This window comes from Saccopteryx leptura, chromosome 6 (genome assembly GCF_036850995.1).
Source record: "Saccopteryx leptura isolate mSacLep1 chromosome 6, mSacLep1_pri_phased_curated, whole genome shotgun sequence".
In the NCBI taxonomy this organism is placed as follows: Eukaryota; Metazoa; Chordata; class Mammalia; order Chiroptera; family Emballonuridae; genus Saccopteryx; species Saccopteryx leptura.
Window position 1 is genome coordinate 32,012,892 of NC_089508.1, and position 288,358 is coordinate 32,301,249.

Consider the following 288,358-nt stretch of genomic DNA (forward strand, 5'->3'; position numbering starts at 1 on the left):
TTAATTAAGATAGAGAGGAAGGAAGAGAGAGAGAAAGAGAGGATAAGGGAGAGAGACAAAAGCATCAACTCATTGCTCTTATTAGTTATTCCATTTAGTTGTGCACTTACTGGCTGCTTATCATATGTGCCCTGCCTGGGGATCAAATGCACAACCCTGGTGGCCAGGACGACGCTCTATCCACTGAGTCCCCTGGCCAGGGCCTAGTGTCTATTCTTTTTTGTTTTTTGTGTTTTTTTTTCCGAAGTTAGAAGTGGGGAGGCACTCAGACAGACTCCCACATGCTCCCGACCGGGTCCACCCGGCATGCCCACCAGGGGGCGATGCTCTGCCCATCTAGGGTGTTGCTCTGATGTAGCCAGAGCCATTCTAGTGCCTGATATGGAGGCCATGGAGCCGTCCTCAGTGCCCGGGCCAACTTTGCTCCAGTGGAGCCTTGGCCGCAGGAGGGGAAGAGAGAGAGGAGAAGGAGAGGGGGAAGGGTGGAGAAGCAGATGGGCGCTTCTCCTGTATGCGCTGACTGGGAATCGAACCCGGGACTTCCACACCCCAAGCCGACGCTCTATTGCTGAACCAACCGGCCAGGGCCCTGGTGTCTATTCTTGATGGCAATACCCATTGCCTTTGAAACCCTGGACCAGCTCAGAAGCCTCTTATCCTGTCTGCAGCTGCAACGGGGGCCTGGAAGATGGGTGAGGGCTTGGACCTCCATGTCTGCTTTAAGCAGGAAAAGAGGCAGGAATGGTGAACATATGTTACTATGCAACAGGCAGTGTGCCAATACACGATCTCAGACTACTCCTTGCGACCCTGTGAGGAAGGTGTGACCATCTCCAATTCACAGATGAAGAGACTGAGGTCAGGTAGCCACCAAGTGGCGCATGTGGTACCCACTGCCAGGTGACCGCACTCAATGCACCAGTGTATCCAAGGGAAAGTTATTTGTAAGTTAAGTTTACATAAACTATGATAGATTGAGGAGAAGACCTGGCTCTTTGAAAGGAACTCAAAGAGTCTTATTATTAGTCATCATTGTATTTGTCTGATAATGAGCTTTTCACATCAGTCTCTGCCACTGGAATGCCAGCTCCAACAGGGCGGGGGGGGGGGGGTGTCCTGATATGTTCATCACTGTCTCCCCTGTGCTTAGAACGGTGCTTGGCATATAGTGGCACATAGTACATGCTCATTAAGTATTTGTTGATGGGAGGGAAGGAAGGAGGGGAAGAGGGAGACAGGTAAGGAAAGGGGTAGGGTACTTTGTGAAACATGACTTCTCTCTTAAGTCAAGCACGTGAGAGTCAGGTGCAAGAAAAGAGCCCAGAGAAAAGGAGGGCTGCATCTAAGATCAGTGTGGGCTTGTGCAGTGAGTGACCCAGGTCCCCTCACAGTGCTTCCCCAGAAGCAGCTGGCTCCCTCCCCCAACCACGGGCCAGGGGCCAAACTCTGCTGCCCAGGATGAGAGGGTGAGAAAGTCCTCTGTAGTCCCATCAGCAATCAGAGAAGGAATGGCCCTGATTTGGTGGGTAACTGCAGTTACTACGAATGTTATTACTGATCATGAAATAACCCAGCTGTTGCATTTGGGAATAGTAGGATTGCAGAGTCTGAGGGCTAATTAGAAATGTGTCAAATGCTTTTTCCTTAACAGCAAGGAATTCCTACAAAGGAAAATGCATAAATAAAGCCAGCTGGTCAGCAGAACTGGTCCCGGAGGCCAAGTACTATCCAAGTCCTTCCTGACCTCCCCATCTCCACCCGCGTTGTCTTGGTCCCTTCCCATGCTCCACAGCCTCTGCAGGGTTGAGTGGCAGAGGTCCTCGGAGCAGAACATATGACCCAAAGTACTAAGCCAGTGCCTGTCGCATGCCTGAACTCCCTTGAATGGGAGTTCCTCTGAGCAGGGCCCGGCAGCCTTTTGTGTATCACCAGTTCCTAGCACAGTATTAGGCATCACAGCAGCACTCACTAAATACTTGTGCAGAGCAAATGAATTAATAAATTATCTAAGGAAACAGGCTGCTGCTTCTCCCCATCTTGTCCCATGAAAATGCCACATAGCCCACTCAGATCCTAAGGACAATGGCTATTTGCTCATAGGGGTGGTATTTTCAAGTCTCTTTCTTTCCTTTCCTTCTTGAATGCCTACCATGCCAGGCATTTCTAGGTTCCAGGGATATAAAAATGAACAAAAGCTGGTCCCAGCTTCTGAGGATCCCAGTAACTGATAATGGGGAAATACACATAAATGATCAGGATCATTTATATAAGGGTTCCAGAGAAGCCCAAAACGAGCTTTTTTTTTTTTTTATTTCTGAAGCTGGAAACGGGGAGAGACAGTCAGACAGACTCCCGCATGCGCCCGACCGGGATCCACCCGGCACGCCCACCAGGGGCGACACTCTGCCCACCAGAGGGCGATGCTCTGCCCCTCTGGGGCGTCGCTCTGCCGCGACCAGAGCCACTCCAGCGCCTGGGGCAGAGGCCAAGGAGCCATCCCCAGCGCCCGGGCCATCTTTGCTCCAATGGAGCTTTGGCTGTGGGAAGGGAAGAGAGAGACAGAGAGGAAGGAGGGTGTGGGGGTGGAGAAGCAAATGGGCGCTTCTCCTATGTGCCCTGGCCGGGAATCGAACCCGGGTTCCCCGCACACCAGGCCGACGCTCTACCGCTGAGCCAACTGGCCAGGGCCCAAAAGGAGCTTCTTCACAAGGAAAAAGTCATCTGAGAGCTGAGTCTGAAAGGGTAAACAGGTGGGCGAGACGTGGAAGGGAATTCTGGGAAGAGGAAGAGGCACACAGAGGCACTAAAGTGTGGAAGAGTATGGGAGCTCAGGAACAGAGTGTTTGGTGGGTGTGGCGTCGGGGGTGGCTGTGGTGATGAGGTTAGAGGCAGGTGTGGACCAGTTATCAATGCCTTCCATGCCTTTGTTAAGAAGTTTGGATTTATTTTGGTAAGCCATGGAGAATCATCCAACAAGATTTTGAAATAAGGAGTGATGTAATCAGTCATAAATTTCAGCGAGGAGGCTAAAGACTGGTGGCAGGGGATCACGATGGTTTTGCAATAGTCCAAACAAGCGATTCTGTGAGCCTAGACTAGTGCAGGAACACTGGCGCAGAAGAGACAGAAGGTGGACTCAGAGGACTTGGTGATCAGTGGGAGGGGGAGTGAGAAAAAGAATTTGAGAATAACACGTACACTTTCTGTGTAGGAGACAAGCGCTTCGGTGTAGGGTAACCGTTAACTGAAACGGGGAGTACAGGACGAGGTGCAGGTTTGGGAGGCATGTTCTGAACTGGAGTTCTCGGTGCTCCGCTCAGAAAGGCAGCTGGAGATCCAGGTCTGCTGTTCAGGAAGGGAAGTGGAAGAGACCAATCAGGTAGAGATAACAGAACCAGAACAAAACTGGGCAAAGTCGGTGCTGGTGACCGCCGAGGTACCCAGCAGCTAGGCCGTGTATCCGAGATTAGGACTTCTGGATCTCTCCTGTGAAGATGAAGAGGCAGAGGGCTATTTTTTTTTCTTTCTGCCATCAGATGCCCTGATTCAAGGTCCTGAACCCAGGCTCTTAAGAATACTCATTTCTTTATCAAGGACCTTATCATCTGGTACATATTAGGATGGACCTCACACCAGGGCTGGAACAAAATTAGGCTCAAAAATAGGTCAGAGGTCCTGGCTGGTTGGTTCAGCGGTAGAGCGTCGGCCCGGCATGTGGAAGTCCTGGGTTTGATTCCCGGTCAGGGCACACAGGAGAAGCGCCCATCTGCTTCTCCACCCCTCTCCTTTCTCTCTATTTCTCTCTCCCCCTCCCACAGCCAGGGCTCCACTGGAGCAAAGTTGACCCAGGCGCTGAGGATGGCTCCATGGCCTCTGCCTCAGGCGCTAGAATGGCTCTGGTCACAACAGAGCAATGCCTCAGATGGGCAGAGCATCGCCCCCTGGTAGGCATGCCAGGTAGATTCAGGTTGGGCGCATGTAGAAGTCTACCTCCCCGCTTCTCTCTTCAGAAAAATACAAATAATAATAATAATAAAATTGAGTAGAAAAGAAAAATAAATAGGTCACACAATAAGACCAGAGAGAATTTGAATTGGAAAGACCTATGGTCCTGGTCCTGCATTTCCTTCAGTCTAACAGTGCCTATAATTTGATACTTCTAGTTTTCTTGAGAAACTGGGAGCAAAAATTAAGAGAATGTTCCCAGGGTTGGTATATATTTTGAAGCTCTCAGCAAAGCTGAAAATATCCATCGATGTATTTTGAAGTGTAATCTCAACTCCCTTACCAGCCAAAATAATTGAACAGGAAGAAAAAGCTGTTAATGCAGGAGGCGTGTAACATCAGAGCCACATGGCCTGGAAATTTACCATTGCAAAGCAATTGAGGGTTTTTATAGCCAGTGTTTACAGTCATACGTGTCCCCTCTCACTGAGCCACCTCTGAAGCCATTAAAAGGCCCATCAATCTGGCTTGGCTACTGGAACTGTTCACAGTGTCTGGAGCTGATGTCAAAGCAGAGAGAATTTTTTTACAAACCATCCTGCCGTTTTGTCAGCATATGAACCTCAGGGTGTTCACTCCCGGTAGGTGGCACAAACTGGGGACTGTCAGTGCTCGCGGAGCCAGTGATGGCAGAGCTCCGTAGAGCTGTGGCCAAGCCCGTCCCTCTCTCCCTCGACATCCTGGCCCTGCGTCCATGCCGGAAGGCTGTCCTCTTACTCTGGTCTATGTTGTCATTTCTCCCTCCAGCCCAACAAAAAAACGCCTGCCTCTGCCTCTCGTCCTGGACAGTAGGTCTGAAGGGTGCAAGTTCTTCAGCAGCGGGGTGGAGGCGTGCTGCCTCTAGTACACTTGACTCTCTTCTGTCAATTCCTGTGTGCTATTTTCCATTTGGAATTTGACTTCAGGTTTCTCCTGGAATTACTGATTCCCCCCCCCCCCCTATATTTTGTGTCCAATGATAAAAATTTCTAAGTCCATTCCAATCATTTGTCTTCCCTTCCATTTCGGAATCACCTATTTCTATAAAGGCCAGTACCTAACGACAGAGTACTGAGTGTGTTCTTGGGCAAGTGAAATGCCCAGCAGGTGGGAAACCTGGGTAGGAGCCCCAGGTGTGCCATCAGGCAGCACGGTGGCCCTGGAACGTCACCAGGACCTCTGTCTTATGTTTAAAATGAAATCTTCAGTACAAAAGGACTTGGAAAGTCCTTTCTAGTGCTAGCATTTTAGGATTTTATTTACTTATTTTACTATTTTATTTTATTTTATTTTTCATTTTTCTGAAGCTGGAAACGGGGAGAGACAGTCAGACAGACTCCCGCATGCGCCCGACCGGGATCCACCTGGCACGCCCACCATGGAGCGACGCTCTGCCCACCAGGGGGCGATGCTCTGCCCATCCTGGGCGTCGCCATGTTGCGACCAGAGCCACTCTAGCGCCTGAGGCAGAGGCCACAGAGCCATCCCCAGCGCCTGGGCCATCTTTGCTCCAATGGAGCCTCGGCTGCGGGAGGGGAAGAGAGAGACAGAGAGGAAAGCGCAGCGGAGGGGTGGAGAAGCAAATGGACGCTTCTCCTGTGTGCCCTGGCCGGGAATCGAACCCGGGTCCTCCGCACGCTAGGCCGACGCTCTACCGCTGAGCCAACCGGCCAGGGCTATTTTACTATTTTAAACCATCCCTGCCCCAGCAAGAATTATTGGCAATAAACTGAGATACACTTTTCTTTATTATCATTTGGTCCCCCTCCACATATTACATACATACATATACATCCAAAAAATTTAAAATATTCCACTGGGTCAATCTGAAAACTTCTGGATTACAGCATACCTAAAAAGGAGAAATGAGAACAATGTACAAGAAATTGGCATGTCCAGGGAGGGGATTTGAGAACAGGAGTGGGAAACTTTTCATTGTATATATTGTATCTTTGGAAATTTTTGCCACATGCATTTATTACATCTTCCATTAACTTTATATTTAAAGCAAGAGAAGAGTTTTCTCTTTTTCTTTCTTCTACCACAGGCCTTTGTGCAGCTCAGTTCCCGGGTAGAGGAGCCACAATGGGGCTGGCATCGCCCGCTGGAAGCCACCCCTCTGCCCAGGCCTGGCCTAAGCCCACCTCCAGCAGGGCTGGCCAGCAGCTGGAAGCCGCCCCTCTGCCCAGGCCTGGCCTAAGCCCACCTCCAGCAGGGCTGGCCAGCAGCTGGAAGCCGCCCCTCTGCCCAGGCCTGGCCTAAGCCCACCTCCAGCAGGGCTGGCCAGCAGCTGGAAGCCACCCCCTGCCCAGGCCTGGTCTAAGCCCACCTCCAGCAGGGCTGGCATCGCCCGCTGGAAGCCACCCCTCTGCCCAGGCCTTGCCGAAGCCCACCTCCAGCAGGCTGGCATCGCAGCTGGAAGCCACCCCTCTGCCCAGGCCTGGTCTAAGCCTACCTCCAGCAGGGCTGGCATCGCCCGCTGGAAGCCACCCCTCTGCCCAGGCCTTGTCTAAGCCCACCTCCAGCAGGGCTGGCATCGCCCGCTGGAAGCCACCCCTCTGCCCAGGCCTGGTCTAAGCTCACCTCCAGCAGGGCTGGCATCGCAGCTGGAAGCCACCCCTCTGCCCAGGCCTTGCCGAAGCCCACCTCCAGCAGGGCTGGCATCGCAGCTGGAAGCCACCCTCTGCCCAGGCCTGGCCTAAGCCCACCTCCAGCAGGCTGGCCAGCAGTCCTGCCCCCTGGCTGCCCGTGTGCAGGACGGGCTCTGCGGGTGCACACTGTGGTAGGCTGCCCTTGCCGCTGACACTCCGGCTGGGCTATCAAGCTGGTACAGGGGACTCCATTCATGACGCTCCGGTAAGGAGCTGTCTCTCCTGGCTCCGGCAGCCAGATGGGCAAAGGGGCCTAAGAGTTCAGCAAAGGGAGAAGTGCAGCCAGCCCTAAATTCTCCAGATCTTGCCTTTCCCTTTCAAAGACAGACTGACGTTTGTTTTGTTTTCTGTTAATATAACATGAGGACAGAAACACAAAAGAAAAATGAACAAAAGGTCCAAAGATGAGTGGGGAGAAAGGACCTTGAAGGCTCCTTTTCCTCGTGGCCCCTCTTCCCAGCAGAGATGCCGCAGAGCCAGCGGCCCCACTCCCCATACCTGCCCCAGGGCCAGCTCCCTGGCAGCTGTCCCTCAGGGCATCCAGCTGCCACCTGGCCTTCCTCTCTGTCTCCTTTTCCAGTGAGCACCCTGGATGGGTGCGGGCCCATCTCATCTGAATCCCTCCATCCCCACCCTCCCTGACTTCTCTGGTTCCGCCTCCGCCTCGCCCAGGTGGCTTACCTGGGCACTGCCGCTCTGCCCAAACCGCCATCCTGAAGGGCTGCTTCCCCGGCAGGAGCTGCCACCTGCCCCACCACAGGGGTAGGTCGAGGTAGATTCCTCCACCCTCCACTTGCATTCCTGGCACCCAACCTCTTTCCAGGTGGGGGCGGCTTGTCCCCCCACAGGCCATGGGAAGGTGGGGGCAAGAGGACAAGTGACATGTCATGACAGAGTCAGACGAGCAGCAGCGGACAGAGATGTGCACATGGTAGAGTGGACACAGACAGACTCCGAGAGATGTAAAAACACAGCACGCGAGGAAAGACAGCTGCAGGGAAGGATGCTGGGAAAGATAAAGCAGAGTGAAAACCAATAAAAGAGTAGTAAGTTCTAGGTCAGAAAGGCCCGAGGAGAAACATCCAGAGACCGGGGAGCGGACAGCTAATGTCAGGGCTAATGTCGGGGGAGATGGGTCACAGAGAGGAGCAGGGGGCGGGTGGTCAGTACTCGAGGGGCTGGAAGCCAGAGGAGTGGCGCCCAGAAATCTCGGGAAGGGTCACTCACTTCCCAAGCTGTTGGCTTACCGGCTGCAGCAAGCAGAACCTATTTAAAACATACCAGGCATTTTGCCTTGTTCTGTTTCCCTGCCCAGAAAGGGCCGAAGCCAAACACTTAGGGAACCATTCCAGCGTTAGGACCCTGCACAGACCACAGCTGAGACCATGAAAACCCCTGCCCCATCTGAGAATGATGTGCCTCTCCACCGGCACAGAAGCTGCCAGGCCACTGGACTCACAGCAGCTTGATCACGTCCGAAGGTTGCTTGTGTCATCTACTACTACTGGGGAAGACTCAAGGAGTTCCTTCATGCTGTCTTCCAGCTTCTCAGGAAGCAGATGCTGCTCAAATGTGACATCTGCTCCACAGAGATGCTGAAAAGGAGTCCTTGGCCAGTGGGAATATTCTTAATGACCACTGGAGAGGCCGTGGGTTATTTGAGTGCAGTAAAACAAAGACGAGCATGAGATGACGTCAAGGATAAAATGGCCCTAGGGAAACCATATGGGACTTTCCCTGGAGCATGTAGCTTTGGGAAGGTCTAATTGGGAGAAGCCCTGAGGGCCCCATCCGCCTGCCCCACAGGAGTACAAAACAAGGGTGGGGGCTAGAAGTGGCTAAGGAAAGCCATCCGTGCAAGCTTTGTTCTTCTCTCTGAGAAGGCGGGAATGAGAGGTTCTTCCTTCCCTATCTGGTGAGCCTGTGAGATGTGTAATATACTGCTCTGCATAAGATTTATGAGTGATTTATTGGTTTATGATCAAATCAAATTTTGCCTGCCAGAGAAGTTGGCTTTTCAAAATAAATTTGAGGTTAATCTTATGTGGGTTTTTTTGTTGGTTTTTTAAAAAAAGATTTTATTTATTGATTTTACAGAGAGAGGAGAGGGGAGGCAGCGAGGAGTATTGACTTATAGTTGCATCACTTTAGTTGTTCATTGCTTGCTTGTTGTATGTACCTTGACCAAGCAATCCCAGGGTTTTGAACTGGCGACCTCAGCATTCCAGGTTGACATTCTACACACTCTATCTACTGCGCCACCACAGGCCAAGCTAGTTAATCTTACGTTTAAAGAAAAAGATGGTTTGTGGAGTTGAGTAATCATCCAGGTTCATGTCGTAACTTTGGGATTCTGAAGGTCTGATTTGGGTCGATGTAGGGGTGAAGGTGGGACTGTTTATAGATCCACCTATAGTTCGCTTTTAGGTTGCAATCAAGCATTACTTTAAAATGAACAAAAAATTTAACAGGTAATTGTATGCAGGAGTTCACTGCTAAAGAAACAGAAATTTTTAAAAACCTATTATTGTGGAAATTTTCAATATTTTAAAAAGTAGCAAACCTAATATTGAAAAACCCAGCTTTAATAATTATCAACTTGTGGCCAATTCTGTAACAAACATGGACTTTTAAAAAATATTTATTTCTAAAATTGAATATATTGGGGTGCAGGTTCAGGTATGCAACTCAATAAGGTATCATCCATACACTGCATCGTGTCCCCACCATCCCAATCAGCCTCTTTCCTCCCCATTTCCCTTTCTTTTCCCGCTTCCCCCTTCCTCCCACCCCTTTCCCTCTGACTACCACCACACTATTGTCTGTGTCTTGTATGTGTTTGATATATATGTGTTTATTCTGCTTAGTCCCTTCACCTTCTATCACCCAATCCCCCAACTTCCCTCTCCTCTGACAGCTGTCAGTCTGTTCCATGCATCCATGCCCTGTCTCTGGAGAAACGTGGACTTTGAACCAGATGATAGAGAGAATCAATTTTTTAGTACAGGACAAATAGGATGTCCTACTGAGGCTGCAGGGCCGAAGTTTCTGCATAAATGCCCTAGACTAGAGCCTAGAGTACGAAGAGAAGGACATGTTCTGGGTTAACAACCAAAGAAGAAATTTGGGGCTTAATAAACAAAGCAAACCATATTCCTCTCACCCCCCCTCCACTGAAGGCGATACATGCACAAGTAATAGTAACAGTGGTTACCTCCAAGGAGGGAAGGACTAGCAAGGAGATTCCTTTTCCATGCTACATGTTTGTAAAAGTTTTGTACTAGATGGAAACAGTACCTATTTTTAAAGTAACTTGTTAAAAACAAACATCACGAAGCTGTGCAGTAACCAAGTCTACTAGGGATGACTAAGGGCCAACTGCCTGGACTCAGACCACCACCACATCTTCATCCCATTTCGACCGGCATTGCTGTTTTACAGTAATTTACTCAGCTAGATGAGTGTACAACCTTCCAATTCCACGCTGCATCACCAGGAGAGAGATTTCAAACAAAACAAAACAAACAAAACCAGCCCTTAATGGTTACAGGGGTGCATCCATTTGTCAAAATTTCACCAAGTTGTACTCTTAGGATTTGTACACTTTACCATATGTTCATTTTACTGCAAATAAATAAAGTTTTATTAACAACAACAACAACAACAACAAAAATCTCAGCCCTGAGTACAAATAAGCCAAAGATTCTGGGGGCCTATTAGATTGGTGGTTTATAGAAAGCTGTTGCTTTGAGAAAACAACATGATGCAAACTTTTTGCAAAAAACCTTGCTCTTTGGAAACCACCACTCACTATAGCATGTGCTTTTGGTTAAGCATTCCACGGCTGAAACGCAACTCTGCTCAAATGCCGAGAGGATGAGGCAAAGTCTTGGCCAAGGTCAGGCTCTGCTGATGGTTTGAGAGGGGATGGCAGCCAACTGCTCTGCACTTGTATAACATTTAAAAAAGAAAAACTAACCCCGAGTCATCTTCTGTTCCTTTTCTGAGCCAACTTTAGTCCTGCTCATTGTATCCAAGAACTCGGAGGAAGCCATATGTGCTGCTATAGCTCAGGCCTACCAATCCCCCGGGGCCAAACATACATACATCTCTTGATTAAAAAGAAACTAAGTTAGCTGACTGGGGATCCAGTTGGCCTTATGGGATATAATGAAAGATGTCAGAATTTTAGATAAAGTTAGGATCCATTTAGGACAGGGCGGAGAAATATACTTTAGCTTCACTTTTGACTAGCTGGTCACTTTTTTTTGGAACAACAACCAATTTGGTGGAAAATGGGGGCTCATGTCGAAATGTAGGCAATTATTGTAACAAGAGCTTCAAGTTCAGCTTATCTGGTACAAATCTATGCTACACAAAGAAAAGTCAATACACCATGCCCTCTGGGACTGAAAATAAGCATAAGGATGGACTGGAAAATATATTTCCTGCCAGGTTATAGGGAATGGATACATAGAGAAATGTCTTTCAGCAGCTTGTAAAATACGGACTTTACATTTTGCATATGTCTGTCTAGCCCGGCAAAGGTAAGCAGGATTAAGTCCAAGCCAAGTCAAGATTATACAAAATGCAGGCCCCAGAGACTTCCCAGTCTGCCTGGGAGTTCAGCAGGTCTTAGGATTCATAGATGGATAACAATGTGTTAATAGTGTGGGCCCCTCAAATTTTCTTAGGCAGTCATGACAACATAAAAAAGAGAATATTTTTAACTTATTGGTTTAATGTTTTCCTTTTAAAGTACCCAGTTCTATTCCATTCTCTCTAATAGTACAGCCTTAATTTCCCCTAGCCTTCAAATGGAAGCGGCCACTCTGTTTTCTCAATATCCTCCCATCTACAATACTTGGCAAACTTGCCTCATTTCCATTCTATGCTTATCACTTATTAAACCTTACAGCACTAGCAATGTGGCTGCAGATAAAGATTTGTCTTCTTTCTCTATTGTTAAATAGCAAGCTGAGTAGAAATGTGAGTTCCCCAGGCCACACACACACAGGGCACAGCAGTGGTGAGAAGAGTATTTTGACCGCAGTGGAGCACCAGATGGAAGCAGCAGGCCTCTCCCTCATCAGTGAGGCCAGGAGGACATGGTGTGGCATCCTGCTTCCCCCGGTCCCCTCCTTTCCACGCACAGTCTCCAATCCTAGGGCCCGGGGTGGATGAGTGTGCAGTGAGGCAAAAGGCACTCCGCACTCAAAGGAAAGTGCCACAAAAAGAAGTGTACTGGCCGAATAGCTCAGTTGGTTAGAGCATCATCCTGATACACCAAGGCTGCGGGTTTGATCCCCGGTCAGAGCACATACAATAATCAATCAATGAATGCATATATTAGTGGAACAACAAATTGATGTTTTTTTCTCTCTCTCTCCATCTCTTTCTCTAAAATCAACATATTCCAACTCCTAATTTTTTTGGTCAATAAAGGAAGCCAGAAAAGTTAAGTGATTGGTTCGAAGATACACAGCAGATGGCCAGAACCAGAACCCAGATCACCAACTCACAACAGAACTGAGGACAGTAAAAAACAAAATATAAAGTTCATGGACTACATCCCTATCACCCCCACCAAATAAATGTACCTCTTTTAAAACAACCCACGGCTCAATCTCTCATTTCTTTTTAGCATCGTTAGCTTACTAAGCTCAAATTTCTGATTCATCCAGGACTTAATAGGGACTCTGGTGGCCTCCGTAGTCAGAATCCTAACTGCCCAGCACGTTGCAGCCTGCGAGGGAAGATCTTCAAGAAGCAGAAGTGGAATATAAGTAGAATATTCTGGACCACACATCATGCTTATAAGGCCGACTCTAAACTCAGTGGCTTTTGAAGTTTATGCTCTCAGAAAGACAACAGGCTACCCATTCAGTAAAGAGAAAAATTTAGCAATTAAAAATAAATAAGGAAGCCAGAAGGAGGGAAATACTCTGAGTTCAGTCTGAAGGGTATGACATTAGCTACCTCCATTCAGTTCGGGCAAAGAATGACTTTTTAAGGCAGTGTACATCACATTAAAAGAGGGACAAGCCCAGATGCATGAACTAGGTCCTTTAACATTCCCTATTCCTGTGCAAACGAAGTCAGCTCTTGATTGTACCCCAATGATATGCATTTGGACCCGCCACCCACAGTATCTAGGTACCTCCAACCAGAGTTGTCCAAACACGGAGCAGATTAGAAAGAGGCAATGGTCTAATATACTTCCCACCTTCCCAAATAAGATGCTGGCATTTAAGTAAGGGCCTTGGTACCTCAAGCAATGGGGGTGACTAATGCAGCTCCTAGTAGGTTGGAGGGACAGGTACTTTTGAACAAGTGGGCACTGGCATGTCAGCCGTGCCCCATCACCTGATGTAAAACTGCTCCAGGCCTGAGGAAGGGTAGAAGGTATTAGATTCCAGCATGAGGAGGCAACTTGATTAATACCTGAAGTTACAGCTGACTTCTAAAATAAAAATATTTAGGGAATTATGTGTTATTTTTGCATTATTCAGATCAAGAGTTAATCAAAACAAGAACCATTCTTAAACACTCTTTTAGCTTATCTCATCCAAGAAAAGCTGATTCTGTTTTCCTGAGGGATTAGGTACTCTAAAAGTCACCATCTACACAACAGAAAAGACAAAAGATCAGAACGAGGAATCCTTTAAAAATATATAATAATTAGTAAACAAGCAAACTGAGAAACTATCTTCTTTAAAAATAAAAACTGAGGCCCTGGCCGGCTGGTTGGGTGGACAGGGTGTTGGCCCAGCATGCAGATGTCCTAGATTCGATCCCTGGTCAGTGCATACATAAGAAACGACCATCTGCTTCTCTTTCCCTCCCTCTCCCCCTTCTCTCCCTCTCCCCCTCTCGCAGCAGTGGCTTGGATGGTCCGAGTGTCAGCCTCTGGTGCTGGGGACAGCTCGGCTGATTCAAGCATCGGCCCCAGACCGGCGTTGCTGGGTGGATTCCAGTCGGAGTGCATGTGGGAATCTGTCTCATTATCTCTCCTCCTTTCACTTAAAAAAATAAAATTTAATTTAATTTAATTTTTAAAAAGTGATACTTCTGATGAGGATGAGATATCACGAAGAAAAAGAAGGAGAAAGGACAAATCAATGAATAAAAACTCAGAGACGCAAGGTAAACTAAGAATTTAAATTATAGTCAAATGTTAGGGCTCCAAACTAACAAGCAGAATAGGAAGCTGAACAGAAGTTCTTTCTGCCTGCTGGGTTTCTAAGAGTCTAAAATGAGGGATTAAAATGGATTTATTTCAACAGAACACCTTTTGTCACCTGATCTCTACCATGACATGGATAAGAATAAATAACTTATGCCTGTACTCTTAGGAGGCAACAAATCCTTGAATATTGTGTCTTGTCTAGCAATCACTTATTGCTTGTCTAGCAGGAAAAAAATCTGTCTATAACTTTTATTTTAAAATAAAAATTTATTTTTACATTTTTCTTTTAAAATAAGCAGTTTTCCCCCAAAACACTGATTACAAAGAGAAAACGAGGTGACAAAGGGTGAGACAGAGAAGGGAAAAAGGGAAGCAGGAAAAGACCCTGAGCCTACAAACATGACAATTCAGAGGCCTTGCTATGACCCGGTCCTCTCCCCGCCAGCCTCTGGAAGCTCAGCAGGTGCACGGGGACTGTCCCGAGAACTGTGCCCTTGTTATGCCCTCCTGGCAGTGACAACAGCTTGTACGCACACCAGCCATGTGAGTCCCCTCCTCACAATCCAATTTCTAAGGTTCTATTCTAATAAAATTATTAAAAATGAGAGTCAAAGATTTATACACAAGCAAGTTCACCAAAGCGTCATCAATATTAATTAACAAAGAATCTGAAGCAACCAAACATTTCAATTGTGGGAATGGATAAGGTAGAATCACTAGAAATCTACTTTCAAATATTTAAAGACACAGGAAATTAATTACTTGTGATACCATGCTAAGTGAGGAGGGAAAATAGAATACCAGGCTGTATATATATGATATCTATATGACTCCCAACTTTGTTTAAATATATGTATTACATGCATTTTTAAATTCTGAAAGGAAATTCATAAACATACCAGCAAACATTAGCTCTGTTCAGGATGGAGGAAGGATGGATGAATTTTATTCTTTTTTAAAGATTCATCTATAATAAGCACATATTACTTTTGTATCAGGAAAAAAACATAAATATTTACTTTACTGTATGTCTGCTCTAAAATATCTCATTTAAAATAGAAATTGTCAGTCTAGAAAAGGCTGCTAAAGTCCAGGCTGATTCAGAGACAAAAAGATCCGAATCTTCACAATAACTCTTCTGAAAAGAATTAGCAACCGCGTGGGCCGCAGTCTAACTTCCACTTCAACCCTGTCTGCTGGCTCTGCTACTGGGCTTTGCAGGAAGCTCCATTGGAGTACCCATTTCTCCTCCTCACAACAACCACTGCACCTCAAATGTCCTTGTATGTGTCTTACCTCTTAGCAGCATGAGGACTACAGGGAAAGAGAATGAAAGAGACACACTCCCTGTTTCAGAGGAAGAAGTTTTTCTTTGAAAACTATCAAAATGGACCTAAACAAGCTATACAAAATTTGAAACATAAGTCGTGAGCTGTGTTCAGGAACCATGTCATGTATAAAAGCTTCTTCTTCTCAAGAATAAATATACGTAAAACAAAATCTGTGAGTGCCACCTTGTGGCAAGTCTGACTACTACAGGACCATTTAGCCATCTCCATGGTTCACCCCTGGACTCATGCAGTATGGCCATGGGAGATACAGGCCCCATAATAACCTACTGCATTGAACACACGATCCCGACAGTGCCTGGTATTATTCATCTTCAAGGATTTCTAGTTTAGATCCAAGAAATGCCTTTTTGAGGACAAATGGAAATAAAGGTGCAGAAGAACAAAATGTGGGATGTGCATGCGCCTTGCAGGCTGCTGCCGCGGGCCGATGCGCCCTGCATGTGTGTACCCATCTGTGCACACATACCATGGTATTGCCCTTGGCAGAAACCTGTAGGGTAACTATCTCCTCCCCCAGAAATATTTGCTGATTTTATAAAGTGGTGAAGAAAAAAGTTTTACAGTTACAGGCAGTGAGTTTTGTGCTTAGAAGTTTTATTTACCAGTATTAGAGTAACCATCACCAACTTGGCAGGCACAGTTCCAAAACAGAGCTCTTGTTGGCTTCTGGCCATAAAATTATTTTTCAAGCTTATTACGATCTTATAAAGTTAGAAAGTTTTCCTAATACTTTAGAAAAAATACTAATCACTAGTTAAGTTGATTTCATGATTAAAATGGTGACCTCACATTTAGAAAGATAAAAACACTGTTTTAAACATCAAAATATTAGTTAATCTCAGTGTTCTAGGCATGGGAGGGGATGGAGCAATCCTTACATTGCAACCTGACCAAGTGACTCCGGGAGAGAATTAGTGCTCAGAAGAGGTCAGGATTGCAAAGCTGATGGGACACAGAACACTGAAGGGAGCTGATACTGCTTCTGAGGAAAGACATCTTCCGCTCAGAAAGGGTGTTCTCTAAAAGCCTTGCAGTTCCGGGCAGCAGGATTGCAACAAGCAGACAATGAACAGCATGAAAGGAAGAGCTAAGCAAGTTATCCAAGTTCCCTGGGGAGCTGGAGCTTCAACTGCTCTCTGCCCCACCCGGGTTGAAGGCCTATCTCCAGAAAAGAATTCTCTCCAGGGTAGGGTGTAAGCTCAGGGCAGGAAGTTGCAGCTTTGGTCCTGGACGTGTCAAGGGGAGCATTCTCAAGTGTGTGACAAACGAAAGTGATTCCGATGGGATGGCTCCCAAACAGGTGTGTTATGGGAGAGTGCTTAGCCAAAGAATTTATTATTATGAGGTTGAAGTGGGAAAATGAATCTGAACCTGTGCTCATTTCTCCAACCCCCGGAAGAACATTTTCTCCCCTCCTAACCTGACGGGGTTGAAATACCTGACAGCCCATTTGAGATAAATCAACATACTAAACAGGGAAGAAATGTATTAAAAACCTGAGAGTCCTGACAAGTCACTTCAGGGAGAATCCTTCATTTGCCATCTGCACAGGGAAAGCAGAAGAGAAAGAGTAAAATAAATTCAAGGCTTTCTCTGTCCACAAAAATAAAATAAAAGGGAGAAAAAAAGAATATTCACTCTGCCAAACTAAAATTCAAAACCATAAGCTCCCCTTAAAATATTAGCCATGCTCTACCGGCAGCATCCTGGGGTCAGTAGGAGTTAGTATTCCGAGTTGTGTCACCAGGCTTTGACAATTAACAACATATTAAAAGTGGTTAGAAGTGACTTTTCAGCCTTGGCTCCAGCTTCCCAGCTGCCCTAACCTGGGGGGAGAGCAGCTATCACGACAGCTTGATGGGAAGGTTGTCCCCGTACTTCCGGAGCAGCTTCTGATGGTTGTGGTCCACTGACCACTGCTGGGGCAGGTGCTGGGGCTGCATGGAGTCCAGGAAGTGCTGGCGCCAGCGGCGCTCCAGCTGCATGAGGGAGCGCAGCCCGCCCTGGCTGTGGCACTGCACCACCTTCAGCCCGTGAGGAATGTAGTTTTCATTGAAAATCCTGCCGAGACACAAAGTGCAAGGGGTCTGAGGGAAATCGGCACAAGGGAGCGCTCCAAATGCTGTAGGTCACAAGGGCTTAGGGAGATTGCTAGACTTCTAACAGGTTGGCTATGTGAATGTTTGGTTTTCAAACATCCTTTTTCCCATATGTGACTTTTTTAAAATAGTTTGGGCATGTTGCACATAATCCAACAGGAAGCACTTGGGGATTCTGAGTGATACTTGGGAAAGAACTCTGCACGATGCTCAGCCCTCTTTAGGGAGGCCCTACCGACTGGCTGAAGATGGCTGAAGAGCGCTCCCATCCTGTGTTTACTCCCGGGCGCTCAGTTAACAGCTCACGCTTCTTTTATGTTCCTCATCCTGAACCATACCCCGTATTTATGAGGCTGTGAAATCAGGCCATGTGTTCCAGTTTTTCATAACAGTGTAATAATACCTGAATGTATAATGCTAGTACCTTCCTTCTCATAAAAAGAATGCCAAACCACATCCATGAGAAGCGCTTCAGTCACAATGAAATGCTACCATGGTTGCTTGTCATGCAGCTGGTGCTGTTTAATAGGAAAATTAATCCCTGCCTCCTTCCCAACCAAACCGAGGGGCCTTAAAAACCGCTCTGAAACCAGGCGAACAGCGCTTTTGCCTCCTCTGAACAGAGACGACCTTTCTCAAGGGCTCCCTGCCCCGCAGACTGAGCTCCTCTCCCTGCATCCCTGCATCCACAGCCCATGGCTACCCTTCCTCCCAGGATTCCCCCAGTCTCTGTGTCAGTGCCCTCTGGGTATTTCCAGACATTTTACTATTTAGCTCCGAGCACCCTACTAACTTGTCTATATTTCTCCAAACAGCTGTTCTTTGTCCTAGACATCCAAGTCCAGCACCCTTCTATCCAAGTCAGCAACATAAATTTATTAGAAAGGTCTGTGGCCGAAAGGGAAAGTTTGGCTATTTAGAAAATACATTTGGAAATTACTTAAAGAAGCCAGTGCCATTCATTTTTTTTCCTGCATTTTTCTGAAGTTAGAATACGGGGAGGCTCTCAGACTCCTGCATGTGCCCGACCAAGATCCACCCTGCATGCCCACCAGGGGGCAATGGTCTACCCATCTTGGGCGTTGCTTCATTGCAACTGGAGCCATTCTAGTGCCTTAAGTGGAGGCCAAGGAGCCATCCTCAGTGCCCAGGCCAACTTTGCTCCAATGGAGCCTTGGCTGCGGAAGGGGAAGAGAGAGATAGAGAGGAAGAAGAGGGGGCAGGGTGGAGAAGCAGATGGGAGCTTCTCTTGTGTGCCCTGGCCAGGAATCAAACCTGGAACTTGCACATGCCAGGCCAACACTCTATAGCTGAGCCAACCGGCCAGGGCTAGTGTCATTAATTTCTAATATGACCATGGCAAGTTACTTAACTTTAACCTCAGGGTAACTTGGAAAACAACATTTCTATAACCTCAATAAGGATCAAATTCAATAATACATTTTTTTGCCCTGGCCAGGTGGCTCAATAGATAAAGTGTCAAACTAGGACTCCAGAGGTCATGGGTTTAACCCTTGATCAGGGCACATACAAGAAGCAATCAATGAGTGCACAACTAAATGGAACAACTAAGTGAAACAAGTCGACGTTTCTTTCTCTTTCCCTTTCCCTCTATCTCTCTCTCTCTCAAATCAATGGAAGAATTAAAATAAAAAATTTTTGAACTCTCAAAGATTTTTTAAAATGTAAGATATGGCCCTGGCCAGTGGCTCAGTGGACAGAGCATTGGCCCAGTGTATGGCTGTCCCAGGTTCAATTCCCGGTCAGGATACACAAGAGAAGTGACCATCAGCTTCTCCCCACCCCCCTGCCCCTCCCTCTTTCCCTCATGCAGCCAGTGACTCAGTTGGTTCAAGTGTTGGTTGGCCCAGGCACTGAGGATAGCTCAGTTGGAACACATCAGCTGCAGGCACTAAAAATAGCTTGGTATTCAAGCATCTGCTCCAGATGGGGTTGCCAGGTGGATCTTGATCAGGGCGCATGTGGGAGTCTGCCTTACTACTCCCCTCCTTTCACCTATAAATAAATAAATAAATGAGTAAGTAAAATGTAAGCTATAAATGTTCTCTGTTACCAGTAAGAAACCTAAACCCTAACTCACAGGATTTGTTAGAAGAAATAATCAAGGCAAGTTATATAAAATTAGCTTGGTTAAATAGATTAGTATATCTATAAATATTTGTTCAATGAATATTTGCTGCTATCATGTAGGTATTTTGGTTTTTTGATAACAAAAATACTATAGGCAACTAGCATCCCTATCAGGGTTTGTGAACTAATCAGTTCAATTATTTCAACCCCTAGGACTACTGAGAAGAGTGACAGTTGGGAAGCAAAACCAGAGCATGGCCCCGAGTTCTGAGCTATGGCCCCATTCATTTCTCAGGACCACAAATTTCTCCTGTAGGAACGCTGAGTTCAGTCACATGACTTCCACTGTGTATCATGGAGAAGGAGGTCTGAGAAAGCAAAGAAGGAAGGAAAAAGGAGAAAAGTAATTTAAAGAGTACAGGCAATTCTGGACAACAACATTCCATGTGGTGGGCCAGTACCCACAGTGCAGGTGAGATAGGAAACATGGATCCACTGGTGACAATTCCCACAGACCTGGGTAAGGTGAGACAGAAAACCACAGACTATATTTCATGGGGAACTTCAGCAATTTGAGGGTAGTTTCTATTATTTTCATTTTATGTGCTGGCTTGAGGATTTACTTCTGCATTAAATATATAAAGCACAACTCCACTGCATTAGAACTCTCCTGCTAATCCTGAAAATGGACGTACCCTTAAAAGGTCAAGGATAGAAGGAAGGTCTCCTATAGAAAGGAAGTACTCAAATACTGTTCTCTCCCACCCCATGGCACTTTAAGCCATTAGATACTTCCTGGAATAATCATGAGGTTATGGACTGCACCTAAATGACTAATGTCTCCTCCCTGGCAAGTGTTCCCACCGCAGTCAGGGTTAATGTCATTGGATTATTCCTCAATCCCGTCTGACCAGAACTGTCAAACGTACCTGGTCTCCAGGCTGGCAGCCTCCTGAAGCATCTCATCTGTGACCGTGTCTGTGTTATAAAACTCCCTGAGAGCTTGCAGCAGCTCCTCCTTCCGACAGGCAGGCAGGCTCTCGGCGTTGAGCAGAGCCCGGGCACCGGAACGCATCTGCCGGCGCTCTGGATCCTCCAGCAGCCGCAAGCCCTCCTCGGAGCCAATGGGGGCCTGGAACTCCTTGGCCAGCTGCTGCTTCAAATGGTTGTCATAGTAGTTGGAGATGGCATGGCAGGAGGTGCAAAGCAGCAGCACGTCGTGGGAGTTATGATCCTTCATCTCAATGGGGAAGTGCTTCCGGTACTCGTGTGGAACCACGTTCTTCCTGAGCAAGCCCACCCAGAGGCAGCGCTCGTTAGCATGTGGCACAAAACATACGGATTCTGATCTGGGCCTAAACGTGACTGCAAAGCCTTGGGCACCACAACCCACAGAGACGACACAGAAACAATGACCTGTTCCACTCTCAGCCCCCTGCCCACCGGTGCCTCACGCTCCTCTTCCTGAAGTGGGAACAGACTACCTGTTATCAGGCTTCCGTGGAGGGCCAGGGGTAGCAAAAGGCTAATAACAACCTTTGAGAAGGCTGTGCTCCCAGAAGGAAAAGTATCAAAGAAATGGAAAGAAATTCTAATGGTCTTTAAGATCTGGAAAATAACTCTCAAAGCATGTAGCAGGTAACCTCTACTCCTGAAATTCTGGAAGCCTTGTGACCTGAAAAAGCCAATTTCCATCACTTGAAGAATCCCTTACTCTAAGATTACTTCCCTGGTTTATCAAAGTCCATCACTATTTTCTAAGGAGAACTAAGCTCTAAGAAAAACTCTTGGCAGCAACAACGACTTGTCCCACTTAGCAAGGGGAGAAAGGAAGGTGAATTTCTCCATAAAAGCCAAGGAGCAAGAGTCTGGGCGCCCGGGCTCAGCAGGCAGCCTCCCCTTCGTTGTGTGGGGACCCTGACACAGAAGACTCTTCCCAGGCCCTGGCCGGTTGGCTCAGTGGTAGAGCGTCGGCCTAGCGTGCGGAGGACCCAGGTTCGATTCCCGGCCAGGGCACACAGGAGAAGCGCCCATTTGCTTCTCCACCCCTCTGCCACGCCTTCCTCTCTGTCTCTCTCTTCCCCTCCCGCAGCCAAGGCTCCATTGGAGCAAAGATGGCCCGGGCGCTGGGGATGGCTCTGTGGCCTCTGCCTCAGGCGCTAGAGTGGCTCTGGTCGCAACATGACGATGCCCAGGATGGGCAGAGCATCGCCCCCTGGTGGGCAGAGCGTCGCCCCATGGTGGGCGTGCCGGGTGGATCCCGGTCGGGCGCATGCCGGGAGTCTGTCTGACTGTCTCTCCCTGTTTCCAGCTTCAGAAAAATGCAAAAAAAAAAAAAAAAAAGAAGACTCTTCCCAGCTACTCCAGAGTGTGCCTTCAGGTCATCTGGATACTTCCTGAAGGGCACCAAAGACCGGAAAGCTCAGAGCCCCTCAAGGGAGGATTATAATGACACAGAGAAAAAGGCAGCTGGTGAAGGAAATGGTTTCCATTCCTTTGTGAGCAAAAAGGAACCACTCTCTTTATGGCAAACTGTTCCTGAGAAGAGTACTACCTTCCAGAAACTAAGAACTGGGTTCAGGAGGAGCAGGGGCCACCAAAGCAAGGCCAGGCCACGTGGCAAAACTCTCAGGGGAACTGGGATGTGCCCCAGGGACAAGTCTCTCAGCCAGAGTAGGAGGCTCCAGCAAGGCCCCTGCAGGCTCTGCATGTGGCTACAAGGCGATTTCTATCGAGGCAGACAATCAGGGCAGGTCACCCCACACTCACCGAATGTAGGAGTCTTTCTTGCCACACACTACACATAGGTTCTCTTTAACCATCAAGTAGTAGTCTCCTGGGGACTCAGGTCTTCCTGCAGGTTCAAACTGTAGCTTGACCACAAAAGGCTCTTCGCTCACCAACTCTTAGAGAAAAAAACCTCTAGTTAGTGTCTGATTGCCCATTTCTCCCCCAGAGAAGAAAACAACCTTAATTATCCTCAGCTGTGTCCTCAAAGACATCACTATTTCTGGGTTTTGAATATCCCTGTCCCATGTGTCTTAAGATCACTCTGCCTTCTTCTATCCATCCCTCTCCCTTACCCCACTCCCCACTCCTGCCAGTGCCCATGTGAACCTAATTTATAAATAAAACAAGACAGCTGAATGGCAGACCTCCAATGCCCTTGTCCAGGTACCACTGAGCTTTCCTTCTATCGCAAGTGCAGAGGGGCTGTCCGTCAGGCGCGTGGAGAAAGCAGTTATCGTAGAGCGGTGACTTTCTGCAGGGAAGGGGAAGAAAAAGCTGAAAACTGAAAGCTAACTACTGGTCAAGGCATCAGTCATGTTTCCATGTGCTCTTCTCAGTGACCCAAGCTATTCTCAACATGAGGGATAAACATTACATTTATGGGGGGAAAAAACGAAGCAGGAGAAAAACCACGTTAATTCCTTCATCCGCATTGAACTAGGAAACAGAAATAAAAATGAATAATTTGGCCCTGGCCGGTTGGCTCAGCAGTAGAGCGTCGGCCTGGCGTGCGGGGGACCCGGGTTCGATTCCCGGCCAGGGCACATAGGAGAAGCGCCCATTTGCTTCTCCACCCCCTCCCCCTCCTTCCTCTCTGTCTCTCTCTTCTCCTCTCGCAGCCAAGGCTCCATTGGAGCAAAGATGGCCCGGGCGCTGGGGATGGCTCCTTGGCCTCTGCCCCAGGCGCTAGAGTGGCTCTGGTTGCGGCAGAGCGACGCCCCGGAGGGGCAGAGCATCGCCCCCTGGTGGGCAGAGCTTCGCCCCTGGTGGGCGTGCCGGGTGGATCCCGGTCGGGCGCAAAAAAAAATGAATAATTTATACGACTAGTTTTCACATGTACAGATTCTGACTTAGCCAGTGAGTTCTGTTGTGAAAACGAAGAGGAACAGAGCGCCAAGAAAACTGCCCTGCGAAGTAATCACTGAATTAAACAAAGCAGATTAAAATGAAAGAACCTCAAGCTAACGTAATGAGGGCCACGTGGGCTTATTTCTGGCCCAAACACAATACTTCAATTTCATCATCTAATTCCTAAAGGCACTTTGCTACAGGGACCAAATTTCCACCCCAAAGAACTTATTAGTCATCGTTGTGCAACAGAGGCCTAACTTGTCCAGGAACATTCTCTTTGGCTAGGGAGTAACAGTGGCTTAGAGCTGGATACCAGTCTCAATAGTCCAACACCCAGTGAACAAGAAATCAGATGAGGCACTTCTCCTGAACAGTAGGAGGCCCGCCATGTTATTCATCTCACAGCTCTTCGGAAGCAAGCAGGAATAATCATTATACCCTCATTTTATTTTTCTTTACAGAGACAGAGAGAGAGAGTCAGAGAGAGGGATAGACAGGGACAGACAGACAGGAATGGAGAGATGAGAAGCATCAATCATTAGTTTTTCGTTGCACGTTGCAACACCTTAGTTGTTCACCGATTGCTTTCTCATATGTGTCTTGACTGCAGGCCTTCAGCAGACCGATTAACCCCTTGCTTGAGCCAGCGACCTTGGGTCCAAGCTGGTGAGCTTTTTGCTCAAACCAGATGAGCCTGCGCTCAAGCTGGCGACCTCAGGGTCTCGAACCTGGGTCTTCCGCATTGCTTTCTCATATGTGCCTTGACCGTGGGGCTACAACAGACTGAGTAACCCCTTGCTGGAGCCAGCGACCTTGGGTTCAAGCTGGTGAGCTTTTTGCTCAAACCAGATGAGCCTGCGCTCAAGCTGGCGACCTCGGGGTCTCGAACCTGGGTCTTCCGCATCCCAGTCCGACGCTCTATCCACTGCGCCACCACCTGGTCAGGCTATACCCTAATTTATAAGTGGAGAAAGCACAGGTCTAAGGTCAAATCAGGGTCAGTGACAAGGCTAGGTTAAGCTGTCCTCATTTCTACTCCAATGGCCCAACAATAAAGAAGAGAAAGGGAAAAGGGGGGAAATATGCAAATAAAAAGATAGATCCAAATGTCCTTGAAGGAAAGGAAGAACAGTATTAACCCCTGGAAAGCCGCTGCTTCCTTACACCATAAGCCTTCTCCCCTGAGGGGAGACGCCACAGGTGCCTTTTGCTGGAGGCTGGGCCTCTGACTCTTTACTAACCAATGAACAAGTCAGTTACCTGGCAGAGTAGCCCAGCCCCAGGGGCTTTCTTTTCTGTTTCCTGGGGTCTCTCCCTTGGTGGTTGCCAGGCACCAGGACATCCACCTCAGATTTCTTATGTCTTTGCTTCTGCTGAGATTCTGTCGCTTCCCCGTTAGCCTCTTCTACCACTCGGCTAATTCCTTTGCTTCTGAACGGGATGTCTACCACATCCTGGCACTTCTCCAAGACTTTTCTCCAGCCAGTGAGGTCATCATTTTCTTCTGAAGTTGAACTCCTAGAGAAAGGGTATCCAAGAAGATGGAGGAAGAGAGCCACTGAGATCTGGGCATCCCTCGCCGCATAAATTACCTGGAGAGAAAAGTCAGAGATCAGTGGAATCTGGAAGGCACACCAGAGAGCAACTTCAAAGTCATCACAAAGATTTCAGTGACTTTTAGGTCTAATTCAGGATGTATAATAACCTAGGCACAATGTACTTCTTAAAAACTTTTTATTAGGAAAAATTTTACACTATACAAAAGTAAATCAAATAGTGTAATGAATCCTCATGTTGCATGTGTTTTAGCTAAAATAGTTAAAATAATAACTTACTTTAAACACTTGAAAATCCTACTCTATATATCAGTGAAGTTTCTATCTGCTGCCAAACCTACTGGATGGATTTTTTCAAGTCTGAGGCAGGGTAGTTACTATAGGTCTGACAACTAGTACATGAACTTCCTTTTAGGGATGGTCAGCATCTAGAACAGCAGAGACCTGTGTGACTAGGAAGTTCACTGCTGGCCCTGGCCAGTTAGCTCAGTGGTAGAGTATTAGCCTAGCATGTAGATGTTCCAGGTTTGATCCCCAGTTAGGGCACACAGGAGAAGTGCCCATCTGATTCTCCACCCTCACCCTCTCACTTCTTTCTCTCTGTCTCTCTCTCTTCCTCTCTCTTCCCCTCCTGCAGCCATAGCTCGACTGGAATGAGTTGGTCCTGGGCACTGAGGATGGCTCCATGGTCTTTCACCTCAGGCACTAAGAAAAGCTCAGTTGCTAAGCAACGGAGCAACACCCAAGCTGGGCAGAGCATTGCCACCTAGTGGGCTTGCCAGGTGGATCCTGGTTGGGGTGCATGAGGGAGTCTGTCTCTGCCTCCTCTCCTCTCACTGAATTAAAAAAAAAAGTTCATTGCCACACCTATTAATAAGATGTTGAAAGCAAGAAAAACAAAAGGTTTCAAACACAGGCCTGAAATCAAAAGTCACAACACCTATTTCTGGAATTTATTTATTTAATCGTTTCAAGCAACTGGACACAAGCAAGTTGGTCATAAATAAAAGTAGTTAAAACTATAAATTAATAGCTTTTCTCAACAAAGGCCATAAAGACTTTAAGATGTCTTAAATTACGTTAATAACTAGATCTGGTAAACAGTGTAATTACTAAGGATTTTTTAATAATGCTTTTAGAATAAAACAAGTTTGGATAAAATCTTCCACTTAGACCCAACAATCTACTTATTTATCAGCTAGTTGTCTCCCATAGGAAAAGAGTGCACTTGAATGTGATAAGTTCAGAGTGCTAAAACAACTTCTTTTCAATGATAGAAAACCCAAGGTGGTTGAGATGAAGGGTGCCAGAGCAACTGGATATCCACATGCAAAAGAATGAAGTTGGACCCCTACCTCACATTACACACAAAAATCAACTCAAAATGGATCATAAACCTAAGTGTAAGAGCTAAAACATAGGACTCTTAGAAGAAAACACAGTAAATGTTCATGATCTTGAGTTAGGCCAGGGGTCGGGAACCTATGGCTCGTGAGTGAGCCAGATATGGCTCTTTTGATGGCTGCATCTGGCTCACAGACAAATCTTTAATAAAAATAATACTGTTAAAAATATAAAACATTCTCATGTATAAAACATTCTCATGTATTACAATCCATTCATTTCCTACCACTCATGTTCATAATTGCGGTTGGCTGGAGCCAATCACAGCTGTCCTCTGGGACAACACCAAATTTTTATTGGATAATGCATAACGTACACAGGTCGTGTATGGCTCTCACGGAATTACATTTTAAGATATGTGGTATTCATGGCTCTCTCAGCCAAAAAGGTTCCCCGACCCCTGAGTTAGGCAATGATTTCTTAGACATGACATCAAAAGCATGAATGATTTGAAAACAGATAACTGGACGTCATCAAAATTAAAAATTTTTGCGTTTCAAACAACCCCACCAAATCTAGGTGTTGCGGGGGATAGGAATTGACTGCTAATGGGTGTGGTGTTCCTTTTTTGGGGTGATGAAAAATGTTCTAAAATTAGATAGTGACGATGGTTGTATAACTTTGTAAATATACTAAAATCCATTGACTTGTACACTTTAAATGGGTGAATTTTATTGTATGTGAATTTTATTTTAGTAAATCTATTCAGAGGAAGGAAGTAAAAAAGGAACGAATGAACAAACAAAAGCACAAAGAAGCAACCTACACAGCGTCACAGCAAATCAGAAGTGGCTAAAGAAAACAAGGGAACATAACCTGATTCCCAGAACTCTCTCACAGGATATTAACCTCAAGACACTAGCTATTGCTAACTCTCTCCATTAACAACGTTCTGGAAGGATGAACAAGTAGTAACTTATTCAGCAACCAAGGGAAGGCTGAAACCTAGGTCTTTAAGGGGTAGTAAGCCAAAAGTTAAAAATCAAATTAATTTGAGCCACAAAGAATGGCAAAGCATAAGGATTAGGGGGCAGCAGCTATCTAGAAAGCAAAGATACAAGTAGGGGTGAGAACAGGAGGAGAAAGTGAATATCTCCATAAAGTACACTTAACCCCCAGACCTCTCTACACCACAGCGCCAGACAATTGCTCCTTCTCTAACCCAGAAGATTAAAAGTTTGTAGAATCGTAACTAAAATGGAGTCACTTATGTCAGGAACAAAATGGAGCTGGCCAAATCAGGCACATTAAGGAAAACAAAACTTCACCTAACATAAATTGCAGAGATTTGTAGCTCTCCTCAGAAATCAGCAGAGGACACCAGTCCAAACACCAAGTCTGTTCACACTGTCTTTAGAGTTCCTTGTTCCTGTCTTAGCTACCCTGATCCAAATAAGGAAGAAGACCACTAAGCAACCAATCAGCTGAAAAAGCCAAATAACTTTTGCATTTACCCTACAAAAACTCTTTAGTCTGTGAGCAGCTCAGAACTCATTGTTTCCATAGCCTTGAATTTTCTAGCTTGCAGGTTGAAACCCTTATAATCAACTCATCTTCTTTGTTTTATTCAAGGTGCCAGATTTGGTTTTTGACAAGTTTAAGTCACATAATGGCTAAATCATAGAGGATCTGGACCTAATAATACCAGGCATAGTGTAGGCTGGTGGCTGTGTCACCTGGAAAAGAGGAGATCATGGGAAAGTCAACATACTGAATGGTGAAACTAACACCTTTCCCCCACTCAGCTACTAGAATATAGGCTTGTGGCGCTTATACTGGTTGGGCAGAAGACTAAAAGATTCATCTCTGGAGGAACGGAATAGCCTGAGAGAACAGACTACAGTTACTGACATTTTTTATCTATAGCAGTGGTCCCCAACTCCCGGGCTGTACTGGTCCACAGAGAAAGAATAACTTACATTATTTCCGTTTTATTTATATTTAAGTCTGAACGATGTTTTATTTATTATTTTATTTTATTTTATTTTTTGTATTTTTCCGAAGCTGGAAACGGGGAGAGACAGTCAGACAGACTCCTGCATGCGCCCGACTGGGATCCACCCGGCACACCCACCAGGAGGCGATGCTCTGCCCCTCCGGGGCATCGCTCTGCCGCGACCAGAGCCACTCTAGCGCCTGGGGCAGAGGCCAAGGAGCCATCCCCAGCGCCCGGGCCATCTTTGCTCCAATGGAGCCTGGCTGCGGGAGGGGAAGAGAGAGACAGAGAGGAAGGAGAGGAGGAGGGGTGGAGAAGCAGATGGGCGCTTCTCCTGTGTGCCCTGGCCGGGAATCGAACCCGGGACCCCTTGCACGCCAGGCCAACACTCTACCACTGAGCCAACCGGCCAGGGCCCGATGTTTTATTTTTTTAAAATGACCAGATTCCCTCTGTTACATCCGTCTAAGACTCACTCTTGACGCTTGTCTCGGTCACGTGATACATTTATCTGTCCCACCCTAAAAGCCGGTCTGTGAAAATATTTTCTGACATTAAACCGGTCCGTGGCCCAAAAACGGTTGGGGACCACTGATCTATAGTTACTGATAATAAAACCGACTAGTCCAAAAGCCCTGGCCATATGTGCTGTGCTCTCAATCCATTTTCTTTTAAAGGTTTCACTTACTGATTTTACAGAAAGGCAGGGGGATGAGAAGTATTAACTCATAGTTTCTTCACTTTAGTTGTTCATTTAGTTGATTGCTTGTCGTATATGCCTTTATTAGGCAAGCCTAGGGTTTTGAACCAGTGACCTCCATGTTCCAGTCAACACTCTATCCACTATGCCACCACAGGCCAGGCTCTCAATCCATTCTTTTAAATGTCAAATTTAAATATTACTTTCTGTATTTTCTAAAATTTCATCAGGCATTATTATAAACCAGTTATCTTGGGTATCATCTATTTTAAGGCATTTCTGCCCAATACTTATACCGTATTAGAGGATTAGCATTTTAAAAACAATTACACTTCACAAGCAACGACTCTTCCATTCTTCGACCACTCTGATGAGAAGTACCTGGTCCTCTGTAAGATCCTCAGCATCCCAGTTGCTGCAGCGAAGTACAACGGACTTGTCAAGGGGAAAGTTCAAAACAGTCTCAGCGAGTGATTTCAGGCTAAGCCCATTACAGAGCAAATTGTTTCTACAAAAAATAAATAAAAACACGTATCAAAAATGGGCAAAGGACAAGAATAGGCAAATAGAAAAAAACATATACATAAGTGGCCAATAAAAAGATGACAGATATTCAATCTCACTAGACATCAAATAAGATAAAATTAAAACTATATACAATTTTTTAATCTATTAGATGGCAAAAGTTTATTTAAAATAACGATATCTAGTATTGGTGGAACATAAAGAGTCAGACAGTCTAACCTAAAATTTGTAAACTTTACCTTTTTACAACTTTATGAAAATCAGTTTAACAATAAATAGCAATAAAAATGTTGAATATGAGCCTGACCAGTGATAGTACAGTGGATAGAAGGTCAACCTGGGATGGTGAGGACTCAGATTTGAAACCCTGAGGTCCCAGCTTGAGTGTGGGCTCATCAGGCTTGAGCACGGGGTTGCTGGCTTGAGTATGGGATTATTGGAATGATCCCATGGTTGCTGGCTTGAGCCCAAAGGTCACTGGCTTGAAGCCCAAGGTCTCTGGCTTGAGCCCAAGGTTGCTGGCTTGAGAAAGGGCTCACTGGCTTAACTGCCCCCCCCCAAGTCCAGGCATGTATGAAAAAGCAATCAATGAACAACTAAAGTGCTGCAACTATAAGTTGATGCTTCTCATCTCTCTCCCTTCCTGTCTCTCTCTCTAAAAAGAAAAAAAAAATATCTTGAACATAAAATTCTGATTTTTTTCCCCCCAGAGACAGAGAGTCAGAGAGAGGGACAGACAGGAACAAAGAGAGATGAGAAGCATTAATCATCAGTTTTTCGTTGTGACACCTTAGTTGTTCATTGATTGCTTTCTCACATGTGCCTTGACCGTGGGGCTACAGCAGACCGAGTGACCCCTTGCTCGAGCCAGCAACCTTGGGTCCAAGCTGGTGAGCTTTTGCTCAAACCAGATAAGGCTAGTGACCCTAGTGACCTCGGGGTCTCAAACCTGGGTCCTCTGCATCCCAGTCTGACGCTCCATCCACTGCGCCACCGCCTGGTCAGGCTGAACATGAAAATTCTGATTCAACAATTCCACTTCCAGAAACTCAGTGTAAGGACAAATGTACATAGAGTAGTCTTCATTACAGCACTATTTATAGTAGCAAAGAATGAGGAACAACCTAAACATCCATCAATAGAAAACTGGTTAAATATCCATGCAACTAAATTACACACAGCTATTAAAAACAAGGATGTGGACCTTTATTGATGTGAAGAGATGTCCATAATATATTAATTAACCCTTTCAGTAGTACAGATGTTCATATACGTCCTCGTGCCTCCTGACCATCCAGGTATAAGATAACAAATATTTTTATTTATAAATGTATAAGGCAACATTAAAAAAAGGCAAATGTATGTTCTTCTTGTTTCTATAAATTGGTTATCAAACAAACATGATTTTAAGTTAATAAAACTGTAACTGGAACTAATTTCATTTTTTGAAAAAACTCACTCCCAGGGGTCAGCAAGCATTAAAAAAACTCACTATTCAAAGGTTTAAATAAAAAGAGACTATAAAGAAAACATATGTTATAGCCCTTTTATGTTGATATATAGATGCTACATAATAAAAGTATGTATGTCACTCTAGGTATGTGATCAGAGAGGAAAAACAAAGGATAACTAGAAAGAAATTAATTCATCAAATGCTAGTGATATTATCTTTGGTTGTGGAATTTGGGATGATTATATATCCTCTTTATATTTTTTTAATTTGTGTTGGCTACTACTTGTAGGTTTCTTTTCAAAATTGAAAAAATGATGGCTCTGGCTGGTTGGCTTAGCGGTGGAACGTTGGCCCGGCATGTGGAAGTCCCGGGTTCGATTCCCAGCCAGGGCACTGCTTCTCCACCCCTCCCCCTCTCCTTCCTCTCTCTCTCTCTTCCCCTCCTGCAGCCAAGGCTCCTTTGGAGCAAAGTTGGCCCAGGCGCTGAGGACGGCTCCATAGCCTTTACCTCAGGCGCTAGAATGGCTCTGGCCGCAACGAAGCAACACCCCAGATGGGCAGAGCATCACCCCCTGGTGGGCATGCCGGGTGGATCCCGGTCAGGCGCATGCAGGAGTCTGTCTGACTGTCTCCCCGCCTCTAACTTCGAATGAATACAAAAAAAAAAAAAAAAAAAAGAAAAAAGATAAGGCTATTTTCACTAAGGTGGTGAAGATATAATAAAACTAAGTAATCTTTCTGCTCTTTCAACACCTTCTGATTAAAATAGCTGTGGGGTAGTCAAAAGAATTAATTTGTCCAAGGATTGGAAATTCCAAACAAGAGGTATGTCTACATAAGTGGAGCTGGATTTCTGGTTACCAAGTGTGACACTGGGAGTTTTAGAGCAGAAAGCGTGGAGGTTCACAGCAGTGTTATAACATGCAGGATTCCCTCAGGTACCACCGGAAATGAAGTGTAATGATGCAGAAAAGGAAGTCTTTCCTTGCAAAAACAAGCAATAAATTGAGGGATTTCATCACCCCCAAAAGAATTACTGACTAAAAAATAAAAAAATGTCCAGATACATTTAGGTAAAATACATAAGGTCTTGCTTCCATTAATGGAATTTAAGGATTTGGGGGAGACATAAAACTTTCTTTTATCAGAAATTATTGGCCCTGGCCAGTTGGCTCAGTGGTAGAGCATCAGCCCAACACGTGGATGTCCCGAGTTCAATTCCTGGTTAGGGCACATAGGAAAGGCAACCATCTGCTTTTCCACCCCTCCCCCTCTCCCTTTCTCTCGCTTTCTCTCTCTCTTTCCCTCCCACAGCCATGGCTCCATTGGTTCAAGCAATGGTAGGATTCAGGTACTAAGGATAGCTCCATGGCTTCCACCTCAGGCACTAAAAGTAGCTCAGTTGAGAGCATGGCCCCACATGGGCAGAGCATGGACCCCAGACAGGGGGTGCTGGGTGGATCCTGGTTGGGGCACATGTGGGAGTCTATCTCCCCTCCTCTCACTTGGAAAAAGACAAAAAAGAATATATAAAGAATATGAAAAAAAAAAGACAACATTACATATATAGAGAGAGTGTTCCTCCCTAAAGTCAACTGAAATTAACAATACTTATGGCGAACATCAGGAGCAACCTGTAATTAACAGTGCTAAGTGTAATTCTAGCACTACTGTAGAATGTCAAATTTCTTATACTACAGTGTCAAAAAATTTATTTTTTACTGAGTGCTCAATAATACAATAATTTGACAATTTTAATAAACTTAAAATAGAAAGATCTGATAAATGCATCATTTTTATTTCTAGAAAAGTTCATGGTAATATTCAGCTTTGGCCAAATTATTATTCTGACACTTGACCATTCTGCATTTAGCCAAACAAAATTCAGAGAACCACTAATTTCTATATATTTATAGACATGACTCTAATACATATAAAGATATCTGGGAAAACAAACTAATCAAATGATTATATGGAAACTGGTGGTGATGGTGATGGTAACAGTTAAAAGTTACACTGCATTCTCTATATTTTAAATCCTATTTCTAAGTTCTTTACATCGTTTAACTAATTTAATCCTCATATCAGTCTCTGAGGTGGGAACACTGTTATCTCTACTTCATGTATGAGGGAACAGAGGAATAGTGAGGTTCAGTCAGTTGCCAGAGGCCACACAGCTGGTGAGTGGCAGTGCTGGGACTCCTACCCCACACTCTCCTCCCAAGTCAACTCTATCTCACAACAGAGCAACAGTGGGCACCTCCAGGGAGGCAGTGCCCAAGGCAGGAGGGCCCGATGAATGGCAGCTTCTGCTCTTATACTCCAAATACTTTTAGAGTTCAAAATTTCTTTGTGTGTGTGTGTGTGTGTGAGAGAGAGAGAGAGAGAGACAGAGAGACAGAGACAGAGAGAGACAGAGAGAGAGGGACAGACAGGCAGGAAGAGAGATGAGAACCATCAATTTTTTGTTGCGGCTCCTTAGTTGTTCATTGATTGCTTTCTCATATGTGCCTTGACCATGAGGCTACAGCAGAGCAAGTGACCCCTTGCTCAAGCCAGTGACCTTGGGTTCAAGCTGGTGAGCCTTGCTCAAGCTGGCGACCTTGGGGTTTCGAACCTGGGTTCTCTGTGTCCCAGTCTGATGCTTTATCCACTGTGCCACTGCTGAGTCAGGCCAAAATTTCTTACAGTAAATATTTTAATGAACTATTTGAAAAAAAATTGATACTCATTTATAAGAGTTTTATTTACATAAATCAAACTACAAAGCTAAATTTAGTATAAATTTCATTTCATACTAAAAAATTATAACCAGCATAGATTTTAATCAGGCCTTCTCTTAGTTTATCAACTCCTTCAAACTTTAAAAAAATTATTTTTGTATTTTTCTGAAGTGAGAAGCAGGGAAGCAGAGAGACAGACTCCCCCATGTGCCCGACCAGGATCCACCTGGCATGCCTACTAGGGGCGATGCTCTGCCCATCTGGGCCGTTCCTCTGTTGCAACCGGAGCCATTCTAGCGCCTGAGGCAGAGGTCATAGAGCCATCCTCAGTGCCCAGACTTTGCTCTGATGGAGCCCTGGCTTCGGGAGGGGAAGAGAAAGACAGAGAGAAAGGAGAGGGGGAGGGGTGGAGAAGCAGATGAGCGCTTCTCCTGTGTGCCCTGGCTGGGAATTGAACCTGTGACATCAACACGCCAGGCTGACGCTCTACCACTGAGCCAACCGGCCAGGGCCTTCTCCAAACTTTTAATGCCAGTGTCATCTGAGGCAGGAAAAAAGGCTGTTTCAGTCCACATTATTAAAATGACTTGTATATATACATGAAAAGGTAACTGCAACTCCTTTAAAAAATTTAGAATAGGTCCAGGCTAGATAGCTTGGTTGGTTGGAGCATCATCCCAAAATGCAAAGGTTACTGGTTCAATCCCCAGTCAGGGCACATTCAGGAAGAGTTCTATGTTCCTATCTCTCTCTCTCTCTCTCTGTCTCCCTTTCTCTCTCACTAAAATGAAAAAAAAAATTTAGAATACAATTCTAAGGGAAAAGGAAATCTCCCTTCGCCCAGTAAAAGATTAGAGCTACCAATTTTGGCCTAAAGCAGAATTTCCAAACTCAAATGCTTCAGGTTACGTGGGGAGTCCCGGTTACAATGGGGTGGTGGGGGACTCAGGCAAACTGAATAGAGTATGCTCATCAAAAGAGAGCAGGACGGCCTGACCTGTGGTGGTGCAGTGGGATAAAGCGTCGACCTGGAACACTGAGGTCGCCGGTTCGAAACCCTGGGCTTGCCTGGTCAAGGCACATACGGGAGTTGATGCTTCCCGCTCCTCCCCCTTCTCTCTCTCTCTCTCTACCCCCCTCTCTAAAAATCGATAAATAAAATATTAAAAAAAAAAGAGCAGGACTACCCAGCTGATTGTTGCCACCCAGAACTACTGACTTAGTTTGGTCAAATCATCTAATTTTTTGAGAAGCCAGAAATACAGATTTTTTTTTACATCAAATCTTCTGCATTAAAACTAAAATTTCCTAAAGATACCATAGGTGAAAAGCAAAAACAAAAGTACTCTGTGGTCCTCATTTAGCCAGTGGGGCCATTGGTCTACAACCTGTGGCTTATAGAGACACCCTATTAATGTTTTATTTAAAAAGACCAATTCTAGGTTACTCCCATCCAAGTACTAACCAGGCCCAACTCTACTTAGCTTCTGAGATCAGATGAGATCCGGGTGTGTTCAGTGTGGTATGGCCATAGACCAATTCTAGGTTACTAAAAGTGTTCTCAGAAGCTAAAATATTTCCTCACAAATTCAATATGCATATCAGAAGCTTGCAAAGAATTGTAGATGCTTCATTATTGATTCTCATTAATCTACAAATCTTTCTTAAATATTTGCCCCAATGCTACAGGAACTCCACGAGCATTCATACAAACCATACCTCTCCCGCATGGCTAGGTATCGAAGATCCAGGCACCCCTTAACGATGAGGCCATAATCCTGCAGAAGCTTGCTGGCATCTTCTGAGCATCCTACTCCAACTTTTAAAATAGTGCCATCTGCCAAAATGTTCAATAATGTTTTTGGTAATGTTTTTCCTCCACAGATCAGCTTTGGCAAGCGAATCAAGACACAGAAGCCACTTGGGGAGGCCATCTGAAGGAGTGACAGAGGACTGGCTTTGCCTTCGAAGTTCACCTGTGACAGAGTAAAAAACAGGGCCACAGTTCACACTCTAGCACAGTACCAGTACGATGTGAAACCATGGCACAAAAAGTCTAAGAGGTACATCCCTAACTTCCCAAAGAGAGCAGCTGACAAGATTTTGGTTCAAGTCTAAGAATCAGCCTATGCTAATAAGTGCAATGGACTTTGTGAAGCAGCACTTTAAACAAAGGTTACTGAAGGCCCAAACTCCAGAGCCTGAAACATGAGCAGTCCATAAATAGTGACCAGATGACGCAGAGGAGCACTGGGACGCATGCTGGCAGTCACGTGAGACACACTGGGTTTAAAGGTAATGGGGAAATAAAAGGCGAAGAAGAAGAATACCAGACGAGAAACATATTCTTTAAATTTTTTTTATTTATTGAGAGAGAGGAAGAGAGAGGGAGCGGGGGGGGGGGATCTATTTGTTGTTCTACATTATCTGTGCGTTCCTTGGTTGATTTTTGTTTGAGCCCTGACCAAAGATTGAACCTGCAACCTTGGCGTATTGAGATGATGCTCCAACCAACTGAGATACCCAGACAGGGCCTTTAAAAAAATAAATAAGTAAATAAAGCACTGCATATTTATTGCAAAAAAACATACAATTATACAAAAAACATACATTCGATCCAGAAATAACCAGTTAACATTCTGTTATTTTTTTCTTCCAGATTCTTTTTTTTTGCATCTAAAAATGCTTGTATTTTTTTTTTAAAGATTTTATTTATTGATTTTTATAGAGAGGGGAGAGAGAGAGAGAGAAAGTGGGAAGGAACAGGAAGCATCAACTCATAGTTGCTTTTCTTATGTGCCCTGACCAGGCAAGCCCAGGACCTCAAACCAGTGACCTCAGCATCACAGGTTGATGTCCTATTCCTTGTGCCAACACAGGCAAAGCAAAAATACTTGTATTTTTAACATATTTGTGATTATATGCTATGTATTATTTTTTCATGTTTATTTTATTGATTTTAGAGAGAGGAAGGAAGAGAGTGAAAGAGACAGAAACACTCACTCCTGTAAGTTCCCAGACCGGGGATCAAACCAGCAACCTCTGCGCTTTGGGACGATGCGCTAACCAACCATGCTATCCAGCCAGGGCTGTATTACTTTAACTTGTATACTTTATTGTCCTCATTATGTGTTTATATATGTGATATATCAAAGTAATATAATTTGTATGTAATTTATAAATCATAAATAATATAATGAACACCTGTGAAATTAACCTTTATGCAGGATCTTAAAAGCCCAGAGCTGAAAATTTTCTAGAAAAGCCAGTGATTGTTTAAATGACCACATGATGGCAGCAGAGAGTAAAGAATGATTTGGAACCATGTTCAGGACCAGAACTGGTTAACTAATAAGCATCCCTAGTCTGTGCCATTTATATATCAGTTAAATTTAGACCATGGCTTTGAGACAAGAATGAGCTTGTCCTGTTCAAGCAACAGAATGAAGACCCGATGAGGCTGGAAAGTAATGAAAAGACTGGAATAGACTAGAAGGAGAAAAATTCAGATGTTGAGAGAGGCCAGAGATTATAAGTCTTTAAAAACATGTATGTAGGCCCTGGCTGGTTGGCTCAGCGGTAGAGCGTTGGCCTGGCGTGTGGGGGACCCGGGTTCGATTCCCGGCCAGGGCACATAGGAGAAGCGCCCATTTGCTTCTCCACCCCCCCCCCTCCTTCCTCTCTGTCTCTCTCTTCCCCTCCCGCAGCCAAGGCTCCATTGGAGCAAAGATGGCCCGGGCACTGGGGATGGCTCCTTGGCCTCTGCCCCAGGTGCTAGAATGGCTCTGGTCGCGGCACAGCGACGCCCCGGAGGGGCAGAGCATCGCCCCTGGTGGGCAGAGCGTCGCCCCTGGTGGGCGTGCCGGGTGGATCCCGGTCGGGCGCATGCGGGAGTCTGTCTGACTGTCTCTCCCCGTTTCCAGCTTCAGAAAAATACAAAAACAACAACAACAACAAAAAAAAAAACATGTATGTAAGACATCTTGGTTTTATTTGAAACCATGGAAGGGTTTTAAGCAGAGGACTGACACAATCCAACTTGCATTTTTAAAAGATCACTTTGGTTACTAAATGGAGAAGGGACTTGTAGGAACACAAGAGTCCAAGCAGGGAGACCAGTCAGGAGGCTACTGCAAAGACCCAGATGAGATACTTGATTGAGGATTGGACTAGAGAGGAAGTAGAGGTGATACGGAGCAGATGGATGTGAAATCTATTTTAAAGATAGCACTAGTAATACTTCCTAAATGGGAAAGAAGCATTAACAGTAAGGAAAGGAAATCCACTTGACCTGTGGTGGCGCAGTGGATAAAGTGTTGACCTGGAATGCTGAGTTTGCCGGTTCAAAACCCCAGGCTTGCCTGGTCAAGGCACATACAGGAAGGAACTACTATGAGTTGTAGTAGTTCTCCCTCCTCTTTCTCTCTCTCTCCTTCCTCTCTCTCTCAAAATTAACGAATAAAATTTTAAAAGAAAGAAAGAAAGGAAGTGGACCTCGGGCAAGCCTGAAGTCTGGGCATGCAGAAGGATGTTCTTGGGAAAATGACCTTCACTTCATTCAATATTTATTGCACCAATTATTTGTACCTGTTAAGCAAGAATTCTATTGCCAGAAACTCCAGAAAAAAAAGAGGCATAAATCAAAGACCAGAAACATATTTAATATCTCCATCCCCACATCTCTAGGAGACAGGCAAAATAATAGCTTCTAAAACACGGCAGAATCCTCATTTTGTACAGGTGAAATGTCACCTGGTACATTATCATGAGTAACTCAGGGGGATCTGGAAACCCATACCTCTACCTAGCTGCATGCTGTGTTATTTTCTGATTTCTATAGCAACTTCTTTGAATTTCCATCTATTTTGCCATTAAATAAAATAAACATAACATAACATACTATAACTGCCTATTTGTATCTTCTTCTTTTTTTTCTTTTTTTAGAGAGGCAGGGAGAGAGACAGAGGGACCTCGAGTTGTTCCTGCATGTGCCCTGACCAGGGAATCGAACAGCAACCTCTGCGCTTCCAGATGACACTCCAACCGGCCGAGCCATGCAGCCAGGGCTTAATTTTCTTAGTTATTGATTTTTAGAGAGACAGAGAAAGGAAGGAAGAGAGAGGGAGGGGAAAGGGAAGCACTCATTCGTTGTTCCACTCAGTCACGCAATCACCGGTTGCTTCCCATGTGTACCCTGACCGAGGACTGAACCCACAACCATGTCGCTTCGGGATGACACCCTTAACCGACTGAGCTAAGTGGCCAGGGCCTTGACTTTTAATCATATCACTTCTGCTGGACAACCCTTAGGGGAAAGATGTATCTCTAATTTTAATTTTTTTTAAACTTTATTTATTGATTGTAAAGAGAGAAAGAAAAGGGAAGAAAGAGAGAGAGAGAAAAATCAATTTGTTGTTCCACTTATTTATGCTTTCACTGGTTGATTCTTGTAAGTACCCTGACCAGGGATCAAACCTACAACCTTGGCATATTAAGATGATGCTCTAACCCAGTGGTTCCCAAGCCCAGGGCTGCGGACCGGTACTGGTCCGTGGGCCATTTGGTACCGGTCTGCAGAGAAAGAATAAATAACTTACGTTATTTCCATTTTATTTATATTTAAGTCTGAACGATGTTTTATTTTTTAAAAATGACCAGATTCCCTCTGTTACATCTGTCTAAGACTCACTCTTAATGCTTGTCTCGTAAGTTCGACAATTTTATTTAAAAATACTACAGTTTTTATGCCGGTCACATAATTTTATTTTGTGCATTTATCCATCCCACCCTAAAGGCCGGTCCGTGAAAATATTTTCTGACATTAAACTGGTCTGTGGCCCAAAAAAGGTTGGGGACCACTGCTCTAACCAACTGAGCTACCCAGCCAAGGTCCCTGATTTTAATCTTTTTTTTTTTTTTAGACTCAGAGAGAGGGATAGATAGGGACAGACAGGAATGGAGAGAGATGAGAAGCATCAATCATCAGTTTTTCTTTGCGACACCTTAGTTGTTCATTGATTGCTTTCTCATATGTGCCTTGACAGCAAGCCTTCAGCAGACTAAGTAACCACTTGCTCAAGCCAGCAATCTTAGGTCCAAGCTGGTGAGCTTTTTGCTCAAGCCAGATGAGCCCGCGCTCAAGTTGGCGACCTCGGGGTCTTGAACTTGGGTCCTCAGCACCCCAGTCCAATACTCTATCCACTGCACCACCACCTGGTCAGGCCCTGATTTTAATCTTAAAGGTGGAGAAGACTAGGAATAATATAGGTTTGGGTAGAAAAATAAAGAATTCTATTAGGAACATGTTAAGTTTGAGAGGACTGACATTCAAGGGGAGATGTTAAATAGACAGGTAAATATTAAAGGCTAGAGTTCTACTTTTCAAAACCATCAGCCTATCAATTTTATTTAAAACTATAAAATTAGCCTAACAAGTAACAGCACAGTAGAAAAAGCACTGACCCAGAATACTGGGGTCGTTGGCTCTGAGAGCAGGCTAGTCAGTGTGGGGTCACTGGTTTGAGCAGAGGAATCATCCATATGATCCCAAAGCTCACCAGCTTGAGCTCAAAGTTCGCCAGCATGAAAAGCCCAAGGTCACTGGCTTGAACAAGGGGAGACTGGCTCAGCCCTGGTCAAGACACATACAAGACGCAATCAATGCACAACTAAAGTGAAAGCAACTAACTATGAGTCAATGATTCTCACTCTCTCTCCTCCTTCCTTTCTCACTCTAAAAAAAACCCAACAAAACTGCCTGACCAGGCGGTGGCGCAGTGGATGGAGTGTCAGACTGGGATACAGAGGACCCAGGTTCCAGACACCGAGGTCGCCAGCTTGAGTGCAGGCTCATCTGGTTTGAGCAAAAGCCCACCAGCTTGAACCCAAGGTCGCTGGCTCCAGCAAGGGGTTAGTTACTCGGTCTGCTGAAGGCCCGCGGTCAAGGCACATATGAGAAAGCAATCAATGAACAACTAAGGTGTTGCAACGCACAATGAAAAACTAATGATTGATGCTTCTCATCTCTCTCCGTTCCTGTCTGTTTGTCCCTGTCTATCCCTCTCTCTGACTCACTGTCTCTGTAAAAAAGAAATTAATTTAAAAAAAACTATAAAAGTAGATGAGATCACAAAAATTTAAAATAGACCTACCAGACAACCCAGAAACTCCATTTCTAGGTATTTATCCTAAGAAAACAAAAACACTGATTAGAAAAGATATATGCATCACTATGTTCACTGCAGCATTATTTACAATACAGATAGATATGAAAAGCTAGTTGTCCATTGATAGATGAATGTTGAAAAATGTGATGTATGTGTGAAACACACACACATTATATACACAATGAAATGTACTCAACAATAAAAAATAATGAAATCTTGACAGTTTTGACAACATGGATGGACCTACAGCAGTGGTCCCCAACCTTTTTTGGGCCACGGACCAGTTTAATGTCAGAAAATATTTTCACAGACCGGCCTTTAGGGTGGGACAGATAAATGTATCACGTGACCGAGACAAGTATCAAGAGTGAGTCTTAGACGGATGTAACAGAGGGAATCTGGTCATTTTTAAAAAATAAAACATCGTTCAGACTTAAATATAAATAAAACGAAAATAATATAAGTTATTTATTCTTTCTCTGCGGACTAGTACCAAATGGCCCATGGACCGGTACTGGTCCGCGGCCCAGGCATTGGGGACCACTGACCTAGAGGGTATTGTGCTGAGTGAAATGAAGTCACAGAAAGACAAATGCTATATGATTTCCCTTCATGAGGAACTTAAAGAAAAAGTAACAAAACAAAAACAGACTCACACAGATACAGTGAACAAACTGATGGTTGCCAGAGGCAGGAGGGGAAAAAGTGAATGGGAATAAGAGCGACAAAATTCCAGTTATAAAATAAATAAGCCATAGAGATGCAGTATACAGTACAGGGAATGTAATCAATATCATAATAACTTTGCATGGTGACACTGCATATATTTACATATAAATATTGGAACACTATCCTGTAAGCCTGAAATTTAATATATATATATAATATTGTATGCCGACTATGCTTTTTAAAAAAATGCTATTTATTTATTTATTTTTTTACAGAGACAGTGAGTCAGAGAGGGGGATAGACAGGGACAGACAGACAGGAACGGAGAGAGATAAGAAGCATCAATCGTTTTTTGTTGCGCGTTGCAACACCTTAGTTGTTCATTGATTGCTTTCTCATATGTGCCTTGACCGCGGGCCTTCAGCAGACCGAGTAACCCCTTGCTGGAGCCAGCGACCTTGGGTTCAAGCTGGTGAGCTTTTGCTCAAACCAGATGAGCCCACGCTCAAGCTGGCAACCTTGGGGTCTCGAACCTGGGTCCTCTGCATCCCAGTCTGACGCTCTATCCACTGCGCCACTGCCTGGTCAGGCGCCGACTATGCTTTAACTAAAAAATTAATAATTGGTCTTCTAAAAAAATAATTAGATAAGATCACTTATAAAAAGAAAAATAATGTAGATTAGAAGACATAAATTGGTGGTGCATGGACCCATCTGCTGACACATAGACATGTTTAATTTTATTTTTGTCCCCACATATTTAAACACGTGCTAGAATTTAAAAAATTATAGAGTTCACATTTTAAGAAATCTATATTCCATGTTTCTCTCTAAAAAACTGAACAATCCAGCAACACTTGGCTTGAAATGTACAGCAGCTTCACCATGTCTTCTCAACACTGAAGCCAGCTGTCATTTTCCAGTTATCATTGTATCTGTATACTACTATTTTTCTAATACAAAGAAGTATTTCTCAGGATGACGTCTCTTTCAAAACAAGAAAAATAAATAAATAGACCATAGAAGCCTTGTGTTTAAAGAAAAAAGGGAGGAAGCACATTTCTTTGAAATGTAAGAATATTCCTATGCATTCAAAATACAATCACTCTAGGCCCTGGCCAGTTGGCTCAGTGGTAGAGCGTCGGCCTGGCATGCAGGAGTCCTGGGTTCGATTCCCGGCCAGGGCACACAGGAGAAGCGCCTATCTGCTTCTCCATCCTTTCCCTCTCCTTCCTCTCTGTCTCTCTCTTCCCCTCCCGCAGCCAGGGCTCCATTGGAGCAGAGATGGCCCGGGCTCTGAGGATGGCTCTGTGGCCTCTGCCTCAGGTGCTAGAATGGCTCTGATTGCAGCAGAGCAATGCCCCAGATGGGCAGAGCATCGCCCCCTGGTGGGCATGCTGGGTGGATCCCGGTCGGGCGCATGCAGGAGTCTGTCTGACTGCCTCCCTGTTTCCAACTTCGGAAAAATACAAAAAAAAAAACAAAAACCCAAAAAACAAAAAAACAAAAACAAAATACAATCACTCTACATCTTCATATGCACGTCCTGCTTGTAAGCATCCCTGGGGTGGAGAGACGAGAGACTAAGTCTAAGCCATGTCAATATATAGATGTCAGTTAGATTGGGGATCAGAAAAGGAAAAAGAGGAAAGAACAGAACAGTAGGAAAGAGTAAAGTATAAAGGCATGAAAGCTAAGAAAGAATGTCTTCTGTAGGAATTGTGCAGAAGTTTGTTTTTTGGGGTGTTTTTTTTTTTTGTATTTTTCTGAAGTGAGAAGCAGGGGGAGGGGGGAGGCAGAGAGACAGACTCACACGCACCCAACCAGGATCCACCCAGCATGCCCACCAGGGGGCGATGCTTGGCCCCTCTGGGGCGTTGTTCCACTGCAATCTGAGCCATTCTAGTGCCTGAGGCAGAGGTCACAGAGCCATCCCCAGCGCCCAGGCCAACCCTGCTCCAATGGAGCCCTGGCTGCAGGAGGGGAAGAGAGAGACAAAGAGAAAGGAAAGGGGGAAGGGTGAATCAGATGGGCTCCTCTCCTGTGTGCCCTGGCCGGGAATCAAACCTGGGACCTCCATACGCTGGGCCGACGCTCTACTGCTGAGCCAACTGGCCAGGGCGCATTTTGAGACCTAGAATAATATAAGTCCAAATAAGTGTCCACTGGACTAGAAAATAAAGCCACCAACTTCAAAGTTTCAATGGAGTAGTACAGTAGGATGTCATTAAAGAGGCTGAAGAATAAATAGGGAACAGTAAATTATGCCCAAGAAACTAGAAGAAATAATAGCGAAAGAGCAGAAGTCAATGAAATAGAACACACAATAAAGATGACCAACAGACTGACTAGGCAGTGGCGCAGTGGATAGAGCACTGGACTGAGACGCAGAGGATCCAGGTTTGAAACCCCAAGGTCACAGCTTAAGCGCGAGCTCATCTGGTTTGAGCAAGCTCACCAGCTTGAGCCCAAGGTCTCTGGCTTGAGCAAGGGGTCACTCACTCTGCTGTAGTCCCCCAGTCAAGGCACATATGAGAAAGCAGTCAATGAACAACTAAGGAGCCGCAACGAAAAATTGATGCTTTTCATCTCTCTCCCTTGCTGTCTGTCCCTCTCTCTGACTCTCTCTGTCTCTGTCATAAAATAAATAAATAAATAAAATTAAAATAAAGAAAAGAAATGAAATGTATAAGGACTGGGAAGAAATAAAATGTTCATTTCACAGATGACATAATAGTGTATACAGAAACCCAAAAGAAGTGAGTTTAGTAAGTTTCCTCAATTTTAAGAGAAATATATAAAAATCAATTGCATTTCTATATACCAGAAAGAAACACAAACATTTTAAAGTTTTAATTTATAATAGAATTAAAAACTTGGCTCAGTCCTCGAGGCGCTGGTGCTCTGTGGTGTTGGAATCTTGTTACCTGTCAGCCTGTGTGCACATGCGCTGACGGGGCCTCACATGACTACAGCCAACAAACAACCCAGATCTCTGGGCCCTGCGCCGCCCAGCCTGGGCAGGGTTCCTCCCAGCAGAGCAATCTTCCCTGTGGACAATAGTTATGGAGGCTACAGCCAGTCAGGAGACACTTCAGGCTATGGCCAGAGCACCTAGGGTTCTAATGGACAGAGCCAGAACACAAGCTATGGCACTTAGGCAGCTCTCCAGGGATATGGTAGCTCAACTGGTGGCTATGGTGGTAGCCAGAGTCTCAGTTGTCTTATAGCCAGTGGCCAGCTCTTAGCAGCACCTTGGGAAGTTACAGTAGCAGTACTCAGAGCTGCTACAGTACTCAAAGCAACAATGGGCAGCCACAAGGTAGGGGCTGGGGTTGGCAGTCTGGATATGGTGGACAACAGCCTAGCTGTGGACAGCAGCAAAGTTCCTATAATCCACCTGGCTGGTAGTAGATACATCGACCTAGGACACTGAGGTCCCAGGTTCAAAACCCCGAGGTCACTGGCTTGAGTACAGGGTTTCTGGCTTGAGCGCAGGGTTACTGGCTTGAGCGTGGGATCACCAACAGGATCATATGGTTGCTGGCTTGAGCCCAAGGTCGCTGGCTTGAAGCCCAAGGTCACTGGCTTGCGCTCAAGGTTGCTGGCTTGAGCAAGGGGTCACTGGCTTGGCTGGAGCCCCACGGTCAAGGCACATATGAGAAAGCAATCAATGAACAAGTAAGGTGCCGCAACTATGAGTTGATGCTTCTCATTTCTTTCCCTTCCTGTTAGTCTCTCTCTTCCCTTGGGAAAAAAAAAGTTCCTATAATCCCCCTTAGGACTGTGGATAGCAGAGGCAGTACAGCAGTGGCAGTGGAGTGGCAGAGGTAACTCCGGCCAAGGCCGGTCTTCTATGAGTAGGGTGCAGTTATGGCAATCAGGACGAGAGCAGTGGCGGTGACGGTGGCTACAGGGGAGTGCAGCAGGACCGTGGGGGACAAGGCTGGGCTGGTGGTGATGGCTACAATCCCAGCAGTGGTAGCTATGAACCCAGAGGTTGTGGAGGTGGCTGTGAAGGCAGAGGTGGCATGGGTAAAAGTGACCATGGTGGCTTCAATAAATTTGGTAACCGCCGGGACCAAGGATCACATCATGACTCTAAATAGAATAATTCAGGCAACAACACCATCTTTGTGCAAAGCCTGGGCAAGAATGTTACAATTCAGTCTGTGGAAGATTGCTTCAAGCAGATTGGTATTAAGACAAATAGAAAACAGGACAGCCCATGATTAATCTGTACATAGACAGGAAAGCGGGCAAGCTGAAGGGAGAGGCAACTGTACTATTTGATGACCCACTTTCTGATAAAGCAGCTAGTGACTGGTTTAATGGTAAAAGAATTCTCTGGAAATCCTATCAGGGTCTCATGTGCTACCTTTTTTTTTTTTTTTTACAGAGACAGAGAGAGAGTCAGAGAGAAGGATAGATAGGGACAGACAGACAGAAACGGAGAGTTGAGAAGCATCAATCATTAGTTTTTCGTTGCGCATTGCGACACCTTAGTTGTTCATTGATTGCTTTCTCATATGTGCCTTGACCGTGGGCCTTCAGCAGACCGAGTAACCCCTTGCTTGAGCCAGCGACCTTGGGTCCAAGTTGGTGAGCTTTTGCTCAAACCAGATGAGCCCGCGCTCAAACTGGCGACCTTGGGGTCTCGAACCTGGGTCCTTGGCATCCCAGTCCGACGCTCTATCCACTGTGCATCCGCCTGGTCAGGCTCTCATGCGCTACTTGGTGGTGGCAGTGGTTGTGGAGGCCAAGGGCGAGGAGGACCCATGTGCTGTGGAGGCTATGGAGGTGTTGGTCATGGTCGGCGAGGATTCCCTAGTGGATGTGGTGGTGGTGGAGGGCAGCAGCGAGCTGGGGACTGGAAGTGCCCTCGTCCTACCTGTGAGAACACAAACTTCTCTTGGAGGAATGAATACAACCAGTGTAAGTCCCCTAAACCAGATGGCCCAGGAGTGGGACCAGGAGGCTCTCATATGGTGGTAGCTATGGAGATGATCATAATGGTGGCAGGGAGGCTAGGATAGGGGTGACTATTGAGGCCCTGGTGGGGCCATGGGCATTTCGAGGGAGAGGGACTGTTGGGGACAGAGGTGACTGGCCCTGGTAAGATGGACTCCATAGGGGTGACCACAGACAGGAGCACAGGGAAGCACCATATTGGTCTGCCTCCTGGGGCCTGGAACAGCTTTTCTTCTACCCAGTGTGACTGTCATTATGCTGGAACCTTTCAACTCCTGATCCCCCATGGGTATTTTGTGTTGGGCTATGTAATTGTAACCATACCTCTAGTTCCCATTTAAAACCATCATTTTAGTTAAAAAATAAAAATAAATAAAAAATCAGAGAAACTATAAATATATTATTAAGATAAATTAAAGATCTAAATATTCTTAGATTAGAAAACTCAGTATTATAAAGAAGTCAATTCTCCACAACCTTTTACTGATCCAATGCAACCTTAATCAGATATCAAGATTTCTTTTGTGCCTGACCAGGTGGTGGTGCAGTGGATAGAGCATCGGACTGGGATGCATAGGACCGAGGTTTGAATCCCTGAAGATCGTCAGCCTGAGCACAGGCTCATCCAGCGTGAGCAGAGGTTCATCAGCTTGAGTGTGGGGTCACTGGCTTGAGCACAGGATCATAGACATGACCACGTGGTCACTGGCTTGAGTCCAAGATTGCTGGCTTAAGCAAGGGGTCATTTGCCCTGCTGGAGCTCCCCCGGCCAGGGCACATATGAGAAAGCAATCAATGATCAACTAAGGTGTCATAACAAAGAATTGATGCTTCTCATCTCTCTCCCTTCTAGACTATCTGTCCCTCTCTCTGTTCCTGTCTCTCTTGCTAAAAAAATTTCTTTTGTGAAGAACCTGAAAAGCTGATTCTAAAACGTATAAGGAAATGCAAAAAGGCCAAGAATATCTAAGACATTCTGGAAAAAGAACACAATAGCAAGTCTTCCTGTTCCAGATATCAAGAGTCATAATAAAGCAACAGTAACCAAGACAGTTTATAATCATTGGTTTAAGAATAGAAAAATAGATCACTACAGAGTCCAGAAACAGATATGCTCACATATGGACACTTGTTTTGTGATAAAGTGCATTGCAGAGCAGTGAGAAAGGTTTATCTTTTCAATTCATGGTGCTAGGACAATTGGATATCCATATGGGGTTAAAAATGAAACTTGGCCCTGGCTGGATAGCTCAGTTGATTAGAGCATCATCTCGAAGCACAGAGGTTGCTGGTTCAATCCTTGATCAGGGCACATACAGGAACAGATTGATGTTCCATCTGACTGTGTCTCTCTCTCCCTTCTTCTCTTGCTGAAATCAATAAAAATGAAACTTGACCCTATCTCACATCATATACACACACAAAAAAATCAATTCTAGGACGGTAAATCTAAATGTGCAAGGTTAAAATCACAAAACTTCAAGAAAATAATATAGGAGAATATCTTCATGACTAGGGGTACAGTAAGACTTGTTAAACTGCCCTATATAGATCTTCTGATCATTAAAAGACAACTTTAAAAGAATGTAAGGGCTATATGGGGATAAATGGTGATGGACACAGACTTGATTTGGGGCGATGCACACACAGTACAGTGTACAGATGACATGTTGTAGAACTGTGCACCTAAAACTTGTATAAATTTGTTAAGCAGTGTCACCCCAAGAAATTCAATAAAAAGGAAAATAAAATTTTAAAAAGAATGTAAAGACAATTCCCAGAATAGGTGAAAACCTATACATAATACATTTAACTTACAGAGTTCATATCCAGAACATATAAAGAATTCCTATAAATCAGTAAGAAAAAGACAACTCAACAGAAAAAGAGGCGAGACTTACAGATACTTCATAAAAAATATTTAAATGAAAATAAAATATAAAAAGATGCTCAATCTCATTAATAAATAAGGATATGCAAATTAAAACCACAATAAAATATTGCTACACATCCATCATAATGACTGAAATTTAAAAATCTGACAGTACCAAATATTTATGAGGATGTAAGACAAAGCAATTTTTTTAGTGAGAGAGTGAGAGAGGGGGCCAGAGATAGAGTCAAACAGGAACAGAGAGACAGGAAGGGAGAGAGATGAAAAGTATCAACTCATATGCAGCACCTTAGTTATTCATTGATTGCCTTCTCATACATGCCTTGACCAGGCGGGCTCCTGCTGACCCAGTGACCCCTTGCTCAACACAGCAACCTTAGGCTCAAGCCAGTGACCTTAGGTTTCAAACCAGCAATCTTTGGGCTTAAGCCAGTGACCATAGGGTCATGTCTATGATCCCATGCTCAAACTGGCAACCCACACTCATGCCGGTGAGCCCACACTCAAGCTGAATAAGCCCTCACTCAAGCTGGATGAGCCCTTGCTCAAGCCAATAACCTTGAAGTTTTAAGCCTGGGTCCTCACCACCCCAGGCCAACGCCACCACTGTGCCACCTCCTGGCCAGGCAACAAAGCAATTTTTTTTTTGAGAGAGAGAGAGAAGAAAAGGAGTAAAGGACGGGGAGAGAGCTAGAGAGAGAGAGAAAAGCATCAATTCACCGTTGTACTTAGTCGTGTACCCATTGATTCCTTCTCATACGTGCCCTGATCAGGCCTCGAACTGGCATCCTCAGGGTGGAGTCATTGCCCTTGGGATCGAGCCGGCAACTCAAGGATCCAGATGGCAACTTTAGCACTTCAGAATAATGCTCTATCCACTATGCCAGCAGCGCTGGGCCAAAGCAATTTTCACATAGTCTGGGGGGAGGTTAAATAGTAGAACCACTTCCAAAAACAGTAGAAAACAAGCTGCACAGCCTGACCACTCTCTGGAGGTGGAGAGGGCAGTGCCCTGGCCTGTCTGAGTTTGGGGCTGCAGCAGGAGCAACACAGGCCAGAGCCTACTGAGTTCTCTGGGGAGAGAAAGTGGGCCACTCCTCAAGAGAGGAAAGCTTTCTGTCTGGCGCCCAGCTCTGTGGCTCCCCATCCCAAGGCAGGGCCTCTATGCCCTGCTTTACTGTATCTCCTTCCCTCTCCTTAACCCTTATCACTGAGCTTCCATGACATCCTCAGGGTCCTCCCTCTCCTCCTTACTTTTTTTTTCTTTTTTCTTCTTTTTCCAAGTGAGAGGAGGGGAGATAGAGAGACAAATTCCCGCATGTGACCTAACCAGGATCCACCTGGCAATACCCGTCTGGGGGCCAATGCTTGAGTACCAAGCTATTTTTAGAACCTGAGGCTAACATACTTGGACCAGCTGAGCTATCCTTAGCAGCCAGGGCCACACTTGAACCAAAAGAGCCACTAGCTGTGGGAGGGGAAGAGGGAGAGCAGGGGGAGAGGAAGAGGGAGAGAAGCAAATGGTTGCTTCTCCTGTGGGCCCTGACAGGGAATCAAACCTGGGACATCCATATGCTAGGCCGACACTCTAACCAGTGAGACACCAGCCAGGGACCTAACGGGAATATTAAAATACATAGTGAAAGACAAATAAAGTGGATTTTGAATTATTTGCCTATTTAACTTTTCCATACATCTGCTGCAGTAATTAAACCCTGTTATTATTAAGTCAATAGCTGTTACTAACTATTCACTTCAGAATACCTTGCTGTTCTATAATTATACTTCATTGGTTAAAATAACTAAGGTATTTGCCAAATGTAAATTTCTCAAATCTACTAAAGCTGTTTACTAATGTTTTCTTCTATTGGTGGTAGTGAAAATATTTCCAAAATTGATACAGAAATATTTACATATTTACATAGAAATATGTAAATATTTCTATAAGAATATAATTTCTTTCTCTTTTTTTTCAACAGAGACAGAAGAGGGACAGACAGACAGGAAGGGAAAGAGATGAGAAGCGTCAATTCTTTATTGCGGCACCTTAGTTGTTTCATTGATTGCTTTCTCATATTACCTTGACCAGAGGGCTACAGCAGAGTGGGTGACCCTTGCTCAAGCCACAGACCTTGGGCTCAAGCCAGTGACCTTGGGCTTCAAGCCAGCGATCTTTGGGCTCAAGCCAGCGATCATGGAGTCATGTCTATGATCCCACGCTCAAGCCAGTGACCCCGTGCTCAAGCCAGATGAGCCTGCACTCAAGCTGGCGACCTTGGGATTTCGAACCTGGGTCCTCTGCATCCCCATCTGATGCTCTATCCACTGTGCCACTGCCTGGTCGGGCAGAATATAATTTCTTATATAGAATAAAGTAAAAGTACCCAATTCTTTCTTGATAGCCCCAGGTTATAGGTATAAACAACTACTAATATTGCTGTTACAGAAATACACGCAGAAGCTCACATGTAAGGCCTGTGTGACCACTAAGTTTTTCCTGCACTGTCAGGTGTTCTCTTCTTGGTCATCATTACATCGGCATCTAGGAGTCACTCCTACCAATTTTTTTTTTAATTTTTATTTATTTATTTTTTACAGAGACAGAGAGTGAGTCAGAGAGAGGGATAGACAGGGACAGACAGATAGGAATGGAGAGAGATGAGAAGCATCAATCATTAGTTTTTCATTGCGCGTTGCAACACCGTAGTTGTTCATTGATTGCTTTCTCATATGTGCCTTGACCACGGGCCTTCAGTAGACTTGAGTAACCCCTTGCTGGAGCCAGCGACCTTGAGTCCAAGCTGGTGGGCTTTTCCTCAAACCAGATGAGCCCGCGCTCAAGCTGGCGACCTCGGGGTCTCGAACCCGGGTCCTCTGCATCCCAGTCCGACGCTGTATCCACTGCGCCACCGCCTGGTCAGGCCCTACCAATTTTTTTTAAAAGACTTTATTCATTTGAGAAAGAGAGAGCAAGAGAGAGAGAGAGAGAAGGGGAAAGAGAAGGAAGCATCAACTCCTATATGTGTCTTGACCAGGCAAGTGCCAGGTTTCAAACTGGCGACCTCAGAGTTCTAGGTCGATGCTTTATCCACTGCGCCACCACAGGTCAGGTCCATTCCTACCAACTTTGATAAGATTTTGTGGCAGTTATTCTGCTTAGGGCCTCTTTTGATTACATCTCCTGGTTCTTGGCTGTGTTCCAAATATCCAGAAGACAAATATCAGAGATTCTTAGCAAGGTATTACACTGAATCAATGAGATAACTCTGAGTTATTTGTATTTCTGTAATATCTTCTGTTTCAAGGAGATTAAAGTTCACTATTTGAATCAGAATGACAGAAGAGTAGGTGTGCCATATTACCATCGTTACAACTATGCAACGGCTCCCCAAAGTTAAGAGCCATTAGAGAAATTAGGCAGATGGTGAAGAAAGCCCTGGGCTCAGCCCTGGCTGGCTAGCTCGGTTGGTTAGACATCATCCTGATAAGCGAAGGTTGCTGGGCTTGATCCTCAGTCTGGACACATACAGAAACAGATTGATGTTTCTGTCTCTCTCTTCCTCACTCTCTAAAATCAATTTAAAAAAAAAATTTTTTTTTTAACTAGAAAGCCCTGGGCTCAAATGCTAGTTACCAACTTTGTGGCCTTGGGCAAGTAACTAACCCTTTCTTTATGCCTCCACTTCCTATCTGTAAAGGTGAGGATAATAACAGTACCTCCCTACATAGGATTATTAGAAGAATCTAAATTAAATCAGAGGATCAAACAAAACAGCATAGTACTTGGCTTAGAGTAAACTATATTTCAAGTTTTAACTATTATCTTTTAAAATCCTGACTTGTATAATAATTCTCATTTTAATAGACTTCCTTAATGAACTTCTCCATGGCATCCTTATGAAAATATTATTAAAATATTAATAGTGGCCCTGGCCGGTTGGCTCAGCGGTAGAGCGTCAGCCTGGCGTGCAGGGGACCCGGGTTCGATTCCCGGCCAGGGCACATAGGAGAAGTGCCCATTTGCTTCTCCACCCCCACCCCCTCCTTCCTCTCTGTCTCTCTCTTCCCCTCCCGCAGCCAAGGCTCCATTGGAGCAAGGATGGCCCGGGCGCTGGGGATGGCTCCTTGGCCTCTGCCCCAGGCGCTAGAGTGGCTCTGGTCGCGGCAGAGTGACGCCCCGGAGGGTCAGAGCATCGCCCCTTGGTGAGCAGAGCGTCGCCCCTGGTGGGCATGCCGGGTGGATCCCGGTCGGATGCATGCGTGAGTCTGTCTGACTGTCTCTCCCCGTTTCCAGCTTCAGAAAAATACAAAAAAAAAAAAAAAAGCCAAAAAAAAAAATATTAATAGTGGCCCTGGCCGGTTGGCTCAGTGGTAGAGCGTCGGCCTGGCGTGCAGGAGTCCCGGGTTCAATTCCCGGCCAGGGCACACAGGAGAAGTGCCCATCTGTTTCTCCATCCCTCCCCCTCTCCTTCCTCTCTGTCTCTCTCTTCCCCTCCCACAGCCAAGGCTCCATTGGAGCAAAGTTGGCCCAGGCGCTGAGGATGGCTCTATGGCCTCTGCCTCAGGCGCTAGAATGGCTCTGGTTGCAACAGAGCGACTCCCCAGATGGGCAGAGCACCACCGCCCCCCCCCCATGGGCAGAGCATCACCCCCTGGTGGGCATGTCGGGCGCATGCGGGAATCTGTCTGCCTCCCCGTTTCCAACTTCAGAAAAATACAAAAAAAAAAAATTAAATAAAAAATAATAGTAGCTAGCTTTTAATAGTCACTTATTATATGTTAAAATGGTGCTAAAGCCTTTTTTTCCCCATGCTTTTCAGCAACTGTTTACTTAATACATTCTGCTCCTGGGAGATGCTACCACACAGCCCCATAAGGCAAATCAACTCTTGCAAAAGCCACCACGGCAGCTCCAAAGCCTAGCTGTTGCCTGCTGACTTTTGAAATCTGTGCATCCAATTCTAGGGAACACTACAGGCGAGTAAAATTCCAGTCACAGGACTGAGGAAGAGATGTTTCTAGGAACATCTGGTATGAAAGAGGAAGGAGATGTGGGGCCAAGGGAATAAGTCCATTCATTCATTCCACTGAGTCTGATGCAGGCTTCTTTTCCTCCACCAAGGAAAAAGTTTCCCAACTTTTCCAAGCACAATCCTTGATGAGTTAATCACGGAAGCCCTCTGTATGGTGGTGACACAAAAATAAAGGTCACAGAGTAAGAAAGAAGTGAAGAGAAAAGAACATGTTAGTGAGAGGAAAGAGTAAGTTCAAAGGCTGTGATGTGGAAGAAGACCCAGTGTGGCTGGAAAACAGGAGAGAAGGAGAGAAGGGAGGGAGAGCTAGGCCACCAACGCCTTCAGAGAGGCAACCCGGATCCTTAGAAAAGCCTGGGCAGTGACGGCATTGCATCCCTATCACAGTCAAGTGCACTGGGGCTCAAACTTACTTCAGTAGCATGTCCAAGTTCACAGAATGATAACTGGTGACAACGGAACTCATACGCATCTGCCTGACTCCAGAACCTGTGACTATGAGCCCTCCCCTATCCTGAGAAGCAGCTTCTCCTGCCAAAATCTACTTATCAGCGAGTTGAGAACAAGCTAATTCTTCTTTAATCTCATCTTTTACCTAACTATTCAAGGTCCCAAGATGGAAAAGCAAACTATTTGTTTTATTTTTATTTTTTAACTTACCCACTCACAGTCGATTCCAAGTACTGGAAAACTTGCTAATTCACTCCTAAGCAAGGGTTCAATTTGATCCCACTCTGCCACCTGAGACACAGTCACCACCTTTGCTTCAAGAATCCTCTCCTCCCATGAGGCTCTGGGGGCACTGGAGTGCAGCTGGTCCTCTTGTGGAGGGGGCAGCTCTCTCCCGCCCTGGGCTTGCTGTTGCTGCTGGACCCCACGGCTCCTACTCCTCCGGCGCCGGATGCCTTTCCAGAGGACAAACCCCCCCACTGCCACACCCAGAAGTGTGGTCACTGTCCAAGCCACCAAGTGTTTAGACATCTTCAACTTTGCTGTTGTTTAGGAAAGCATGTCACTCTTCCCACAATCTGCAAAACAAATGGTAACAATATATTTACACACAGAATTAAAACCTATATGGAAACAAGTTTCCCCTAAAACATGTTCCATTTATAATCCCCTGCCTACAAACTAAAAAACTGCCACAAATTTCCACATGGAACAGTGATATTTTAATTTTTTAGGTGTATACATTCTCTACTCCACCTCTAACTCCATTCCCACCCAAGAAAACCTTCCTGCCCTCTACCGGCTGCCCAGGGCTCTCTTAATCATACACATCATAGCAACTAAAACAGAATAAGCTAGACTCTCGTTTCTACTTACTGATATGTTAGCGAATAACTTTTTGTTGATGGATCTCTTCAAGGTGTTTGTACTTTAAACCTACAATCTCTAACAACAAGTGAACAGAAATTCGTGCTTTTCAATAAAAATCTAATCATCAGCAAGTTGGTGGGTTATATTTCACTTCCGTGGAAGGTGTGAGCAATGGGGAACAAAGCAAACGTGGATCTTCCTGCTTCAGAAATCTCAGTTGTTTTCCATAGAAACAGACTCAGCTGCCTGACCAGGCAGTGGTGCAGTGGACTGAGCGTCAGACTGGGATGCAGAGGACCTAGGTTTGAAACCCTGAGGTCGCCAGTTTGAGAGCGGGCTCATCCAGCTTGAGCGCGGGGTTGCTGGCTCAAGTATGGAATCATAGACATGACCCCATGATCGCTGCCTTGAGCCCAAAGGTCGCTGGCTTGAAGCCCAAGGTCACTGGCTTGAGCCCAAGGTTGCTGGCTTGAGCAAGGGGTCGTTTGCTCTGCTGTAGCCTCCCAGTCAAGGCACATATGAGAAAGCAATCACTGAAGAACTAAGGAGCCGCAACAAAGAATTGATGCTTCTCATCTCTCTTCATTTCTGTCTGTCTGTCCCTATCTGTCCCTCTCTGTCTCTCTCTCTCTCTCTCACACACACACACACACACAGAAACAGACTCAGCTATTGAGGTAAGCTAGGGTGGTGTACAAAGGGAAGAGGGGACTCCAAAAGGAAAAGGATGGAACCTTCAGAGAGACCCAGGATGCTCAGGAGGAGGTTGTAAACTGAAATGTCCACAGGGTCGAGACAGGATAATGTACACAAGTAAAGCCAGCCAAGCAAAAGAAAACTGACAGACACCCATTAAATGTGGTCACGTGCTGCATCTCGACATTTTGGTCAGTGATGAACCACATGTACAATGGCAGTCCCATAAGATATTTAAAAATTCCTATTGCCTAGTGACATTGTAGCCATCATAATGTCATAGCACAACATATTACAGTACTCACGTGTTTGTGGTAACACTGGCGTAAACACATCTTCTGCTGCTGGTCACAGAAAAGTACAGCACATACAATTATGTACAGTACATAATACTTGATGTAACAAACAACTACGCCACTGGTTTATGTATTTAGTATACTATACTTTCTATTATTATTTTATACTGTGTTCTATTTATTTAAAAAAGTTTGCTATAAAACAGTATGCCATGTTGTGCCAGCAGTAGCCTCATACATCGTGAGTTTATTATATCTCTTGATTACCATCACTTTGTCTTATGCTTGATTTAATCTCGTGTTGTTTGGTACAGTAACAGGCTGCAGAGGTTTGTAATCTAGGAGTAATAGGCTTTGCCATATACCAGTGGTCCCCTACCTTTTTTGGGCCATGGACCGGTTTAATGTCAGAAAATATTTTCACGGACCGGCCTTTAGGGTGGGATGGATAAATGCACAAAATAAAATTATGTGACCGGCGTAAAAACTCGTATTTTTAAATATAATTGTCGAACTTACGAGACAAGCCTCAAGAGTGAGTCTTAGATGAATGTAACAGAGGGAATCTGGTCATTTTTTAAAAATAAAACATCGTTCAGACTTAAATATAAATAAAATGGAAATAATGTAAGTTATTTATTCTTTCTCTGTGGATCGGAACCAAATGGCCCACGGACCGGTACCGGTCCGCGGCCCAGAACAATCCACATTTGCTTTGTTCCCCATTGCTCACACCTTCCACAGAAGTGAAAAATAACCCACCAACTTGCTGATGATTAGATTTTTATTGAAAAGCAGAAATTTCTGTTCACTTGTTAGAGATTGTAGGTTTAAAGTACAAACACCTTGAAGAGATCCATCAACAAAAAGTTATTCGCTAACATATCAGTAAGTAGAAGCGAGAGTCTAGCTTATTCTGTTTTAGTTGCTATGATGTGTATGATTAAGAAAGCCCTGGGCAGCTGGTAGAGGGCAGGAGGGTTTTCTTGGGTGGGAATGGAATTAGAGGGGTTGGGGACCACTGCCATATACCATTTAGGTTGTGTAAGTGCACTATGATGCTGACACACGATGAAATCATGTAACACACATTTCTCAGAACATATCTCCATTAAGTGGTACATAACTGTATGTAGGAATAGTGGTTACCTAAGGGTAGTAGGATTAGAAACAATTATTACAAGTAATAATTATGAATAATATTTTAATTCTATGCAAGTTTTATATATTCATAATTAGAAAAATACAAGTGTTTAAAATTGGTACTTTATTAGAGATAGGCAAAATATCCCACTTAACATTTAAGAAATATGATTATGATCCTGAAATAAATCATATTCAATGAATTAAATAAATATGTTAAAGTGTTCAGAGAGCCATATAAAGTACAGGATAACAATATGGGCCTTAGAGTTACACCCTGGGTTCAAATCCAGCCTCTGCTACTTGCTAGCTATATAAACTTAGGCAATTCACTGAACTTCTCTAAGCCTGAGTCCTCATTGGTAAAATGGGAAAGATAGTTCCTGCCAGGTACAATTATTGTGAAGCTTGAGTAAGATGGTCAATATACTTCACTCAACATATTGGCTAACACATTCGTGTTCAGTAAATGTTAGTTATTACTACTACTGGGGTTCTATAAGTCACAGACCTTCTATTAGAGGAAAACAAAGAATCACAGTGTCAAAATTTAGGAGCCAAATTAAGCTCTTACACAATTCAAGAATCCTTTCCACAGTAATCCTGACAGATCTCTATCTGGTCTCTGACCTGATCTCTACCTGAATTCTAGGAAGAGAGTTCATTACCTTAAGAGGCGTTTTTGTTGAAAAATCCTTATAGTCGGTAAAAGTTTGCTACATAGAAATTGCTCTCTTTGATGCTCAGTCTGACCTCTGAAATGGCAAAAGTGTTTATTCCCTCCTGAAAGCTTGTGAAATATGTGAAGATAGCTCTTACGACTCCCCTTATACATTCTACTTAACCAAACCAGTCTTCCTATGACTGAGTTTATAGAAGGCCACTCACCACTGTGGCCACATCCTTCTGAAGAGCCCCATGTTTGTCAAGGTATCGTTAAAAATGTGACACCAGGTCTGGATTAGATATTTGAGACGTGATCTGATTGGTGTGGGCTATATTGATACTATTATCTATTTTACCTATACTTTATTAATGCTGTATGAAATATGCTTTTGAGTCGTGGAATCATACTAATGGGCCATATAAAGCTGTGGTAAATTAAAATTCACTGACACCAAATTGAGTTCCCCATTTTATATATTTGTAGTTTATATTTTGCATTTAAATCTAAACCTTTACAAACTTTCTTCTAAGTTTCACCTTGTTTTTCAACCAAATGTTTCATTCTTTGAGACAAGATTTGCATCTTTTTTTTTTTTTTTGACAGAGACAGAGAGAGAATCAGAGAGAGGGACAGACAGGAAGGGAGAGAGGTGAGAAGCATCAATTCTTCATTGTGGAATCTTAGTTGTTCATTGATTGTTTTCTCATATATGCCTTGACCAGGGGGCTACAGCAGAGCGAGTGACCCCCTTGCTCAAGCCAGCAACCTTGGGCTCAAGCCAGCAACCTTGGGCTCAAGCCAGCAATGTTGGGCTTCCAGCCAGCGACCTTTGGGCTCAAGCCAGTGACCTCAGGGTTTCAAACCTGGGTCCTCTGCATCCCAGTCCAACGCTCTATCCACTGCGTCATTGCCTGGTCAGGCACAAACTTGCATCTTGATTTGTGTCTTCCTTCTCAATTTAAACATGACTTTGTATAGGAAAGTAAATTTTTGTTTTCAAAGAAAATATTTTCTAATGTGTTTTAATTCATTTTAAAATTTATTTCTGCATTTCATACTATCACCACATCTAATACTATTAAAATGAGGTTAAGTTAAATTAGAAAAAGATGACCCTGGCCGGTTGGTTCAGTGGTAGAGTGTCAGTCTGCCATGTGGATGTCCTGAGTTTGATTCCTGGTCAGGGCACACAGGAGAAGCAACCATCTGCTTCTCCACCCCTCCCCTTCTCCTTCTCCTTCTCTCTCTCTATTCCCCTTCGGCAGCCATGGCTCCATTGGTTCGAACAAGTAGGCCTCAGGCGCTAGAGATGGCTCCCTGGCCTCCATCTCAAGTGCTGAAAATAGCTCAGTTGTGAGGATGGCCCAGATGGGCAAAGCATGAACCCCAGACAGGGGCTGCCGGGTGGATTCCAGTTGGGGCACATGTGGGAGTCTGTTTCTCTATCTCTCCTCCTCTCACTTGGAAAAGAAGAAAAAAAATTAGAGGCCCTAGCTGTTTGGCTCAGTGGTAGAGTGTCGGCCTGGCGTGTGGATGTCTCAGGTTCAATTCCCAGTCGGGGCACACAGGAGAAGCACCCATCTGCTTCTCCACCCCTTCCCCTCTCACTTCTCTCTCTCTCTTTTCCCCTCCCGCAGCCATGGCTTGATTGGAACAAGCTGGCCCTGGCGCTAAGGATGGCTCCACGGCCTCCACCTTAGGCACTAGGTAGAGCTCGGTTGCTGAGCAACAGAGCAATGCCCCAGATGGGCAGAGCATCATCCCCTAACGCAGGGGTCCCCAAACTACGGCCCGCGGGCCGCATGCGGCCCCCTGAGGCCATTTATCCGGCCCCCACCGCACTTCCGGAAGGGGCACCTCTTTCATTGGTGGTCAGTGAGAGGTGCATAGTTCCCATTGAAATACTGGTCAGTTTGTTGATTTAAATTTACTTGTTCTTTATTTTAAATATTGTATTTGTTCCCATTTTGTTTTTTTACTTTAAAATAAAATATGTGCAGTGTGCATCGGGATTTGTTCATAGTTTTTTTATAGTCCGGCCCTCCAGTGGTCTGAGGGACAGTGAACTGGCCCCCTGTATAAAAAGTTTGGGGACCCCTGCCCTAACGGGCTTACTGAGTGGCTCCTGGTCGGGGCACATGTGGGACTCTGTCTCTCTGCCTCCCCTCCTATCACTAAATTTAAAAAAAATTAGGAAAACATTAAGAAACAAATTATTGATTTGCTTTCATTGAGAAGGGCTCCTTTAGCTATGGAGTACCCAGGCACACAGTCAGGTTCCTGACTTATTCTTTACCATGTGTGGCCCGTGGAAAAAGCCTCACAGAAAAATTGCATATGAGGAAATTCTTGGCAACATTCAAAAAATTTATTAATTCATTTTTATATGGAGAGGTTTTGTGTAGGTTTTCTCCAGCCAAAGGGCTCATTCAGCAAACATGGAAGTAGCACTCAATAAACCAGACCTTACACTAAAAAGAGTTAAAAGGCACAATTTGCTTTCAAAAATTCAGAAAAGAAGAAATACATGTAATGAACAAGTTACAATACAGTGAGATAACATCAACAACAGAAGCAAACACACAAGTACAGGGAGGGAAAAGAGGAAAGAGTGAGGTTATTACTTAGAAAAATGCTGCTGAGAGGAACACCTGAGTATTGAAAGGTGAGCAAAAGGTCTCCAGGTACACAAGGCAGCTAGGAGCGGGGCCCCTCAGGCAGAGAGCAGTATGTGCAAGGGTACAAAAGGCATGAGCATCGTGGTACGGGTGGGAAAGTCCAAGCAGATTTAACATGTACTGGGAGTGTAAAATAGCAAATTTTGAAGACCTACTAAGAAAAGAAGTAAAAATATCTTAATAATTTCTATATTGATTTTTTACACTTGATCTTAGCCAAGAAGCAATCATACTGATTTTTTAAGGTGACTTTTTTTTTTTTTTGGTGAGAAGAGGGGAGATAGTGAGGCAGACTCCCGCATGCACCCCAGGATCCACCTGGCAAGCCCTGTCTGGGGCCGGTGCTCCAGTACCAAGCTATTTTTATGCCTGTGGCTGACATGCTTAGACCAACCAAGCTATCCTCAGTACTCAGAGAAGAGGAAGGGAACGGGATAGGGCTGGGGAGAGAAGCAGATGGTTGCTTCTCCTGTGTGCCCTGACCAGGAATCGAACCCAGGACGTCCATATGCCTGGCCAACACTCTTTCCACTGAGCCACTGGCCAGGGCTTAAAGTGACCATATTCTAGTAAAAGATATGTAACACAAAATTTACCATTTTAAGTATTTTTAAGTGTACAATTCAGTCACATTAACTACATTCACAATGTTGTGCAGGCATTACCACTACTATGCATTTCCAGAACTTCCTTGTCCTAAACAGAAACTCTGTACACATTAAACAACCTCCCACTCCCGTAACCCCTGTTGTACTTTCTATCTTTATGAATTCCATATTGACTTTTTATATCTATGCTGATCTTGGATATAAGGGTTAAATAAAACATTTTATTAAAGTTCACCTTGTTTCTTTTTGTATTTTTAATGTAACTACTAGAAAACTTTATTTATGGGGTTCATATTATATTTCTACTGGACAGTGCTAGGCTAAAGCATAATGTGCAAGTAAGGAAACAGAGATGGTGCTGGAAAGAGAAGATACAAGTCAAGTCATGAGGGGCTTATATTACCCCCTAAGACAAAACTTTATAGGCAACAGAGCCAATAACAGACTAATAAGATGTGACAGGATCAGACTCATAAAGATATTTTTTAAAGGGATTTATTTTATTTTATATTTTTATATTTTTATTTATTCACTTTTAGAGAGAAAAGGGAGAGAGAGAGAGAGAGAGAGAGAGAGAGAGAGAGAGAGGAAAGAGATAGAGAGAACAGGGGGAGGGGCAGGAAGCATCAACTCCCATATGTGCCTTGACCAGGCAAGCCCAGGGTTTCGAACCGGCGATCTCAGCTTCCCAGGTCGATGTTTAATCCACTGCGCCACCACAGGTCAGGCCAGACTCATATTTTAAAGAGCACGATATGGCAGTGTGCGTGCCAGACTGGAGGGCAAGGCTAGAAACAGAGGCACCCATTAGAGGACTCACAACAGCAGAGCCAAGATGGAAGAATATCCAAATCCAGGCAAAAGAAGACAAAATGAGTAAGAACCATGTTTCTTAACAGAATGGCTATTCACTCTTTTAAAACTGCACAAAACAACAATGACATATACACAAACCAGGTATAAACTGGACAAGAAATGTGCAAAATCAATATGAAGAAAAATAGAAAACTTTACTGAAGATACAGCAAAAGACTGAAGAAACAGACATATTATAACAACCTCACTTATAGAGCACAGATCATGTGCCAGCACTCTACATGTTATTGATATATACACTCACGTGTACATTACTTATTTAATCCTTTCAACAACGCTTTGCAAAAGGTACTATAATTACCCTAGTTTTAAAAGAGATTTTACAAAATACTAAAAATAATGTACAAACTTAATTTTTAAAAAAATTTTTATTTTATTGATTTTTAGAGAGAAGCAGGGAAGAGAGTGAGAGACAGGAACACTGATCTGTTCTCGTATGTGCCCTGACTGGGGATCCAACCAGCAACCTCTGCACTTATGGATGAAGCCCTAACCAACCAAGTATGTATCCAGCCAGGGTGAGACCAATGGCTTTTGGTTATCTTTGGAAGTGACTCAGATCTTGGGACACAGTAAAATTTGCAGCCTTTCTTGGGCCCACAATTATTTAATACCACAAGAAATATTTACTGTTTTTCCCAGCTGAAACCTAACAAGATATTTAAAAGGATTTAATAAGGTTTTTAATCAGAAATTTGGCCGGCCTGACCTGTGGTGGCACAATGGATAGAGCGTCAATTTGGAACTCTGAGGTCACTAGTTCAAAACCCCAGGCTTAAGGCTCCATTGGAGCTAAGATGGCACGGGCGCTGGGGATGGCTCCTTGGCCTCTGCCCCAGGCGCTAGAGTGGCTCTGGTCGAGGCAGAGCAACGCCCTGGAGGGGCAGAGCATCGCCCCCTGGTGGGCAGAGCTTCGCCCCTGGTGGGCGTGCCAGGTGGATCCCGGTCGGGCGCATGCGGGAGTCTGTCTGACTGTCTCTCCCCGTTTCCAGCTTCAGAAAAATACAAAAAAACAAAAACAAAAAACCGGGCTTGCCGGGTCATGGCACATACGAGAAGCAACTACTATATGAGTTGATGCTTCCCATGTCTCTTCCCTTCCTTCCTCTCTCTCTCTCTCTCTCTCTCTCTCTCCTTTCTCTAAAATTCATAAATAAATCTTTAAAAAAAAGAAAAATATGGCTAAATTGGAAGCTAATGTCAGAGCTTAATAAGAAATGTACTCAGATGAAAAAAATATATTCTAACAGGTAGATGGATTTGTCAGTTGTTTGTCTAAATGGTGGCAACTCAATTCTTGAGGTATTACAAATAGCTGTCCTTGTTTTCCAAATGAAATCTTTATAGGACCAGAGCTGTGACTCCAGAGACAATTCAAAGCACACCAGTTCATTTTATGGCCCCACACCTCCCCTATTCATCTCTAATGTCTTATAAATATTGGCTTTATGAAACCAAAGTCCTTCTAGGAGGAGCTTTCTTTCCCTTTACTTTTGAGATATAAACATATTACTTCTTTACCAAAAGGCTAATCTTTGCCTTTAGTAAGCCCTCTCCCTGTTTCTGTGGATCTGGGTTAACACACCTTTGAAACGCCCCCTTTTAGACTCTTCCTTTTAGACTTGACCATCCTCTCAAATCCCTCCTTCTAAAGCTTGCAAGAGGTAATCCGACCCCTGCCTTGCTTTCTCCCACTGTAAGGGAACTTACTTCAGAGTTGCAACATGGATCCAGCAGCAAAGGCGTCTGGGGAAAGCTGCACTCTCTGTGTTCTGTGACCTCACACTGGGCTGATTGGCTCAGACAGCCGGAATGCTGCTGCCCAAAGAAAAACATCATGTCCCAGGAGAGAGGTTAATGAATGTATAGGGAGTAATAACTGCCTACTGTTATCTTTTAACTTAGAAATGCATTGTTCTTTCTGGTGGTCTCTGTGACTAATGACCACATGATTTTGCTATTAACCCCCTATAAAAAGGGACCCTATTCTGGGGAGGGTGTGGATTTTGCCTGACTACCACCATGGAGCAGCTGTTTTGCCCATGTATGTAAGTTTCTCCTATTAAAGCTCTTATGAATTTAGATAAGGCTATGTATGTGTCAGTTCTTCAGAATCCATCCTGAATTTAGATTTTTGGCTTTCCCCAACACCCACATTCATACAATCATCCTTCTCTCCTTAATCTCAAATGCACAAAAGAAACTGCAAAACTGTTATATTCCAAAGCATTTGAGATCTTGCTCCCTGGCATATGTCATAATTTTTTTCCCCCATCAATTCTGGCTCATATAAACTCTTCTAAAAATTGTCTCAAAAAGAAAGAAAATTGGGCCATGGAACAGAAGAGAATCCAGAAACATACTTTATGTGTACATGATAAATCTGGCATTTGAGATTAATGGGTTAAGAATAGACTGAATATTTAGTGACATTGCTCAGAAAAATAAAAGTATGTACACACCATACATAATGAGAGAGAGAGAGAGAGAGAGAGAGAGAGAGAGAGAGAGAGAGAGAGAGAAATTGAAGAAAAACTCAAACATAAGAACTTACAGTAAGAAATAAAGGAGAAACCCCTGCTCCGTCCAGGGTAAAGCAGGGTTTTTTAACCTTAACACTATTGACATTTTAGGGCAGATAAGTGTTTTGTTGTGGAGGGCTTTCCTGTCCATTGTAGGATGTTTACCAGCATCCCTGGCTTCTACCCAATGGATGCCAGCACCAACATCCCAAAGGAAAACCAAAAAAATGTCTTCTGACATTGCCAAATGGCCCCTAGAAAGCAAAATAGCTCTCATTTGAGGACCATTTGGGTAGGGAATGATAGCCAGAAAGTACAAAATACATACATAGAAGATTGATATAATTAAACATAAAATGTAAAACTTTGGTTCAACAAAGATGGCTAAAGACAAGCAACAATTTTATTTGATTTATTTATTTATTTTGTGGCAGAGACAGAGAGAGTCAGACAGGAAGGGAGAGAGAGGAGAAACATCAATTCTTCCTTGTGGCTCCTTAGTTAAGTTCATTGATTGATTTCTCATATGTGCCTTGACGGGGGGGGGGGGGGGGGGGGGGGGGGGCTAAGCAGACTGAGTGACCCCTTGCTAGAGCCAGCAACCTTGGGCTCAAGCTGGTAAGCCTTGCTCAAACCAGATGAGCCATGCTCAAGCTGGTGACCTCGGGGTCTCGAACCTGGGTCCTCCACATCCCAGTCCAACACTCTATCCACCGCGCCACCGCCTGGTCAGGCAGATAAGCAACAATTTTAAAAAGCACTGAATTGGGGATGAATACTTAAAACATATAGAAGCGATAAAAGATTATTATCCAGAATATATAAAACACTACTATATACATATAAAAAACCAACCCAATAGCAATTAGACATTTCTTAAAATAGGAAATACAACTAGCCAATAATCATGAAAACATAATCTCACTAATAACTACTATGACATTAAAATGCCCACTCGTCCCACTCAGCAGTTCCACCTGCAGGTGTCTATCTTTGAGACACGCTCACATGGGCACCTAGACACATGAAAGAATTTTCGATGACACACTGTGTCTAACAGTGAAAAACTGTAAGCAATCTACAGAATCTCACATACCATAGAAACTTAACATTCTATGGAATTTATAGAATAAGTGGAAAGAATAAAGCAGAGCTCTAATACGAACAAAGAAAAAGTTCTAAGACTTATTTTTAAAATAATTTTTATTTATTGGTTGATTTGAGAGAGAGATGGAGAGAGAGAGAGACATTGATTTGTTGTTCTACCCATTCATGCATTATTGATTGATTCTTGTATTTGCCCCAACTGGAGATCAAACCCACAACCCTGGCGCATTTGAATGATGTTCTAACCAACTGAGCAACCCTGCCATGGCCTAGGACCCATTTTTAAGCACAAAAAGTCAAGTTGTTGAGTAAGTACGATACACCATATTTGTAAAAACTTAACACAAATATATCTTATATGGAAAAACACCTGTCAATAAATACAAAGAAAAAGAAATAGAAAAACACACTCCAACAGGTAACAGTTCTTACTTTGGGGCAAAAGATCAAAGAAAGAAAAATGGAAATGAAAAGAGACAGGTCAAAGAGGATCTATTCTGTCTAAAAATTTTAAACAATATGACAGTTCCTCAGAAAATTAAGAATAGAGCTACCATATAACCCAGTAATCCCCCTACTGGGTATCTACCCAAGAACTCAAAAACACTGCCCCTGACCTGTGGTGGTGCAGTGGGTAAAGCGTTGACCTGGAATGCTGAGGTCGCCAATTCAACACCTTGGGCTTGCCCTGTTAAGGCACAAGGTACATATGGGAAGCAAATATGAGTTGATGCTTCCCGTTCCTCCCCCACCCTTCTCTCTCTCTCTCCTCTCTCCAACATGAATAAATAAATCTAAAAAATATATACTTTTAATTTAAAAATTTAAAATTAAAACTCAGAAACATTGGTATGCAAAGACACATGCACTCCCATGATCATCGCAGCATTATTCATGGTGACCAAGACATGGAAACAACCAAAGTGCCCCTCGATAGAGGGCTGGATAAAGAAGATATGGTACATATATATACAACAGAATACTACTCAGCCATAAGAAATGATGATATACTGCTATTTATGACAACATGGATGGACCTTGAGAACATTATACTAAGTTGAATTAACTAAATCAGAAAAAAGTAAGAACTATATGATTTACACATAGGTGGGATATAAAACTGAGACTCATGAACATTGATAAAACTGGTTACCAGGGGGGAGGGTTAGAGGGGAGGAGAGTCAAGAGGGTCAAATAGATGGTGATGGAAAATGATTTGACTTTGGGTGATGGGCACACAATGCAATCAATAGTTCAAATGTTATAGAATGTCTACTTGAAACCTATGTACTTTTTTTTTTTTTTTTACAGAGACAGAGTGAAAGTCAGAGAGAGGGATAGATAAGGACAGACAGACAGGAACGGAGAGAGATGAGAAGCATCAATCATCAGTTTTTCGTTGCAACACCTTAGTTGTTCATTGATTGCTTTTTCATATGTGCCTTGACCCTGGGGCTACAGAAGACTGAGTAACCCCTTGCTCAAGCCAGTGACCTTGGGTCCAAGCTGGTGAGCTTTTGCTCAAACCAGATGAGCCCGCGCTCAAGCTGGTGACCTCGGCGTCTCAAACCTGGGTCTTCCGCATCCCAGTCCGAAGCTCTATCCACTGCACCACTGCCTGGTCAGGCCCTATGTACTCTTATTGATCAGTGTCACCCCATTAAATTTAATTTCTAAATAATAAAAAAAAGAAGACTGGATCTGAAGGCTAATTTATTAAACATTTTGTCACATAAGTTCACAAAAACTACATGAGAAATGAGAGTAAATGTTCTTTTCCCAAGTTTAAAACTCAAACATATATATAACAAGCACAGAGGAAAGAAACAAATTAAGTGACTATTTGGGACTGATTTCTGCCAATTCTCAGTCAAAAATCTAACTTTGGAAAGCCAATAGCTTTTTGCTCTGGATTAAAGTTTTGCTGCTGTAATATCACCCTTCTTTAAAAAAATTTTTTTTTGTTCTTCATCACTGTCCTGACCTGGTAACTCAGTTGGTTAGAACATCGTCCCCATTTGCCAAGGTAGTAGGTTTGATCCCAGGTCAAGGCTGATATAAGAATCAACCAATGAATGCATAAATAAGTGAAACAACAAATTGACGTTTCTCTCCCTTGCTCTCTCAAATCAATAAATAAAATTTTTTTTAATTTTCATCATTGTTTTGCATGGACTACAACTAATAGAGAATAGAAGCATTATTAAAACAAGCTCAACTTGACCAAAATTAATCATTCCTTCCCCCATTAAACCTCCTTTCTCAAACTCTCAAACACACACAAAAAAACCCTCCTTTCTTCCGCACTTCCTACTTCTGGTAATTAACAAAACCTTTCAGTGTCGTTCCTTCCATCCTTATAATACAACTAAAAAATATGATATAGTTATTTTGGTGTTTAATAAAGGAGTGGGTATCTAAGAGACGAATACGTTTGCATCCGATAGATCGTCAAAAGCTTCTCAGGGTTTGGGATTGTTTATATTTTAATGAGCAGGTATCAATTTTGTAATAAATAATCATTAACGTTCTAATTTTGATCTATCCCAGGGACGCAGAAAAAGCAAGAGATGCCTCCCCAGCAAGGCCCGAAGCTGCGGGAGTGGCCGAAGGAAAGGGGTGGTGACAATGGGGGCGGAGGTAAGTCCCACGAATCGAGGGAGGGAACTGTAACCCAACGCGGGGAACACGCAACCTCCAAGGAGTTGTGCCAGGTGCAGCAGATGGTTCTTCCTTGTTACTGGGTCAAGAAGCGCTGAGGATTTGTCAGTATCTTAAAGAGAGATGAGAGTCCTGGGAGGGCGTGGGGGGCCACGCACCGGGTGCTGAACCGCCCCCTCCGCCCGCGAGCCGTTGGAGAAAGCCGCGCCGTGGGGCGGGGAGAGGGGCAGGGCCAAGTCGCTCTGGGACAGCCGAGTCCCCGCAATCAGTCGCCCCCGCACACGGTGACATCACCAGCTCCAGGACCCCTTTCCTCAATCCCAAGTGGAAACCCCTTCTGCCCCTCGCCCGAGCTAACTGAAAGGCCTCGCAGGCCCTTGATCCTCGCTTACCTGCTGCCCGGATCCCACCCGAACACCTGCAGCACCCCACGCTGAAGAACTGGAACCTCCGTGCCCACCTGCGCGCACCCACCCGGATCCACTAGGACCGACACCACTTCCGTTCCTGCAACGGACTAAGAGGACGTAATCCCAGCGGGGGTGTACAAACGGGCGGCGCCATCTTGTACGGAAGCTGTTGGGGCAGCCGTAGCGTCCCCAGTTTCTCCACTGCTGAACAAAGGATCTGTTAAAATTTGTAAGGCTTAGCGTCTCCTCAGAGAAGTGATGTTTTTATTTTTGTTCTGTGATGAAATTTTTGTTTTGATTTTGGTTTTAAAGGGGGAAGCTCCTGGAACCCTCACAAATGCAATATGGGACATCTAATTGCCATTACTAATTATCCCCAGTAGTATTTCTCTACTGCAGTAGTGTTTTCTTAACTGTTAAATGATGACGGTAAATAGGAGAGACACTTGTTTAAATAATGTATTACTCATTAGCAGTGCACTTGTGCTATAGCCATTATAATAATTTCTGCCATCTTTTAGAACAATCAATGCCTTCCGTTTATATTTAAAAATCGTTCACTCAACCAGTCTTTACCAGCAGCTATCATATGTAGGGTAGCAAATGTGTGCTGTGCGCTCCTGCTTTGTCATAGAATGTATAAATCAGAAGGACAGATGAGATGTGCATAAACAATATAAGGTATAATAACAGCTGCCATAAGTTGAGTATGTGATCACAGTGAGCTCGGAACTTTGCAGAGCATTTTACATATTTTATCTCATATAATGTTCACAGTAACCTAGTAAGGCAGTACTATTTTTAGTGCCATTTTACATAAAATTGGGAAGGTTAAATAAACTTCTCAAGGTAACAAAGCAAGTAAGCATTGGAGCTGGGAATCAAATCTCGGTATGTCTGCTTGCAAAGCTTGTTGCCCTCATCCTCTATATCACAGTATAGAGCATTGTCCCAAAGTACAGAGGTTGCTGGTTCCATCCTCAGTTGGGGCACATACAGGAACAGATCAATATTCCTGTCTCTCTCTCTCTATTTCTCCCTTCCTCTCACTAAAATCAAGAAATAAAATATTTTTAAATGTAAAGAAATGATGCAAATTAAATTAATGAATTAAAACCACAATGAGATACCATTACATACCCACCAAAAAGCCTAAAATGAAAACAAAACAAAACAGAAAATACCAAGTATTGGCAAGATTGTGGGGCTACTGAACTTCTAATACGCTGCTGAAAGGAACATAAATTGGTACAATCACTTCTTTGAACTGTTTTGATCAACTAAAGCTGAATATATGCAAAGTCATCCCAACAAATTCACTCCTAGGTTTATACCCAACAGAAATGTTTCCATATGTTTAGTAAAAGGATATGTATAGCCTGACCTGTGGTGGCACAGTGGATAAGGTGTGGACCTGGAATGCTGAGGTCACTGTGGTGGCACATTGGATAAGGTGTGGACCTGGAATGCTGAGATCACTGTGGTGGCACAGTGGATAAGGTGTGGACCTGGAATGCTGAGGTCACTGGTTCAAGACCCAGGGCTTGACTGGTCAGGGTACATGCAATAACTGCAGGTTGATGCTTCCCGCTCCTTCCTCCCTTCCTGCTTTTCTTTCTTTTTCTAAAATCAATAAATATTTTTTAAAAGGATATGTATTAAAAATGTTCATACCCATATTTTGTACTAGCCTTAAACTGGAAACTACCCAAATATCCATATTATTAGAAGACATTACTCAGTAGAGAAATGACTGGAGGAGTATGAGGAGGCTCACAAAGTGCTCACAATGTCGTATTTCTTCATCTGAGTGCTGGTTTACATGTGTGTTCAGGTTGCATATTTCTGGTCACTTTTCTGAATGCATATACACATCAATAAAACAATTTCTTTCTTTTTTTTTTTTTTTTTAAGAGAGAGAGGCAGGGAGAGACAGACACAAGAACATCAAGCTGCTTCTGTGTGTTCCCTGACCGGGGATTGAACCAGCAACCTCTGCACTTCAGGATGACAACATCAATAAAAAAAAAAATTTAATGAAAGTAAAGGAGTGAAAAGTTTATAAACTCAAAGGGAAAAATGTACAGACAGGAGAGGAGATAATAGCAAACAAATGTCCATATAATTTTAGAAGATAGATTAGAAAGGCAGAATAGTGACATTTGAAGGATCCATAATGAACTGTCTGGGTCCATAAGCAATCACCCAACACTGAATGCCCAGTCAACAAGCCCCATCTATGCTTAAGGAATATCCAATCAGCTTTTTAATACTTCACTCTTTTCTTAGTCCATTCAGGCTTTTTAAACAAAATTCCATTGACTAAGTGATTTACAAATGACAAAAGTATATTTCTTACAGTTCTGGAGGCTGGGAAGTCTATGATCAAGGTGCCAACAGATTTATTGTCTGGTAAGTGGCTGCCTCCTGGTTTATAGACATCTGTCTTTTCACTGTGTCCTCACTTGGTCAAAGGAGTAAGGAACTCTCTGGGGCCTCTTTAATAAGGCGCTAATACCATTCATGAGAGCTACACCCTAATGACCTAATTAGTTCCCAAATCCCCCATGTCCCAATAGCATTATATTGGAGTTAGTCTGCATCATAAGAATTTTGAGAGGACAGAAAACATTTCGTTTATAAATTCTTACATATAAAAAGACATCCAAGAATAACCAGTCATTGCAGAAATGTCTTTGATACTATGAACATTTTCTAAGGAACTTGTATAGAACTCTGCACCTAGTATTTTGAGGACATACATATTTTTCAAACATACAAGGAAGATTAAAAAAAATTAATTTTGATTTAGGCCATTGTACCTTATTACAAATTGAAAAAAAAATGCTATCATACAGATCTCATTCTCTGACCATATTACGATTAAGTTAGAAATCGATTTTAAAATGACTATTAGGCCCTGGCCAGTTGGCTAAGCAGTAGAGCATTGGCCTGGAGTGTGGATGTCCCAGGTTTGATTCCTGGTCAGAGCACACAGGAGAAGTGACCATCTGCTTCTCCACCCCTCCCCCTTCTCTCTCTCTTTCTCCCCCTCCTGCAGCCATGGCTCAATTGATTCAAGCAAATTGTCCCCAGTTGCTGAGGATGGCTCCTGTGGCTTCTGCCTCAGGTGCTAAAAATAGCTTGGTTGCTGGACAATGGTGCAACACCCCAGCTGGGCAGAGCATCACCCCTTGAGGGGCTTGCTGGATGGATCCCAGTCAGGGTGCATGCAGGAGTCTATTTCTCTGCCTCCCCTGCTCTCACTTTTATTTTAAAAGAAAGGAAAAAAATTATTATTGGCCCTGCCAGTTGGCTCAGTGATAAAATGCCAGTCTGTCATGCAGATGTCCAGAGTTCACTCCCTGGTCAGGGCACACAAGAGAAGTGACCATCTGCTTCTCTCCCTCTCCCCCTACCCCTCCTCTCTCCCTCTTCCCCTCCCATAGCCAGTGGCTCGAATAGCTTGCGCATTGGACCCGGGCACTGAGGCAGCTTGATTGGTCTGAGCACATCAACTTCAGGCATTAAAAATAGCTCAATTGATTCCAGCATTAGCCCCAGACAGGATTGCCAGGTGGATCCTGGTTGGGGTACACGCAGGTGTCTGTCTCACTATCTCCCCATCCTCTCACTTAAAAAAATAAAATAAAGAATAAAAAGTGATTATTTTTAAAACTCCATACATTTGTAGATTTTAAAAAAACCTGAAAGATTAAAGAAGAAATCCCAATTGAAATTTATAAGATTTGAGAGATAATATATAAAAATACTTTATATATGAAAATTTATAGAGTACAGGTAAATTAATAAACTTATATGCTTTTAAACAAGAAAATAAGACTAAAAGTTAATTACATAAGTGATTGGCTTAATATATTAGAAGGAAAACAAAAGAATAAATCCAAAATAGTAGAAGGAAAAATATAAAGATCAGAGAATAAATTAAAATAGAAATAGATGCGCCTGACCAGGCGGTGGCACAGTGGATAGAGCGTCAGACTGGGATGTGGATGACCCGGGTTCGATACTCTAAGGTCACCAGCTTGAGCGCGGGCTCATCTGGTTTGAGCAAAGCTCGCCAGCTTGGACCCAAGGTCGCTGGCTTGAGCAAGGTGTCACTCGGTCTGTTGTAGCCCCCCGGTCAAGGCACATATGAGAAATCAATCAGTGAACAACTAAGAAGCCGCAACAAAGAATTTATGTTTCTCATCTCTCTCCCTTCCTGTCTGTCTGTCCCTATCTGTCCCTCTCTCTGACTCTCTCTGTCTCTGCCACACACAAAAAAAAATAGATGCAATTCAAATAGCCAACAAAACTAAGGTCAGACTTTGAAAAAGACTAATGATACCAAGTCATGTGAGACTAATGAAGATAAAGGAGAAATCGAAGCAAATAAGTAATATTAGGACTAAAATGGGAACATCACAAAATACAGCAGTGATTTAAGAAGAAAATATGAACATCTTTATGCTAAAAAAGTTGATTAGACAAGAGAATGAAAAGACAAGCCATAGGTTGGGAGGAAATATCTGCAAAACACATGTTTAATGAAGATTTGTTATCCAGAATATAAAAGAACTTTTGAAACTTAACAACCCAGTTAAAAAGTGAACAAAAGATATGAATGGACACCTCACCAAAAAAGTTATGTGATATCCAAATAAACACATGAAAAGATGTTCAACATTATATGTTATTAGCAAATTAAAACAATGAGATACCAGTGTTTCATTGAATAACTAAATCCTATGACAATGGCTAAAATCCAAACATGCTGAGGAGAAAATGGAGCAACAGGAATTCTCATTCATTGCTTGTGGGTATGCAACATGGTAGTCACTTCTGAAGATATTTTGTCAGTTTCATACAATGCTAAACATAGTTTTACCACACAACCCAGCAATCATTCTTCTAAGTATTTACCCAAATGAGTTGAAAACTTAAGTCTACACAAAAACCTGCACACAATGTTTTAAAGCAGCTTTAGCCATAAACTGAAAGCAATCTGCCCCGGCTGGAGAGCTCAGTGGGCTACAGCATCATCCTGAAGCACAGAGGTTGCTGGTTCGATCCGCAGTCAGGACACATACAGGAACAGATTGATGTTCCTGTCTCTCTCTCTCTTTCACCCTTTCACTCTTGCTGAAATCAATAAATAATTTTTTTTAAAAAAGAAAGAAAGCAACCAAAATGTCTTTCAATAGATAAATAGATAACCAAACTCTAGTACATCCATACAAACAAAGAAGCAAATTCCCGGAACCCATCCCCAGAGATTCTGAGTAGATCTGGAATGGGACAGGAATTTGCAATTAAAATAAAAAACAGCAACACAAAACATTTTTTTCTCCATTGGGATTGGGTATGGCCATGTGACTGAAGTTCTGGTCAATGAGGTGTAAACAAAAGTTTTTGCACTGTGGTGATGGAGGGAGATTTGACTTGGGGTGGTGAATACACAATGCAATATACAGTTGATGTATTATAGAATTAATTGTCTACCTAAACCGGTATAATTTTATTAACCAATGTCAACCCAATTATTCAACAAACATTTTTGAAAAAAAAGGATAAAAAAGTTTTTGCATTGGACTTTTGGTAAATTTCCAAAAAGGTGTACAGACAACTGCCACAATCTTTTTCTGCCATTTTGTCATTGCTCTTCCACTTACTTTCCAACAGCTCTCTGACACTGCAGTGTCACCTTAAACATGAAAGCCAGGTGCTTAGGAAGACAGAATGGAGAGGCAGAAAAAGCCTGGATCCTGTATGCCTTCTGTAGTTTCCCTGCTAACCCTGAATTACTACCTCTGGACTTCTTTTACATGAGAAAATAAACTAATTTTTTAAGCCACTACAGCCAAGTCTTTGTTAGCAGGAACTCAATCTCTAACTGACAGAGCAAATGAAAGATATTAATAATGAATGCACGGCACATGGGTCAACTAAAACCTGAGTGCCCTGCACTGGATATACACAATAAAGGTTTTTAATATAGTACCCTTTATTGGATTGGTTTAGTGTGTTGAAGATAAAGGTCAAAACTTAGAGGAACCACAAAATAGGCTATTTCTGAAAAACCTATTTCCTTCCATTGAAATTCTATCCATCCTTTCTGCCCACTGATCTCTTCTATAAACTTTTGTAATATTATTAGGTACTCTACAGATTATAAAAATATGTAGCTAAGCACTCAAGAAGCTTGAAAGCTAGTTGGAAACACACACACACCAAAAAAACTGTTACCAAAGTGAAAAAAGGTTTCCTTTTTTGGTGGTTTAGAGATATAGGGAACTTTTTTTTCTCCTGACTAGATGGAATGAAATTACCTCTTGGGAAAGATGCCTGTATTCATTTAGAAGAAATTCATGAAGGCCCCTTAGAATGGGGGTGAAACACACACATCCCCAATGGGACAAGGTCACCTAACAATAGGGGTTGAAAGGCTGGTGAATCAGCATTTCTTTTGTTCTGCAGTTAGTGGTGTGATTAGGGGCTGAACTGAATTTGCTTTGTAGGATAAAGGGGTGAGGATTTAGAAGATTTAGGGGAATCAATCAGAGATGGAGAAGTCAGCAAGGCTCCAACTTTCCTGGGAGAAAGAGAAAGTCATCTCAGAGGAGAGACTTCGGGGCAGAAAGAAATGTTTCAAGTGTTTGGGGAGTTGAGTTTAAGTTCTTTACTGTCAGGTATGTATGTGTTATATAACCTAACTCATGTAGGTAAGGGTCTATAACATTCTTTAATACTTTTGTTCGAATAGATTTTTTTTTTGAAATTTATTTACTGATTTTAGAGAGAGAAAGAGAGAAAAACATCAATCTGTTCCTGTATGTGCTCTGATCGGGTATCTAACTTGCTACCTTTGGGTATTGGGATGCAACGCTCTAACCAACCGAGCTATCCGGCCAGAGCTATTCCAAAATAGATCATACTTTGGAGGAATATGAAAAGGTGTTTAATACCCCATCCAGGTTTGCAAGAAGAAAAGACAGGTCGTTTCTGGTATATCTGGAGCTGGAGGGGAAAGAGTGAATTAGTCACAGAGAAAAGAGCATAGGCAGAGACCTCCAGTTAAAGATGATGGACTGAGCCACATGTAACTCCACTTGTTCCTGAAATCCCTCTAAAAATAAGGATAATGCAAAACTTCAGTGTAAAAAAAGGATAGAAAAAGAGGAAGACCACCCAAGTTAAAACAAACAGAAGCTATTTATTCGGAGCTTTCTATAGCTGGGAGTCAGCCACCATCACTTGTGTTTGGCAAAGAATCAGAGAACTCAGGCAGAGGAGTGGGAAAGCTTTCCAGTGGGGGAGAAAGGAAGGCTTCAGATATACTCTGATTGGAGGCCACTGTCATAGTAAAGCAAGAAGTGGCCTATTAGAAGCCAGGCTTCTTATGTAATTGGATCGGCTTTCTCTGGCTGGTCCTGTGTTGGAAGTGGGGGCAAAAATATAAGGAAGCTGACTCATTGACTCATTGAAAAGTTCAGACCATTCTGGGTTGATTGTCTCAGAGGTTGTGGTTTGGATTCCTGGGCTTACTGCTGCCGAGGTTATGGGTCAGATTTCTATTGTTATATACGGTCTGTCCATTTGTCTCTTTTTCTGACTCTCAGAGAACAGAAGAAGAGATAAACTCACTAACATTTTAGAAGCTGGAAAGCAGAAGGATAGTGGAAACGGACTTAAGAAACCCATCATCTGTCAAAGGACAGGCCAAGAGCAAGCTTGATACGCCCCAGAGAAGCACCAACAGGCTCAAGAACGGGCAGCACCAGGTACCTCAAGAAGCAAGGGTCAAGTTGGGACTAAAAGCAAAAATTGATTAAAAGTCTATTTCATAAGTAGTTAAACCACCAGTTTTCCCCATTAGCTCCCAAGTAACTGTCCCTCCAGGGCCCCTGCAGAAGGCTTAAGATTGATTACCTGGAGAGGGTAGAAGGTAGTTTCTCTGATTAAGAATGGGGTGCCATTCTAAAAATATGAGGATTCAGTAAAAAATTATTTACTTTCAAGACTTCTGCCTTACTCTCTCACATAAAACATTAGAAGCCAAGTGTTAAATAAAATTTTTGAGATAATTTTGTTATGAACATATATTAAACTTTTGTTACTATCTTGCAACAAGGAGATCGCCTCTTGCCAATATAGGGGAAAGTGTGAGATACTTCTTAATGGACTAAAAGATGATTGGGAAATGGAAAGCTAAAACATTGTTTTAAACATACCCTTCCCTTTGTTTCAGATTCAATGGAGTTTATGCCTTTTATTATTTTTTTTTTTTCTTTTCTGAAGCTGGAAACGGGGAGAGACAGACAGACTCCCGCATGCGCCCGACCGGGATCCACCCGGCACGCCCACCAGGGGACGACGCTCTGCCCACCAGGGGGCGATGCTCTGCCCCTGCGGGGCGTCGCTCTGCGGCGACCAGAGCCACTCTAGCGCCTGGGGCAGAGGCCAAGGAGCCATCCCCAGCGCCCGGGCCATCTTTTTGCTCCAATGGAGCCTTGGCTGCGGGAGGGGAAGAGACAGAGAGGAAGGGGGGGGGGTGGAGAAGCAAATGGGCGCTTCTCCTATGTGCCCTGGCCGGGAATCGAACCCGGGTCCCCCGCACGCCAGGCCGACGCTCTACCGCTGAGCCAACCGGCCAGGGCCTATGCCTTTTATTATTTTTGACCTAAATGTATCAACCCTTACAGATCTTTGCGCATGCTCCACCCTAGCTCCTCTCTACTCCCCACTTCACATATACTCTACTGCTTTCTCGGCTGTTCATTTGGTTACTGACACTAGAAACCTGTGCAATGTCCTAGACTCCTGCCTCTCCCTCATCCTTTGGGTGTACTCTGAATAATGATTATCTAACTCTGCTGTTATAAAGAAATTGTTTCTCAGATTCCAACCTACCATCTATACTGTTTTGGGGTGCTGAGGCTGGGTCTCTGAAATTCCCACTTTTCCTTTGCCAGGCTGTCTCTGTTAGGTCCTGTTAAGTGGGAGATCGGAGGCAGGAAGAAGGGAGAAGGGACTTGCTCCTTCCTGTTTGCTTCCTGTTTCTATCAGTGTCACCTAGGCAACAGTTCTTTGTGCCAGCAGCAGCAGTTGGTTCTAGCTTTGGATTTTCTACATATTCCCAGAAGAGCCTCATCACATTCCTCTGAGATAGCAGTGTCAGCGGCCAGCAACCCTCCTTAGTGGTCAGAGCCCCGGCCCTGCAGAGCCCTCTGAGTTACTGAGGTGCCTGGGATAAGTGAGCGGCATGTTCTCCCTCCAGGTCCAGGTTCCAGACCTCTAGGGCCTCTCCAAGTGTTTGGTCCCAATAATCCCAACCTTGACCCTTGACTATCCCATCTACTTCTTTCAGTTTCTACTACTTCGTTCCACTTTCCCTTTCCAATTCTTGCATACCCATGAAGTCTCTGAGAACCTTTTTTTTTTTTTTTTTTTAGTGAGAAGAGGGGAGGCAGAGACAGACTCCCGCATGTGCCTGACCGGGATCCACCTGGCAAGCCCACCAGGGTCAATGCTCTGCCCATCTGGGGCCCTTGTTCCATTGTAACTGCCATATTTTTAGCACCTGAGGCAGAGGCTATGGAGCCATCCTCAGAGCCTGGGGCCAACTTGTTTTAGTTGATCCATGGCTGCAGGAGGGGAGGAGAAGAGAGAGAGAGAGAGAGAGAAACGAGAGGAGAGGGGTGGAGAAGCAGATGGGCCTCTCTCTTGTGTGCCCTGGCCGGGAATTGAACTTGGGACATCCACATGCCAGGCCGGTGCTCTGCAGTTGAGCCAACTGGCCAGGGCTTGAATTTTTTGATGATGATAACTGACTGTAAATAATATGCTACTTTATAGATACTAAAAAACAATATTTTAAAACTCTTCCATCAAGATAAAGTTAATAGTGTAACAAGTGAAAAAACTGCTTTTTGGAAGCTATTGCAAATGAACATTTTGAAAAATTATATTTAGAAGTGTTTCTATTTTGGTGAAATTCTCTTTGCCAAAAAATATAGAAGTATGTCACTTCTAAAATTACTCATATTTGCATACATAAAACCTCGGGAATAGTTTTCTAAGCGTATCACAAATAAAAGAGATTCAGTAGATTCTAAATATATTTGTTAAAAGTTATCATCTTCTGGCCCTGGCCAGTTGGCTCAGTGGTAGAGCGTAGGCCTGACGTATGAAGTCCCGGGTTCGATTCCCGGCCAGGGCACACAGGAGAAGCACCCATCTGCTTCTCCACCCTTCCCCCTCTCCTTCCTCTCTATCTTTCTCTTCCCCTCCTGAAGACATGACTCCATGAAAGCAAAGTTGTCCCGGGTGCTTAGGACAGCTCCATGGCCTCCGCCTCAGGTGCTAGAATGGCTCCGGGCACAACGGAGCAACGCCCCAGATGGGCAGAGCATTGCCTCCTAGTGGACATGCCGATGGATCTCGGTGGGGCACATGCGGGAGTCTGTCTGCCTCCCCGCTTCTCATTTCAGAAAAAAAGTATATCATTTTCAGAATAATTTTCAAATGCAACTGATTGATATGGAAAACAAAAATTAACCCACTGAATTTCAATAAAGTTGATTGAGACTGAAAATTAATTTTATGTTTAAAAAAGCCCAGCGCGCTGGCCAGATAGCTCTATTGGTTAGGGCATCCTCTCAAAGCACAGAGGCTGTGCAGTTCGATTCCTGGTCAGGGCACATATGGGAACAGGTTGATGTCTTGTCTCTCTCTCTCTCTCCCATTTCCTCTCTCACTAAAATCAATAAATAAAAATTTTAAAAAAAGAGTCAGAGAACAGGACACAAAATTTAAGCCTGCACCAATACATGAGACCTCCGTTCCAGTCATTCAGTCCTCTCATTGGGGCTTTAGTAAAAAGAAAAAAGCCAAGCCAAGTATTTTTCTATTTGCATCCTTTATATTTTTGTGAGTTTCATTTGCATTAAAACCAAGTCATAGACCAGGCGGTGGCGCAGTGGATAGAGGTCGCCAGCTTGAGCGCGGGCTCATCTGGTTTGAGCAAAAGCCCACCAGCTTGAACCCAAGGTCGCTGGCTCCAGCAAGGGATTCCTCGGTCTGCTGAAGGCCCATGGTCAAGGCACGTATGAGAGGGCAATCAATGAACAACTAAGGTGTTGCAACGCACAATGAAAAACTAATGATTGATGCTTCTCATCTCTCTCCATTCCTGTCTGTCTGTCCCTGTCTATCCCTCTCTCTGTCTCTGTAAAAAAACAAAAAAAAACAAGTAATAGAGTAAACAGATCATAGAGTCAAGCTTTTCAAATTATAATATCATAGTGTGTTAAACCACTATTTTAAAAGTAAAACATTCCCTGGCCTGTGGATAAAGAGTTGACCCAGAATGCTGAGGTCGCCAGTTTGAAGCCCTGGGCTTGCCTGGTCAAGGCACAAGTTGATGCTTCCCACTCCTCTCTCCATTTCTCTCTCTCTCCTCTCTCTAACGTCAATAAATAAAATCTTTAAAAGTAAGTAAAGTCAATAACATTGCTTTTCCTTAAATGAAAAGTTTGTGGGAGCAAGAGGGGATTTTTTTATAGATAATCAAAATTTTGTATTTTAAAATACATTATAGTATTTATATCAGCTTTATCTCATCTTTTGATTTTAAATTTTAAAACATTTTTGTGATTTTAAAATGTGCAAAATATATTAGGTCAGTATTACAGGTAATACTGTATAAATCACAAGGGTGCATGTTTAAAAATGTTTAAAGGAGAGTTTGTGATAAAAATTGAGATCACTGTTCAAATGCAGGGTTTCTCAACCTGATCCCTATTGGCATTTTGGGCTGGAAATTCTTTGTTGTGGGAGCTGTCCTGTGCATTGTTAGATGTTTAGTAGCATCACTGGCTTCAATCCACTAGATGCTGATAGTACCACTTCTCACAATTCTGACAATTCAAAAACAAACCTCCAGCCTTTGACAAATGTCACTTAAGGTTGGCAGAATTAGCAAAACAAAAGCAAAAACAAACCAGGACATAATTCTTTTTTAAAAATCACAACCTATCTTTTGTTTATCTAAAATTCAAATTTAACTGGGTTCCTAGGTTGTTGTTTTTTTAATTTATTTATTCATTTTTTTTTAGAGAGGAGAGAGAGAGAGCAAGGAGAGAGAGACAGAGAGAGGGAAGGGGGGAGGAGCTGGAAGCATCAACTCCCATATGTGCCTTGACCAGGCAAGCCCAGGGTTTCGAACCGGCGACCTCAGCGTTTCCAGGCCAATGCTTTATCCACTGCACCGTCAGGCATGATCCATACACTAAGGTCTGGGCTGCTCATTTTTTTTTATCTCCCCAACATCCTTCTCCTTGACTCTACCTGAGCTAGCCACTCCCCCCATCTCCCCTTGGGCCCAGCCATCATCTATAATTGTGCCCATTTCAGAATCTCTGATTCAAGTATCTTCTTTGACCCCAACCTCCTCTCTTCCTAAATGACCTGTTAGGCACTCCTATAACTTTCTTTGACCTCATCAGGACCCTCTCATTCTCTGATCCTAATCAGCTTTCTTTCAATTCCTTTCTTATTTTCCTTTCTGATTTAGCTTAGAGTCCATGATCTATAACTTCACTAATTTGCCAAGACCTTAAATTCCTTTGTTTCTCTCTTTTTTTTAAATTCTTTTTTTAAACTTCATCCATCTAGAAAATCCCCAACCTAAATGAACGGAATTTTCTGCTTTCTCTATGGCTCCGGTTGTAAGTAGTTTGTGCACTGCTCGAGAAAGCCACAGAACAGGACAGATCAGTTCCAGAGAATCTCCCATTCAGCCCCCAAAATCATCCAAGCTAGGTCATCTTACTTTCTAGTTTTCATTGTTAATTCAAACAGTCCCTCTTTCACCAAACTTTGGTTCCCCTCTGTTCCTGCACACTCTCAGTAGATAACTTTACCCTCCTCCTTCACAGAAAAAGTAGAAATCATCACATAAGCATTCCCCATCTTCTTACTACCAAACATATAATCCTGCCTTCACCTGCAGCCATCCTGTCTTCCTTTATTAGATTTTTTAAAATAGAGATTTCTATTTTATTATTTGTGTATGTGTGTTTTAGAAAATTAAATTTAACAGGGTGACATTAATAAGAGTAAACAGGTTTTACCCTGGCCAGTTGGCTCAGTGGTAGAGCATTGGCCTGGCATGTGGATGTCCCAGGTTTGATTCCTGGTCAGCGCACACAAGAGAAGCACCCATCTGCTTCTCCACCTTTCCCCCTTTTATTTCTCTCTCTTCACTTCCCACAGCCAAGGCTCCATTGGAGCAAAGTTGTCCCAGGTGCTGAGGATGGCTCCATGGCCTCCACCTCAAGCACTGGAATGGCTCTGGTTGTAATGGAGCAACGGCCCAGAGGGGCCGAGCATCACCCCCTAGTGGGCTTGCCCAATGGATCCCCGTCAGGCACATGTAGGAGTCTGTTTCTCTGCCTCCCCGCTTCTCACTTCAGAAAAAAATAAAAGAGTACATTGGTTTTGCCTGACCAGGCAGCACAGTGGATAGGGTGTCAAACTGGGATGCACAGGGCCCAGGTTTGCAACGCCCAGGTCACCAGCTTGAGTGCAGGCTCATCCAGCTTGAACAGGGGCTTAAGAGCGTGAGCGCGGTTGCTGGTTTGAACATGGAATCATAGACATGACCCCATGGTTGCTGGCTTGAGCCCAAAGGTCACTGGCTTAAGCAAGGGGTCACTCGCTCTGCTGTAGCCCCGCGGTCAAGGCACAGGTGAGAAAGCAATCAATAAACAACTAAGGTGCTGCAACAAGGAGTTGATGCTTCTCATCTCTCTCCCTTCCTGTCTGTCTGTCCCTATCTGTCTCTCTCTCTGTCTCTGTCAAAAAAAAAAAAAAAGAGTGCATAGGTTTCAGGTAAACACCTCTATAGCATTTGAACTGTTGATTTTGTATTATTTTTTAAATTTTTATTTACTTTTTAAAGATTTTATTTATTGAGTTTCAGAGAGAAGAGGGAGAGAGAGAAAGGAGGATGGGGAGGACCCGGAAGCATCAACTTGTAGTAGTAGTTGCTTCTTGTATATGCCTTGACTGGGTAGCCTGGGGATTTGAACCAATGATCTCAGCATTCAGGTCAATGCTTTATCCACCACATCACCACAGGTCAGGCAAAATTTTATTTTTCAATTACAGTTTACATTCAATACTATTTTGTAATAGTTTTAGATGTAGGACATAGTGGTTAGACAGTCATATACTTTATCATTTAGTTTTTAAATTTTTATTTATTAATTTTAGAGGGAGAGAGGGGAAGAGAAGAAAGAGAGAGAAGCATCAATATGTTGTTCCACTTATTTATGCTTTCACTGGTTGCTTCTTGTATGTGTCCAAAACCGGGAACTGAACCCATAACCTTGGTGTATCAGGGACAATGCTGTAACCAACTGAGCCAACTGGCCAGGGCTTGGATAGTTATATACTTTTTTTTTTTTTTTTACAGGGACAGAGAGAGAGTCAGAGAGAAGGATAGACAGGGACAGACAGACAGGAACGGAGAGAGATAAGAATCATCAATCATCAGTTTTTCATTGCGACCTTAGTTGTTCATTGATTGCTTTCTCATATGTGCCTTGACCGTGGGCCTTCAGCAGACTGAGTAACCCCTTGCTCGAGCCAGCGACCTTGGGTCCAAGCTGGCGAGCTTTTGCTCAAACCAGATGAGCCTGCACTCAAGCTGGCAACCTCGGGGTCTCGAACCTGGGTCCTCTGCACCCCAGTCCAACGCTCTGTCCACTGCGCCACCGCCTACTCAGGCTGGAAAGTCATATACTTTAAAGTGTTCCCCCAGTATTACCAGTACCCACCTGGCACCGTATGTAGTTACTGCAATATTATTGACTATATTCCCTATGCTATACCTTCCATCCAGTAAGAAGCTGTCCTTCCTCCAAATTAGAGCCAAATTATTTCCCTGTGCTTTGGATCCCCTCTGCCCCGCCTTTTCAGACTATTATACAGTCTGGTTTGATTTATTTATCTTTTTCAATTTTTCCCTCTGAATAGGGTCTTTCTCAATGTGTGTGTGTGTGTGTGTGTGTGTGTGTGTGTGTGTGTGTGTGTGACAAAGAGGGAGACAGAGAGAGGGACAGATAGGGACAAACAGACAGGAAGGGAGAGAGATGAGAAGCATCAATTCTTCATTGCAGCACCTTAGTTGTTCATTAATTGCTTTTTCTTATGTGCCTTGACCGGGTGGGGGAGGACTACAGCAGAGAGAATGACCCTTTGCTCAAGCCAGCGACCTTGGGCTCAAGCCAGCGACCTTGGGTCATGCCTATAATCCCACGCTCGAGCCAGTGACCCTATGCTCAAGCTGATGAGACCGTGCTCAAGCCGGATGAGTCCATGCTCAAGCTGGCGACCTTGGGGTTTTGAACCTGTTTCCTCTGTGTCCCAGTCCAATGCTCCATCCACTGCACCACCGCAATGTTTTTTTAAACATTCTCAATTTCTTTCTATTAAAAAACAAAACAAAACAACACACTCCCTGGATCCTATGTTCCTTTTTAGCTACTTACCTAGCAGCCTCCATTTCCTTTCCTTCCACTGTTCAGTCAGTTCTCTGGTTTCACACCCCTGAAGGAGCTCTGAATAAGATCCCTGCCCTTCCCTACTCCCCTTCCTCAAATCAATGGGGATAAAAAAGTCCCTTGCCAGGTGGCTCAGTGGATAAAACATTGTCCTAGTGTGCCAAGGCACCTGGTTTGATTACTGGTCAGGGCACATACAAAAAGCGTAAACTAAACGGAACAACTAAGTGGAATAGCGAGTTGATGCTTCTCTCTTTCTCCCTTCTTCCTTCTCTCTCAAATCAATGGGGGGGGGGGGGGGAAGATCCCTGGTGTCTTACCGGTAAAAATCTTTTCTTTTTTTTTAAATTTTAATTTTTTCCGAATTTAGAAGCGGGGAGGCAATCAGACAGAATCCTGCATGCGCCTGACTGGGATCCACCCAGCATGCTCACCAGGAGGTGATGCTCTGCCCATTTGGGGCTTTGCTTTGTTGCTGCTGGAGCCATTCTAGCGCCTGAGGTGGAGGCCATGGAGCTGTCCTCAGCGCCTGGGCTGCTGGAGGGGAAGAGAGAGACAGAGAGGAAGGAGAGGGGGAAGGGTGGAGAAGCAGATGGGCGCTTCTCCTGTGTGCCCTGGCCGGGAATCAAACCCAGGACTTCCACACACCAGGCCAACGCTCTACCACTGAGCCAACCGGCCAGGGCCAAATCTTTCCTTCTTTTTCCTAAAAATTAGCTTTATTATATCACTGGTAAAATCTGGGGATCAACAAATCCAACATTTTCAGTTATCTTACCGATTTTTCAGGAACAATTGACACAACTGGCCATTCTCCTTGAAATGCTTTCTTGTCTCACCTTCCATAACAATACTTTTCTAATTTTTTTTTTCTTATACTTCTGGCCACTCCTTCTGTCTACTTGCAAGTGTATCCTCCTCTGTCCAAGCATTAATCTTTGGCATCTTTCAAAGGTAGTCCTAGTCCTTCTTTCCTTTTCTTTCCTCTTGATACTTCTGAGTGTTCTTATCTATGCCTGGGACGTTACCACCGCCTCTCTGTCACTGACTCTAGCCTCCACCATGCGTCCGCGCTCGGGCTAGTTGTCAGCGCTTCTTAGCAGTCTCAGAGGCAGGCCTTAGCTGGTTAATTCAGTCAGTTAGAGTGTCATCCCAAAACACTAAGGTTGCAGTTCGATCCCAATCAGGGCACATATGGGAAGCAACCTATGAATGCACAATTAAATGTAACAACCAAATGAGTGCTTTCTCTCTCTCTCCCTCTTTCTCCTTTCCTCCTCTTTCTAAAATCAATTAATTAACAAAAAAAGTTTCAGAAGCACCTGAAGTTGAAGGTGTATATAACTGAACTCATGGTTTTCCTCTAAAAACTTAGCCTCTCCCAGGGGTTCTATTTCAGTGAATAAGTTATGCAAGTAAAAAACTGAGGCATTTCCCTGATGTCTTGTTCCTCATCCCCACACTCTCTAATCCATCACGAAATTTGTTTTTTTTTTAACATTGTTTTCTAAGGTTTTCAATTTATTCATTTTAGAGATGAGAGACAAAGGGGGAGAGAGAGACAGAGAGGAGAAAGAGACAGAGAGAGAAGGTGGGGAGGAGCAGGAAGCATCAACTCCCATATGTGCCTTGACCAGGTAAGCCCAGGGTTTTGAACCGGCAACCTCAGCATTTCCAGGTCGATGCTTTATCCACTGCGCCACCACAGGTCAGGCTCCAAATTTGTTTTTATATTAAATCCATTTATTCTCTCCAACTCCACTTTCACTACCCTTATCTAAATTACCATCTTCTCTTCTCTGCTTCCTAATCATTGACTCTAATCCACCCTTTGCCCTCCCCAAACCTTTCTTCATACTAAGCAAAATATCCTTATTAAATGGTTATCTTATCACATAAGCCCCCTGTTTAAAACACTCCAATGACCCTTAGATGAAGACTAATATCGCTAACGTGGCTAGGCCCCTGCAGAACCCAGCAGCTATCTAGCTGCAACCTCATTTGATATCATGTCCCCTGTTCCATATGTGCATCAGTCACAGTGACCTTCTTTTCTCATCCCAGAGCCTCTGCCTGTGCTGGTACCTTCGCTTACAGCACCTCCCACTTGGCGTCATTTACACCTACCCTTCAGATCACAGCTCTCCTTAAGGTTTCTGACTGGATTCTCCCATTTTAATCTATCATCATCATTATCATCATAGCTAATGCTCAGACATGTTTGCTACAAGTCTGACACGGATCTAAGGGCTCTACCAATAAGAATTCATTTATCATCACAACTCCATTTAAAATATGTGAAAACTGAGTTGTTGCATACTTTCATGTACGACAACTGTTATTTTCCTCATGTGCAAAATGGAATAATATACTTTCCTCATGAGGTGGTTGAGAATATTAAAGGAGTATTATTTGTAAAGGACTTGTAACAGTGTCAGCCACATAAGTGCTCAATAAAAGTACTCTTGTAATCTTAAATTTACTGCATGATTGCTTGATTAAATTCTGCCTCTGTCCTGTAAGTATTACACATATTGGTCAGGGTCTTCTTTTTATGCTCACTGTTATACCCCTGTGTGTACCTAGAGCAGTGTCACACAGTAGGCATTCAATAAAAATTTCTCTCTTTTTTTAAAAAAGATTTTATTCATTTTAGAGAGGAGAGAGAAAGAGAAAGAGGAGAGAGAGAAAGAAGGGGGAGGAGCAGGAAGCATCAACTCCCCCATGTGCCTTGGCCAGGCAAGCCCAGGGTTTTGAACCAGTAACCTCAGTGTTCCAGGTCACCACTTTATCCACTGCGCCACCACAGGCCAGGCCCAATAAAAATTTCTTTTTTCTGTTTGTTTATATTTTTCTGAAGTGAGAAGTAGGAGAGAGTCAGAGAGACAGACTCCCACATGCACCCAACCAGGATCCACCTGCCATGCCCACAAGGAAGTGAGGCTTGGCCCCTCTTGGGCGTTGCTCCATTGCAACTGGAGCCATTCTAGCACCTGAGGCGGAGGCCATGGAGCCATCCTCAGCACCTGGGCCAACTTTGCTCCAATGGAGCCTTGGCTGTGGGAGGGGAAGAGAAAAGTAGAGAGAAAGAAGACGGGGAATGATGGAGAAGCAGATGGGCGCTTCTCCTGCGTGCCCTGGTCGGGAATCAAACCCAGGACTTCCACACGCCGGGCTGATGCTCTACCACTGAGCCAACCAGCTAGGGCCGAAATATTTCTTGAATAACTAAATGATGATTTATGTCCAACTACACAGGATTTTTATAAAGATAAAAACATATATAAAGTACTTTTAGAAATTGCACAGGAATATAGAAATGTTAAATAGTTAAAAGATAAACTGTGATGGCTCTGGCCAGGGGGCTCAGTGGAAAAAGTTTCATCCTGGTGCACCGAGGTTGTGGGTTCAATCCCCAGTGAGAGAACATATGAAAAGCAATCAATGGGTGCACAACCAAGTAGAGCAAGTTGATGCTTCTCTCTCACTCTCCATACCCCCTCCTCTCTTTCACAAATAATAATAATAATAAAAGGTAAACTGTGATGCTGACTGTAAGCATGACAGGAATATTTGGACAGAAAAACTAATGTAAATTACATTTGTTGAAGGGGTTCATGGAAGAAGTAGACCTCAAAGTATGTATAGGATTTGGGAGAGTAGTGTGAGAATAGAGATATGTAGAGAAGAATGGGCTACCAGCCTACTTAGTGAGTGTACGATGAGGAGGAACAAAGCACTGAATTATAGAGATGGTGGAAATAAGTCATGGAGGGAGTTGACAGGCAGATAAAGGAGTCTGAACCTGACACAACACAGAAAAGGGAGAGTCTTGAGCAGGGGAATTTCAGGAAGATTTCTTCACTCAACAACTAGTGAGCCAGGAATTCTTTTTTTTTTTTTTTTTTGTATTTTTCTGAAGCTGGAAACGGGGAGAGACAGTCAGACAGACTCGTGCATGCGCCCGACCAGGATCCACCCGGCACGCCCACCATGGGGCGACACTCTGCCCACCAGGGGGTGATGCTCTGCCCCTCCGGGGGTGTCGCTCTGCCGTGACCAGAGCCACTCTAGAGCCTGGGGCAGAGGCGAAGGAGCCATCCCCAGCGCCCGGGCCATCTTTGCTCCAATGGAGCCTTGGCTGCGGGAGGGGAAGAGAGAGACAGAGAGGAAGGAGGGGGGGAGGGGGGGAGAAGCAAATGAGCACTTCTCCTATGTGCCCTGGCCAGGAATCGAACCCAGGTCCCCCGCACGCCAGGCCAACGCTCTACCACTGAGCCAACCGGCCAGGGCCTCTTTTTGTTTTTTTAATTTATTTTTTTATTTTATTGATTTTATAGAGAGAGGAATGGAGAGTGAGATAGAGAAAGGAAACATTGATTTGTTGTTCCATTTATGTATTCATTGGTTGATTCTTTTATGTGCCCTTACTGGGGAATAGGACCCGCAACCTTGGCATATCCGGATGAAGTTCTAACCAACTGAGCTACCTAGTCAGGGCTAGGAACTCTTCTTGATTCTATAGATTCAATGGTGATAAAAACAAAAATCAACAAACAAATAAACAAACTCATAGACACAGAGAACAATATGGTGGTTCCCAGAGAGGAAGAAGGGTGTGAGTAAAATGAAGAGGGTACACTGGGTCAAATGTATGGTGACAGAAGGAGATTAGACTTTGAGTGGTGAGCATACAATGGAATATACAGATGATGTATTATAAAATTGTACACATGGGCCCTGAGCGGTATTAGAGCATCATCTCCATACACCAAGGTTGCAGATTCAATCACGGTCAGGGCAATACAAGAATCAAGCAGCCTGACCTGTGGTGGCACAGTGGATGGAGCATTGACTTGGAGTGCTGAGGTCACAGGTTTGGAGCCCTGAGCTTGCCTGGTCATGGCAAATGTGAGAAGCAACTATGAGTTGATGCTTTCTGCTGCCCGCACCCCCCACCTTTCTCTCTCTCCTCTCCCTCAAATCAATAAACAAGATCTTTCTTTTTAAAGAATCAACCAATGATTATGTGTGTGTGTGTAACAACAAATCAATGTTTCTCTCTCTGAAATAAATAAAATAAAAAACTAAAAACATAAATAAAATTGTATACCAAAATTTACATAATATTATTAACCAGTGTTACCCCAACAAATTCAGTTTTAAAAATAAATCCTTTTTTTCTTGAGAGAGAGAGAAAGGGAGAGAGAAAGAAAGAGAGATGAGAAGCATCAACTTATAGTTGCATCACTTTAGTTGTTCATTGATTGCTTCTCATAGGGGCCTTGATGGGGGTGGGGGTGCTCCAGCCAAGCCAGTGACCCCTTGCTCAACCCAGTGACCTTCGGACTCAAGTCAGAGACCATGGAATCATGTCTATGATCCCAAGCTCAAGCCATGAACCTGTGCTCAAGCCAGTAACCTTAGGGTTTGGAACCTGGGTCCTCAGCATCCCAGGTCAACACTCTATCCAATGCACCACTACCAGTTTGGCTTAAATACAAATGAATGCATTCCTACACAGTACATTGCTTTGCCTTTTTTAGCTTTAGAAAAATTATACTATTAATACACTTCTGAACCTTGCATTAAAAAAAGAAGCAACCCATAAATGGTGAAGATATTTGACCAGGTGATTTCTGAAATCTTATGGGCTTTATTAATATTATGCTATGAATAATGATTATCTTCCAGCAAGCTCATAGATAGTGAGATATATCACAAGCTCCAACTTAAATGGGATCTATAGTCAATAATGCTGATATATATATATATATATTTTAATTTATTCATTTTAGAGAGGAGAGATGGGGTGGAGGACAGGAAGCATCAACTCCCATATGTGCCTTTACCAGGCAAGCCCAGGGTTTTAAACCAGCGACCTCAGCATTCCAGGCCGATGCTTTATCCACTGAGCCACCACAGTCAGGCAATGCTGATTATATTTACACCATGAGTTCATGTAGTTTGTTCAGAAGGGTAGGGTTATAAACACATGCTTTGGTCAGTTAATTTTCTAGGAACCTGTCCTCAATTACCACTGAACCTGAACCCATAGACACAATTTAAATTTGACTTCTCTACCAAAGAATCTTCTTGCTTCTCCTTGGACATATTTTACTTTGGTGAAGGATTATTGCCCACTGTTATTTTCTAAAAGGTGTTTAGCACACAGAAGATGCTTAATAAACAGTATATATCCATGGGATCATCTCTGGAAAAGAAATCTCAGCTATATGACCACATACCTGGTATAGTAAACAATAACTGTTTTTAGCAGTTTTTCACACCATTCTCCAGGGGTTATTTATGTGGAAGCCTAAAATTAAAAATAAGTAAAAATAGCTGGCTTACAATGATTTCTATCAAGAAAATATATAAAACCCAGGTGACTGGCATAAAATAGTACAAAAATATCACTCAATAAATATCAAATGAATAATCCTGGCCATTGAGAATTTCTATCCACTTTCACCCATAAAGTTTATTTCTTTAAAGTAAATTTTTTTATTGATTGATTAATTTCAGAAAGAGAGGTAGGGAGAAAGAGAGAGAAAGAGAAACATTGATTTGCTGCTCCCCCCATTCATGCACGCATTGCTTGATTCTTGTATGTGCTCTAACATAAAGTTTAGTTCAAACTAGATTTCTTTGTTAATCATAAAGAATTATGTATGGCAAACTTGAACCAAATGTCTGTAGAGTAAACAGAGTGTCATTTGAAAATTCTAGTAACAAGTAATATTCTGAATTCAATTTAATTACTGAATTCAATTACTTCACAGCCTGTGTAATCTATGAAAAATGCCCCCTTAAAAAGTGAATTAGTGCTTGACCTGTGGTGGCACAGTGGATAAAAGCATTGACCTGGGACGCTGAGGTCCTAGTTCAAAACCCTGGGCTTGCCTGGTCAAGACACATACAGGAAGCAACTATAAGTTGATATTTCCTGCTCCTCCCCCCTTTCTCTCTCTTTCTCTAAAATTAATTTAAAAAAATCTTTAGCCTGAACAGTTTATAGAGCGTCGGACTGGAATGCAGAGGATACAGGTTCGAAACTGGGGGTTGCCAGCTTGAGCGCAGGTTCATCTGGCTTGAGTGCAAGGTCCCAGGCTTGAGCGTGGGATCACAGACATGACCCCGTGGTTGCTGACTTGAGCGCAAGGTTTCTGGCTTGAGCACAACGTCGCTGGCGTGAGCAAGGGGTCACTCACTCTGTTGTAGTCCCCAGGTCAAAGCACATATTAGAAAGCAAGCAATGAACAACTAAGGAGACTAAGGTGCTGCAAAAAAGAATTGATGCTTCTCATCTTTCTTCCTTTCTGTCTGTCTGTCCCTATCTGTCCCTCTCTCCGTTTCTCTCTGTCATTGTCACACACACACAAAAAAAACTCTTAAAAAAAGTGAATTAGAAGTCAATAATTGTAGGAAATTTGGGGAATTCAAAAATATGTGGAAATTAAACAATATACTCTTAAAAAACCAATTGGACATAAAAGACTTCACAAGGGAGATTAGAAAACACCTTGAGATGAATGGATCTGAATTAACATTTCTCTAAAGAAGATATACAAATGGCCAATAAGGACATGAAAAGATGCTCAACATGAATAGTTATCGGGGAACGGCAAATCACAACCACAATGAGAAACCATTCACCCACTTGTCTTGTTATAAAAAAAAAAAAAGATGGACAATAACAGGGATTGGCAAGGATGTGAAAAAATTAGAACCCTTATACATTGCTGAAGGAAAAGTAAAAAGGTCAGCTACTTTGGAAAAACAACTTAGTACTTCCTCACAAAGTTAAGCAGTTATCATAGTGATACTAGGTATATATATACCCAAGAGATATGAAAACATGTCCAAACAAAAACTTGAACACAATGTTAAAAGCAGCATTACTCACAGAGCCAAAAAGTGGAAACAGCTCAAATGTCCATCAACTGATTAATGAGTAAAAAAAAATGTGGTGTACCTCTACAATGTAATATAATTTGGTCTAAAAAAAATGGGAGTACTGATACATACTACAACAAGGATGAACCTTGAAAAGATACTAAATGAAAGAGGCCAGACACAAAGGCCATGTTTTACATGCTTCCACTCATATAAAGTATCTAGTCCCCAAACTTTTTACACAGGGGGCCAGTTCACTGTCCCTCAGACCATTGGGGGGCTGCCACATACAGTGCTCCTCTCACTGACCACCAGTGAAAGAGGTGCCCCTTTCCGGAAGTACGACGGGGCTGTATAAATGGTTTCAGGGGGCCACATGCGGCCCCGCTGGCCATAGTTTGGGGATGCCTGGTATGTAAATCTATTGAGATAGTAAGAATCTAAGGCAGGAGTCCCCAAACTAAAATCTAAGGCAGGGCCCCACATGCGGCCACCTGAGGCCATTTATCTGCCCCTGTCGCACTTCCGGAAGGGGCACCTCTTTCATTGGTGGTCAGTGAGAGGAGCATAGTTCCCATTGAAATACTGGTCAGTTGTTGATTTAAATTTACTTGTTTTTTTATTTTAAATATTGTATTTGTTCCCCTTTTGTTTTTTTTACTTTAAAATAAGATATGTGCAGTGTGCATAGGGATTTGTTCATAGATTTTTTTATAGTCCAGCCCTCCAACGGTCTGAGGGACAGTGAACTGGCCCCCTGTGTAAAAAGTTTGGCCCCCTGTGTAAAAAGATAACCCCTGATCTAAGGGGTTATCAGGGACCAAAAGGAGGGAGAAATGGGGAGTGACTGTTAATGTGAAAGGAATTTCTCTTTGGACTGATGGAAGCATTCTGAAATGAGATAGTGGTAATGGTTGCTCCACTTTGTGAATATACTAAGCCACTGAGTTCTGTACTTTAAAGAGGTGAGTTTTATGATATGTCAATTACAACTACTAAAATTATTTTTTTTTATTTTTTTTATTTTATTTATTCATTTTAGAGAGAGAGAGACAGAGAGAGAGAGACAGAGAGAGAGAGAGAGGAGAGAGAGACAGGGGGGAGGAGCTGGAAGCATCAACTCCCATATGTGCCCTGACCAGGCAAGCCCAGGGTTTCAAACTGGCGACCTCAGCATTTCCAGGTCGACGCTTTATCCACTGCGCCACCACAGGCCAGGCCAACTACTAAAATTATTATTAAAAAATGAATTGTTGGAAAAATTCATATTTAAATAGATCAGTTTCTCCCCCCCCCAAATTAATACAGACTGACATTTGAAATGACCAACAAAAAATTTATCCTTTAAAATTTAAATGACATTACAGTTAAATTATATGGCCCTGGCCAGGTAGTTCAGCTGGTTATAGCGTCATCCAGATGTATCAAGGTTGCAGTTCCATCCCTGATCAGGGCGCATACAAGAGTCAACCAATGACTGCACAGGTAGGTGGAACAACAAATAGATGTTTCTATTTCTCTCCTTCCTCTCTCTCTAAGAAACTAAAAAGAGTGTCTGCTTGAGCACAGTTGCTGGTTCAATCCCCGGGCAGAGCACATATAGGAACAGATCAATGTTTCTGTCTGTTTCTTTCTCTCTCTCTCTTCCTTTCCCCCCTCTCTAAGATCAATCAATAAAAATTTTTTAAAAGAAATTAAAAAAATAAAAAAACATGAATTTATTCATGTGAAAATTATATGTATATAATATGTATCATTTGTCTGAATATCTCTTATCTATGAATAGCAGTTTATTATTTTTTTTAGAGACAGAGAGAAGAAGGGAGAGAGAAGGGAGGGGGAAAGGAAGCATTCATTTGTTGTTCCACTTAGGTGTGCATTCATTGGTTACTTCCCATGTGTGTCCTGACCAAGATCGAACCCCCAACCTTGTCATTTTGGGACAATGCTCTAACCAACTGAGCTAACCAGCTAGGGCTATATGTAGCAGTTTAAAGATGAAAATATTTTTAAGTGGAAAACTTCTGAGCATATTAGTATGTATATATAGCTCTTTATTTTATTTTTTCAGTGAGAGGGAGGGACAGGCAGGAACAGACAAAAAGGGAGAGAGAGGAGAAGCATCAACTTGTTGTTGCAGTACCTTAGTTGTTCATTGATAGCTTTCTGACATGCACCCTGACTGGGGGTGGGGGGGTGGTATCCAGCTGAGCCCGTGACCCCTTTTTCAAGCCAGCAGCAACCTTTGGGCTCAAGCCAGTGACCATGGGATCATGTCTGTGATCCCATGCTCAAGCCAGCCACCCCGTGCTCAAGCAGGTAAGCTCGCGCGCAAGTCCGTGACATTGGGGTTTCAAACCTGGATCTTCAGTATCCCACGTTGATGCTCTATCCATTATGCCACTGCCTGGTCAGGCACATATGGTCATTTAAAAAAATCTTTTTTTTTCTCTTTCCAAGTGAGAGGAAGGGAGACAGAGACAGACTCCTGCATGTGCCCCAGGATCCACCTGGCAACTCCATCTGGGGCAGAAGCTCTGCTCATCTGGGGCCATACACCTAACTGAACTATTTTTAGTGCCTGAGGTGGAGGCTCCATGGGAGCCATCCTCAGCATCAAGGGCCCATGCACTGGAACCAATCACCAATGAGCCATGGCTGCGGGAGGGGGAGAGAGGGAGAGAGAGAAGGGGGAGTAGGAGGGGGAGTAGTGAAGAAGCAGACAGTCACCTCTCTTGTGTGCCCTAACTGGGAATCAAACCCGGGATAGCCACACACCAGGCTGATGCTCAACCACTGAACAAACTGGCCACGGCCATTTAGTCAGTTTTTAAAGATTCATTATTCTTTCTCCAGTGATATCTGGGCCAAGCAAAATAGAAATCAAAGAGTAAATGAATTTCTGGGAACTCTACATCTGATCAATCCTTGGTGCAGCAATTAAGTAAGGGTTAAGTACTTTCAATATCTTCGTTTTTCCAGAATCAACTTATAAAACACTGTTTCAGGACTTCCTGAGTATGAATTTTGCTTTTTGAGAGAAAGAGAGAGAAGCATCAACTCGTTCCACTTAGTTGTGCCATACTCTCATCTGAGTATGAATGTTAATATACAGAAGTTTCTGGGCCTAAGTAAGAAAAATAGGAAATTTTCACTCTTCTTCCTCTTCCTCCTCACATTCTATGAAGTGGAGAGATTACTCAGGAGTCCAATTCCATCTGCTATTTTTAAGCTAAGTACACTGGCCTTTTCACTATAAATGTCTATATCAGAAAGGCCATGCTCATATGGTCACTGAAGCTGATTAAATGTTTGAGTTATGTAGTAATGTACAATATTATTAGTTTGCAATAAATGACCCAAGGGAGTATGTTAAATTCTTAATAAAAGCAAATAGATACCATGAGGCTTAATCTTCTAAAGTTGGATTATATTAATATTATAGGTAGGGTTGCCAGATTTAGCAAATAAAAATACAGGATGCCTAGTTCAATTTAATTTCAGATAAACAATGAATAATTATTTTGAAAAATTATTTTGAATGTCAGATAAACATTCAAATTGAATTGGGCATCCTGTATTTTATCTGGCAACCTAATTATGGGAATAAGAAGAGAGAGAAGTTTTACATATTCTCCTTACAAAAAGCTGTCCATACTAGCTCTTGGATATAAACAGGCTGAGTGGTCATACATATCTGTCCTGGCTGGTCACTGAAAGTTAAGGAAGTTTCCAGAAAAATCCTAGAATTGTGCTGGCATGTGACCAGGTCCTAGTTTATTTTTAGGCTGAGATATATGGGGCAGTTATTCCAGAGACTAGAGAAAATCAAGCCTCATATAAAGTTGTGGAGAAGAGATAAATGCTGAAGAGGGGAGAGGAGAGTGTATCTTAAATATTGCCACAGTGAAGGCCACTTCAACCACATCATTACTATGCCCATATTCCCCATCCCCACAAATAAGATGAGTATACATGATATCCTATTAATTGAAAGAAGCCAAAGGGCTCCATTTTTTAATGTGTAGATTGAGTATGTCAAGCAAAGAAACAGTGAGATGGGAAATTGGCCTTGAAATTGTCTCCACTGGAATGAAGTTGAGATACCTCACATATAACACATCCATACCTGAAGTCATACCTTCCTCTCCAAATTCCTCCCCACTCCCTAAACTCATTCGTGTATTTAGTGGCCACTAAGTGCCACATGTGTTGGCTCTGGACACATACCCATGAACAGAACAGACATGGTCCTTGCTCTCAGAGAGCTTATAGCAGAGGACACTTACATAATCAGAAAATAAGTGGTTAATAACATGTTATGATATTGCTATAAAGGAAAGATGTTGGGTATTATAAATATTTAATCAAGCTGCTATTCTACTGATTTTTTATGGGGCTATTATATTAAATAAACACTATGAAGCATCCTGAGAATAATTATTATATTTTTAAAGCATGATATATGTATTTTCCTATTTGGGGAAATAATATTTCATTTAAACTATAATTTCTGAAATTTGGTGAATTGCTGTTAACTTCAGCAACATTTGAGGGAATGTTGACTTTTTTGTTTTTTGTATTTTTCTTAAGTGAGAAGCAGGGAGGCAGAGAGACAGACTCCCACATGCACCCAATGGGGATGTACCCAGCAAGTCCACTGGGGGGATGCTCTGCTCATCTGGGGCCATTGCTCTGTTACAACCAGAACCATTCAGCGCCTGAAGCAGAGGCCATGGAGCCATCCTCAGCGCCCGGGGCCAATGTGCTCCAATGGAGCCATGGCTGTGGGAGAGGAAGAGATAGAGAAAAGAGAGAGAGGGAAGGGTGGAGAAGCAATGATGGCTTCTCCTGTGTGCCCTGACCAGGAATCAAACCCGGGACATCTACACACTGGGCTGACTACCACTGAGCCAACCGGCTAGAGCTGTGATAATGTTAACTTTTAAATTAAACATTTACTTGCATATTTGTCATTAGTATATTAGTAATCTTTTTATTTTTTATTATTTTTTTATTTTTTTATTTTTCTGAAGTTGGAAACGGGGAGGCAGTCAGACAGACTCCCACATGCACCCGACCAGGATCCATCCGGCATGCCCACCAAGGGGCGATGCTCTGTCCATCTGGGGCGTTGCTCTGTTGTGACCAGAGTCATTCTAGCGCCTGAGGCAGAGGCCATAGAGCCAACCTCAGCGCCCGGGGCCAACTTTGCTCCAGTGGAGCCTCCGCTATGGGAGGGGGAGAGAGAGACAGAGAGGAAGGAGAGGGGGAGGGATGGAGAAGCAGATGGGTGCTTCTCCTGTGTGCCCTGGCCGGGAATCAAACACCGGGCTGACGCTCTACCACTGACCACCCGGCCAGGGCAGTATATTAGTAATCTTATTGTCATTGTACAAAAAACAGAAGTAGGTGATTTTCCTTGATGAGTGAACCTCATCCATGGTCAGCCTATCTTTTATGGTGTTGTACTAGGCTGGCTACCCACAACACCATCTCTAGTGCAGAGGACGTAATTCCTACGAAATTCAATAGAATAGAAACCTGCCTATTCTAGAGGCATATTACCATTTAGCAACAGAGGATAGCTTCTAGGAAAAGTACTACAATACACTGAAAAGGGGGCTTTTTACTCTATCTGGTTGAATTCCAAAGCACTTAACATCCAGCCACCTCCCTGGGGTCAAGGCCAAGGCTCCCAGCCCACTTAAGTTCAGCTATTTCTGGCCTGAAACCAGTTGCTGGTTAACAGCTGTACATCCTCAGAGCCTCACACTTAAGACCTTGAAGAGGACCTCAGGGCACCCAATGAAATAATACACATATATTCCTATTTTCGAATAACGCTTCTTGTGTCTTGCAAATGTACTTGGACCTAATGGACACAAGTACTTTCTGCTTCTCAGAGCTTTTTCAACTCGGTTTTGGCAAATTTTTTTCTCTTCCTTAAGAATCCTCCTCCTACCTTCTTTTCCCCATATACTGCTCTATTATCTACCAGACGGTGCAATTTAGCCTTTATTACAGAATGGCTGGAGGAAGGGAGAATTAGAGCACAGAACTGGGGTGGTGGTAGCGGGGGACAGTGTCAGAAACTTATCTGGTGTGGGTAGGAACGATGCACCAACAAAATCTCCAAGCAACCCCCGAGTCCAGTCCTAACTCCTGATTCCCTTCCCTTGGACAGGGCTCGGGCGGCCCAACGATGAGACGAACTGAGGGAAGACGACCGGACCCTCTGCCTGCAGTTCTCCCTCACCTCTTTGCCCCCTCAGGCTGCATTTTCCCGACAGAAAAATAAGGAGCGGGGAGCCGAACTCGTCCCGGCGCTGGGCCTCCAGGAGGCGATGGACTTGCGGGCCGCGGTGGGAAGAAGGTGAGCCCGTAAACCCTACAGCCACTGTGATTGTTACGTGCCTCCAACTTAACAGAGTGGAGCGCTCAGGGGGGGTGCAGCGGAACCTCCGCCCAGCGCCACCTGGGTCCTCGCGCGAGGTGGAGCTGCGGCGGGAAAGCCGAGCCGCCGCCCGCGTTCTTCCGGCCAGCAGCCCGCGGCGGGGGAGGGGCAGCCGCCGCCCGCGTTCTCACGGCGCCCGCGGCCCGCGGAAGCGCGGCCCCAGCTGGGGATCAGCTGCTGGAGGAGGCGGAGAAGGCGAGGGAGGAGCCTCGCGGGGGGGGCGGGGGAAGAGGAAGGAGGGTACCGTCAGGAAGCCGCGAACGCCACCGAGTGTCTGCACACCTCGCTCCGTCTGCCATGGCTGGTTAAAGAACCATCCGGATCGCAGCGCGGGGGGAGGGCTGGGTGGGGGGAGCGCGGCGGCCGCGCGTGAGGCCGAGGGAGGGGCGGCGGCGCGAGCGGCGGCGGCGGTTCCAGGATGAAGAGGAGAGCTGGCCTGGGGGGCAGCATGAGGTCAGTGGTGGGCTTCTTGTCCCAGCGGGGCTTGCATGGGGACCCCCTGCTCACTCAGGACTTTCAGAGGAGACGCCTGCGGGGCTGCAGAAACCTCTACAAGAAGGACCTCCTCGGCCACTTCGGCTGTGTCAATGCCATTGAATTCTCCAACAATGGAGGCCAGTGGCTGGTCTCAGGTAAATCAACCCCCTTCCCCTCCCCGCGCCTCCCGGCCCCTTTTCAGTCTCCCCCTTTCGCTCTCCCTCGCCACCACCCTCCTGCCCTCCGTCCCCACCTCCTCCCTCCTCAACCCCCCCTTCTGCGGTGGGAAGGTTTGGTGTCAAATTAAGACCATTGCAAGGGGAGGGAGGGCGGGGAAGGAGAGGATGTCTTCTATAAAAAAGACCCAAAATGGTTGACAGGTCCTTAATTCTCTTTCTCCCAAGTGTAAAGTGATCTCTCCTGCTGACTGCCCCGAAAGTGTGGGTCGGGAGGGGGGCGAGGTTACCGCTTGACAAAGTTTGATAGGAAACTCTGCCGACGCACACTTTAAAATGTGTGTGTGTGTGGGGGGGGGGGCATTTTTGGGGGGATTGCAAGGGGAGGAGGCCTAGGCGCGCCCGAGGCAAGGGGGAGCTCGAGCCCCGGTCGCCAGCGTCCTGGGCTAGGGGCCTTGGGGCCGGGGCCGGGCGGTGACAGGGCTGGACACCGGAAAGGTCGGGGCCTGGCTGGGGAGCGGAGGGGAGGTGACTGGCGGGGCGGGTCGCTGTTGGCCGTCCCCCTCGGCGCCCTCAGGGGCCCAGCTCCGTCTCTTCTCGTCTTGTTTTTATTATGGTTTCGCGAGTATCGAGGGCTCTGGAGGCGAAAAGGCGCCGGCCTGAACTTGAATGCGCAACTTGTGAGGCAGGGGGTGGCGAGCGGGCGACCCCGGGAGACTTGCTGGTGGGAGCCCGGCGCCCGCACCCCCATCCCCGCGGCTGCTGTTGCAGGTGGTCTCCGCGCCTCCTCCCTCCCGCCCAGGTGGGCTTGGTTGCCCCTGGGCTCCGCCGCCGGTGTGGGCAAAGTGGCGAAATCGAGGCCGGGGCTCCGGCCGAGCGGTGTAGGCCTCGCTCTCCCTGGGCTCCTAGCGACAGGCAGCTGAATCGATAGCCTATTGCTCCCGGGGAGGCCCGGGCTGGGCGAGCCGCGGCGACAGCTGCCCCGGGGGAGGTGCGCCTGCTGCTCGAGGGGGCGCTCGCCGCCGCCGCCGCCCTGCCCCCCGGGGTCGCGGACCCAAGGCAGGCGAGTGGGGATGGGAGTACGATGGGGGCGGCTCCCGAAACCCGGCTAAGGGGAGGAGGGCGAAGACGGGTGATCGACCCTTTTCCTGCAATTAGAAGAACAGAGAGTCCAGCGCTGGACGTGGCGCTTCGCTTTACCACCGGTCCCCGAATGATTTTCTAATTTACGTCAGTGGGCAGCTAGCCAGAAACTTCTGGGATCATGGCAAAGTATCGGTCTTTCTTCGCGATTAACAGTAGAAGTGACACGGGGTGTGCAGTCCAATTTCGGGATAGCAGAGATAAGACCTGTGTGATCATTTCACGATGAACCTTCTGGGGTTTCTCCGGAACTGACTTGACTTTTCCACCCCAGATCGTTTTCTCTTTGACTAGGTAGATTGTGGCCCTAGAACATCCCCGGAAGAAACCTGATATTCCACTTCAAGGCATACCCCAAACAAAAGTTTTCTTCCCCCATAGTCCCCCAAATTCCAAAGGCAAAATGAGGAAAGGTCTCTTTAAAAAATCCCACTTTTTTCTCATTCTGCTTCTTCTGTATTCCTAATACTCCTGTCTTCCTTTCAGATTGATGTATTCCAACAGAGATGTCCCCAGACACAAGTAAACTCACCCTAGTGGGGTTAAGGAATTTGGGGGACACTCTTTTATAGATTGAACTAATAATTTTAATTAAATCATAAATACAGTCATACATTGCCCAGTTTAACACACTTTTAAAAAATAACAGATTTATTGAGATATAATTTACCTGCCATACAATTCACCCATTTAAAGTTCACATTTGCCCACGGGCCAGATTGCTCGATTGGTTACTGTGTGTCCCAGAGCACAGAGGTTGCTAGTTTGATACCTGGTCAGGGCACATACAGAAAGAGGAGATGTTCCTGTCTCTCTTCCTTCCTCTTCATTAAAATCAATCAATAAAAAAAATTTAAGTTAACACTTTTTTAGAAAGCACTAAAAAGTTGCCTCCATTCTTTACCAGTTATAGTTATCCTTGTTCAGGACCTTTTCTCTGTGTCTTGAATGAACTCCATTTTCTCTAGTTTTGACTAGTTCATTTCCTTTCTTTTAATTTTAATCTGTAGAAGCCAAAGTCCCTTCCACGGAGCAGGCTCTGACAACACTGGTTTTAGGCATTCATTTCCTTTTCTAGGCCTGAGTTGCCCATATTCATCAGTACTTTCTGGGTTCCAGCCATTTTTGCCCCTATTCCTCTTCCTCCCCCTCATAATTCCTTTAGCTCAGTTCTTCCTGTTTCCTTTTTATCTACTCCTGCCCTGTTTTCAGTCCTGCCAGCTGGCTTTTCCACCTACCCCTTCAGTTTTGCTCAGATATACTTAGCTTTTTGAAATTATTTGTAGCCAGAGCATAGAATTTTGCTTAAAAACCTTTTTAGCTATTCAGCTTTCATTATGGGTACAACTTATGCTAACAGAATGTTCCTCCTGTTTGCTTCAGATAAGGAAGCCCCCTCGGGAATGGTAAATACAGCTTAACTTGTTAAAGCTAATTAATTTTGTTTTGCGGGGTCTTTTAATAATCTTTCCATGTTTAAAACTATTTGTAGTGTCATGTTTCCATTTTATCTATCATTGTCCTTTTGTAGTTACATGTGAGGGGAGAGACACAGGGTGTTTTGAGGTTAATACTGTCTATCCCTTTAATGCTTCACAATAAGGTGGTGGGAGGCCAGACTTTAGAATGGTAATATTACTTTTATGCATTTTGTTGTCCTTTTATCTTCTCTGGATTGGTTAAAGCTCTCAGAAAGTGATAATTAAAATGATTGTTCAGTCCTGGCTGGATAGCTGGATTGGTTCTAGAGTGTTACCCTGAAGCATAAAGGTTGCTAGTTCTGTCCCTGGTCAGGGCACACACAGGAGCAGACTGATGTTCCTGTCTCCAGCCCCCACACCTCTGCCCACCACCTCTCTCTCTAAATTCAATAAAATAAACATTAAAAAAAAAATAAAGTGATTGTTCATAGTTTGTTCACTGTTCTCATTTCCTGTTTGGGTAGGCTCACATTTCTTGTAACTGACACATACTATTTGATAGAATTAAGTTAGATCTAGGTAAAAAATAATATTTGGATGATTCCTGTGGCTTTATAAAATGCTATTTGTTAAGGATACATCATTGCTTTTTTGTTCTAACAGCTAGCTCTCTTTCCAGGGCACAATGAAGCCAGCAGATATTAAGAGTAAACCAGAGGAAATCAGGAAGGAGAAAAGGTGTTCCACTGGGAAGTGAGATTGTGACAGCAACAAGTGGCAGGATGGTTTTTTGACACTTTAAAACATTAAAATATATTGCCTCACTGGGCGATGGTGCAGTGGATAGAGTGTCGGACTGGGGTGTGGAGGACCCACGTTCGAGACCCCGAGGTCGCCAGCATGAGCGTGGGCTCATCTGGTTTGAGCATAGCTCACCAGCTTGCACCCAAGGTCGCTGGCTCAAGCAAGGGGTTACTTGGTCTGCTGCAGCCCCACGGTCAAGGCACACATGAGAAAACAATCAATGAACAACTAAGGTGTCGCAACGAAAAACTAATGATTGATGCTTTTCATCTCTCTCCGTTCCTGTCTTTCTGTCCCTATCTATCCCACTCTCTGATTCTCTCTCTGTCACTGAAAAAAACACACAAAAAAATTAAAATATTTTAACCTAAAAAGTATTTTTCTTTATTATTGATCAGAAAAGGACATTACTATGATATATATCTTATCATATAGAATACTCATGGTTGAAACCACTGCTGTATCATTTTTATTTTTATTTTATTTATTTTTATTTTTTTTTAAGAGAGAGACACACACACACACAGAGAGAGAAGAGCAGAAAGCATCAACTCTCATATGTGCCTTGGCCAGGCAAGCCCAGGGTTTTTTTGAACCGGGGACCTCAGCGTTCCCAGGTTGACACTTTATCCACTGCGCCACCACAGGTCAGGCTGTATCATTTTTATTTTTGAGAGAGAGACAAAAAGGGAGAGAGATGAGAAGCATCAACTCATAGGTGTGTCAGTTATAATTGTTTATTGATTGCTTCTCATATGTCCCTGGACTGGGGGGCTCAAACCAGCCAGTGTCCCCTTGCTCAAGCCAGTGACTGTGGGATCATTCCAGTGATCTCACATTCATGCTGGTGACCCTGCACTTAAGCTAGTGAGCCCTCACTCAAGCCTGATTAACCCTCACTCAAGCCCGTGACCTCGGGGCTATGAGCCTGGGTCCTCAGCATCTCAGGTCAGTACTCTATCCATTACTCCACCACCAGTTAGGATGCTGTGTCATTTAATGTGCGACTTGAGTCAGTTCAGAGCCTCTCTAAATCTGTTTCCTGATCTAAGCAATGGAATACCAGCACCTACATGATGGGTTGTTCTGAGAACTACATTAGGCAAAGTTTAGGTTGGGAGCTAAATAGAGTGCCAGGTCTTTCAAAGAAAATGCTGAGTTTGTTTTCTTTCACCTTTGTACTTATAACTCGTGATATCATTATTAGATAACACTTGTTCTTACAGTATTGATAATAAACCTGTGCAAATGGGGGAGACAGGATAGTTTTGGACCTTTTGATGTGGAATGAAGGGGCACAATGTTGTGCGGAAGGAGCCTGGGATGTGGTGCCACGTGATAGTAGTTGGAGGCTTTACTAGTCACAAATGGTATGAAGACAGATCCCTTTATCCCTCATCTGTAAAATGGGGATAATAAATTTCGCTCACTACCTAACATAGCAGTAGTATTCTATGAAATGTTTTATATGAAGGTACTTTGTAATAAACTACATGGGTTTGAATGAACATTACTTTTTATAAGGAACAGTTTATGTTTGATGCTTGCAGTCTCTTCTTAGACTATTTATGTGCTAGTTCTTTGAGGGATGAAGAACAGTGTATGTTGAAATGTACTTACAAGAGATCCCAACAAAATCAAGGATGTTATGTTAGTACACATATTTAGGGGATATCCTGGAGTTACCTTTTAAGTTTTTGGTTGCATCTAGTACTTTCCATTGCCTTCATTGTATCCTCTTAAGCTTCTTTTTCCTAGAATGGAGTCCTTTATGTATTTGCTTAAAGTGTCTTTTGTCTTTTGAAAGAAGATGAACATCTTGGAATCCGATTGAGAGACCAGTCAGAATGTAGCTCTGTGTGTTACAACCCTGCCTTCTATTTATTTATTTACACTTATTTTTATTTATTATTTAAAATGTTTTTTCTGCCTTCTGTTTAGAACTGGGATAACTGTTTAGTTTTATTTCTGTTTCACATGGGTCTCTGACTTGATTGATCCTTATAAGTACCCACAGTTATAGAGAGATTAAGAGCATGAACCTTGGAGTTTGGCAGGGGGATGTGAATACCAACTCAACTACTTGCTAACTGGGTTACCTTTGACAAGTCACTTATCCTCTCTGTTTCCTCACCCATATAATGACAGTGATACCTCACAGTGTTGTGGTGTGGATTGAATGAAATAATGTTTGTAAAGTTCTTTGTTTGGGTTTGGCGCGAGTGTTAGCTTGTATTGCCCGGGTTGCCACAGGATCAGATTTTCCTCGGCTTGGATCTCCGTGCCACAGCCTGGTTCGGCCGTTTGTTTCACGGCCTGGATGTATTCACCCCCTTTGCCCGCCTCAGTTTCTATATTCACAGTTACCAGTGTTGCTCTGGTTGCTACTGCTGCTGCAACTGTTATTGTTATTTAACTTGAAACTCACAAAAAGCTTTTAGGACAGGGATTTTTGACTGGTGTGCCTCAAGAATTTTAAGACATTCAATATTTGGCTATTTAGTCAGGGGCACTGACCTCTTTAACCTTAGATTGTCGAATAAAAAAAAATGACAGCAGCCAACTGAATGATAGCCATCTGTTGTGAGTGAATCAAAAGTATACCCTCTTTTTTGGTCAGATCCACAAAAAAAACCATTTTTTAGTGTGCTGCAGAATTTTAGTAATTAGTTTCTGTATGCTACAAGATGAAAAAAATCACTGTTTTTAGAAGATTGGCACTATTAACATGTAACATTTATTTAGCACATGGCAGAGTACAATATGAAAAATTGAAAAAGAGCCCTGGCCAACCCTGGCCAGTTGGCTCAGTGGTAGAGCGTCGGCCTGGTGTGCAGGAGTCCTGGGTTCGATTCCCGGCCAGGGCATACAGGAGAAGCACCCACCTACTTCTCCACCCCTCCCCCTCTCCTTCCTCTCTGTCTCTCTCTTCCCTTCCCGCAGCTAAGGCTCCACCGGAGCAAAGTTGGCCCAGACGCTGAGGATGGCTCCGTGGTCTCTGCCTCAGGCGCTAGAATGGTTCTGGTTGCAACAGAGCAATGCCCCAGATGGGCAGAGCATCACCCCCTGGTGGGCATGCCGGGTGGATCCTGGTCGGGTGCATGTGGGAGTCTGTCTGACTGCCTCCCCGTTTCCAACTTCAGAAAAATACCAAAAAAAAAAAAAGAATGAAAAAGAGCCCTGGCCAGATAGCACAGTTGGTTGTTCCAGTATGTCAAGGTTGTGGGTTTGATCCCTAGTCAGGGCACATACCAGAATCAACCATGAATACTTCTCTCTTTCCCTTCCTGTCTCTCTCTCTAAAAAATCAATAAATTTTTGAAAATTGAAAAAGATCTCTGAACTGTTTAATACTTTGTGATAAGCTTAAATCCAGTATTGTCACCAAAGCATATTTTTACGCATCAAATAATAGTTATGACAATAACTATATGCTTAATTTGTACCCGTTAATTAATTATCTTTTCCTGTTGTCCAATTATTACTTATATTACATTTTATATAATCAGTTTTTTAAATAAATATGTTCATCTAAGAGCATATTATCTATAGGTAAAGTGTTTGGCTTTATCAGTTAAAGTTTGACTATTAAAACTTCTCATGAGTTTAATTAGGGTGAATTTCTTGATTCCTGGTGAGTTTATCATGAGAAATATGGTCATTGGTAGGGCAGATTTCTGACTTTGAAAGTTTTCATAGTACTTACATTTTGACAAGGTGATTGGATTTTCTTCTGGGCTTTTCTATTTACTGGTAACCCATTGTTTTGAAGGTGTTAGGTTTTATTCTTTTGTCTATTCAAGAAATGGTTTTTGAGTACATACTATTTATAAAACAGTAGCTATGAGAAGAACAGATAATTAATCAGGTATAAATCATGCTTTCAAGAAGCTTATATTTAGGAGCATTTACTTCTCATTTATAACAGTGTGTGACCCTTTTTAATTTTCCCCCTGCTTTATGACACATTAATAGATATTTTATTTTCCTCTGGTTTATGGTAATTAAACATAGCAAAAATCTTCTTGCCTATGAGCTTTACTGGGAAAGAAAGAAGACTCATAGAAATGGCCTTGGAGGGCATTGCTATGATAAATTATAGAGATCATGTGATAAAGATAAGGTAACATGGATATTTATAGATACACATTATTTTTCCCATTTGTTCTTCAGTCAGCTAAGTGGTATCTATCAAAGACCGGCAAATTTAGAATTATGCTCCAGTTTGTCACTTCTTTAAAATAACCAAATGAGGTTTAACTGATGATTAGTCTCATTAGACATTATTAGCACATCAAAAAGTTGTCTTTGACCTGTGGTGGTTGGTCCAGTGGATAGAGCATCTACCAGTGACGCTGAGGTTGCTGGCTTGAGCACTGGGTCACCCGCATGGTGTGGGATCATCAACATGATTCCATAGTCGCTGGCTTGAGTCCAAAGGTTGCTGGCTTGAAGCCCAAGGTTGCTGGCTTGAGCCCAAGGTTGCTGATAGAGCAAGAGGTCACTGGCTTGGCTGGAGCGGACTACCTCCACCCTCCACTGCAAGGCACATATGAGAAGCAGTCAATGAACAACTAAAAAGTTGTGCTGCAGCTACTACCAGTTGATGCTTCTTATCTCTCCCTTCCTGTCTGTCTCTCATAAATAAACAAATAAATAAATAAAATTTTAAAAAGTTGTCTTTGTGTTCTGATTCAAAGGACCATCACTGACTTGCCTTACATCAATGTGTCTTTGATTATTAAAAGTTCCTAAGAGCAGTAGCCCTCAGTTACCACATTGAAAGGAGGTATCAGCCTGGTGTTAGTGTGTGCTCATTCACTGATAACTGATAGATTTGGTTGTCAGGTACAGTTGGAATAATTCAGATCAGGGAAACTGTATTGACCAGTAAAATTTAAGACACACATGGAAACAGCTTTCTGAATTCTAAGTTAAGAGGTGAATGCATTTCTTTTCTCATACATTGAGCACTTCCATTGCTAATAAACAGTGTACAATTTTAATCTCTTTCTTAGTTTCAAGAAAGAGGTAATTGCTTTTCTTATTGTTTTAGTCTGGATTTATATACTCAAGAGTGGAATTAAAGCCTTTAATGTTAAAGAAACTAAAATCCCAATTCAAATTGAAGTTAAGACTCAATTCTGTTTTCTATTTTTGGTGCCTACATTATATTGTTTCTTATAATTAAGTAACAATATTAATCTTTTAGTATTAACCCTGAGATTAATTATAAGAATATAAAAATATAAAGTTACATTTCTTCTCTACTTAATTCTCTGTCCTTTAAAATTTTTGATTTTAAGTTATAAGGGTTAGGTTGTTATTTGCCAAAGTTTAGGTATGTATGCTGATTTTAGGTGATCTTTGAATGAATATTTAAATTTTAATAGTACATTTATTTTTATACCTATTAGGAAAGTTAACTAGCATGTATAAAATATTTTAATGGATTTATTGCTTGAGGGCTGATGCAGTTGAACCAATCGAGTCATGGCTGTGGGAGGAGAAGAGAGAGGAAAAAGAGGGGGTGTAGAGAAACAGATGGTTGCTTCTCCTTTGTGCCTTGGCTGAGAATTGAACCTCGGACATCCACATGCTTGACGATGCTCTCCCAGTGAGCAAACCAGCCAGTGCCCTAAGTTGCCTTTTTATATGTTTCTCCCCCGTCCCCTTTTATTTCTCATGGCAGGCCAGTTTTTCTGGATATTTTTTAAAGAATTAAGAGCTGAATGCTAGCAATTTCAGAGTATATAGACAATTCTAGTTGCTCCTCTTAGATCATAAATTGCATTTCTGTGTTTTGCTGTAAAGTTAACTTGTTCCACACAAGTATCTTATGTTTATTTATTAATTAAAAAGATTTATTGTTGGCCCTGGCTGGTTGGCTCAGAGGTAGAGTGTTGGCCCGGCATGTGGATGTTCTAGGTTTGATTCCTTGCTAGGGCACACAGGAGAAGTGCTTATCTGCTTCTCCATCCCGCCCCCTCTAGCTTCTCTCTCTCTCACCCTCTCTTCCCCTCCTGCAGCCATGGCTTATTTGAAGTGAGTTGGCCCCAGGTGCTGAGGATGGCTCTGTGGCTTCTGCCTCAGGTATTAAGAAGAGCTCTGTTGGTGAGCAGTGGAACAACGCCCCAGATGGGCAGAGCATTGCCCCGTAGTGGGCTTGTTGGGTGGATCCCAGTTGGGATGCATGCGGGAGTCTGTCTCTGCCTCCCTTCCTCTCACTGAATAAAAAGAATATATATATATATATATATATATATATATATATATTGTAAACTTACTATGTGTACCTCTTTAATTTTAATAACTAAGAATTTTTAACACTTATTTAGCATGTACTGTGTACAAGGCCTTCTGCTAAAGTACTTTATATGTCTTATTTGTCAGAAAATAGCCAGTATTATCTGTAGTCTAGAAAGACAAGGGGGTTTGAAGGTTTTGCATTAATTGTCATAAGTTAGTGCTGAAAAGTCAAGAAAGGACATTCACTGATAAATGGCTGTTGAGGGTTCTGTAATGCAGAGAACAGATAGGGCATTAGTGGAAAAAACAGGTATTACATTACATTGTTTCTGGTTAAAATGAAGTGAAATAATTTTATGGATAAAAAAAGAATTTTATTACCTTGGTCTTAGTAGAAAGTTTGGTTACAGTAGGTGCTTCCTGAGTTTTTGTTCTTTTCAGCTTTAATACTAACTAGTCACATTGCCAATGTAATAAAAGCTGCCTAAAACTTAACTTTCATTTTTCACAACCCCTGCTGATTTTTCAAAGATCTACAGTGCTCCCCAGTATCTACCAAATCAAGTATTGCCTTACCTGATGTTCAACTAAGACATTGCTGTTTGTAAAATAAATTTATTTATTTTTCATTAAGTGAGAAGCAGGGAGGTAGACAGACTCCCGCTTGCGCCCCAACTGGGATCCACTCTGCAAGCCCCTACGGGGGAGATGCTCTGCTCATCTGGGACCACTGTTCCATTGCTCAGCAACTGAACTATTTTAGCACCTGAGGTGAGGCTATGGAGCCATCCTCAGCATCTGGGGCCAACTTGCTTTAACCATTCAAGCCATGGCTGTGGGACAGGGAGAGAAAGAGAGAGAAGGGGGAGGGGGTGGAGAAGCGGATGGTCACTTCTCCTGTATACTCTGACCAGGAATTGAACCCAGGACTGCACACACCAGACCAATGCTCTACTGCTGAGCCAACCATCCAGGGCTAAAATAAATTTTTAACAATAAAAATAGCTAAGATTTGATCATGTTATTTATCAAATATTATTTGGAAGCATTTTATATGTGGCAGGCACATATTAAAAAGCACCTAAATATATACGATGCACATCTAATACTTAAAAATCTTTCTTAAGGTAGGGATAGTACTATTATTTTATATTTGAGGAAACAGGTTAGAGAAGTTAAGTAACTTGTGGAAGCTTCTATAGTTTGTGGTAATGCTGGATTTCCAACCTGGGTCTGCATGAACTCTGTGGTCTGAAATTTTTACAATGTTATAAGAATTTTTTTTTTTCCATTTTTCTGAAGCTGGAAACGGGGAGAGACAGTCAGACAGACTCCCGCATACGCCCACCATGGGGCCACGCTCTGCCCAGCAGGGGGCGATGCTCTGCCCATCCTGGGCGTCGCCATGTTGCGACCAGAGCCACTCTAGTGCCTGGGCCAGAGGCCAAGGAGCCATCCCCAGCGCCCGGCCATCTTTGCTCCAATGGAGCCTTGGCTGCGGGAGGGGAAGAGAGAGACAGAGAGGAAAGCGCGGCGGAGGGGTGGAGAAGCAAATGGGCGCTTCTCCTGTGTGCCCTGGCCGGGAATCGAACCCGGGTCCTCTGCACGCTAGGCCGACGCTCTACTGCTGAGCCAACCGGCCAGGGCCAATGTTATAAGAATTTGACTTTTTCCTACACTCTTTTTTTCTTTTTAATGTTTTATTTATTTATTTTTTTGTATTTTTCTGAAGTTGGAAACGGGGAGGCAGACAGACTCCTGCATGTGCCCAACCGGGATCCACCCGGCATGCCCACCAGGGGGCGATGCTCTGCCCATCTAGGGCATCGCTCTGTTGCAACCAGAGCCATTCTAGCGCCTGAGGCAGAGGCCATGGAGCCATCCTCAACGCCCAGGCCAACTTTGCTCCAATGGAGCCTTGGCTGTGGGAAGGAAGAAAGAGACAGAGAGGAAGGAGGGGGGAGGGGTGGAGAAGCAGATGGGCGCTTCTCCTGTGTGCCCTGGCTGGGAATCGAACCTGGGACTCCTGCTCGCCAGGCTGACGCTCTACCACTGAGCCAACCAGCCAGGGCCATTTCCTATACACTTATCTTGATACTGTCAGTCTGAGTCTGATACTTTACGGCTTCCCTCCCCCTTCATGTGTAAACAGGAATGAGGGTGGGGCTAGGGGATGGATAAGTGGGCTTGGAGCCAGTAAGCACTATATTCACAGCTACTGTACTCATCCTTCAAGCAGATTTTTTTTTTTTTGGTGCTGGATATTAGTCTTGGCAGTCATCTAAAGTCTCCTTTTCATACTTTCTGTGTCCCATGCTTGTTTCCATAAACCATGTGGCTAACTTCACACTGGGTTAAACTCACCTACTTTAGTCCAATTAAGAGTAAGTATACTCTGGTTACCAAGATAGTTCCTCTTCTCCATCTAGCCCAACTTAAAGTATAAACTATATGTGTATTTACTGAGTCTGTAATTTTAATTTGATATCTGCTGAAAGCATGCTGATTGAGTACATTTGGCTGAATTTCAGCCAAGAGAAATATGTATCTTAACTCATAATTATACATGGGGAGAAAATATCAATGCCTGAGGCACAGATTAATAATGTGGTTCATAATAAAGTGCTTTTTAATTTTTTAATTGATTTTAGAGAGAAACATCAATTTGTTGTTCTACTTATGCACTCATTGGTTGATTTTTTTTTGTGTGTGTGACAGAGATAGAGGGATAGACAGACAGGAAGGGAAAGAGATGAGAAGCATCAGTTCTTTATTCCGGCATCTTAGTTGTTCATTGATTGCTTTTCTCATATGTGCCTTGACCGGGGGGCTACAGCAGACCGAGTAACCCCTTGCTGAAGCCAGCGACCTTGGGCTCAAGCTGGTGAGCCTTGCTCAAAACAGATGAGCCCACACTCAAGCTGACGACCTTGGCGTTTCGAACCTGGGTCCTCTGCGTCCCAGTCCGAAGCTCTATCCACTGCGCCACCGCCTGGTCAGGCCATTGGTTGGTTCTTGTATGTGCCCTGACTGGGGATCAAACCCAAAGCCTTGGTCTATTCTGCTCTAACCAACTGAGCTACCTGGCCAGGGTTCCTAAGTGCGTTTAGAAGAAGGTTTAAAAAACGTAACATGGGATGATTTGCCCAGAGAACACTTGGAAAGTCATTTGGAAGCACTTTTCCACAGACACAGTATCATAAAAGGACATATAACTCCTAGACCAGATGATAAGCCTGTTTAATCCTTAATGAACTGGAAGTATAATGTTCTTGAAAGTAAATTTTACTCCTGTCACCAGCAACTTTATTCTGCTTTCATGAAAAAAGGCATTTCTAAGGTTATTCACTGATTGAGTGAATAAGAAAAGTGGCTCGGTAGGTTCTGCTGTCAGTTCCACTTGCTCTTCACAGCAGTTTTCCTAAGTCAGGGATTTAGGGAATGATGTGACAACAGTATTTTGTCACTTCAGTTTTCTGCTCTTTCCAAGCCTTCATGTTTACACTTTTCTTGCCACCTTCCTTACTGCTAGCACTCTGCAGTGTTGAGATTCTATCATGTACCTCTCAGGATACAGAGTTGGTATGCATTGGAGATCAAGTCTGTGTGCTCTGAGTGCCATTTTCCTGTTGGGGCCACTTTTAAAATGGAAGTAGTATTCAAGGGCTGTGGCATATAGGAATCAATGAAAAAAATGACATTTGAGGACCCTGACAGGTTTAAAATAGATTCAAATAGCAGGAGTAATGGTGGTGGAAAGGCAGATTCCCATCTTTTCTTTTGCCTCTGCTGAGCCTCCTGCTGGTTGATAAGGTGAGGTAAGATTACTTTATATGGTTGATAAGGTAACTCTGTAGGTCGCCTGCCTGGGATCCTTTTATAACTAAGGTGACTATATATCCATCTAATTTCCCCATTGTCCCAGTTCAACTCTTAGTGCTCCTTTCATTCTTAAAAAGACCCTAGTTTGGATGAGTTATATGGCTGCTTATTCATAATATCCGAGCTGTTTAGTACTCAGGTAAAACCAAAGCCCTGGTCTTTTAACTCCACCCATTCACCTTTGAACGCCTCTGGTGGAAAAGCCTCCAAGCCTCCATTCTTCCCTGTCAGGACTTTCAGTGTCATTACTAAGGTACTGGACTGAGCCTGAGACGCAGTAAGATTGGCTAGTCATTTGTCCCCCTTGTCTTATTAGAAAGGGGCTAGAACTATTAGGAAAATGTTCATTCCAAAGGCTAAGTTACTCCTTTTTTCTGTATACCTCCTCTTACAGTTCTTGTTCTACTGTTCACTTGTACATTCTTTTTTTTTTTTAGTCTTCCTTTGGGTTGTTGTTTTTCGTAAAGTTGATTTTGAGGAAAGGTGTTCTGAAGAATGATCCTCTACTGGGTTGAAATTTTTTTTCTGAGGAGCCTTTAACTAAAAGTGGATATGCTATTGATATTAAAACCATGCTACAGGCGTTGTTTTGTAGATTATCTATCCAGCACTACGGTACATTTGGAGTAAACATTAGCCCCCTCCAGTGTATAGATTGACCAGGAGAAGGGAATGTCTTTCATGTTGTGGAATGTCATCAATAAGTTTAAGAAAGCTGGGTTAAAGTCCTGATTTCTCCATTCCTACTTGTGATCTTATGCTACTAATGTTCTGTCTTGGTAGAATCATAGAATTTTATTGCTGGAAAGGACTAATGATGAAGCCTTTAATTTTACATAAAAGGACACAAAGGAGTGAAGAGGTAAAGTGATCTGCCCAGTAGCTCACAACTAGTTAAACAGTACAATCAGGATTAAATTTGGGTCTTTTGACCCGCTCTGTCAGTAGGGAGAGTTGTGAGGTTTTGCATCTGTAAGGGACTTACTCAAGTAAAATGTTAAACTCTGAGTAGCTTACTCTGCCAATACATTCTTTTTAAACTTTTTTTTAGATTTTATTTATTGACTTTACAGAGAGGGTGGATGGAGCAAGAAGTATCAACTCAGAATTGCTTCACTTTAGTTGTTCATCAGTTGCTTGACATGTGTACCTTGACCAGGCAAGCCCAGGGTTTTGAACCGTCAACCTCAGCCTTTCAGGTCAATGTTTTATCCATTGCGCCACCACAGGTCAGGCTCTGCCAGTACATTTGATATAAGGTTTCGTTGTCCATGACCATGTTGGTGGTGCCCTATTATTTTACAGATGAGTAAGTAGAGATTTTCCAGGGTGGAGGCAGACTGCCACTCTGGCTGGGTCACTAGTTTTAATTCTTAACCTGCCTATACTTCCCTACTCTCTACAATCTGTTTCCTTCTAAGAACATTCCTCAGGAGAAGGAATTTTTTGCAAATCCAGATGCCTATCAGAATTTTATTTATTGATTTGAGAGAGAGAGGAAAAGAGGGAGAGAAACATCAATTTGTTGTTCCATTTATTTGTAAGTTCATTGCTTGATTCTTATATGTGCCCTGATTGGGGATCAAACTTGAACCTTGGTGCATGGAACTCTCCAACCAACTGAGCTACTTAACTAGGGCCACCTCTTAGAATCTTGTTACACAGCTTCCTTCGTTCTGAATTTCTATTCATGTCTTGCATTTAAATCTCATTTGTATATTTTGTGTTACTGCTTAAGGCCAGGTGACTAATTGGGGCCTCTGAAATTGTAACATATGTTTCTTTTTCTCTCTTTCTTTTCTTTCTTTCCTCTTTCTTTTTTTATTTTATTGACTCTTAAAGGATCTTTGATGGTCTAGTACAGATATCCTATCATTTTCTGCCATAGATGTCTGAAGCATGTGTTTTGCCTTAGACATAGAAACAACTGAAGTTCGCATGTTTTGCAACCGACTTCAAGCAGCCTTGATTTAGTTTCAGAGTGGACAATTCTGTTTGTACCTGCTTGAGGGTGGGTATTGTGTGCCTTTCTAGAAGGACTAAAAAAGCACTGGGGCCTGCACTGGTTTGAGCTTTTTAGAATTGCCTAAAAGATGTTAATTTTCTTTATGAAAGAAATTTTGCAAAAGTCAGGCAGGCGGTGTTCTTACTGAAAAAACCCTAAAAATCAGAACCTGCTCAGAATGAATGAAGAGCATATATGAAATACTTGGGGGAGGGAGCATATTGTCCAGGTTAGTTATACTGTATATGGCAAAAGAAGAGGGGGTGGACATAGAGATAATCTATGGTCTGGGAGTACCTTCCAGTGCATCATCCACTACCTTACAACCACTTCTGCAAATCCTTACTCTTGTTGAGGACCTGAGAATGTGTGTGTGTGTGTGTGTGTGTGTGTGTGTGTGTGTGTGTGTTCCTCTAGCTCTATTTGGGAAGCTTTTGTTCTTTGACATTTCACTAATTCTACACTTTACTATTGAGAATTTCCTGTTGAATCATACAAGTTGTCAGAATAGAGTACTTATAAGACAGGCTTCCCACTTATTTATAAGTTTTAAAAATATGTTTAATTATGGGAAATTTGGAAAATAAAGAGATATTTAAAAATAGTAAGAAGTATTCCATCTATTCAAGATGACCATTATTGACACATGGGACACATTTTAGCCTTTTTATATGCATATGAACATACTTTAAAAATAAAATTGGAATTAGGCCATGTCTGCTGTTTTGTAACTTTTCTCTTACATAATATTAACATTTTTTCATAGGTCACTGTTCTTGAAAAGCAAGGTTTCTTAACCTCAGTAGTATTTACATCTTGGGCTGGATAAGTCTTTGTTATGGGGGCTGTCCTATGCATTGTATAATGTTTAGCAGTATCCCTGGCCTCTAACCAATATATGCTAGTAGCATCTCCCCAGTTGTGACAACCAGAAATTTCTCTGGATATTGCCAGGTGCCTTTGAGGGCAAAATCACTGATTGAGAATTGCTGTTCTTTTTTCTTTCTTCTAGATTTTATTTTATTGATTTTAGAAAAGGAGAGAGTCTCTAAATCTATGTACTCTAGTTAACCAGTGTCACCCTATTAAAATTAATTGTCTAAATAAAAATAAAATAAAAAAATTTTAAATTTAAAATAAGAAGGAGAGAGAAAGAAAGAAAGGGGGTAGGCCCTGGCCGGTTGGCTCAGTGGTAGAGCATTGGCCTGGCGTGCAGGAGTCTCGGGTTCGATTCCCGGCCAGGGCACACAGGAGAAGCACCCATCTGCTTCTCCACCCCTTCCCCTCTCCTTCCTCTCTGTCTCTCTCTTCCCCTCCTGCAGCCAAGGCTCCATTGGAGCAAAGTTTGCCAGGCGCTGAGGATGGCTCTGTGGCCTCTGCCTCAGGCGCTAGAATGGCTCTGGTTGCAACAGAGCGATGCCCCAGATGGGCAGAGCATCACCCCCTGGTGGGCATGCCGGGTGGATCCCGGTCGGGCGCATGCAGGAGTCTGTCTGACTGCCTCCCGGTTTCCAACTTCAGAAAAATACAAAAAAAAAAAAGAGGGGGTAGAGGATCAGGAAGCATCAATTTATAGTACAGTAGTTGTTTCTGGTACATGCCTTCCAAGGTTTTGAACCAGCAACCTCAGCTTTCCAGGTCTAGAGTTTATCCACTGTGCCACCACAGATCAGGCCAAGAACTGCTGTTCTAAAGTAAAACTTCTTTTAACTCTTTGGTCTCAGGACCTTTCTACATTCTTAAAAATCATTGAAGATCTCAAAAAATTTCAGATTATGTGGGTCATATTTATCGATTTTTATTGTATTAGAATTTAGAGCTAAATTTAAAAGTTGATTTAAGAATAGCAATAATAAACTATTTAAAGATAACTTCTAAAATAAAAAATAATGAGAAGAGTAGCATAGTGACATTTTTCCAAATCCCTTTAATGCCATAATAGACATTATGAAGACATTTAAATTTACTCTGTTGTGAAATAATTGGTTTAGCTGATGTATATGGAGAAAATTCAGCTTTACACAGATATGTAAATAGAAGAGTATTTTAGTGTCTTATCAAAAACTTTGTATTCTCCTTTGATACTCTGTCAGAACTCAACAAGTGGAAGTTTCTTAAAGATTAGCTGCAACGTACAATCTGAAACCGTCTAAGAGAATTTTTCATAATCTGTTACATTAAATCTATTACTCTGCCTTTAAAGCCTTCCCTTTGGGTTGCTGGTTTCTCTTGAAAAATTGGAACATTGGGCAACTTAGAGTCTGCATTTCTTTATGGCAGTAACTGGCTGGAGCTGAGTAGGGGCTTGTCCTTTAAAAAGGGTTGTGTATTCTCCAGTATGCCATTTAATCTGGCAGGTTTGCTGCCTGGCCCCTGTTGTATTTGAGAGGCAGGGTTGTGTGTGTGATGGTAAGGGGCAGTCTCTGGAACCAGATTTCTGAACTCTGGTTGCTTTGTACCTTCAGGTTATTGTAGCTTTTCTGTGGTTTCATTTGGATAAGGATAACAATATGTGCTTCATAGGGTTGATAAAAGGATTAGAAGAACTCTGTGCATTGTTTTATAATATCCTGCATTGATCATTTTGAAGATAGTGGTTTGCTGAGTTATTTAGATTTTCTAAATTTTTGTTTTTTCAAGTGAGAGGAGGGGAGATAGAAAGACTCCTGCATGCGCCCCAATCGAGATCTATCCAGCAACCCCTGACTGGGGCTGATGCTCAAATCAACCCAGCTATCCTCAGTGCCTGAGGTCAATGCTTGAACCAATTAAGCCACTGCCTCTGAGAGGGGAAGAGAAGCAGATGGTTGGTTCTCATGTTTGCCCTGACCAGTGATCGAAGCTGGAACTTCTGCACACTGGGCCGACACTCTGTCTACTGAGCCAACCAGCCAGGGCTAGATTTGTCATATATATATTTTTTGAGGGTGAGTGAGGGTGAGAAGCATCAACTCGTAGTTGCTTTCATTTTAGTTGTGAATTGCTTGCTTCTCATACATGCCTTTACTGGGGCTGAGCTGGTGTCTCCTTGCTCAAGCTAGCAACCTTTCAGCTCAAGCTGGTGAGCTTCAGGATAGTGTGGACTATCCCTGCTCAAGCCAGTGACCTGGTGCTGAGGAACCTGCACTCAGAGACAGCAACCTTGGGATTTTGAACCTACAACCTCAGCACTCTGAGTAGATTTTTATCCATGTGCCACCACCAGTCAGGCAAGAAATCATATTTATTAATATCACCACCAATCTCATCAGAAAGTTTTTAAGTATTGGGAGATGATCACTCTCGCTGTCTTAATTAAGTACTACAGGTTTTCCGAGTTTTATCATTGGCTACAAATGGTAACCAGTTGTTTTTCTTTAAGTGACAGGTTCATCTTCTTCATTTTTTGAGAAAATATCTGCTAAATACTCAAGTTTGAATAACCGTAGTTTGTCAGTTGTTTCAAGTAAAAATGGTATTCTATGAAAAAAGCATACAGTGCAGCTCACAATGCAAACTATCACACACAAGCTTTTCCACAAAATAACTGTTGTTCTTTACTATTCCATAGAAGTGCTTTATGTGTATGCTTCTCATTTCATCATACAGAGTATTAAGATGTGTGCTTCTGGATGAAATTTGATAAAATTATTTTTAATGCTTCATCAAGGACATTCCTAAGTGAAGCTGACATTTTTTTTTCTTTTACTGCCAGCGTGTGGCAGTTTAAGGATACATTGATGACTAGTAGTTTGCTGTACTGCCTTGATTAGTGCTAAGACACAAGTAGTTTTACAGATCACCATTGCTTTTGTACCACCAATGCAATGTTAACACAGTGGAAAAGGCAAATAACATTGTGTTATTATGAAAATACTTTAAACTTTGCAGCTCTCCTGGGGTTTGTGGAATACTTTTGAGAACAACTAACTATTCTAAAGAGCGATATGGCAGCATTGTATCCTGTCCAGGGCCTATATCAGAATTGAACCATTTCCCCCATTCTATTTATTTTTTGCTTTTATCACAATTCTTGTAGCTAAACCTTTGTGAAAATTAGTTTTTTTCCCTTTAGAATAAAGTCTAAGAAATGGGATTGTGGGTCAAAGGATATGAATTTTTTTTAATTAAATTTTTATTGATTATTTTAGTGCGAGAGGAAGGGAGAGAAAGACAGGAACATTGATCCGTTCCTGTATGTGCCCTGACCAGAGTTCGAACTGGCAACCTCTGTGCTTTAGAATGACACTTCAACCACCTGAGCTTCCGGCCAGGGCTGAATGCTTTTTATATTTATAAAATACAGTTGATATATACATTTGCCCTCCAAGATGATTGAACTGATTTATACTTGTATTAGTTCATTATGAGACTGCATCATGGCTATTGGTGAGCATTGGTTTAATCCAGTGGTAGTCAACCTGGTCCCTACTGCCCACTAGTGGGTGTTCCAGCTTTCATGGTGGGCAGTAGGAGCAACCAAAGTATAAATAAAAAGATAAATTTAACTATAGTAAGTTGCTTTATAAAGATTTATTCTGCCAAACTTAGTGAAAATCTGACATAAAGTACTTGGTAAGTAATTATTATTATATGCTTTAACTTACTGTAACTCTGCTTTATAAATTTCATAAAGTGAAGTTATTTCCCTACTTTATAAATCACCATTACTGTGGAACTGGTGGGCGGTTAGAAAATTTTACTACTAACAGAGATACAAAAGTGGGCAGTAGGTATAAAAAGGTTGACTACCCCTGGTTTAATATTTGCCAATTCAACAAGTATATGAAAAATTGTGTCACTAAAAAAAGTTTATTATTGCTTCAATTTTCATATAACTGGCCTTGATTATTACTGAGTTTGAATGTTTTTATCTTAGTTTTGGTCATTTTTATAGTCTTTCTTTAGGCTGATTACATCACAACTGATTAGGTTGCAACTTTCTTTGTTAATATAGTCACATTCTCCTAATACCTCTTGAGATTAATCCCTATTTACACTATTTGCCTTTAGCTGTGTATCAAATCTCAGCCTCATATTTAGAGGCCCTTCCTTAAAGAGGTAGGTAGTAAAGGTGCCTCGTAAACTATTCTAAATTTCAGAAGTCTGAGCCCTACCTTTTTGTCATATTTAAGGTAAGGATATTACCTGTGGTATTACTTCAATTTGTTTGGTTGACTCCTTTTAAAACAATGCTTGAAAGAAAAATCTATAATGTCTATGAAATTGTGGTTTTAAATTGTCTTATTAAAGAATAGTTGGCATACATTATATTAGTTTCAGGTGTACAACATAGCGATTGGACATTTATATACTTTATGATGCAATCGCTACACAAAGTCTGGTAACCATCTTTCACCATGCAAAGTTATCAAATTATTATTTTGAGAGAGAGACAGACAGACAGACATACAGACAGGGACTGACAGATAGGAAGGGAATGAGATGAGAAGCACCAATTCATAGTTGAGGCACCTGCACCTTAGTTGTTCATTGATTGCTTCCTCATACGTGGCTTGACCTGGGGGCTCCAGCAGAGCCAGTGACCCCTTGCTCAAGCCAGCGACCTCTGGCCTTAAGCCAGCAACCATGGGGTCATGTCTGTGATCCCATGCTCAGGCCAGTGAGCCCGTACTTAAGCTGGTGAACCCGTGCTCAAGCTGGTGACCTCGGGATTTTCAACCTAGGTCTTCAGCATCCCAGCTCGACACTCTATCCACTCACTGTACCACCACCTGGTCAGGCTTGAAATATTACTCTATTCTCTGAGCTGTATACTACATTTCCATGGCTAATTTATTTCATACCTGGAAATTTATACCTCTTAACCTTTTTCATCTAACGCCCCCCCCCCCAATCATGAGCGTTATGTACTAGTTTTTTTCCCCCAATACACATTAAAATACATAATTGTTAAAATTGTTGCTCTACTGTCTGAAATCATCCATTGGTCTCTGCTTACCACACTTTAGGAAAAGCAGGGCCTTTGGAGTCAGACATTTTAGATTTGAATGTCACTCTGCTTCTAACTGGTGGTATGGTCTTGAATTGGTGAGTTTACGTCATATGCCTCAGTTTTTTCAGTGACAAATGGGTGTTCAAGATGATCCCTTGGCCTTCAAACTCTATTCTGTGATTCTGGTGTAAGTTATTTTTGGATTTCTTTACTTGCAGAAATTAGAGACATTATCTAGGGATTGGTATGCTGGCATAGGATTTAAAAACCTTAGCTCTGTTCAATTCCACTGCCACTCCTCCCTGATTTTAGAAAAATAATTTTATTTCATGAGGTTTTAGCTGTCTAGTGAGAGTGTTGCTGTTGCTATAATTCTTGCTTCCTATTTAATGTAAAGTGCTTCAGGCTAGGAATCAAGACTTCCATCATTGAAGCAAGCCAGTGCCTCACTTTTCACATCTTTAAAATGGGGGTAATGTTTCTGCCCTATTTACTTACTTGGCAATATGGAGAAATGGTATATGAGTGGTCTCTCGGCTTTTAGAACAAGAGTACAGGGGTCCTCGGTTTACATCAGTCTCAATATACGACATTTTGAGTTTACCACACTCACTCCCATAAAAACTTTAAAAAATTGAGACAAGAGTGTTTCGGCTTACGCTGTTAGCATTGTACTTTTTTTACACTCATTTTTTTTGTCATTTTTTTCTGTTACTACAGTACAATGTACAGTACAGTATATTTATGTTCTTTTCCTTTTTTTTTTGTCTTAGTTGTGTTTTTATGTTCTAGATTATGATTTTACAACACTGTTAGGATAGGTTAGGGTGTGGTTCGACTTACACCAAAATTCAAGTTACGTCATTGTCGTAGGAATGGAACTGTGTTGTAACCCGAGGACCCCCAGTACTAGATAAGGGAAAGGTGTCGTTAGAAGTTAATGTCTGTAGATGTTCTCCCTCCTGCAGCTACTTCTGTAAAGAAGAGTAAAATCCATATGACACCACCTCTCTTTATCCCTCCATATGTGCCTACACTTCCCTGATTTAGGGAGTGCCATTGGATCACAGTTTGTGACCATGGGCAAATCACCGAACCTTAACTTATCAGTGGGCCAAATCCAGCCTTTACTGAGGCCTACATTCAGCTTGAAAAATCAGGTTGCTGTCTTCTCCTGAAAAATTGAAAGACCTGGCAGTAACTGGCTGGAATTGAGTACTGGTTTGTCCTTTAAAAAGGGCTGTGTATTCTCCAGTATGCCATTTAATCAGGCAGCTTTCACTTGTGCTTAGCTGCCCGCCCCCTGTGTATTTGAGAAGCTGGATTGTATCATGGTAAGGAAGCCTGGATGCAGATCCCAATTTGCAGTCCTGGTCACTGTGTACCTTCAGGTTATTTGACTTTTCTGTAGTTTCATCTGGGTAGTAAGGATAATAATACTTGCTTCACAGGGTTGTTAAAAGGATTAGTAGAGCTCACTGGATAGTCCCTGGTCAAGAGTAAATTTAGCTGATGTAGCTGTTGTTGGAGTCCAAATAACATAATAATTAGCTAACATTTATCTAGCTCTACTATGTATCAGGCAGTGGGCCAAGCCCTTCACACAGATCTGTCTCATTAATCTGAACATAATACTATAAAGTAGGTACAGTTATTTTCTCAGTTTTAAAGCTGAGAGGATACAATTTAAAGAGGATAAGTAACCTGCCTAAAGATACACAGCTAGTAGGTGGTAGGAACATGGGAAGTTGAACCTAAATATTTGTATCCTACTCTGTGGTTTTGAATGCTGTGATGTGCTGCCTCATGCTATATCCACCTCTAAAATTGGTCTAATTGCAGAAGTGGCAGGTGTGGGCAAATAGACATTAGTGACCTTAATATTTTTGTAAGTGATTTGAGGAGAGAATGCATACATATATCCCAAATTTATGTGTGACATTAGTTCCTTTTGATAGTGAAATGCCAAATTAATGAAATAAATTGCAGGCAACTCTTTTTGTCAGGGTGAAAGGAATGAGCAGAAAAGTGGTAACTGAATTTCAGAGTTGGTAGTCTAAAATACTACAGAAAGAAAAATATCAGACTGCTTGTTGAGTGATGTGCTCCAAGATATTTAGTGTGGACTTGAGAGTCATTTTAGGCTATTATTTAAAGAATAAAAAGTCCAGCAAACATTTCACATTTATTAGGATAGCTATAATCAAAAAAGCCCAGGAAATAACGAGTGCTGGTGAGGATGTGGAGAAACTAGAATTCTTGTACATCACTGGTGGGAATGTAAAATGGTAAAGCCACTGTGGAAAACAATGTGGCAGTTCCTCAGAAAATTAGACATAGATTACCATATGATCCAAGAATTTCACTTCTGGGTAAATAAGGAATTAAAAACAGGAACTTGAACAGATCTTTGTATCCTCACATTCATAATAGCATTATTCACAATAGCCAAAACGTGGAAGCAACATAATATCCATCAGCAGATGAATGGATAAACCAAATGTGGTATATATATGTAATAGAATACTATTTTGGCCTCAGAAAGGGATGAATTTCTGGCACATGCTGCAACATGGATGAACTTTGAAGACATGATACTCAATGAAATGAGCCAGTTATAAAAGGATAAATAGTATATCAATCTATTCAGGTGAAACAGCTTCAAGTAGTCAAACTCATAGAGCCAGAAATGATGTCTCTATAAGTAGAACGATGGCTGCCAAGATAGGGAGGAGATGGGAGTAGAGAGGTATTATTTAGTGACCACAGAATTTCAGTTTGGGAAGATGAAAAAGTTCTGGAGCTGAAGGGTGGTGGTAGTTGTACAACAATGCAAAACTGTTAATTTATTTCACTGCCATAACACTCTACACTTAAAGATGGCTAAAACAACAACAAAATGCCAGGCATCTGCAAGAATGAAAAGTGGAGCCTGACCTGTGGTGGCGCAGTGGATAGATTGTCACCCTGGAACACTGAGGTCACCGTTTCAAAACCTTGGTTGTGTGGTCAGGGCACATACGAGAAGCAACTACATGGCAATGCTTCCCCCACTCCTTTCCATCTCTGCCTTTTTCTCTCAAAAAATCAGTAAATAATTTTTTTTTAAAGAATGAAATGTTGAGACAAAATGAAAAGTGCTTTTCGTCCTTTGTGTAGAAAGCCGTGCAACAGCCTCACTTGGAATTGTAAGTAGTGTTCTGGCCTCTGCACTTTGGTAGAAGGAATACAACTCAGTTTTACTCTCAGGCCTAACTCCTTGGAATATTGGGAAGTAATTGTGTCTTTCTGATCCTCACCTGGAAAAAGGGTCTATATAATCCTTACCTCACAAGCAAAGATGTATATGAACAAACTTCTATACAGATGTTAATTATTTTTACTTTTGAAAAAATAACAAAACAGATTTATTTCTCATTTACTGATGTAGCTGGGCTGTAGCACACCGGCTCTGTCTATATATCCTGATGCTTCTCACAGGCTCAGGAGAGGAGGGGTCAACACAAAAGGAGATTGGCTTCACAGAGGGACGAGTACAGATACTGGGAAGAAGAAATAAATAGGCTGAGAAGAAAGCAAGGCTGAATGATCTTCTTTAGTCATAGCAGGTTAAAAGGAAACAAGACTGTAGCAATATTAAAAGGTATTAAGAAAAATTGCTAACCCCAAGAGGTAACCTCTGTTAATCATTTTGCATCTCTTTTTCCTTGCATAAATTTGTGTATATTTTTTGTTTTATCAAAATTTAAATTATGTCATGCTATTTAATTCTCACACTACCTAAAACAAAAGTTTGTAAGATTAGGACAGGTCCTGGCCAGTTAGCTCTGTCAGTTAGAGCATTGAAATGCCAAGGTTGCGGGTTCGACCCCCAGTAAGTGCACAATAGGAAGCAACAAGTGAATGTACAACTAAGTGGGACAACAAATGAATGCTTCTCTTTCTCTTCATTCTTCTCTCTGGAATTAATAAATTTAGAGAAAAAGATTAGGATGAAGTCATGGATGGTATTTAAAGAGAAACTAGGATGTTTTTGAGGGGGGTATATACCTAATATATGCATACTAGGCTAAGTGCTTTTATATATATTATCTCAGTTCACACAACAACTCTTGGAGATAGTTGGTATCTTCTTCATTTTACAGACATAAAATTGAGGTTAAAGAAATAGAATAACTCACCCAAGGATACATGCATGGTGAAACTAGGATACAAATCCAGATACTCTTATTCCAGAGCCTCCCCTTCCTGTATCCTTTGCTGCCTATCTAAGATGAAACCCAATACCTTGGCTCTAAATCCGTTCTGCCATTTTTTAAAAAAGAAAATAATGTTTCTAATAGTTAATACAGTCACTGACACTTTATTTTATTATTATTATTATTATTATTATTATTATTGTATTTTTCTGAAATGAGAAGCGGGGAGGCACAGAGACAGATTTCTGCATGCACCCTACTGGGATCCACCCAGCATGCCCACTAGTGGCTGATGCTCTACCCATCTGAGCCATTGCTTCATTAGAACCAGAGCCATTTCAGTGCCTGAAGCGGAGGCCATGGAGCCATCCTCAGCGCCCAAGCCAACTTTGCTCCAATGGAGCCTTGTTTGAGGGAGGAAAAGCGAGAAGTAAAGAGAAAGGAGAGGGGGAAGGGTGGGGAAGCAGATGGGCACTTCTCCTGTGTGCCCTGGCCGGGAATCGAACCTGGGAGTTCCTCACGCCCAGCCAATGCTCTATCACTGAGCTAGCTGGCCAGGGCCTTCACTAACACTTTATATCTTAATGATTATTTCATGTCAGTACAGACAGAGCTGCCTCATGGATTTTTGTAGAAGGAGGGGGCCTGCATAAAACATAGTACATATATGAACAATATGCTTTTTTTGCATTTTTTATTGTGGTGAAATTTGCATAACACAAGATTTACCATTTTAACTATTTTAAAAAAAGATTTTATTTATTGATTTTAGAAAGAGATAAAGTGGGGGAGGAGCAGGAAGCATCAGCTCCCTGTAGTCACCTTTCATTTATGCCTTGATTGAGCACACCTATGGTTTCCATCTGGTGGCCCCAGCATTCCAGGTCAACACTTAATCTATTGTGCCACCACAGGTCAGGCCCATTTTCACCATTTTAAAGTGTACTCTTAAATGGTATTAAATAATTCATGTGCAACCATCACCACCATCCGTCTCCAGAATTTTTTTATATTGCAAAACTGAAAATCTGTACCTGTTAAACAACTCTCCATTGCCCCTCACCCCAGGCCACCGTTCTACTTTATGTCACTATGAATTTGACTGCTCTAGGTACCTCGTGTAAGTGGAATCATACAAATTTGTCCTTTTGTATTTGGCTTGTTTCACTGAACAGTAATTTTAACCAGACTTCTGTTGATGGGTGTTAAAATGTTTCAGGGTTTTGCTCTTCAAACACTTTTGTGGGGCTGAGGATTTGATTCAGCGTACTGTCTCAGTTCTGTCCTGTGCTTGGCTGACTTTCTGAGGAGGAAACCCAAAGCAAATTCTTTCTTTCTGTGCCTCAGCTTTTCTGGGCTATAAAATAAGAAGAATGTTAAATAATTATTTTTGTTACCGTATGGTGTGAAGGCCTGCACAGTTTTTGCTTATAACTCACAAATTCATTGGGAAAGAGTACTCTTTAAATATAAACATTTTCTACTCCTGGTCCCTCAGATTACTCCAGTTAAGTCAGCTTTTGTTTTTATTGCTGTAGTCCCTCGTTTATTCTTACCTACACATTTTTGAGTGCTACTAAGGCAGTTATCTGTCAGACAAATATGCTTTGTCAGTTATGGTTCATTTTTTGTGCTCGAGTAGTGGTTAAAAGCGGGAAATATGGAGGCTTACTGCTTGCTTTTGAATCTTAGCTTAACTGATTTACTTACTATGTGAACTTGGCAACTTACTTAACTCTGGTACTTGGCTTTATAATCTATAAAACCCATGAGAGTAGAGCTATTATGATCCCCATTTTATATTTGATGAAACTCAGGTTTGGAGAGATTAGATTAGAAGCATGAGTAAGTAGAAGAAATATGTGGTCCTCTATCTTTTAATTTTCCACTTTTGACAGAGACTTGGGCACAAAGAAATATTTCTCTAATTAGTGTAAGGTACACAGTACCAGAAGCAGTGATAGGTCCCTGACCTGTGGCCTCAGTGTTGGAGAAAAACCTTAAGAGACTGGAGAACTAAAGTGGCCACGGGCTGTCTAAATGTTTAAGAGGGTAAAAACCTCCTTTGTGTTAATTCTTCCTTAAAATAAAACAACAAAAACAGAAACCTGTATTTTCATGACCTTAACTTGTAAGAGATAAAGAATTTAGGTAATCTTACCCCAGGCCAGAGAACTCATAGTTGAAATAGGCAAATCATAAACGCAGAACTCTGGACACAATTAAGGGAGCATCTAGTAAGAATGAAGTACTTTCAAGAAGGAAACAGAACCTGATTTTGACCAACAATGGAAGGAAGAAGAAATTCAAGAAATGAAGGGAGGGAGGAAGGAAGCAACTCAAGGAGCAAAGGCAACATTTTTCTTGGGAAGGAACAATGAATATGATTTTATCACTATATTTTAGTGGTATTTCTTTTAATTATTAAAGGAAATATATAACAAAAAGTCAAATAGTATGGGAAGGTATAAATGAAAACTTAAAACTTTCTCAACAATATATACCCAAAAGAATTGAAAGCAGGGACTTGAACAGGTATTTGTTTACCAGTGTTCCTAGAAACATTATTCACAATAGCCAAAATGTCCACTGATGAATGACTAAACAAAATTGTGTGTGTGTGTGTGTGTGTATGCAATGTGTATATGTTCATATATACTTTTCACAAGAATTAGGGGATATATCGTTCATATTCATTTTGAAATATCCCCTAATTTTTGTGAGCAGTATATATAATAGAATAATATTCAGCCTTAAAGAGGAATGAAATTCTGATACATGCTACAATATGGATGGACCCTGAAGATATGCTAGGAGAATAAGCCAGACACAAAAGGACAATACTTGATTCCACTTCCATGAGATACCTGGGCAGTCAAATTCTTCAAGGCAGAAGGTAGAATGGTGGTTACTGGGGGCAAGTGGAAGTTACTGGGTACAGTTTAGGATGATGTAAAGGTTCTGGAGATGGACAGTGGTGATGGTTGCACCACAGTGCAACTCGACGTATTGCTACTGAATTGTACACTTAAACATGGTTAAAATGTTTATGTTATATGTTACACATTTTTTTTTTTACAGAGACAGAGTCAGAGAGAGGGATAGATAGGGACAGACAGACAGGAAGGGAGAGAGATGAGAAGGATCAATCATCAGTTTTTTGTTGCGACACCTTAGTTGTTCATTGATTGCTTTTTCATATGTGCCTTGAGCATGGAGCTGCAGCAGACCGAGTGATCCCTTGCTCAAGCCAGGAACCTTGGGTCCAAGCTGGTGAGCTTTGCTCAAACCAGATGATCCCGTGCTCAAGCTGGCGACCTCAGAGTCTCAAGCCTGGCTCCTCCGCATCCCAGTCTGATGCTCTATCCACTGTGCCACTGCCTGATCAGGCATGTTACACATTTTTAAAAATAGTCTTCAAAAACCCTAGCCTAGAGGTGGTGTCCATTATGAACAACTTTTCTTATAGTATCTAGATATTCATTCAGTGTCTAAATTTTGGGGCACTCGTTTAGGTGCTAGAGACTCTGCAGCAAACAAAATTAACAAGCTTCCTGCTGTCATGGGGCTTTTTTTTTTTTTTTTTTTTAAAGAGAGACAAGCAGAGCAGAGAAAAGAGAGAGAGAGAGAGATGGGGGGAAGGAGCAGGAAGCATCAACTCATAGTATATAGTTGCTTTTTTTTTTTGAAGCTGGAAACCGGGAGAGACAGTCAGACAGACTCCCGCATGCGCCCGACTGGGATCCCCCACCAGGGGCGAAGCTCTGCCCAGCAGGGGGTGATGCTCTGCCCCTCCGGGGCTTGCTCTGCTGTGACCAGAGCCACTCTTGCGCCTGGGGCAGAGGCCAAGGAGCCATCCCCAGCGCCCGGGCCATCTCTGCTCCAGTGGAGCCTTGGCTGCGGGAGGGGAAGAGAGAGACAGGGAGGAAGGAGTGGAGGGGTGGAGAAGCAAATGGGCGCTTCTCCTATGTGCCCTGGCCGGGAATCGAACCTGGGTGCCCCGCACACCAGGCCGACGCTCTACCGCTGAGCCAACCGGCCAGGGCCTATGTAGTTGCTTCGTGTATGTTCCTTGACTGGGCAAGCCCAGGGTTTCAAACAGTGGCCTCAGCATTCCAGGTCGATGTTTTATCCACTGCGCCACCACTGGTCAGGCTGTTATGGGGCTTTTTAAAAATTTTGTTTTTCATGAGCGGATGTTGATATGCATACTGTTTTACTCATTTCCCCCCTTAACAAAGACCTTTGGACATCTTTCTAAGATAGATCTTAGAGATCTACTATTGATTTAATGGCTATATGATATGCCTCTGTGTGGTGTGGTTATGCTATAATTTGTGTCTACTGTATTGAATGGAGTTGGGGAGACAGAGGTGTAGAGCTTACTACGGTTTGCTGCCTGTGTTTGCTTCTGTTGTAACTTAAAATTTTATTAGGAATATAATATAGGCTTGTTATGAAAAGTCAAACAGTGCCAAATATATAAAGTAAAAGTAAAACCCCTCCAATCTGTCTTCTACCTATCTTTTAATCTTCTTCCCTGGAAGTAGTAATCACTGTTAACATTCTGTTGTTCATCCTTTCAGATATTTTTAATGTGTCTGCAAATATAAAGAACACATGGAACATATATATTTTTATTTTCTAGGAGCTAGCATATGGTGAAATATCGCTTATTTAAATTCAGACTATTGGGAGTTATGCAGAGGAAGGAGCTGGATTAAGCTTCACGAGACCTAGGTTCTGTCTAGATTCTGCTATTATAACAGACGGGCAGGTCCTTAGTTGTCATTTGTATGGTGTCCCATAGTCAATGACATCACATCAAGGAGAGTATTTCGAAAACTAGTATGCTACAAATACAGTATGTCCGTAAAGTCATGGTGCACTTTTGACTGGTCACAGGAAAGCAACAAAAGACGATAGAAATGTGAAATCTGCACCAAATAAAAGGAAAACTCTCCCAGTTTCATACCTATTCAGTGCAGTTCCATGTGGGCTCACGCACAGATTTTTTAGGGCTCCTTAGGTAGCTATCCCGTATAGCCTCTACAGACTCGTCACTGACTGATGGCCTACCAGAACGGCGTTTCTCTACCAAACTGCCAGTTTCCTTTAACTGCTTATCCCACCAAGTAATGCTATTCCTATGTGGTGGCGCTTCCTTATAAACGCACCAATATTCATGTTGCACCTTAGTCACGGATTCGAATTTAGCGAGCCACAGAACACACTGAACTTTCCTCTGTACCGTCCACATCTCGACTGGCATGGCCGTGGGCTGCTCCACTGTATACATGGTGTTACAGCATCATCTGCTCTTGCGCACATGCTGCCACATCATCCTACAGAAACTGGGAGGGTTTTTCTTTTATTTGGTGCAGATCTTACATTTCTGTTGTCTTTTGTTGCTTTCCTGTGACTGGTTAAAAGTGCACCACGACTTTACGGACACACTGTATTTAAGTTCTTTTGTTGCAAGTACTAGCAACCAACTTAGGTTCTATTAGACCCACTCTACTGCCCCCCCCCCCCCAAAGACATTAGTGGAAGGATTTTAGGTAGTAAGTGAAGAAATATTTAAACAACTAGATCTGGAAAGTCAGGAACAGAGTGGCTTTGAGGGTTTCAGGATCAGTGCTTATCCCTTTCCATTTCTGTACATTCAAGATTTAATTCCTGGGTTGCCTGGCCTCTGGTGGGGCAGTGGATAGTGCGCCGACCTAGAACACTGAGGTTGCTGGTTTGAAACCCTGGGCTTGCCTGACCAAGGCACATGCGACAAACAACAAGCAAGCAATGAATACCTAAAGTGAAGCAACTATGAGTTGATTTGAGACTTCTTGCCCCCCCCCCCCATAAAATCTTTAAAAAAAAGATTGAATTCCTGTGGGAAAGTGAGTGGTTTAGGGGTCATATGTCTATAGGTGGTTAAGGGGGTAGAGTCTTAGATTTATGTGCCCCATCAGAATCTCATGGAGTTGGGGAGGTGCAGTTTTAGAAAGGATGGGATTCAAGGCTGGCAAAACTAAGTGTCAGCCTTGAAATATCAACAGTATTAACCCTAGCTTTTTACTCCTCTCTTAAGGAGGAGATGATCGCCGGGTTCTACTATGGCACATGGAACAAGCTATCCACTCCAGAGTCAAGCCCATACAGCTGAAAGGAGAGCATCATTCCAACATTTTTTGCCTGGCTTTCAACAGTGGGAACACCAAAGTATTCTCTGGAGGTGAGAAGAAGGGAAATTTCCACATTGGGAAATTCACTGTGGTTGGTATTTTACATAAGGGAGTGCTACAATAACTCCTTGTTTTTCTTTATTTCATTGTTCTGTGGAATTTCTGGTTTTCCATAGCTTGTCCTCTCTGCATTATAGCAATTTAGACACATATATTAGAGTAATCCATCCATCCTTCTCTACCTTCCCCCTTCCTTCCTTCCTTCCTTCCTTCCTTCCTTCCTTCCTTCCTTCCTTCCTTCCTTCCCTCCCTCCCTCCCTCCCTCCCTCCCTCCTTCCCTCCTTCTTCCTTCCCTTCTTCCCTTCCTTCCTCCTTCCTTCCTTCCTTCCTTCCTTCCTTCCTTCCTTCCTTCCTTCCTTCCTTCCTTCCCTCCTTCCTTTCTTCCCTCCCTCCTTCCTTCCCTCCTTCCCTCCCTCCTTCCTTCCTTCCTTCCTTCCTTCCTTCCTTCCTTCCTTCCTTCCTTCCCTCCCTCCCTCCCTCCCTCCCTCCCTCCCTCCCTCCTTCCTTCCCTCCCTCCCTCCCTCCCTCCTTCCTTCCCTCCCTCCCTCCCTCCCTCCCTCCTTCTTCCTTCCCTTCTTCCCTCCCTTCCTCCTTCCTTCCTTCCTTCCTTCCTTCCTTCCTTCCTTCCTTCCTTCCTTCCTTCCTTCCCTCCTTCCTTTCTTCCCTCCCTCCTTCCTTCCCTCCTTCCCTCCCTTCCTCCCTCCTTCCTTCCTTCCTTCCTTCCTTCATTCCTTCCTTCCTCCCTCCCTTCCTTCCTTCCTTCCTTCCTTCCTTCCTTCCTTCCTTCCTTCCTTCCTTCCTTCCTTCTTCCTTCCTTCCTTCCTTCCTTCTTCCTTCCTTCCTTCCTTCCCTCCCTCCCTCCCTCCTTCTTTCCCTCCCTCCCTCCTTCTTTCCCTCCCTCCCTCCCTCCCTCCCTCCCTCCCTCCCTCCCTCCCTCCCTCCTTCTTTCCTTCCTTCCTTCCTTCCTTCCTTCCTTCCTTCCTTCCTTCCTTCCTTCCCTCCCTCCCTCCCTCCTCCCCTTTCCTCTCCCCTTTCCCTCCCCTTCCTCCCTTCCTTCCCTCCCTCCCTCTCCCTTCTTCCTCCCTTCTTCCCTTTCTCCCTTTCTGCTTCCTTTTCTCTCTTTTTTGCATTATTTTGCTCTCATTCTTTCTCTTTTTTGGTAGACAACTTTTTATATTGCAATCTGCTATGCAGAAACATGCATATTTGAAATAGTATTTAACTGTACGCTGTAGTACACTCTGATTTTTAAAAAAAATCTATTTTATTTTTAAAGATTATAAAGATGTGGCTCAGATTGATCTTATGACCCATGGATGGCTCCCATTTAAAAAACATTGTGTTAGGGTACAATGGGAATGGCTTATGCTCAAGACTGCCTCTTGGTGATGGCTTTCATCAACCACATTCCTTTCTGACCAGCGAATTTCTAGTCCTGAGCTCTCTTCTGCACTGCAGATCTTCCCACTGAATATCTGCCTATGTGTTCTGAAGCAATTTAAATACAAGATGATCAGTACTCCTCCCCTACACAAATATTTCTCTTATTCCCTGGATTTCCTTTCTCAGTTATTATCCCTATTTGCCCAATTATTTACAGTGCTAGGTTTAACTTTAGGAAACTGAGTGTGGTGGTTAGGGGGGAGGAGAGAGAGGGGGAGGGGGAGTCGGAGGGGGAGGGGCACAGAGAAAACCAGATAGAAGGTGACGGAGGACAATCTGACTTTGGGTGATGGGTATGCAACGTAATTGAATGACAAGATAACCTGGAGATGTTTTCTTTGAACGTATGTACCCTGATTTATTGATGTCACCCCATTAAAATTAATAAAAATTTATATTAAAAAAAAAGAAACTGCTGACATTGAAGCATTTTCAACTTATAAAAATGACTATTTGGCCCTGGCCGGTTGGCTCAGAGGTAGAGCATTGGCCTGGCTTGCGGAAGTCCCGGGTTTGATTCCCGGCCAGGGCACATAGGAGAAGCGCCCATCTACTTTCCACCCCTCCCCCTCTCCTTCCTCTCTGTCTCTCTCTTCCCCTCCTGCAGCCAAGGCTTCATTGGAGCAAAGATGGCCCCGGGCGCTGGGGATGGCTCCTTGGCCTCTGCCCAGGTGCTAGAGTGGCTCTGGTCGCAACAGAGCGACATGCCAGAGGGGCAGAGCATCGCCCCCTGGTGGGCAGAGCATCACCCCTGGTGGGCGTGCCGGGTAGATCCTGGTTGGGCGCATGCGGGAGTCTGTCTGACTGTCTCTCCCCGTTTCCAGCTTCAGAAAAATACAAAAAAAAAAAAAAAAAAAAAAAATTGACTATTTGACATGGTTCAGCCTGATAAAAATCTTGAAGTCATCCTCAAATATGCCTTTCTTTCATTTACACATGCCATTAGTCACCAACTAGACTTGAAAGCCTTTCATTCATTCTTTAGTTTTTGTTCTCTTTCTATATCTGCTGCCCTGAGTAAGGTCCTCATCTTTGGCCTGGACCTTTGCAGTATCCTTCTGTCATTTTTGCTACCAGTCTCTAGCCCAACTTCTAATTCATTGCTTATACAAGTTTTCTTTTAAAAATAAAGGTTTATTTTCCTCCCCTTTTTATTGAATTTATTCAGGTGACATTGGTTAATAAAATTATATAGGTTTCCGTTGTACAGTTGTAGGACATCATCTGTATAATGTATTGTGTGTGCACTACCCAAAGTCCAGTCTCCTTTCATCACTATTTATCTCCGCTATATCCTCCTCTTCCTCCCCCACTTTCCTTTCCTTCTGGTAATCACAGTACTGTTGTCTGTGTCTATGAGTTTAAAAATAAAGGTTTAACCATGTGAATCTTTTTGACCCTTTAGTGTCCGCAGAACAAAGTCTCAGCCCCAGTCTACCTCTGGCCTCCTCTCTCTCCCCCTGCGTCTTGTACTCTAGCCCACTAAACCACTGCTATCTTTGGTGCTCTTGTGCCTTTGGCTCTTGCTGTTCCTCCATGGGTCATGATTAATTGTCGAGTCCCCACCAAGTTCCCTAAGTCTTCTATTGGTAAGAGTATCGAGTAATTTGAGTTTCTGTTCAAATGTTTCCTTCCCTATAAAAACATTCTTCCCTTCTGCCATGTACTTTCACCCTGTGTATGAAGGAAATAATTTCTCCTTTATCTGTGTCCCATTTTAAGCATATCACTACAACAAGATAACCTGTCTTGTCTCTGTTAATTATTTGTGCAGCTGGACTGTGAATTCCTCAAGGGCTGGGCAGAATCTTATTCTTCTCATATTCCCAGCACCTCAGCTGTGCCTGTTACCCAGAAGGCATTAGTGTGGGTTTGATTTACTTAGTATGCACCCACAATAGAGATTGTAGCCAGGGATTTAAGATGACCTGGGTTGCTGCTAATTTTACTTTCTATTTAAATGACTATTGGTTGTACTTTCAGCATAGAATGGGAAATTTTTTACTTTTTGTCTTTTCATTTTAGGTTGTTATTTTTTGGCTGTATAAACTATTTGAAGGCAGGACTACACATAGTCATGAATGTAGTATTTTTAGATTTTTTTTTGATTGATTGAGAGAAACATAGACTTGTTATTCCACTTATTTATGCATTTATTCCATGGATCAAACCCACAATTTTGAAGTATTGGGAGGACACTCTTAACCAACTTAGCTACTTGGCCAGTGTTCTTTTTAGATTTCTTGATGGGATAAAGAAAAATGAAAGAGATAAAAGTTATGAGTAAAAACTTTCCCATTATTTAGAATCATATAGTCATCAAATTTTAATGCTATAAGAGATGATGACCACAGTTTTTTTTACATTGTCCACTGGATAATACATTTTGGAAACTGTTATCATGTTATACCTTATTGCTATTATGCTTTAAAAAATTCTCTAAAAGAATGTCCTATCCTTAAATTATTGATATTTATTTTATTTTTTTAGCAAGAGAGACAGACAGACAGGGATAACAGATAGGGACAGACAGACAAGGAGAGAGATAAGAAACATCAACTCGTAGTTGCAGTATTTTAGTTGTTCATTGATTGCTTCAGATACGTGCCTTGACCAGAGTGGGGGCGGGGGGCTCCAGCTGAGCCAGTGATTCCTTGCTCAAGCCACTAACCTTGGGCTTCCAGACAGTGACCTTTGGGCTCAAGCCAGCGACCATGGGGTCATGTCTATCCTACGCTCATTCCGCTGATCTCAGGGTTTCAAACCTGGGTCCTCAGCATCCCAGATTGACATTCCATCCACTGTGCCACCGTCTGGTTGGGCTTTAATTATTTTTATAACTCATTTTTTTAATCAGCACTCCTAATTTGTATTAACATTGACTCTGATCACATTTAATTTTCTCTGAAAACCTTAAAATACTAAATTGTAAAATGGACAGGGATCCCTTTGCAGGAATGATCAAATGTCTGCTTTTTCCCCTTACAGGAAATGATGAGCAAGTTATCCTCCATGATGTTGAAAGGTAAATAGATTCTTAGTATGTGAAAGTGATTGACTTTATTTTTCATATAAAGAGAGATAAATATCTCTTTAGACCAAAGTGGTTTTTACATTTTGAAAAAAAAAAAAAAAGAAATCAGCATTTCTTTTCTAAAGGAGATTCCTGTAATAGCTTTGAAATAAAGTTTTAATTAAAAAGAAAATGATTTGTAAAGTTGGTATGAAATATAGCTTTTAGGTGAAAACTTAGAAGAATTGGAAGGGAAGGAAACATAATAAAAATAGATAATATTTATATGACAGCCACCATTCTAAGTGCTTTGTATGTATTAATCAACTTCACCCTCACAATAATTCTATGAGGCATACTATTATGGTCTCAATTGCAGATGAGGAAACCTAAGGTCAGATTGTTTTAGGATCTGAACTGAGGCAACTGGGCCTCAGCACTTACCGTGCCAGATGGCCAGCTTTTATCTAGCGGGCATCAGACCCAGCTGCTTTAAAGCTTTCCCCTGCTATTTGGAATTCAAGCAGTACCCCAAATCTGTACACAGGCAGATCCATTCTGTAGTAAGTGAAAACATGAAACTCATCTGTTGAGTCACTTTTGAATATGCTCATTTAGTGAAAAAAGCAAACTTACCATGAACTCTATAAAAAAGGCTCTTTAATAGGATTTTTATTTTTTTACCCAAAAGTTGAATATCTACTTTCAAAGGAAATATGATACTCTTTGAGTTTAGTTAGGTTGATTTTCTCCTGGAAATGAAAGGGAATCCTACCCTAGGAACTAGAGGGCTGGGCCTCTGCCCTACTTGTGTCTATGTGTGTGCCTGTGTGCCTCTCTCTGCTCTCTGTCTCTCAGCAGCGAGACCCTGGATGTGTTTGCTCATGAAGATGCGGTATATGGCTTGTCAGTGAGCCCAGTGAATGACAACATTTTTGCCAGCTCCTCAGATGATGGCCGGGTTCTCATCTGGGACATCCGGGAATCTCCTCATGGAGGTAGGGTCATTGTACAAAAGGCTGTTGGATTGTGTTGCAGAGTTTGATATCAAGTTCGTTGCAGATCCAATATATATGACTTGAGTAAGCTGGGTGTTAGTGATGTAAAGCAAGAGGCAACTCTCACATAGGGGCGTAGATGTGTGTTTCTAATTGTCCCGTCCTAACCTAGGTAGTCAGAAGTGAGGCCATTACCAGTCTTTTCCGGCCACCTGTGAGTCTCCACAAATCCTTGGTGTTTAGTGGCCCAAAGGAACAGAAAGTGTGTTGCCTCATTGTGGAGCTTAGCAAGCAAGGGCCAGCTCTGTGTGTGGTTCTGACAAGCACACATTCTTGGTTATTTACAGAGAAGAGGTGTCATGCACTTTCTTGAATCCTAATTTAAGGTTTGTTATTTTGCTGAAAGAACCACAGAAACTCACCTTGCTGGACTGTGCCCATTCCTAGGGTCAGGCAGGTAAGGTAGCTGCGAGCAGCAGCTGTGGTGGCATCACCGTGTGGTTGGTAGGTGAAATTCTCCTTTGTCTGAACTGCCTGCTGGCTGAGAAGACTGAGTCCCGCCTCCCAGGCAAGGGACTTGTGAAGTGTCACAGACAGAAATGTTAGACTGGGGAATGCTTTCTATTGCTTCTAAACAATTTCCACAGGAGTATATCCCACCAGGTAGCAAGTAATGCCTTCCTCACTGGGAGCCAACTAATATATGCAAAGGGCTGCAATATTTCTAGGTGAAGATGATTGGGAGTTAACTGGATGCAAGTTCAAGTGTTAGGCGTCTTTTTTTTTCTTTTTTTAAAGTATTCCTGTACTGGGAATGAAATCATAAAATTGTAGATGGAGGCCGTTTTCTTTTCAATTTAGGAAGTAATATGATCTGATGGGAAAACTACTGTTTTCACTTGTCTTCATTTTTTTTTTTTTTATTCATTTTTAGAGAAGAGAGAGAGAGAGAAGGGGAAGGAGCAGGAAGTATCAACTCCCATATGTGCCTTGACCAGGCAGGTTTAGGGTTTCAAACCAGCGACCTCAGTGTTACAGGTCGATGCTTTATCCACTGTGCCACCATAGGTTAAGCTGTCTTCATTTTTTTAATTTGCTTTGTCACCATTAAATTTTTGTATAGTTTTAAAACTTTTAATTTCTAAAATTTACAAATTTGGATTAAGGTATAATAATCCTACCAGTAATTGATTGTGGATTTTTCCAGCTTATTTGGATATCAGTTTTACATACTGTAAAACAGCTTACTTCCCATTTACAGTGACCACTTCCGATTCATCACAGGATCTGAGTCTGTGCTATATGTATTTCTGAATATTATAGCTTAAAGTTTGTTTATATGTATTTAAGTTGCTCTTTTCTATGTACAGCAAATCCTTGTTAGGACTTTTGGGAACCTTGTGAGTAAGGGTGACTGAGTTGGGATTCTAGCCCACTGGGATGGTTATTAAAGGGTATGTTCCTACCCACATTCATATTCCTACGTGTTTGCCTGCCCCTGGCCCAGAGGTGCCCGAAATGGACTGACACTAGTTTCTTTTTTCACAGAGCCCTTCTGCCTGGCAAACTATCCGTCAGCCTTTCACAGTGTCATGTTTAACCCTGTGGAGCCCAGGTTATTGGCCACAGCCAATTCAAAGGAAGGAGTGGGACTCTGGGATATTCGAAAACCTCAGAGGTGAGCAAGCCTCTTTATTCATAAGGTGTTAAAACTTTTCCCCACCTCAGCTCTCAAGTAATGTGATCCGTCAACAAGGGTTGTGAGAACCTGTTTGGCAGTTGATCTCAATTGGATATCTCCTAACATGTACTAATGTCTCCGAAGCCAAGGAAGCCATGTTTCCATGGGACAAGTCTAGACAAGGTCAACTCGAAGCAAATATATGAAGTAGTAGTGAGAGCCTCCCTTCAGACTGCCTTCTGTCTTCAAGCCCAGGTTGCCCAGATGCCTGGGAGCTTTTGCTCTTTCATTTCTGTTACTTGTAAGTTTTCTAAATGTTTGTCCATCAGTGTAGTTCTTCTCCTTCCTGGTCTCTAGTCACTCTCTCCAAAGGTAACCACAGAGAGTAGTTTCTTACGTATCTTTCTGGAACATAATTTATTGCATATAATAACATGTATGTGTGTCCTTTAAATTTAGACTAAAGGAATCATGTAATAATACCCACTGTTCTCAACATTTTTTTCAATTGATAATATGTATTGGAGCTTTATTCATATCAGCGCTTACAGACCTAGCACATTTTTAAATAAATTTTTTAAAACACATTTTAAAATTTACTTATTGATTAAGAGAGAAGGGGGAGAGAGAAATGTTGATTTGTTCTTCTACCCATTCATATATTCATTGGTTGATTCTTTTCTTTTTAATTAATTTATTGATTGATTTGAGGAAGAGAGAGAGAGAGAGAAACATGAATTCATTGTTCCACTCAGTTGTTTCATTTAGTTGTGTACTTATTGATTGCTTCTTGTACGAGCCCTGACTAGGGATCAAACTTGTGACCTCGGTGCACCGAGATGATGCTTTATCCACCGAGCCACCTGGCCAGGGCTCACTGGTTGATTCTTGTATGTGCCCTGACTGGGGATAGAATCCATAACCTTGGCATATCGGGACAATTCTCTAACCAACTGAGCTATGGGCCAGGGCCCTAGCATGTTCTTTTAATGGCTACGTGATAGTCCATCTATATACTCTACCCAACAACCAGGACTTCTTGTTATAGATAATGCTGCATTGAACCTGGTTGTACCTCTATCTTAGCTTCCTTTTGCAGAACTATCTGTAGGGAGTTGCTGCATCAAAAGGTGTATGTTTTAAATTGTTCATAAAAATTGTCAAATTGTCCTCTACTACCAGAGACTGTGTTCGACCACCTGTTTCACCCCCCACTCTCAGCAACACTTAAACTGTTGCTAGTCTTGTGGGGGGAAAATATTATTTTGTTTCGATTACTTCTTCAGTTATGGGTGAGGTTATATGGTTTCTTTGGTACCTCTAGTTTTCAAAGCCCATATGGGAGAAATGTCATCTAATAAGGCTAATTGGCAATCTTAACTGATACCTTTTTTCTGAAAGGAGGAGCATAGTGTCATGGGGACTGGTTGTTTTTACCTGTTTCTTTCAACTCTTCTGAGGTTCTATGTGATTTTATGGGTATGAAGCAGAAAAGGGGCCTGAGATATTCTTGTTCTTCATCCACTGGTGTTTTAGAATTAAATTACAGATCTTCTGTGTTGAATTCTCTCAGTACAAGTTGGTGTTGGGGAGGAAGAAAAGGCCCTTTGTCTTTTCTGTGCAGGAGTCATTGTGCCGAGTTGCAATACATGATTTGTCTCCTTAAAACTCCAACTCAGATCTCGGGACAATTCTCAATCCCCTGGGAGGATAAGCATAGAACTAGCTAGGTCTATTTCAGAGATATTTAAAGTCTAGGGAAAGGTTTTAGGGAATTTGTAAACCTCTTATAATTGCAGGTAAAATTGTGTGTGTGCTTGTGTATCTGAATGAGCACACATGGCATTTCCCCCCTAAGAACAGGGAAAGAGCAAATTTACTAGGTTCTCATAGTGACCCTTAACCCTCAAGAGGATAAGAGTTGTTTGGTATTCTAAAGATTCTAGATTTAGAGCTTACTGTAGTCCTTAGAAGGCAGTAAGTGACTTCTAGCTTGTAAAAGTTTGGGCACATGAACTCTGGGCCTACTTGGGAGGCCTGCTGGCCTCCTAGAAGCAGATAAAATCTCCAAGGATCAGTAGAGGAACCTAACACAGAACATTTTTTATCCTAATTTAACTATGGATTATTCCATACGGGATTGGTTTCTCTGACCTACCCCAAGCCTCAACTGTACTTCCCTACTTTAGCTTTGTAACCCATAGAAGTGTTATGGTTTTCTTACTGCTGCCCTGAAAGAAACTGATTAGAGGGCTGGCTGGTAGAATAAAATGTGAGCTTAGTTATCTGACCTGACTTCCTCATTGTGTCTAGCCCAGCAAGGTAAGGACAGGCTGAAGAGCCTGATGGTTTCGAGTGTAGGATCTGAAGCCCTGCATCCTGGGTACACAATCCAGGGTGACCTTGAACAAATTACTTTACCTCTGTGTTTCTTTATTTTTTTATATATATAGCAAATGAGAGAGACAGAAACAGACAGAAAGGGAGAGAGATGAGGAGCATCAACTTGTAGTTGCAGCACTGTAGTTCATTGATTACTTTCTCATATGTGACTTGACTGGGGGGGCAGGGGGGCTACAGCACAGTGAGTGACCCCTTGCTCAAGCCAGTGACCTTGGGCTTCAAGCCAGCCACCTTTGGGCTCAAACCAGTGACTATGGGGTCATGTCTCTGATCCCACACTCAAACCAGCAACTTCTCGCTCAAGCCAGTGAGCCCATGCTCAAGCTGGATGAGCCCGCACTCAAGTTGGCGACTTGGTTTCAAACCTGGGTCCTTTGCATCCCAATCTGATGCTCTATCCACTGCACCACTGCCTGATCAGGCAAACTCAAAAGATCTTTTATTATTGGGCCCTTTTTCTCATGTGGCAACAGTCAGCTGAAGCTGAGTCATGAATTCCTTTTTAAACCTTTAGGATGTGTTATGGGTCCCACCACTCCTTGATGTCTTACTCCAAGTGTGCTTTCCTCATTTACATTACTTGCCTGGAAGAGGTCTGTCTTAACAATTTCAGTGGTAATGAGTGGGTCTTAGGTGGGAAACTTTGAGTGTAAGCAGAGGCGGATTAAGGTCAGTTGAGGCCCCGGGTATAGAAGAAAATATTGGGCCCCTAAAAATAGAGATACAGAAAATAAAAATACATGTTAATTATATTTTTAAATAAATAAAAAATGTTATGTACTATTACTGTTAAAATTGCACATATGAAACCAAACTTGGTGTTATTAGAAAAAAGTGTAAAGTTGGGGGTTTTGCGGGGCCCTTTAGAAGTCAGGGCCCAGGGTGCACGCCCAGTGCACCTGCCGTTAAATCTACCTTTGAGTGTAAGTGACTGGATAAAAAGAAAACTTTACATAGCACACGTATACATTGCATATTTGGACAAGGTTTCACTTGTCCAATAATAATTGGGATTATTTCTGCTGATGTCTTTTTACAACCATCCTCTCCTTTGTCACTGGCAACGTCCCAGTTACATCTTGTTTGGACTGCTGCACTGGCCTTTGAACAGTGTTCAGAACTGAGATTTTTTAACTTCTGAGTGTTCAGGAAAAGTAAAGTTTCTTCCACTGTTACTCTCCTTGTCTCACCCTTTTCATTGCCTGTTTTAGCTGTCTGCTCACTCACCATCTCTCTCCCTTCTTATATCTTTAGTTTCTGCCAGTTTCTGTCAGGGACTCTGAGTTCTGTGACAGCTAACACTGTCTTGCTTTGACAAGGATAATAAAGAGAGTGGTTCCTTCCCACTCACTAATAAAACTAGGGCAAGCCAGGAATTCTGTAAAGATTTAATTCATAAGATGGTGCTTTTACATAGTGTGTAAATGACACATCTGAAAATGAGCAATGAGTGCAAATTCCTACTATCAGAAAGAAGGTACTGTTAGGACCTTGCCTGGCTTTGGAGGGCCCTAGGTTAAGTGTCTGTCCTGAGGGGCCATGTCAATCCTACTTCTGTAGAGACCAAGTGAAGAGAAACCCCTCGCCTTCTGAACAAGCCAGACAATCTCTGCCACATTGCACTTGAGGGTTGTTTGTACCAGTATATGGAAATTAGAGCCCAGAGTGTAACTTGAAAGGCTGGAAAAGGTACCTGTGCTCTGTTTTGTTTTGTTTTGTTTTTTTGTATTTTTCTGAAGCTGGAAACGGGGAGAGACAGTCAGACAGACTCCCGCATGCGCCCGACCAGGATCCACCCGGCACGCCCACCAGGGGCGACACTCTGCCCACCAGGGGGCGATGCTCTGCCCCGACCAGAGCCACTCTAGTGCCCGGGGCAGAGGCCAAGGAGCCATCCCCAGCACCTGGGCCATCCCTGCTCCAATGGAGCCTTGGCTGTGGGAGGGGAAGAGAGAGACAGAGAGGAAGGAGGGGGTGGGGTGGAGAAGCAAATGGGCGCTTCTCCTATGTGCCCTGGCCGGGAATTGAACCCGGGTCCCCCGCATGCCAGGCCAACGCTCCACCGCTGAGCCAACCGGCCAGGGCCTGTGCTCTGATGTTTGTTGGAACTTTAAAGAATGAAGCTTGCCAGACCTAGCCTCCATCTGCTGAATGCAAGGCCATCAGGGTAGACAAAGATTTCTTAAATTTATTATTCTTATTCTTATTATTTAATTTAGAAATTAAATTTATTGAGGTGACATTGATCAATAAGAGTACATAGGTTTCCGGTAAACATTTCTATAGCATTTGAACTGTTGATTGTGTTGTGTGCTCATCACCCAGTCTAATCATTTTTTATCACCTCTTAAATTTCTTAAACAGGGCCCCCCAAAAGCACGAATGTGAAAGAAAAAAATTTTTTTTGATAAGTTGAATTTCATTCAAATTAAGAACTTCTGGTCATCAAAGACCATGAAGTGAAAAGAGAGCTATAGAACAAGCCATAGTTTAGGTTAAAATATTCATCATACGTGTATTAAGCAAGAATTCATATCCAGAATATGTAAAGAAATAAAAATCAGTAAGTAAAAGACACAAAACTCAATTTTTAAAATGAGAGTGATGTTGGCCTGACCTGTGGTGGCGCAGTGGATAAAGTATCAACCTGGAAACGCTGAGGTTGCCGGTTCAATACCCTGGGCTTGCCTGGTCAAGGCACATATGGGAGTTGATGCTTTCTGCTCCTCCCCCCTTCTCTCTCTCTCTCTCTCTCTCTCTCCCCTCTCTATAATGAATAAATAAAATCTTTAAAAAATAAAAAAATAAAATGAGAGCGATGTTGAATAGGTGCCTCACAAAAGAAGATATCCAAGTAGCCAATATGCACTTGAGAGGTACTCAGCTTTATTGTCATGAGGGAAGTACAAATTATTATTATTAAATTTGGGCATGATTCTTATTGTTCATTTTTAACCTTGTTGAATTTATTGGGGTGACATTGGCTAATAAAATTGTACAGGTTTCAGGTGCACAGTTCTACAATCCATCATCTGTCTGTTGCTTTGTATGTTCCCCCCATGTCAAGTCTCCCTCCATCACCCTCCATCCCCTCTCTACCCTCTTCCACTCCCCAGGAAGTGCAAGTTAAAACCAAAGTGAATTACCACTATTCACCCTGAATAGTTAAAATGAGAGACTAATAGTATTAAGTGTTGACAAGGGTGGAGCAACTGAAACTCTCATAAATTTTAGGTGAGTATAAATTGATACAGCCACTTGGGAAAACTACTTGTCAATATTGGCTAAAGCTACACATGACCCATGACCCAGCAATCTCACTCTTAGGTATAGCTAAGAGGAATGTGTACGTGTTGTCACTGAAGACATGTACAATATTCGCAGCTGCTTTATTCATAATAGCCCAAAGCTGAAAACAACCCAAATGTCCATCAAAGAAGAAATGGATAAGTAAATTGTACAAGAGCCATACAATAGACTATTACTCAGACACAAATAATGAATTATAGAAACACACATTAATATGGATGACTCTCATAGCCATAATGTTGAATGAAAGAAGCCAGATGCAAAAGAGCATGTGATTCCATTTGCATGCTGTTAAGGACAAACAGGTTAGAGAACTCAGAATAGTGGTTACCTTGGGTAAGATATTAGGCCCTCATAAGTGAAACTTCTGGGGCCCTGGATGGGTAGCTCAGTTAGTTAGAATGTCATCCTGATATGCCAAGGTTGCAAGTTTGATTCCTGGTCAGGGCACATTCAAGAATCAACAAATGAATGCATAAATAAGTGAAGCAAGAAATTGATGTTTTTCTCTCCCTCCCACTCCCTTTCCCTTTCTCTCTCTCCCTCATCCTCTACCCCCTTTTCTCCCTCCCTCTCTCCCTCTTTTACTCTCTCTCTCTAAAATCAATAAATAAAAGAAAACTGCAAGAGAAAAGCTTGGAGTTGTTAGAGTTTAGTTGTCAGAATGAGCTCTAACCAGGGGACACGTATTCTGGTCAGCCACTCCTTTCTTACCTGTTTTTCCACTCACCCATTTTTACTGTCTATGTGTATGTATACAATACTCAGGCAAGTGTTTCATTCACTGAAACATGTAATAAAAGCTTTTTCCTTCCTAAGACTGTATTCCTTTCTTAACTTTTTTTTTTTGCAGAGACAGAGAGAGAGTCAGAGAGAGGGACAGACAGACAGGAAGGGAGAGAGATGAGAGGCATCAATTCTTCATTACAGCTCCTCAGTTGTTCAGATTACTTTCTCATATATGCCTTGACCGAGGTGGTGGGCTCCAGCAGAGCAAGTGACCCCTTGTTCAAGCCAGTGACCTTGGGTTCAACTCTATGATCCCATGCTCAAGCCAGCGCCCCCTGTGCTCAAGCTGATGAGCTTGTGCTCAAGCCAGCAACCTTGGGTTTCAAACCTGAGTCATTACGTCCCAGTGTGACACTCTATCCACTGCACCACCGCCTGGTCAGGCTTTCTTAACTCTTTTTTTTAATGTCATCATCACTCTTATAATCATTCTGGCTGAAATCCCAGAGTCCTATTTGACTCTTCTGTCCCATTATCCCTCTGTCATAATGAGCCTTGCTCTGTTAGCACCTGGCCACTAGTTTCAATTCTTAAATCCCCTGTCCCATTTCAGGCCTGTATCACTTTTTCCAGAAGGTAATTACTACACTGGCTTCTTCTTCTTCTTCTTTTTTTTTCCTATTGATTGAGAGAAAGTGGAGGGGTGGGGGGGGGAGAGAGAGAGAGAGAGAGAGAGAGAGAGAAGCATCACTTCGTTGTTCCACTTAATTATGCATTCATTGGTTGCTCCTCGTATGTGCCCTCATTGGAGATCACACCCATGACCTCAGTGCACAGGGACACTGTTTTATCCTCTGATCCACTGACCAGGTCTGCACTGGTTTCTTTTTTTTTTTCTTTTTTAAGCAAGAGAAAGAGACAGACAGTCAGAAGGGGTGGTGGGGAGAGAGATAAGATGCATCAACTCATAGTTGTGTCATTTAATTATTCATTGATTCTTTCTCATACATGTCTTGACCAGGGGGGCTCCAACTGAGTCAGTGGCCCCATGCTTGAGCCAGTGACCATGGGATCATGTCAGTTATCTCATGCTCAAGCTGGCAAGCACAGGTTTCAAACCTGGGTCCTTAGCATTCCAGGTCGCCACACTATCCACTGTGCCACCACCTGGTCGGGTTGCACTGGTCTCTTAACTTGCCTCTTGTTCTGGCACATAGCACATATCCTTAAACATCACTTTTGCCATTACTCTACCCAGGAGCTATGGTGGCTTCTTGTTATCTTTGTTCATGGCCATATCCCCAGAACCTATTATGTGGGATGCTCCGAGAAAATGGAATGACTGTATTATGACCTACTTTACTGGATAAAATGAAACTGCTAAGCAAGCAGTCTGTGCCTCTGGTGCCAGTGTCCCTTTCCTTTTATTCCTCCTCCATATCCAAACACATAAAAGAGAATGTCTCCTTTTTTCTATTCATGTCCTAGTTACCCCTTCAGGTCCAAGATCAAATGGTAGCCCATCAGGAAAAACATCCTTGCTAGACATCCATGTTACATGCTTTTAAAGCTTCCTTTATTCTACTCACAGTGTCCTTAGCACGTAGCACAATTTTGGCTAGGAAGGGATTGCTCTATTTCAGGGGTCCCCAAACTACGGCCCGCGGGCCACATGCGGCCCCCTGAGGCCATTTATCCGGCCCCCGCCGCACTTCTGGAAGAAGCACCTCTTTCATTGGTGGTCATTGAGAGGAGCACATTGACCATCTCATTAGCCAAAAGCAAACCCATAGTTCCCATTGAAATACTGGTCAGTTTGTTGATTTAAATTTACTTGTTCTTTATTTTAAATATTGTATTTGTTCCCATTTTGTTTTTTTACTTTAAAATAAGATATGTGCAGTGTGCATAGGGATTTGTTCATAGTTTTTTTTTATAGTCCGGCCCTCCAACGGTCTGAGGGACAGTGAACTGGCCCCCTGTGTAAAAAGTTTGGGGACCCCTGCTCTATTTAGAGCCTCTGTAAAGTACTTATGGTCCATGGCATTCATGTTGCATGTCTCAGTCACTGCTTTTGGCATCATTGGCTGTGTTTAATATGACTGTCTTATATCCAGCTAGATATGTATTATATTATTTATTTCCTTCCTGGGGCTCAGGAATTGCTTCTTAGAAGGGAAGTACTTGTCCTAATCTGTTCTATTACTTGTCATGATTTTTTGTAGGTTTTTAAGGATAGGGCCATGTTTTACTAATCTTCCATCTCTACTGCCTCGCATAGTACTTAGAATGTTATGGACCCTCAGTAAATACTGACTGAATTCAGTGTTTTTACTCATTCCAAAATAGTCTGTATTTTCAAAACTGTCTTTCTATAATGTTTTCTGGAACTAATTCCCTGAGTGTAATGACATGGATCAAAATGTCTCTAAGGAAGAGATCATTAGAAGAGGTTATAAGTGTTCTTGCTGGGGTCCGAAAGCCTGTCAATTAGAGTTATGTGGGGGAACCAGGGATTCTGGCAAAGTTGCTTTCTAGCTTTTAGGCCACAAGGTGGAGCTCTACAATCAGCTTTGTTAACTGGAATTCAGCAGGGCTTCTGGTAGCCTAACCCAGTGATTCTCAAATTTTAGAAGGCATCAGAACCACCCAGAGGTGGAATTGTTGATCTGGGACCTATGAATCTGCCATTTTTTAACAGATACCTAGATGATTTGGCAACTTTGCTTATCCTGCAAGATGAAAGCTGTGGTTATTCAGAGGTCCTTGTTGATTTGCTACAGTGTTCATTCAGTTCCAGGGTCTTTGACTTTTAGGCCATAGCTTCCCTGTGTCCATTCCTTCTCAACAAGTGCAAATGTACCTTTTATAGCAAAAGACTTAGATTTGGATCAGAGCATCTGGAGAATGTCTGGTGCACAGATTGTTCTGGAAGCATATTGTATCCTTCCTTTTAACTCCTTAAGTCTTGTTATTCAGGAGGAAGTGATATCAAATCCCCAAATCTTACTTTAAAATCATACCTTTTGGGGTGTGTGTGTGACAGAGACATAGAGAGACAGAGAAGGACAGATAGGGACAGACAGGAAGGGAGAGAGATGAGAAGCATAAATTCTTTGTTGCAGCACCTTAGTTGTTCATTGACTGCTTTCTCATATGTGCCTTGACCGGGGGCTACAGCAGACTGAGTGATCCTTTGCTCAAGCCAGCGACCTTGGGTCCAAGCTGGTGAGCCTTGCTCAAACCAGTTGAGCCCGCGCTCAAGCTGGCGACCTCTGGGTTTTGAACTTGGGTCCTCCACATCCCAGTTCGATGGTCTATCCACTGTGCCACCACCTGGTCAGGCATCCCTTTTTTTAAAAAAAACCCCATTTTATGCCAAAATCTTTTATATATGTATTAAAGTAGGATAGAGAAATGAGCTCTACTATAGCTACCACCCAGCTTTAATAAATATCCCAGGGACAGTCTTATTTCTTTCTCATCTGTGATCTCCCTTTCCCAATTATTTTGAATCAATTTCTATATAATATATCATTTCCTCTGTAAATACTTTAATATGTATCTCCAAAAGTTATTCTTTTTTAAATTGAGGTAGAATTCATGTAACATAAACTTAACCATTTTTTGCCTGGCCTGTGGTTACACAGTGGATAAAAGATCAACCTGGAACACTGCGGTCGACTGTTCAAAACCCTGGGCTTGCCAAAGAACAACTAAAGAGAAGCAACTATGAGATGCCACTTCTCCCTCCCCACCCTCATAAAATCAATAAATAAAACCTTTATTCATATATATATATATTTACAGAGAGAGAGTCAGAGAGAGGGATAGATAAGGACAGTCAGGAACGGAGAGAGATGAGAAGCATCAATCATTAGTTTTTCATTGTGACACCTTAGTTGTTCATTGATTGCTTTCTCATATGTGCCTTGATCGAGGGCCTTCAGCAGACCGAGCAACCCCCTGCTCAAGCCAGCGACCTTGGGTCCAAGCTGGTGAGCCTTGATCAAACCAGTTGAGCCCGTGCTCAAGCTGGCAACCTCAGGGTCTTAACCATTTAAGCCTTACTAGGTGGTGACGCAGTGGATGGAGTGTTGGACTGGGATGTGGAGGACCCAGGTTTGAAACCCTGAACTCGCTGGCTTGAGCGCGGGCTCATCTAGTTTGAGCACAGGGTCGCTGGCTTGAGCAAGGGGTTACTCAGTCTGCTGTAGCCCCCCCCCCCCCCCCCCCCCCGTCAAGGCAAATATGAGAAAGCAATTAATGAACAACTAAAGGAGACTAAGGAGCCACAGCAAAGAATTGATTCTTCTCATCTCTCTCCCTGCCGTCTGGTCCCTACCTGTCCCTCTTTCTGTCTTTCTCTCTCTGTTTCTATCACAAAAATAAAAATTTTTAAAAATTAGCCATTTAAAAGTAGCATTTAGTACATTCATAATGTTCAACTGCTACCGCTATCTAATTTCAAACATTTTTATCATCCAAGAATAAAGCCCATATCCATTAAGCAGTTACTCCCCAGGATGCTTCTCCCCAACCCCTAGCTCCTGGCTGTTATCCACCTGTTCTGGATATGTCAACCCTACGTGAACTTTTTTCTGGCTTTTACTTAGCATCATGGTTTTGAGATATATACACATTGTAGCATATATCAGAACTTCTTTCCTTTTCATGGCTGAATCAATATGGTTTATACACATTTTAAAAAATCTGTTCAGTGATGGACATTTGAGTTGTTTCCACCTTTGGTTATTATGAATACTGCTACTATTAACATTCATAAATAAGTATTTGTTTGAGTACCTATTTTCAGTTCTGTTGAGTCTATAGCTAGGAGTAGAATTGCTGGGTCATATGGTAATCCCATGTTAAACTTTTGAGGCACTGCCAAATTACTTTCCATGAAAAGATAATTTAAAATATATATATAACCTCAATATTATCATCACATCTAAAAATAATAATTTGCCTGACCTGTGGTGGCACAGTGGATAGAGCATCGACTTGGGGTGCAGAGATTTTAGTTTCAAAACCCCAAAGTTTTCAGCACGAGCGTGGGCTCATCCAGTTTGAGTGCGGGCTCACCAGCTTGAGCACAGAGTCACTGGCTTGAGCGTGGAATCATAGACATGATCCCAAGGTAGCTGGCTTGAGCAAGGGATCACTGGCTTGATTTGAGCCCCTCCCTCCATCAAGGCAGGTATGAGAAGCAGTGAACAACTCAAGTGCCCCAGCTAAGAGTTGATGCTTCTCATCTCTCTTCCTGTTTCTTTTTCTCACTCAAGAAAAAATAATTAGCCTGACCAGGTGGTGGCACAGTTGTTAGAGCATCGTACTGGGATGCAGAGGACCCAGGTTCAAAACCCCGAAGTCTCCGGATTGAGTGCGGACTCATCCGGGTTGAGCATGGGCTCATCAGCTTGAGTGCAGGGTCGCTGGCCTGAGCGTGGGATCATAAACATGAGACCATGGTTGCTAGCTTGAGTCCAAGGTTGCTGGCTTGAGCAAGGGGTCACACACTTTACTATAGCCCCCCCCCCCCCCCCCCCGGTCATGGCACATATGAGAAAGCAATCAGTGAACAACTAAGGTGCCACAGTGAAGAATTGATGCTTCTTATCTCTCTCCCTGTCTGTCCCTGTCTGTCCCTCTCTCTGTCTCTTTCTCCATGGAGGTCACAGAGGTCACTGGTTCAAAACCTTGGGCTTGTCCGGTCAAGGCACATGTGGGAGTTGATGCTTCCTGCTCCTCCCCCCTTTTCTCTCTCTCTCTCTCTCTTCTCTAAAATGAATAAAAATAATTTTAAAAAAATCTTAAAAAGAATGTAATAGAAAAAAATAGAAAATTTCTGTCTCACTAAAAAAATAAATAAAAGTATTAACAATTCTTTGATATTTCTTGTTTAATTAGTATTTCAATTTCCTTAATTGCCTTATGAATGAATTACTTTTTATGAATAAGGATTTAAGTAAGGTTCATATAAAGCAATTACATAGTTGATGTGACTTCTAAGTCTCTTTGAATTTAAGGTACTCCTGCCTCTCAATTTTTTTTCTTGGAATTTATTTGTTAAACAAACTGGATTATTTATCTGATGTAATTTCCCACATTTTAGATTATATGGATTATTGAATATTCATTGTCATTTAGTGTGTTCCTCTGAGCCCAGTTTTGTTCATAAGTTACTATTAAATATAGGGGCTTGAACATATTCAGGTTTGATTTCCTTGGTGGGGGGATGCTACAAAAATTTTCATAGACAGTGTTGTGTACATCCATAAGGAAGCTACAAATAATCCAATTTAGTCTCCTTTGTTTTAAAATACATTGACCAACTTCTAGTTTAGTCTTTTAAAATAGAAGTAATGCTGCCGAAGATGTGGAGAAACTGGATCACTCAAACTCTGCTGGTGGGACTGTATTAATAGTACAGCCACTCTAGAAACTAGTTTGGTGGACCTTTATAAATTGAAAGTGAACTTAATCATATGACCCAGCAGTTACACTCTTGGGTGTTTATCTAAGAGAGATGAAAACGTATTTTCAAATAGAAACTTATACCTGAATATATATGGCAGCTTTATTCAAAATAGCTAAAATCTGGAAACTACCCACCTGTCTTTCTTTCTTTCTTTTTTTTTTTTTTTTAAATAAAATACAATAAACAGCTTTTCATGGAAGGACTAAAAGAATTAAATAAAGGCACAGTAACACTGTAAAGCTTTTCAGGTCATAACAATCTTTCTGTATGCATATAGGAAACCCAGACTTTGTCTCTTAGACAATCTGAAAATCCTTATTTGTCATCTTTCCCTTTAGTTTTCCTGTATACTATCTCTCGAAAACTGGCCAGAATCTTGTTTTCTCTCTTCCGTCTCTCTTCTTGGTTAAAGGATGCGAGAGCCCTCTTCTCATCAGCACTATAGATCTGGTTCTCTTTTCGTAGTCGCACGGCCTCCATTCGGCGATGCCTGCTACCACTCATCACGTAACCCGAGCGTTCAAATGATGCAATTTCTTCACTTGACAAACCAATTTCACCTCTTCGTGGGATACGTTTTCCAGCTTTTACATATTCAGCCATAGCTGCACCTTCACCAGGTAACAGAGCATGGCCATAGTTCAGGGGTTTATCATCTTGAGAGGCAAGTGTTTTTGGAGCCTCCGGGCCAATTAAATCCAAGGGTTCTTCAGGCTTTGATCGATCCTTCCAGGGATTCTCCAGAAACTCTTCTTGGGACTCTTTAGAGCTTGAATCACTGGAATCTTTTCTGTTCTTCTTAGACTCCTTTTTCTTGTATTTCTTCGATCTGCGTTTTTTCTTCTTTTTCTTGACTTTCTTTGATCTCCTTTTTGTATCTTCATCACTGGAGTCTGTTTCAGAATCAGAGTCACTGTCACTATCGTCAGAATACTTCTTGCGTTTTCTTTTAGATGATTTTTTCTTTCTCCTTTTCTTGGACCTTTCTTTTGAATGACTGGACTTCTTCTTCCTCATTTTTTCCTCTTCTGAAGTAGAAGCTGAAGTGGTGCTTTTCTTTGGCTCTTCATCCTCTACTGGTGTATGTTCATCAGAGTCTGGTTCCGGATTCTTTGGAGAAAGTCCCCACACTTCAGGAGCTCCCAATTCTCCAATCCTCTCTCTCTCACTTAACCTCTTCTGCCACAGGCTTTCCTCCCTTTCCTTGTCCAGGAGGCCAGGCCAAGTTTTGTCACGCCCATAGGGCCGCCATAATAAGCAGACGAGGCAGAAGCAAAGGGGGTGCCCCGCGTCGCAGACAGCTGCTCCCGAGAGCGTGGCCGCGAGCGGGAACTGTAGGGCTGGTTTGGGGAGCCTTGGCTAAGGCCACTCGGCTGGTGATTGAGGCCATTCCGATCCCCAGACCGAGAGCAAGAGTGCGAACGAGAGCGGCAGCCTCGCGGGGAGCGAGCGGATTTGCTGGATTTAGGGCTCCTCCAAGAACTGCAATGCTTCAGTCTGGGGCCCCGAGGCCTCCCTCTCCGGGCTGCGCGAACCAGACACCGGAGCCATCTCTGTCGCGGGGTCCCCTTAGCGAGGGGACAATGGGGTGCTCTCGCTAGCCTGGGTAAGATATCGGTTGCCTTGGCTCCCAGAACCTGTCACCATGCCACAACCCGAACCCGAGGAAACCTTGGAAACAGTTCCGGGTACGTCGCAAATACCTTCCCAGGATCTAGCTTGTCCTGCTGCGCCCCCCCCCGTCTTTCAATAGGTGAATAGTTTTAAAAAAAAACTGTGGTGCCTGACCAGGCGTGGTGCAGTGGATAGAGCGTCAGGCTGGGACACGGAGGACCCAGGTTCAAAACCCTGAAGTCGCCAGCTTGAGCACGGGCTCATCTGGTTTGAGCAAGGTTCACCAGCTTGAGCCCAAGGTTGCTGGCTTGAGCAAGGGGTCACTTGCTCTGCTGTAGCCCCCTGGTCAAGGCACATAGAAGAAAGCAATCAATGAACAGCTTAGGTGCTGCAATGGAGAATTGATGTTTCTCATCTCTCTCCCTTCCTGTCTGTCTGTCTCTCTGTCTCTCTCTCTGTCACCAAATTAAAAAAAAAAAAGAACAAAAAAACCTCTGGTATATTTCTACCATAGGCTACTAAGCAATAAAAAACTGAACTGTTGATACCTGCAACAATTTAGATGAACTTTAGGGATTATACTGCACGAATAAGCCAATCTCAAAAGGATTCATACTGCATGGTTCTATTTATATAATAGTCATGAAATAATATAATTATAGAGATGGAGAACAGATTAGTGGTTGCCAGGTGTTAGGGATGGAAGTAGAAGGGGGTGGATACGGTTATAAAAGGGTAGCATGAGGGAGTGTCTTGATGTCATGGTACAGATAAATATCTTAATTATGATGGTAGTTACATGCAGCTCTGCACATGATACAATTGCATAGAGACACACACACACACACACACACAATTTGGTATTGTAGTATAGTTATGCAGTATAGCTATGCAAGATGGTAACACTGGGAAAGGCTAGGCAAAATGCAAAGGACCTTCTTGTACATTTCTTTGCAACTTCCTCTGAATCTATAATTATTTCAAAATAAAAAGTTATGTTTTTCTTAAAACTGTCAATAATGCTAAAGTCCCTTTGACTACCTCTTCCAGTTCTTGTGTCCTGCCTCCTCCCCTGACGTAAAGAGTGTTTGGAGTTCGTAGTATATGCTTCCAGAACTTTTTCTTTGCTTTTATATGCTTATACATATACCCATAGAAAATATATGGTGTTATTTCTATACGTATGTTTTTCACACAAAAGTTGTGGTACTATATAATTATCTATAACTTGACTTTCTCACTCATTAGTGTGTGTTGGGAATTTATTCTTATATTAACGTATCTAGATTTATCTTGTTTGGCAGTAAAGAATTTGAATCAACTTTCTGACTCTCGGTTAAGGGTCAGCTCAGATTCTTCTAGAAAGATTTTTGTGACCATTTCTACTCTTATCTCCCCAGTCAAGGGTAGATAGTCTTCCTGTGTCTCTCACAGCACTGTACATGTTCCCCTGTTAAAACACTGTTTCTGTTATAGAAGGAAACTAATGGTTTTCTTGTGACTTATTAGTCCTTGAGGGTTTCTTCTTCATCTTATTTTATCTTTGAATCCATGTGCTTAGCACAGTACCTAGAACAGATAGCAGGTAGTCAATCAATGTTTATTCATTAAATGCCTGCATGGATAAATGAGTTACTGAACTATAGGGAAGAGTGTGAAGTGAATGACTTATATGACTCCTTCTGGCCCTGATGCATTGCTATCTGATGCCCTTCTCTCTTTTTTTTTTTTTTTTTTACAGAGACAGAGAGAGAGAGAGGGATAGACAGGGACAGACAGACAGGAACGGAGAGATGAGAAGCATCAATCATTAGTTTTTCGTTGCACGTTGCGACTTCTTAGTTGTTCATTGATTGCTTTCTCATGTGCCTTGACCGCGGGGCTTCAGCAGACTGAATAACCCCTTGCTGGAGCCAGTGACCCTGGGTCCAAGCTGGTGAGCTTTTGCTCAAGCCAGATGAGTCCGCGCTCAAGCTGAGCTGGCGACCTCGGGGTCTCGAACCTGGGTCCTTCCACATCCCAGTCCAATGCTCTATCCACTGTGCCACCGCCTGGTCAGGCTGATGCCCTTCTCTTTGCTGTGTGAAATAATTTGTCTCCACCTGCCAACTAGAGGTAACTTTGGTTTTTGGACACATTCTCAGTGAGTGGTTCCTGTGACAGGCTGTTTCCTATAAACATGTCTCATTAGTCAGCAGTTTGGCCTTCTTTCCCTAACCCTGTGGAGAGATATTATTTGCCCTTGTTGAGAAGGGTGGTGAGGATGCTGAAATTTTAGAGTCCTTTGAACATTTTGATTTAACTATTATTATATGAATTTAAAATAATGATTGAATTTATTTTTTGTTCTTCTTCTTTTTCCAAGTGAGAGGAGGGGGGAGATAGAGAGACACACTCCCGCATGTACCCTAATCAGGATCCACCCAGCAACCCCATCTGGGGCTGATGCCCTGCCCATCTAGGGCCACTCATAACCGAAGTATTTTTAGTGCCTGAAGCTGAGGCTCGACAGAGCCATTCTCAGTGCCCAGGGTTGATGTGCTCAAATCAATCAAGCCATGGCTGCAGGCAGGGAAGAGAGAGGAGGGAGAAGGGGTGGAAAAGCAAATGGTTGCTTCTCCTGTGTGCCCTGACCTAGGAATCAAACTCAAGACATCCACACACCAAGCCAATGCTCTACCACTGAGCCAATCGGACAGGGCCAATGATTTCATTTCAAATTTAACATCAGCACCACTATCCTGAGGGTCAAGATATTATTTAGAATTTCCATTAAGAAGGTCTTGACATTCCCTACTCTTGTACTTTTCTCAAAGTTATCTTCTGTAGTCCCTAATGAAAGAGGGAATACATGTATGAGATGGCATTCTAAAATAACAGAGTTTCTTTGATTATAGGAGAAGTTCATGTTCACTGTAGAAAAACTTGGAAAATAAAATGAAAGATATAAAAAAATAAAAAGTACCTAAACCCTGTATATTCTCTTGTTGGTCTTAGTACAGCCATAAGTTTGAATGTTTATCACTCTATTTTTATAATTGATTAGGCAACATATTTATTTATTTTTATTTTTTGGTTTTTTTTCTGAAGTGAGACAAAACTCCCGCATGCGCCCAACCAGAATCCACCCGGCATGCCCACTGGAGGGCGCTGCTTCATTGCAGCCAGAGCCATTCTAGCACCTGAGGCGAAGGCCATGGAGCCATCCTCAGAGCCCGGGCCAACTTTGCTCCAATGGAGCCTTGGCTGCAGGAAGGGAAGAGAGAGATGAGAGAAAGGGGAAGGGTGGAGAATCAGATAGGCACCTCTCCTGTGTGCCCTTGCCAGGAATCAAACCCAGGACTTCCACACAGCAGGCCGATGCTCTACTACTGAGCCAACTGGCCAGGGCCATAGAGCACGTATTTAAAACCTATGAGATTCATTGGTCACTCTCTGAAACCTGATAGATGAGGTTTCCTTTTTTAATTTGTAACTGACTTCCTAAAATTTAATTACTAATTTCCCTTTGAACTTTTATTCTGCAAATTATATACAAGATATAATTAAGAATCCTATTGACCTAAGTCTTTCTCATTATTGAGTGCTTATTAACAGGCAGAGGTATTTAACTCACTTGAAAGATGTATAGCACTGTCATATAAAGAGGTGGAGGTCTGGGTGGTCATTGGCAAATCATTTTACTTTCTGTGCCATGGTTCTTTGCCCGGCAAAGAGAACATTTTCTTTCTTTCTTTTTTTGTATTTTTCTGAAGCTGGAAACGGGGAGAGACAGTCAGACAGACTCCCGCATGCGCCCGACCGGGATCCACCCGGCACGCCCACCAGGGGCGACGCTCTGCCCACCAGGGGGCGATGCTCTGCCCCTCCGGCATGTCGCTCTGTTGCGACCAGAGCCACTCTAGCGCCTGGGCAGAGGCCAAGGAGCCATCCCCAGCGCCCGGGCCATCTTTGCTCCAATGGAGCCTTGGCTGCAGGAGGGGAAGAGAGAGACAGAGAGGAAGGAGGGGGGGTGGAGAAGCAAATGGGCGCTTCTCCTATGTGCCCTGGCCGGGAATCGAACCCGGGTCCCCCGCACACCAGGCCAACGCTCTACCGCTGAGCCAACCGGCCAGGGCTGAGAACATTTTCTTGATGATCTCAAACCTTCTTGCTGTTTCTCTGATTTTATGCTGCTCTGCTGTGGCCTCTCAAGGTTGGGTTTTGTGGGAAGACAGATGTCAAGAGCCATATGAACCTTGGTGGTGCCTATTGTGTGTTTTTTTTTTAATGTTTTAAAGTCAGGTTTTTTCAAACTGTGGCTCATGAGCCATTAGATCGTGCATTCAGTAGCTATTTATTGAATGACTGTTATGTGCCTGGCACTGTTTAAGCACTTGAGTTACACAGGGAAAATATATAAAAGCTAATAGTCTAGTGGAAAGGACGAAGAAGAAAAACTAAATGAAATCCATACAAATATGTGATCAGTAAGATGGCAGGCAGTTCGTGTAGTGGAGAAAAACTGGGCAAGGGAGACAGGGAGTGTTGGAGAAGTTGCATGTTTTGCATAGGTTATGTGGAATTCAGAGGTAAGTGAATGATGCGTGCTCGTACCTGGGGAGGGACATCCTGCGCTGTGAGATCTGCAAGTGCAATGGCCCTGAAGCAGAAGCTTGCCTGGCGGGCTCTAGGAACAGCGAAGTGCAGGAAGGTAAGCTCTGGGAAGTGGAGTCAGAGCTGCAAGGTTTGAGAATAAGGAGGAACTAACTATATAAGGCCTTTTGGGCATTGTAAGGAATTTTGTTTTTACTCTGGTTGAAATGGGGGTGCCACTGGAGGATTTTCAGCAAAGTAGTAATGTGATCTGACTGTGGTTCAGCCTCCCTCTAGCTGTTTTGTTCAGGATAAACTGCAGAGGTCCCCAAACTTTTTACACAGGGGGCCAGTTCACTGTCCCTCAGACCGTTGGAGGGCCGCCACATACAGTGCTCCTCTCACTGACCACCAACGAAAGACGTGCCCCTTCCGGGAGTGCGGCAGAGGCCGGATAAATGGCCTCAGGGGGCCACATGTGGCCCGCAGGCCATAGTTTGGGGACGCCTGCCATGGGTCCAAAAGTAGAAACAAGGACACAAGGTAGGCAGCTCTTACAGTGATCCAGTGGGTCATGAAATCAATTTAGATGTCACGGTATTTATTAAATAACAAATATAGAATAGAAAATCAGTGCATTGCATATAGCACGTGTTAATTATTATTTAATGAATTTGTGCTAAATAAGGGTGGTATACTAGGATGCAGTATAAAATGTACTTATGACAAAGGATTAGTATAAAAAAGTTCAAAAGCCATTCTAAGACATTTCTATTGCCAACTGGAGGTGACTTTGGTTTTTGGACACATTCTCAGTGAGCGGCTCCTGTGACAGGCTGTCTTCCTGCAATCATATCTCATCAGTCAGCAGTTTGGCTGCCTTTGCCTTTTCCTTTATGCTCCTCTCCTCTCTTCTTTTTGTATAAGAGTTCTTTCTTTGAGTGAGAGGAGGGGAGATAGTGAGGCAGACTCTTGCATGTGCCCTGACCAGGATCCACCTGGGAATCCTTGTCTGGAGTTAATGATCAGACCAACCGAACTATTCTCAGTGCCCTGGCCGACGCACAAACCAATTGAGCCACTAGCTGTGGGAGGGGAAGAGAGAGAGAGAAGGGGGAGTAAGAGGGGAAGGAGGAGGGGGAGTGAAGCAGATGGTTGCTTCTCATGTGTGCCCTGACCAGGAATTGAACCAGGGATGTCCATATGCCGGGCCAGTGCTCTACTCACTGAGCAGCTGGCCAGGGCCAGTATAAGATTTCTTAATAGAAGGTACCAAATTGTGATTTTTGTTTTCAGACATTCTTCTGTTTAGGATTTTTTCTACAGTTTACCTTTTTCCCTCTTGAACATTTCCCCAGCTTTGTGTCCTTGTACCCAAAAAGTCAGTACACTCACCCCAGTTTCTTCTCCTGCCATCAGAAACTGCCTGTTTACCTACATAAATATCCACTTCCTCTGCACTGTTAACTGTTGCTGTGGCAACTGATATCTAAATCTTCCCCCCTTCCTCTTGCTTTTTTCTTCCTCCTGCCAAGCACTATTTATTAAATTCTCCCTCCACAATTTTATACACTGTGAGGTCAGGGCTGATGCTATGAAGCGTCTTTTGGAAGGTAGAACCAGGAATAGTTTTTTTCTTTAATTTTTATTTATTGATTTTAGTGAGAGAGAGAGACAAGAACATCGAACTATTCCTGTATGTGCCCTGACTAGGGTTTGAACTGGCAACCTTTGTGCTTTGGGACAATGCTCTAACAAACCAAGCTATATGGCCAGGGCTTTCTCTCTCTCTCTCTCTCTCTTTTATAATAGGTTTAGTTTTTTTTAAGATTTTATTTCTTGGCCCAGGCCAGTTGACTCAGTGGTAGAGTGTCGGCCCAGCATGTGGATGTCCAGGGATGATTCCTGGTCAGGGCAACAGGAGAAGCAACCATCCTTCTCTACCCCTCCCCCTCCCCTTCTCTCTCTTTCTTCCCCTCCCTCTCTCTCCCCCTCCCTATCTCTCCCCATCTCGCGCCATGGCTTGATTGGTTCGAGCACATCGGCCCTGGGCGCTGAGGACGGCTCTGTGGAGCCTCTACCTCAGGTGCTAAATATAGCATTGACCCCAGATGAACTTTGCTAGGTGAATCTCAGTGAAGGCCGCATGTGGGAGTCTGTTTGTCTATCTCCCCTACTCTCACATGGGGCAAAAAAAAGAAGATTTTATTTCTTGATTTTAGAGAGGGAGGAGAGAAAGAGAAGGGGAGGGAGGAGTGGGAAGCATCAACTCATAATTGTTTCTCGTATGTGCCTTGACTGGGTAAGCCTAGGGTTTGGAACCGACAACCTCAGCATTCCAGGTCAATACTTTATCCACTGCACCACCACAGATCAGGCAGAACCAGAAATAGTTTTAAGACAAAGGTTTAAATGGCTGCCTATGAAACCTCTCTATTTTGTGCAACTTGAAGTAAAGGAGTGTTTTGAATATGCCAGGTCATGTGATTAACTGAGATGACTAAATGTTGAGTCCCTAATACTGTGGAAAACTCATAAGTGTTCTAGAAAAAGATCTGTTATGACTGCCTCTTAACTCATTTTGAGATCTTGGTTAGTTCTGTGTAGCTTTTGGTATCTTTGGGACAAAGGGAAAAAACTTGGACTCTAGATCTTCAACTCTGAGTATGTTCCTATTCTGGAAAATGATAATTAGAAGCATTGCACTGCCTATAATAACCCATATTTGCTTTATGGGGGGATTGGATGTGCCAAAAATCTCTGCCTCAGACCTGACCAGGTGGTACACAGTGGATAGAGCCTTGACCTGGGACACTGAGGACCCAGGTTCAAAGCCCCGAGATCACTGGCTTAAGTGAAGGCTCACCAACTTAAGCGTGGGTCACCAGCTTGAGACTAGGATCATAGACATGACCCCATGGTCACTGGCTTGAGCCTAAAGGTTTCTGGCTTGAGCAAGGGTCACAGGCTCAGCTGGAGCCCCCCCGTCAAAGCACATATGAGAAACAATCATTGAACAACTAAAAGTGCCACAATTACAAGTTGATGCTTCTCATCTCTCTCCCTTCCTGTCTGTCTGTCTCAGTCTCTGTCTTTCTTGCTAAAAAAAAAAAAAAAATCTCTTGCTCAGAAATTTAGTCAAGGCGCCTCTGCTGACCTCAGTCAAACTTAAGAATGTTCAAAAAGGGAAGGAAATTTTACTGTGTACTCTGAACCTATATCTATGTTTCAAGCCAACCCAGAGAGGCTTGGCAGTGAATCATATTCTGAGGAAAATAAGTTTGTTCAATCACTGATCACAATGTGTTTTTTTCAGGGTGGTTGTTCAACAGTTCTGGTTTCCTCTAGAGAAGTATCTCAATCTTAGAACTGAGGCTTGTATTAGAAAAAACAAAAGAGGAAGCCCAGGATCTTTTCCTTCCTACTCACATAAAAGAAATGGTTAAGGGATTATTGGGACCCTGAACACATTTGAATGGAACTAGTATGGGCTGAGACTCCCTGAACTTGTTCACTTTTTACCGAATTCTAATGTTGTCTAGGAATTCTCCTTCTATAGGTTGTGTTGTTGGAAGTACAAAATGATCCATATTCCTTATAGGTCATCTTGTCCTAAAGCAGAAACTGGAGGGGAGAGATTTCCCCCTTCCTGTAGACCTTGGTCTTGCCTCTCTGGTTGTACAATACCAGCTCTGATGTCTGTGATTTGGAATAGCAGTGCCTTGTGCCCAAGCATTTCACAGATCCTAGGAAACTTTTACATAGAAATGAGGGGGAAATTCATGCCAGTGGGCTTTGGGAAATCTTACTGGCCCTATATAAATGAATTACTTAATTATGGATTTATGGAAATCTAGATTTGTGGAGCCTAATCTGGGATCCTTTATGGATGTACTGTTTTGTGCTGCTGGATAGGATTCTCCCAGTCATTTACCCTGGAAATATCCTCCATTTGTTTCTCTTCTGTTCTAAGGTCTTAGCCTTGGCCAAGTACTTTTAAAAATGTTCTTTTTACTCATTCAAGCAATAAGGAATAAACTGAGTATTTGGGTGAGGGAGGAAAAAAAACCAGGAAACCATACCAGTGAAGAATATATTCCTGAGGTTTGGGGTTATCTTGCTTTTCATCCTGGGTCTTTTTTTTTTTTTTTTTTTTTAATATAATTTTATTTTTTTAATGGGGTGACATCAATAAATCAGGATATATCCTGGGTCTTTTGCATACTGACCGTTGGATCACCTCCTACCCCATTCTTACTGCATTTTATGACAAATCCTTGGTGAAGATAGGTTTGAAATAGGTTTTATTGCTTTTATTTTTTTATAGGTATATTTTGATTTGAACTTATTTTAACTTGTTACTAGTCCTTTCAAGATACTGTTCATCACAATTGGGTGTGTAATGGTGGCCATTTTCTCTGGAAAAGTGGAGATAGTGGCATCACCGTTATCAAGATCAGAGCCCAGAAAGGAAGTCAGGATTGAGACATTCTTGTTATATACAAGTATCCTCAGTTCTCCAAGAGGAAATGAGAAACTTTAGGGAATGTGTTGAGGACTGAAAAAAACTATTACAGGCAATGTCGATGGAGTGGTGGAAGAGTGGTGGAACTCTTATCTTAAAAGGAATTGGAGCCTGACCAGGCAGTGGCGCAATGGATAGAGTGTCGGTCTGGGATGCAGAAGACCCAGGTTTGAGACCCTGAGGTCGCCAGTTTGAGCGCAGGCTCATCTGGTTTGAGCAAAGCTCACCAGCTTGGACCCAAGGTTGCTGGCTTGAGCGAGGGGTTACTCGGTCTGCTGAAGGCCCACGGTCAAGGCACATATGAGAAAGCAATGAACAACTAAGGTGTCACAACGAAAAATTGATGATTGATGCTTTTCATCTCTCTCTGTTCCTGTCTGTCTGTCCCTATCTGTTCCTCTCTCTGACTCTCTTTGTCTCTGTAAAAAAAAGGAATTGGAGATCTTTTTCTTAATAAACCTGGGGGCTGTGAAAAGTACCATATGGTGTGGTTGGCTTTTAAGTGAATCTCTGGTAATCTTTTTTCCTCTACACTTGGGTCCCCCCTTCCCAATAGCCCCCACTCCCTCTCCCTCAAAATTCCAAAATAGAACAGTGTTTCTCAAAGCACAGTTTGAAAATCACATTTCATCAGCCTCACCTGTGTTGGTGCAATGGATTAAGCGTTGACCTAGAATGCTGAGGTCGCCAGTTCAAAACCCTGGACTTGCCTGGGCAAGGCACATATGACAAGCAACCAGTGAACAACTAAAGTGAAGCAACTATGACTTGACCCTTCTCACTCCTCTGTACCTCCTCTTACTGTAAAAATCAATAAATAAAATTTTTAAAAATTCACATTCATCAGAATTAATTTGGATTTCTTGTTAAATTCAGGTTCCTGGGACCACTTTCCAGAGTGAAGTAGAACAGTGATTTTCAAGTGGTGTGCCACAAGAATTTTTAAAACATGCAATACCTGACTATTTCTTTAGTCAGGGGCACTGACCTCTTTTCCCTTAGATAGACTGTCAAATAAAAACAATGACAACAGCCAACACAATAGCCCTCCAGTGTGAATGCCCTGTCTTAAACCATTAATAAATAGGTCACATATGTAATAAACTTGCATCTTATTGGTCACATCACTTAATAAGGTTGCATATGATTGGTTAATTCTTGTTACCAGAAATCTTTATGTACAAATATGGGCACCTGATTTTTAAAAAGGTGACTTTGGAGCAAAAAGGTAGGTAATTACTATTATAATTATGTTATTTACTTATTTTTAATTTTAGTAAGAGGAGGGGATACAGAGACAGACTCCCACATGTGCCTGACTGGGATCCACCCAGCATGCCCACTACGGGGCGATGCTCTCTGCCCATCTGGGGCTTTTGCTCCATTGCAACTGGAGCCATTTTTTTTAGCGCCTGAGGTAGATGCTATGGAGCCATCCTCGGTGCTGGGGACCAACTCACTCAATTGAGCCTTGGCTATAGGAGGAGAGGAGAAGAAAGAGATAGAGAGAGAGAAGCGGGGAGAGGGGGGAGGTGGCGTGGAGAAGTAGATGGGCACTTCTCCTGTGTGCCCTGGCCCTGAATTGAACCCAAGACATCCATACACCTGGCCGATGCTCTACCACTGAGTCAGCCAGCCAGGGCTATAATTATTTTTTTAAAATCAATTAAAATATACATATTTTTGGTCAGATTGGCAAAAAATATCTTCACAGAACTGTAGTAATTAGCTCATGTGTGCCATGAGATGAAAAAGGTTGAGTATCACTGAACTAGATAGAATATCTGGGGGGCATCCAGTGATTCTACATTGTTAAAAGTCCCAGTGGATTTCTCATGCACATTACACTTAGAACCATGAACTATAAAGATCTTTGACGTTATACTGTGACTGTGAGGACAAACTGCTTCTAAGCCTTTTCCTTCTGATGAACTAGGTCATGCTCACCATTCTCATTAACAGGAATCATCTGCAGAACCCCTATCCAGAAATTACCATTAACATAATTCACTTTCTGGGTTTCTGATGTCATGTCATTCCTCTGGAAGGAACTGAATTTTGCTCCCAAACATGAAATTTTAGTCACTGTTGCTCTTTAGACAGCTCCCCTAAACACTCAAGGGGCAAGATTCCTATGTACCTAGCTCTCTGTATGAGAAATAGGAGTTCCCTGCCCAGAAGTATAGACAAGAAAACAGTGACTCTCCTGGAGACCCCTGGAGAATGCCCAGATTGTGAACGTAGGTCAAAGAGCTTGGCTGAGCATGGGATGGGCCCAGATTCCTGTCCTGGGCAGACTCCTACAGGCCTGACTTAGACTGCTGAGGAAGTTCCTGTTAACCGATGGGAAGGGCGTTTGCCAGAGGCCCCAGCTTTCCTGTCAGGGATGCCTGAGCTGATGCAAATCCCTGCTGCTGCTGTGGCTGGTGGGCATGGCCAAGTTTCTTTTTGTTGAGTCTTGTTTCCACCCCCAGCTCCTCTCCAGTCCTACAGATGCTGGTTTATTTGCACACTCCATACTGATCTTGGATTGAAAGCCTCTCATTGTTTTTGAGCTCAGTGTTTAGATAACACCACATGCCTGTAGCAGCTAGGGCACCCTATAAAAGGAATGTCTGGGCTCTAACAGCCCTGTCATTCATTCTTGGTATGTGAATGACTGTGGCCTGTGTTTAGGACCATTATAAGAATATTTCTCTGCAAGGATTATAACTTGAGGCCTGCAGGCTTCTTGATGTTTGGAGTTCTAGGGACCAGTCTAAGCCTCCTCTCTTTCCTGTCACTCCAGTCATAAGAATTAAAGTCTGTTTGCCCGAGACTTGTTTTTACACACAGCTGTAGGACCAGAGCATTCTTGCCTCTGGTGGGAAGACTGTTTGGGGGGATACAGGGCAGACCAGCCAGTGGTGGTGCAGACAGTCTTTATGACCAGGCCAGGCTGGCAGCTGTCTTTGCTCTGTGATGTCAGAGGCTTCTTTCCTCATGGGATATCTTCTTTCTCATTCCCTCAATTTTCCTCTTCACTGTCTTAACAAAAAGAAAGGAAAAGAAAAAAAATCTGATTACTTTTTTTCAACATTAAATCTCCTCTGGTAGTATTTTTTTTAGATTCTTCATAGGATATATTTTCAAGCCTCAAATAATTGCTTTTGAAATGAATGATAACTAGTATCTCCAGTTCTTAGTATAAATTTCCAAAAGCAGAATCCAGTTACAGATGTGGTAAAGGAAAACAAGTCATCTTGTTTTCCAACTGTTGTAACAGCTGCTTTGCATTTAATTAAAATTCTTTCTTTAATATTTACTCTTGAGTCATGCCATATGGAATATAAAAATTTTCTCTGAAAAGATTAAAAATTGAAAAGTAATGACAAGTAATAAAGTGATATTGAAAAATATTCAGAATTAATTATACATTGTCTGTTATTCTTTCTAATGGTTTCTTATGTCTCAATATAAATGATAAATATATCCTTTAAATACCATCTGTGATTAGCCAATCAGTATGGACACAACTCACCTCCCAGGGTCTTGATTTTGTTGTTAGTTCAGGTAAATGAAATAATGCATTATAAATAATGCATCATTTTAATATGTCTCTTCTTTCAAGATGCTATTGTTATTTTTGTCCCATAAATTACTGGTAATTCACCTTTTGGAAATTGAAGAGGGAAACTGGCAGATTAAACAACTTGCTTTAATGTAATCAAGGAACTGCTCCTATCCTCACTATTACCTTCAAGCCTACTGCACAGAAATATCTTTCTTCTGAAATTTAGCTGTACAAGCTGGACAGGAACCTGGGCACATATTGGGAAGAAATACGTGCTGTGTGTTTTGCAGACTCTTGTCGCACCTGTCTCATGCCCAATCCCTGTGCTTTGTGCCTTTCAGTTCCCTCCTACGCTATGGTGGCAACCTATCCCTTCAAAGTGCCATGAGTGTGCGATTCAATAGCAACGGGACCCAGCTCCTGGCTCTGAGGCGTCGCCTGCCCCCTGTGCTCTATGACATCCACTCCCGCCTGCCTGTGTTCCAGTTTGACAATCAGGGTTACTTCAACTCTTGTACCATGAAAAGCTGCTGTTTTGCAGGAGATCGTGACCAGGTAAGTGCCTTCTGCGTCCTACATCCCATACTCTTGCTTTCCTCTCGGATTGCTGTTTTTGTGCTGGTCTCCATATCTCTTTACATCATGTCAGATAGAGACGACTGAGGGGAAATAGTGAGTGTCTGGGGATGTCCTGGCTGAAGGATGAGTTTCTTCATCAGAGCTGCCATTCAGTAATAATGAGGCACACACCATAAACCAAGGCTTGCCACAATATGGTTCTGAGCGACCTAGCTCTGCCAAATTTGTGAACAGATTTTAAGGTCTTAAGAATATGTCATTTCAAAAGAAAGGAAGTCCATGGAAAATTAGCCTGCCAAAAAAGAAAAAAAAAAAGACTTTTTTTTAATGTCAATAAAATGCAATGATGAATGAAACACCCTAAGTACCATCCAAGAGATATATATCCTGAATGGCCTCTTGGGATAGCATCTTTTTCTTGGATGAAATGGGCTGAGCAGCTTTTTTGAAAGGAAACCAGATGCTGACTCTTTTTCTTTTTATTGCCAACATCACAACTGGGAAGGAGAACCCAAACTGTGTTTCTAGCCTTTTCATAGTCTCACTGGGAATTGAGATACTGATGTTTACTTAGAGCTGGCAGTTTAAAAATATTCTTGCATTCTTGACTGTCTGTCTTGGCCATAGAAGTTCTGAAGTGGGTGTCAGTAAATGGACCAGTTGGACTGGTCTGAGTAACCAAGCTGAATAAAGATAAATGTAAAGAAAGATTGATCAAATAAACAAATAGATATTTTTTTTTCTTCTCAAACACAATAAATATTATTGCTGCTTCACATTTAGATTCTCCTGCTAATGTTTAGTGTTCTCTTTGGGTCTGTCAACTATGTCAGATTTTGATATGTAATTCTCACATGTTGTACTTCATCTCTTTAAAGTTATTTGTGTGCATGGGAAATAAACAGTTCTTTGAGAACCTGTGAAGTCCCTGCTTTTTTAAGGCAATAGCTAGAACTTTTCTTTCTATGTTGAGATTGCTAGAAGCTCCCAACATGATAGCTTAAAGATTAGTATATGTAGGCCCTGGCTGGACAGGGCTTTGGCCCAGTGTAAGGATGTCTCAGGTTCGATTCCTGGTCAGGGCACACAGGAGAAGTGACCATCTGCTCCCCCCCCCCCTTCTTTTTCTCTTCCTCTCCTGCAGCCAGTGGCTCAATTGTGACCCCAGACACTGAGGATAGCTCCACTGGAGTGCATTAGCCTCAGGCACTAAAAATAGCTCAGTACTTGAGCATTATCCCTAGATGGGGTTGCCAGGTGGGTCCCGGTCAGGGTGCATGTGGGAGTCTGCCTTACCATCTCCCCTCCTCTCACCTAAAAAAAAGTGACAGATTAGTATATGTAGTAGGAGCACAATACATGCTTGTTGAATTGAGTTGAACATGAAAGACATTGGGAATACCTTTTAAGTTGTCTGGGCTAGGGATTTCCCCTTTTGTAAATAAAGAATATATATAGTATCTAAATTCAGAATTTATGTTCAAGTCTGAGTCCTGGGGCCTATTTAGCTGCAATCCACACTTGAAACCACTAGGTGGCCTCAGTTATACAAGCATTATCTCTTTGGAGAGGCCACAATGCTAATAAATTTGTTTTTATAAGCAATTTATTTCTTGGGTGGGAAGAAGCAGTTCCTTCTTCTTATTATTATTTTTTTAATTTGAGAGAGAGAGTGAAGCATCAATTTATTATTCCATTTATTTATGCATTCATTGATTGATTCTTATATTTGCCTAACCAGATATTGAACCACCACCTTGGTGTATTGGGACGACTCTCTAACCACCTGAGCTTCCTGGCCAGGACTGAGAAGCAGTTTCTAGAGATGATCAGACTCACAATAGAATAGATCATTGTAATTTGCTCTGCAGAGTGATTTAGTTTCATTTAACTGTGGAAATAATAACTAAGTATCTCCTCCTCTCTTTCTGTCTTCCTTCTTTCCTTTCTTCCTTGCTTTTATTGATCAACCTCATATATATATGAGAGTAGGCACAAAATGTTATGGTTTGTGGAATTTTTACCAGAAACACAGGGGCTGAGGGAAAGGTGAAGGAGGTGAAGGAGAATGGATGTTGTGTTTTTTTCCAATCCTGTTTTAGTGGTGAGAATCTATCTGCGTGGAGTCCTTAAAAGGCTCAGAATAAAGGCCTCTAGCCAATCTGTAAAACACCTAGTCCTAGACCATGGTTTCTTAACCTCAGCACTAACAACATTTTGGTCAGATAATTCTTTGTTGTGTAGGATATAGAACAGTTAATAGCATCCTTGGCCTCTTTCTACTAGATGCCAGTAATATCTCCCCCAGCCTTTTCCTAGACAAACAAAAAATGTTTCTAGACATTGCCAAATGTCCCTCCACCAGGGGCAGGCAGGTTGCCCCTGTTTGAGATCCTGTGACCTAGATTATTTATTTTGCCTAGATACACTGGGACACAGGTATTACCATACACAAAGCCACACAAGATATTTTGTGATGGTCCTGGTTATGTACATTGGCAAGATGTAGTAATCAGGCGTCCCCAAACTACGGCCAGTGGGCCGCATGCAGCCCCCTGAGGCCATTTATCCAGCCCCACCGCACTTCCGGAAGGGGCACCTCTTTCATTGGTGGTCAGTGAGAGGAGCACTATATGTGGTGGCCCTCTAACGGTCTGAGGGACAGTGAACTGGCCCCTGTGTAAAAAGTTTGGGGACCCCTGATTGTAGTTGTTTTTGCTTTTCAGGTGATATACAATGATAAAAACATTGCATGGCTTTTGATTTTTCCTATTTAGATTTGGCTAATTTGTTCTTTGTGATTTTTGTCCTATGGAAAGAGTTTGTAGGTACTATATCCTCTTTGACAAACTAGAAAGCTTTTTGGTTAGGGTAAGTGGTTTTAATTAATTTTTTTAATTAATTTTATTTTATTTTATTTTTTTACAGAGACAGAGAGAGAGTCAGGGTGAGGGATAGACAGGGACAGACAGGAACGGAGAGATGAGAAGCATCAATCATTAGTTTTTTCGTTGCGCATTGCGACACCTTAGTTGTTTATTGATTGCTTTCTCATATGTGCCTTGACCGCGGGCCTTCAGCAGACCGAGTAACCCCTTGCTGGAGCCAGCGACCTTGGGTCCAAGCTGGTGAATTTTTGCTCAAACCAGATGAGCCTGCGCTCAAGCTGGCGACCTCGGGGTCTCGAACCTGGGTCTTCCGCATCCCAGTCTGACGCTCTATCCACTGCACCACCGCCTGGTCAGGCGGGTAAGTGGTTTTATATTAATCGGGGAGGATGCAAAGTCACTGAATCTAACTTTGAATCAGTTTGAAAGTCTTTTAAATTTTAAAGTCTGTTCATATTCCCCATATAGATTATCAAAAGTATATAACCTAGGGCAGGGGTCTCAAACTCAACTCAGCATGTGGGCCGCAGAGCAAGATCACAGCCGTTCGGCAGGCCGCACTAGGTCTACAAAAGGCAACTGTTACGCAACACTTTTCTCACTGCAGTTGAAAACAAAAAAAAAATCAGTAAAACAAGCACAATCGTACATGCAGTTTACTCAGTGTCACAAAACGACCAGAAACTGTAGTTCGCATCACAACTGCTGTTAACTAAGCTAATATCTAGCTAGGATGCTAGAGAAATGAAAAATACAAGTAGGCCCCTAGGCTTACTTAATTTTATCCAAAATATTTTGAACTTCGTGGATTAGTCTGCGGGCCGCACAAAATTGTTCGGCAGGCCGCGAGTTTGAGACCCCTGACCTAGGGAATAGGAAATACAGAGATTTATGTTTGCCTGTGCTGTTCACTTCTTCAGGACTAAGAGATGTAGCTAGTTTGTCATTGTTTTGTCTCCAGTGCATGGCACACAGCGAGGGCACAATAAATATTTGTTGAAGTGAATCTTGAGTACTTTGGTCAAATGTGTGGGTTTTAGCTTTCTGGGCCTTCAGCTTTTCTAACTGTAAATCAGGATTGATAAAACCATTTTTCTGTTCAACTTCTGGTGGCATTAGGAGGATGAATTAAATAATGGCTTTTCAGTGAAACTAATCTACTGAGCTTATACTTTTTAAAGTGTGGCATAGGAGGCCGAACTTCATGTCTTATTCCTGGAACATGTCTCTTAAAGGTGATTTAATAGGCTATGACTTTCCAGACTCAGGGCTAAAGCAGCAGCTGCCACGGTTCCAGTATGATCCACAGAACTGACATGTACAGTCTTTGACTAGTCTAGACAGGATCTTTTTGGCTTCTTTCTTTCCTTATATTGGTCTTTATATTTGATCTTGTGTACTTTGAGAATGCCCCCAGCCAGAGACTCTGGAGCTCTTCATTTAGTTATAGGCTGGGTAACTATCCCAGAGAGCAATCTGAGAATTTCCATAATAGGAATGAACATGGTCAAGAAAGACACTAAGTGACCTCTCTATCTGAGACAGTCTTCTGGCTTTCAGTTACAATGAGAATAGTTAGTTCACACAAATGGACCCAGATACTGTGCCAAAGGGCATGTAACTCATTTTAGACTATCCTAGGTTCCTTATCAGTGGTCAGCAAACCGTAGCTCGTGAGCCACATGCAGCTCTTTGGCCCCTCGAGTGTGGCTCTTCCACAAAACACCACGTGCGGGCGCTACCTCGATAAGGAATGTACCTACCTATATAGTTTAAGTTTCAAAAAGTTGGCTCTCAAAAGAAATTTCAGCCTGACGTGGTGGTGCAGTGGATTAAGCGTCGACCTGGAACGCTGAGGTCGCCGGTTCAAAACCCTGGGCTTGCCTGGTCAAGGCACATATGGGAGTTGATGCTTCCTGCTCCTCTCCACTCTCTCTCTGTCTCTCTCTCTCTCTCTGTCTCTCTTCTCTAAAATGAATAAACAAATTAAAAAAAAAAGAAATTTCAATCGTACTGTTGATATTTGGCTCTGTTGACAATGAGTTTACCAACCACTGCAGCCTTGATAATTCATTAGCCTTAAAATTGGACTCTGAGTAAAGTGTGAAATAGTTTGAGCCTACTTTGTGTCTCTCCCATGCTTATTGCCACCATTGTATATGAATTCTAATTATAGAACTATTAGAGATCATTTGTAAAAACCTTCCTTTTACGGATGAGAAGATGAGGTTCCGTGCAGTTAGGTGTACATGTTTGTAGCTGAGCCAGGACTAGAACCCAGATCTTTGAGCTCTCAGTAGAGATCTCTTTTCACGATACAGTCACAGCTTCATGCCAGCAGCAGCAAGGCAAGTGGCAAAATGAGTGAATTGGGCTGGAAGGACTGCAGTGAGTGGTGGGGACTGTGGCCAGCTGGAGAGCCCACTCCATCTAACTCTAAATGACTCCCATCTGAAGCTATGAAGGCCTCTGTTGTTTTGTTTTGTTTTGTTTTATAAGGGTAGCCAGAAATGAAGATTTATATGTGAAGTCTCCTGGTTTGTAAGTATTGCAACAAATTCATACTTTACTCGCGTGGTTTTCAACTACCAGTCTGCAGATCAGTAGTGGCCCGCCAGAAATTTCATGCCAGTCTGCGAAAGAGTTAACAACCCCGATGTTGTATGAGCATAGACCCTATGTATAATTGTGAAAACCATTGCTTTCCTGCATGGATAGAACAGATCGGTGCACTGTACCTACTTTGCTCAAGAGCCACCAGTTTGAAACTTCTGTGTTTCAGTAGGATGTTTTCTCTCATGTTTTGTTTCAGAGTCTGTCACTAATTGATAGGTGAGTAGAGACGGGTTCCTTTTTGTCTCCTTGTAAACTTCCTAACTACAAGTCTTCCTCTCCCCATCTTTTAAAATAAGAAAGCCGATATTACTGAGCATCTGCTGTGTGTCAGTTGCTGTGGTAGACACATTCACACGACTGCCAGACAGTACCCTGTTTGAGATTTCCATTCAAAGCCCCTTCTGTGTACAGTGTCTTCCCCACTTTTGGCTAAAAATACATGGTTTTTTTATTTCTAGTATTTTAAAAATTATTCAAGTTTAATAACTTCTGTCATCAGATAAGGTAACATAAGTGACATGAGATTGGGTGGGCATCAAGAGACAATTAGCCACGCCTCAAAAAAAAAAGCCTGTTGAACTTTTTCTTTTTCTTTTTTAGCTCACCACCTAGCCTTACAGTACAGCGAGGAATCTTGTAGGAAAGCAGCATTCCTTTCTCTCGAGCCTGCCTGAACCCAAGGGTTCTCCCTGCTTTCTTTTTTTTTTTTTTTTTTTTTTTTTTTTTTTTTTTTTTTTAGAACGAGTATTTTTTTTTTATTAATGTTGATGGGATGACATTAATAATTCAGGGTACATATATTCAAAGAAAACATGTCTAGGTTATCTTGTCATTAAATTATGTTGCATACCCCTCACCCAGAGTCAGATTGTCCGCCGTCACCCTCTGTCTAGTTTTCTCTGTGCCCCTCCCCCTCCCCCTAACTCTCTCCCTCCCTCCCTCCTGCGTCCTCCCTCCCCCCACACCTGGTAACCACCACTCTCTTGTCCATGTCTCTTAGTCTCGTTTTTATGTTCCACCAATGTATGGAATCATGTAGTTCTTGTTTTTTTCTGATTTACTTATTTCTTTTTTTTTTTTTTATATAATTTTATTTTTTTTAATGGGGTGACATCAATAAATCAGGATACATATATTCAAAGATAACAAGTCCAGGTTATCTTGTCGTTCAATTATGTTGCATACCCACCACCCAAAGTCAGATTGTCCTCTGTCACCTTCTATCTTGTTTTCTTTGTGCCCCTCCCCACCCCCTATCCCTCTCCCATTCCCCCCTCCCCCCCCGTAACCACCACACTCTTATAAATGTCTCTTAGTTTCACTATTATGTCCCACCTACGTATGGAATAATACAGTTCCTGTTTTTTTCTGATTTACTTATTTCGCTTCGTATCATGTTATCAAGATCCCACCATTTTGCTGTAAATGTTCCGATGTCATCATTTCTTATGGCTGAGTAGTATTCCATAGTGTATATGTGCCACATCTTCTTTATCCAGTCATCTATTGATGGGCTTTTTGGTTGTTTCCATGTCCTGGCCACTGTGAACAATGCTGCAATAAACATGGGGCTGCATGTGTCTTTACGTATCAATGTTTCTGAGTTTTTGGGATATATACCCAGTAGAGGGATTGCTGGGTCATAAGGTAGTTCTATTTTCAGTTTTTTGAGGAACCACCATACTTTCTTCCATAATGGTTGTACTACTTTACATTCCCACCAACAGTGTATGAGGGTTCCTTTTTCTCCACAGCCTCTCCAACATTTGCTGTTACCTGACTTGCTAATAACAGCTAATCGAACAGGTGTGAGGTGGTATCTCATTGCCGTTTTGATTTGCATTTCTCTAATAGCTAAAGAAGATGAGCATCTTTTCATATATCTGTTGGCCATTTGTATTTCTTCCTGGGAGAAGTGTCTATTCATATCCTCTTCCCATTTTTTTATTGGATTGTTTGTTTGTTTGTTGTTGAGTTTTATGAGTTCTTTGTATATTTTGGATATTAGGCCCTTATCTGAGCTGTCGTTTGAAAAAATCATTTCCCATTTAGTTGGCTTTCTGTTTATTTTGTTATCAGTTTCTCTTGCTGAGCAAAAACTTCTTAGTCTGATGTAGTCCCATTCATTAATTTTTGCCTTCACTTCTCTTGCCATTGGAGTCAAATTCATAAAATGCTCTTTAAAACCCAGGTCCCTGAGTTGAGTACCTATGTCTTCTTCTATGTACTTAATTGTTTCAGGTCTTATGTTTAGATCTTTGATCCATTTTGAGTTAATTTTTGTACAGGGGGAGAGACTGTAGTCCAGTTTCATTCTTTTGCATGTGGCTTTCCAGTTTTCCCAGCACCATTTATTGAAGAGGCTTTCTTTTCTCCATTGTGTGTTGTTGGCCCCTTTATCAAAAATTATTTGACTATATATATGTGGTTTTATTTCTGGACTTTCTATTCTGTTCCATTGGTCTGAGTGTCTATTTTTCTGCCAATACCATGCTGTTTTGATTGTCGTGGCCCTATAATAGAGTTTGAAGTCAGGTATTGAAATGCCCCCAGCTTCATTCTTTTTCTTTAGGATTGCTTTGGCTATTCGGGGTTTTTTATAGTTCCATATAAATCTGATGATTTTTTGCTCTATTTCTTTAAAAAATGTCATTGGAAGTTTGATGGGAATTGCATTAAATTTGTATATTGCTTTGGGTAATATAGCCATCTTGATTATATTTATTCTTCCTAGCCAAGAACAAGGTATATTCTTCCATCTCATTATATCTTTTTCGATTTCCCTTAACAATGGTTTATAGTTTTCATTATATAAGTCCTTTACATTCTTTGTTATGTTTATTCCTAAGTATTTTATTTTTTTTGTTGCAATCGTGAAGGGGATTGTTCTTTTGAGTTCCTTCTCAGTTGTTTCATTGTTGGCATATAGAAAGGCTATTGACTTCTGTATGTTAATTTTGTATCCTGCGACCTTACTGTATTGGCTTATTGTTTCTAGTAGTCTTTTTGTGGATTCTTTGGGGTTTTCGATGTATAGTATCATATCATCTGCAAAAAGTGATACCTTTACTTCTTCTTTTCCGATATGGATGCCTTTTATTTCTTTGTCTTGTCTGATTGCTCTGGCTAGAACCTCTAGTACCACATTAAATAAGAGTGGAGAGAGTGGACAACCCTGTCTTGTTCCTGATTTAAGGGGGAAAGCCTTCAGTTTAGTGCCATTTAATATGATGTTAGCTGATGGTTTATCATATATGGCCTTTATCATGTTGAGATATTTTCCTTCTATACCCATTTTGTTGAGAGTCTTAAACATAAAATTGTGTTGTATTTTATCAAAAGCCTTTTCTGCGTCTATTGATAAGATCATGTGGTTTTTGTTCTTTGTTTTGTTGATATGGTGTATTACATTAACCGTTTTACGTATGTTGAACCATCCTTGAGATTCTGGGATGAATCCCACTTGATCATGATGTATTATTTTTTTAATATGTTGTTGTATTCGATTTGCTAGTATTTTGTTTAGTATTTTAGCATCTGTATTCATTAGAGATATTGGTCTGTAGTTTTCTTTTTTTGTGCCATCCTTGCCTGGTTTTGGTATGAGGGTTATGTTGGCTTCGTGAAATGTGTTTGGAAGTATTGCTTCTTCTTCAATTTTTTGGAAGACTTTGAGTAGAATAGGAACCAAGTCTTCTTTGAATGTTTGATAAAATTCGCTGGTATAGCCGTCTGGGCCTGGACTTTTATTTTTGGGGAGGTTTTTAATGGTTTTTTCTATTTCTTCTCTACTGATAGGTCTGTTTAGGCTTTCTGCTTCTTCTTGACTCAGTCTAGGAAGGTTGTATTTTTCTAGGAATATATCCATTTCTTCTAGGTTGTTGAATTTAGTGGCATAAAGTTTTTCATAGTATTCTACAATAATTCTTTGTATATCTACGGTGTCCGTGGTGATTTCTCCTCTTTCATTTTGGATTTTGTTTATATGAGTTCTTTCTCTTTTTTCCTTGGTAAGTCTTGCCAAGGGTTTGTCAATTTTGTTGATCTTTTCAAAGAACCAGCTCCTTGTTCTATTAATTTTTTCTATAGTTTTTCTGTTCTCTAATTCATTTATTTCTGCTCTGATTTTTATTATCTCCTTTCTTCGGCTGGTTTTGGGTTTTCTTTGTTCTTCTTTTTCTAGTTCCTTAAGGTGTGAAGTTAAGTGGTTCACTTGGGCTCTCTCTTGTTTGTTCATATATGCCTGAAGTGATATGAACTTCCCTCTTATCACTGCTTTTGCTGCATCCCATAGATTCTGATATGTCGTATTGTCATTTTCATTAGTCTGTATATATCTTTTGATCTCTGCACTTATTTCTTCTTTGACCCATTCATTTTTTAAAAGTATGTTGTTTAGTTTCCACATTTTTGTGGGATTTTTTTCCTCTTTTTTGCAGTTGAATTCTAGTTTCAAGGCTTTATGATCAGAAAATATGCTTGGTACAACTTCAATTTTTCTGAATTTGCTGATGTTGTTTTTGTGGCCCAACATATGGTCAATTCTTGAGAATGATCCATGTACACTGGAGAAAAATGTATACTCAGTCACTTTGGGATGAAATGTCCTGTAGATGTCTATCATATCCAGGTGCTCTAGTGTTTTGTTTAAGGCCACTATGTCTTTGTTGATTCTCTGTTTGGATGACCGATCTAGAGCCGTCAGCGGTGTATTGAGGTCTCCAAGTATGATTGTGTTTTTGTCAGTTTTTGTTTTAAGATCAATAAGTAGCTGTCTTATATATTTTGGTGCTCCTTGGTTTGGTGCATATATATTAAGAATTGTTATGTCTTCTTGATTCAGTGTCCCCTTAGCCATTATGAAATGGCCATTTTTGTCTCTGAGTACTTTTCCTGCCTTGTAGTCAGCATTATCCGATATGAGTATTGCTACACCTGCTTTTTTTTGGATGTTATTTGCTTGGAGTATTGTTTTCCAGCCTTTCACTTTGAATTTGTTTTTATCCTTGTTACTTAGATGAGTTTCCTGTAGGCAGCATACAGTTGGATTTTCTTTTTTAATCCATTCTGCTACTCTGTGCCTTTTTATTGGTGAGTTTAATCCGTTTACATTTAGTGTAATTATTGATACTTGTGGGTTCCCTATTGCCATTTTATATCTTGCTTTCTGTTAGTTTTGTGTCTTGTTTGATCCTTCTCTTTTGTTTTTCTATCTTTTGTTTTTATTTGGTTGTATTCCATACATCTTTCCACTGTTGCTATCTTTTTTATCTCATGTGCTTCTGTGGTGGTTTTTTCAATGGTGGTTACCTTTGAATAATGAAAAGGGTCCCTACCCTGTTCATTGTAGCGAACTATTTTGTGAGTACTTTTGCACTCCATCGTCCTTTGCTACTGTTAATCTCCATCTTCTCCCCCTCTTTCTTTTTGTTGTTGTCACAGTTTAAATTTGGTTTTATTGTGTTCTTCTTGGAGCTTTTACTTGTGGCTCTGTTTTTTTTTGTTCTTTGTATCTGATTGGAGAACCCCCTTTAGTAATTCCTGGAGTGGGGGTTTTCTGATGATAAATTCCCTCATCTTTTCTGTATCTGTGAATGTTTTTATTTCTCCTTCATATTTGAAGGATAGCTTTGATGGGTATAGTATTCGTGGCTGAAAGTTCCTCTCTTTCAGGACTTTAAATATTGGGGTCCATTCTCTTCTAGCTTGTAGAGTTTCTGCTGAGAAATCTGATGATAATCTAATGGGCCTTCCTTTATATGTTGTATTCTTTTTTTCCCTGGCTGCCTTGAGAATTTTTTCTTTGCTGTTGGTTTGTGTCAATTTCATTATGATATGCCTTGGAGTAGGTTTGTTGGGGTTAAGAAAACTTGGAGTTCTGTTTGCTTCTTGAACTTGAGGCTTTAGTTCTTTCCACAGGCTTGGGAAGTTCTCATCTATTATTTGTTTGAGTATGTTCTCCATTCCATTTTCTCTCTCTTCTCCCTCTGATATACCTATTATTCTTATGTTATTCTTTTTGATGGAGTCAGATAATTCTTGTAGGGCTATCTCATTTTTTTTAATTTTTGAGTCTCTTTCTTCTTCTCTCTGTTGTGCCTCAAGTTGCTTGTCTTCTATTTCACTAATCCTCTCTTCTATCTGACCTGTTCTATTAGCTAAGCTTGTTACTTCGTTTTTCAGCTCGTGAATTGAGTTTTTCATCTCTGTTTGATTTGTTTTTATAGTTTCAATTTCCTTGGACATATATTCTTTGTGTTCATTGAGTTGTTTTCTGAGCTCCCTAAATTGCCTTTCTGTGTTTTCTTGTATATCTCGGAGGATTTTTAGGATTTCTATCTTGAATTCTCTGTCATTTAGCTCCAAGGTTTCCAATATATTAAATTTTTTCTCCATAGATTTTTCCTCATCTAGCTGTGTTACCTCTCTTTCTTTTGTATCCATGATATTCGATTTTCTCTTCCTTAATGGCATCTGAGGGTGGTTTTGTTGATAGTATTAATGAGATTTAATAAAGAATAAAAAGTTTAAAAAAATATAATAAAAAAAATCGAAAAAAGTTGTTTTTTTTAAAAAAAAAAATTAAGAATGAAATAAAGAAAAATAAAATAAAATAAAAATTAAAAAAAAAAAAAAAGGAAATTATTCCCCCCCTCCTTTTTTCCTCTCCTCTCCTCTCCCCTCTTTCTTGTTAAAATCTTGTGGTGGACTGTGAATTATAACAAACAATGCCTGTGATGGAGGGCCTGAATTGGGGAAAAGTAATAAAGGGGCAAACAAAACAAAACAAAACAACAACAAAAAAAAAAAAAAAAAAAAAAAAAGAAAAAAGAAGAAAAAAAAAAAAAGAGCGTATGGACCCACAAAAAGCAAATAAGGAAAAAATTTGGGTCAAGAATAAAATGATTTGCTTTTAGGTGTTGGTTGTCTAAGAGTTATGATGAGAGGATTAAGAGGAAAACGGAAAAATGGGGGGACAAATTAAAAAATTACTATTGTATTTAGTGGAACAAGAACTAGATAATATGGAGAGCCAGGGATGGGAGCACTGCTAGTGAGTTAAAAAGGTGAAGTAAAAACCCCCCAGAATGCCACAAACATAAGTTCGAGTCCCAGATAAGATAATTTGTTTGTTATTGAGGTTTGAGTGAGAGGAGATGTAAAAGAGAAAGGAAGAAACTAATATAGAGGGAGAAAAGAAAGAGAGAGAGAGAGAGAAAAAAAAGAGGGAAGCACTAAAAGAAGAAAAAAGAAAGGGGAGAGAGAGAGAGAGTTAAGGGTTTTGGAGTGCAACCCTCATAGAGAGAAAGGAAGAGAAGAGAAAAGATAATGGGAGATGTAACACTTATGGGTAGTGTAGTTCAAGGAGAGGAGAGAGTAAGACCGGTAGAGAGTTAATCGGCCAAATTGGAGGAGGAAAAAAAAAGTATCAAGAATGAAGATAAGAGAAACAAACGAACAAATATAATAAAATGGGATAGGTTATAAAGTCTGCAGATTATTCTTGATTTTGAGAGGTTATCTTCTTGCTTTTTCTTTTCTCTCCCTCTTCCTGGTCGGTGACTCTGTACCCCGGGTTTTGCCCCTTTGCCACGCTCAGGTGGAGGTTTGCAGTTGATAAGTCTCTATGGCAATGTCATGTATTATGCTTTAGTCTCGTTGGCAGTCTAGGCTATTAGCATTTATAGGCTCCGACAGTGAGAGAGTCCGTGTTCCTAGAGCCTTTCTCCTAGTCTTTCCTTCCTCAATTAGTAGCCTGATAATCCAGCTATGGGGTTGCTGCTGCCTCTGCCTGGATAGTAAGAGGCTCAAAGAGCTGGCAACTCCCCACTCTATTTCCACTCAGCACAGGGCTCTGGGTAAGGCTCAGTCAGTCAGAGCTGCTAGCATAATCAGGCGGGCTTTCCGGCCATTCAAAGACCTCTGGCTCTGCCACTCTGTCCGGTAACACAAGCGGGTGCCCACTTCCGGGGCGCTTGGAGGAAACTCTCACTCACTGGCTGCGCACGCAGACCAGGATATCCGGCCAGCAGTCTCACGCTCTGAGTGAAACCCCCAACCGCAGGGAAAAGTTGCAGCGTTGGAATTGAGTCTCGCTCCGTCCCCGTGCGCGGCTTTTGCAAGGCGCTGGGGCGGCCCGAGATTCCGCTTTCGGCCCACACAAAGGCCCTTGACTCTGCTCCTCTATGCGATAACACGAGCGCGCACTGCCGGGGCACTCGGAGGAATCGCTCACTCCTTATCTGCGCGCGCAAACCAGGATATGAAACACCCTCCGGCACGGAAAATCTCCACCGTTGGAATTAGTTCTTACTCCCTCCCATGCGTGGCTTTCCCAGGGCACTGGGGCTGCCCAGAGACTCTGCCCTCGGCCTACAGAAAGGCCTCTGACCCTGCCTCTCCGTGAGGCAACACGGGCACTGACTCCCGGGGCCTAGGAAGAAATCTCTCGCCCACTAACTGCGCACCAGCCAGGAGACCGGGTAAAATGGCCGCGCCGCTTGTCTTTCTTTGTTTGGGTTTGGCGCAAGTGTTAGCTTGTATTGCCCGGGTTGCCACAGGATCAGATTTTCCTCGGCTTGGATCTCCGTGCCACAGCCTGGTTCGGCCGTTTGTATTCACCCCCTTTGCCCGCCTCAGTTTCTATATTCACAGTTACCAGAGAAAGCCGCCCTGTTTAGGTTAGTGAGGAAGGCGGAGCATTTCTTACTCCCTATTTCCTTCGGGGTTTGGTTATATATTTAGCCAATTTTTCACTCAATCATACCTTTGGGTGTATTGCGAAGCATCTGGAAGCTCCAAGTATAGGTTTTTCTGTTTCTGGTTGAAGATCTTGTTGAGTTTCGGGGGAGATTTATCGGTATCGCTTCCTACCCCGCCATTACTCTGACGTCATCTCCTCACCTGCTTTCTTGTTATGCTTGGATTTCTTTTTGTCTTTCGTTTTCTCCCTGAAGCCTGACTGGGTACTTTCTGTCTCCCAAGCTTCACATTCCCGTCTGTATTACTCAGTAAGCCAGTCACTTAACAGGGTTCAAGAAGAAGGCCAATTTTCCACCTGCTAGCTCTTCTGGCATGCGCTTCTAAGACGGCACTCGGCTGTTGTCCCCTTTCTTTCACAATTTCTTAAATGGCTCTCGTCCTAGATTATGAGAGTCCAGCAGAGCAGCTCAGGCTTCTGGGCAGTAAATCTTTCAGGCTAACAGGTAAGTGTTGCCTGAACATAGCCAGTGTGGTCCTTTTAAAATCTTCTCTTGCTTTAGTCTCATCTAATGCCTGTCTCTACTTCTTGCTGAAAGAGGAATGGAAAAATATAATAAAATTTTCTTAAAAGGGTTGAGCACTGGCGTGTCTGAGCACTTGGATTGCTTTACACAGGCTTTTCTTTAGAATGTGATGTCAAGGCCTCCAAAATCTTAATAATTAAATCATTCTATCTCATTCCCTGGAGAAAGAAGCTGACTTGTACCCCGTGAATCCAAAAAAATGGCCTTGACTACATGGCCTGGCCTCAGACATTACATCACCACTCAACCTTTCTGTGTTGACATTATATGGGTATAGCAGGGGTGCAGGAATTCACCAGTGAGTGCGCTCCAGGCTAGTGAAGCACCTTATAAAGTTATAACTCTACATCTTTGTTTTCTTGTAACTCCATGCAGTCCTGATTAGTCTCACTTGGGGCCTGGCAACCCACATGTACTTCATCTGAAATAAAAGCCCACTTTTTTCTTTTTTTTTTTTTTTTCTTTCTTTTTTTTTTTTTTATAATTTTATTTTTTTAATGGGGTGACATCAATAAATCAGGATACATATATTCAAAGATAATAAGTCCAGGTTATCTTGTCGTTCAATTATGTTGCATACCCACCACCCAAAGTCAGATTGTCCTCTGTCACCTTCTATCTTGTTTTCTTTGTGCCCCTCCCCACCCCCTATCCCTCTCCCATTCCCCCCTCCCACCCGTAACCACCACACTCTTATCAATGTCTCTTAGTTTCACTATTATGTCCCACCTACGTATGGAATAATACAGTTCCTGGTTTTTTCTGATTTACTTATTTCGCTTCGTATCATGTTATCAAGATCCCACCATTTTGCTGTAAATGTTCCGATGTCATCATTTCTTATGGCTGAGTAGTATTCCATAGTGTATATGTGCCACATCTTCTTTATCCAGTCATCTATTGATGGGCTTTTTGGTTGTTTCCATGTCCTGGCCACTGTGAACAATGCTGCAATAAACATGGGGCTGCATGTGTCTTTACGTATCAATGTTTCTGAGTTTTGGGGATATATACCCAGTAGAGGGATTGCTGGGTCATAAGGTAGTTCTATTTTCAGTTTTTTGAGGAACCACCATACTTTCTTCCATAATGGTTGTACTACTTTACATTCCCACCAACAGTGTATGAGGGTTCCTTTTTCTCCACAGCCTCTCCAACATTTGCTGTTACCTGACTTGCTAATAACAGCTAATCGAACAGGTGTGAGGTGGTATCTCATTGCCGTTTTGATTTGCATTTCTCTAATAGCTAAAGAAGATGAGCATCTTTTCATATATCTGTTGGCCATTTGTATTTCTTCCTGGGAGAAGTGTCTATTCATATCCTCTTCCCATTTTTTTATTGGATTGTTTGTTTGTTTGTTGTTGAGTTTTATGAGTTCTTTGTATATTTTGGATATTAGGCCCTTATCTGAGCTGTCGTTTGAAAAAATCATTTCCCATTTAGTTGGCTTTCTGTTTATTTTGTTATCAGTTTCTCTTGCTGAGCAAAAACTTCTTAGTCTGATGTAGTCCCATTCATTAATTTTTGCCTTCACTTCTCTTGCCTGTGGAGTCAAATTCATAAAATGCTCTTTAAAACCCAGGTCCCTGAGTTGAGTACCTATGTCTTCTTCTATGTACTTAATTGTTTCAGGTCTTATGTTTAGATCTTTGATCCATTTTGAGTTAATTTTTGTACAGGGGGAGAGACTGTAGTCCAGTTTCATTCTTTTGCATGTGGCTTTCCAGTTTTCCCAGCACCATTTATTGAAGAGGCTTTCTTTTCTCCATTGTGTGTTGTTGGCCCCTTTATCAAAAATTATTTGACTATATATATGTGGTTTTATTTCTGGACTTTCTATTCTGTTCCATTGGTCTGAGTGTCTATTTTTCTGCCAATACCATGCTGTTTTGATTGTCGTGGCCCTATAATAGAGTTTGAAGTCAGGTATTGAAATGCCCCCAGCTTCATTCTTTTTCTTTAGGATTGCTTTGGCTATTCGGGGTTTTTTATAGTTCCATATAAATCTGATGATTTTCTGCTCTATTTCTTTAAAAAATGTCATTGGAAGTTTGATGGGAATTGCATTAAATTTGTATATTGTAAAAGCCCACTTTTAAGTGGGACAGAGTCAACTCTTGGGTTCTATCCTATGACTTACTTTATGACTTTAGGCTAATTTTTTCTCCTTCTTGCCTTTCTTTTATATAATATATTTTTAGCCCCTTAGCTTTTAAAGCATTTTCTTTTATATTAATCCTCCCAGTGACCTTTGGCTTTAGTTAGACAAGTTTTATCTTCACATGAAACTGAGGCCTGCCTAGTTTGAAACGGCAGGTCCAGTTGGAAGCAGAAACAGGCTGAGACTCGGTCTCTCGCCTGGGATGGCACCCTCTTCCTCACAGCCGTGCTCCCACCTGTGCTGTGCAGATTCAGTGGTGATAGTCTCCTCCATGGGCTAATGAGGAAGAACTAAATGTTGAATTTTGTGGCTGAGGAATTCCTTGTTGTAGGTATTACTTAGGTGACTATTTTAGGAGACTTTATTTTATAAAAAGAAGGTAGCATTGAAATAACTTTATTATTATTATTATTCAGTTAGAGGTGGGGAGGCAGAGACAGACTCCCGCATGCGCCTCGACCAGGATCCACCCAGCAAGCCCACTAGGGGGCGATGCTCTGCCCATCTGGGGCCCTTGCACCATTGTAACTGGAGCCTTTTTTTTTAGCATCTGAAGTGGAGGCCATGGAGCCATCCTCAATGTCCAGGGCCAACTCACTCTAATCAAGCTTTGGCTGCAGGAGGGGAAGAGAAGAGATGAGAGAGAGAGAGAGAGAGAGAAGTGAGAGGGGGAGGGGTGGAGAAGCAAATGGGTGCTTCTCCTCTGTGCCCTGACTGGGAATCGAACCCAGGACATCCACCTGCCAGTCTGATGCTCTACCACTGAGCCAACCTGCCGGGGCAAAATAACTTCTTTATCAAGCCCACATTTCTAACTCTTTTTTAATCCCAAGCCTCTTTGAAAGTCTGAAAGATACAAATATTCATTTCAGAAATATGTACATATACACAGTTTTGCATGTAATATTAAGGAGTTTATAGAATTTCTGAAACCTAGAGGCTTCAGGTATTAGCAATCCTGGATTAAGATTTTACCCATGGATTATATTGTCTTTTAGTCCATTTGCAGATGCAGTTTTAGAACTTTAAAAGCTTAAAACATTTTGGAGTATGTATATGCAGGCATGCTTGATACGATCTAGTTTATAATTGTTCTACTGAAAAGTAACACTGGGCACCTGATTTCTTTTTAGGAACAAAAGGAATTTATAAGATTGTGATGCGACATGAGTTTTCCTCTAATCTATAGTTCCTGGCTAGGAGCCTGGGCTTTCCTAAAAAATTCATGATAGATATTAATGAAGGGATCAGAGTATCCCTTTCTTGCTCTACCTTCCCCATCCTCCTTAGAGATTTTACTTTTAGTAGCATTGCCCTTTTTGGGGGTGTCTTCAAAAAAGAAAAGTAACGTTCCTTCCTCTGAATGGTTGAAACCTTTGCTTGACTGACAGGATTGATGCCGTCTACCCTCTTCCCAGTCCCCACATGCAAAAGCTGAGGCCCACAGAGGAGACATTGATTGCTGAAGGCATTTTCGTTGATGACCCCTCATCTTGGCCAGGTTTCCAAAAAGAGTCTTGCGGGGTTGAATGTCCTAAGAGGTCCGATTGCTGTCACACAAGGCTCATGGACCTGGATATTGTCATAGTAAAACAAAACTTCAAGATTTTCAACAACTGAAAATAGAAGGAACACCATTAGAAACTGTACAGGAGGACCTGGCTGCATAAGGGCTAAGGGATTCATGGGGCCACAATGAAGTTGGAGATACATGGGTGGCTTTGCAAACAATGTGTCCTTTGTTGGTGCAATAGTAAAAGGATTCAAATGGGGATTTGCTGAATTCGTGGTAGCTGTAGGGACTCAATGTTACCTGGAGACCCAGAATAAAGATAAGAAGCATCACTGAAGATAATACCTGGAAGAAGTATCTTAGTGGATTTTTAAAATTATTGATTTGAGAGAGGACAAAAAGGGTGAGAGGGAAGAGAGGGATGAGAAGAATCAACTCATCGTTGCTTCACTTTAGTAGTTCATTGACTACTTCTCATATGTGCCTTGATGGGGGGAGGAAAAATTAAGCCATGCCAGTGACCTTGGGCTCAAGCCAGCAGCCTTGGGATCATGTCAATGATCCTGTGCTCAAGCCAGCTACCTGCTCTCAAGCTGGCAAGCCCGTGCTCTAAATGGAGACCTCAGGGTTTCAAACCAGGACCTCAGCATTCTATGCCAGTGCCAGTCAGGCTTCTTAGTGGATTCTTAACTTTCTTATAAAAATTAAGATTTCTTCACTGTAACCTAAAAAAAAAAGAGAGTTTGGCCAAATAAAGATTCATCTTTAAGTAATGCGGTCTACCTTGTTACAAGCAGCTGTTAGAGATTTAGAGCATTAAAAAAAATTTTTTTCTACTGATGATTTGACTATTATTGGCTGTCTTTATGGAACATTTTGTTATTAATAGAATTTTTCCTACTCAGAACTCATAATGGTTGGTTATTTTAATACATCAAAGAATTCCAGGAGCCTAATAGAACTGACATGGCAAATGGTCCAAAGAAGCAAGCAAGAATCATGTAACATCACAGGCAAAAAAAATTGTGTCAATCTTATGGGTATACATATTTGTATGTTTTTATTGGGAACCAGTGGAATTCTGTTTTTTCTACCACAAATAAAATAAATCTATGGTTTTGGCCACTTCCACAGAAAAATTTCCCTGATTGCTTTGGATAGTATTTGTGGCAGGCTCTGGGTATAAATATGATTAAAGGCCTATTATATACCCATTGGCAAATGTTTTTCTGGAACTATTCTTCTAGAGAGCATATCACAAAATTGTTCAATCACATTTTCCCCCTTCTGACAAAAGGTCAGGGAGAATTAAGAACTGTGTTTAATTTAAATATTAAATTGCAGTCTCTGTGCTATTAGATCCAGGCTAGAGAGCCATCTGGTTTTTCTATCCTAGTCAGTACCGTTAATTAGACAGGCATGCCATTAATTGGAGAATAATTAATCAGTTACTATGGAAGGAGTCTTGGAGAGAACTGGGTAAGCTAAACAGCACTCAGTGAATAGTAACTAATTGATATGTTTCCTTTTCCATCAACCAGTGTTGGAAAACATCAAATGTCCAAACACATACACGCACTCTTACACATATACATATACTGAGAGAGAGATTAAAAGGCCTGTTAAAACATATTCTAGATTATTCTTGAATATACAGGTAGATGGCCTGTCCTTTCTGTCTTGTAGAGCTTTTTCCTCTTTTTATTGTGGATTTTGGGTGGGAGTGGGGAGAATTTTATGTATATATATCCGTATTACTAAATCCAATAAAACCTGAGAATAAGATTGGTGGGCAGTTATCTGTATTCCAGATTTGTACCTTTTTTGATTTGCTTAATCATTAAGGTTTAAATAAAGGTGATAGAGAAGGAAAATGGTTGCTTTGCTTAAAAGTGACTAATAAATTTTTTTCCAGTAAGCTTCTATTTAGTAACAGTTTTGCTATAGCAAGCTATGTTTAGATTCTTCTTTGAACCTTTAAGTTGTTAAAAATTCCTTGTGACTTGAGTGACTCTACAAAAGTGGTCTATTTAGCAGCATGGGCTTCTCTGGGTATTTATCTAATAAAGATCTTTCTGAAGAGCATGTGTAATTCAAGACTGCCAAAAGCTAAAGAAAGGAGCAGGAGTTCTGGGGGGGGGGGTGGTGCTGGACATTATAGCAGTCTACTGGAGAAGGGAGTATTAAATGAGTGACTTCTATAATGGTTAATGAATTGATAAAAGACATGTGGGCAAATGAGACAGTGACAGAGTGCTGATGCAGTAATCTTTTGTTTTTATGTTACTAGTGGTGGTGGCCATCTTGAAATGTATTGAGAGGGCAGTTGTTGCTCCCTCTATTCTTGAACAATTAATATCTCCATATTGACAGTGGACTAGATGAAAGGATTAGATAAAATGCACTGGCCTCAGATTAACTCTACTTAAAATGACTGGGATGGGTCAGAGTGTGGCCAGCCTTTAACCTTTGTGGCCAGGTAGGAAGGATTGTGGATGATATGGATCCATATGCTCGTTTGCATTGGTATCACCCATCATACCCACCCACAAAGCCAAATTAAAATTAAGTATGTCTTCCACTCTTTGAGAAGAAGTAGACTATTGGTCTTCTACCACTCCCCCACAACCCAGAGCGTTATGGAAAGTGGGGCTTCTATTGCCTAAATAATGGACGAACTAAAACGGTCTTTCTCCGTTTTTGGAGGCCTGCTCTATTTGTCCCAGTTAGCATACAAGATAAACGATTCATATAAAGTGAGTTTTTATTTTATTTTATTATTATTATTTTTTACAGAGACAGAGAGTGAGTCAGAGAGAGGGATAGACAGGGACAGACAGACAGGAACAGAGAGAGATGAGAAGCATCAATCATTAGTTTTTTCATTGCGCATTGCAACACCTTAGATGTTCATTGATTGCTTTCTCATATGTGCCTTGACCGTGGGCCTTCAGCAGACCAAGTAACCCCTTGCTGGAGCCAGCGACCTTGGGTTCAAGCTGGTGGGCTTTTGCTCAAACCAGATGAGCCCACGCTCAAGCTGGCGACCTCGGTGTCTCGAACCTGGGTCCTCTGCATCCCAGTTCGACGCTCTATCCACTGTGCCACCGCCTGGTCAGGCTAAAGTGAGTTTTTAATTTGTTATTTATCCCTTACTATTTAGAATGAAATAAAAGAAAAGACCTAAGAGAAAGTAATGAATTATTTATATTCATGCCCCAACTAGACCACAAACTTAATATCATCTTATTTAGTTTTTGCTTTTCTAAAACTGAACAATAATCTTCACCTTTTTTTCATGGTGGTGTTTTAGATGTGAAAGTTGGTTGTGAAGTCCTACATCACAGAAGGGAATAAAAATGTTAAACCTAGGAATTTTTGGAAACCATTTTTTCCATTAGTTTCTATAACTTATTTATAAAGGGCTATAGGCAGCTGAACTTTCTGTTATTTAGGCCAGAGGCCCTTTTCCCAGGTCAGCTTCAAATTCAACACGAGATTGCCTGGGTAAGAATGCACAGATACCGTCTAAAATTAGTAGCTAGACAAAAAGGAAAAGAAAGAGAGAAACCTGAGTATATACCTCCAGTTCCATCACTTGAGGTGAAATTCAATTTTCTGGTGTATTCACATAATTATTGTGTTTCATTAATTTGTATGTATTTATGTAGTTTGAATTTCCCTTAGTAGTGATTAAATGTTGGCACTGTTTAGTCTTTGTTTTCTTGCTCCCGACAGCAAATATTTAAATATTTGTGAGATGGCTCATCGAGCCTTGCAATGCTGTTTGTACTGTTGAGCTCTAACCGTTAACAGGGTCACAGTTGGAGGCTCCAACTCAAGTCTGGGAGGAGATGGACCCTTCCAACACAGGTTTAGAAGAGAGGAATCTTTCCAATCACTCTGATGATGCTAAATGTATCTCTGCACTCAGCCCACTTGAAACCATCTTTATTTCCACAAAGCTTTAAAAAGAAAGAAGGAAGAGAGAAAGGATAAAAGAGCTCCTTTGGCTACCTTATACTTTAAAATAGTCCAGAATTCTGTCTCCTCTCCTGTAATACTCATCTCCCAGATACCCACATAACTTGCTTCCTCATTTCCTTTAGGGCTCTGTTCAGAATGCCATTTTATCAGAGAGGCCTTCTGTGACCACCCTGTATAAAACGGAAACTAATCACCCAGGCGCTCCTTATATGCCCTAACCTGCTGTTTAGTTTTTCTCTGTACCACTAACCACCAGTAGACACATTATGTTTATGTATTCTTTTAAATTTTTTTCTTCTGCCCATTCCATTCACATTATACATATAGCATATAAAATTCTGTTCCTTTTCCCACCCAATAAAATGTAAGTTAAGCTTCATGAGGGTAGGGACAATTCTGTATTTCTTTCCCTGGAACAGTGCCCAACATATAATTGACATTTGATAAATATTTGTTTAATAAATAAATGGATGGACTACTTTTTATTTCCACCTCCTGTAGTCAGCAGTATTCTAGGCAGCCAACTTTGAATGCTGGAAGGGGCCCAGCAGACAACTATGAAATGTCATAAATGAATTCCTCAGGGCGGTTTTGTGACTCCAGTGTGTGTGAACACTTACATGGTCTGACGAGACAGCAGTGGGTCAAGATCCCCTTTTTGGACATCACCCCGAGCTGTTCCCTTGTGGTGGTTCCAAGCGGAAGAGAGGGTGGAGAGTTGCCCTTATCCCTGAGAGGAAGCCTGGACATTGTATGCATTTTCTACGTATTTTAAGAGCTGTCATATTAACTCCAAGAGGCCTTAACTCTGTGGGACTTTCTTCCTTCTAAGGTAGTCTTCTGAGTCAGCATTCCATCTGGGAGTCAGTCCTTTTTTACATTTTCGTGGCTTTCCTTGGTGAATAGCTGAATAGGAAAGAGCCAGTCCACCTGACAAGGTGGTGGTGCAGTAGATAAGAGCGTTGGACTGGGATGTAGAGGACCCAGGTTCGAGACCCCGAGGTTGCCAGCTTGAGCGTGGGTTTATCTGGTTTGAAAAAAGCTCACCAGCTTGAGCCCAAGGTTGCTAGCTTGAGCAAGGGGTCACTCGGTCTGCTGAAGGCCCGCGGTCAAGGCACATATGAGAAAGCAACCAATGAACAACTAAGGAAAGAGCCAGTCCTTCACCATGAAACAGTAAAACCTTCAATAAGCCCATCCTTGGCTCATTCAGTTTTAATTTTTATTTTTGTTTGTTTAGTTTGGGGGGACAGGGTAGCAGGAATTCTACATGAAGTTTTAAAACCTCTTTTAAACATAGAGCATGAAATGATGAGATGTTGAATAATAAATATGCTATATACCAGGGGTCGGAAACCTATGGCTCATGAGCCAGATGTGGCTTTTTTTTTTTTTTTAATTTACTCATTTTTAGAGAGGAGAGAGAGAGAGAGAGAGAGGAGAGAGAGATAGGGGGGAGGAGCTGGAAGCATCAACTCCCATATGTGCCTTGACTAGGCAAGCCCAGGGTTTCGAACCGGTGACCTCAGCATTTCCAGGTCGACGCTTTATCCACTGCGCCACCACAGGTCAGGCTGATGTGGCTCTTTTGATGGTTGCATATGGCTCGCAGACAAATCTTTAATAAAAAAACATTAATAACGTTAAAAATATAAAACATTCTCATGTATTATAATCCATTCATTTCCTACCACTCATGTTCATGGTTGCGGGTGGCTGGAGCCAATCACAGCTGTCCTCCGGAACAACACCAAATTTTTATTGGATAATGCCTAATGTACACGGTTGTTGTATGGCTCTCATGGAATTACATTTTAAAATATGTGGCGTTCATGGCTCACTCAGCCAAAAAGGTTCCCGACCCCTGATATATATATATACATATAAATTATTAGTGGACAGTTCTTTTGTGTTCTGTGTCCCCCTATACTCCCCCTTCCTTGCCCTGTCCATGTGTCTTAATTTGGGTTCAAGTTTCAGGTACAAGTAGTTTATTTTGAAATGCAGGAAATAGTAGAGGAATGGAAAAGTGAGATAGGGAAAGGAAGGGTGCGTTACTGAGCCAACAACTGTGGGCAGTTGGAATTTGATCTGAGGGGGAAGGGCATAGAAGATGCACTTCAGAGTTATTCCACCTGGGGAAAGGCAGCTGGGATGTTGGTGGGATATTTGGTCATTGCCTGAGCCTCATACCAGGAATATTCATTCCCTGGAACAGCCTGCAGCCTCCTAGGCTTGGGAGAAACCTTGGGACAAAGAGACCTGGATACTGGCAGTTGGAGAACCAGCAGAAAGCAGTAAGGCCTGAGGGATATGAGCAGGCATCAAGGAATGAGCGGCACCATGCTTTCTGTTTCTGTTGAAGCAGTACTCTGGCTGCCTGAGCACTCTCACTCTCCTCTGCTCCTTCTTTTCCCTCTCTTCATCGCCTCTCTACCTCAGGCGGGCTCAGTGCTCATATCTCTCTTGCCTTGCCTCTTCTGTGAACCACCAGGCACCTTATTTCTCATAATGGCACCTACTGATTTCCAGTGCATGGTATGGTAGTTGTGTACCTACATGTATATTTTCTACTTGATTTAAGCTCCTTGGGAACCCTGGTATTATCTTATATATCTTTGTAAGCACCAAAGTGCTTGGTACATAAGTACTTGGTTAGTTTGAATGAATCTTTGTCCCCAACTAGTAGGTGGTTTTGCTAGACTGGCTGTGAGAAGAAAGCCCTGGGCTTCTGAGTTCCAGCTTCCTGACCTCAGCCAGGGTAGGTCCTTAACTGCTGGGAGTTCCTGGGTGGACCCTAAAATCCGAGCAATGAGGAGTTCTCTTTTTTTTTTAAGAAAAAAAAAAGATATTTAAAAATTTTTTATTTATTGATTTTAAGAGAGAGGATAGAGAGAGAGGGAAAGGGGAGGGAACAGGAAGCACCACCTTGTAGTATTTGCTTCTCGTATATGCCTTGACTGGGCAAGCCCAGAGTTTCAAACTGGCGACCTCAGCATTCCAGGCCAACACGATTCACTGTGCGACCACAGGTCAGGCCTAAGGAAAAAATTTTAAGTATTCAGTTTCATAGTATTAAAAACAGTCACATTGTTGTATAAACATCACCACCATCCATCTCCAGACATTTTTCATCCTGCAGAACTGAAACACTGTACCCATTAATCATGAACTCCTCTCCCTCTCTTAACCCCAGATCTTGGTAACTACCATTCTATGTTCTGCCTCTATGAATTTGATTACCCTAGGAACCTCATAAGTGCACTTACACATTGTCTTTTTGTGACTTTCATTTTATTTGGCATAATGTTCAAGATTCATCATGTTGTAGAGTGTAGAAGAACTTCCATCCCTTTTAAGGCTGGATACTATTCCGTTGTATATATAAACCACATTTTGTTTATATATTCATCTATTGATGGACACTTGAGATACTCCCACCTTTTGGCTATTTTGAATAATGCTACTATGAACATAGATGTAAAACTATCTCTTAGAGACCCTACATTCAGTTCTTTCAGATATATATATCCAAAAGTGGAATTAATGGATCATATGGGAATTTTATTTTTAATTCTTTGAGGAACTATTTTCTGTTTTGTTTTGTTGTTGATAGTAGCCATCCTAATGAGTTTGAGGCCATATCTCACTGTGGTTTTGATAATGTATTTCCCTGACGATTAGTGATGTTGAGCATCTTTTCATGTGTTTGTTGGCCATTTATATGTCATTATATATTTCTTCTTTGGAAAAATGTCTATTCAAGTCCTTTGCTCATTTTTTAAATCAAGTGATTATTTTGTTATTGAGGAAACTTTTTAATTGAAGTATAACAGGGTTAGTCTCAGAGTTTCCTTGCCTTGAGCATATTTATGTAGTGATTTGTCAAATAACCATGGGCTGGCAGCTTAGGGACTTTCAGCTTTGATCTGGCTCCTACTATTCCTTCACAGAGTAATTCTACAATCTTAGAAATGAGCCCCAGAGTGTCTTAGTCTGTTCTGACTGCTATAACACAGACTAAATGGCTTATAAAAAATAGTCATTTTTGTTTTACAGTTCTGGAGGCTGGAAGTTCAAGATCAGGGTGCCAGCCAAGTTGGGTTCTGGTAAAGAACCTCTCCCAGGTTTTAAACTGCTGGCTTCTCCCTGTTTCTTCACATGGTAGAAGGAGGCTAGGGAACTCTGTTGAGTCTTCTTAATGAGAGTGCTAATCTCACCTGACCTGTGATGGCACAGTGGATAAAGTGTTGACTTGGAATGCTGAGGTCACCGGTTTGAAACCCCAGGCTTGCCCATTCAAGGCACATATGAGAAGCAACTACTATGAGTTGATGCTTCGCACTCCTCATTCCCCTCTAAAATCAATTAAATTAAAAAAAACAAACAGTGCTAATCTCATTTATGAGAGCTCTATTATTATGACCTTATCACCTCCCCAAAGGAAGACCTGATATCATTACATTGGACATTAGGACTTCAACATGTGAATTTGGAGAGGGATACATATATACAGACCATAGCAGAAAGTGATCAGATGAGGAACACACTTCTTTTCCCACTGTGCCCGGGGCTCTGTGAATAGCATTTTCATTATCTGTAAATAAACATTCCTTTTTTTTTTTTCCTGAATGGTGAGAGGAGGGGAGATAATGAGACAGACTCCTGCATGTGCCCAAACCAGGATTCACTCGGCTACCCCATCTTGGGCCAGTGCTCGAGTACTGAGCTATTTTTAGCACCCAAGACTGATGCACACCAACGGAGCTATCCTCAGTGCCAGGGCCACACTGGAATGAATCGAGCCATTGGCTGCAGGAGGGGAAGAGGGAGAGAAGGGGGACAGGGTGGGGGGAGAAGCAGATATACACTTCTCCTGTGTGCCTAACAAGGAATCGAACCCAAGATGTTCATACTCCAGGCCGGTGCTCTATCCACTAAGCCACCAGTTAGGGCCTAAACATGCCTTTCTTTGCCTCCTTTCTCGTGTTCCTACATGTATTTTGAAAACTGGTAAATTGATTTTTCATGATTACAATGTATTTAGTAAAGTATTTACATTAGGCATGAGGTTGTATATATGTTTGATTTCCATTTTTTGAAATTATTCACTGTCATTCTTAAGAAGTTTTCTGTAGAAAACTGTGGGCCTACGACAATATATACTTTCAGGGATCATTTCTATAGTTTGTTAAACTGTAGGCCTTTCTTTTTCTAGGGAAATAAGCAGATGGGGCCAAAAGGCAGTTAATAATGCTGACCTCACCTTAAAGTAAAACACTCTAGCTAATCTTTGGATATAAGTAAGCTCTCAGAATTGTTCATTAGTTACTTTTAGACAACATTAGACAATGCTTTTAGGAGTCCTAATAAGAATACCTCTGGCGGCCCTGGTCGGTTGGCTCAGTGATAGAGCATCGGCCTGGCGTGCAGAAGTCCCGGGTTCGATTCCCGGCCAGGGCACACAGGAGAAGCGCCCATCTGCTTCTCCACCCCTCCCCCTCTCCTTCCTCTCTGTCTCTCTCTTCCCCTCCCGCAGCAAGGCTCCATTGGAGCAAAGATGGCCCGGGCGCTGGGGATGGCTCCTTGGCCTCTGCCCCAGGCGCTGGAGTGGCTCTGGTCGCAACAGAGCAACACCCCGGAGGGGCAGAGCATCGCCCCCTGGTGGGCGTGCCGGGTGGATCCTGGTCGGGCGCATGCAGGAGTCTGTCTGACTGTCTCTCCCCGTTTCTAGCTTCAGAAAAAAAAAAAAATAAATAAAATAAAAAAAAAAAAATAAAAAGATCTCAAAAGCTCCTAATTTTTTTTCTACATTTAAGCATTTTCTTTTTGAAAAATTGTGGTAAAATATATATATAGCATAGAACTTATATTATAACCATTTTTTAGTGTACAGTCATATGTCATTAGTGTATTTACATTGTTGTATAACCATCACTGCTAGCCATCTCCAGAATTATTTCATCTTCCCAAACTGAACGCTCATAACCATTAGCTTCCAACTATTTCTCCCTCCCCCCAGTTCTAGGCAACTATTATTCTTTTAGTCCCTGAATTTGTATAATATTTACTTTCATATGTGGCTCTTTTCATTTAGTATAATACCTTCAAGATTCAGCCATGTTGTAGTATGTGTCAGAATTTCCTTCCTTTTTAAGGTGCAGTAATATTCCATTGTATTTATATACCACATTTTGTTTATCTATTCATACGTTGATGGACATTTGGGTTGTTTCCACTTTTTGGCTATTGTGAACATTCTTCTATTAACATTGGTGTATAAATATCTCAAGTCCCTGCTTATTTCTTTGGTATATGCCTAGGAGTAAAATTACTGGGTTCTATGTTTAACTTTTTGAGGAACTGCCATACTATGTTCAACAGTGGGTACACCATTATTTATTTCCACCAGCAATGCACAAGAGTTCCAATTTCCCTACCTCCTCTCCAGTACTTGTTTTCTCTTGTTTGTTTGTTTGTAATAGCCATCCTAATGGGTATGAACTGGTATCTTATTGTAGTATTGATGTTTATTTCCCTACTGTTTAGTGATGGTGAGCATCTTTTCATGTGTTTATTGGCATTCGTATATTTTCTTTGGAGTAATGTCCGATCAAGTCCTTTGCCATTTTGAAACAGGTTTGTTTGTTTGTTGCTGAGTTTTAGCCAAGGAGCCTTTTGATGTGCAGATACTTTTAAGAGAGTGTTTGCTGTGTGGTTCCTTATAAATGTATCTCCATGTGTCTTGTTTATTTTTTAAAAATCTGTGTATAGGTAGATAGAAATAGATATATTATCAATAAATCGATATATAAATAATAATTTTTTTTGTCCCAACAGTATATCCTTTCAGGCTCTGATGACTTCAACCTATACATGTGGAGAATCCCTGCAGATCCTGAAGCAGGTAAGTGTATCTTTAGTGTGAACCTGCTGCTGATGTTGGTTCTATTGACCTTTGGCATGCTATGTCCTGGAAGGACAGATCTGTAGCAATTAGAGGAAGATAGTTCTCTTTTAACATAAGAAGTTTATCAGAAAAGTGACCAAAGGAATTTTTTAAATAAAAATTAGAAACCAGATTTAACAAGTTATATCTGACATAATGATGCTCATATTTTTTTCCTCCTAAGAACTTTTCTTCAGACTTAATAGGCCTCCTTTATGTCCATGTTTCTCTCCTATTCCACACCTGGAATATTTTTATCTTGCTTTTACATGCTTTTCCTTTATTATCCATCTGCATGTTCCTGCTTATTACTTGACAGATAGTTGTTAGAGCCTCTTCTTTTCCTTTGGCCTTTTTGGTTATATTAACTAGTGAAATTTTCTTTGTTGACTGACAGATGCATTCCCTGGGGTTTGGCTGAACTCAGACATCAAAGAAATTAGGAAATATTTCTGTAATTGCTCTAGATCAGTGATTTTCAACCTTTTTTTTTTCATGGCACAAACACACACTAATTACTAAGGTCAGTGCCCCTGACTAAATACAACCATTTTCATCTCGTGGCACAAATAAATTAGTTACTAAGGAAGAAGAGGTCAGGGCCCCTTTTTCTTTAGTAACTAGTTTAAGAGTGCGTGAGAAACAAAGGTTGAAAATCACTGTTCTAGATATATTCTGTAAAAAAATCTTGCAGCTTTTCATTAATTTGGATAGGCCAGCTGAGGTTTCAAATGGCATGATATTCTTCATTCTCGATAACAGTGATCTCACATGCTCAGTTACTTGTTATACTGGTTGCTTCCTACTGGTAGAAAAAATGTATATTGTTCATTTTTAGTAAAGCTTAATATAGCCATCTGCTCTGGGTTATACATAGTATCAAGTTGGAAACTGACCATTAAGAAAATAACAGAGGATTATGCCAAGTGTGTATTGCACAGAATATGTCTAGTGCTCAGTTTAGGGAAGTTGTTGGCTTGCCTGTTGCTGAATTAACAATATTGTTACCTAATATTTGCTTTTCAAAACTTGTTGAGGACCATCTTTGCTGTAACTATCCTATTGCTGTGGTCTAGTTACCAAACATGTTACAAAAGGCTTTTTCCCCTTCTGGAATTTGGAAAACATGAGTGAATCAGCTTACCTTTGAAATAAACCAGATGGGACAGCATCATCTATCTGAATCAAAAGTGATGTTCTAGGACTAGAGGAATATTATATTAAGTCTTTATATTAAGTCTCCTGCCATCATAAATTCTAGATTGATTAGCTGAGAAATAAACTTTGGGCTTAATTGTATCTTTTATCAAATCTTGAAAAGCTTTTAATTATTAAGTCAGTATGTCTTTAAAATAGAAAGTGCTGCATAATCCCTGTTTCCCAGGACTGTTCTCTGGAATCGTTTTCATGTTTGTATAAACAGAAGGTAGAAAGAATTAGCAGTAGTGTTGCCGTTTTTTTCCTCCTCCTGTTGACTTCTTTTTTTAATGTTTATTTTATTGATTTTAGAGAGGGGAAGGGAGAGAGAGAGAGACAGGAACATTGATCCGTTCCTGTATGTGCCCTGACCAGGGATTGAACTGGCACCCTCTATGATTTGGGGATGATATTCTAACCAATTGAGCCATCCCTGCTGATTTCTATTCTGATTAGGGTCACTGTTCAGCTGACATTGTAACAAATGATAATGTTATCTTTAGTTTGGCAGGGACCTAACAGCTGATTTAGGATTCCAATATTGAAACTGGGAAATGGGTACCTGGACTTACCAAGGGTTGTATAGGCACAGCTGGTTTCAAGGGATCCATTTCTAGATTCTTAAATTCCGTATGTATTCTTTTATAAAATCAGCATTCCTAAGAAGGTACCCATTCTCCTTTCCTGCCTCCCCTTTTCCCTTTATCCTTTCCCACTTTACAGGGGAAAAAACCCCAGAAAGCTAAAAATACTCCACAAATTTCTGACCATTTGAACCTTAGGATAGTGCATTGCCCTAAGGTATAAAAACCTCCAAGATGCCAAAACATCTAAAACATTCTTTTTGTTTGTTTGTTTAAAGTGAGAGGAGAGGATATAGAGAGACAGACTCCCACATGCTCCCCAGCCGGTATCTACCCAGCAACCCCTGTCTGGGGCTGATGCTCGAATCAGCGCAGCTGGCTGACTCTGGTACCAACTGAGCCACTGGCTGTGAGAGAGTAAGAGAAGAGAAGAGGGAGAGGGAGCGGAAGGGAAGCAGATGGTCATTTGTTCGAGGGATCAAACCTGGGACATTCGCATGCCAGGCTGATGCTCTATCCACTGAACCAAACTTCTGGGGCCTGGAACATTCTTTAACCACAAAGCTGTAGCCCTGGCCAGGTAGCTCAGTTAATTAGAGCATTGTCCTGATATGCCAAGATTGTGGGTTCATTCCCCACAACCAATGGCCTGACCAGGCAGTGGCACAGTGGGGAGAGCATCAACCTGGGACACAGAGGACCCAGGTTCGAAACCTTGGTCATCAGCTTTAGCACAGGCTCATCTGGCTTGAGCACAGGCTCACCACCTTGAGCACAGGATTACCAGCTTGAGCTTGGAATCATAGACATAACCATGGATGCTGGCTTGAGCCCAAAGGTTACTGCCTTGAAGCCCAAGGTCAGTGGCTTGAGCAGGGGGTCACTGGCTCACTTGGAGCCCCCGGTCAAGGCACATATGAAAAAGCAATCAATGAACAACTAAGGAGCCATAACTATGAGTTGATATTTCTCATCTTTCCCTTCCTGTCTGTCCCTGTCTCTCTCACTTAAAAAAACAAAAACAACGAATACATGAATAAGTGGAACAACTAATTCATATTTCTTTTCTCCCTTCCTCTCCCTCTCTAAAATCAATAAATTAACAAAAAAAATATGCCTCTTTAAAAAAGAATCACAGAGCTATCACCTGACTTAGGGTATGGACCTCTTATTTTTCCCCCTTTTATTATACATTTATAATAAATTGTGGGTTTTTTTAATGTAATGGGTTTTTATAAAACTTTTTGAAAGTATATAATTGTTTTGTTCAATTGTGCTTCAGTAATAATTATAATGGTAATTTGAATCCAAACCAAAAATTTTAACACTGAGAACTTCGTGATCACACTAAACAAAGAAAATGTATTTATATTATTGTTGATGAAACTAAGAGTATTCATAAAAATAAATTAGGTTGAAATTTAAGGGGGTAGATAAAGTAGAAATGTTATTTCAAGGAGGAGAAGAAATGATGTAAAATTTTTATTAAAAAAAAGACATGTTAGACTTCAGATCCCACATAGGGTGTAGCAGGTAGCTCCCACTGCAATAATTACAAAATGAAATTACAAAAGCCTTATTTTTTAAGATGTTAGAGAGCTAGAAGAACTAAAGATCTGAAGAGGAGAGAAGAGCCCTTCCTAGCTGAGCACAAGATGCTGGCCATTTTCTTTCACAGAAGACATCTGCACATAAGCTGCAGATTAGGCTACCCCAGACAGACTCTCCTAGGATTAAAAAAAGTCAGTTTTTCACAGCCACATTTGCTTAGTACTGGGGTGGCACTAGGAGGTAGAAGACTAGGCTGGAAAGGCAGAATGGAATTCCTACAATAATAAGTGCTTAGGAAACAGTCTCCTTAGTGAGAGGGGCCTGCCCCATAGGGCATTTGCCAGATTTTCAACCTGCATGGGAAAGAGGATAAGGAGCAAAACTGAAAAGCTCCAAAGGACAGAACGTTCTGAGCAGAGGAGAACAGAGACTTGCCAGACTTTTCATCAAAATCCCAAGAGGGCTACACATAGGAATGATGCTGGACAAAGAAGGTGAAATATTCTGCAATCTCCTGGTACTTAGGGCACAAACTCCAATTTGAGTAAGGGAGCTGCCATAAGCATCCTGTAGGTCTTGCCTTTGAAACCAGGAGTAGGCTTACTCCAACTAAAGGAGCAGCCCAGCCCAGACCTAGTTCCTCCTGATTGGATTGAAGATGATCAACTATTTACCTTATTTTCTCAGGAGTGGAATGGTGGGTGCATGCTGTATGCAGGAAATCAATTTAGTCTCTGTCATCAGTCTGCCAGGGCTTAAAAAACAAATGTATTTCCTCACAGTTCTGGAGGCTAAAAGTCTCAGATCAAGGTGCTGGCACATTTGATTTCTTCTAAGGCCTCTCTTTGACTTACAGATGACCGCTTTCCACTGCATTCTTTCAAGGCTTTTTCCCTGTTCACACAATTCCCTGGTGTCCCTTCCTTTTCTTATGAGGTCACAGAATTGGGTTAGAGTTCTACCTTTGTAACTTTGCTTAACCCTAATGACCTCCTTACAGGCTGTCTTCATATACAGTCACATTGGGGGTTAGGACTTCAACATAAGAACTTGAATGAGACATAGTTTAGTCCTTAACAGTCTTATGGTTCTTTTGTATTTAATGTCCAGCATACAATTAAAAATTATGAGATATAAAAATATGGCTACTAGTCAAGAGAAAAAAATCAATAGAAGCCAACCCATAATTTTATGCAAATATTTAAATTAACAAACAGGGACTTTAAATATTATAAATATAAAATAGAAGAAAAGATGGGCAAAATGGATGAAAGACAGAATTTCAACAGAATTGGAATCTATTTAGGAAAAAATCATGTAGACATTCTAAAACTGAAATGTTTTAAATTAAGAGTTTAGTTGGATGGGTTTATCCTACAGAAGACATGTTTGGTGAGCAGAAAACAGTTCAATAAAAAATAAACTGTAGGGCAATAAGAAAAGATAAAGGAGCAGAACAGAACATGTATGTAAGAGACAAGTGGAACATAGGTGATCTAACATATATGAAATTGACGAGGAAGACAAGATGGCGATGGAGTAGGCAGATGTACCAACTTCCACCTCCCAGAGCCAAAGTGGATTACAAACTAATTTTAAGAACCTCATCTGGAAAAACCAATTTTGGATTAAACTAAGAGGACTCTTCAACCAAGGAACACTGAAGAAGCCACACTGAGACTGGTAGGAAAAGCAGAAATGCAGAGAGGGCTGCCCAGCTCCCCAGAGCGAATGGCAGCCGGGAGAGACTCGCATGGCGGGAAGTGAGATTAGCAGAGAGGGGAGGGTCCTGAGTCCCAGGAACAAAGCCCCAGCCTGCAGCCCTAGAGCCTAGAAGAGGTGTATGGACAGTATTTAGCTAGAAACAAGACAGGATACTGTTTGTGAGAAAGAGACTGATTTCTCAGACCCAGGATTCTTCTTAAAGGAACCATGCAGAAAACCTCTCTCACAACCACTCACCCGGGGCTCCAGGGGATGAGGAGAGAGGAGAGGACCAGAGTAGTAGGAAGAGAGTATATACTCTAGGAGGCACAGGGAGAAACATTTTGAGAGACAGCCACCCTAACCCCTGGGATGAGTCACTTCCCAAATCTGAAGTGAATATTTCCCCTGGAAACAGCAATACCAGCAAAGGGAAGCAGGACACCAGCCAAACAAGCTCTCCCATGACACTCAGAGAACAATCACTTAGAAGGAGGGAGCTTTTGGGACTACAGTAGTGAGTCTTAGGGTCTGAGCTGCAGTGCCCCCACCCACATGGCTGAGGGGTTGCCCTAGAGCAAGCAGCGGCGGGACGTGGAAGTGCAGTTTTGTCGGCAAGGGCGGAAGCTGGCTGGCCACCACTGAGGTCCAAGTGTGAGCTCAGTCTTGCCCGGCTGGGAAGGAGGGGACGTGCAAAGTGGTCAAGCCCAGCTGTGGGCTGCCTGCAATCCAGCCTGTGGGGGAAGGGCAGGAGCCCAAGAAGGGGCAGAGACCCACCCTTGAGCAAGGGCACAGAAGCACAGCCTTGCCCTGCCCACAGAACCGAGGCTTGTGGCCTGACTTGGAAGCCGACTCCTCCCATGGGGGTGGAGCCAAAAGCCCAGAATAGGCAGAGTCCTGCTACTGAGCGTGGGCACACAGTCCCACCCGACCTGTGGAGCCAAGGCTTGCAGAGGTCCCACGAGCAGGCTCCTCCTGCAGGGGCGGGGCAAAATCTCAGAATCAGGCAGAGACCCACAGCGGAGCAAAGGTGCTCACCCCTGCCCTAAGGGCCGAGCATAACTCCACCCACAGGGGCAGGGCGAAGGCCAAGGCCACCGAGGCTTGTACATCCGAGCACGTGATCACAGCCACTCCTGTGAAGGAGAGGTGGAAACCACAGCAACAGCCCCAGTGGGCAGGCACCTGCAATGCCCATACCCGAATGCCCTAGGCAGCAACAGCAGAGGGGGTGGCGGGCCTGCAGACAGACCACACCTAGGGAACACAGAGGCCACACCCAATGGACTCCAGTGGCCAAAACCTTCTTTTAAACAGACAAAATGAGAAGGCAGAGAAATGCAACACTAATGAATCAAGAGAAATCCCCAGAAAAGGATCTGAATGAGTCAGATATAACCAAATTACCAGATGCAGAGTTTAAAATAACGATTGTTAGGATGCTCAAAGATATTAGGACAACAATAGATGGTCATTATGAACACCTAAATAAAGAGATAACAAATATAAAAAAGGACATTGAAATAAAAAAAGAATAGTCAGAAATGACAAATACAGTATCAGAAATGAAGAACACAATGGAAGGAATTAAAAGCAGGATGGATGAAGCTGAGAATCGAATCAGCGAGTTAGAGGACAAGATAAATGAAGGCACGGAAGCAGAGCAGAAAAAAGAAAAGAGACTGAAAAAGTCTGAGGAAACTCTAAGAGAGCTCTGTGACAACATGAAGAGAAATAACATCCGCATCATAGGGGTTCTTGAAGAAGAAGAGAAAGAACAAGGGATAGAGACTTTGTTCAAACATATCATAGCTGAAAATTTCCCTCAATTAAGGCAGGAAAATGTCTCACAAGTTCAAGAAGCACAAAGAACTCCATTAAAGAGAAACCCAAAGAAATCTACACCAAGACACATCACAATTAAAATACCAAAGCTAAGTGATAAAGAGAAAATATTAAAAGCTGTTAGAGAAAAAAGGATTATCACCTACAAAGGAGCCCCCATAAGGATGACTTCCAACTTCTCAACAGAAACACTTGAGGCCAGAAGGGAATGGCAAGAAATATTCAAAGTAATGTAGAACAAGAGCCTACAACCAAGACTACTTTATCCAGTAAGGCTATTGTTTAAAATTGAAGGAGAAATAAAAAGCTTTCCAGACCAAAAAAGACTCAAGGAATTTACTACAACCAAACCAATGCTGCAAGAAATGCTAAGGGGCCTGTTGTAAATAGATCAAAGGAGAAAAAGAATATAGCAAAAGAAGAATACAGTTTTAAAGAATAAAATGGCAATAAACAACTATATATCAATAATAACCTTAAATGTAAATGGATTAAATGATCCGATGAAAAGACATAGGGTAGCTGTATAGATAAGAAAACAGGACCCATACATATGCTGTCTACAAGAGACACACCTTAAAATAAAAGATGCACATAGACTGAACATAAAAGGATGGAAAAAATTATTTCATGCAAATGGAAATGAAAAAAAAAAAGCTGGGATAGCAATGCTTATATCAGACAAAATGGACTTTAAAACAAAGGCTGGCCCTGGCCAGTTGGCTCAGTGGTAGAGCGTCGGCCTGGCGTGCAGGAGACCCGGGTTCGATTCCTGGCCAGGGCACATAGGAGAAGCGCCCATTTGCTTCTCCACCCCCCCCTTCCTCTCTGTCTCTTTCTTCCCCTCCTGCAGCCAAGGCTCCATTGGAGCAAAGATGGTCCAGGCGCTGGGGATGGCTCCTTGGCCTCTGCCCCAGGCGCTAGAGTGGCTCTGGTCACGGCAGAGCGAGGCCCCGGAGGGGCAGAGCATCGCCCCCTGGTGGGTGTGCCGGGTGGATCCCGGTCGGGCGCATGCGGGAGTCTGTCTGACTGTCTCTCCCCATTTCTAGCTTCAGAAAAATACAAAACAAAACAAAACAAAGGCTATAGGCCCTGGCTGGTTGGCTCAGTGGTAGAGCGTTGGCTTGGCGTGCAGGAGTCCTGGGTTCGATTCCCGGCCAGGGCACACAGGAGAAGCACCTAACTCCTTCTCCACTCCTCCCCCTCTCCTTCCTCTCTGTCTCTCTTTTCCCCTCCCACAGCCAAGGCCCCATTGGAGCAAAGTTGGCCCGGGCGCTGAGGATGGCTCTGTGGCCTCTGCCTCAGGTGCTAGAATGGCTCTGGTTGCAACAGAGCAACGCCCCAGATGGGCAGAGCATCGCCCCCTGGTGGGCATGCAGGGTGGATCCCGGTCGGGCACATGAGGGAGTCTGTCTGACTGCCTCCCCATTACCAACTTCAGAAAAATACAATAAAAACCCCCCAAAAAACCCCACAAAGGCTATAGTAAGAGATAAAGAAGGTCACTACATAATGATAAACGGAGCAATCCAACAGGAAGATATAACCATTATAAATATCTACGCACCTAATATAGGAGCACCTAAATATATAAAGCAGACTTTGATGGCTTTAAAGGGTGAGATCAACAGCAATACTATAACAGTAGGGGATTTCAGTACCCGACTAACATCACTAGATAGATCCTCAAGAACGAAAATTAACAAAGAAACAGCAGACTTAAAGGACATACTAGATCAACTCGATTTTAATAGATATCTTCAGAACCTTTCACCCTAAAGCAGCAAAATATACATTCTTTTCAAGTGCTCATGGTACATTCTCTAGGATAGACCTCATGTTAGGGCACAAAAGTGGTCTCAACAAATTTAAGAAGATTGAAATCATATCGAGCACTTTCTCTGATCACAATGGCATGAAACTAGAAATCAACCACAACAGAAAAACTGAAAAATACTGAAACACTTAGAAACTAAAGAGCATGTTATTAAATAATGAATGGGTTAACAATGAGATCAAAGAAGAAATAAAAAAATTCCTAGAAACGAACGATAACGAGCATACATCAACTCAAAATTTATGGGACACAGCAAAAGCAGTCCTGAGAAAGAAAGAAGTTCATAGCATTACAGGCATACCTTAAGAAGCTAGAAAAAGCTCAAATAAATAACTTGACCCTGCATCTAAAAGAACTAGAAAAAGAACAGCAAGTAAAGCCCAGAGCTAGTAGAAGGAAAGAAATAATAAAGATCAGAGCAGAAATAAATGACATAGAGGCTAAAGAAACAATACAGAGGATCAATGAAACCAGGAGCTGGTTCTTTGAAAAGGTAAACAAGATCGATGAACCTTTAACCAGACTCACCAAGAAAAAAAGAGAGGACTCAAATAAATAAAATTAGAAATGAGAGTAGAGAAATAACAACTGACACAACAGAAATACAAAATATTGTAAGAAAATACTATGAAGAACTGTATGCCAAAAAACTAGACAACCTAGATGAAATGGACAAATTCCTTGAAACATATAATCTTCCAAAAATTAATCTGGAAGAATCAGAAAACCTAAACAGACCAATTATAACAAATGAGGTAGAAACAGTTATCAAAACACTCTCAAAAAAGAAAAGTCCTGGGCCTGATGGCTTCACAAGTGAATTCTACCAAATATTCAAAGAACTAACTCTTATCCTTCTCAAGCTATTTCAAAAAATTCAAGAGGAAGGAAGACTTCCAAGCTCCTTTTATGAGGTGAGCATAATTCTGATTCCAAAACCAGGCAAAGACAACACAAAGAAAGAAAATTATAGGTCAATATCCCTGATGAATTTAGATGCTAAAATCCTCAACAAAATATTAGGAAACCGGATCCAGCAATATATGAAAAAAATCATACACCATGATCAAGTGGAATTTATTCTTGGGAGGCAAGACTGGTACAATATTTGCAAATCAATCAATGTGATTCATCACATAAACAAAAGGAAGGAGAAAAACCACATGATAATTTCAATAGATGCAGAAAAAGCATTTGATAAAATCTAGCACCCATTCATGATCAAAACTCTTAGCAAAGTGGGAATACAGGGAACATACTTCAACATGACAAAGGCCATCTATAACAAACCCACAGCCCACATCATACTCAATGGGCAAAAATTAAAAACAATCTCCTTAAGATCAGGAACAAGGCAGGGGTGCCCCCTTTCACCACTCTTATTCAACATAGTTCTGGAAGTCCTAGCCACAGCAATCAGACAAGAAAAAGAAATAAAAGGCATCCAAATTGGAAAAGAAGAAGTAAAACTATCATTATTTGCATGTGATATGATATGATATGATATTGTATATAGAAAACCCTAAAGTCTTAGTCAAAAAACTACTGGACCTGATAAATGAATTCAGCAAGGTGGCAGTATATAAAATTAATACTCAGAAATCAGAGGCATTTTTATATACTAACAATGAACTGTCAGAAAGAGAAATTAAGGAAGCAATCCCCTTCACCATAGCAACCAAAAAAATAAAGTACTTAGGAATAAATTTAACCAGGGAGATTAAAGACTTGTACTCGGAAAAATTATAAAACATTGATAAAAGAAATCAGGGAAGATACAAACAAGTGGAAGCATATACCGTGCTCATAGTTAGGAAGCATAAACATTATTAAAATGTCTATATTACCCAAAGCAATTTATAAATTCAATGCAATACCAATTAAAATACAAATGACTTACTTCAACGATATAGAACACATATTTCAAAAATTTATATGGAACCAAAAGAGAACACGAATAGCCTCAGCAATCTTGAAAAGGAAGAATAAAGTGGGAGGTATCACACTTCCAGGTATCAAGTTATACTGCAAGTCTATTGTACTCAAAACAGCCTGGTACTGGCATAAGAACAGGCATATAGATCAATGGAACAGAACTGAGAACCCAGAAATAAACCCACACTTTTATGGACAACTGATATTTGACAAAGGAGGTAAGAGCATACATTGGAGTAAAGACAGCCTCTTCTACAAATGGTGTTGGGAAAATTGGACAGCTACCTGCAAAAAAAATGAAACTAGACCACCAACTTACACCATTCACAAGAATAAATTCAAAATGGATAAAAGACTTAAATGTAAGCCGTAAAACCATAAGCATCTTTGAAGAAAACATAGGCAGTAAGCTCTCTGACATCTCTCGCAGCAATATATTTGCCGATTTATCTCCACGGGCAAGTGCAATAAAAGATAGGATAAACAAATGGGACTATATCAAACTAAAAAGCTTTTGCACAGCTAAAGACAATAAGAACAGAATAAAAAGACAAACTACACAATGGGAGAATATATTTTGAAAGTACATCTGATAAGGGGTTAATAACCAAAATTTATAAAGAACTGGTAAAACTCAATACCAGGAAGACAAACAATCCAATCAAAAAATGGGTGAAAGAAATGAATAGACACTTCTCCAAAGAGGACATACAGATGGCCAATAGGCATATGAAAAAATGCTCAACATCACTAATCATTAGAGAAATGCAAATTAAAACCACAACAAGATGTCATCTCACACCAGTCAGAATGGCGCTCATCAACAAAACAACACAGAATAAGTGCTGGTGAGGATGTGGAGTGGGAATGCACTGCTGGTGGGAATGCAGACTGGTGCAGCCACTGTGTAAAACAGTATGGAGATGACCTCAAAAAATTAAAAATTGAACTGCCTTTTGACCCAGCTATCCCACTTTTAGGAATATATTCCAAGAACACCATAGCACTGTTTGAGAAGAAGAAATGCACCCCCATGTTTATGGCAGCATTGTTCACAATAGCGAAGATCTGGAAACAGCCCAAATGTCCGTCAGTGGACGAGTGGATTAAAAAGCTTTGGTACATATATACTATGGAATACTACTCAGCCATAAGAAATGATGATATCGGATCATTTACAACAACATGGATGAACCTTGATAACATTATACTGAGTGAAATATGTAAATCAGAAAAAACTAAGATCTATATGATTCCATAAATAGGTGGGACATAAAAAAAATGAAATTGAATTCCCAAAAGGATAAGAGAGAAAACGAGCAGAAGCAATATATGAAGATATAACAACTAAAAGAATTTTATAAACCAGTGAAATATATCAATTCTCAGATTCAGAAGCTCAGTAATCACAAGTAGGATAAGCACAGCACACCTAGGCACATCATAAATCAAACTCTTGAAAACAAAAAATAATGAAAAGTGGCCCTGGCCGGTTGATTCAGTGGTAGAGTGTCAGCCCTGCGTGAGGATGTTCTGGGATCGATTCTCGATCAGGACACACAGGAGAAGTGCACATCTGCTTCTCCACCCTACCCCCTCTTGCTTCTCTCTCTCTCTCTCTCTCTCTCTCTCTCCCCCCCCCCTTACCCCTTTCCCCCTCCTGCAGTCATAGCTTGATTGGAGCCAGTTGGTCCTGGGTGCTGAGGGTGACTCCATGGCCTCCACCTTAGGCCCTAAGAAGAGCTCAGTTGCTGAGCAATGGAGCAATGCCCCAGATGGACAGAGCATCACCCCCTAGTGGACTTGCCTGGTGGATTCTGGTTGGGGTGCATGCAGGAGTCTGTCTCTGTCTCCCCTCCTCTCACTGAATTAAAAAAAAGAAAGAAAGAAAGCTAATGAAAAGTCCAAAAGCAGCCTGAGAAAATGAATGAATTGCCTATAAATAAGGAAACAATAAGATTGCCACCTGGCTGGTGGTGGCACAGTGGATAAAGCATTGATCTGAAACACTGAGATCCCAGGTTCAGAAGCCCAAGGTCACTGGCCTGATCCAGGGGTCATTGGCTTAGCTTGAGCCTCAGTCAAGGCATATGATAAGTGATCAATGAACAACTAAAGTGCCACAACTACAAGTTGATGCTTCTCATCTCTCTCTCTCTTCCTGTCTCTCTCTCTCTTTGTCTCCATCAAAAAAAAATTGGGCCCTGGCCGGTTGGCTCAGCGGTAGAGCATCGGCCTGGCGTGCAGGAGTCCCGGGTTTGATTCCCGGCCAGGGCACACAGGAGAGGCGTCCATTTGCTTCTCCACCCCTCCCCCTCTCCTTCCTCTCTGTCTCTCTCTTCTCCTCCCGCAGCGAGGCTCCATTGGAGCAAAGATGGCCCGGGCGCTGGGGATGGCTCTGTGGCCTCTGCCTCAGGCGCTGGAATGGCTCTGGACGCAACAGAGCGACGCCCCAGAGGGGCAAAGCATCACCCCCTGGTGGGCATGCCGGGTGGATCCCGGTCGGGCGCATGCGGGAGTCTGTCTGACTGCCTCCCCGTTTCCAGCTTCGGAAAAATGAAAAAAAAAAAATTGATGGCCAAATTATGGAAGCCAGAATATAATAGAATATATCTAAAGTGCTTAAAGAATTAAAACCAGCTGACCTAGAATTTTGCATCCAAGGAAAATATCCTTCAAAAATATAGGTAAAAGAAAGACATTAAAAAAAAAAAAAGAAATTACAGAATTTTAATATAATCACTTAGCAGCCCTCAATGAATTGATGAATTGAAATATTGAACATCTGCAATGGCTAACATTACCCCAAAAAAAGGCAATTAGATATTATATGCCTCCTGATGAAAAGACAACACTACCCATAATCTTGCAAAATAAAACCGTCAGAATCTGATCAGACCTCAGGATCCACCTTTGTTTTCAGGAAGTAGAGGTCAGGTGGATACTATACTGTATTGTGAGGATACAGTCCACAAAATCTAAGCTGGCCTGACCTGTGGTGGCGCAGTGGATAAAGCATCGACCTGGAAATGCTGAGGTCGCTGGTTCAAAACCCTAGGCTTGCCTGGTCAAGGCACATATGGGAGTTGATGCTTCCAGCTCCTCCCCCTTTCTCTCTCTCTGTCTCTCCTCTCTCTCTGTCTCTCCCTCTCCTCTCTAAAAATGAATAAATAAAAAAATAAAATAAAAAAAGAAACAAAATCTAAGCTGTCAGACCCATGTTCTTCAACAAATACTTTCTAATGGAAAAAGAAGGATGGACAGGAAGAAACCTATTGTTTAAGAAACCAAAGAGCCCTGGCCGGTTGGCTCAGCGGTAGAGTGTCAGCCTGGCGTGTGGGGGACCCGGGTTCGGTTCTGGCCAGGGCACATAGGAGAAGCGCCCATTTGCTTCTCCACCCCCCCCTCCTTCCTCTCTGTCTCTCTCTTCCCCTCCCGCAGCCAAGGCTCCATTGGAGCAAAGAGATGGCCCGGGCGCTGGGGATGGCTCCTTGGCCTCTGCCCCAGGTGCTAGAGTGGCCCTGGTCGCGGCAGAGCGACCTCCCGGAGGGGCAGAGTGTCGCCCCTGGGGGGCGTGCCGGGTGGATCCCGGTCGGGCACATGCGGGAGTCTGTCTGACTGTCTCTCCCCGTTTCCAGCTTCAGAAAAATACAAAAAAAAACAAAAAAAAGAAAAAGAAACCAAAGAGAGCCTGACCAGACTGTTGTACAATGAATAGAGCATCTGCCTGGGATGCTGAGGACCCTCTTTCAAAACCCCGAGTCACCAGTTTGACCACATGCTCATCTGGCTTGAGCATGGGCTCCCCAGCTTGAGCACAAGGTCGCTGGCTTGAGTGTGAGATCATAGACATGACCCCAAGGTTGCTGGCTTGAGCCTAAGGTTGCTGGCTTGAGCAAGGGGTCACCAGCTCAGCTGGAGCCCCCTAGTCAAGGCACATATGAGAAAGCAATCAATGAACAACTAAAGTTTCACATCAGTAAGTTGATGCTTCTCATCTCTTTCTCTCCTATCTGTCTGCCTCCAAAAAAAAGAAAGAAAGAAATTTAAGAGACATAGTAAAACACAAACCACTAAACGAAAGCATTTAGGAATGCATACCTGGATAAATAAAATTATTTTAAAATGAAGAGAAGTGATTAATTTAGAAGTCAGGATAATGTTTACTTTAGGGGGACAGAAGGGATAATTGGAATGAGGCACATAGAGGCCTCTGGCCAGATAAAATCCATTTCTTGACCTGGATGTTGGTTATAAGGATGTTCTCCTTATAAAACTTTATTGATCACCTAAAAACCCCCAAGACCCCAAAATTCATTAAGCTAAATCTTTTATGCTTGTTTCCATATCTTTTTTTTAGAATTCCTCAATGAAAAAAATAAGAAAAATTAGTAAATAACCATGGTCAAAAAATTAAATCACAATAGAAGTAAAATGTACTTAATGGAGTAACAATGAAAACATGACAGGTGTTTAAGTACTGCATGTGTATTTGGACCAGATCGGGGTCTGCAAAATTGTTTGTTCACATACCCTCCCCCACAATCATTGTTTTAGTTATAATTTACATATAAAAAGTATATATTAAAGTATACTTTTATTAAGGAGTAAATTAACCCGTGTGAAGATGCCCACCATGATAGGGTGCTTGTTGCCCCAAGGTAACTCTAGTCATTAGAAAATTTTCCCAGCCCTGGCCGGTTGGCTCGGTGGTAGAGCATCGGCCTGGCGTGCAGAAGTCCCAAGTTCAATTCCCGGCCAGGGCACACAGGAGAGGCGCCCATCTGCTTCTCCACCCCTCCCCCTCTCCTTCCTCTCTGTCTCTCTATTCCCCTCCCGCAGCCGAGGCTCCATTGGAGCAAAAGATGGCCCGGGCGCTGGGGATGGCTCCTTGGCCTCTGCCCCAGGCGCTGGAGTAGCTCTGGTCGCAACAGAGCAACGCCCCAGAGGGGCAGAGCATCGCCCCTGGTGGGCAGAGCGTCTCCCCCTTGTGGGCGTGCCGGGTGGATCCCGGTCAGGCGTATGCGGGAGTCTGTCTGACTGTCTCTCCCCGTTTCTAGCTTCAGAAAAATACAAAAAAAAAAAAAAAAAGAAAGAAAAATTTTCCCGAAACCTTAACACTGTAGTCTTTTGAGCAGTGTGGCTTACTGAGAAGAGCCTTATTACCACTCTGCCTCTTCACATAGCCTTTTACTCATTTGAAGGTAGCTCTCATGTCCCCTTCTCTATCTCCTCCAGAGATAGCACCCCCAAGTTTATTTAGCAGTACCTCAAAGAAATGATCTCTGCTTCTTGGATGTGCTAGTTTCTCTACTCTAGATTTGTTCTACCTCTCTGTTCAAGGATTAACTGAATAAACTTAGTAAACCAGAGAAAATCTTTGGCTCCTTGATAATTAAGCATGCTGCACTAGTAAGTATACAATCAGAAAGTACACTCTGTCACATAAGCTGTTTTTGAGATCACAGAACCCATGATCCACTCACGCTTAAGAGTTGGCTAGAAACCCCAGGGTTTCCACATGGGCTGTGGGTGGTCCTGGGTCCCCATCCTTCAGTGGTGCTTGAGTTCACTCTACACAAGGATGGGACCTTACGATTCTCTCTCTTGTTAGGTTCACTAACTGGTAGTTGAGGGGTTTGTCCTCTCTCTATTGCCCAGCGACAGTACATCATTAGCTATCACCATAAATAAGGCTGTCTCTTTGATCATCATCTTGTTCTGCATGTAACTAAAAGGCCTTCTGGATTATTTTTAGCAAACTTTGGCTCATTTGGGGATTCATCCTTCCTATCACTGTTCTGACAACTTACCCACATTTTTTTTTTCTTTTTTCTTGTTCATGTATTTCTCCTTTTTTTTCTTATTCTTCCATGTTCTTTGATCATTTCTTTCTTTTTTAAGACATTTTTATTAACTTTATTGGGGTGGCATTGGTTAATACAATTATATAGGTTTCAGATATATAATTCAGTAATACATCATCTTTTTTCACTTTTTTTTACTATTTTTATAGTATGGGTACATAAGTTTTAAATCAAATAATTTTACAAAGCTAATTTTTAAAAAGAGGAAAGAAAGAGAAACAATCACAAAAGTTTCTTTTTCTTCTTATAATATATACATATTATTTTTGAATTTTCAATTTTGGCCATTGGTCAGTTGGCTTTCTACTATTGAAATCAGCCAGTTTCTCAGAATAGGAATCTTTGATCTCTTATCAGGAGAGTATTTACCTGCCAGTTGAACTATGAGTACTAAGAGCCAAATGGGGACTAGAACTATGGATATCATATCTACACACAAGTTTTTGTTTAATCCTCCACCCCCAAGCTGTGCCTGTGGTTCCCAGGCCAAAATCTCTCAGTTGGCAACCCCCAGGCCGCTGCTTATATGTGGGGAAGGGGTTGTTTCCTGGCCCTGTGTGCTGGGGGTGGGGTGTTATGGTAAAACTGCTGTTCATACAGGCTTTCACTAATCCTCTTTACAACCCGACCCTTCAACCTGGCTTCAGGGATACTTAGCACCTCACATATATATATGTGTATATATGTATATGTATATATATTAAAATATATTTATATATTTTAAATATATTAAATATATTTATATATATATACATATACATACACACACACACACACACACACACACACACACACACACACACATATATATAAAAAACCTCTCTATTTTTAAATGTTGGCAATTCACAGTTCAAAGAAACTTCAGCAACATTCAGCAAGCCAAACATAAATATGAGGGCTAGATATGGCTCCTAGATTCTAGCTTTCAGTGCTTAGATGATAAAAAAAAGTCTGTCAAGAAATTTCTGATCTACTGCCTCTGACTCAAATATGAAATGAGGCTGAGCATGCTCTCCATTCATGCCTGTTGAACATAAGATACTGAGGAACCCACTGCAGGGAAGTTGGTTTGCTGGTATATGCCTTAATGGCATAATCAGATGATAGGCAATCAGCATTTCTTGAATGCCTGCTGTGTGTTTCACAGTTTATGCCAAATGCTGAGAGAACTAGATGGAAAGAAGCCCTTAGTGTGAGCCAAAAGCAAGGGCATCTTTTCTTTTTTCACCCTTCTGTTCAGAAAGACTGACAATCACTGGGGATTTTTTTTTCTATACAAACTCTAGAGAGATGAAATTTATTTATTATATAGACAGCACTGAATTAACAAATTGGCTAAGGAATTCTCATCAGGCTTCCTAATGGGCTGAGAAAATAATTTGGAGATGTAAGATCTAAAATCCATTATAGCCTGACCTATGGTGGCGCAATGGATAAAGCGTAGACCTGGAGTGTTGAGGTCCTGGTTCAAAACCCCAGGCTTGCCCGGTCAAGGCACATACGAGAAGCAACTACTACAAGTGGATGCTTCCTGATACTCACCACCCCCCCTTCTCTAAAATAAAATAAAATAAATGAATGAATGAATAAATAAAACCAGTTGTAAAACTTGCTACTGGCAAAATTAGGCTTGATTAGTTGATGTCAAACAATAACTAATTTCCAGAAACCTCTTTAAAAATAGAAGAAGGAATAGAACTCAGAATTTTGCTGTGGCACAGAAAAGCTCATCAGAACATGTTTTACACCTTTTGAAGTATGTAGGAAGAGCATCTGTTTTTATGGGACAATTCTGAAAATAGAATAAATAGACCAGCAGTTGTGTATAGAGGCAATGTGATGTATTGGAAGGAGCATTAGGCTTAAAATCATATCTGGTTTTCAGTCCAGTGCTGTTTTTATGGGACAATTCTGAAAATAGAATAAATAGACCAGCAGTTGTGTATAGAGGCAATGTAATGTATTGGAAGGAGCATTAGGCTTAAAATCATATCTGGTTTTCAGTCCAGTGCTGCCACTAATTAGCTGGTTCAGTGATTCATTCTAGGCATTTATGTAACAGCAATTGCTTGAGCCTCAGTTTCTTCTGTAAAATTGCCTCTGCCCCCACTGCCTCACATCTTTTAGTTTTAGAAACTTTCTGAAAATTGTATGCTTTCAAATGTAAGACATAGTTATTGCTATGCATAATAAGACAAGCACCCATAATGCATAATTTTTAAAGCATTTCCTCCCTAGTAACTTAGGTATGGAAGTAATGGATTTGGCCATGTGTGGTGGAGGTGGGTGTCTCTGGAAAATATGCATATTGCCTTCTCCTTCCCATTCCCCTCATTCTTGTTGGAAAGAGCTTTAGAGTTTTCTCAGATAGAGTTCCTTCCCCTGAGACATGCCTCTACACCAGTAATTCTGAAACTTTTTGAAGTCAGGGTGCATTTAAAATCCTACAAATAATTGTAGGCACACTATATACAAATTTCTGAGAAATGTTATAATAATTAAGTCAAATATTAAAGAAAAAATATAAAGTCCAAGCATGTTTTTGTGGTAATTAAACAAAATAAATACAACAAAATTAAATTTATTCTGACATTAAAAAACATTTTTATGTTACATTTTTTGTTATGTTTTTTAGAATTCATAAAAAAGGGGTTAAAAAATTTTAAAAATGACAAAAAAGTTTTCTTTTTATATATATAGATACATTTTTAGTAAGATTTAGTAAATTCGGCAGGTCCCAGTGCGGCTGTGTTAAGTTTTTTCATTCTTGTGTTTATGAGAAACATGAGCCTGATGTGTCCTAGTGATTTCTTCAGAGTTTGGGCATATATTTAAAAGGTAAACTCTCATTTTCTCATCAATACATTGAAGAAGTTCTTTCTTTTTACTTTTAATTGTTGAGTGCAGAAAACCCCACCATACGTATCATCTTAACTTTACACCAAACAAAGGATAGAAGAAACTTGCCTCCAGTCTTTCCCGGGAACATGGGGGGTAGTGTAAACAATTCAGCACCACAGCTTAACAGCCTTTTGCAACCTAATCAGGCAAGTGAGGTGGGGGGTTGGGCAAACTGTCAGCTTAGACCCAATTCCCCACACCTCTGTCCCCCCAAAATCTAAATTCAAAAAACCCTGTGGTTTTTTGGTCCCCAACAGGCACATATTTCTCTGGAATACCGTAAGGTGCACCTGGAAATCTGCTAGGGCACACACTTTGAGAATCACTGCTCTACACCAAGACCTTACTATTTATGGGGAAAAGCATACTGTAATTGAGTTTGTAGGCCTGGGTTTAAAATTCTGATCCATTTGTCTTCTGGTTGGAGACTTTGGGAAATTATTTAATCTTGCCAATTTTTCTGATTATTCATCTATAAAATGAGAATATTCACAATAACAATAGTAATATCTACCTTCTTAGCAATATTGTGAGGGTACTAAGTAGCCACTCAATGATTATTATTTCTCATTAAGAAACCTTTCTCCCTTTTAACTTTCTTCTGAAAAACTCCTTGGAGACCAGGACATTGTCCTCTTTCAGATGCCCTCCTGAATGGTCCGTTTTGCTGTTTTTGCATGTTTTACATCTTGGTTCTGTGGTTTAAAAGAGGGCAAGTTAATGACAGATTTTCCCCTGAATGGAGGGGGAAAAGTGCAGTTTCATTGCCAAGTCACTGCTGCCACCCCCACTGCCAGTAGGCTGACGAGGGAGGCTGGAAACAGCTGGAAGTGCATTTTCAGACCTGCATGTGTGGGCATGCTCTTTCTCCTCCTTGTTCTACACATGCATTGACTCTCAGTACGTTAGGCCTGGGCACCTGCTTTTCCCCATGGAATTAGAAGAACCAGATTGTTTTTAATTGGTACAAGTAGTTGGTTACAAACACATATGATGTACAGATGATGAAAAAACAACTTAGCATAATTGACTTTTTTGTGCAATTAAGCATTGTTGTCTATAGAGTTCTTTGAGTTTTACTGACAGTACTGACCGTCCCCGTCTGGCTTTTCTTAACTCTTAAGTGGTTTTCGATCCCCAGGAGACAGCCACTGCTCTTTCTGTCTTGTACCCTGACTGTCCTTCTCTTTATGGTTTGAAACTTGGAGATCTTGGGATTGTTCACTGGGCCTTTTGGAATTGCTATAATGGTATTTAGGCAACTTTTTTTCGATACAGCAAGGAAAAATAGTCCCTTGACTCTTAACAGCAGTAAATTCTTAATTCTACCAGTGTAGTCAGGAATGAAATGATTGCCTCAACAGGTACTTACCAAACCTCATTTTGGTAGATAAAAGCTTTAGCCTTCTCCTTCAAGCCTGTTCCAGAGAAAATGATGAGGGTATTTACTTCAATTTGTTTATTTATTAAATATCCTTAGATAAGACATTATGCATACCCGTCCCTATGGACAATAGAAAGATAAACACTTTCTTACCCTCAAAGAACTTCCCATCTAGCCTGACCAGGCGGTGGCGCAGTGAATAGAGTGTCGGACTGGGATGCGGAGGACCCAGGTTCAAGTCCTCGAGGTCGCCAGCTTCAGCGCGGGCTCATCTTCAGTGCGGGCTCATCTGATTTGAGCAAAGCTCACTAGCTTGGACCCAAGGTCGCTGGCTTGAGCAAGGGGTTACTCAGTCTGCTGAAGGCCCACGGTCAAGGTACATATGAGAAAGCAATCAAATAACAACTAAGGTGTCGTAATGAAAAACTGATGATTGATGCTTCTTATCTTTCTCTGTTCCTGTCTGTCTGTCCCTGTCTATCCCTCTCTCTGACTCTCTCTCTGTCTCTGTAAAAAAAAAAAAAAAGAACTTCCCATCTAAAAGGCATAAGAGTACGTGTGTATGGTACTCTAAATTTAAAAATGGGTTCCAACGCCCATAAAAAGGATGATTAGGAGGGCTTGCAGAGATTTTGGCTATCAGTAAAGTTTTTATGGAATTTGCATTTCAGAGAACCATAAAGGGTAGGTAGGATTTTAGCTCCCTTATTTCTCTGTTCTTACTACAGTAAAAATGCTTGAAAGGGAGAGAGGGAGAAAAAACATTCAAAATTGACAGCAGGAAGGTAAAAAAAGAAGCATCTGGATAATCCATAGATTGGATGATGGGGAGCCCCCTAATAGGGCCGGGGTTTTTCCTTCATGCTTATATTACTCTGTCTAATCCACTCACAGCTTTTCATTCATTCAGCAAATATTTATGGAAAACCTACTATATGATCAGCATTATTCTACAGGCTTGGGGTACAACAGTGGAACAGAAGAGCCCTGCCAACATGGAGCTTACATTCTAGAGGGAAAAACAGACAGTGAACAATAGACACAATACATTTAGTTATGTTTAAAAGATTAGAAGACTGAAAAAGAAAAAGTAGAGCAAAGTAAGGAGGTGGGAAGTGGTATGGAGGAGGTCAGGGAAATGTAATTTTAGATAGGATTTTCAGTATAGGCCTCATTGATAAAGTCACATTTGAGCAAATCCTCAAAGTAGTGAGGGAGTTAGCCACCCCTAAATCTGAGGGAAGGACATTTCAGGTAAAACCAGTGCAAAGGTTCTAAGTAAAAATATGCCTGGTGTGTATAAGAAACAGCAAGGAAATCAATGTGTTGCGGCAGAGGGAAGGAGGGGAAGAGTAATAGGGGTTGAAGTCATAAAGGTAAGTGGGGCACAGGGGTGTCTAGTCTTAAAGGGTCTTACTGTCAGTGAAAGGGAGAGCCATTAGAGAATTCTGAGCAGAGGGGTGATATGATCTGACTTATTTTAACAGCATCACTACAGCTACTGAGTTGAGGATAAACAACAGGAATGGGCCTGCCTAGAAATGAAGAGAACTAGCAGGAGTGTCGTATAATATGGTGGCTTGAACCAAGGAAATAAGGGTTGGAGTCTAGATATACTTTGAAGGCAGAACCAAAAGGGTTTGCTGATAGATTATGTTGGGGGGGATGGGGAATAGTGTCCCGAGGACCACTTCATAGCATAATTGATAAATTGCTGTTAGACCAAGGCATCAAGAAATCTTGATCAGGTTGTTTTTAGCTTTTGAGTTGAAGCCATAGTCATCATTATTGGAGGACTTTATTGAAGCAATTTTTTTTTTTTTTTTTTACAGAGACAGACAGAGTCAGAGAGAGGGATAGATAGGGACAGACAGACAGGAACGGAGAGAGATGAGAAGCATCAATCATTAGTTTTTCATTGCAACACCTTAGTTGTTCATTGATTGCTTTCTCATATGTGCCTTGACCGTGGGCCTTCAGCAGACCAAGTAACCCCTTGTTCAAGCCAGTGACCTTGGGTCCAAGCTGGTGAGCTTTGCTCAAACCAGATGAGCCCACGCTCAAACTGGCGACCTCAGGGTCTCGAACCTTGGTCCTCCGCATTCCAGTCTGACACTCTATCCACTGTGCCACCACGTGGTCAGGCAATTTTTTTTTTTTTTTTTTTTTAAGAAAAAGAGAGACTGGAGTGGAGAGAGATGAGAAGCATCAACTTGGAGTTGTGGCACTTATAGTTGTTCATTGGTAGTTTCTCATACATGCCTTGACCTGGGGTCTCCAGCTGAGCCAGTGGCCCCTTGTTCAAGCCAGCAACCTTTGGGCTCAAGCCAGCGACCATGGGATCATGTTGATGATCCTGTGCTCAAGCTGGCGACCTCAGGGTTTTGAACCTGGAACCTCAGCGTTCCAGGTCTATGCTCTTTCCACTGCACCACCACTGGTCAGGCTAAGCCAATTCAATGAAGAAAAACAGAAGTAACAAGTTGGCAAGAAATGAAAGTGGTGTCCTGAACCTTGAGGGGCCTGAGGGGACAAATGTCTGGCTGAATGTTATGAAAAGAGAAACAGGCCCTGGCCGGTTGGCTCAGCGGTAGAGCATCGGCCTAGCGTGCGGAGGACCCGGGTTCGATTCCCGGCCAGGGCACACAGGAGAAGCGCCCATTTGCTTCTCCACCCCTCCACCTCTCCTTCCTCTCTGTCTCTCTCTTCCCCTCCCGCAGCCAAGGCTCCATTGGAGCAAAGATGGCCCGGGCGCTGGGGATGGCTCTGTGGCCTCTGCCTCAGGCGCTAGAGTGGCTCTGGTCGCAACATGGCGACGCCCAGGATGGGCAGAGCATCGCCCCCTGGTGGGCAGAGCGTTGCCCCTGGTGGGCGTGCCGGGTGGATCCCGGTCGGGCGCATGCGGGAGTCTGTCTGACTGTCTCTCCCTGTTTCCAGCTTCAGAAAAATGAAAAAAAAAAAAAAAGAAAAGAAAAGAAAAGAGAAGCATACCCTGTAGGTAAAGAAGGGGAGGAAAATAAGGACCTGTACGATTAACCTCTTCTCTGGGAAAACATCTGGCCTTGGCATTTTAGAAAAGTTGTTTTCAGAGTTCTGAACAAGGGGTTTTCTCTGAGTCCTTTGTGTTTCCTGAGATCCCTCTAAGGTAGTGAGTGAGTCACTGATACTGGGTGGCCTAATAATTTTCTTTTCTGAGGTTTTGTATTAGAGTAGATTAAGTGATGTATAGCCTTCCTCACCTTCATAGCATCCCTTCTGAACCAAGGAAAGATGGAGATAAGGGAACTTTGGCCTTGACTTATTAAAGAAACCTACAAAGTGGAGCTAACATGTTTGGACAAGCTGGCCGAACAAATGGTCCAGAGAAATGACTGTTGTTTTGTACTGTATAAATAAATGACAGCTCAAGGATGAGTAAGGAATTTATTTCCTGGGTTTTGTGCTATTTTATTCATTGGTACCCATTATTAGTGATTAGGCATGACTTTATTCAGTAACCATGGAATGAGGTTGATCCTCACCAGGTTCAGACCTACAGTCTTAGAGATGACCCTGAAGGGAGTATATAGGTTATGTGGTTCTTGGAAGAAATAATCCCTGCCTGACTCTTTCCAACTTAATCCTTGTATTGATGGACAGGGTCTGGCTAGGTAATAGAGAAGAGGAAACCCTTAGTTTTTAGTGATACTGACATTTTGACTTTAGCCATTTCAGACTAAAGAAATCTATCTATCTGAATAACTCAGATCTCCAGGACTGATAAAAGTTTATTCTCTAAAAGTCATTGTAGGTAAACTGAACAGTAGTAACAGCTGTACTGAATCTTTTGAAACATGGAAACCAGGAAAGGAACTATAGAGAACCTCTCTGTAGCCCTTGTATTGCTATTATTCTGTGGACATAGCCTTGGTTACCTTAAGCAAATGGAAGCAATAATTCTTCCTGTACCTGTTTACACTGTTAGTCTCTTGGCTCTTTTGGCTTCCTCTTCAGATTTCCTAGGTACCAGTGTGAGTGGGAAGAAGGAGAAAAGACCTCATTAAAATTGCTACCAAGAAGAGAAACCAGATGAGGTCACAGTGCACGAAAGAGCAATAGAAACAGTCTTCCCATGGTCTGCAATTTTCAAGCATTGATACTCTTCACTTATTCTTCAGATCGGAAAGTTACTGAAATTGACAGAAAGATTGGTTTGGTTGTTAAACTTTAGTTCTGTTGTAGCTGATTCTTTTAAGACATGATACCCTCTATCTGTCTTCCTTTAGTGGTACTTACTCTAGAATTGCCCTCTCCTGAAACACTATCCATTCAAGTACTTGCTGAGAACCTGCCTTAGTTTAGGTAGTGTGGCCCAGGTTCTAGGTATGCAGGAGATCCAGTTCTACTCTCATGGTCTGTTCAGTGTTAATGTGTTGAAATGTCCTGTGTTGATACTGTAGAGCAGGGGTCCCCAAACTTTTTACACAGGTGGCCAGTTCACTGTCCCTCAGACCGTTGGAGGGCCAGACTATAAAAAAAACTATGAACAAATCTCTATGCACACTGCACATATCTTATTTTAAAGTAAAAAAACAAAATGAGAATAAATACAATATTTAAAATAAAGAACAAGTAAATTTAAATCAACAAACTGACCAGTATTTCAATGGGAACTATGCTCCTCTTACCGACCACCAATGAAAGAGGTGCCCCTTCCGGAATTGCGGTGGGAGCCGGATAAATGGCCTCAGGGGGCCGCATGCGGCCCGCAGGCTGTAGTTTGGGGACCCCTGCTGTAGAGCTTACACTCAGGATACCTTTGAATAGATTCTTATCCCATTTAAATTTAAGACTTAAGAAGCAAACCAGCCTGACCAGGCGGTGGCGCAGTGGATAGAGCATCAGACTGGAATGCGGAGGACCCAGGTTCGAGACCTCGAGGTCACCAGCTTGAGCGTGGGCTCATCTGGTTTGAGCAAAGCTCACCAACTTGGACCCAAGGTCTCTGGCTCTAGCAAGGGGTTACTCAGCCTGCTGAAGGCCCACGGTCAAGGCACATATGAGAAAGCAATCAATGAACAACTACTCATCTCTCTTCGTTCCTGTCTGTCTGTCCCTGTCTATCCCTCTCTCTGACTCTCTCTCTGTCCCTGTAAAAAAAAAAAAAAAAAAGAAAAAAAGAAGCAAACCAACCTATATGATAAAGATTTAGAAATCAATTATGCCAGAAAGGTTTAGAAATCAGTTATGAGCTTCTGACTTTGTTCCTATACAAACCCTTTCATTCCTTAAAGGCTACCAGTATGGTGGAAAGGATAGAAGGCATTACAGCCAAACAGACTCTGGTTCAAATCCTGGCTCTGCCATTTACTAGCTATATGACTTGAAAGAAGTCCCTTAAATTCTCTGAGTCACTAAATTCCTTTTTTTTTTTGAGGCAATAGGATTAAACAATAGATTGATATTAGGTTTAACTCCAAGTTTCTCTGCCGGCGACAGTAAAGGTACAGCTAGGAGGAAGATGTTGGAAAATGTAGAATGCAGACGAGACCATGAACAGGAATGCTATTTGTTGAATCAATCTCAAGAACAGAAATAGACCTGAAGGAACTCCTTGGTGGTGTGAGATTGCTGTATTGAGATGATGTTTTAGGTTCCCATGGATCCCTTTGACTTTGAGTAGGCTCAGGCTCCCGTTCCCTCCTGGCACTCCGACATAGGAGCGCAGAGCACTCGGGCAGCCTAGGGGATTCTGTTTTGGCATTCTACCTTGGTACTTAACTTTTCCTGTTTTCTTTTTTTTTAAAATGTATTCATTTCAGAGAGAGGAAAGGGAGAGAGAAAAAGGGGGAGGGGAGAGAGAGAGAGAAAGAGAAGGAGCTGGAGGAGCAGGAAGCATCAACTCCCACATGTGCCTTGACCAGGCAAGCCAGGGATTTCAAACCAGTGACCTCAGTGTTCTAGGTCGACGCTTTATCCACTGCGCCACCACAGGTCAGTCCATGATCCTGTTTTTCTAAATAAAACACACCAGCTCTATGTTTTAGTCACTCACTCTTTTCCTTTATGGTTTATTAGCAAACAGTGTTGGGCCAAGATATGAATAGCTTTAAATGTATTATCCATCTTCGCCTGACCTTTGGTGGCGCGGTGGATAAAGTGTCGACCTGGAATGCTGAAGTTGCTGGTTTGAAACCCTGCACTTGACTGGTCAAGGCACATATAGAAATTGATGCTTCCTGTTCCTCCCCCCTTTCTCTCTCTCTCTCTCTCTCTCTCTCTCTCTGTCTCTCTCCTCTCTAAAATGAATTTTAAAAAAAACAAAAAAATAAATGTATTACCATTTTGGATAATTCACATATTAGGAATCTCAAATAGGGGGAGGAAAATTAGGCAAAGGACATTTTTGTTACCCATCAAGTACAGTAAGCACCTCATAGTAACTAAATTGGCACTGCCAAGGAATAAATTGGTACAGTCTGAAACCTTGCTATTATATAAGAAGATATTTACAGCCTGACTGGTGGTGGCACAGTGGATAGAGTGTCAACTTGGGATGCTGAGATCCCAAGTTTGGAACCCCCGAGGTCACTGGCTTAAGTGTGGGCTCATCCAGCTTGAGGGCAGCCTCACCTAGAACATGGGGTCGCCGGCTTAAATGTGGGATCACAGATATGATCCCATGGTCGCTGGCTTCAGCCTAAAAGTTACTGGCTTGAACAAGGGGTCACTGGCTTGGCTGGAGTCCCCCCAGTCAAGGCAAGTATGAGAAAGCAATCAAACAACTAAGGTGCCGCAACTATGAGTTGATGCTTCTATCCTCTCTCCCTTCCTGTCTGTCTCCCTTCCACACTAAAAAAAAATAATAAATAGCCTGACCAGGTGGTGGCGCAGTGGATAGAGCATCGGACTGGGATGCCGAGGACCCAGGTTCGGGACCCCGAGGTCGCCAGCTTGAGCGCAGGCTCATCTGGTTTGAGCAAAAGCTTGCCAGCTTGGACCCAAGGTCACTGGCTTGAGCAAGGAGTTACTTGGTCTGCTGAAGGCCCATGGTCAAGGCACATATGAGAAAGCAATCAATGAACAACTAAGGTGTCACAATATGCAATGAAAAACTAATGATTGATGCTTCTCATCTCTCCATTCCTGTTTGTCCCTGTCTCTTACTCTCTGTCTCTGTAAAAATAATAATAATAATAAATACATACATACATACATACATACAAACAAACAATGAAGTAAAGCCTGGCCTGGCAGTGGCACAGTGGGTAGAGTGTCGAACGGGGACATGGAGGACCCAGGTTCGAACCCCCAAGGTCACCAGCTTGAGCGCTGGGTCGCTGGCTTGAGCATGGGATCATAGACATGACCCCATAGTCACTGGCTTGAAGCCCAAAGGTTGCTGGCTTGAGCCCAAAGGTTGCTGACTTAAGCCAAAGGTCGCTAGCTTGAGCAAAGGGTCACTTGCTCGGCTATAGCCCTCCCCCCCCCCCCGCCCCCGCATCTCCTGTCAAGACACATATGAGAGAGCAGTCAATGGACAACTAAGGTGCCGCAATGAAGAATTGATGCTTCTCATCTCTCTCCCTTCCTGTCTGTCCCTATCTGTCCCTCTCTTTCTCTAGAAAAGCGTGTGACATTTTTTGTCACACACACACACAAAAAATGAAATAAAAAGATATTTACAACCTTGACTGGATAGCTCCATTGATTAGAGCATCATGTAGGTTCAATCTCTGGTCAGGGCTCATACAAAAATCAACCAGTGAAGCTCTGGCTGGTTTGCTCAGTGGATAGAGCATCAGCCTGCCATGCGAATGTACAGGGTTCAATCTCTGGTCAGGGCATACACAAGAAACAACCATCTTCTCTTCCTCTTTTTCTCTTCCCTTCTCATGGCCAGTGGCTCAAATGGTTCAAGTGTCAGCCCCAAGCACTGAGGATAGCTTAGTTGGTCTGAGCGTTGGCCTCAGGCACTGAGGATAGCTCAGTTAATTTAAGCATTAGCCTCAGATAGGGGTTGTCAAGTGGATCTGGTCAGGGCGTATGCAGGAATCTGTCTATCTCCCCTCCTCTCACTATAAATAAATAAATAAATAAATAAATAATAAAATTCAACCAATGAATGCATAAATAAGTAGAACAACAAATTGATGTTTCTCTCTTCCTTCCTCTCCCTCCTTCCCCTTTCCTCCCTCTCTATTCTCCTTCCTCCCTTCCTCTCTCTAAAATCAATCAATAAATTTAAAATATATATATATATTCATGGGCCCTGGCCGGTTGGCTCAGCGGTAGAGCGTCGGCCTGGCGTGCAGGGGACCCGGGTTCGATTCCTGGCCAGGGCACATAGGAGAAGCGCCCATTTGCTTCTCCACCCCCCCCCTCCTTCCTCTCTGTCTCTCTCTTCCCCTCCTGCAGCCAGGGCTCCATTGGAGCAAAGATGGCCTGGGCGCTGGGGATGGCTCCTTGGCCTCTGCCTCAGGTGCTAGAGTGGCTCTGGTCGCCGCAGAGCGAGGCCCCTGGTGGGCAGAGCGTCGCCCCTGGTGGGCGTGCCAGGTGGATCCCGGTCGGGCGCATGCGGGAGTCTGTCTGACTGTCTCTCCCCGTTTCCAGCTTCAGAAAAATACAAAAAAATACAAAAAAAAAATAACAACAAAAAAAAATATTCATGGCAATGAGGAGAGATAGCTTCTATGAGGCAAAAGAGGAGTTGTGTCAGGATGCCAAGAGCAGAAGACACTTCCCCAGAGCCAGATTATTTCTGGAGAAAGGATGTTTGTTCTTGTCATATTCCTTCTAAACACTGAGATGAGAAATGCTTGGAAAGAATGTTAGAACAAGGTGGAGTAGGGAGTGTGCTGGTGTGGCAGCTGGAGCCAGAACTATTTTTTTCCCCAGGGGTGCCATGCTCCTGGTAGGGACTGAGAAGGTATTTAGTGCTTAAATAAGTGAGCGCTCACTTGTCTGGGTCTGAATGCATCATATTTGCCAGTTTGCCAGGGTCACAGGTCGGCCTACATGGACTGAGCTGTTTTTGATGGTTGCTCAGAAGTGAGCTTGTTCAAAACTTGATGCATGTGTTGTACATGACTGTGATGCCCTTACCAGTGAAATTGAACTTTTGAGATTATCCCAAGTGCATAAATGATGACATCTTCATCTCTGTGGCAAGTTCCAGGCTTCTGGTACTTTTCTCAGTCATTGAAGAAGAAAACCTACAGGATGGTCTTTAAAATACAGCTGTCTCTCGGTGGCCTTAATTTTTGTCCATACCTGGTGTCTTTAAGGTCCATACTCTGTAATTCAGATTCTCAATTCTTGGGGCTCTAATTATTATAAAAGTGACCCAAAGCTCCTCTCTCCTTTTTTTTTTTTTTTTTTTTTTTTTTGTATTTTTCTGAAGCTGAAAACGGGGAGGCAGTCAGACAGACTCCCGCATGCGCCCGAACGGGATCCACCCGGCACGCCCACCAGGGGGCGATGCTCTGCCCATCCAGGGTGTCACTCTGTTGTGACCAGAGCCAGTCTAGCGCCTGAGGCAGAGGCCATGGAGCCATCCCCAGCGCCCGGGCCATCTTTACTCCAATGGAGCCTTGGCTGCGGGAGAGGAAGAGAGAAACAGGGAGGAAGGAGAGGGGGAGGGGTGGAGAAGCAGATGGGCGCTTCTCCTGTGTGCCCTGGCCGGGTATCGAACCCGGGACTTCTGCACGCCAGGCTGAAGCTCTACCACTGAGCCAACCGGCCAGGGCCAAAGCTCCTCTCTTTATCCTTAGTTCTTTCCTGCTGTCAGAGTAAAAAATAAATAAAAAAGATTTTCTCTATTTTCCTAGTGGTTTTTGTATGTTTGCTTGTTTTGTTTGCTATCTGCATCATAGAAATGGAGGGCAAGTGGACCAGAGATGTTTTTGTGCGTTTAAGTAATTATATGCTTCTGGTTCTGTTTGTCCCTGGCTCAGCTGCCTAACTGTTCCCAAGCAGTTCAGTCTCATTTTGCTCATGACTGGCCTTTTCTAAGGTAACACTTGGATTCTGTCTCGGGGATAAAAAACTTGGGAAATGTTTTAAGTGGCTGTAACTTCATTGACAATGGAATTACAGTGGGTGGGTGTGGGCAAAACTTAAAGGCTAAATAAAGGCTCTTGGTAAGAACACATATGCTGAGAGATATTCCATCTTCCCTCTTTCCATAGCAACTTTATCTGTAAGAATAAACTTTCTGCTGGTTGTTAGTAAAGAATAGTTAAGAAGCCTGACCTGTGGTGGCGCAGTGGATAAAAGCGTCGACCCGGAATACTGAGGTCACCAGTTCAAAACCCTGGGCTTGCCCAGTCAAGGCACATATGGGAGTTGAAGCTTCCTGCTCCTCCCCTCCTTCTCTCTCTCTCTCTCTCCCCCCTCTAAAATGAATTAAAAAAAAAAGAATAGTTAAGAAAAAAATCTCAGCTCCAGTTCAGAGCTGTTTGCCTGCCATTACTGGAGCCTGTATACTTTCATCCATTTCATCATTTGATTTTTGTTTCCTTCTGTCTTCCCAGGTGGCATTGGTAGGGTGGTCAACGGAGCCTTCATGGTGCTGAAAGGGCATCGGTCTATTGTTAACCAGGTCCGATTTAACCCCCACACCTACATGATCTGCTCTTCTGGTGTAGAAAAGATTATCAAGGTGAGGCACCTTCCCCTTCTGTCCTTCTAGAGAAATTATTACAGTTGGAAGAAACCAAAACAATGTATGTAGGACCCCATATCTAAACATACTAATGGTCTATCAAAAATTCTCAATTATTTTGACATATTACAGAATATTGAAAAATTTATGTTAAAATGTGATTTAAAATCCTCCTTTTAGGATCATTTTTTTAAATGAGAAATAAATGTATTGTCATTCAAATATATTGACCAGTATTAACTCACAAGCTGTACACTCACAGGCTTTTGTAAAGATCCTTTGAAAAAGGATCAGTTGACACAGAGCAATTGTTTCTGCTGAGTGGTGGAGGTAACTTCCTAGTGGTCAGAAAGGTGAATTTACCAAATGCGCAGTGTCTCTCTTTTGGACACATGATATACTCTGGCAGATACTTTTATGCAACTTGCAGAAACAGAAATGGTTGACCTTCCTATCTTTGAAACCTAGAGAGAGCTGGGCCTAGGGAATACCGTCCTGCAGCTTGTGGTGGCTGCAGGCATTCCTTCACTGCGGCCACATCACTTCAGGGCCAGTACCTTCCAGTCTCTCTGCCCTGTTGTCAGACAACCTTCTCCCCATGTCTCAGGACTATTTTAAAAATAGTCACTAGACTTTGACACCTGACACTACCTGGATGCTCCTAATTTGCAGTGGCCCTTGATCTTGAGTCTGATGAATTCTGCTTTTTAAGGCTTATCTGGAGGTTAAGAAACCCATCATCCTTTAGTACTTACTGTCCTTTTTGTATTAATTGCCATCCTACTATGGCAAGGAATAACTAAGTGACTGCCAGAATCAGAGCTAAGTTGTCTCAGGGCATATCAAAACCCACTGTGGTTGCCATTGAGGCCAAACACCTGCATCAATTGCACATCAACTAAATGAACTTAACCTGCCAAGAAATATTTTTAGAGCCTACCACCGAGAGACCCAGCCTGGCTTGTATCCACAGAAAGATGGTTCCTTGCCCATCACTCAAATTCCAGCTGTTAGTAACCCTTTTCCAACATCTGAAACTGAGGGTTTGGAGCAAATTATAAATTCTTTTTTTCAAATGGTGAATTCTTGAGGACCCTGTGATAACTTTTAAGTAAAGATTGATGATATTCCACCCTAGAAAGTTAAAACTCCTCTCCTCTCCCCTTAAAATGGCCTTGAAAACCTGAGGGAAGTTTCAGGGGGGAAGTAAAAATTGGTTTGTGATGATTTGGTAGTTTTCATAGTTTTTTATTCTTTAAAAAAAATCCAGAGTTAAACCAAGTTGTATCTGAGGCAGGGGAAGCTATCAGAAATATACTGTTGGAGTGCGGGTCAGTATGCTTGTTTGTCCTGACTCCAGCTTCCTGTATTTAGATTTTGTTGGTCCCATGACTTTCATGATTACCCACATTTCCCCCTGGGGCTAACACAGGATTTAGAGATCATTTTTACTAACTTTTTCCTTTTACAGATGATGATATTTATGTTGCCACTTAACTGTCTGGGGTTAATTACACAGCTAATTAGTGGTAAAGCTAAGAAAGAACCCTGTTCTTTGTTCTTCCCCGGGCGCTGCCATACTCACCATACTAGTGGGAAGGCAGCAAGCAGGCAGCCTGATGTTCCTGCCGGATTTGATCATCTCAGTAGTACTTCACTTGGGCAGTCATTGAATTGGCCTTGTCCCTTGCATTACTTTCCCTTCTCCTTTGGCCTATGACTAATGGGTTGGCATGGTAACATGTCCTCTCCTGGACTGTTGACATCATTCTCTTTCTCAGAGAGCTTTGCTTGGGCATCATCTCCTTTAAAAGAAAGATTCCTGCCTGACTATGCACTCTGGGATGTTTCTGTGCTGAGTCTCCCCAATTACTGTTTAGTCAACTGGAGTCCTTACCCTAAAGATCATAGGTTGGAAACTAGCCAAGTTCTCAGAGAGAAAGGGAAGAAAATGTTTTCTCTCTGAGGTTATCCAGACTGAACTATGGAGCTCGCTGCTTCCAGGTTCCAGTGGAGTCTGAATCCTGTCCCAGCAGGAAGTACGTTTAGCCATCTGAAACCTTAAGTGAGGACAGCTGGTACCCTCAGCAGCTCTTAGAGTCCGCCTCCCATCTGTCAAATAAGGGTGCTCACAGGAGAGCCTGTGACTTACCTGTGCCTGACAATTTCTGACTATTCTGATAAATGTCACTTTCCTACTTGCTATTTCTTAGAGGATCAGTGGCTCAGAGAACATCATCCCACCACATTCTAGTCCAGCCTGATGCCTGCTTTTCTCTCTCTGCTTCTCTCTCCACTCTATCCCACCTTCTCCCTGTCTTGTCCTTTACTGCTACCTTTCGAGCCCAGAGGAGAAGAGTCCCCATTGTCAGGGTCAGCCTTTTCTCACCCATAACAGGTTTTCTATCCCCCCAAATGCCCACAGGTAGCAAAGGAGGGTGTTCATTTTGTAGTTAAACAGAAGTGAGGACAAGATGGGGCAAATACAGTTTTTTCTCACAAACCAATATTTATTTATTCACCCTATATGTGCTATAACTATTGTGTGCCGATTGTGCTAAGCCATACGCGGAACACAAAGGTAAAGAAAGGTAATGCAGGTCCCCCTCAGAATTGATGACTTGGTAGGAGAGACAAGAAATAAAGATAATGGAAAATGCAATAGGTGTACAAGAGGTATTTAAAAAGTGCTGTGGGAGGAGAGAGATTTTTCCCCCATCTGGGGTAATCTCAGTGTATGTATTTGAACTAGATTTTGAAGAACTAAGGCTGCAAAAGGGAGGGGAGGAGTAATATTGGAAGAACATTCTAAATAGGGGAATGGATATCATGTCATTGAATCAACAGATATTTATTGATCACCTACTGTGTTCCAAATATTATGCTTATGAATAAATGCTCAGAAGCAGCAAAGTGTAGGACCTGTTTTGGCCAAAATGATTGTGTTTGGCTAAAGTGAGGAGCACAAGAAGGCGGCTAAGGTACAAGGCTGGGAAGGTAGGCCAGAGGTAGGCCCACACTGTTATAGAAGCCAGATTACAGAATGTGGAGAACCCTTGAGTAGCAATTGAGGTCCTTATCTGTGTAGTTTTTCTTGATAGATGGACAAATTTCTAAATTTAGTATAATAGTGGGAGAAGAGAAGAGAGACTTAGAGCTGCTGCCTCAAGCATGCCATGGTCACTGTGTAGGTCAGAACATTGTTACTTAATTGCTTTCCATTATGATGATATTTGAATAAGAACTGAAATGTATCCTTTTCCTCAGCAGCCTCTTGAGCTAAACTTTTCACTGGGCTTGGAGGGACAGCTGTTCATCCCTCTTCCTTTTCTCATTAACCTTGCCCTATAAGGAGGCATGGCTAGTTACATTTAATATATGACAGGAAGTTGTATTTTCATGGCTTCACTTCTGAGTTGTTGACTTTTACTGTAAAGAAATAAACAATTTCAAAAAAAATGCCTGACTGGTAATGGCGCAGTGGATAGAGCATTGACCTAGGAAACCCCTATGTTGCCAGCTTGAGCACAGGTTCATTGAGCTTGAGCGCGGGATAATCAACATGATCTCCTAGTTGCTGGCTTGAAGCCCAAGGTCACTGGCTCGGTTCAAGTGCTCTCCCCTATCAAAGTACATATGAGAAGCAATCAATGAACAACTAAAGTGACGCAACTACGAGTTGATGCTTCTCTCTCTCTCTCAAAAAAAAAAAAAAAGAAGAAGAAGAAGCATCAACTCATGGTTGCATCGCTTTAGTTGTTCATTGATTGCTTCTTATATGTGCCTTGACGGGGGGGGGGGGGGGATTCCAGCCTAGCTTGTGACCCCTTGCTCAAAGCAGCCACATTGGGCTTCAAGCCAGCGACCTTTGGGCTCAAGCCAGCAACTGTGGGATCATGTTGATGATCCCACACTTAAGATGGATGAGCCTGTGCTCAAGCTGGCAACCTCAACATTTTGAACCTGGGACTTCAGCATCCCAGGTCAACACTATATTCACTGCACCACTACCGGCCAGGCAGAGTTGATGCTTCTTATCTCTCTCCCTTCCTCTCTCTCTCTCTCTCTCTCTCTCTCTCTCTCTCAAAAACAAAAGAAGGAAGGAAGGAAGTTTACAAATGCTTTAAATAGATATTTTATGGGTGAGGGAAGACCAGGATAATAGGGACCATCGGTACTTCTAGTGTTAAAAAGTCTCTTGGAGGATGTGTCCAAAACTTGCTGATTGAGGTATTCAGCCACTAAATGAAAGAGAAAGCACCACATTTTTTGGTGCTTTGGTATGGACTATGGATATGATCCTCATTTCTACAGATGAGAAAAGAAACTTTCCAGGGTGAAGTCATTTGCCCAGGGCTATATAAAGTGGTGAGGCTGGGGTGCCGACCTGTTCTGCCTGCTCCTGCAGTTCTGTGCTGCAGATCTCTTGAGGCTAGAAGACTGGCTGTTTATGATGGGTTTTGTTTTGCTATGAATCTTCATATTGGATAACTGTCATCTATCCACTGCTTAGATGAGGGAGCTGAGCTTCACCCAGGGTCACCAGCTAACTAGGAGCCAAGTGGGAACCCACACTCAAGTCTCCTGCCTCCTGATCCAGCATTTTGTTCCATTACTCCAAGCTTCAGGAATGAAAGTCTACCTCAGCTTAATATATCCCAGAGTCCAAATAAAAGCTGACTTTCAGTGTAATAGTTTTCATTCCTGAAGTGAAGACATAGGGCCCTGGATAGTAGATTAGAACCTAGAAACTAGTTTGTTGGATAGTTAGACCAGCATCTTGCCATTAATATTTTGTACTTTTGTTAACAAATTCTGAGTTCTGTGAAGTACATATAGACTTAGCTTCATGTTAAACCACATGGTTAGGAACATTTTACCATTTTTAAACTGGGGCAGTGAGAGATTTGGCCCAGAATACAGACTAAGACCACAAAACATCTAAGGGCGCTGCCTTTAGGACCCTGCCCCCATTTCTGTAGTCACTTTGAATGAATGAATCCCCACGAAGCACTTGGCTCAGTGCTTGGCAGCTCAGCGCTTCCATAAGTGGAGGTCGTCATAACGCTATTCCGTAGCTCTGCCACTAGCACTCGTGGTGTTTCTCGTGTTCGTTGCCCTCGAACTTCTTTCAGGCGTCTATTCTAAGAGGTACATTACAGCTTGTGCCCGTTGCTGAAGGCTGTGTTTTAATGTTTCTCAAACATTGAGTCTCAAAGAATTTGTGACTCTCTTTAGACAAACCCATTATTTTCTGCTACTTACTTTTTACTAGCTATATTCTAGTGTTTCTTAAAAGTTGGTTCACTTACTCATTCCATGAATGCTTGTTAAGAATGCAGAACCCTGGCCTGACCTGTGGTGGCACAGTGGATAAAGCGTCGACCTGGAAATGCTGAAGTCGCCGGTTCGAAACCCTGGGCTTGCCTGGTCAAGGCACATATGGGAGTTGATGCTTCCAGCTCCTCCCCCCTGTCTCTTTCTCTCCTCTCTCTCTTCTGTCTAAAAATGAATAAACTAAAAAAAAAAAAATTAAAAAAAAAAAAAAAGAATGCAGAACCCTGATCCCTACCCGTGATTTATTGAATCAAAATCTCTAAGGGTGGGTGGGGCTGAGATGTCAATGTTGAAATTATTCTTTAGGTCATTCTTGTGCCCTCCAAAGTTTGACAACCACTGCAGTAAACTCCCCTGGGTGAGACTGTGAAGCTGGAGAGGGGAGAACAACGGAGTAGTTGTGGGCAGGGAACAGAGTTGAAGGAGGGATGAATGTGAGTTGGGAATTGGTGGAGAACCAACCTGGAAGGTTTCTTCAGCCCCTCTTGAACGGGGGATCCTCCAAAGAGGCGCTACCAACCAGGAGTTGAAGTGAAAGCGTGGAGGGAACAGGCTTCAGGAAATTCATGGAGGCGAATTTGTCCTTGGATAGCTTTGGGGAAATGGAGCCAGCCATTGTCTTTAGAGGATAGGGAATGAGGAGCCAGTTTTCTGGGTTGGGTGCCATCTAAAGATAGACACCAGCCTGTCAGGCAAGAAAATTGCCTGGAATTTCATCTGAGTTGCCATGGCTACCGGCTAATACAACCAAGCTTCTTTGTGCTGCTCTGTGGACCAGGCTGGCATTCAGGTGAAGGTAATCGTTCTCATTTGCAATGACAACTTAATTACCTTGAACTTGATTTTTGCTTAACTTATTTATTCAACTTACAAAGTTGGGCCTTTGCATTCAGACAGACCTGAGTTTGAATCCTAGTTCAGTGACATTTGGGCTATGAGCCCACATTTCTTTTTTTTTCTTCTATTTTTTCTTTTTTTCTTTTTAATTTTAATGGGGTGGCATTGATCAATCAGGGGAACCCACATTTCTGACCATGGAATGGAAAAGTGTTAAGGGATGGGCCTACAGTCTTGGGTGGAGGTAGGGGTATCCTACCTATTCCTGCAGTCACAGAAGAGTTGGGGAGCAAACCAGCAGCTCCCTAGTTAAGAGAACCCAGTTCCCTGGGTAACTGATGCTTGCATGTCCAAGAGGGAACTGCAGTGTAGGCAGTTGGCTATTCTCATCAAGCTCCAGTAAGCAATTCCCATTAGTTAAAAATAGAAATGTTGCAGTTGGAGAGAAGTGAGTTATAGGCTGAAATATTAACTGCTGCGGAGAACTGACTGCTGGGTCTGTTTTCACGTCGGCAAAGTGGTGCCTCTCTGTGCACAGCTTCAGTCTTCTGAGAGTTTTGAACACATTGGTCAATCTTGAAATCCTCATCTATCCTCTGAAATTTTATACTTTCCACATCACTAATAGAGGAAGTTAAAAGGGCAGGCGGATTGTGGGGGAGATGGTGTGTGGTTATCCCGGGCCTAGAGATAGGACTGAGGTCTCCTGACTAACGATAAGGCCTAGACCGTGCTTTTTCCCACATCTGACTATAGACGCCTCGGTTTTTATATGTGCCCAAAATAATCCAGTCTGATAAAGAATGTATGTTTTAAAGTTGGTTGGCAAGTCCTGCCTAAATGATAGGAAGTGCCTGGGGAAGCTCTGCCTTGGTGTTCTTTATCATCATCAGCTTTACAGCACTTTCCAATCAGCCCTGTTGGTCTTGATTTCCCTTTCTGTGCAGATCTGGAGCCCATACAAGCAGCCAGGGTGTACCGGAGACCTGGACGGTCGGATTGAGGATGATTCCCGCTGCCTCTACACCCATGAGGAGTACATCAGCCTTGTGCTGAACAGTGGGAGTGGCCTGTCGCATGACTACGCCAACCAGTCTGTACAGGAAGACCCCCGGATGATGGCCTTCTTTGACTCCCTGGTGCGCCGTGAGATCGAGGGCTGGAGCTCTGATTCAGACAGCGACCTGAGTGAGAGCACCATCCTCCAGCTACACGCAGGGGTCAGCGAGCGCTCGGGCTATACGGACTCTGAGTCCTCGGCCTCGCTGCCCCGCTCCCCCCCACCCACAGTGGATGAGTCTGCGGACAGCGCCTTCCACCTGGGCCCCCTCCGGGTCACCACCACAAACACAGTGGCCGCCACTCCGCCACCACCCACTTGCGAGGACGCAGCTTCTCGCCAGCAGCGCCTGTCAGCTCTGCGGCGCTACCAGGACAAACGCCTCCTGGCACTTTCCAACGAGTCCGATTCTGAAGAAAATGCCTGTGAGGTTGAACTGGACACCGATCTCTTCCCCCGGCCACGGTCTCCCAGCCCCGAAGATGAGTCCAGCAGCTCTAGCAGCTCCAGCAGCTCCGAGGATGAGGAGGAGCTGAATGAGCGCCGAGCATCCACCCGCCAGCGGAATGCCATGCGGCGCCGACAAAAGACGCCCCGAGAAGAGAGGCCCAGTGTCCCGCCCAAGCCCGCCAACACCTACATTGGGGAAGACAACTATGACTATCCCCAGATCAAAGTGGACGACCTCTCTTCCTCCCCCACCTCCTCCCCTGAGCGGAGCGCTTCCGCCCTGGAGGTTCAGCCAAGCCGGGCATCACCAACTTCGGACATAGAGTCAGTTGAGCGGAAGATTTATAAAGCTTACAAGTGGCTCCGCTACTCCTATATCTCCTACTCAAATAAAGATGGAGAGAGCTCCCTGGTGTCTGGGGAAGCGGATGAAGGGAGAGCGGGAACCAGCTGTAAGGACAGCCCAGCCCCTTCCTCCAGTAAGGAAGCCTGTCTAAACGCAGCAGCCCAGAGGAACCAGGACCTGTCCCCTGAAGGCCGCAGCAAGGATGCTTTAAAAGAAGAGACTTCTGCTAGATACCCCAGCATTGCCTCGGGCCACGAGCACAGCGGCCACTCTTGGGCAGAGGCACCAGAGGACACCTCTCAGGACACTAACAATGGTAGCTCTGTAGAATACTCTTTTGAAACGAAGAAGCTCAATGGAAAGGCTCTGAGCAAGGCCATGAGCAGCCGGGCTGAGGAGCCACCCTCTCCTCCTGTCCCCAAGGCATCTGGCTCCACTCTCAACAGTGAGTCTGACAACTGTCCCAGGACCCAGTCTGATGACAGTGAAGAGAGGGGCCTCGAAACCATCTGTGCCAACCACAACAATGGACGTTTACACCCCCGGCTCCCTCACCCCCACAACAATGGACAGAACTTTGGGGAACTGGAAGCAGTGGCCTGCTCTTCCCCAGGACGCTCAGACACTGACCATAACTTGTCCCTGACAGGGACACTCCTACACAAAGATTGTTGTGGGTCTGAAATGGCCTGTGAGAGCCCCAGTGCTGGAACGAGAGAGGACCCCGCTGACCCCCCAGGCGTAGGCAGCAGCAGGGCCACGCACGGCCACAGTGGCCGCAAAAGGCGCCGAGGTGAATTGGAAGATCCGGATTCAGAGAATTCCTCCTCAGAGAAGAAATTAAAAACATGATAAATACAAAGGGAAAACAAAAAGCTACAAAAAGGAGCTTTACAAAAAAAAATTTTTTTAATCCTGTTTAGTGAACAAAGAGGAAAGAAAAAAAAAAAGGTATTAAAGGCACATAAAACCAGGGCCTGAATTTTGTGTCTGATGCTGCTCCCTTCTATTCAACAATGGGTCTGATGTTTAGTTAGCCTTTGGCTTGTGCTGTGTTAAGAAAGGGGGGAAATCCCAGTGACTCTTTCTAGTAAAACAGCATAGTGTTCCTGTGCAGATTCTGTTAACATAAACCCTCGTTGAGACATTTGAGTTGTTGTGTATGTGCACTGGCACGCGTGAGCTCATTGTTTCAGACTGCGTCTTCAGTTCTCCATTAGAGAAGGATCTGTGGATCTGTGCTTTTTGCCATCTCACCTTGTTTACATGCTGTAGGTGTTCTGGTCTTAACGATGAGTACCTGCTAAACCAGGCTGTTCTGCCAGTGAGCAGAGATTTGTGCGGAAAGACTGGAAGGAGCATGAGAACAGCCCTTCCGCCCATGGGCTGTGCTGGGAAGGAAAGCATGGTTCCTTTCTTAAAGAAATCTTCCATGTTTTCTCGTAGTAGCACTTCGGCATTGAACATTTAACATAAATGTACTAAAAGTGGAGCATTTTTCATGCTAATGAGAGGTTAGCACTTAAGATGAGATTCAAGAGAACATAGATCCCTAATAAATTTCACTGATTGCAAATGGAGCGATGTTACAACACATACTGTACGGAGGCCATAAAATTTAACTAGTTGTGGGTAACACTTTAACCAGTTAGATACTTAGTTCTGAAAGGCATTCAAAAGGCCTGCAGGCGCTATCTTGGCCCCCTGTGATGGCGTCTAGGCATATTGAAGAAGGGGAAAAGACAGCTCTCAAGAGCTCTGTGCTCAAGCTACTACAGTGGATGTTATGTGTGTTAACAAGTGTAGTAAAGAACAAGTGTGGTACTATATTAATTTAATTCAACCCAAAATGACTGGTGAGAATTGATGGGCCTGGCGTCTTCCCTCAGGCTTGTGGTTGGCAGAGGCTGTGGTGTTCTGACTAGATCTGCAAAGCAGTGAGCATCTTGAAGTAACGGATTCTTATTGAGTAGGTCTGAGAGGAGGCAGAGCATGTAAAGAGAAGAGTCACTGGTTTAAGACTCCTGGCTCCACTCCATTTTGTTTAGGTAGATAAAGATTGAGAGGGGAAAGGCCGAGAGATTGTCAGCATTGCAATGGTAGTTACGGTCACTTCGTAATCAATGAAATATGTGCAAGACAGGATAACTAGGAATGACCAGCTCTCTTGTCATAGAAGTCACGAAAAGACAGGAGAATATTGGCAAGAAATGAGGAAGAGAGAGAGGAGAACACTATAACTTTCTTGAGCACAAAGGTGCTAGACAACTAGGTACCCCACCGGCAGTGGTATAGAGAGGACCCCATGTGTGACTGGTGTGGCCTCCCTGATCCTGTTAGAGGAGGACCTCTCCTGCTGGGACTGGGACCAAGGGAGACGGCCTGTGAAGGATAAACACTTGGATGGATTTCGGCACTGGAGGAGGAGAGGTTATTTATAAAGAGTGTTGTTGATCGAAGCCAAAAGGAGATGTAATCTTGCTACACGTTGTGAAAGGAAAGATGTGCCTGGTATGTGTGATGTGACTTGGGTGTGAAAACACTGCTTTAGAAGAGAGAAGGAGATGAAGGAGTGTGAGTAGCAGTAGAGATGCTTGCAATTTAACACCTGTAATCTCACTGGGAGAGTGGGAAAAGTGATTCTGTAACCATTAGAATTACTTTGGATTTGTAATCAAAATGGTTTTATGATTTGTCTTTGACTCTTCACAGATAATTGTAAATTCTGGTTTTATAAGCCCAAGTCATTTTACATTTGCTTTTTCCAAAAGTTATTAAATTGGAATTTTTTAATCCTTTATATACAAAAAAGATATAATCATTCAGTGTGTGTTTCTCTTCCCCTTCCTAGTCAGCATACTCAATCTCTTTGGTTTATTTAATCAGTAGATATCCTTTTCTTCTCTAAGGATAATTCAGTATCTTCTTGGAGAATAAAGAAGTAGTTAAGGTTTCCTTGTGAACCAGCCACTTCATAGTTACTGTTCCCAAATGTGGGAACTTGGTCTTTTCATGTTAAAAGCCTTATCTTATTTGAGTATTCAAAAGAGAAGTCAAAGTTCATTCTGGTTCAACATTTGTATCCAAGAAAGATCCTTTTTAAGTAAGGATGCCTTTCATATTGGGAGAGACTTCCTAGCACCCCAGGTTCAGTTTGCCAGGAGATAGGCCCCACGAGATACCCGTAGAAGCAGGCTGAGAATGCTTGTCTCTGTGGCTACTCCAGCCTCATTTCCAGAAATCTCCTGTCTGTGACTGTGGTCCTGGGAACCTAGCAGGACCTACTTCCAGGTTCCTTTGCCTAAACCCATATAGAATTGAGGCCCCGACTCTGGAGGCACATTTAATCCCCAGATTGTTCCATGATAGGTATTTGACTAGCAGAATGATGGCACTGATTAGATGAAGAGCTCTTCAAAAGTGCCTTTTGGGTTTTTTTTCTACATCCTGTACATAAAAGTTTAAGTGGCTGGTCCAGGTATATAAAACCATTTCTCTCCACTTTATTTTCCACCTGGTTTTCTAAGTGATTCCTATGTCTTTAGGACAGCAGGTAAAGGAATTAAGTGAGTAGCTGGCCTGGGGCAAACGAAGGTTGCTACTGTGCTTGATTTACGAAGCCGGGAGTCCCTTGTTTGTCAAGGGGCATTCCTCTGCTGAAGCCTTACCTCCTCACAGCCCCCCTCTCTCCCAGCTCTGCTAGCTCTTCTCCTGTGTGTACGCAAATAAACCTGTTGTTCACTTCTCACGGCTTCCTCTTCTCTGCCAGGGAAGACTTGGTTGCTTAAACACCCCTTCTTCATTTCTTGTCTGTTTTAATTCTCGCATAGTTGGAAACTTGATTTAACACTACCCTGAAGACCAGAAGAAACACTTGCCCAATGGTCACTGTCACTTTTAGGTATTAGGACAAAGGTCACACCTGGACAGCAAAATATAGGGTAGGCGGAGATATCTACTTGTTCTCCTTTACCAGGCTTAGATGAACTCAGGATAGTGAAATCCTGGAATTGACCATTTTGTTGGTTTGGAACTGAGGGAATCAGGGAAGCAACATTACACACAGCCCACAAAGTGTTCTCTGAGCCCTGGCCAGATGGCTCAGTTGGTTTGAGCGTCCTGAAGTGCCAAGGTTGCCAGTTTAATCCCTGGTCAGGGAACAGCTCGATGTTCCTGTATCTCTTCCTCTCTCTTTCCCTATCTCACTGATACCAATAAATTAAAATTAAAAAGAAAGAAAAAGAAATTTTTTCTTGGTTTCCAAATATCAGATTACTTTTCCTGCCCTGTCTCAGGCATGCACTACAAACTTTTTTTTTTTTTACAGAGACAGAGAGAGAGAGTCAGAGAGAGGGATAGATAGGGACAGACAGATAGGAATGGAGAGAGATGAGAAGCATCAATCATCAGTTTTTTGTTGCGACACCTTAGTTGTTCATTGATTGCTTTCTCATACATGTGCCTTGACCATGGGGCTACAGCAGACCAAGTGACCCCTTGCTCGAGCCAGCAACCTTGGGTCCAAGCTGGTGAGCTTTGCTCAAACCAGATGAGCCCATGCTCAAGCTGGCGACCTCAGGGTCTCGAACCTGAGTCCTCCGCATCCCAGTCCAATGCTCTATCCACTGCGCCACTGCCTGGTCAGGCTGCAAACATTTTTTCTTATGTATCTTGCCTGTAAATCTGCCTCTTTCAGTTAACTGAAAAATTCCTGCCAACCTCACAAGACTCTTGTGAGGAAAATAGACCTTGCGAAGAAAGAGTATCCTTCCCTTATGACCTGAGCAAGACCCTGCCAGGGTTGAAACACTAAGGTGAAGTAAGGCTCATTGAGTCCATGCTTGCCCACGGCAGCAGGATAATGGCTCTGGACAAGGCATGTGGTTCTCAGGACGGGTATTTCAGTCTGAGGGCTCATCTATCCTTGAGTACTCATCCTGGAATGAAATGACATGAATTCAAGTAGTTTGGAAGTGATTGTGAAGTCTTTAAAGAACAGTGCTTTCCACATGCAACAGAAGAAAAGTGTGCCTGAAAAGGAACTCGGAGCCATCTGCTCCCGAAAGGTAGTAAGATACTTCTGAAAATGGAGGCTTCGAGACAAAGATGAACTTCACTGGGGCCAGTGTTAATGTGGCCAGGAACAAGAAGGAGGAGTTGCTCAATTTTCTTCACTTAACAGGTTTTACTCAAGCTGTGTGCATAAGGGTCCTGCAGTCTTATCTATAAGACAGTCATGTTGTAAGGAAATGGGATATCTAGCATGGCAAATTACTGAAGTTGGGAAATGACTTCTTTCTGGAGCCCAAAGCCATGAGCTAATGGAATATTCCAGCTGAAGTACAGAATGCTCACTTACAAGTCTCCCTCTATCTATCTGGCTTTGTTAGTTACCCCACCAGTGCCAGAGAAAGCCAATAAAACACTCAGATATCTGAGTGTCGACCCAGGATCCTTAGGTATGAGAGATATTCCTTTTTTTTTTTTTCAAGTGAGAGGTGAGAGGAGGGGAGATAGACTTTGCATGTGCCCCAACTGGATCCACCTGGCAACCCCCTGTCTGGGGCTGATGCTTGAATCAACTGAGCTATTCTCAGCACCTGAGGCCAATGCTCAAGCCAATTGAGCCACTGGCTGCAAGAGGGGAAAAGAGAGAGAAGGGGGAGGGGGAGAGAAGCAGATGGTTGCTTCTCATGTGTGCCCTGACCAGGGATCGAACCTGGGACTGCTGCATGCCCAGCTGATGCTGATGCTGTATCCACTGAGCCCACTGGCCAGGGCCAAGAGACATTCATGTGGTATAGGAAAGCTGGGACATTTGGAGCAAAGGGGATTAGAAGATTCTTCAGTGGTAAAAAATAAATGCTAGGTGGGTTCAACAGCTTTCCAGATCCGTAGAACTAGCTTTGAACATAACCTCAACTGGCATCTGAAACACTTAGTCATCAAGACTCCAAAACACCATGTGAAATCCTTAATTTATAATAATAGGCATCCATAAAAGTGCAGGATTAGTTTGGGAGAAATTCTCTTCTAGAGTTCATAAGTTCCATGAAATAGTGATCATACAATCACCTGAACACCAGCACAGTTAAATACAATATATACCTAAAACAAGGTAAGTGAGTGTTCGTTGGCGATTGGCATAGGCTTTCATAGGGAAATAAGTGTCTGCCTACTTGACTTCCTAGAGGGGTTAGTGATGCTATTTGGGGCTTCCCCTACCACCTTTTTTACTTATTTTCTCTTCATGTCTCAGAGTTAGTGTTTTCTAACATTGCTTGTCTGTCTAAGACCCTACCTTAAATTGTTAAAGCTAATTTTTTTTCTCTTCCTCCTGTGAGTGGGATAGAAAGGGCATTGCACTAGCAGAAGAAGTGGGTTCTACGCTGTTTTTTTTGTTTTTTTTTTTACAGAGACAGAGTCAGAGAGAGGGATAGATAGGAACAGACAGACGGAGAGAGATGAGAAGCATCAATCATCAGTTTTTCATTGCGACACCTTAGTAGTTTATTGATTGCTTTCTCATATGTGCCTTGACCGCGGGCCTTCAGCAGACTGAGTAACCCCTTGCTCAAACCAGCTACCTTGGGTCCAAGCTGGTGAGCTTTTTACTCAAACCAGATGAGCCCACGCTCAAGCTGGCGACCTCTGGGTCTCGAACCTGGGTCCTCCACATCCCAGTCCGACGCCCTATCCACTGCGCCACTGCCCAGTCAGGCTCCACACTGGTTCTTAAATGGAGTAGCTACATGAGCCTTGGGCAAATTACTCAAGTTCTTGGTAACTGAAATATGGAAGCCCCTCTCAACTCTAAAGTCTGATTTTACTATTTCATGGGCTTTCTAGATGAGTTTTCAAGACATTTCCATAGTGCCCACCAGAACTGCTTAGAGCAGGGGTCCCCAAACTATGGCCCGCGGGCCGCATGCGGCCCCCTGAGGCCATTTATCCGGCCCCCGCCGCACTTCTGGAAGAAGCACCTCTTTCATTGGTGGTCATTGAGAGGAGCACATTGACCATCTCATTAGCCAAAAGCAAACCCATAGTTCCCATTGAAATACTGGTCAGTTTGTTGATTTAAATTTACTTGTTCTTTATTTTAAATATTGTATTTGTTCCCGTTTTGTTTTTTTACTTTAAAATAAGATATGTGCAGTGTGCATAGAGATTTGTTCATAGTTTTTTTTATAGTCCAGCCCTCCAACGGTCTGAGGGACAGTGAACTGGCCCCCTGTGTAAAGTTTGGGGACCCCTGGCTTAGAGCCTCAAGCTCATCTGTAAAATGGGGAAAGGATGCCAGTCTTGCATATTGTTAGAGAATTCAAAGCACTAATTCTTGCTTCATTAGCATATCCTCTCTTTTCTGATTTCATTGCTTGTTGATGGCAATGTGCACTCCATTTTTGGATGGGGTCTGCCAAGGAATATAGAAATTAGATTCTTGAGAGAAAGAATTTACTATTTATTATCAAGTCTTAAACTGAAACCACAGGAAGAAAGTAAATTTTCCCTATTGTAGTACACTTGACTGAAGCTGAGTTTGGAGCCTTGAATACCACCTCCAACCTGGGGGCCCTACTATCTAAAGACTCTGAGAGGTCCTGGGTGGGTAGTGTTAGAGAGTATTTTCTATACACCAAGGTTATGGGTTCAATCCCCAGTCAGGGCACGTAAAAGAACCAGCCAGTGAATGCATAAACAATTGTAACAGCAAATCGATGTTTCCCTCTCTTTCTCTTCCTCCCTTTCTCTCTCTCTCTCTCTCTCTCTCTCTCTCTGTCTCTCTCTTCCCCTTCCTCTCTTAAATCAATAAAAGAAGGGGGAAATTTTTTTAATTAAAAAAAAAAAGAAAAAGGCCTGGTTGACAGAGGCCTCACAGTTCCATGTTTAGGCACTAAGTCTGCAGTGGGTAGGGGAGGCGTGGCAGAGCAAACTAGTCTTCTTCATATGGTGGTGCTGGAGATGACCCAGACCTCAGGAACTGGGCCAGCAAACTCCTCTCTGGCCCTCGGAGCTGAAATTCTCCCACCTGGCGCTGCGCCAGCCCTAGAGAATCGGGAGTGTGGCAAGCCATGGAAATGCTCTGTGTTTATGCCAAAGAAACATTTTGACCGGAGTTTTCCATGCAGGATTGTTTCACGTGCATATGTGTATGAAATATTTTGCAACATCATGCTCGGCCAAGGGGAAAAGGGGTCAGAGTTAGGTCCTATCCCACCAAACCCTCGGGACAGATGTGGAATAGAAATCCAGGAGCACATTCGTGGCACTTGGAGAGGGCAGGCAGAGAAATATGAGAGGAAGGTTTTGAATTGCTGATGGAAAAGAGGCAATGGAATTATACTCAGGAGAGTGAGCTTTTCAAATAAAACATATCTGCCAGAAGAGAAGCCAGAGCAAGGGTTGGAGAGACTGGGAGGTCACAGATGAGTTCAGGCCTAAATTAGCATTTTGACCTTATCCTGGACAAGGTGGGAGTAGCTACATCATCCATTCCAGCCTTCTCATTTTAGAGATTGAGTGTGGAGGCCACAGAGGGGCTTGATCCGGCTTCTAAAGCTAGTGTTCTCCTCACAGCTTGCTGTTCTGAGATGTTCTTTAGTTAAGGAGGGAGCGGGTGCTTACCTTGGTCTCCCCACCCTCACCCAGCACAACGCCCGCGGGTTTCTGCTTACAATATGCAGCAGTAGCAAGGGATTGAAAATGGCCTATGAGGAGGGAAAACCTTTATGCAAAGGAAAAACAGGGCCAGCTGAGCTGGACCACCCTCAGAAAATCCACACAAGGGCCCTACACACAAACTAACACGTGACTTGTCCCTGTACCTTTTAGCAGCTCTGACCACTCCTGGTTTGCTGAATGCTGTCCCAACATTTCAGAACCAGGAGTTGGCAATAAATCCCTCCAATGAGTTTCAAAGAGCAATCAACACGTTGGGGAACTGGAAGAAAAAATAAAAGGGACCAGAGGTTGGGAGCTAAGGCCATTAGGTTTTAGAAAGGCAGGGGCTCAAGCTGTAAGCACCCAAGGACCAGAAGAGGAAGGAACAATTTTTTTTAGATTTTATTTATTGATTTTACAGAGCGGGGGTAGGGGACGAGAGGTGGTTGCCTCATTCTAGCTGTTCATTTAGTTGCTTGTCGTACGTTCCTTGACCAGACAAGCCCAAGGTTTTGAAATGGCAACCTCAGCATTCTAGGTTCGCGCTCTATCCACTGTGCCACCACAGGTCAGGCAAAGAAAGAACAAGTTTTAAGTGAAATCTGCCTGGTTACAGGCCCAACAAAACCAGTTCAAATCTCTGCCTTCTTGGCTATCAGGTCCTGGTAAGATCTTGCTCCTAAACTAGCTGTGAGAAACAGCTTACAGCTCAGATCCCTTTCTCTTATCCCAGTTTTCTTTTTTTTTTTTTTAATTTTTATTTTATTTTTTCATTTCCGAGAGGAGAGACAGACAGAAAGACACACACACACACGCAGAGAGAGAGAGAGAGAGAGAGAGAGAGAGAGAAGGTGGGGAGGGGCAGGAAGCATCAACTCCCATATGTGCCTTGACCAGGCAAGCTTGGGGTTTCAAACTGGCGACCTCAGCATTCCAGGTCGACGCTTTACCCACTGCGCCACCACAGGTCAGGCTCTTATCCCAGTTTTCAACATCCCTGCCCAAAGGACACTCCCAGCACTTTATTCCTTAAAACAGCTGCCTGGGTTGGAATTCATGGACAAGAGCTGCCAAGTTTAGCCTTACTGGGGAAGGCTGGTCAGTGCCAATGGGACAGCCTTGGGCACAGCCCTGGTAGATAGAACAACTGGTGGAGGCTGTCTTATGCCAGGTCTGGCAGACTGTAGGGGCAAGAGTCGGCACAAAGGCAAGTTTGTCCTGCTCAGGCCAGAGTTCAAATCCTCTACACACACACACACCCAGCTTGTCCTCTGTGGAGAGACCTTGTCCCAGGCTTGGGGTCCTTCTGAATTGGGGTTCTCTGTCTATTCCTCGTGTGGCCAGCTGCCTCCAGTCAGCAGCTTCATCTGACGCCCTGACTTCCTCTCTCTCCTCTGCTGATTGCAGTTGCACTGCAATCTCACTTCCTCCTAAGACGGGCTGAGGGGAGGGGTGGAGTTTGGACCCCCTTCCTGCTAAGCATCTATACTGTTTTTGCCTCTTCATCTCTCAGGGTAACGTGTGAAATGAGTTCAGGGAAAAGCAAGTCTTGGGTTCCACTCAGAAAGGAGGGGAGAGGGGGGTTGGCGGGGCTGATCCTGCACTGGACAAGAGGGGTGACAGAGATGGGAGCCTGGAGAGGCAGAGGACCAACGACAAGCCTGCTTCTGGGATCTGCTTCAGAAAGAAGTCAAACTCACAAGATAGAGTGGAATTGTTGGTACAGCAAGCCTGAGAGGCCAAGCTGTCTTCATTCAAGAGGATCAGCCGTTGTGCCCAACAATATCATCTAGACTTTGTGTCTTAATTGGGATTGGCTCTTGTGATGTTGATGCAGTGACAGATCAAGGATTCTGCTCCTTCAGCTCTGGGTGCCCATAGTGCCAGGGACAAGGCCTTGACAGCCAGGATGGAGATCCCTGGCCAGGCCCTTGCCAGGAACAGCTGACCTCGTGATAGTTGATAGCGTCTTCAATTCCTGGATGGTGCTCACGCTCCAGGGTTCCCTCCTTCAAAATCTCAATCATGGGAAGCCTCTCGAGGTGCCCGAGGGCAGGACTCGGCGCTTCTGCAGCCTGTGCAGTGCCTAAACCTGTGGTCTACTTGAATTGCACCCCCCAGAGTTGTGAGAGGCATGGCCTGCTCAGCTGAACTCAGTCCTGCAAGTTCCATTGAGTGGAACTCTCAGTCCAGAAAAGGAGGCATCTGCGCCCTGCGGATCTTCTCCTTGATCCATCTCCCTGCCCCCCATGCCTAGTGCGCTTGGGATTCTCCCCAGAGCTTTGCACATTTGCCTCCCCAGTCCTCCTTCCATTCCATTCCCTTCTTCTGACTGACCCACCAGCCCCAAGACCAGCCAGGCTTGGGAGACCAGATTGTTGCAAAATCAGGAGTGGAGGGAAAACATCCATGACACCTGCTGAGCCCACAGTGGCAGCGACTCTCTTCTTTTCGGTCCTCAGTGTGACTTCAGGGCCTAGGAGAGGCTCTGCTGCCCAGTTTCCCAGGCTGCTTCTGCTGCCCAGTCCTCCCCTGAGGACACATTGTGAGTCCTGCTCTGAGGGGGGCAATGGGGCCATAGGGTGGGATTGAGAAGCAGCCCCGTAACCAGACCCCCATTTGCCCCTCCCTGCCCACTTCTGGGCATTTCTCTTTGCTAGTGCTGCTTCCCATCTGTCCTAGCAGAGAGAGAACTAACAAGTTTACTCAACTGTCTCCTGAGCCCCGTGTCCCTTCCCAGTGCCAAGAAAACTCTTTCCTTTATGCTCTGAGTCAGAGCCTGGTCACCCTAGAATAGCAGAAATAGTGAATCAGGGAGAGATGAGGCTCTGGGCGGGCTGGTAAGGGGGCCCAGGGTAGTTGAAACAATGTGGCCTGAAGAGCCAGAGAAACGTAGGTAAACCTCTGCTTTGTGACATGGTCTAGGCTTCAGAACCTGAATTGCTTTATACACAAAGTTGAGCTGAGACTTGCCTTGCAGTATTACTGTGAGAATTAGTAAAAATATATATAAAGCACCAGCACAATGGCCAGCAGGCCATAGGCATTGGATAAAGAGCTGCTATTGTTGTCATCATAATCATGTCTTCTTTCAGGTCTAATGACCTGCTCACCAATGACCCCGTGTTCACGATGCTAGTATTATGCAAAATTTGGGGGACAAATGGAAGTAGAGAATCCTGAGGAGTTCTCCAAAGATGTCATCTTCTAATCCATTCCTTCTCAGCATTTATGAGAAAGTGGCACTGGAAATGAAGCTCAGTGTTGTGAAATGCTGGGTTCTCTTTTTGTCCTAAATATTTCCAAATAAAGCCAGCCGCAGAAGCCGCTCCACAGAGCTAAAATTTGAAACCTAGAAGCTAGTGAGGGGAAAGAAGTGACAATGGGAAGAGGAAGCACTTGGCACTCACACCCACTGTGTCCCTTTCCAGCTTTCCTTCCAGTGACTTACTGGGACTATCCAGCAGAACTTTGGTCTGTCCAGTGGGAATATGGCCTTCACTTTAAGAAAAGCCAATGGTGAAAAGTTCAATCTTAGGAGAAACCCATAATGAGGACAAAGGAATTTACGTTATTTACAAATGGATTCTTTGCAAAAGACTTCAGATGGTCCCCATCTGTTATGTAAAAAGAGGCACCTTTGGGTGTAGAGATATAGGGTAACCTTGGAGTGAGTTCTTTAAAATGAGACCATCCTTGGCCCTGGCCAGTTGGCTCAGTGGTAGAGCATCGGCCTGGCGTGCAGGAGTCCCGGGTTCGATTCCCGGCCAGGGCACACAGGAGAAGCGCCCATCTGCTTCTCCACCCCTCCCCCTCTCCTTCCTCTCTGTCTCTCTCTTCCCCTCCCGCAGCTGAGGCTCCATTGGAGCAAAAGATGGCCCGGGCGCTGGAGATGGCTCCTTGGCCTCTGCCCCAGGCGCTAGAGTGGCTCTGGTCATGATGGAGCGACGCCCCGGAGGGGCAGAGCATCGCCCCCTGGTGGGCATGCCAGGTGGATCCCGGTCGGGCGCATGCGGGAGTCTGTCTGACTGCCTCCCTCTTTCCAGCTTCAGAAAAATACAAAAATAAATAAAAAATAAAATGAGACCATCCTCTTCAGTGGACCCACAGTGAAACGGCCGTCCTGAGCTTTGCCAAGATGGTCTATCGGCCCAAAATGTAGGAACTTACCCCAGCAAAAGTATTTCTTAGCCTGACCTGTGGTGGTGCAGTGGTTAAAGCGTCAACCTGGAAATGCTGAGGTCGCCGGTTCGAAACCCTAGGCTTGCCTGGTCAAGGCACATATGGGAGTTGATGCTTCCGGCTCCTCCCCCCTTCTCTCTCTATGTCTCTCGCTCTCTCTCTCCTCTCTAAAAATGAATAAATAAAATAAAAGAAATCAATAAATAAAATCTTTAAAAAAAAAAAAAAAAGTATTTCTTAGATTCTACTACCTATAAGGATTGTAACCCCTCTCTAGGAAGTCTCTGCAAATCATAGATAAACATTCCCAGTTGATCGTTTGAATCCTCCCTTTTTCCCCCGTTCCTGGGTGCTCCTGAGTTCCAGGGAGGGTTTTAGGAGCCAGTTTCCTCCCAAGACCTCCTCTTCAGTGACGAAACATAAAAATGGTCATTAGAGGGTCTCAGATCTTTGCACAAAGGAAAGTTTTGGGGACAGTAGTGTTCCTTTAAAATTTTAATCCTCCTGACCAGGCGGTGGCGCAGTGGATAGAGCGTTGGACTGGGATGTGGAAGGACCCAGGTTCGAGACCCCGAGGTCGCCAGCTTGAGCCGGGCTCATCTGGCTTGAGCAAAAGCTCACCAGCTTGGACCCAGGGTCGCTGGCTCCAGCAAGGGGTTACTCAGTCTGCTGAAGGCCCATGGTCAAGGCACATATGAGAAAGCAATCAATGAACAACTAAGAAGTCGCAACACGCAATGAAAAACTAATGATTGATGCTTCTCATCTGTCTCCATTCCTGTCTGTCTGTCCCTGTCTATCCCTCTGACACTCTCTCTGTCTCTGTAAAAAAAAAAAAAAAAAATTTAATCCACGGGGGATTAAGAATAACTTCACTTTATGAGATCAGAAAGTTTAAATGGAGTCAGTGTTCTAGAAATTTTGCAAAGTGATGTAAGACTTGAAACGAAAAGATGCTGCGCCTGTCGTTTTCCTTCACTGAGCACAGTGCGTCTCAGCCCTGGTGTCCCGAAGCTGTGAGGTCTGCACGGTGAGTGTGTGTTTGAGAAAAGTGGAAGCGCCGATTGCGTCTCCTCTCTGCATCCGCGTCTTGCTGCCTGCTGCCAGGAGACCGTTCACAACCAGGCACTACTCAAAGTAAGTACATGTGCGGCCCTGGCCCGATGTGGCAAGGTTGCGGGTTCCATCCCTGGTCAGAGCACATACAAGAATCAACTGATGGCCTGACCTGTAGTGGCACAGTGGATAGAATGTTGACCTGGAACACTAGGGTTGCAGGATCGAAACCCAGGGCTGGCCCAGTCAAGGCACATATGACAAGCAATCAATGAACTGCTGAAGTGAAACAATTATACTCTCACCCCTCCCCTAAATCAACACATAAAATCTTTTCTAAAAAATCAACCAATTAATGCATAAGTAAGTAGAACAACAAATTGATGTTTTTCTCTCTCTTCCTCTCTAAATCAATAAATTTAAAAAATATATGTGCAGCCTGACCAGGCGGTGGTGCAGTGGATAGAGCGTCGGACTGGGATGCAGAGGACCCAGGTTCGAGACCCCGAGGTCGTGAGCTTGAGCGCAGGCTCATCTGGTTTGAGCAAAAGCCCACCAGCTTGAACCCAACCAAGGTCACTGGCTCCAGCAAGGGGTTACTTGGTCTGCTGAAGGCCCACGGTCAAGGCACATATGAGAAAGCAATCAATGAACAACTAAGGTGTTGCAACGTGCAATGGAAAACTAATGATTGATGCTTCTCATCTCTCTCCATTCCTGTCTGTCTGTCCCTGTCTATCTCTCTCTCTGACTCACTCCCTGTCTCTGTAAAAAAAAAATAAAATAAAATAAAAAAATAAAAAATATATGTGCATATTTTATGTTCCAGGAATCCACTGCCTGGACATTCACTCTACACATCGCACCAGGATGTCCACCGTGGACTTGTGGGTGGTGTCAGGGATGCGGGGCCAGTAAAACACTCATTCCTGTGGGAGTGGGGGTACAGAATGTGGGAGCAGCCCACCCTGGGGCCTCACAGCACTAATGAATCAGATGTCTACTCTGGGTCACACAGTGCTGAGTGAAGAAAGTAAAATAGAACAAAGATTATTAATACAATACCACATACAGAAATTAAAAGTACACTCACACGGAAGGAATACACATTTATCATAAACACGTAAAATGACAGATACACATTGCATACACTGGACTGTTACTATGTGGGAAGGAAAATGAGACTGGGAAGCAGAGATGAACACAGAAATAAGCCAAGAGGGAAGAGTGCCGAACAAAAATGTACATGCACGTGTTCATGGCACCATCAGTCACAATGCCTAGAAAGTGGAAATGACCCAAATGCCCATCAACTGATGAATGGATAAATAAAACATGGCACATCCATACAGTTATTTGGCCATAAACAGCAGTGAAATACTGATTCATTCTACCACATGGATGACCTTTGAAAGCATTATGCTAAGTAAAAGAAGCCAGCCACAAAAGATCACTTATTGTTTGATTCCATTTATATAAAATGTCCAGAACAGGTGAATCTAAAGAAACAGAAAGATGAAGGTTGTCTGGGGGCGGGGGGGGGGGGGCAGTTGAGGCAGAGTGGAGACTGACTGCTATACAGTTTTCTGTTTTGGGGTGATGAAAATGTTCTAAACTTAGACTGTAGTAAGGGTTGTACAACTCAAAAATAGACTAAAAACTATTGTACACTTTAAATGGGTGAGTTTTATGGTATGGAAATTATATCTCAAATACATTTTAAAAGGAAAACAGAAGAGGGAGCACATGCTCACGTGGTTGTCCTCTGGTCCTTCTGCTTTGTGCTTCTGGTTTCGTGTGGGAACTGGATGAGGTTCACCTAGCTTAACCCTGTCCATGGTCCATTGCCCTTAAATGGTGCACACTGCCTCTGGCCCTTCCCGCTTGAAAACCCAGCACTGGCCAAAGGCTCCCTGGAACTGACTCAAAGCTGACTCCAGGGCAGAACTAATGGGCTCCGCACAGACCACTTCCTCCAGTGCCTGCAGAGGCTCACTGCCAGGCTGCCACAGAGTGTTTCCTCATTCAGGGCCTTGGGTGGTCTGGCTGCTAACCATAAGTTTATCACTGGGCAACAGTGTGCCTCTAAGAAGACCTGTCTTTCCTTCCTGGCTTTACCCGTTTTAGCTGAGTAACTTTAAAATGTTACTTAACTTCTCTGAGCTTCAGTTTCTCTCTCTCTGAGAAGTGAGCTTAAAATTAACTAGAGCAGTTTGGGATAGTGAATGAGGTTATCTATGTGAAAACTCCCAGCCCTGTACCTAACACATAGACAATACTTGGTAGATGTTTGCTGAAGCTACATCCCCAAAAACCTAACCTGCTTCTCCAAACAAACAGACAAAAATACTAATGCAATCTTGAATTTGGCAAAATTGGTAGAGGAGTACAGATCATGAGAAATAAAGTCATAATCTTAATTGAGAGTCTAATTATGTGCTAGACACAGTGTTGGGTGCTGGAAAACAAAGATGGATGGAATGGTTCAAGTCAGGTATTGGGTGCAAGAGACAGAAACCCAACTTAAGGCGGCAGCAGCAGAGAAAGGGAATGCAGGGGCTCAGTAACCAAGCTGAGTTATTGGGGCTTTCTCCGCCCCCTCTCTTCGCCCCCTCTGCATCATTTCCTGGGGTTGGGCTTCTGCTGTATGGCCTGGAAAGATTCCTATCCCTCCGAGCTGTTGACCAAGGTGGGAGATAAGAGGAATCTCCCAACAGATTGCTAAGCTCCCTTCCTTTGGAAAGGAGAGTGGGTATGTCCAGTGGTGGGACTACAGTCACTGGATGAAAATGACAGAGAAACCAATTCCCTATCATGCATTCCAGCACTTGTAAGCCTGAAAGAAGTCTCTGCCCATTAGGAGACCGGTGGTGGCAAGTGACAGAAAATGCAACTCAAATTGCATAAACAGTGATGGCGATTGGCTCCCAAAGTAACCGAAAGTCCTGTGGCAGAGTGGCCTTCCATTCACCAGGGCTCTGTCTCTCCCTGCAGTTCTCTCTGCTCGCCTCCACGTGTGCCTGCTTTGTCTCAACCTGGCTTCCTCCGTCATATCAGTCAGAGCAACACGCGGCCCTGTCCCCCTCTGGGGGTAGGGCAGGAGTAGCTTCCTGCAGCCACTGAAGGGAGGTCTGAAGCGGTGGCTCTGCCTGGACCACTCTGGCCAGGGCAACACCCACAACATCTCCTAAGGCTAAGGTAGCAAGAGGCATGGCATTGGGCTGGTAAGAGTCCACCTGGAAAAGCACAACTGGACAATGGGCGAGGGTGGAAGGACACTGAGAACACAAATACTGCCTGCCACGTGGCCGCAAATTTCATTTACAGGTGAGGAAATTGGGGCCAAACTCCTCCCAAGGTTCTATGTCTAGTTTGTGGCAGATCTAAAACTAGATATAATTTTTTTTAATTTTTATTAATTTTAATTTATTGTGTTAACATGGATTCAAGTGTCCCACTCAATATAACACCCTCACCCCCACCCACATGTCCCCCGTTGTACCCCCTTTGCCCCTTTCCCCAAACTCCCTCCCCCCCTTCCATCTGGGATTTGCTGTCCTGTTATATGTATCTATGTGTTATGTATATATAATTTCACTAATCCCTTCACCTTCTCTGATCTTGACCACTCATCCTCCTTCCCTCTGACAGCTGTCTCTCTGCTCCCCACGACTCTGTCTCTCCCTCTATTCTGTTCCTCAGTTCACTTTGTTCATTAGATTTCACATATAAGTGAGATCATACGATATTTTTCTTTCTCTGCCTGGCTTATTTCACTTAGCATAATAATCTCCAGGTCCATCCATGCCATTGCAAAAGGTAAGATTTCCTTCTTTTTCATGGCCATGTAGTATTCCATTGTGTATATGTACCACTGCTTTTTAATCCACTCGTCCACTGACAAACACGGGCTATTTCCAGATCTTGGCTGTTGTAAACAATGCTGCAATAAATACAGGGGTGCATATCTTCTTTTGAATCAGTGATTTGGTATTCTTAGGATATATTCCCAATGGTGGGATAGCTGAGTCAAATGCAATTCTAATTTTTAATTTTTTGAGGAAGTGCCATATTGTTTTCCATAGTGACTGCACAAGTCTGCATTCCCACCAGTAGTGCAGAAAACCAGATATCATTGATCTTGAATTTATTTTTTTCATTGAATTTATTTGGGTTAATTTATATAGGTTTCAGCTGTACAATTCTATGATATATCATCTGTATATTATATTGTGTATTCACCACCCAAATCTACAGTTGGCTGGTTTTGAATCAATAATGAAATAGAAGGCCTTGATGGGTAACAAACACCCCAACACTGGGGAGAGTCAAGCCGAGGCTGGATGGCATCATAGCTATAAAAGGAATTACCACACCAATCTTCGAAGGAGGACAGAGGCCTCTGTTATTGGCGCTCTGTGGGACCAGCACAGAGATGAGACAACTACTCCCAAGATGGGATGCTGGAGACACAGCCCTGCGGCAGTGATGGGCCCATCCTGTCCACGTTCTTGGGTTTGTAACTTCCTGAGACTCTGACTCCCCTTTGCTTCCCCTTCTCCCGGCCTGTTTCCAGCTGAGATGGACAAACTGGGGCTGGTAATTGTGTTAGTTCAGTTTTCTCCCCATCCCCACCCTCCTGGTAATCTGATTTTCAAGGGACAAGGGATGGCAGGGCCCGGGCTCAGGAAGAAGTCTGCTCCCCCGTGTCTGGTGGGCCTGCTAATTTGATAGAACTACCTGCTGAGCTTCCACAGAAACCCCATTAGGAACAAATTTCATTTGGTTCCCACAGCCCTGGCCCTGGAGAGCGCTCCTGGTCTCAGCCCAGAAGGAAATCCAGCTTCCAATTCAATTTCTACAGAAGGAAATTAAGTCTGTATTATAACAATAGCAACCAGAGATTGAGCACCCACTATGTGTCAGACGCAGCGCCCGGGGCCTTATAGCTGAGCTCACTAGGTGTGCTGTCACCTTTGTGAGTTCACAAGTGCTCCAAGTGAGGCCTTTGGCTAATGATCCCCTTTGTCACAGCACTCCCCCTCCATCTGAATGGACTTGCCCTTGGGTATGGGACCTTTGGCGAGCTCTTGTGTAATCCTCAGAGTAGCAGTGTTTCTTGGGCAAGAAGGCTGTCTGAGTGTGAAACAGGATCTGGCCCAAGTCTCCTCTCCTACCCACAGGCTCCTGGTGTCTAACAGGATCCCAGATGCAAGTTGGGCCACCTACTCCATCACTATAACCACCACCAATGGCCGTGAACCCCATTCTAATACTCAGCCTGCCAGGCATCCTGGAGGGTACATAGCAAGGTGAAAATAAAGACCGCGTCCTGGAGAGGAGCAGCTTTGCTACCTATTAGTGGCTGTGTGGTGGTGGACAAGCTATCTGAGCTCTGAGCTGGGGTTTCCTCATGTGGGAAATGGCAATGGTATGATCTACGTTGGCAGTTATGAGAATTAAACAAAATAAAGAACATGCAACCTTGTCTCCACTTCACTGTGTAGGATGAGAATTATGACTCACCCTCTTCTCAAGAATTTTCTCAGAGCCTGAGCCACCTCGATGCCTGGCCACCTGGCCCTCCACTTTGACTTTCTCCCCAGAAATCCTAGGGTACTCATGGAGATTGGGGGAAGTAGGGACCTTGCCAGATTGCTCATCACATGAAAGCTGGGGCCACCTGCTCATTCTTTGAAAGTCCCTGTCCCTATGGAGACAGACACAAATACATGAATGAATATATAGGTAACATGCTGTTCCAGTAGACACCAAGGAGGCTACGGGGCCCCCAGCTAGCTTCTGCTGCCACCATCGTTGTGAGTGCAGATTCTGGGCAGCCCTGGAAGACACCCACTCCTCCTCGCAGAGAGCTCCATGCCTGGCTCTTCCCATCTTGCTCCCTGACTCTCTTTCACATTCATTTATATGTCACTTCTCCCAGGAGGGCCTCCCTGACCGCCTGATCAAATTAGCCAGTCCAGCCTGACCTGGCGGTGGCACAGTGGATAAAACATCGGATTGGGATGTGGAGGACCCAGGTTCGAGACCTCGAGGTCGGCAGCTTGAGCGCGGGCTCATCGGGTTTGAGCAAGGCTCACCAGCTTGAACCCAAGGTCACTGGCTCAAGCAAGGGTCACTTGGTCTGCTGTAGCCCCACGATCAAGGCACATATGAGAAAGCAATCAATGAACAACTAAGGTGTCACAACAAAAAACTGATGATTGATGCTTCTCACCTCTCTCCCTTCCTGTCTGTCTGTCCCTTTCTGTCCCTCTCTCTGACTCTCTCTGTCTCTGCCACAAAAAAAAAAATAAATAAATATATATATATATATTATTATATATATATTTGCCAGTCCAAATCATGATCCCCACTTCACTTTACTTTGTCCTGTCTGCCTATCTCCTTTGACAAAGCTAACAAGTGAGTTTAACAAGGTCACATGACACAAGTCAACATACAAAAATCAATTGTATTTCTAGAATTCATTTTCAGTTAATTTTTGTATATGGTGTGAAGTAAGGGTTGAGGTTAGTTGTTTTCATGTGAATATCAAAGTTGTTCCAGCAGCACTTATTGAAAACATTATTGTTTCTTCATTAAATAACCTTGGTGCTTTCGTAAAAAAAAGTTGATTGCCCTGGCCGGTTGGCTCAGCGGTAGAGCGTCGGCCTAGCGTGCGGAGGACCCGGGTTCGATTCCCGGCCAGGGCACACAGGAGAAGCGCCCATTTGCTTCTCCACCCCTCCGCCGCGCTTTCCTCTCTGTCTCTCTCTTCCCCTCCCGCAGCCAAGGCTCCATTGGAGCAAAGATGGCCCGGGCGCTGGGGATGGCTCCTCGGCCTCTGCCCCAGGCGCTAGAGTGGCTCTGGTCGCAATATGGCGACGCCCAGGATGGGCAGAGCATCGCCCCCTGGTGGGCAGAGCGCCGCCCCATGGTGGGCGTGCCGGGTGGATCCCGGTCGGGCGCATGCGGGAGTCTGTCTGACTGTCTCTCCCTGTTTCCAGCTTCAGAAAAATGAAAAAAAAAAAAAAAAAAAAAAAAAAAAAAGTTGATTGACTATATATGTATTGGTCTATTTCTGCCTTAAGAACTTCTGTCAGGCCCTGGCTGGTTGGCTCAGTGGTAGAGCGTCGGCCTGGCGTGCGGAAGTCCCGGGTTCGATTCCCGGCCAGGGCACACAGGAGAAGCACCCATCTGCTTCTCCACCCCTCCCCCTCTCCTTCCTCTCTGTCTCTCTCTTCCCCTCCCGCAGCCGAGGCTCCATTGGAGCAAAAGATGGCCCGGGCACTGGGGATGGCTCCTTGGCCTCTGCCCCAGGTGCTAGAGTGGCTCTGGTCACGACAGAGCAACCCCCCAGATGGGCAGAGCATCGCCCCCTGGTGGGCGTGCCGGGTGGATCCCCGTCGGACGCATGCGGGAGTCTGTCTGACTGCCTCCCGTTTCCAGCTTCAGAAAAATACAAAAAAAAAAAAAGAACTGTCATATCTGGGTATGTTTTTATGGCCTGATTTTTCTTCTCATTATGGACATTTACTTCTAAGTATATGTTAATATTTTTATTAGATTCCAGATATTGTGAATTTCACATTGTTGAATGCTGAATTTTGTTTTATTCCTTTAAAGAGTGATGGACTCTATCTGGCAGGCAGTAAAGTCACATGCAAATTATTTCAATTCTTCCAAGACTTGTGTTTAAGTTCCTTTAGGGATGGACTACAGTAGACTTATTCTAAGGTTAATTTAGCTCCCTCTATAAGATGCAGGTCTCCACTGAATGCCTGTGTTTCTTCACTCTGACTAGAGGAAAATTTAACCATTTCAAGCTTTTTATGAGCTCTAGGAATTGTCTGTTTACTATTAATGATTCGTTCCTCAGAAACTGTTTTTTGCTGGACAACATGGAGTTTTAGCTAAGCCTCCACAGGTTGGTACTGAGTCAAAGACTCTAGGGAATTCCCATGCAGATTTCTGAGACCCTTCTGTGTAACTCCTTCTCTCTTGAAGCTTAGCTGTCTCAGATTCTCCCAAACTCTGATCCATCTCCTTAACTCACTAAGACTATCAAGCTCCTCTCCTTCGAGTCCCCTGTTTGTGCTGCAGCCTGGAAACTGTCTCTGGGCAGTGAGCTGAGGCGATCATAGGCTCACCTCCTTTGATTCTCTTCTCAGAAATCGCTGTTCTGCACTGCCTGTCTGAAAACAGTAGTTTTAAATACATTGTCCATAATTTTTAGTTTTTTATGGTTGGAAGGCAGTTTCCATAACAATCCTTAACAGACACAAGCAAAACTTTCTATTACATTTAACCTAGGAAAAATCTCCAACTTTATTCATTTCAGAATGTTCTGTTTTCACCTTACTTACTACTTTTACCATATAGATGTATTTACTTTTTTTCAGATATGTTCAATTTTATATTACATAAGAAATTATAATAAAATAAAGCCTGTTTTATTAACACTCGGGACTAGTAGAAATGGAACTCTGAGAACGTTTTTGAACAAGATGAACACATCTAGAAAGACTGACCAGCTCAAACCTAGTGAAGAACAAAGTCCAAGATGGTTGGTGTTCTTATCTCCTAAGACACAGAATTACAGTATTTGAGGAGCTCTGCTACCCTCTTTTTTTTAATTAAATTTAATGCAGTGACATTGATAAATCAGGGTACATATGTTGAGAGAAAATATCTCCAGATTATTTTGACATTTGATTGTGCTGTATACCCCTCCCCAAAAGTCAAATTGTCTTCTGCCACCTTCTATCGGTTTTCTTTGTGCCTCTCCCCTCCCCCACCCCCTCTCCCCTCCCCCACCCCCTCTCTCCTTCCTCGCCCCATCCCCCCTCCCCCCACCCCTGTTGCCATCACATTCTTGTTCATGTCTCTGAGTCTCTTTTTTATGTCCCATTTATGTGTGGATTCATATAGTTCTTAGTTATTTCTGATTTACTTATTTCACTCCGTATAATGTTTCAAGGTCCATCCATGTTATTGTAAATGATCCGATGTCATCATTTCTTATGGCTGAGTAGTATTCCATAGTATATATATGCCAAAGCTTTTTAATCCACTTGTCCTCTGACGGACACTTGGGCTGTTTCCAGATCTTCGCTATTGTGAACAATGCTGCCACAAACATGGGGTGCATTTCTCCTTTTGGAGCCATTCTATGGTGTTCTTGAGGTATATTCCTAAATATAGGGGATAGCTGGGTCAAAAGGCAGTTCGATTTTCAATTTCTTGAGGAATCTCCATACTGTTTTCCACAGTGGCTGCACCAGTCTGCATTCCCACCAGCAGTACAGGAGGGTTCCCTTTTCTCCACATCCTTGCCAGCACTTATTCTGTGTTGTTTTGTTGATGAGCGCCATTCTGGCTGGTGTGAGGTGATATCTCATTGTGGTTTTAATTTGCATTTCTCTAATGATTAGTGACGTTGAGCATTTTTCATATGCCTATTGGCCATCTGTATGTCCTCTTGGGGAAGTGTCTATTCATTTCTCTCGCCCATTTTTTGATTGGATTGTTTGTCTTCCTGGTGTTGAGATTTACAAGTTCTTTATAAATTTTGGTTATTAACCCCTTATCAGACGTATTGTCAAATATATTCTCCCATTGTGTAGTTTGTCTTTTTATTCTGTTCTTATTGTCTTTAGCTGTGCAAAAGCTTTTTAGTTTGATATAGCCCCATTTGTTTATCCTGTCTTTTATTTCACTTCCCCGTGGAGATAAATCAGCAAATATATTGCTCCAAGAGATGTCGGAGAGCTTACTGCCTATGTTTTCTTCTAAGATGCTTATGGTTGGCCCTGGCTGGATGGCCCAGTGGTAGAGTGTCGGTCTGGCGTGCAGGAGCCCCGGGTTCGATTCCTGGCCAGGGCACACAGGAGAAGCGCCCATCTGCTTCTCCACACCTCCCCCTATCCTTCCTCTCTGTCTCTCTCTTCCCCTCCCACAGCCAAGGCTCCATTGGAGCAAAGGTGGCCCGGGCACTGGGGATGGCTCTATGGCCTCTGCCTCAGGCGCTAGAATGACTGGTTGCAACAGAGCAACGCCCCAGATGAGCAGAGCAGAGCCCCCTGGTGGGCATGCCAGGTGGATACCGGTCGGGTGCATGTGGGAGTTTGTCTGACTGCCTCCCCGTTTCCAACTTCAGAAAAATACAAATAATAATAATAATAATAAGATGCTTATGGTTTCACGGCCTACATTTAAGTCTTTTATCCATTTTGAGTTTATTTTTGTGAGTAGTGTAAGCTGGTGTTCTAGTTTCATTTTTTTGCAGGTAGCTGTCCAATTTTCCCAACACCATTTGTTAAAGAGGCTGTCTTTACTCCATTGTATTTCCTTACCTCCTTTGTCAAATATCAGTTGTCCATAGAGCTGTGGGTTTATTTCTGGGTTCTCTGTTCTGTTCCATTGATCTATATGCCTGTTCTTATGCCAGTACCAGGCTGTTTTGAATACAGTGGCCTTGTAGTATAACTTGATATCAGGAAGTGTGATACCTCCCACTTTATTCTTCTTTTTTAAGATTGCTGAGGCTATTCGTGTTCTTTTTTGGTTCCATATAAAATTTTGGAATATGTGTTCTGTGCCTTGGAAGTATGTCATTGGTATTTTAATTGGTATTGCATTGAATTTATAGATTGCTTTGGGTAATATAGACATTTTAATGATGTTTATTCTTCCTAACCATGAGCACGGTCTATGCTTCCACTTGTTTGTATCTTCCCTGATTTCTTTTATCAATGCTTTGTAATTTTCCGAGTACAAGTCTTTAGTCTCCTTGGTTAAGTTTACTCCTAGGTACTTTATTTTTTTGGTTGTAATTGTGAAGGGGATTGTTTCCTTAATTTCTCTTTCTGACTGTTCATTATTGGTGTATAAAAATGCCTCTGATTTCTGAGTATTGATTTTATATCCTGCCACATTGCTGAATTCATTTATCAGGTCCAGTAGTTTTTTGACTGAGACTTTAGGGTTTTCTATATACAATATCATATCATCTGTAAATAATGATAGTTTTACTTCTTCTTTTCCAACTTGAATGCCTTTTATTTCTTCTTCTTGTCTGATTGCTGTGGCTAGGACTTCCAGGACTATGTTAAATAAGAGTGGTGAAAGGGGGCACCCCTGCCTTGTTCCTGATCTTAAGGAGATTGTTTTTAATTTTTGCCCATTGAGTATGATGTGGGCTGTGGGTTTTTCATAGATGGCTTTTATCATGTTGAAGTATGTTCCCTGTATTCCCACTTTGCTGAGAGTTTTGATCATGAATGGGTACTGGATTTTATCAAATGCTTTTTCTGCATCTATTGAAATTATCATGTGGTTTTTCTCCTTCCTTTTGTTTATGTCTCCTTCCTTTCTTTTGTTTATGAATCACATTGATTGATTTACGAATGTTGTACCAGCCTTGCCTCCCGAGAATAAATCCCACTTGATCATGGTGTATGATTTTTTCCATATATTGTTGGATCCGGTTTGCTAATATTTTGTTGAGGATTTTAGCATCTATATTCATCAGAGATATTGGCCTATAATTTTCTTTCTTTGTGTTGTCTTTGCCTGGTTTTGAAATCAGAATTATACTCGCCTCATAAAAGGAGCTTGGAAGTCTTCCTTCCTCTTGAATTTTTTGAAATAGTTTGAGAAGGATAGAAGTTAGTTCTTCTTTGAATATTTGGTAGAATTCAGTTGTGAAGCCATCAGGTCCCGGACTTTTCTTTGTTGGGAGTTTTTTGATAACTGTTTCGATCTCATTTGGTGTAATCGATCTGTTTAGGTTTTCTGATTCTTCCAGATTGATTTTTGGAAGATTGTATGTTTCAAGGAATTTGTCCATTTCATCTAGGTTGTCGAGTTTTTTGGCATACAGTTCTTTATAGTATTTTCTTACAATCTTTTGTATTTCTGTTGAGTCAGTTGTTATTTCTCCACTCTCATTTCTAACTTTATTTATTTGAGTCCTCTCTCTCTTTCTCTTGGTGATTCTAGTTAAAGGTTCATCAATCTTGTTTACCTTTTCAAAGAACCAGCTCCTAGTTTCATTGATCCTCTGTATTGTTTCTTTAGCCTCTATGTCATTTATTTCTGCTCTGATCTTTATTATTTCCTTTCTTCTACTACATTTGGGCTTTACTTGCTGTTCTTTTTCTAGTTCTTTTAGATGCAGGGTTAAGTTGTTTATTTGAGCTTTTTCTAGCTTCTTAAAGTGTGCCTATAGTGCTATGAACTTCCCTCTCAGTACTGCTTTTGCTGTGTCCCATAAATTTTGAGTTGTTGTATGCTCATTGTCATTTGTTTCTAGGAATTTTTTTATTTCTTCTTTGATCTCATTCTTAATTCATTCATTATTTAACAACCTGCTATTTAGTTTCCATGTGTTTGAGAATTTTTGAGCTTTTCTGTTGTGGTTCATTTCTAGTTTCATGCCTTTGTGATCGGAGAAAGTACTTCTGCTACCGTCTTTTATCCTCTTCTCCACTTCCCCATAGAGACATCAGAGTAGCAGTAAATGTACAGGCATAGGCTCAGAGAGACTGGGTTTGCATCGAGCTGGGGAGAGGGTGCCCTTGCATAATTTGCAAAGATTGTCAGATCCTTGAAGGTAGGGCCAGTGTCCTACTCATTTTGGGGGTTCTCATACTTCTTAGCTTATCCATATATAAAAAAATTTAATAGGCCTGACCTGTGGTGGCGCAGTGGGATAAAGCGTCGACCTGGAACACTGAGGTCGCCGGTTCGAAACCTTGGGCTTGCCTGGTCAAGGCACATATGGGAGTTGATGCTTCCTGCTCCTCCCCCTTCTCTCTCTCTCTGTCTCTCTCTCACATTCCTCTCTCTCTAAAAAAATCAATAAATTAAAAAAATTTAATAAACTGAATTATATTTTATAAGTGAATCTTTGCCAAGGTGTTGATAGGTTGGTGACCTGTCCAAGTGACATATTTACATTTGAAACATAATTTAGCCCTTCCTGAAGTGATTAATAAAGAAAAAAATTTAAATTTATTTATTAATTTTTAGAGAGAAAGAAACATCAATCTGTTTCCTGGATCTTCCCAAAGTTGACAGATTTTATTATCAACACAAAAAATCACATAGCCAAGATACACACACACACACACACACACACACACACACACACACATACATAATGTTAATTATATACATATAATATAAAATACCTAGGAATAATTTAAATAAAAGCTGTGTAAGATCTATACACTGGAAATGACAGCACATTGCTGAGAGAAATTAAAGAAGTAAATAAGTAAAGTGAAATACATGTTCATGAACTGAAAAATATTGCAAAGTTGTTAATGTTCCTCCTAAATACAATGTAATAGATTCAGTGCAATCCTAATCAAAAACCCATCAAGACAAACTGATTCTAAAATTTATATAGAAATGCAAAAGACCTATAATAGTAAAAATAATTTTGAAAAATATATAGAACTTATACTACCCAGTTTGAAGAGTTACGATAAAACTGTGATAATTGCCCTGTCCAGGTGTCTTGGTTGGTTGGATCATTGTCCCTATAGGCCACTGTCGTGGATTTGGTCCTCACACACAAGAATCAACCAAAGAATGTATTAATGGGTGGAACAACAAATTGATGTTTCTGTCTCTCTCTCTCTAAAAATCAATCAAGCCCTGGCTGGTTGGCTCAACGGTAGAGCGTCGGCCTGGCATGTGGGGGACCCGGGTTCGATTCCCGGCCAGGGCACATAGGAGAAGCGCCCATTTGCTTCTCCACCCCCCCCTTCCTCTCTGTCTCTCTCTTCCCCTCCCGCAGCCAAGGCTCCATTGGAGCAAAGATGGCCCGGGCGCTGGGGATGGCTCCTTGGCCTCTACCCCAGGCGCTAGAGTGGCTCTGGTCGCGGCAGAGCGACGCCCCGGAGGGGCAGAGCATCGCCCCCTGGTGGGCAGAGCGTAGCCCCTGGTGGGCGTGCCGGGTGGATCCCGGTCGGGTGCATGCGGGAGTCTGTCTGACTGTCTCTCCCCGTTTCCAGCTTCAGAAAAATACCAAAAAAAAAAAAAAAAAAAATGTCCCAGAATCCCCCTCTGCAGCCACCATGCCCCCTGCACCTTGAGGTACCAACACTCCCCACGTGCTCCACACAGAGCCCAGCCCCCACTCTCCTTGCCACCATGTTTTCCCAAAGTAAGAACCTTCAGAAATCATTCACTCAACTCTTGCCACAATTTATTCAACATCTCCCTTTAAAGCAACTCACTCCCTTCTCCCTAAATCTTGTCCTACCTTCTTTACCTTAGTTCGAAACGATCACTGCTGTGAAATACCTTATTGGATAGCTATGTCATTTTTTGTCATTACATATTAAAATAAATCCCTAACTATTAAAAATACTTTTAGCCTGACCAGGCAGTGGCGCAGTGAATAGAGTGTCGGACTGGGACACGGAGGACCCAGGTTCAAGACCCCAAGGTTGCCAGCTTGAGCGCGAGCTCATCTGGTTTGAACAAGGTTCACCAGTTTGAGCCCAAAGTTGCTGGCTCAAGCAAGGGGTCACTTGGTCTGCTGTAGCCCCTGGTCAAGGCACATATGAGAAAACAATCAATGAACAACTAAGATGCCACAGCAAAGAATTGATGCTTCTCATCTCTCTCCCTTCCTGTCTGTCTGTCCCTATCAGTCCTTCACTCTGACTCTCTCTGTCTGTCACAAAATAAAGAAAGAAAGAAAGAAAGAAAGAAAGAAAGAAAGAAAGAAAGAAAGAAAGAAAGAAAAATAAAAATACTTTTAAATGTGTGAACTACCAAAAATTATTTCACATACTGCACTTTTTACATGTTCTTGGGAATATGTGTATGAATGTGTATGAATGTATATCTGATGAGGTATGTGAGTGTAGTTGTGCATGTGTGTGTAGGTGAGTGTGTGTATGAACATGTATGTCAATGTGTGGCTGCATGGTAGATGAGTGTAGGTGTGTGTGTGTTTGTATATGTACGAATATGAGTATGTATCTGAAGAAATGTAAGTACAATATATATGTTCCTGAATGTGCCTGAGTGTTAGGGTGTGTGAGTGTCAGGTGGGATGAGGCTGGAGGAAGAGTAGACTGTCCACATGAGGAGTCCTAGTGGGGCCGACCACCGCCCCCCCCCCCCAGTGATGGCCCCACTCACCAGGAACCTGACAGGCAGAGAAAACGCCTGTGGGCCAGTAGCCCCTCCAGTCACTTCCCTGCTTATTTATCCATAGGCCCTCTGAGGAGCACCTGGTTACGGCCGGCATCCTGGTAACCATTGCCAGGGACTGGGAGTACTTCTGGGAACAGCAGGAGCCCACAGGCTGGGGCAGAGCCTTTGCTGCTGTATATACAGGTCTGGATTTAGCACAGGACCTTGGGATGAGGGACTTAGCTCCCAAGTCTTCAATATGTTCATTCCCCAGGCAACTTTATGCAAAGGATATTTTCAGGAGCTCAGAGAGATTAGGTGAATTGCTCAAAGTCACACAGCTAGGTATTCAGGAACAGAGTAAGCCCCAGTATTCTGGCTCTGAGGTCAAGGGTTTTTCCACCATAGAACAAGGAACACAACACTCCCAAAAGCCCGGTGCCAACTTTTTCCTGAACATAAAAACCCTGGCAGGAATGCCAAATGCCACCTTATTTCACTGTGAGTGTTATACATAGGCCAGCTCCTGTGGTCTTAGCTAAGTGGCTCCCATGCCAAACCCCTCAGCCAGGAGGCAGTGGGTGTCTTGGACACAGAAAGCCCATGAGTGGGTTGATACTTCACATATCCACTGGCACTTGAGGGCATTGACCAAACAGAACTGACTTCAGCTTGGGGGGCTGGGGCAGAGTCCTGGAGGTGGAGAAGGGTTTCTGGGGAAGGGCAGGTATGACCCTTAGGGGGTTATCAGGACTGTGACTATCTACCAACCAGATTGGGGTCTTTTTCTCTTTTCTTATAAGTGAGAAGGGAGATAGAGAGACAGACTTTCACATGCACCTTGTCTGGAATCCACCTGGCAACTCCCATCTGGGGACGATGCTTGAATCAACCAAGCTATACTCAGAGCCTGAGACTGACACTCAGACCAACCAAGCCACTGGCTGTGAGAGGGGAAGAGAGAGAGAAGGAGAAGAGGGATGGGAAGAGAAGCAGATGGCTATTTCTTATGTGTGCCCTGACCGGGGATCGAACCTGGGACGTTCGCATGCCAGGCCAACACTCTATCCACTCAGTCAACTGGCTAAGGTCTGGAATCATTTCAATCCACCAATAATTCTGGCACATTCTGGCTTCATATGTAAAAGGGTCCCTGTGGCCTGACCTGTGGTAGCGCAGTGGATAAAGCGTCGACCTGGAAATGCTGAGGTCGCCGGTTCGAAACCCTGGGCTTGCCTGTTCAAGGCACATATGGGAGTTGATGCTTCCAGCTCCTCCCCACCTTCTCTCTCTCTCTCTCTCTCCTCTCTCTCTCCCTCTCTGTCTCTCTCTCTCCCTTTCTCTCTCCTCTCTAAAATGAATAAATAAAATTAAAAAAAAATTTTTTAACAAGGGTCCCTGTGTTTTCTCTCAGAGGTAGAAGATGAGGAAGTTCCTCTCTCCGTCCCTCCTCCTTGCAGTATGGACTGGACGCTCCAGTGCCAAGCACGATGCTAAAGACTGATGGTATAAAAGCTGGACCCTGCTGGCACCCCAGCGGCTCCTGTCCTACTTTTCTGAGAGACATTCTCTTAGGAATCTGGCCCCAATCCTGGGCCGCAGAGGTGACAGGGTGGGACATGTCAGAGGCAGTGAGCCCTGAGGGCCTCAGACCCATGTCACAGTCACCATGTGGCAACCAGAGCAGGTGCATTATTTATTTTTTAATTTTTTTTTACAGAGACAAAGAGAGAGTCAGAGAGAGAGGGATAGACAGGGACAGACAGACAGGAACGGAGAGATGAGAAGCATCAATCATTAGTTTCGTTTCGTGTTGCAACACCTTAGTTGTTCATTGATTGCTTTCTCAATATGTGCCTTGACCTCAGGCCTTCAGCAGACCGAGTAACCCCTTGCTCGAGCCAGCGACCTTGGATCCAAGCTGGTGAGCTTTTGCTCAAAGCAGATGAGAGATGAGCCCGCGCTCAGGCTGGCGACCTAGGGTCCTTCCGCATCCCGGTCCCACGCTCTATCCACTGCGCCACCGCCTGGTCAGGCAGGGGCAGGTGCATTATGCACACAGGGCACTCAAGCCTCTCTGGACCTCAGCCAGCCCCCCACGGTCTCATGTTTGCCTCACAGTGACAAATCTAGCCACAAACTCTTTGTGCTAAAGTGCAAAATACACCCTGCAGCAAGCAGGACCACGGCCAGCTCAGGGCGGATGGTTATTAGAAGGGCCCAGAGAAGGCTGCGTGCGAACCTTCCTTTCACTGCATGGTTCTCGCACTTTAATCAACACAAAGTGGCTCTAAGGGGTTAATAGTTAGGGCTATTTACAAAATTTTTATTGATTGATTTTAGAGAGACAGAGCGAGGAAGGGAGAGAAAGAGAGAAAGCAGTCATTTTTTGTTCCACTTGGTTGTTCATTCATTGGTCACTTCCCGTATTTGCCCTGAGCTAACCGGCCAGGACCAGGTTAGGGTTATCTTTTTTTTTTTTCTTCATTTTTCTATTGATTTGAGAGAGAGAGAGAGAGAGAGAGGCATCAACTCGTTGTTTCACTTAGTTGTTCCATTCAGTTGTGTACTCATTGATTGCTTCTCCTACATGCCCTGATGAGGGATCGGACCCACAACTTTGGTGCGCTGGGATGGGACAATGCTTTATCCACTGAACCACCCAGCCAGGACCCAGGTTAGAGCTATTTTAATATGAAATAAAGAAAACAAAAAAGCTATCGTCCTGGCCAGGTAGCTCAGTTTTGGTTAGAGCATTCTCCTGATACACCCTTGGTCAGGACACATAAAAGAATCAACTAATGAATGCATGAACAAACGGAACAACAAATTGATGAACACCTCCAACTGGTTTAGGTGGGAGGAGGTGGTTCTGTGGAAAGAACACGGACTCTGGGGCCAGGAGACAGGGTTAAGACCCCAGCCCTGGCTCTGTAACACAGACTCCTATGAAAAAGCCCCAAATCCTTTCAAGTCTTGTCATCTGGCCTTGACCCGACCCATCCCTTCTCTCTGCAAAATTATTTTGTCCCCTTCTTCTTCTCTTCTGCATAACTTAGCATAAATTAAAGTTTCTTCAACCATCAGATCCCATTCTAAGGCCTTATCTGCTTGAGGAATCCTTCTGTACTAGTCAGGGTTTTCTAGAGAAACTATATCCACGTCTACCTATAGCTATTTATCTATATCTATAGCTATAGCATCTATATCTATATCCATATCTATCTATATCCTCCATATCTATATCTATGTCACCTATATCTATATCATCTATATCTATATATCTATGTTTATATCAGCTATATCCATATCTATATTCATATCTATCTATATCCTCTATATCTATACCTATATCATCTATATCTATATCTATCTATATTTAATCTATGAGAGAGAGAGAAATTTTTGAGGAATTGGCTCACTTGATTGTAGGGACTGGCAAGTTCAAAATTCATAGGGCAGCCCTGGCTGGGTAGCTTAGTTGGTTAGAGCGACATCCCAATATGCCAAGGCTGGGGGTTTGATCCCATGTTAGGACACATACAAGAATCAACCAATGAGGGCATAAAGAAGTGAAACACCAAGTCGATATTTCTCTCCTTCTTTCTCTCTCTTACTCACTCTTCCTTCCTAAAATCAATTTTGAAAAATTCATAGGGTAGGTTGGCAGACTGGAGATTTAGGTATGATTTCATGTTGCAGTTTTTGAGTCCCAGACAGATCCACAGGGCAGCGTGTTGGAAACTCAGGCAAGTTTTCTATGTTGCACTCTTGAGGCAGAATTCCTTCTTCTGAAACCTCAGCCTTTGTTCTTACAGCCTCCAACTGATTGGACGAGGCCCACCCACAAAAATCTAGTGATTATAAATGTTCATCACAGAAGAATGTTTGGCTAAACAATTGGGTACCAGAACCTAGGCAAGCGGACACATAAAATGAACCATCACACTTTCCCTGACCTCTAGGGAAGATCAGCATCCACACCACCTTCCCTTTTCCACTCCTGACTTTCATGCTATTCTAGGACCTCGGACCTCCCCACCATAGAACTATAACCCTTTCTAGTATCATCTGCTTAGCTCTGCTGATCACCAGAGTTTCCACCATGTGCCTAAGTTCACCGTGTGAATTTGTGTCGTGTGTTCTTCCCAGGACTCTGGGTGCTCATTCAATCTAAAGATTTAGGATTGTCTTCTGTTTTGATTAATTCCTAGTTATTAAGTCTTCAGAAACTGCTCCTCCCCCATTCTCTCCCTGTTTTTCAGGATATGCTGGCTAAACTGTGCTAGGGCTTGTCATTGCTTCCTCTTCTCTTACCCATGCTTGCTTCCGGATGTTTCTTCTCTTCTTTTTTTCCCTGTGCTGCTGGCAGAGTGATTTTTCCCAGTTATCACCTAATTTGCTAAATGTCTCTTTAGCAGCATCTTATTCCATTGTTCAACATCAATTTTGATAAATAATATATTAAAACTGTAGTCATTTATAGAACTTCTACTTGGCTTGTTTTCATCTTATTTTTTCATGTTATCCTATTCTTTATTATTACTTGGTTTCTTTTTAAAAATTCTCTATAATCACTTAAAATGTTTATGTTTTTAGGTTTTTTTTTCTATTATTTTTACCTCTCGAGGGGTGAAGGCTTCTGTATTTGTTGGCCTTGTTTTTGTATTTACTGATTATGTCTTATGTAGTTTGTTTCCCTGGGTGGTTTGCGATTTTTGATTGGGAACTCATCTTCAGTGGGGCTTGCTTTTGCTGTGTGATATCTGTGAGCCTTGAGTTGTAAAAATATTCTTACAGAGTACTTTGGGTTTTGCTTCTGTCAGGACCCTAAGTTCTGGATGAATTTTTTTTTTATTTATTTTTTTTAGAGAGAGAGGAGAGATAGAAAGAGGGGGAGAGATGGGGGGAGCAGGAAGCATCAACTCATTGTGGTTGCTTCCTGTATGTGCCTTGACCAGGCAAGCCAGGGTTTCGAAATGGCAATGCTGGCGTTCTAGGTCAACGCTTTTCCCACTGCATCACCGCAGGTCAGCTGCACGAACTTTTATGTTAACTTTTTGGCACAAGAGTCCTGGGATCCGTGGCATGCCAAGGGAGGGGGATATGGTGGAGCAATCCACCTCTCTCCTCCATGCGGGGCAAACCTGGACTTTCCACCTTTCACAGGAACTTCCCTCCCAAACCCAGGACAGTAAGAACATTTTGATGCTTCTGCAGCCCTGGTTGGTGGCTTTTTTGTAGCCTTTTCCCACTGATTAGAGCTTCCAACCTAAAAAGGAATAAATTCCAGCTCTCCTGCCTCAGACAGCCTGGGGTGCGTCCTTTCTTTGCAAGGACCTTAGAACTCTAGACCCCAGGCTTTCGGACCTTTATCAAGCCAGAACCCTGTGAATCATAGGATTAGCTAATTCTGGCTTTGAGTTCTTATACTATCTATGGAATGTGAGACTTTTCCTGTCTTTCTGTTGAGCTCAGCTGTATATTCTCAGGTGCTTTTTTTTCCTTTTATACATAGTAGCAAGATAGGGTTGTCTGAAATAGCTTAATCTGTCACGGTGCCAAAGGTTTCCGACACATTGATCTGTATATTATCTAAGTAACAGTAGTCTCCCCCACTAGATTGGAAACTCCATGAGACAAGGACTGTGTTGACTCTTGCTTCCAAAAAGGACTGAGCATATGGTGGGAGTTCAATAAATATTTTTGAATAAGTTATTGAAGATACTCTCTCTGGGGACATTAGTAGCTAATTCATAGGGCTGCTGGGAGAACTTAGCAAGATAAAGTACATTAAATGTTTGGATATGGCCTGACCTGTGGTGGCGCAGTGGGATAAAGCATCAACCTGGAACACTGAGGTTGCCGGTTCGAAACCCTAGGCTAGCCTGGTCAAGGCACATATGGGAGTTGATGCTTCCTGCTCCTCCCCCCTTCTCTCTCTCTCTCTCTAAAAGTCAATAAATAAAATATTTAAAAAAATGTTTGGATATGGTGGGAACTCAGAGGTGATTACTATGATAATAACCATGTTATTAAGGCAAAGTTTCAGCCATGGACATTTCCCTGTAACTCAGCTCCCCGCATCACCTCAGACATTGGTCCTGGCTATAGACAGGTTCTATGAGTGTGGCCTCCTGACACTTATGCAGAGCACAAAAGTCAGCTGTAGCACCTCAGCTTTAACCTGAACACCAAGGCCTGAACATGAACTGACTAAAAGTTGTCCTATTACCACCCTTCAATTGATCCTGTCCTGTCTAGGGGTCTCTGACTATGCCATTACCAGTGACCCCTTATATTGCCAGGATTTTTCTCTAGAAATCTCACATTTGGGAGGTTCTGTTGAGGAAAAACTTTATTTAATACACAATCATTGATTTTTTTTATTTTTTTATTTTTCTGAAGTTGGTAACGGGGAGACAGTCAGACTCCTGCATGCGCCCGACCCGGATCCACCCGGCATGCCCACCAGGGGGCGATGCTCTGCCCACCAGGGGGCGATGCTCTGTTGCAACCAGAGCCATTCTAGCGCCTGAGGCAGAGGCCACAGAGCCATCCTCAGAGCCCAGGCCAACTTTGCTCCAATGGAGCCTTGGCTGCGGGAGGGGAAGAGAGACAAAGAGGAAGGAGAGGGGGAGGGGTGGAGAAGCAGATGGGTGCTTCTCCTGTGTGCCCTGGCCGGGAATCGAACCCGGGACTCTTGCATGCCAAGCCAACGCTCTACCACTGAGCCAGCCGGCCAGGGCCCATTGATTTATTTTTGCATTTTAATTAATCAAAGGCATTCAACTGCCAAGGCTTGCAATCAGCATTAAGTGAGATCATTTTAGCCCAAAGAAGGGCAACAATGTTTTAATGAGGTTCTGCTGCTTTCCCCACGGAATGCACTGGGGCTGCACCCCATTCCTGACCCAGGGATTTGAGACTTCAGATGAAACAGTCCTACCCGATGGCACCCACCAGCAGCAGTAGTGCCTAGCAAATCCGACTCCGGGAGGACACAGAGAGGCTTTTAAGGTGGCAGCCAGGGGCAACCTTCTAAATATTACAATCCCAAGAAACTAGCTGGCAGTCGTGAGAGGCAAACGAGGAACTTATAAGACAGCTCATAATAGGATTTATGTAGCCTCAGGAAACACAATTTAAAATGTGGTGTGGTATGGCCTGACCTGTGGTGGCGCAGTGGATAAAGCATCGACCTGGGAAGCTGAGGTCACCGGTTTGAAACCCTGGGCTTGCCTGGTCAAGGCACATATGGGGAGTTGATGCTTCCTGCTCCTCTCCCCTCTCTCTCTCTCCTCTCTAAAATGAATAAAAGAAAAAGAACCGCCAAGTTTCTCTAAAATAAATAAATAAATAAAATGTGGGGTGTGTGGGTTGACATCTCCTTGCATGTTGGAAGATTTACTCACCCGAATCAGGGGAAGTTTGAGCTATGAACTATAATTCATAATACATGTTAAATGCCTATTATGTATCAGATCAGGCACCCCTATTTAACTTAGTGCTATTCCTCAAAACCTAGTTATAGGGTTGGTACCATCCTCCACATTACAAGTGAAGAAACTGAGTTAGAAGAATCTTTTTTTCATTTTTTACTTTTTAGATTTTACTTTATTGATTTTAGAGAAAGGGAGAGAGAGAGGAGAAAAGCGGAAAGCATCAACTCGTAGTAGTTGCTTCTTGTATGTGTCTTGACCAGGCAAGCCCAGGGTTTCAAACCGGTGACCTCAGCATTCCAGGTTGACACTTGATCCACTGAGCCACCACAGGTCAGGCCCAGTCATAGGAATCTTAAGTAACTTGCCCAAGGTCATGTAGTTAGTAGGTCAAAAGTTGGTCAAACTTGTCTGACTCCCAAACCCAGGGTCCAGTCATCGGAGGACGCCTCTCCTGTGCATGAGAAATGAGCTTTGAGCACTGGGTCCCAATGGTGGCTGCTTCTTGGGATCTCCTAGGGAGCTTTAACAAGTTTTATTTTTATTTTTTTACAGAGACAGAGAGAGAGTCAGAGGGATAGACAGGGACAGATAGATGAGCATCAATCATTAGTTTTTTGTTGTGCGTTGCAACATCTTAGTTGTTCATTGATTGCTTTCTCATATGTGCCTTGTCCACGGGCCTTCAGCAGAATGAGTAACCCCTCGCTCAAGCCAGCAACCTTGGGTCCAAGCTGGTGAGCTTTTTGCTCAAACCAGATGAGCCTGCACTCAAGCTGGTGACCTCGGGGTCTCGAACCTGGGTCCTCTGCATCCCAGTCCGATGCTCTATCCACTGCACCACCACCTGGTCAGGTTTCTAGGGAGCTTTAAACAGTATTGATGCTTGGGTCTTACTGCCAGAGATTTTAATTTAATGAGGTAACAGGATTTTTAAAATTTGATTTTAAAAAAGGAGAGAGAGAAACATTGACTTATCATGCCACCCCCCACCCCTCCCAACCCCCCATGCATTCATTGATTGACTCCTGTATGTGCCCTGACCAGGATCAAACCCACAACCCCTGCACAATGAGACAATGCTCCATCCAACAGAGCCACCCAGCCAGGGCAAAGCATCAGGATTTGTAAAAGCACCTCTATGATTCCAGCACGCAGCTAAGGCTGAGCACCACTGGTTTCCTGTGTACCAAAACCCAAGTCTAACAAGGTCATTGGCTGTAAAGGTAACCTTGCCTGACTGTCCCCAGAAAAGGACCAGAGAAGCCCAGGACAGAAGCTCAAACTCAAAGTTCCAGGTCTGTAACTGGTGCTGGCCCAGAGCCAAACTGATAATGATGAAATATGATGATGATGACAATAACAACACAATGATTAGAACAATACTTTGGTGACAATCTATTGTGTTGTACCCGGTGCTCCACATGCTTAGTCTTACAGCAATGCTATGAGATAGTAAATGTCTCCATTTCATAAGTGAGGACGAGGCACAGACAGGTTAAATGGCTAGTCCAAGGCCACTCAGCTAGGCTGGGTTAGTGTGTGTTCTTGACCCCTGGCTTCCCTGTGCCACCTCTCCAATCCAAGGCCCCTCTGACCAACACAAGCCCCGTGGTGCCTGATCTGCAACAAAAGTGGGTGGGGGGAATCCTATTCTGTCCCCACCAGCTCTCACGTGGTAGGGTAGGTGAGGCCAGAGTGCCCAGGGTCGTAGGGCAGGTGGAGGGAGCCAGAGCCTTGGGTACATGGGGGGCACATGGAGACAGAGGAACTGGGTCAGAGGGTTGGAGCTCCCCCGCAGCCCCCAGCTGATGGAGGGACCCTAACCCTGGGCAGCAGGTGCCCAAAGCCTCCCAGCCCTCAGGAGCCAACGCTTGGGGCTCATCACCTGGGCCCTGTTTCCGCCAACGCACAGCTTCGGAGGGAGGACAGGAGAGGAGTTCAGATACACCTGGGTTCGAGGCCCTCCTCAACTCTGTGGACCTCACTTCCTCACTCACAACACATCCTCCTGGCAGGTTAGCAGGAAAGATTGAACCAACTGAGCCGGCCTGGCACAGGGTGGCCGCGCCCTCATGGCAGCCATTTCCTCCCCTCGCCCCGAGCTTCATCACAGAGCCCGGCGTGGCTGCACAGTCGCTTCCGCAGCTCCGGCTTTCCAAGGCGAATGGAAACTCTGAGAGGAACCACATCTCTCCGTCCTTCCCCAGCAACCGGCGAGGGCCTGGCGCCGGGCTCCTGCGGAAACACCCGCCGGGCCCAATTGTTCGTGGCTGGCAGTGCGGCTGAGTGACAGCCCACCCGGAGAGACGCTCCCGTTACCCCAGTCGCTCCATTCTGGTCGGCGCTTGTGCCCGAGCCCAGTGGGTCAGTGCTTCTCAGCCCAGGCTGCACAGGGGAGTCCATGGGGGGCGGGAAGCCCCGAGGACCCACACCCAGCCCTGCCAACTCGGATCTCCAGGGCTGAGGCCCAGGCACCAGCATTTTTACAGTCTCTCTAAGTGCCACTTGAGGGTCTTTCATGGTAGATCAGTGTTTAAAATGCAGATTCCGGGCATAGACCCCCCCCCCCACACACACACACACACACACAAACCAGATGAATCAGTCCCTGGGGATGGGCCTCAGGAGTCTACACTTTTCACCCTTTCCTGAGGGCTTTCTTTCTTGTTTTCTTGTTTTCTTTCTTCTTATTTTTAAATTTTTTATTTGCACAGGGAAGTGTAGGAATTTCTGCTGCTTGGAGGGAACCAGTGAGGAGCAAGCAGGCCCAGCAATTGGATGCACCTGGCCAGGTGGAGGAGGAGGAGGTGGTGAGGCTTGGGAGAGATGAGGGCACCTCCGCTGAGGGAAGGCTCATCCCAGGGGCCAGGGCAGGTGGGCACGGGGAGCCTTCTGGGAAGAGGTGCGTTCCTTTAAGAATGCCTCTCTCACTTCGCAGGTTGGGCTGAGAGGCCCAGTGCAGGGAGGCAGGACCTCCTCCAGGGAAACGGCCCGGGAGCGAGAGAGGGTGGGTAGCTTTCAGGCCAGGAGGCTCCTGGAACTCCAGCTCCTCCTCCAGGAACTTGACCTGCTGTCCCTGGGACCGTGGAGACCCAGAAATGGCAATGAAAGAGACCAGGATCCAAGTGGCCCCCAGGGCTGGCAGAGAGATTCCTGGAAGTCAGACACAGGAGCCGCAGCCATGGCTCAGGTAACCATGGGACCATCCCTGAACAGGCTCTGGCTTCATCAGAAGCAGCCCTGAATGGGGACATGTGATCTCTTAAGCGAATCAGCTTGAGCCAAAGCACCTTCCTCACAGCATGTGTAGAGGGTCGGAAGCAACACATGCTCATTCATTCATTCATTCATTCATTTAACACCTGCTGTGTGCCAGGCACCGTGCTGGGCTCTGCAGGTTAGTCATGAAGCAGGAGAGGCTTTGCTTTCATGGAGTTTACATAAAAGAAGGAACAGACAACAAAATTATAAACAATAGCCTGACCTGTGGTGGCTCAGTGGATAAAGCGTTGACCTGGAACGCTGAGGTCGCTGGTTCAAAACCCTGGGCTTGCCTGGTCAAGGCACATATGGGAGTTGATGCTTCCAGCTCCTCCCCCCTTCTCTCTCTCTCTCTCTCTCTCTCTCTCTCTCTCTCCTCTCTAAAAATTAATAAAATAAAAATAAAAAATATTTTAAAAATGATAAACAATATATAACAGTTAAGTCTAGCGGTGTTGGGAAGAAAGAAGAGCGAGGAAAGGGGAGAGGGGTTGGGATGGGAAGAGGCGAGCTGACTTGCTCAGAGGCAGAGGAAGGCCTCTGGAGGGAAGACACCGGACAGAGGTCTGAAGGGAGGAAGGAAGTGGGCACACGGATTTGGGGAAAGGAACGACGGTATGGGAGTTCTGAGACCAGAGGGAACTTGGCGTGTTTGAGGCATAACAAGGCCAATAGGGCTCCGATGGAGGAAAGAAGGGGCGCGTGATAGCAAGCAGGGGCGGAGACAACGGCAGGGTGCCTCTCTGGGGCTCGTGGAGCCCAGCTTCTTTCTCTGGAGGCCCAGGAGGTTTTAGGCAGAGGAGTGACAAACCTGGCTTAGGTTTATAGCCATTTTTGCTGCTATGTGGAGAGCAGACAGCTGGCAGGGAGGCCCACCAGGAGGCCGCTGTAGCAGATTAGGGAGAGAGAGGTGGGAACCAGGGGACTAGGGAGGGGCCAGGAGCAGTGGATGCGAGAGCTGCCCTTGCGTTTGAGCGTGAGCTGCAGAGCTGCAGGATCTGAGGGTGGAAGGGAGGTGGGCGTGAGGAATGAGGAGGTAAGGGTCATTCCTAGGTTCGCCAGGAGAGCTTCTCCGCTGGCGGCACCACTGAGGGGAAGTTCAGAATTCCGTTTGAGGTGTCTGTGGGGCGCCCTCGGGGAGACATTGAGTGTGCAGCTGGAGGCGTGAGGCTGTGAGCCCCGACCTGGGGTGAGAGTCAGGGAGCGGAGGGAAGGCTGGAGACACCCATGTCACCAGCTTGTAGATGGAACTGACAGCTGTGGGAGAAGTGGGATCCCCGGGGACACCTAGGAGGGAAGGGACGGGGAGTGAGTGCGAGCCCCGGGCCTCCACCTTGGAGAGGTTCGGAGGGGGAGGCTGAACCAGCCCAGGAGACTGAGAAAGAGCAGCCCGAGACCAGGGTGAGCCAGCTCAGTGGGGTGTGCCTGTGAAGGGCACTCAGACAGGCAGGAGAGAGGGAGGGCCTCACGGGGTGACGGCTATAACCGGGGCCGAGATACGGCCCGACCCCAAAGTGTTTACATCAGCAAGTAAGAGGTCATGGGCGACCCTGACAAGAGAGCGTCAGCGGGGTGGCAGGGAGGTCGGGCTGAGGAGTCAGTACAGGAGTGAACGGGACCGAGAGATGGAGGTGCAAGGACAGGCAGATCAACACGAGGGCTGTTGTTTACAAGGGAACAGAGAAGTGGAGCCGCAGAGAAGGCGGTGGGACCTGCAGGGAGAAGAAGGAGAACCCCCTGGTCCCTGAGGACTTGCTGAGAGGTTTCAGAGCTGCACAGCAGAGAGACAGGGCGCTGCTGGCTCTCTCCGAGGCCCCATGTCTTCTCTGAGGCTGGGAGGAAAGAGAAACGCAAGGATAAGTGTGTAGCTAACTCTGAAGGAAACGTCTGCCAGTGTCTTTGCTTTCTGGCCTGAAATGTCAACATCACTGTTTGGGGGAACTTGGCTTTTAGCAACCAAAGAGAAAGATGCTACCTAAAGTGCCCCCCGCCCCTTTCTACCAGCCAAGAGTATGGCTGTGGTGAAGGCTGATGGAGGAAGGTCCCAAAAGAAAGGATGAACTCTAGTTAGAACCCCTTTCACTTCAGGCTTTATCTGCCTGGGTGGATCTAGCTGCCAAAACTGGCCTGGGCCCTGGCCAGGAGGCTCAGGTGCTTAGAGCATCATCTCAATACACCAAGGTTGAGCGTTTGATCCCTGGTGAGGACGCATAAAAGAATCAACCAATGAATGCATAAATAAGTGGAATAACAAATCAATGTTTCTCTCTCTCTCTTTCTCTTGCTCTTTCTCTTTCTCTAAAATCAATAAATAGAAAAAATTAAAAATATATTTAAAAATATAAAAAGAAACAATGGTGACTGAGGTGGTGAGCACAGGGCAGGATTCTTCTACAGTCCGCAGCCTCACGACAGGGGACTTGACTTATCACTGGATGATGTGTTAACTTAGGAACCCACCAGCTGGGGCAGGGGTCCCCAAACTACGGCCCGCGGGCCGCATGCGGCCCCCTGAGGCCATTTATCCGGCCCCCACCGCACTTCCGGAAGGGGCACCTGTTTCATTGGTGGTCAGTGAGAGGAGCATAGTTCCCATTGAAATACTGGTCAGTTTGTTGATTTAAATTTACTTGTTCTTTATTTTAAATATTGTATTTGTTCCCGTTTTGTTTTTTTACTTTAAAATAAGATATGTGCAGTGTGCATAGGGATTTGTTCATAGTTTTTTTTATAGTCTGGCCCTCCAACGGTCTGAGGGACAGTGAACTGGCCCCCTGTGTAAAAAGTTTGGGGACCCCTGAGCTGGGGGCTGCTGTCACAGAGTGGCCAATGGATCCTTGGCAGGGAGGAGCCCTTCCTGCTGTCTATTGTTTCCAGAAGGCTCCCTGTACTTGCAGCTGTGAAACAGTGAGGGTGACCTTTGCCTTCAGAAAAAGGATGAATCAGTTAGGAAGCCTCAAGACAATGTAACAGTGATGCTTGCTACTCAAAGTGTGGTCCCTGGAACAGCAGGAATAAGATCAATTGGGATCTTACCAAAAAAAAATACAGAATCTCAGACTGACTGAATTAGTTTTAACAAAATTCTCAGGTGATTCTAATATGCTAACTTAACCACTAACTTTGAGAACCACTAACTTAAACATTAAGGTATTTATTTTAGGAGTTAGATGTCAGGGTAGCAACCCCCTGGTGTAACTGAGGACTAACCATTATGAGAAGGTTTTTTGTTTTGTTTTTTAACCCTTAGTCTTGCTGCCTCGTGAGAAGACGGCTGCCAGAGCTCCTGGAATCATCACCCACAGGATAAGTTTCTCAGGTTGGGCGTGGCACGCAGGGCCGAAGTGTTGAGAGAGCTTGTGTGTGAGAGACTTCTCTCCTCTCATCAAGTGAGGAAGAAACTCTCCCAGAGCCCTACCACAGATGTCCCCTTGGTTTTCAACAGGCCAGCCACCCTTAGCTGCTTGAGAGTCTGGGAAAGTGACTTTTTGGATTTTTCACTGTCCATAGCAGGAAGCAAAAAATGGAGAAAGGAGTTGGAAAGGGCTACTGGGTAGGCAGGCATAAGAAGCCCACCTGAGCCTGACCCGGTGGTGGTGCAGTGGATAGAGCGTCGGACTGGGATGCGGAGGACCCAGGTTCGAGACCCCGAGGTCGCCAGCTTGAGCGCGGGCTCATCGGGTTTGAGCAAAAGCTCACCAGCTTGAGCCCAGGGTCGCTGGCTCCAGCAGGGGGTTACTCGGTCTGCTGAAGGCCCGCGGTCAAGGCACATATGAGAAAGCAATCAATGAACAACTAAGGTGTCGCAACGCGTGATGAAGAACTGATGATTGATGCTTCTCATCTCTCTCCGTTCCTGTCTGTCTGTCCCTGTCTATCCCTCTCTCTGACTCACTCTCTGTCTCTGTGAAAAATAAATAAATTAATTAATTAAATTAAAAAATAGAAAGAAGCCCACCTGAAATACAAATGCACGTGTGGCAAACTTAACACAATTAATTAGATAATTAGTTAATTATTTAATGAAAGAACAAAAAAAAACTAAGGTCTTCCTTTAATTTTTTGTTTTTAATTTAGTTGATAAATTGACTTTTTCTGTTTAATTTATTTTATGTTTGTTTAAATAAAAAACCAAAAGGTTTTCTTTTTTATTAAATGTATTGGGGTCACATTGGTTAATAGGATCATGTAGGTTTCATATGTGCATTTCCAGACACATGTTCTGTACATTGCATTGTGTGCCACCGCCCAAAGTCAAATCATCTTCCATCACCATATATTTGGCCTCCTTTACCTGCTACTGCCCCCACACACACACTCCCTTCCCTCTGGTAACCACCATACTATTCTCTGAATCTATGCATTTCAGTTTAATATCCCACATATGAGTGAAATCATATGGTTCCTAGCTTTTTCTGACTGACTTATTTCACTTAGCATAATATTCTCAAGTCCTATCTGTGTTGTTGCAAATGGCAATATGTCATCATTTCTTATGGCTGAGTAGTGCTCCATTATAAATATATATATGTATCACATCTTCTTTATAAAATTCTCTTTTTTTTTGTGACAGAGACAGAGAGAGAGTCAAAGAAAGGGACAGATAGGGACAGACAGACAGGAAGGGAGAGAGATGAGAAGCATCAATTCTTCATTGTGGCACCTTAGTTGTTCACTGATTGCTTTCTCTTTTTTTTTTTTTTTTTTTTTTTTTTCATTTTTCCGAAGCTGGAAACGGGGAGGCAGTCAGACAGACTCTCGCATGCGCCCAACTGGGATCCACCCGGCACGCCCACCAGGGGGCGATGCTTTGCCCATCTGGGGCGTCGCTCTGTTGCATCCAGAGCCATTCTAGCGCCTGAGGCAGAAGCCACAGAGCCATCCCCAGTGCCCGGGCCATCTTTGCTCCAATGGAGCCTTGCTGTGGGAGAGGAAAAGAGAGACAGAGAGGAAGGAGGGGGGAGGGGTGGAGAAGCGAATGGGCACCTCTCTTGTGTGCCCTGGCCGGGAATTGAACCCGGGACTCCTGCACGCCAGGCCGACACTCTACCGCTGAGCCAACCGGCCAGGGCCGATTGCTTTCTCATATGTACCTTGACCAGGGAGCTGCAGCAGACCGAGTAACTTGCTCGAGCCAGTGACCTTGGGTCCAAGCTGGTGAGCTTTGCTCAAACCAGATGAGCCGCGCTCAAGCTGGCAACCTTGGGGTCTTGAACCTGTATCCGCTGCATCCCAGTCTGACACTCTATCCACTGCGCCACTGCCTGGTCAGGCCATTTTAATTCTTTTGCATGTGGCTTTCCAATTTCTCTAGTGCCATATATTGAAGAGGCTTTCTTTTCTCCATTGAGTTTCTGGCTCCTTTGTCAAAAATTATTTGCCTATTTACATGTGGTTCTTTTTGTGGGCTCTCAATTCTGTTCCTAATTGGTCTGTGTGTCTGAAAAGGTTTTCTTTTAAAATATAAGCTCCTCTGATGTGTTTTGGTAAGGAACGTCCAAACCTGTAGAGACTTTTTATGAGTTTATTTGAGCCAAACCAACAATAATTGCCAGGAAGCAAAACCTGAATGGATTGAGGAAATGCTCTGGTGTATGGTAGTTTTGCGGCTTATTTTATACATTAGAATCAAAGAAGAAGACATAAGGGAGGAGTTACATGAAATTCATTGGTGGTAGATTAAGGGTGAGAGAAAGTAAAGTGGGGCAATCTCAGAAGTTGGAGGAAAGCAAAGTGGAGAGACATGCACCCCTTTTACACTGGTGGGTATGTACAGGGTGGTTTACTGTGCATAGAGGTGGTAGGCGGGAAACAAGATAACAAGGAGGGTCCTGTGCTCTCACGCTCTGGCGAGAAGTTGTACACTGAGGGGTCCCAGAAAAGCAATGGCTGTTATTCTGATAGTCCAAGGTTATGTTTTCTTAGATGCAAAAAGACAGTAGACAGCCTGACCAGGTGGTGGCGCAGTGGATAGAGCGTCAGACTGGGATGCGGAAGACCCAGGTTCGAGACCCCGAGGTCGCCAGCTTGAGCGTGGGCTCATCTGGTTTGAGCAAAAATTCACCAGCGTGTACCCAAGGTCGCTGGCTCAAGCAAGGGGTTACTCGGTCCGCTGAAGGCTCGTGGTCAAGGCACATATGAGAAAGCAATCAATGAACAACTAAGGTGTAGCAATGCACAACGAAAAACTAATGATTGATGCTTCTTATCTCTCTGTTCCTGTCTGTCTGTCCCTGTCTATCCCTCACTCTGACTCTCTCTCTCTCTGTCTTTGTAAAAAAAATAAAATAAAAAATAAAAAAGTAGACAGTCTCACTTAAAGTAAAGATTGAACTTTGTCAGGGAAGCTACAATCCCAGGATGTGACTACCCATCATAACTTGTGTTTAGTTAAGAATTTTTTTAAAAAATTTATTTTATTTTATTTATTCATTTTAGAGAGGAGAGAGAGAGGAGAGAGAGACAGGGGGGGAGGGGCTGGAAGCATCAACTCCCATATGTGCCTTGACCAGGCAAGCCCAGGGTTTCAAACCGGCAACCTCAGCATTTCCAGGTCGGCGCTTTATCCACTGCGCCACCACAGGTCAGGCCACAGGTCAGGCTAGTTAAGAATTTTTACGTGCAGACCATCCTGTGTGGTTCCTTCTGTCCTTCAGTTTGTAATGCCTGCCATATAGGACTACCCTGAGCTTGTCATGTTCAATAGGTAGCCCCTTTCATCCAGAGAAGGCAAAAATTCCTATCGGAATGCAATGCATTGTTCCTGGCTCTGTGTCACTACACTCAGTAAAAATATAGGTGAAAAGACCAAGAAATATGGTACTAGACCACATTTATTACTGCTCTTCAAAATAATAAATGTGTTGTCCATAGTGGTGCATAGAAAAACCCTTAGAATTTTACATATCCTTTAACACAGAAATTCTACTTTCTAGAATTAGTTCCAAGGACATGATTATATATGCATTTCAGAAATAGTCATTGACAAGCTGCTTATAAAAACTGGGAACCACCTAAATGTATATTGACAGGACATTGGTTGGATGATACAGCCATCCAATGGGATACTGCAGTCTTAAAAAAAAATGACAGCGTTGCCTGACCAGGCAGTGGCACAGTGGATAGAGCGTCAGACTGGGATGCGGAAGACCCAGGTTCGAGACCCCGAGGTCGCCAGCTTGAGCACAGGCTCAACTGGTTTGAGCAAAAGCTCACCAGCTTGAGCCCAAGGTCGCTGGCTCAAGCAAGGGGTTACTCAGTCTGCTGAAGGCCCGCGGTCAGGGCACATAAGAGAAAGCAATCAATGAACAACTAAGGTTGCAACGCGCAATGAAAAACTAATGATTGATGCTTCTCATCTCTCCATTCCTGTCTGTCTCTGACTCTCTCTCTCTCTGTCTCTAAAAAAAAAAATTAAAAAAGAAAAAAGTAGCCTGACCAGGCGGTGGCACAGTGGATAGAGCGTCGGACTGGGATGCGGAAGACCCAGGTTCGAGACCCCGAGGTCACCAGCTTGAGCACGGGCTCATCTCGTTTGAGCAAAAAGCCCACCAGCTTGAACCCAAGGTCGCTGGCTCCAGCAAGGGGTTACTCGGTCTGCTGAAGGCTAGTGGTCAAGGCACATATGAGAAAGCAATCAATGAACAACTAAGGTGTTGCAACGCGCAATGAAAAACTAATGATTGATGCTTCTCATCTCTCTCCGTTCCTGTCTGTCTGTCCCTGTCTGTCCCTCTCTCTGACTCACTCTCTGTCTCTGTAAAAAATAAAAAATAAAAAATTTTTTAAAAAAAGAAAAAAGTTTGTAAGGCAGTATATAATATAATATTTTAAGTCTTTAAAGTATGCTGAGAAAAAATGACTACATGGAGACACTACAACAATATTGCTTTCTTGTTGGTAGGTTATGCGAAGTTTTAATTTTTGCTTTGACTTCTCTATAGTAAGCATGGTTTATTTTGCTATAAGGAAAAAGAGTTATTCAGCCTGAATGACCTAGCATGTGTTTAGGGAGCTCCAATAGGGATCTAGATTTCCTTTCTCCCATTTTTCTCTACCCCTAGGTCTTTGAAGCAGTCTCCCCAGCCCCCAAAGTTCTGGAGAATTCTGGAGACCCCACCCACTTGGCTAACTTTATGTTTTGGTGGAAACTCTTAATGTTTCCATTGTCTGACTTGAGAGTGTTAAATTATTCATCTTAATTAACTAGGGCCTAGGTGTTATTTCAACAGAGACTCTAACCCCTGGATTTTCTTTACCTCCTCTTTGTTTTAGATGCCAAGAATGAAAAGGGTTTAGAGAGAGGTTAGGTTGCCTGCCATGGAGCAATTACCTCTGACAGGCAGCCATTCTTCTGGGAGAAATGACAGTCAGGACAGCCCCGGGCTGGCCAGACCTCCCACACAGACTCTTCTTAGTCCGTAAAGCCAGTAAGAACTATTTCTTTGCAGATGTAGCTGCCTGGGTTCCAAGGTGAGTCAAATAACATCCCTTCCCTAATAGATCAGGTGGTGGTTTCCTGGGTGCACATCTGTCCCCTCAACTGAGATACGCATTCCCATCGTGGGCTGGTGTTCTGTGGGGAGAGGGAGCCAGTGTACATGCATGACCATGGGCAACCCCTCAGAGGGGGCGACATTGGAGCTGAGCCTTAAGTGGATATTCACCCATGAGCTAATCTAAGGGAACAGGGTTCCAGACAGAGGAAACAACAGGGCAACGATGCCTGTGGTAACGAGCTTGACCATCTCTAAGAAGGGAAGGAAGGCTAGGACCTCATTTCCTGGGATAAAGTCCTCCAGTGGGGTGACAGGACCCACAGTTACAGACATTTTTATGACTCGCGGTGTATATTGCTGGACTGTTTTACAAAGTGAACCTATAGAAGGTCCTGTATCCAATTGTTAACAGTCATTATCCCTGCAGAGTGGAATTCAGAAGTTGTTAGGATGGGAAAAGGGAACTTTTAATGTTTCCATTTTCTGCATGGTTTGAATTTTATACCAAGAGTGTGTGTGTGTGTGTGTGTGTGTGTGTGTGTGTGTATTTTTTTTTTTTTTTTGTATTTTTCTGAAGCTGGAAACAGGGAGGCAGGCAGACAGACTCCCGCATGCGCCTGACTGGAATCCACCCGGCATGCCCACCAGGGGGCGATGCTCTGCCCATCCGTTGCGACCAGAGCCATTCTAGCGCCTGAGGCAGAGGCCATGGAGCCATCCCCAGCACTCGGGCCATCTTTGCTCCAATGGAGCATTGGCTGCGGGAGGGGAAGAGAGAGACAGAGAGAAAGGAGAAGGGGAGGGGTGGAGAAGCAGATGGGCGCTTCTCCGTGTGCCCTGGCCGGGAATCAAACCCGGGACTTCTGCATGCCAGGCCGATGCTCTACCACTGAGCCAACCGGCCAGGGCCAAGAGTATATATTATTTTTAAAGTGACCTAATGTCTTAGATCAGTGGTTCTCAACCTTTCTAATGCCGTGACCCCGCAATACAGTTCCTCGTGTTGCAGTGACCCCAAACCAAAAAATAATTTTGGTGGCTACTTCATAACTGTAATTTTGCTACAGTTATGATTCGGAATGTAAATACCTGATATGCATTATGTATTTTCCGATGGCTTTAGGCGACCCCGCTGGGGTCACGACCCACAGGTTGAGAACCGCTGTCTTAGATCATTAGTAGTAACAAGGGTGGTAGATACAGTGTTTTAGTATTCTAAATCTTACATATGCATTATATAAACTCCATTGTATATATGAAATATTTCATACTGATTTCAAAAACCTGACTTTCAAAACCTTATTTTTCAAAACCCTAATTCCCCCCTCCCCATTGATTCGGGAGAGAGAGGGAGAAGCATCAACTCGTTGTTCCACTTAGTTGTTAAATTTTTTTAGTTGCGCACTCATTGATTGCTTCTTGTATGTGCCTCGACCAGAGATCGAACCCAGACCTCGGTGCTCTGGGACTACAGTTTATCCATTGAGCCACCTGGCCAGGGCCTAAACACCTGATTTTTTTTTTATTTTTTTTTTGTATTTTTCTGAAGCTGGAAACGGGGAGAGACAGTCAGACAGACTCCCGCATGCGCCCGACCGGGATCCACCCGGCACGCCCACCAGGGGCGACGCTCTGCCCAACAGGGGGCGATGCTCTGTCCCTCCGGGGCGTCGCTCTGTCCCGACCAGAGCCACTCTAGCGCCTGGGGCAGAGGCCAAGGAGCCATCCCCAGCGCCCGGGCCATCTTTGCTCCAATGGAGCCTTGGCTGTGGGAGGGGAAGAGAGAGACAGAGAGGAAGGAGGGGGGGGTGGAGAAGCAAATGGGCGCTTCTCCTGTGTGCCCTGGCCGGGAATCGAACCCGGGGGCCCCGCACGCCAGGCCGACGCTCTACCGCTGAGCCAACCGGCCAGGGCAACACCTGATTTTTATAAAATGTATTTAATTTATACACCACCAGGTAGCTCTAAATGTGACAGTCTAACCACATATGCATAAGGATTGATGATTATTACTCTTCAACATTTTTGCTTCTTTATCGAGATTCAGGCTCTGGTTTGCTCTGATGTTAGAAAAGTCACTTTTTCAGTTTTTGGTCAAATGGGAAAAAAGATGTGACCAACTTCTCAATTCACTAACAGAATTGTTCAGGAAACTGAATAAAATTGTAAATGGGAAAGCACTGCACATTTTAAAATGCGATAGAATAAAACAGAGCAAAGAGAGAATCAGGAAGGAATTTTCATCTGGAATGAATTCCCCCATCTAACCAAGGCCAGCGGCTCTTCAGTGCAGCCTCCCTGGCCCCTCCCACTCACCCTGGTCTCTCTGTTCTCTAAACTTTCTCAGCTGTTCTAAAACCTAAGGCTACACAATGGGACACTTGAACTGTTTGTATGCATTAATGATGACTGCCCCCAGAGGAAGGTCCTGAGAAGCCATGATGTCCTGATGATGGGGTTTTATGCATTAGTGAGCAGGTAAAAGCAAGGAGATAATTTGGGGAAAAGGATGGTTTTTCCAGATACTAAAATGACAGGGAGTTGGATGTGTTGGGAAGAGCTTCAAATTAGTCTTCAAAAGCACTAGGTTTGAGTCTGGGTATTTCAGTGATTAGCTCTTATGAGCATGTCAGGTCTCTTCATCTTCTTGATTTCAGTTTCTTGTGCTCTGGGGTTCAAGAAATGCAGCTATGGCCCTGGCAGGATATAGCTGGGTTGGTTAGACCATTGTTCCAATACACCAAGGTTGCGAGTTCGATTCCAGGTTAGGGCACACACAGGAACAGATCGCTGTATCTGTCTCTCTCTCTAAAATTAATCAATAAATTGAAAAGAAAAAGAAATTGGCTATGTGCTATGACTGGGTGGATCAACTGGTTAAAGCATTGTCCCGAGACACCATGGTTGCAGATTCAATCCCTGGTCAGAGCACATACAAAAATAAACCAATGAATGTATAAATAAGTGGAACAACAAATTGATTGTTTCTCTCTCTCTCCCTCCCTTCCTCTCTCTTTAAAAGTGAATTTTAAAAAAATAAAAAGAAAATAAAAAGAATTGGAGCTATGAAATTTGCCCTGCTTGCTTTTTTATGGTGTTTTAGGGATTTGGTGAACTGATACATTAAAAAACAAACAAACTAATATTGGTGAGGCATTGTGGAAATACACTTTCATTACATAAAACCAATGAAATTCTTGGGACTATTTGTTATTACAACACAACCTAGCCTATCCTGGCTAATGTACAGCCTGGGTCTCCTTCCCCCTCCTCTGGGAGAATAATACCTATTTCACATAGTTGCAATGAAGATTTAATAATGGGAGAATGTGTGTCAAGCTCTTTGTCCAATGTTGGCTCAAGGAATGAGCTCACTACGAGTTTGATTCTTGTCTTCCCCTTGCAAGGTAGTCATGCTTGGCAGAGGAGATGAGGCCGCCTAACCAGACCTTCCTATGGATGCCAGGGGGCATAGCAATGAGGTCAGTAGTTCCTCCTCATGGGCGCAGACACACAGTCCTTATTAAGCAGCAGGTATTATGTGTTCTGTCTCTCCACACTTCCCAGTTCTTTCCGTGTAAATCCTGGGGCAGTAATTTGGAGCCGTTGAGAGATGTGGCACTGACAGCCCCTGACATCCACCTTCCATTTGTAACAGGCTGTGGCAACTCCACCTCCCCCCCAACCCCCCCAGCCCGCCACCGACTGGGGAGAGCTGAATGTCTGGGTGAGGGGCGCCCTCCTGCCTTATTTGTGCCAGACTGTCCCCTCAGTGCCAAGCAGCACAAAAATCTTTTGGGAATATCAGTATTCGGTAGGGCCTCTGAACTTCACTTAGTCCATGCCTTGATTCTAATAACATTTAGAAAATAAATAAATAAACTAAAAACAAAACTCTGAGCTGTGGGTGCCTTTTATTTCTATTTTATTTTAATTTTTTTAAATGAGAGGAGGGGGTCCATTGGAGCAAAGTTGGCCTGGCACTGAGGATGGCTCTGTGGCCTCTGCCTCAGGCGCTAGAATGGCTCTGGTTGCAATAGAGCAACGCCCCAGATGGGCAGAGCATCACACACTGGTGGGTGTGCTGGGTGGATCCCGGTCGGGCGCATGCGGGAGTCTGTCTGACTGCCTCCCCATTTCCAACTTCAGAAAAATACAAAATAAATAAATAAATAAATAAATAAGTAAATAAGTAAATAAGAGGAAGGGGGATAGACAGACTCCCGTATGTGCCGGACCAGATCCACTCAGCAAGCCCACCTCTGGCTGATGCTTGTAACCCAGCTATTTTTTTTTTTAGTGCCTGAGGCTGAGGCTCCACAGAGCCATCTTCAGAACCTGGACTTTCAGCACCTGGAGCTGGTGTGCTCAAATCAATCAAGGAATGGGTGTAGGAGGGGACGAGAGAGAGGGAGAGAGAGAAATGGGAGGAGGTGAAGGGAGGGGGTGGAGAAGCAGATGGTTGCCTCTCCTGTGTGCCTTGACCAGAAATCAAACCCGAGACTTCCACATGCCAGGTTGACACTCTACTGCTGAGCCAACCAGCCAGGACTTTATTTTATTTTTTAACTAAAGTTTAATGAAATGGTGGTGTTGTCAGAAGCAAAACATGAACATGAGAACTCACTAGGGAGAAACAAACCCCCATGGAAAAGCACCTTTGCTTTTGTAATCACCGACTGGGTTGCTGGAGGCGTGGCTCTGCCAGGGGGCTTTGCAACCAGGTTGACACCTTCAGCCATGTTACATCTGGGAAACAATTCCTTGTATCCCACCGTGAGGAACAGGAGAGGTTAAAGAGCCCTTAGAAATTGAAGTCAGGGCTATAGCAATGTTTTCCACACCAGTGACTCAGGACTGCTCACCTGGGCACCTTCCCCATCAACAGCCCCCCCACACACACACACACACCCTCACATACAAAGAGACACACTCACCCAGTTATGGAGGAGAGGAGAGGAACTTAGAAATGCCTTTAGGACTAAGCTTTGAGGACTCAAAAGAAATCCAAGTCTATTTTTAAAGCCGAGGCCTGGCTGAGGTGGGCCCTGGTCCTCCTTCAGTCCCTCTTCTGACCCACAGAAGCGGTGACCAGGCTGGTCACACACTATCCCAGACAGTTGAGGAAAATGGACTTCACTCCCAGGACTCCATCTTATGAGAAACAGATGAGTCCTTTCTCTGAGTTGGCAAGCACCTCCAGAAATCCATTCTTGTCCCTTCTTTGTTCCAAAGCAAACACTCGCCTTGGCTTCTGTTCTCATGCCCAGACATGCTCTGTGAGAGCTGAGCTCCTGAGCCAAGGACCTGAGACTTGAATGGAACTCAACACACTCATCTGTGAGTTGTACACAGAGTGAAGGGACCACTTTCCCAACAAACATTCCAGATGTACACATCCACATCAACTTTGTGTCCTTCAAAAAAAAGTTACCCAGGTAAACTATAGATTCACCTCAAGGGTGATAATAACACGGCATCAACATTTATGAAGCATTTGCAAAACGTTAGGAGGCTTTGTGCTAAGAGCTTTATCAGTATTTCCCATTTGACCCTCCTAACCCTATTAACAGATGAGGAAATTGAGGTTCAGAG

The 288,358-nt window shown here is 43.3% G+C and overlaps 2 protein-coding genes and 3 pseudogenes across 6 annotated transcripts; 3 read left to right on the forward strand and 2 right to left on the reverse strand.

Moving 5' to 3' along the window:
* Positions 1–14,136: 14,136 nt before the first annotated feature.
* Positions 14,137–98,205, reverse strand: EXD2 (exonuclease 3'-5' domain containing 2). 4 transcript variants are annotated; one of them, XM_066342061.1, is made up of 10 exons: positions 97,972–98,205; positions 90,062–90,132; positions 53,918–54,285; positions 35,244–35,500; positions 29,205–29,331; positions 24,488–24,819; positions 22,522–22,628; positions 22,136–22,271; positions 20,296–20,652; positions 14,137–17,237 (listed from the first exon to the last, which is right to left on the reverse strand). In XM_066342061.1, the coding sequence occupies exons 3-10, from the start codon at positions 54,236–54,238 to the stop codon at positions 17,021–17,023; spliced, it is 1,854 nt and encodes a 617-aa protein (XP_066198158.1). In that variant the 5' UTR covers positions 54,239–54,285; positions 90,062–90,132; positions 97,972–98,205; the 3' UTR covers positions 14,137–17,020. The 4 variants fall into 4 exon arrangements, with proteins under 4 accessions (XP_066198158.1, XP_066198160.1, XP_066198159.1 ...); XM_066342063.1 differs by lacking the exons at positions 90,062–90,132; positions 97,972–98,205 and adding an exon at positions 68,224–68,341 and having other exon boundaries at positions 14,137–16,719; positions 17,003–17,237; XM_066342062.1 differs by lacking the exons at positions 90,062–90,132; positions 97,972–98,205 and adding exons at positions 63,252–63,356; positions 68,224–68,315.
* LOC136375823 (RNA-binding protein FUS pseudogene) lies at positions 44,667–46,478 on the forward strand (annotated as a pseudogene).
* A 263-nt stretch (positions 98,206–98,468) lies between the features above and the next one.
* DCAF5 (DDB1 and CUL4 associated factor 5) lies at positions 98,469–238,237 on the forward strand. Of its 2 annotated transcripts, none has more exons than XM_066387980.1 (9): positions 98,469–98,801; positions 130,549–130,692; positions 135,134–135,170; positions 136,017–136,156; positions 137,705–137,834; positions 165,371–165,584; positions 194,904–194,970; positions 226,332–226,459; positions 233,584–238,237. In XM_066387980.1, exons 1-9 carry the CDS (start codon positions 98,588–98,590, stop codon positions 235,342–235,344), a joined length of 2,835 nt encoding a protein of 944 aa, XP_066244077.1. In that variant the 5' UTR covers positions 98,469–98,587; the 3' UTR covers positions 235,345–238,237. The 2 variants fall into 2 exon arrangements, with proteins under 2 accessions (XP_066244077.1, XP_066244078.1); XM_066387981.1 differs by having other exon boundaries at positions 98,500–98,622.
* Positions 151,078–152,313, reverse strand: LOC136376300 (NF-kappa-B-activating protein pseudogene; annotated as a pseudogene).
* On the forward strand, positions 180,243–184,677 carry LOC136375824 (NADH dehydrogenase [ubiquinone] 1 beta subcomplex subunit 3 pseudogene; annotated as a pseudogene).
* Positions 238,238–288,358: the final 50,121 nt, after the last annotated feature.

Coding starts and splice junctions, on each gene's coding strand:
- EXD2 (XM_066342061.1), bottom strand. CDS start 54,238: ATGTCTAAACACTTGGTGGCTTGGACAGTGACCACACTTCTGGGTGTG. Junction 29,332..35,243: donor TACCTAGCCATGCGGGAGAG/GTATGGTTTGTA, acceptor TATTTTTTGTAG/AAACAATTTGCTCTGTAATG. Junction 22,629..24,487: donor GGGCTGGGCTACTCTGCCAG/GTAACTGACTTG, acceptor CCTTCCCTGCAG/AAAGTCACCGCTCTACGATA.
- DCAF5 (XM_066387980.1), top strand. CDS start 98,588: ATGAAGAGGAGAGCTGGCCTGGGGGGCAGCATGAGGTCAGTGGTGGGC. Junction 137,835..165,370: donor GATATTCGAAAACCTCAGAG/GTGAGCAAGCCT, acceptor TGTGCCTTTCAG/TTCCCTCCTACGCTATGGTG. Junction 194,971..226,331: donor CCCTGCAGATCCTGAAGCAG/GTAAGTGTATCT, acceptor CTGTCTTCCCAG/GTGGCATTGGTAGGGTGGTC.